The 266,131-nt window shown below is 41.4% G+C and overlaps 2 protein-coding genes, 2 long non-coding RNA genes and 4 pseudogenes across 37 annotated transcripts, besides 9 other annotated features; 5 read left to right on the top strand and 3 right to left on the bottom strand.

The window, feature by feature from the left end:
* The first annotated feature begins 8,813 nt into the window (after positions 1-8,813).
* HAVCR1P1 (hepatitis A virus cellular receptor 1 pseudogene 1) lies at positions 8,814-10,068 on the top strand (annotated as a pseudogene). The gene has a single exon (NR_003603.1). The product of NR_003603.1 is annotated as a hepatitis A virus cellular receptor 1 pseudogene 1 (transcript).
* Positions 10,069-25,179: 15,111 nt separating this feature from the next.
* On the bottom strand, positions 25,180-25,786 carry LINC03085 (long intergenic non-protein coding RNA 3085). Its single transcript, NR_186350.1, has one exon. It is a non-coding gene; the product is annotated as a long intergenic non-protein coding RNA 3085 (long non-coding RNA).
* A 16,506-nt stretch (positions 25,787-42,292) lies between these two features.
* On the bottom strand, positions 42,293-138,812 carry ZNF254 (zinc finger protein 254). Of its 30 annotated transcripts, XM_047439750.1 has the most exons (10): positions 138,640-138,812; positions 125,982-126,077; positions 123,247-123,324; positions 122,713-122,856; positions 114,155-114,330; positions 108,320-108,445; positions 105,086-106,798; positions 66,195-66,321; positions 65,618-65,713; positions 42,293-46,007 (listed from the first exon to the last, which is right to left on the bottom strand). In XM_047439750.1, exons 8-10 carry the CDS (start codon positions 66,226-66,228, stop codon positions 44,281-44,283), a joined length of 1,857 nt encoding a protein of 618 aa, XP_047295706.1. In that variant the 5' UTR covers positions 66,229-66,321; positions 105,086-106,798; positions 108,320-108,445; positions 114,155-114,330; positions 122,713-122,856; positions 123,247-123,324; positions 125,982-126,077; positions 138,640-138,812; the 3' UTR covers positions 42,293-44,280. The 30 variants fall into 30 exon arrangements, with proteins under 30 accessions (XP_047295706.1, XP_047295698.1, XP_047295702.1 ...); XM_047439742.1 differs by lacking the exon at positions 108,320-108,445; XM_047439746.1 differs by lacking the exon at positions 114,155-114,330 and having other exon boundaries at positions 122,713-122,784.
* Positions 73,281-73,834, top strand: BNIP3P40 (BCL2 interacting protein 3 pseudogene 40; annotated as a pseudogene).
* Positions 84,699-84,788: an enhancer, noted in NCBI's record as "active region_14400". NCBI's record gives its function as "activates an Ori minimal core promoter by ATAC-STARR-seq in GM12878 lymphoblastoid cells {active_cell/tissue: GM12878}" and the evidence as "EXISTENCE:reporter gene assay evidence [ECO:0000049][PMID:35858748]".
* Positions 84,849-84,898: an enhancer, noted in NCBI's record as "active region_14399". NCBI's record gives its function as "activates an Ori minimal core promoter by ATAC-STARR-seq in GM12878 lymphoblastoid cells {active_cell/tissue: GM12878}" and the evidence as "EXISTENCE:reporter gene assay evidence [ECO:0000049][PMID:35858748]".
* Positions 84,949-85,028: an enhancer, noted in NCBI's record as "active region_14398". NCBI's record gives its function as "activates an Ori minimal core promoter by ATAC-STARR-seq in GM12878 lymphoblastoid cells {active_cell/tissue: GM12878}" and the evidence as "EXISTENCE:reporter gene assay evidence [ECO:0000049][PMID:35858748]".
* Positions 138,467-138,516: an enhancer, noted in NCBI's record as "active region_14397". NCBI's record gives its function as "activates an Ori minimal core promoter by ATAC-STARR-seq in GM12878 lymphoblastoid cells {active_cell/tissue: GM12878}" and the evidence as "EXISTENCE:reporter gene assay evidence [ECO:0000049][PMID:35858748]".
* Positions 138,527-138,736: an enhancer, noted in NCBI's record as "active region_14396". NCBI's record gives its function as "activates an Ori minimal core promoter by ATAC-STARR-seq in GM12878 lymphoblastoid cells {active_cell/tissue: GM12878}" and the evidence as "EXISTENCE:reporter gene assay evidence [ECO:0000049][PMID:35858748]".
* On the top strand, positions 167,754-167,903 carry RNA5-8SP4 (RNA, 5.8S ribosomal pseudogene 4; annotated as a pseudogene).
* LOC110467531 (RNA, 28S ribosomal pseudogene) lies at positions 168,855-173,067 on the top strand (annotated as a pseudogene).
* Positions 169,380-169,674: a silencer, noted in NCBI's record as "tiled region #3900; K562 Repressive non-DNase unmatched - State 23:Low". NCBI's record gives its function as "represses a minimal TATA promoter and a strong SV40 promoter by Sharpr-MPRA in K562 cells {active_cell/tissue: K562}" and the evidence as "EXISTENCE:reporter gene assay evidence [ECO:0000049][PMID:27701403]".
* Positions 170,440-170,734: a silencer, noted in NCBI's record as "tiled region #11751; HepG2 Repressive DNase matched - State 24:Quies, and K562 Repressive DNase unmatched - State 23:Low". NCBI's record gives its function as "represses a minimal TATA promoter and a strong SV40 promoter by Sharpr-MPRA in HepG2 and K562 cells {active_cell/tissue: HepG2 | K562}" and the evidence as "EXISTENCE:reporter gene assay evidence [ECO:0000049][PMID:27701403]".
* Positions 170,440-171,034: a biological region, named in NCBI's record as "Sharpr-MPRA regulatory regions 11764 and 11751".
* Positions 170,740-171,034: a silencer, noted in NCBI's record as "tiled region #11764; HepG2 Repressive DNase matched - State 24:Quies". NCBI's record gives its function as "represses a minimal TATA promoter and a strong SV40 promoter by Sharpr-MPRA in HepG2 cells {active_cell/tissue: HepG2}" and the evidence as "EXISTENCE:reporter gene assay evidence [ECO:0000049][PMID:27701403]".
* On the top strand, positions 214,308-222,742 carry ZNF276-AS1 (ZNF276 antisense RNA 1). Its single transcript, NR_149007.1, has 3 exons — positions 214,308-214,530; positions 219,825-220,091; positions 222,035-222,742. It is a non-coding gene; the product is annotated as a ZNF276 antisense RNA 1 (long non-coding RNA).
* Positions 222,743-227,546: 4,804 nt separating this feature from the next.
* ZNF726 (zinc finger protein 726) lies at positions 227,547-257,375 on the bottom strand. Of its 4 annotated transcripts, none has more exons than NM_001348687.2 (4): positions 257,264-257,375; positions 252,762-252,888; positions 252,179-252,274; positions 227,547-228,767 (listed from the first exon to the last, which is right to left on the bottom strand). In NM_001348687.2, the coding sequence occupies exons 1-4, from the start codon at positions 257,264-257,266 to the stop codon at positions 228,664-228,666; spliced, it is 330 nt and encodes a 109-aa protein (NP_001335616.1). In that variant the 5' UTR covers positions 257,267-257,375; the 3' UTR covers positions 227,547-228,663. The 4 variants fall into 4 exon arrangements, with proteins under 4 accessions (NP_001335616.1, NP_001230967.1, NP_001335617.1 ...); NM_001244038.2 differs by lacking the exon at positions 227,547-228,767 and adding an exon at positions 237,777-239,918; NM_001348688.2 differs by lacking the exon at positions 227,547-228,767 and adding an exon at positions 246,567-248,828.
* Between the last annotated feature and the right edge of the window lie 8,756 nt (positions 257,376-266,131).

Genomic DNA, 266,131 nt, shown 5'->3' with positions numbered 1-266,131 from the left:
TAATCCCAGCTACTCAGGAGGCTGAGGGAGGAGAATTGCTTGAACCCAGGAGGAAGAGGTTGCAGTGAGCCAAGATCACACCACTGCACTCCAGCCTGGGCAACAAGAGAGCAAAACTCCGTCTCCCCCCTCCAAAAAAAAAAAAATTGTTTGAACAGCTCTTACTTGCTTGACAGTTCATGTTTTTGCATTCATTAAAAACTCATGTTTTTACAAAATTCTTACATAACTATCTGCCCTTTTCATAGAGCAGTGTTTCTGAGCCACGTCTTCTGTCCTTGCATGTCCTCTTGAGAAGGTGGATGTCAGTCAGCTGCCCTGGCTGAGAAGGATGGGGATAATACAGGGAAGCAATAAAGGAGACAGTGATCATTTTTATGTTCTGGGACCCCAGGCCTCAGACAAAAACTGTCTAGTATAATGAAAGGTGTGATCTTTTAGCCATACAGTGCCACTGGTCTGACCTTTGTCCTGCCCTCCTCCTTGTTTAGTTAAATGAATATGTATGTGGTTAAAATATTCTACTTAAAAGTTTTAAACCAAGAGTAACTTAAAGGATGCTTAACTTGTGTTTCTCTGAATTTGATGTGTATTTAAATTATGAAAATAAGTTTTCTAAGAACCATTTTGTGTTCAAAAGCTTCTTAAAGTTTCACAACTTAATTTTCCTAAGTACAATTCTGATTCAGATTTAGCCTTCTTTTAGAAAAGAGACAGTTTTTCACCACCAAATTTACCATTCCCATGATAAGTTGTTGTAAGAAGTAAAGTTGTTGGGAAAAAGCTGAGTGTTGGGAGGCAAACTGAGGCAGGACTTGCATAAAGTCCTCTGAAATGTGACTAGACTTGCTGGCTCCTTGCTTCTAGCCTTCCTAGGCTCCATTCCCATTATCTCAAGTAGTAGAACATGTTACATATAAATGCTAAACCGTCACAACTGTAGATAATGGGCCCACCCTTTTGACCTCCACGTTCTCACCACCTGTTTCTTTGTTGGATTACCAATAAAATCGGTGGGTTCCCAGAGCTCAGGGCCTTCGCAGCCTCCTCAATTAGCGATGGCCCCCTGGTGTCCCACCTTTTTCGCTCTCAAAGTCTTTTTCTCAGTCCTTTGACTCTGCTGGACTTTGTCACTCCCATGACCTGGTGTTGGGTCTGATCACCCCAACATTCCTGGTCGCCCAATGTGGGGTGACAAAGACCCCGGTGAAGGAACACTAGAGCATGTGAAAGCAGAGGACGCATCGCCAAAGGTAACCCGAGGACGTTTAAAAGAACGTCGGCGGGAAAGTTGAGGGCTTGGAAGAACCAGGGTAAAAAAATGGGACAACGTGAAAGCATTCTGCTTATTTAAATTTCTTAAAGCACTTATTACGAAGAGGGGGAGTGAAAGTTAGTACTCAGAATTTGTTATCACTCACTTTTTAGTGCAATAAAGCAGTTTTGTCCATAGTTCCCGGAACAAGGGACTATGGCTTTGGAGGAATGGGAGAGAATTAGCAGAGATTTTTAAAAAGTGTATAAAGATGGAGCAAAAATTCCAGTCTTGGTTTGTTCAATGTGGGTGCTAATAAAAGCAGCTCTTGAGGTATTTCAAACACATGATGAAGCAGATTCAGATAAAGAAGAGGAGGACGAGTGTAAAAACTAACTTCAGATTCTGAATGTGAGGAACAGGAAACAGAAATTAAAAGAAAGGGAAACTGAAAAAAGTATGTTTTACTAGCCCATTGGCTCCACCTGATCAATTAAGTGAAGGCCACCTCCTCTCTCTCCCCTTAATGGGTGAGAAGATGAATTAGCTATGAGACTTACTGCTCCTGTAGTTGCAACATTAAAACCTGGAGCAATTGGTGGTGCTATATAAAATTATATTCAAAAGGCTAGAGTAGATGAAGACCTTGAAGCATGGCAATTTCCTGTAACTTTAATCCAGCAGGGAGGACCGCAAATGTCCTTCCGCTGTGTTTCCAAAATCCATCTACAAAGGAGAAAGAGAGATGTAAGTAGTTAAAGAAAAAACAGTGTAACTTATTCCTTTAAAAGCCAGGATAAATTTAAAACCTATAATTGATAACTAATGGTCTTCTCCGTGACCCTATAACACTCCAATACTATATTGTTGTCAGTGTAAACAAGGGCATTGCCTAAAAGCACTAAGACCACTGACAACCAGTAGCCTTCTTATCAAAATCCTTAACCCCAGTAACCTGTAGATGGCCCAAATGTATTCCATCGGTAGCAGCCACTGCTTTGCTAACAGAAGAAAAGAGAAAAATAACTTTTAGAAGAAACTTCATTGTGAGCACATCTCACCAGTTCAGAGCTATCCAAAGTAAAAGGAGCAAAAAGGTAGCTTACTAACTCAATCTTAAAGTATGGGGCTATTCTGTTAGAAAAAGTTGATTTAACATTAACCACTGAAAATTCCCTTAACCCAGCAGATTTCCTAATGAGGTATTTAAATCTTAATTACCATACAAAGGTCTGACCAGACCTAGGAGGAACTCCCTCCAGGACAGGATGACAGATGGTTCCTCCTGGGTGATTGAGGTGGGGGTCGGGGGAACAATAGGGAAACTCTTGTAGAAGCAGTTAGGAAAATTATCTAATAATTAGTCCTCTCAAGCGTGCGAGCTCTTTGCACTCAGCCAATCCTTAAAGTACTTTCAGAATAAAACAACTCTTATCTCAATCCTGACTCAAAAGTTTACCTACACCCTCTCTGAAATTAATTTACATAAGAACTGTTTATGGGAGTGCATCTTGATGGGGCAGCTGGGTTGTTATCAAATAGGAACCCAGCCCAGCTCTAGAACTCACCTCTTGAGTGCAAAGGCAATGTTGGGCATGCTGGTAAAGGACCACTGGAATCCAGCAGCCCAGACCCCTTTCTCTGTGGTCAAGAAAGGTGAGAAAACAGATGCAGGACTGCTACATCGGTGAACATAACTAATCCAATAAGCAGAAGTCCATGGGTATTATGCACCCTGGAAAGGAATAAGCATTAGGACATAGAGGATGCTCTAGGACTAATGCTCAGTGGAAAGTGACTAGGGGTTCTGTCATCTCTATGTTCTTTTTTTCAGATGGGAAATGTTCTCCCCAAGGCAAAAACACCCCTAAGATATATTCTGGAGAATTCAGCCCAGTCAGAGTTTATGTAACTTTTTTCCTGTCAGACTTGAAACAAATTAAAATAGACCTAGGTAAATTCTCAGATAACCATGATGTTTTACAAGGGTTAGGACAATCCTTTGATCTGACATAGTGAGATATAAATGTTACAGCTAGATCAGACACTAATCCACCATAACTGCAGCCCGAGAGTTTGGTGATCTCTGGTATCTCAGTCAGGTCAATGATAGGATGACAACAGAGGAAAGAGAACAATTCCCCACAGGCCAGTAGGAAGTTCCCAGTGTAGACCTTCATTGGGATGCAGGATCAGAACATGGAGATTGGTGCCACAGACATTTGCTAACTTGCATGCTAGAAGGACTGAGGAAAACTAGGAAGAAGCCTATAAAGTATTCAATGATGTCCACTATAACACAGGGAAAGGAATAAAACCCCACTGCCTTTCTGGAGAGACAAAGGGTGGCATTGAGAAAGCATACCTCTCTGTCACCTGACTCTATTGAAGGCCAACTAATCTTAAAGGACAAGTTTATCACTCAGTCAGCTGCAGGCTTTAGAAAAAACTTCAAAAGTCCGCCTTAGGCCCGGAACAAAACTTAGAAACCCTATTGAACTTGGCAACCTCAGTGTTTTTGTTTTTGTTTTTTTTTATACTATAGATCAGGAGGAGCAGGCAGAATGGGACAAACTAACAACAACGAGAAAAGGCCATAGCTTTAGTCATGACCCTCAGGCAAGCAGACTTTGGAGGCTCTGGAAAAGGGAAAGGCTGGGAAAATCAAATGCTTAATAGGGCTTGCTTCCAGTGTGGTCTGCAAGGACCCTTTTAAAAAGATTGTCCGAATAGAAATAAGCCACCTCCTTGTCCATGCCCCTTATGTCAAGGGAATCACTGGAAGGCCCACTGCCCCAGGGGACAAAGGTCCTCTGCGTCAGAAGCCCTAACCAAATTATCCAGCAGCAGGAATGAGGGTGCCCAGGGCAAGCACCAGCCCACGCCATCACCCTCCCCAGGTATGCTTGGCCATTGAGGTCCAGGAGGCTAACTGTCTCTTGGACACTTGTGTGGACTTCTCAGTCTTATTCTCCTGTCCTGGACAACTGTCCTCCAGATGTGTCACTATCCAAGGGGTCCTAGAACAGGCAGTCACTAGATACTTCTCCCAGCCACTAAGTTGTGACTGGGGAACTTGACTCTTTTCACAAGCCTTTTTAATTATGCCTGAAAGCCCCACACCTTTGTTAGGGAGAGACATCCTAGCAAAAGCAGGAGCCATTATACACTAGAATTAGGAGAATGAAAAAGGGTAAATATATGTACAAACTTTATGCTTAGCTAGACCTCCATGCCCACACAGCAATATGGAAAGGGAATTCCTAACTTCCAAAGGAACACCTATCAAACATCAGGAAGCCATTAGGCCCCAAAATTCTCCTTACCTCTGAGTCTACTTCCTCCGATCCCTGCCTAAAGATAATTTTATGGGGAAGGGGATTTGCTTGTGTCTCTCCAGGTGACAATCAGGTGCCTATGTGGGTGCCCACCAAATATCTGAAGATCTATCATAAGCCACAGCATCTAGTGGACCCACCTGTACAGTGAGAATTGAAGGTTTGAAAAGTCTCGATTTGCTTTCTCTATACCTTCTGTTAATCAGAAAAAGCCTGTTTCTCATTATCAGTGGCCTCCTGGCTACAGCCACAAAATTTTTGCTTCTGTTTCAGTAGATTTACTAACGTGGGGGTGAGGGTATGCTTTTGTTTTTGCAGGAGATGAACAAACCATGTGGACACCCTCAAGATGTGTACGACCATGGAATGGGAGACTGGAGGGACACATGGATACCAACCATGGAACGGGTTTCCCCAGTATGAGCCATGAGACAATCGAATCTGAATGAGAAGATGGAACGAGGACCGACCAGAGTCATGACGCTTAATGGACCAATGCTTTCTGACTCAGCTCCTCTCTGTCGTGAATACAAGAAATGCTAATAGTTAGGCAGGAATATCATCACCTCTATTCAGCATGAAGTTACAGAAGATGGACCTTCATCCTTCTGCAACCCCTAGGGTTAAGGTCCTTATGTAAAAGGGAAAGGGGAGCTATATGGCAAGCATTCAAACCAGAGCGACTCCAGTTTGAATAAAGGCTAAGAAAAATAAAGCTGGATCACCCACCATCAATTAAGGGCTGCAAAGCCTGCAATCGCCTTGCTCAATTAAAAGAGGGCACTTTTTATGCTAGTAATAATGATAGCTAGTAATAATGATACCTTCTCTTTTACAAAAAAGATAAGGGGGCATGTTGGGAAAAAGCTGTGTTGGGAGGGAAACTGAGACAGGGCTTGCATAATGTCCTCTGGAATGTGTCTAGACTTGCTGGCTCCTTGTTTCTAGCCTTCCTAGGCCCCTATTCCCATTATCTCAAGTAGCAGAACATGTTCCATATAAATGCTAAACCGTCACAGCTGTAGATCATGTGCCTGCTCTTTTGACCCCCACATTCTCACCACCTGTTTCTTTGCTGGATTACCAAAAAATACCATGGGCTCCCAGAGCTCAGTGCCTTTGCAGCCTCCATGATAATGATGGCCCCCTGGTGTCCCACTTTTTTCTCTCTGTCTTTTTCTCAATCCTTTGACTCCCCCGGACTTTGTCACCCCAACGATGTGGTGTTGGGTCTGATCACCCCAACATAAAGTTTGGCCTTTTTGTATGGGAGAGGAATGGAGGATGCCGGGATGCAGGTTAAGGAAGGTGACCCATGGAAGTGATATTTGAGCTAATATCTGAAGGATGGGTGACAGGAGGAAAAAGAATGCTTCAGAGAACAGCGTGGATGCTGGTGCCTCAGTGAGATTGGAATGCTGGATTAAGCAATGCATATGAACAGGGAATGTTTCCTACTCTTTGAAGAGTTATGTGTATGCTTTCCATGATTTTAGCTATTTCTCTACTTGTAATGTGTTTTAGTTGGTTAAAAATTATGTATGTCATGGATGAAGCAAGAAAAGTACTTATGTAACTGAGAAACCAATGTTACATTTTTACCTATGAAAATTATTAAATGGCTTTCTCCTATTCTTTTCCTTCTTTCCTTTTATTGATACTAAAATGCAAAGGAAAGATTTCTTGTAGATGGCTTGAGCTTTTGAATGATTTTCAGATGAGATGTACACCTACATGTTAAGAGCGTTGAAGTTTGTGTTTGATTTACGGATGCTTTATCTGTTTGACCAGTAAGCCTAGGATTCATGAGAAGAGACTTTGGGTAGGAACAAAGCTAGGACTGTCACAATGGCTTAAGCACATCAGAGCAGTTCTGATGCTACTTAGGAGCATCAAAACTCATTTCATGGCCAGATTTTTCACCTCATTTCTTAATTGAAACCACATAAAGAACATGAGTGGTCTTGTGATACCCTTCATGTCTTAGAGTTATATCAATATTTTGCTTCACCAGTAATCTGTGAAAATAAAGTTTAGTAAACAGAAGTTGCTGTTTATCTGCTGTATACTAGGATCTTGGCTAGATCTGTCAGTGCCCAAGAAAAAGATTTATTTTACCCCTCTCACAAAGAGTGAAATTTATTTCCACAGAGTGTTTGTCTAGCCAGCATTTAAAAACTTCTGATGACAGACATGCTCCCTACCCCTAGGTAGTTCTTGGGTTTCTACTATATTAATTAACTTTTTTTAAATGGCAAAGCATTTTTGAAACAAAATAGACAGTGATGTGTTTTCTGCTGAGTTGGTACATGCTAGAAGCTGGAGTGCAGGCATGCTGTTCTGTGCTTTATGCAACTCAGGGAGACAGTGTGAAATCTGACCCCCAGAGAGTTCCATCAGGGCATTCCTCAACTACTCAGTGAGTGGCCATCTCCTACATTAAGATTTCTGCTCCTGAGAAAAAATATCAGTCTCTCTTGGATGCACAGCCGTCCTCTTCTGTGTGAGTTGGGCCACCATCTTCTAAGACAATCTCACATGAAAGTCTTATTGGGATGCTCATTTTGTGTAATGCTTGTCTCTGATGTCATCCACATGACTCACCAAAATCTCAGGTGAGCCCCACTGTTCTCCAAAGATGGTTGTCTTGCATGGTATCAATTCTGACAGATGTAACCTGAACATCTCTTTGGGCCCCAGGTAGCACTGGTTTCTCTATTTTGGGGAAACCATAATTTTTCATTTCTTGCTTGGAAGCATAGATATTTCTGTATTACCACAACCATAAATATCATTAGGACAGACATCACACTTTATTCCATTTCTGTATGGGATAAGATAAACTGAACAGAAAGAAATAAAACTTTTAAAAGCCCTCCCTAGTCCTCACTTTTTAAAATTGAAATAGCTTGCTGAAGAGATGCTGGGTGGAATACTTGTAAAACTAAGCTTAAGAATGTTTTTTGGAAATTTAAATCTTAAGGTACTCTACAAATAACTCAGAGTTTTTTTCACCTCACTGTGACACAAGTATATGTGTGCATTTAGGAATCTAATTACAAGTTATTATAAATATATCTTACCAGATAATTACCCTTGTTGTGAATATCCAAAATTGGAACAGTATGTTCAGAACCAATTTGTGGTGACAAGTATATATAAGCCAAATTTGAATAAGCTATTCATAGCTACTTATTTTGGAGAGTGCTGGGTAGTGGTGACCATACATGCTCTTTGTTGGGTGATGTAGGTTTTCTTAAATATTTGTATATTTGCACTGTTATAGTGTTGCTTCCTCAAGGCCCTGTTGTGTTAAGTTTTCTATGCTTTGGGGTATGAGCATGTCTTACATATGGCTGTCTTCTGGATATGTTACACCATCTATTGTGGTAAGATTAAGTGAATGAAAGTTGAATATACTTTCTGTGAAGTCCCTGTGGAAATTAATGAAATAAGTTAATAAAGAAATACATGTTTGAAATTTGAGTTTACTTCAGAGAAATTAAAAATTGTATCAGGTAAGCCAGGCCATGTGATGTGTCTTAAGAGTGTCTATAATATGCCTGTTCTTTGTGTGCTCAAAGCCAGTGTCATCTTGCTAATAATGTGAGATTGAGATATATGCTGTAAAGTTACTTTTTCCTCAGGAAAGTGGATGCTGTGCCTTAGAAGGAGACAGTGTGTGGGCATGTTTTCTTTTCTTGTGACAATAAGTGCTGAAAATAGGGTAGTCACTCATCTTCTCAGTTTCTCATTGACTTTGTTTTAAGCAGTGCTAGATATAGATGTGGTGAACATGGCTGACTGTGTTCTGAAGCTTGCTTATGCCTTTGTTCCTCTGTTCCGCACTGGAGAGCAGATGGTGTGTAGTCATGTATCTGTTTTGTGTTATGCTAAGAAAAAGGGAGAAGTATCAGTGTACTGGAGAAGTGGAGTGATTAACACTAGTCAAATTCTTATGTTCAGAGATTATTATTTGTTGGGAACAGGCCTCCCAAAATCTGGCCATAAACTGGCCCCAAAACTGGCCATAAACAAAATCTTTGCAGCACTGTGACATGTACATGATGGCCATAATGCCCATGCTGGGAGGTTGTGCATTTACCAGAATGAGGGCAAGGAACACCTGGCCCACCCAGGGTGGAAAACCATTTAAAGCCGTCCACAAACAGAGACTAGGAGGAGGGAGAAGAAGCTGGAAAACTGCCTTCTAACTAACTGGCTGATCCCATAATGTATCCTGAAGTGGCCATCTTAAGCCTCATCCTACATCTGGCAGATTCTGTAGCTGGTTCTGTAAAGGTTGGTGGAATGGCAGGTCCGTCTATCACGCTACCCTGCCACTACAATGGAGCTGTCACATCCATGTGCTGGAATAGAGGCGCACGTTCTTTATTCACATGCTGAAATAGCATTGTCTGGACCAATGGAACCCACGTCACCTATCGGAAGGACACACACTATAAGGTATTGGGGGACCTTTCAAGAAGGGATGTCCCTTTGACTATAGAAAATACAGCTGTGTCTGACAGTGGCTTATATTGTTGCCATGTTGAGCACAGTGGGTGGTTCAATGACATGAAAATCACTCTATCATTGGAGATTGTGCCACCCAGGGTCACGACTACACCAATTGTCACAACTGTTCCAACCGCCACTACTGTTTGAACGAGCATCACTGTTCCAATGACAACAAGCGTTCCAACGACAACAACTGTTCCAACGACAAAGACTGTTCCAACAACAACGAGCATTTCAATGAAAACAAGTGTTCCAATGACAACAATGGTCTCTACCTTTGTTCCTCCAACGCCATTGCCCACGCAGAACCATCAATCAGTAGCCACTTCACCATCTTCACCTCAGCCAGCAGAAACCCACCCTATGACACTTCAGGGAGAAATAAGGACACAACCCACCAGCTCACCATTGCACTCTTTCACAACAGATGGGAATGACACCATGACAGAGTCTTCAGATGGCCTTTGGAATAACAATCAAACTCAACTGTCCCCAGCATATAGTCCACAGATGGTCAACACCACTAAAGGAATCTGTGCTGGAGTCTGTATTTCTGTCTTGGTGCTTCTTGCTCTTTTGGGTGTCATCATTGCCAAAAAGTATTTCTTCAAAGAGGAGACTCAACAACTAAGTGTTTCATTTAGCAGTCTTCAAACTAAAGCTTTGCAAAATGCAGTTAAAAAGGAAGTCCAAGCAGAAGACAATATCTACATTGAGAATAATGTTTATGCCACGGACTAAGACCCAGTGGTGCTCTTTGAGAGTTTACGCCCATGACTGCAGAAGACTGAACAGGTATCAGCACATCAGATGTCTTTTAGACTCCAAGACAATTTTTCTGTTTCAGTTTCATCTGGCATTCCAACATGTCAGTGATACTGGGTAGAGTAACTCTCCCACTCCAAACTGTGTATAGTCAACCTCATCATTAATGTAGTCCTAATTTGTTTTGCTAAAACTGGCTCAATCCTTCTGATCATTGCAGAGTTTTCTCTCAAACATGAACACTTTAGAATTGTATGTTCTCTTTAGACCCCATAAATCCTGTATCCATCAAAGAGAATAGTCCCTGGAAACATAGCAAATGAACTTCTATCTTGGCCATCAAAGCTGTCCAGAAGAGGGGAATCTGTCTCCAAAATCAGCAAATCCAATGTGAGACTTCATTTGGAAGCATTGCATGATTATCTCTTGTTTCTATATACTTCCAAATGTTGCATTTCCTATGTTTTCCAAAGGTTTCTAATCGTGGGTTTTATTTCCTCTATGGGGAAACAAAGTGAGTATAATTCACTCTAACAGGTTTAGCTGTTTTCTCACGACTCTGGAAATGTGATGCATTAAGTACTGGATCTCTGAATTGGGGTAGTTATTTTACCAGTTAAAAGAGGCTACAATAGTATGGAACACATAGACACCAGGGGAAGAAAATCATTTGCCAGGTGATTCAACATATTTATACATTATTTTTTTTTTTGAGATGGAGCTTTGCTCTTGTTGCCCAGGCTGGATTGCAATGGTGAAATCTCATCTCACTGTAACCTCCACCTCCCGGGTTCAAGCGATTCTCCTGCCTCAGCCTCACGAGCTGGGATTACAGGTGTCTGCCACTATGCTCAGCTAATTTTTTGTATTTTTTTGGTAGATACAGGGTTTCACCATGTTGGACAGAATGATCTCGAACTCCTGACCTCAGGTGATCCAGTTGCCTTGGCCTTCCAGGGTACTGGGATCACAGGCATGAGCCACCACGCCCCGTCCATTTATGCAATTTGTATTACATGTGTGTCATGGTGCTAAGCATTTAAACAACCATCAGGATTTCTGAACAAATTTTTAGAACCAAGAAGGTCAGAAATAAAAGAGAGAAAAAAAAAGGCTGCGGTAGGGAAAAGGCTGCCTTTTCTGACTTATAAGTTACATTGCAGATATAAGTGTTTGAAACTCACTAGTTTTGACCCAAATTCTAAATCGTCTCCAAACCACTTTTATGTTTAAAATTGATTTGGAGGCTAGTGCCATGACTCATGCCTGTAATCCCAGCACTTTGGGAAGACAAGGTGTGCAGATAGCTTGAGCCCAGAAATTTCAGACCAGCCTGGGCAACTTGGCAAGACCCCATCTCTATTAAGAAAAAATTTTAAGAAAAAAAAAGAAAGATAAAATTGTTTTGGAAAGGCAAAGTGTCCTTCTCATATCTAGTCAATTCCTGTAATTTTTTTTTTATAATTCAATTAGACTTATTGTAAGGATATCTTTAATCAGTACAAAAATATATAAAAAACAATTATACTAAAGCAGCATAATTGTTTAGAAGTATATATTTGCCAGCCAGGCATGGTGGCTTATGCTCTAATCCCAGCACTTTGGAAGGCTGAGGCGGGTGGATCACTAGAGGTCAGGAGTTTGAGAACAGCCTGACCAACATGGAGAAACCCCGTCTCTACTAAGCATAGATTTGCAAGAGCTAGATTTGTCAGAAAAGAAATATTTCTACATGAACAGTTAAGGCTGGGCATTAATTTCAATTTCAGTTTGAAAAAACTCTGAAATAATTCATGGTTGAGGTTCAGAGCTACCCATACCATAGTTGTCTGGGGTAACAGGATGCTTGCTTTCAGAGGAAAACGTTTGTTTTCATTTCTGTTTTTTTGAGATGTAGTTTTGCTCTTGTCAGGCTGAAATGCAATGGCACAATCTTGGCTCACTGCAACCTCCGCCTCCCGGGTTCAAGTGATTCTCCTGCCTCAGCCTCCTGAGTAGCTGGGATTACAGATGCCCACCACCACACCCAGCTTATTTTTTATTTTTAGTGGAGATGGGGTTTCACCATGTTGGCCAGGCTGGTCTCCAACTCCTGACCTCAGGAAAGCCACCTGCCTTGACCTCCCAAAAGTGTTGGGATTACAGGCATGAGCCACTGCGCCCAGCCAGAGGCAACATTTTTTAACACCGTTATCATTCTAGGAAATGTATAAGTCCTTTGAAGGAAAATTCTGTGGGCAAATGAGATTATGATACATGGTATTTCAGTTTTCCCAAATGTGGCTGGCCCGATCTGGTCAAAAATTTTATTTGTTTTAAACTATAGTGCCTTTTTTTCTTAAATTTGAGGCAATACGCACAAAACTGGAGATTTGAAATTAAAGCCAAGATTTATAGCTTCTCTGGAAAGACCCAGCAAGATTGGGCTGGATTGCTATGTGACCAGGCTTCCACTAGATGGGGATGCATCCTCTAATCCCCAAGTCCTTACTTTCCCTTGCATGCTCACCTTTGTTACCTGCTTGAAACTTGTGGGACTTTTAACTTTATGGCACCTGCTCTATACTCTGGATCTTTCCTGGGGATTTATGATGCATAATAAAGACTCTGGGAATCTGGTTAGCTTTGCTTAACACAACATTTCCAAAACTTGTTTGAATGCATGAGCACAGTCACTAGTAGCATTCTGTGAAGTACAATGTATGGGGGCTTAGGAGTTTAGGGTAGTATACAGGATTAGGAATAGGACTTGAGTCTAATCCTAACTCTTAGCAGTTACACTGGATGACATTAGAGCGAATGGTTCTTTATGTCTACATTTTCTTCATCTGTTAGATGTAATAATTTCCATATCAACTATGATGTAAAGTGGTAATTCCAATGAAATGTTACATGTGGGAAGTCTTTGAAATGTAAAAAAAACACTGCAGATACTGAAGCAGTTCAGAGAATTAAAAAACACTATGAAAACACAGCTTGGTAAATAATTTTTTTTTCTTTTGAGACAGAGTCTGGTTCTGTCATCCAGGCTAGAATGTAGTGGCACAATCTTGGCTCACTGCAACCTCCGCCTCCCGGGCTCAAGCAGTTCTCCTGCCTCAGCCTCCTGAGTAGCTGGGATAGCCACCATGTCCACTTAATTTTTGTATTTTTAGTAGAGACAGGGTTCCACCATGTTGCCCAGGGTGGTCTTGAACTCCTGACCTCAAGTGATCTGCCTGCTCAACCTCCCAAAGTATTGGAATTGCAGGTGTAAGCCACCATGCCCGGCCAGGGCTTAGTAAATAATTTCAGTGGTGTTACACCTATAAGTCTCTTGCTGTATGGTATCTTCTAAAATAACATTTCTTTTTTGAAACAGTTGATATTGGGTAATTTGGCCATCATCATATACTGTAGAAAAAAATTGGCAAGTGAAAGGGAGAATAGGGAAGAAGGAAGAAAGGGGAGGAATTTAGTGAATGTGAATTATTTTCCTTTAAATATATTAGTCTTGTAGATCATATTGAGTTTTTTAAATTATTATTTAAGATATTGTTGAGATTCCATTACCTACAATCAGTCTTGGGACATTAGAACACTGGTATAATTAAGACTGTATGTTTAAATTGAGAATTTTTGCACAACTTTAACAAGTAGCAGAACTAGTCGTTCACTGATGGCTTTAGAGATGAAATAATATTGTGAATACATGAAACTGTGAGGGACTCTTCATGGTTGTCTAGGTTTATTTGTATGCATACTCATTAATAAAATTTTTCTGTCTCTTAAAAAAAAAACCCACAAACAACAGCATGAGCAATCTGTGCCTTAAGGACATGCTCCTGCTGCAGATACGTAGCCCAACCCATCTCTTTATTTTGACCCATCCCTTCATTTCTCATAAGGGATACTTTTAGTTAATCTAATATCTATAGAAACAATGCTAATGATTGGCTTGCTGTTAATAAATATGTGGGTAAATCTCTGTTCGAGGCTCTCAGCTCTGAAGGCTGTGAGACCCCGATTTCCCACTTCACACCTTCTGTGAGTGTGTCTTTAATTCCTCTAGCACTGCTGGGTTAGGGTCTCGCTGATGGAGCTGGTCTCAGTAATTATTTATTTCATTATTATCTTTACCATAAATGGAATTTTGTAAGGGCTCATTTGCCCAACTTGTCTCTAGGAATTCCGATAGCAGCTTGGGCTGTCTCTTGTGTCTCTTCAGAAAACTAAATAAACATAAATCCAGTCCTAAACACCAGAAACTATGACATGCTTATATTACAAATGAATCTGTCTAGAGTACTTTTAAATTAGTTTAACCTACAGCATTCAAGTTGCAGACAAACTTTGGTGAAAAGCATTTCTTATCCAGGTTTTCCTGTATTTGCATTAAATCAAATAAACCAGAAGTTAAGTATTTCTTTCTCTTCTACCTGTGCTAGACCTGTTAATCCATAGGACTCCAGTCTGACAAGTTAACAATCAAGTTTTACTTTAATTTTCACCCTTTGTTGGTTGTTAGTTTTTATACATAGAAACACACTCAGCTTGTTGGTTGTTAGCTTTTATACATAGAAACACACTCAGCTTGATAGCAGTAGGAGCAAATGTCATCAGATCTAACAATTACTGAGAGCTAGCTACCAGCATCCTAATTTTTCTTTATGCATCATCTTTTTCATTCATCACAATTCTTCGACAGAGAGGTGTAGATGTAATTATTATCCTCAGGATTCAGATGAGGATATAAAGACCCAGAGAGGCAGCCAGCTATTAGAACTCAAACTATTAAGTTTGTCTCCAGGGCTGTGCTCCTGACCCATGCCAGACTACCTACCATAGAGACATGATCCATTCACCAAACAAATACTAACTGAAAACCTCCTGTGTTCAGAGTCCTCCCTATTAGGCACATCAAGGGAAAAGATTGGCACACCAAGGAAAAAGTGTAAGTGTGCCAGGACAGGGGTCTGGTTTCCAGAATTAAATTACAGCTTACCTATTGAACAACACATTTTAGCTAATATTTGACCACATAAGTTAGACCTTCCCTTCTGTGATGGTCAGGAATGGTGTTTTGTAGAGTGAGGGGCTTGCAGAGGTCATATTAGTAGATGAACTGACTGATGAGGATTTCTGTGCCCTTAAAGAGGGGGAGTTCAAAAAGACACTAAAGCAGAAAGCTGGCAGACTGAGACCCAGTGGGAAAGTAGAGTGAAACCCTGAACAAATCCTGCTGAGGATGAAATGTTTACCATGTTCTCATTGAAAAGGATAGCATGTGGAAGAGAGGTGGTTTTTCACATGGTGGGAGATATTCTAGAAGTGAAAAAGGGTGGGCATGGACTCTATGATTCTGCTAGTCCTCTGTGTGGTGATTAATGGGGGGCTTTCTTATCTCTTGAAACCTTCCTTGTGGACACCCACTTTTAACCTCACTGAAAGTGCTGAGCCCTGTTCAAAGACTCATATGAAGCCTATTTTTGAAGAGATTTTGAAACTAAACTCATAACTGTTTGGGAAATTAAGTTGTGCTTTGGGCAGGGTCAATGCCTTAAGAACAGCTCTACTGTTGTTTCATAACAGGTTACTGTTATTTTACATAATATGGAAACTCAAGGTTTTGCCTCAGAATTTGCATAGAGTGATCCTAAGAGGTCCATAATATGTGATATGAGCCAAGTAAGGGCAAAAATTGAATTGACTTGATTACTAATCGAATCTAAAAACTTGAAGATCAGGCCGGGCACAGTGGCTCACGTCTGTAATCCCAGCACTTTGGGAGGCTGAGGCAGGTGGATCACGAGGTCAGGAGATCGAGACCATCCTGGCTAACACGGTGAAACCTGGTCTCTACTAAAAATACTAAAAAATTAGCCAGGCGTTATGGCAGGCGCCTGTAGTCCCAGCTACTCGGGAGGCTAAGGCAGGAGAATTGGCGTGGGCGAACCTTGCAGTGAGCCAAGATCCCACCACTGCACTCCAGCCTGGGCAACAGAGCGAGATTCCATCTTAAAAAAAAACAACAAAAAAAAAAACACTTGTCCAAGTTCAAGTGTCATACCCTCTGGGAGGTATTATTTCTTTGTTGTTTTGCTTTTTAAGAAGGAGGAGCCACATGTACTGGAGGACAGTGAGAGGAAGACCTTCTGTCTCCTTTGAGTGTGTGTGAGATGGGGTCACCAGTGTGCCTAGTTTCTTTTATGAGGGTGGCTGAGCAAGTTATGAAATTGGCAGGTCTTGCATTGTGAAAGACACTTGAGGGTCTGTTTCCTGTTTCTTCCAATTTGTGGATAAGGAATATTTTGAAACCAGTAATAAATACAGAATTGAAGTTATGCATGCTACCAGCTCAATTTTAACTGACTTATCTTCTGTATTTGCTACTAGTATTATTATTATCATTGTTATTTTTCTCATGACATTGGAGAGTTTCAGCAAAACAATAGTGGAAAGTAATCTGGATTAGTAAATCAGCATTCTGGCTCCTTTCTTGTCTCATCTGTTGAAGATCACTATCAGCAAGCTTCCATTGGGAACCATTTCTTGACACCTACACCTGATACCAGGCTCTAGAACTGCAAAGATGGATATAATATGGTTCCAGTTCTAAAATTCATCAGTGCCTTACAACCAGCAAGAACAAGTGGAGAACTGGCAAGTGAGAAGTTGCAGTAGAGAGTAAAGGTGATACTCACAAATGTGCACGTTTTCCATGTGGAGAAGAAGAATGTGGGAAAAGAAAAATGTACATCTAGGCAAAAAAGCAGTTTAAGTACAGGACATGAAGTATAAAAATATGAGGCTTATTTAAGGACAGGGTAGGACAAGAAGTGGAGTTTGACAAAAGAATATACTTTGGGAGTGTCGTATAGATTTGGGATGTTAAGAGATGTTGGCCTTAGAAACATGGATGGGGGCTCAGCTTTGCAGGCTGTTATGAACCACCAAATGTTTTGGAGCAGGGCTGCAATGTGAGCAGCTCTGTGTTTCACAGAGAATACTGCTAACCTTTTAGAAAGTTTAAGCTTGAAAAAATACAAGGTGTTCAGCAAAGTGCAGTGCAAACTTGGAATTTGGTACCCTCTTTGATAGAATACATTTTCTCTTTTTAAAAAGAGACTTTTTACCCCAGAATGTATAGGCTGCCTTCTTACACATGGTTAAATAAAAATGGAAAGGTGAGAACATTTATTTTCCCCAAATCAAATTTAATTAGACAGTGTTTAAACTTCCCTAATTGTGTATTACTAATTGGTACATATTTAAACTAAGAGTAGACATCTTTAGAAGGGAGGAACTCCTTTTCTATCAAAAGCATTGAAGATGGACTCTGGGAGCTGAATGAAGATACATGTAAAATAATTTTAGACAACTTATTACTATAATGTGGATAGCAAAAGCTTATATAAATCAGTAAAAAGTTAAATAATTTAATAGCAAAATAAGCAGAAGCCATGACTAGGCAATTCAAAAAGTAGTACACTAAACATATATAAAAACAAGTTACCTAATAGTTACTAAAATTCATATTAAAATAATGAGATGTCACCAAGCGCGGTGGCTCATACCTGTAATCCCAGTACTTTGGGAGGCCAAGGTCAGGAATTTGAGACTACCCTGGCCAAAATGATGTAAACCTGTCTCTACTAGAAATACAAAAATTGGCCAGGCGTGGTGGCACACACCTATAATCACAGCTACTAGGGATGCTGAGACAGGAGAATTGCTTGAGCCCGGGAGACAGAGGTTTCAGTGAGCCAAGATCATGCCACTGCACTCCAGCCTGGCCAACAGAGCGAGACTCTATCTCAAAAATAAATAAATAAATAAATAAATAAATAAATAAATAAATAAATAATGAGATGCCATTTTTTCACATACCAAAATGGAAAATATTTTTTAAAACAGCATATTCCATTAAACTATTCATAAATAGTTAGTGTAGGGTAACAAGACCTTTCCTAACACTGTTACTGGAAGTATAATTTGATGTCATATTCATATATGGCAGTTTTTGCACTGTGCATCAGTGGTCTTTAAAATGTGCTATATTTTGCCATGCGTGGTGTCTCCCGCCTGCAATCCCAGCACTTTGGGAGGTCAAGTCAGGTGGATTACAAGGTCAGGAGATCAAGACCATCCTGGCTAACACGATGAAACCCTGTCTCTACTAAAAATAGAAAACATTAGCCGGACGTGGCGGCACACGCCTGTACTCCCAGCTACTCAGGAGGCCGAGACAGTAGAATCGCTTGAACCAGGGAGGTGGAGGTTGCAGTAAGCTGAGATCACGTCACTGCACTCCAGCCTGGGTGACAGAGTGAGACTCCGTCTCAAAAAAAAAAAGTGCTATATTTATTAATAAAGCAATTTTAACTAATAAATTAATGAGTTTTAACATACTGAAGTGGCATCACCTGTGTGGGGTAAAGACCCGAGGTTCGTCATCTAATGCCAAGGAAATCAGTGCATGGACACACAAGAAGATGGTTTAGGAGCAGTGGTTTAATAGGCAAAAGAAAGAGAAAGGAGAATAGTCTTCTCTTCTGAGAAAGAGCAGTGCCTCTCAGTGGGACTTCCAGCCTGCAGTGAAGCGCAATGGATTTTACACACTGGCTTCAGGAGCAGGTGGCTGGTTTACATAGGGCCCAAACATTGGTTGGATCAGGTTTGAAAGTTTACACAGCTGAGGCGGGCAGCTGAGAAGGCCAAATAGGAAGAGCTCTGGACTACAGCTCCCAGCATGAGTGACGCAGAAGACAGGTGATTTCTGCATTTCCATCTGAGGTACTGAGTTCACCTCACTAGAGAGTGCCAGACAGTGGGCGCAGGACAGTGGGTTCAGCACACCATGTGCGAGCTGAAGCAGGGTGAGGCATTGCCTCACTCAGGAAGCACAAGGGGTCAGGGACTTCCCTTTCCAAGTCAAAGAAAGGGGTGACAGATGGCACCTGGAAAGTCGGGTCACTCCCACTCTAATACTGTGCTTTTCCAACAGGCTTAAAAATGTCACACCAGCAGATTATATCCTGCACCTGGCTCGGAGGGTCCTACGCCCATGGAGCCTCGCTGATTGCTAGCACAGCAGTCTGAGATCAAACTGCAAGGTGGCAGCGAGGCTGGGGGAGGGGCGCCTGCCATTGCCCAGGCTTGCTTAGGTAAACAAAGCAGATGGGAAGCTCCAACTGGGTGGAGCCCACCAAAGCTCAAGGAGGCCTGCCTGCCTCTGTAGACTCCACCTCTAGGGGCAGGGCACAGACAAACAAAAAGACAGCAGTAACTTCTGCAGACTTAAATATCCCTGTCTGACAGCTTTGAAGAGAGCAGTGGTTCTCCCAGCACACAGCTGGAGATCTGAGAACAGGCAGACTGCCTCCTCAAGTGGGTTCCTGACCCCTGAACCCCAAGCAGCCTAACTGGGAGGCACCCCCCAGTAGGGGCAGACTGACACCTCACACAGCCGGGTACTCCTCTGAGACAAAATTTCCAGAAGAACGATCAGACAGTAGCATTCGCGGTTCACAAAAATCAGCTGTTCTGCAGCCATCGCTGCTGATACCCAGGCAAAAAGGGTCTGGAGTGAACCTCTAGAAAACTCCAACAGATCTGCAGCTGAGGGTCCTGCCTGTTAGAAGGAAAACTAACAAGCAGAAAGGACATACACACCAAAAACCCATATGTACAACACCATCATCAAAGACCAAAAGAAGATAAAACCACAAAGATGCAGAAAAAACAGAGCAGAAAAACTGGAAACTCTAAAAAGCAGAGGGCCTCTCCTCCTCCAAAGGAACGCAGTTCCTCACCAGCAATGAAACAAAGCTGGACAGAGAATGACTTTCAGGAGTTGAGAGAAGAAGGCTTCAGATGATCAAACTACTCTCAGCTACAGGAGGAAATTCAAACCAAAGGCAAAGAAGTTAAAAACTTTGAAAAAAATTTAGACGAATGTACAACTAGAATAACCAATACAGAGAACTGCTTAAAGGAGCTGATGCAGCTGAAAGCCAAGGCTCCAGAACTACGTGAAGAATGCAGAAGCCTCAGGAACCAATGCAATCAACTGGAAGAAAGGGTATCAGTGATGGAAGATGAAATGAATGAAATGAAGCGAGAAGGGAAGTTTAGAGAAAAAAGAATAAAAAGAAATGAAAAAAGCCTCCAAGAAATATGGGACTATGTGAAAAGGCCAAATCTACGTCTGATTGGTGTACCTGAAAGTGACGGGGAGAATGGAACCAAGTTGGAAAACACTCTGCAGGATATTATCCAGGAGAACTTCCCCAATCAAGTAAGGCAGGCCAACATTCAGATTCAGGAAATACAGAGAACGCCACAAAGATACTCCTCAAAAAGAGCAACTCCAAGACACATAATTGTCAGATTCACCAAAATTGAAATGAAGGAAAAAATGTTAAGGACAGCCAGAGAGAAAGGTCAGATTAGCCACAAAGGGAAGCCCATCAGACTAACAGCGGACCTGTCAGCAGAAACTCTACAAGCCAGAAGAGAGTGGGAGCCAATATTCAACATTCTTAAAGAAAAGAATTTTCAACCCAGAATTTCATATCCACCCAAACTAAGCTTCATAAGTGAAGGAGAAATAAAACACTTTACAGACAAGCAAATGCTGAGAGATTTTGTCACCACCAGGCCTGCCCTAAAAGAGCTCCTGAAGGAAGCACTAAACATGGAAAGGAAAAACCGGTATCAGCCACTGCAAAATCACACCAAATTGTAAAGACTGTCGAAGCTACAAAGACACTGCATCAACTAACGAGCAAAATAACCAGCTAACATCATAATGACAGGATCAAATTCACACATAAAAATATTAATTTTAAATGTAAACGGACTAAATGCTCCAATTAAAAGACAGAGACTGGCAAATTGGATAAAGAGTCAAGACCCATCAGTGTGCTGTATTCAGGAAACCCATCTCATGTGCAGAGACACACATAGGCTCAAAATAAAAGGATGGAGGAAGATCTACCAAGCAAATGGAAAACAAAAAAAGGCAGGGGTTGCAATCCTAGTCTCTGATAAAACAGACTTTAAACCAACAAAGAACAAAAGAGACAAAGAAGGCCATTACATAATGTTAAAGGGATCAATTCAACAAGAAGAGCTAACTATCCTAAATATATATGCACCCAATACAGGAGCACCCAGACTCATAAAACAAGTCCAGAGAGACCTACAAAGAGACTTTGACTCCCACACTATAATAATGGGAGACGTTAACACCCCATTGTCAACATTAGACAGATCAACGAGACAGAAAGTTAACAAGGATACCCAGGAATTGAACTCAGCTCTGCACCAAGTGGATCTAATAGACATCTACGGAACTCTCCACCCCAAATCAACAGAATATACATTTTTTTCAGCACCACACCACACCTATCCCAAAATTGGCCACATAGTTGGAAGTAAAGCTCTCCTCAGCAAATGTAAAAGAACAGAAATTATAACAAACTGTCTCTCAGACCACAGTGCAATCAAACTAGAACTCAGGATCAAGAAACTCACTCAAAACCACTCAACTACATGGAAACCGAACAACCTGCTCCTGAATGACTACTGGGGACATAACGAAATGAAGGCAGAAATAAAGAAGTTCTTTGAAACCAACGAGAACAAAGACACAACATACCAGAATCTCTGGGACACATTCAAAGCAGTGTGTAGAGGGAAATTTATATCACTAAATGCCCACAAGAGAAAGCAAGAAATAACAAAAATTGACGGCCTAATATCACAATTGAAAGAACTAGAAAAGCAAGAGCAAACACATTCAAAAGCTAGCAGAAGGCAAGAAATAACTAAAATCAGAGCAGAACTGAAGGAAATAGAGACACAAGAAACCCTTCAGAAAAATTAAAGAATCCAGGAGCTGGTTTTTTGAAAGCATCAACAAAATTGATAGACCGCTAGCAAGACTAATAAAGAAAAGAGAGAAGAATCAAACAGATGCAATAAAAAATGATAAAGGGGATATCAACACCGATTCCACAGAAATACAAACTACCATCAGAGAATACTAAAAACACCTCTATGCAAATAAACTAGAAATCTAGAAGAAATGGATAAATGTAGAAGAAAATCTAGAAGAAATGGATAAATTCCTCGACACATACACCCTCCCAAGACTAAACCAGGAAGAAGTTGAATCTCTGGATAGACCAATAACAGGCTCCGAAATTGTGGCAATAATCAACAGCTTACCAACAAAAAGAGTCCAGGACCACATGGATTCACAGCCGAATTCTACCAGAGGTACAAGGAAGAACTGGTACCATTCCTTCTGAAACTATTCCAATCAATAGAAAAAGAGGGAATCCTCCCTAACTCATTTTATGAGGCCAGCATCATCCTGATACCAAAGCCGGGCAGAGACACAACCAAAAAAGAGAATTTTAGACAAATATTCTTGATGAACATCAATGCAAAAATCCTCAATAAAATACTGGCAAACCGAATCCAGCAGCGCATCAAAAAGCTTATCCACCATGATCAAGTGGGCTTCATCCCTGGGATGCAAGGCTGGCTCAATATACACAAATCAATAAATGTAATCCAGCATATAAACAGAACCAAAGACAAAAACCACATGATTATCTCAATAGCTGCAGAAAAGGCCTTTGACAAAATTCAACAAAACTTCATGCTAAAAACTCTCAATAAATTAGGTATTGATGTGACGTATCTCAAAATAATAAGAGCTATCTATGACAAACCCACAGCCAATATCATACTGAATGGGCAAAAACTGGAAGCATTCCCTTTGAAAACTGGCACAAGACAGGGATGCACTCTCTCAACACCCCTATTCAACATAGTGTTGGAAGTTCTGGCCAGGGCAATTAGGCAGGAGAAGGAAATAAAGGGTATTCAATTAGGAAAAGAGGAAGTCAAATTGTCCCTGTTTGCAGATGACATGATTGTATACCTAGAAAACCCCATTGTCTCAGCCCAAAATCTCCTTAAGCTGATAAGCAACTTCAGCAATGTCTCAGGATACAAAATCAATGTACAAAAATCACAAGCATTCTTATACACCAACAACAGACAGAGAGCCAAATCATGCATGAACTCCCATTCACAATTGCTTCAAAGAGAATAAAATACCTAGGAATCCAACTTACAAGGGACGTGAAGGACCTCTTCAAGGAGAACTACAAACCACTGCTCAATGAAATAAAGGAGGATACAAAAAAGGGAAGAACATTCCATGCTCATGGATACGAAGAATCAATATCATGAAAATGGCCATACTGCCCAAGGTAATTTATAGATTCAATGCCAACCCCATCAAGCTACCAATGACTTTCTTCAGAGAATTGGAAAAAACTACTTTAAAGTTCACATGGAACCAAAAAAGAGGCCACATCGCCAACTCAATCCTAAGCCAAAAGAACAAAGCTGGAGGCATCATGCTACCTGACTTCATACTATACTACAAGGCTACAGTAACCAAAACAGCATGGTACTGGTACCAAAACAGAGATATAGATCAATGGAACAGAACAGAGCCCTCAGAAATAATGCCGCATAGCTACAACTATCTGATCTTTGGCAAACCTGAGAAAAATAAGCAATGGGGAAAGGATTCCCTGTTTAATAAATGGTGCTGGGAAAACTGGCTAGCCATATGTAGAAAGCTGAAACTGGATCCCTTCCTTACACCTTATAGAAAATTAATTGAAAATGGATTAACAATTTAAACGTTAGACCTAAAACCATAAAAACCCTAGAAGAAAACCTAGGCATTACCATTCAGGACATAGGCATGGGCAAGGACTTCATGTCTAAAACACCAAAAGCAATGGCAATAAAAGCCAAAATTGAGAAATGGGATCTAATTAAACTAAAGAGCTTCTGCACAGCTAAAGAAATTACCATCAGAGTCAACAGGCAACCTACAAAATGGGAGAAAATTTTCGCAACCTACTCATCTGACAAAGGGCTAATATACAGAATCTACAATGAACTCAAACAAATTTACCAGAAAACAACAACCCCATCAAAAAGTGGGCAAAGGATGTGAACAGACACTTCTCAAAACAAGACATTTATGCAGCCAAAAGACACATGAAAAAATGCTCACCATCACTGGCCATCAAAGAAATGCAAATCAAAACCACAGTGAGATACCATCTCACACCAGTTAGAATGGCGATCATTAAAAAGTCAGGAAAGAACAGGTGCTGGAGAGGATGTGGAGAAATAGGAACACTTTTACACTGTTGGTGGGACTGTCAACTAGTTCAACCATTGTGGAAGTCAGTGTGGCGATTCCTCAGGGATCTAGAACTAGAAATACCATTTGACCCAGCCATCCCATTACTGGGTAGATACCCAAAGGACTATAAATCATGCTCCTATAAAGACACATGCACACGTATGTTTATTGCAGCACTATTCACAATAGCAACGACTTGGAACCAGCCCAAATGTCCAACAGTGATAGACTGGATTAAGAAAATGTGGCACATATACACCATGGAATACTATGCAGCCATCAAAAATGATGAGTTCATGTCCTTTGTAGGGACACGGATGAAATTGGAAATCATCATTCTCAGTAAACTATCGTAAGGACAAAAAACCAAACACCACATGTTCTCATTCATAGGTGGAAATCGAACAATGAGAACACATGGACACAAGAAGGGGAACATCAAACTCTGGGGACTGTTGTGGCTTGGGGGAGGGGGAAGGGATAGCATTAGGAGATATACCTAATGCTAAATAACGAGTTAATGGGTGCAGCACACCAGCATGGCACATGTATACATATGTAACTAACCTGCACATTGTGCACATGTACCCTAAACGTTAATGTATAATAATAAAATAAAATAAAATAAAGAAAGTTTACACAGCACACAAGGAATCTGGCTGCTCCACCCTAATCTTCTATTATGCAAATGGAGCATTTGCCAGCACCCTGTTGCCTGCTTCTTACTGTACATGTGGTTAACAAGGAAATGGGAAGAGGGTGTCACCATTTTAAACATGCGCCGTCCGCAGTTAGTCCCTTTTCCTATTGGCACAGCTGCCGACATTTATTCATGCAAGCTTTCAGCTTGCTTATCGATGTTTGGAGCTTGATTTTACAGGCTGTTCTTTGTTAAAAAAGAAATAATTTGTGGGCTGCTTTTTATTAAAAGGAAAGCTTTACGAAGGACTTTCTTGCCCTCACTCACTATCTGCCTAAATAATTTCTTTTTAACTCCTGTATCAATAATAATGTCATGGGAAACATTTATGATGTATTTGTATGTATGAATAAGCAAGATAGCAAACTCTAGTTGTTCTTTTTAATTTATTTTTACAAAAGTGTTGTGTACAAATGTAATTTAGTTACATGCATAGACTGCATAGTGGCGAAGTCAGGGCTTTTAGGGTATCCATCATTCAAATAATTTACATTATAACCCTTAAGTAATTTCTCATTATCCAGCACCCACCCTACCTTCTCACCCTTTTACTTCAGGTTTGCTGGGCCTCAATGACAAATAAAACAAAGATAAATTAATTGTTTTCTGGGAGTTAGAATTAAAAATCAACCTAAGAGAAAAGATGACTCCTAAGCCAAAATTTGTGATATATATATATATATATATGTGTGTGTATATATACACACACACACAGAAACATGTTTCTGTGTGTGTGTGTGTGTGTGTATATATTTGTTTATACTCAAGAAACTTATCCAGTCTTTCCCTCTGCACAAATCCAAAATTAAAGCCAAATGGTTCTATGTGATAAACATCATGGTAATAACTTCAAAAAACAAAAAAAAAAGCTTCCTCCAGTGAATGTAAATTTAAAAAAATGAAACAACTGTTTCTCCAGATGTGCAGAAATCAATATAAAGACACATAAAGACAGAGAAAACACAGAAAAGCAAGGTTTATGACACTTTCAAAGGAACACAATAATTCTCCAGTATTCCAAGAAAAAAAAAATAATTGAAAGGACTTTAAAAGACTTTTAGAAGGCTTCAAAATATAGATTTTAAAGAAGCTCAAAGAGATGCAAAAGAAATCTAAAAACCAATACAAAAATAAATAAATAAATTTAGAGTATGAATGGGAAATGTGCCAAGGAGATAAATATCTTTTAAAAGAAACCAAAACAAAATTATGGAACTGAAAGATTTACTGAAGGAAAAAGAAAATACATTCAATGATCCAATAGTAGACTGAAAAGGCATAAACAGAATTTTCAGACCTTTAAATGGGTCTTTTAAAATAATCTACTCAGACAAAACTAAGAAGAATTTTAAAAAACGAACGAAAACTTTGAGATGTTTCTGACTACATAAAGTGACTAAACATAAAAATTATCAGTGTTTCTTAGAAAGAAAAAAACATGAAAAAGTTTAGAAAACCTATTTAAGAAAATAAATGATGAAAAATTTCCAAGTCTAGCAATAGAATTAGACATACATATACAGGAAGCTCAGCAATCACCAGTAAAATAAATTGCAAAACAGACTTCATCATGGCACATGATAACCAGAATTTCTAAAGTCGAAATGAAATAACTAATTATAAAATCAGCAAAAGAAAAGCATCTAGTCATTTATAAAGAAAACCACATCAGACTAAAAGCACACTTCTCAACAGAAACTTTACTGGCCAGAAGATAATGGAATGGCACTTAGAGAGTGTTGAAATAAAAGTGCCAGCCAAAAATTTTACATCAAGGTAAATTAACCTTCACAAATGAAGAAGAAATAGTCTTACCCTGACAAATAAATGCTGGGGAAACTAATTACCACTAGACTGGGTCTATAAAAGATGTCAGGGATTTCTTTTTTTTTTTTTTTTTTTTTTTTCTGAGACAGTTTTGCTCTTGTTGCCCAGGCTGGAGTGCAATGGCACAATCTCGGCTCACTGCAACCTCTGCCTTCCAGGTTCAAGTGATTCTCCTGCCTCAGCCTCCCAAGTAGCTGAAAGTACAGGCACCCGCCACCTCACCCAGCTAATTTTTGAATTTTTAGTAGAGACGGAGTTTCACCATGTTGGCCAGGCTAGTCTCAAACTCCTGACCTCAGGTGATCAACCCACCTCAGTCTCCCAAAGTGCTGAGATTTCAGGCATGAGCCATTGTGCCAGGCCGGTACTTCTAATAGAAAAACAAAAGATTGATATTCACCATCATTAAAACATACAAAAGTATAAAACTAACAGGTCTTATAAAACAAAAGACAAAAAGAAATAAATCAAATCACAACATGACAGAATTTTATTAAACCAGAAAGATAGATGAAAAAAAAAACAAAATAATTAACATTATGATAGTAACAAAACCTACATGTTAATATTAATATTAACCATGGCCGGGTGAGGTGGCTCATACCTTTTGGAGGCCAAAGAGGGTGGATCACCTGAGATCAGGAGTTTGAGACCAGCCTGGCCAACACTGTGAAAACCCATCGCTACTAAAAATACAAAAAATTAGCTGGGCACGGTGGTGGGCACTTGTAATCACCGCTACTCAATAGGCTGAGGCAGGAGAATCACTTGAACTTGGGAGGCAGAGGTGGCAGTGAGCCGAGATCGCACCATTGCACTCCAACCTGAGCAACAAGAATGAGACTCCATCTCAAAAAATAAAAAGAAAAAGAAAGAAAAAATTAACCTTGAATATAAATTAATTAAATCCTTCATCAAAATGTATAGATTTATGATATGAATAAGAAAAAATCGTCCAACTCTATGGTGCCTACAAGAATCTCACCTTACTTGTAAGACACATATAGATTAAAAATAAGGGAGGAAAGATATCAACAGAAACAGAAACCAAAAGCAAACAGGAGTATCTGTATGTATATCAAATAAAACACTTTAAATAAAAAGTGCAACAAAAAGGGTAAAGAAGGTAATCATCCAATAATAAAGAAATCTTTTCAGCAAAAAGATATAACAATTCTAAATATCTATGCACCCAACATCAAAGCACCCAGATTTTAAATAGAAATATTATTAAACCTATAGAAAGAGATAGTAACACAATGATAGTGGAGAAATTCAACATTCTACTCACAGCATCAGAGAGACCATTGAGATAGGAAATTGGCAAATCAACAAAGTACCCCCATAAATCACAATTATATCAACTACCTACTTAGATCACAGGAGAATAAAACTACAAATCAATATCAAGAGAAATTTCAGAAACTATAAATTTACAAAGAATTTAAACAACATACTCCTGAACAGTCACGGTGTAAATGAAGTAATTAAGATGGCCGGCCAGGGGTGGTGGCTCACAGCTGCAATCCCAGCACTTTGGGAGGCTGAGGCAGGTGGATCCCCTGAGGTCAGGAGTTTGAGACTAGCCTGGGCAACATGGCAAACCCCATCTCTACAAAAAATACATATTAAAAAAGCTAAATGTGGTGGTGCACACCTATAGTCTTAGCCACTCGGGAGGCTGAAATAAAAAGATCGCTTTAGCCTGGAAGGCAGAGGTTGCAGTGAGCCAAGATTGTGCTACTACACTCCAGCCTGGGTGACAGAGTAAAACCCATCTCAAAAAGAAAATTAAAATGAAAATTTAAAAATTGTGGGAAAAAAGATGGAAATAGAAATGCAATATAATAAAACCTGTGAGATATGCAAATATAGTACAAAGAGAGCAGTTTATAGCCTAAATGCCTGCATCAAAAAAGTAGAAAGCTTACATATTAAGGACTTGACATCACACTTCAAGGAACTAGAAAATTAATAACAAACCAAATTCCAAGTTACAAGAAAAAAAAAAACAAAAATCAGAACAGAACCAAATGAATTTAAGACCAAAAACAATAAAAATGATCAACAGAATAGTTGATTTTTCAAAAAGACAAAATTGATAAACTGCTAGCTAGCTTAACCAAAAGCAGAAGACAGATCTAAATAAACAATCAGAAGTGAAAGAACAGACATTTCAATGGATACAACAGTAACACAAACCAATAATGAGTAGCATGATTGAGGCAGTAATAAAAAAAGTCTTGAAAAAGAAAAGCTCGGGAGTAGATAAATGGACAGCCAAATTCTACCAAATGCACTAAGAATAATAATCCTCCTGAAACTCTTCCCAAAAATTCAGGATAATGAAATTCTTCCTAAGTCACTCTGAGGTATCACCTTGACACCAAAACTAGTCAAGAACACAACAAAAAAAACTATTATTATGTTATTATTATAAAAAATAGATAAATGGGATTCAAACTAAAATGTTTAGGCACAGCAAGAAAAATAATCAACAGGGTAAATAGGCAACCTACAGAATAAAAGAACATATTTGCGAACTATGTGCCAACATGTAACTAATATTCAGAATTTACAAATAATTCAAACAACTCAAAAATGTCATAATAATAAAAAAAGGATTCCATTGAAAATAGGCAAATAACATTACTAAGCATTTTTCAATAAAGAATACAAATAGCCAACATGCATATGAAAAAAAAAAACTCAATCTCAACTAAAAATAGAGCTACCATTTGATTCAGAGATCTCATCATTGGGTATCTACCCAAAGAAAAATCATTTATTATATGAAAATGATATCTGGGCCAGGTGCGGTGGTTCACGCCTGTAATCCCAGCACTTTGGGAGGCCAACGTGGGCGGATCATGAGCTCAGGAGATCGAGACCACCCTGGCCAACACGGTGAAACCCCATCTCTACTAAAAATACAAAACATTAGCCGGGCATGGTGGCGGGCGTCTGTAGTCCCAGCTACTCGGGAGGCTGAGGCAAGAGAATGGTGTGAACCTGGGAGTTGGAGCCTGCAGCGAGCCAAGATCGAGCCACTGCACTCCAGCCTGGGCGACAGAACAAGACTCCGACTCAAAAAAAAAAAAAAAATGCTACCTATACTTGCATGTTTACTGCAGCATGCTCACAATAGCAAACAATATATACAAGAAAAGTTTAATATTAAAAATATATAGGAAATTCAAAGTAGAGGCAAGTATAATAAAAACAATTACAATCCACCTGAAAAATGGTCAAAAGACTGAAAAAATATTTTGCCAACATATACAAATAACCAATAGATATATAAAAACGTGTTCAATATCACCTACCAACAGGCAATTGCAAATGAAAACAATGAGGAACTACCATTTCAAATCTGTTAGGATTGCTAATATCAAAATGAAAAAATAGAAAAATAACAAGTAACATCTGTCATTAATGTTCCTAAGATTTCTGAAACAAATCTTAATATCACCACTGCTCTCACACATTTCAGACATGATGGGAAAAGAAAACTTAAGAAATAATCTTATATGCAGCTGCTCAAAAATAATCAAGAGGCGTTCTTATATCCCCCCAAAGCAATGGAACAACAGGAATAACATGTGATACCTCATAAGCCATAAAGAGGACCTTAGCTCTCACAAGACCCTCAAAGGAAAATCACTAAGTAGGAAGTGGAGCCCTTAGAGAATTTAAGGGTATGGAACAAAAGATGCTCCTATTTGAGAGCTAGAAAAAAAAATGACTTTCTAGGAAATATTTCCATTGAAGCAGAGCAACACATACCACATTTTAAGGTCTGGAATTCTTTGACCTTTGTACCTCTTGTCTTTGTTATCTGCCTCATTCATGCTTAGCTATCTGAGTATTTGACTACTGTCTCATATCTCTTCACATTCCAGGGCTCTTTTATTTGCTTAAAGCAGGAGATCAGATCAATGTTAGAGACATCAAGGCCTGTTTTGTTAGAAAAAAAAGTAATATGACTTGCTGGGATTCTCCAGTTACCAACCTAGTACTCTGTTCAGTAGAGAGGAGAGAATATTATGAAGGATTCTAGAATTTTAATTCCAAAATACTGTTTTCTGACAGAACCTTTAGAATATTTAGGTTAAAATATTTAATATGTATTTTAGTTTTCTGGATCCTTAGCTCTACTGTTCAATACTATTGAATTTAAAATTGGTGATGAATATTGGATTTTAATACTTGGGGAAAATACTTTATGCCACTGAATTTCTAGAATTATCATTAATCTAGAGTGAAAGATACAGTTTAGCTCAAGAAAGGGGAAGTTTCCTGTTAAGATATAACATCTTGAAAATTTTCTTTTCTATTCCAATAACTTCAAGTTTTCCTTAATTTTATTGATCTAAAAATAATTTATGCATAGCAAAAATTCCCAAAATCATTCTACAAAGGGATAAAATAGAAGCTTTAAGGTATATTAGGAAATCTGGGGAAAAATTACTCTCACCTAAAGAAAGCAGGTTTCTGTAGTTCTCTAACACCGCATCTCTATATAAATTTCACTGAGCAGGATTCAGACACACCCACTACTCCTGAGAGAATTCTATGGCCACAGCCTTGAATATTAACATCTTCTAAAAAACCCCAAACACCCACACATATTTAGAAAGTGGCCATAGGCAGAATGGTTAATTTTACTCTAGGTGTTTGAGAGTTAAGAGAACTGGCTCTGTTTTACATGAGACTGAAATTATCCAGTAAAATATTATTTAATAGAGAAAGCTTCTCTAATGTATTCCATCATTCTGAGGAAAGAGAATAAGATCCACAAAACCAGTGTAGGTACTATACTTTTCTGATGATACAGCATAAAATGTATGGCACAAACACAAGCATATACAGTTTTGAGTGCTATATTTACATTATACAGAGTAAACTGTGTATAGTTCCCATATGGAGAAGTCACAGGACATTAGAAATTACCTCTCAAATTTTAATGCATACATCAATAAACTGGAGATTTTGTTAAAATATGTATTCTAACTCAACAGATCTGGGATGAGACCTGAGTTACTGCATTGCTAACAAACTGACCAATGATGTCAATGATTCTAGCTTAAGGAAAATACTTTTTAAAACATATAGTAAGTGACTGAACCTGGGTTTTATCCCACTGTATATGACCAGTAAAAAAAAGATGACACACTTCATTTTCCAAAGCAACGTATAAACAAAGATAAACTATTAAGAAAAGGAATGTAAGAAAAATGGATGTGCTGTGGTCAAGAATAGGCCGAGGTAAACATCTGGTTCAGCATGACTCAGTGAGTTTGGAGCACACATGCACAATTCTACTCATTATGTAACCTGGTTGTGTAAGATCATACTTGGCTCTCAGCCACTATTATGTGTTAGGAGTACACAGAAAGGTGGACAGGAGAGGGAGAGAGAGTAAAGCTGCTGACCCTGTACACAGGGCTCATGACCAGGCTTGTGACCATAGAGAGAATAAAGCCATGCCAAAACTCCCCACCAATCCTCGATTGTTTTTCCAGCAACCCACCACTCACCCACCGACTCCCGTCAGACCTCAGCTTGGACTGGAACCTGATACTTGGTGTAACAGGGGAGATTTCAGATTAAATGTGTTTATTCACATTAATCAGAAAGTCTCTCCAAAGTAATTGTGAATAATACAGTTTTTATAAAGTAACTTTAGAGTGAAGAAATCCTGGCTGGGAGTGGTGGCTCACACCTGTAATGCCTGCACATTGGGAGGCCAAGGCAGAGGGATCATGATGTCAAAAGTTCAAGACCAGCCTGGCCAACATGGTGAACCCCATCTTTACTAAAAATACAATAATTAGCTGAGCGTGGTGTCTCATGCCTGTAATCCCAGCTACTCAGGAGGCTGAGGCAGGAGAACCACTTGAACCCAGGAGGCAGAGGTTGCAGTGAGCTGAGACCGTGCCATTGCACTCCAGCTCTGGATGACAGAGCAAGACTCCATCTCGGGGAAGGGGGAAGAAGTCTTTCAGAAAACACATTAACCAAGTGAATAAAATTAATGGGACAGATTGGTATTATGTGCTGATACATATAGGATGATGCAACATGACTTCGGTGAAATTACTGGCCAAAAAATGTAAATCAGAATCAGAATCTAATTATGAAAAACATGTTTTATGTAAAGTTCAAGCCACATGTTGCCCATGTTTTGTAATTTCTAATAGTGTATTTAAATACTCTCTGTAGCATTCTAGAAGTCACATTTCTTTGAATTACTTCCTTTGCATATCTTTCTAATTATTCCAGGCTACCCATTCTTTTTCTTTTTTGGGGGGGGGATGGAGTCTACTCTGTCACACAGGCTGGTGTGTAATGGCACAATCTTGGCTCAAGGCAACTTCTGCCTCCTGGGTTCAAGTAATTCTCCTGCCTGTCTCCCAAGTAGCTAGGACTACAGGTACACACCACCTTGCCCAGCTAATTTTGTGTGTGTGTGTGTGTGTGTGTGTGTGTGTGTTTTTAACTGGAAAATGTTTTCCAGATTTATTGCTTGTGTGTGTGTTTTTAGTAGATACAGGGTTTCACCATGCTGCTCAAGCTGGTCTTGAACTCCTGACATCATGATCCACCCACTTTGGCCACCCAAAGTGCTGGGATTACAAGTGTGAGCCACCGTGCCCAGCCTAATTCTATCCTTTTGTTTTGTTTTGAGATAGAGTCTTGCTCTGTCACCAGGCTGGATTGCAGTGGCGTGATCTCATCTTCTCATCTCACTGCAACCTCTTTCAGTTTCAAGTGATTCTCCTGCCTCAGTCTTTTGAGTAGCTGGAGTTACAGGTACATGCCAACAAGCCCAGCTAATTTTTTATTTTTAGCAGAAATGGGGTTTCACCATGTTGGCCAGGATGGTCTCGATCTCCTGACCTCGTGATCCACCCGCCTCGGCCTCCCAAACTGCTAGGATCACAGGCATGAGCCACCACACCTGGCCAATTCCATCCTTTTTAAGTGTGCATTTAAAAATTATATTCTTCATAGAGCTGATGGAGCATTCAGATGGAACCTAAACAGTGCACTTTTCTCCCTCACTGATATCTGAGGACCCAGCACCATCCCCAATAAGAATGTTTTATATTCCCACCTGCCCAGGCTGACCTGTCAACATAGGGAATACTTCCAATATTTCAGCATATAAACTCAAGATGAGTATTATTTGTGATATGTAAGAAGCCTGGATGGAGAGAATAAAGACAAGTCTCTGATATATAGGGGAGAATTATTTTAAAGAAGTCCTTTCACTGTCATGAGAAGAAAAGGGGAAAGGTAGTTGAAATAATCTTCTTAGGCAAAAGCATCAGAAGTAGAAATGTAAATGACTGCAATTCTAAACACATGACATTCTAAAAGAAAATGTGGACACTGTTTTTACCTGGGACACACTTATCTGAGAATCTTGAGAATGTGTCTTTAAAGGCATCAGGACAGACCCTCTGAAGGAAGCAGACTGCTACTGCAGGACCCTGGAGACACTCCAAATACTGTGAGTGCCCCAAATGCAGAAGTGAGAAAGGGAGACCCTCCTCTCCCAAACACGCACCCCCACTGGAGAAGCTGAAAGTCTGTTTGTGGGATAATTTCCTGACTACCTGGAGCTGCATCAAATTAGAGCCAAGCTGAGTGAAATACAGGGGTGGAGCAGGCAGCAGGGAGGCCCTGGGGGCTTGATAAATCCCCAAGCAGCCCATTCCTGCCTGGCACCACAGGGATCCTTCAGGAGGGAGGACAGAGGAGCAGAGGTAAAATTCCAAGTGGAAAAAGACTTCCTTAGCTGAACTTTGTAACAATTTGAACGGGCCAAGAAGCCTCCTGCCCAGAACTCAGGGAAAGGCGCGAATCTGGCTTGCAGACTTCACAGGCGGGGAAGAACTAAAGCCCTTTTTTTTCCTGCAACTGGAAGGCAGAAAGCCTTGAGCAATTTTCAAGCCCAACTAGCCTTCCATCTGGAAACAGACTTGGGGTTGTTGTGGAGTACACAGTGGGAGTGAGAATGGCCCTCTGGTTTGCATGGGAGCTGAGTGAGGCCTGTGACTACTCGCTTTCCCCCACTTCCTTGACACTCTGTGTGGCTCAGCAGAGACAGCTATAATTCTCCTAGGTACACAACTCCAGTGACCTGGGACTCTCACCTGCATCCCCTACACCAACCACAGCAAGACCTGCCCAAGGAGAGTCTGAACTCAGACACGACCAGTGCCCCCTGCACCCAATGGTCCTTCCCTATCTGCCCTGGTAGGGGAAGACAAAGGACATATAATGTTGGGAGTCCTAAGGCCCCACCCACCACCAGTCCCTCTGCACACTACTACAGCTGATGCTTTCTAGAAGTGCTACCTACTGGCAGGAGGCCCACTAGCAAAAATAAATACATACATAAAGCATTAAACCATCAAAACTAAGGACTCCCACAGAGGCCACTGCACCCTTCACCACCTCCACTGGAACAGGCACTGGTATCCATGGCTGAGAGATCCACAGTCGATTTACATCACAGGACTCTGTGCAGACAACCCCAAGTATCAGCCTGGAGCAGGGAAGACTCACTGGGTGGCTAGACCCAGAAGAGAGACACCAATCACTACAGTTCAGCTCATGGAAAGCCACATCCACAGAAAAAGGGAATACCCTGTGGGTCAAAAAATCTAAACAGTTTTCAGCCATAGACCTTCCCTCTGACAAAGCCTACCCAAATGAGAAGGAACAGAAAAGCAAACCTGGTAATATGACAAAACAACGTTCATCAACACCCCCCAAAAAAATTACACTAGTTCACCAGCAACAGAACCAAACCAAGAAGAAATCCCTGATTTATCTGAAAAAAAAGGAGTCAGGAGGTTAGTTATTAAGCTAATCAGGGAGAGATGGGAGAAAGGCAAAGCCCAACACAAGGAAATACAAAAAATCACACAAGAAGTGAAGGGCAAAATATTCAATGAAACAGATAGCTTAAAAAAAAAATTCAGGAAACATTGGACACACTTTTAGAAATGTGAAATGATCAGGAAATTCTCAGCAATAAAAATTAACAAGTAGAAGAAGAAATTCTGAGCTCAAAGACAAGGTATTTGAATTAACCCAATCCAACGAAGACAAAACAGAATAAGAAAATATAAACAAAGCCTCCAGGAAGTCTGGAATTATGTTAAATGACCAAACCTAAGAATAATTGGTGTTCCTGAGGAAGAAAACAATTCTAAAAGCTTGGAAAACATATTTGAGGGAATAATCAAGTAAAACTTCTCTGGCCTTACCTAGACATACAAATATAAGAAGCACGAAGAACACCTGGGAAATTCATAGCAAAAAGATCTTCACCTTAGCACATTGTGATCAGGTTATCCAAAGTTAAGACAAAAAAATCTTAAGAGCTGTGAGACAGAAGAACCAGGTAACCTATAAAGGAACACCTATCAGATTAACAGCAGATTTCTCAGCAGAAACCTTACAAGTTAGAAGGGATTGGGGCCCCACCTACAGCCTCCTCAAACAAAACAATTATCAGTCAAGAATTTTGCATCCAGTGAAACTAAGCATTATATATAAGGAAAGATACAGTCATTTTCAGACAAACAAATGCTGAGAGAATTCACCATTAACAAGCCCCTAATACAAAAATGCCAAAAGAAACCTTAAATCATAAAACAAATCCTGAAAACACAACCAAACAGAATCTCTTTACAGCATAAATCAAACAGGATTTATAAAACACAAATACAAGATAAAAAACAAAAATGAAAAACCAAAAAAAAAGGCCAGGTGTGGTGGCTCATGCCTGTAATCTCAGCACTTTGGGAGGCCAAGGCGGGCAGATCACAAGGTCAGGAGTTCAAGACCAGCCTGGCCAATATGGTGCATCCCCGTCTCTACTAAATACACAAAAATTAGCCACGCGTGGTGGTGGGCACCTCTACTCCCAGCTACCTGGGAGGCTGAGGCAGGGGAATCGCTTGAACCTGGGAGGGGGAGGTTGCAGTGAACCAAGATGGCGCCACTGCACTCCAGCCTGGGTGACAGAGTGAGATTCCATCTCAAAAACAAACAAACAAACAAAAAACAGAAAAAAAAAAACACAAAACAAAAAAAACACCAAAGTATGCAGGCAACAAAGAGCATAATGAATGCAATGGCACCTCACATTTCAATAGTAACATTGAATGTAAATGGCCTAAATGCTCCACTAAAAGATACAGAACTGCAGAATGGATAAGAACTAACCAATCAACTATCTGCTATCTTCAGGAGACTCACCTAACACATAAGGACTCACATAAACTTAAAGTAAAGGGGTGGAAAAAGGCGTTTCATGCAAATGGACACCAAAAACAAGCAGGGGCAGCTATTCTTATATCAGACAAAACAAACTTTAAAGCAACGGTGGTTAAAAGAGACAAAGAGGGACATTATATAACAGTAAATGGCTGGTCCAACAGGAAAACATCCCAACCCTAAAGATATATCCACCTAATACTGGAGGACCCAAATTTATAAAAACAATTGCTAATAGACCTAAGAAATGAGATAGACAGCAACACTATAATAGTGGGGAACTTCAACTCCACTGACAGCACTAGACAGGCCATCAAGACAGAAAGTCGACAAAGAAAGAGTGGATTTAAACCATACCTTGGAAAAAAATGGACTTAACAGATATATACAAAACATTTCATTCAACAACTGCAGAACACACATTCTCCTCAACAGCACATGGAACTTTCTCCAAGACAGATCATATGATAGGTCATAATACGAGCCTCAAAACATTTAAGAAAACTGAAACTATATCAAGCACTCTCTCAGACCACAGTGGAATAAAACTGGACATCAACTCCCAAAGAAAACTTCAAAGCCACGCAAATATATGGAAATTAAATAAGCTGCTCCTGAATAACCATTGGGGCAAAAACCAAATCAATATGAAAATTAAAAAATTCTTCAAACAGAATGACAATAATGACACAACCTATCAAAACCTCTGGCATACAGCTAAGGTGGTGCTAACAGGAAAGTTCATAGCCCTAAATGCCTACATCAAAAAGTCTGAAAGAGTACAAACAGAAAATCTAAGGACACACCACAAGAAACTAGAGAAACAAGAACAAACCAAACCCAAACCCAGCAAAAAAAGAAAATAACCAAGATCAGAGCAGAACTAACTGAAACAAAAAAAATACAAAAGGTAAATGAAACAAAAAGCTGCTTCTTTGAAAATATAAATAAAATTTATAGACCATTAGCAAGATTAACCAAGAAAAGAGAGAAAATCCAAATAACCTCACTGAGAAATGAAACAGGAAATATTATAACTGACACCACTGAAATACAAAAAAATCATTCAAGGCTACTATGAACACCTTTACACACATAAACTAGAAAACCTAGAAGAGAAGAATAAATTCCTGTAAAAATACAACCCTCCTAGCTTAAATCAGGAAGAATTAGATACCCTGAACAGACCAATAACAAGCAGTGAGATTAAAATGGTAATTCAAAAAATTACCAATAAAATGTCCAGGACCAGACGGATTCACAGAATTCTACCAGACATTCAAAGAACTGGTACCAATCTTTTTGACACTATTCCACCAGATAGAGAAAGAAGGAGCCCTCCCTAATTCATTCTATGAAGCCAGCATCACCCTAGTATCAAAATCAGGAAAAGACACAACTAAGAAAGAAAACTGCAGGCAAATATCCTTGACAAACATTGATGCTAAAATCCTTAAAAAAAATACTAGCTAACTGAATCCAACAACATGTCAAAAAGATAATCCACTATGATAAAGTGGGTTTCATACCAGGGATGCAGGGATGGTTTGACACACAAGTCAACAAATGTGATACACCACATAAATAGAATTGAAAACAAAAATCACATGATCATCTCAATAGACGCAGAAAAAGCATTTGACAAAATCCAGCATCCCTTTGAAAGTAAAACTCTCAGCTTGGCCGGGCACATGGTGGCTCATGCCTGTAATCCCAGCACTTTGGGAGGCTAAGTCAGGCAGATCACCTGAGGTCAGGAGTTCAAGACCAGTCTGACCAATATGATGAAACCTCATCTCTACTAAAAGTACAAAAATTAGCCAGGCATGGTGACATGTGCCTGTAATCTCAGCTACTTGGGAGGCTAACACAGGAGAATCGTTTGAACCCGGGAGGCGGAGGTTGTGGTGAGCCAAGATCCTGCCATTGCACTCCAGCCTGGGCAACAAGAGCAAAACTCTGTTAAAAAAAAAAAAAAAAAAAAAAAAAAAAAAAAAAAAAACAACTCTCAGCAAAGTTGGCATACAAGGAACAGCTTAATTTAATAAAAGCTGTCTACAACAAACCCATAGCCAACATAATACTGAATGAGGAAAAGTTGAAAGCATTCTCTCTGAGAATGGGAAAAAGACTAGGATGCCCACTCTCACCACTCCTCTCCAAAATATTCCTGGACGTCCTCCAGAGCTATCAGAACAGAGAAAGAAATAAAGGGCATCCAAGTCAGTAAACAAGAAGTCAAACTGTCCCTGTTTGCTGATGATATGATAATTTACCTTGAAAACCCTACGGACTCCTCCAGAAGGCTCCTACAACCAATCAAAGAATTCAGCAGTTTCTGGATACAAGATTAATGTACACAAATCAGTAGCTCTTTTATTCACCAACAGCAACCAAATGGAGAATTAAATCAAGAACTCCCCTTTTACAATAGCTGGAAAAAAACAAAAAAAAGTTAGGAATACACCTAATGAAGGAGTCAAAAGACCTCTAAAAGGAAAACTACCAAACACTACTGAAAGAAATCATAGATGACACAAACAAATGGAAACACATCCCATGCTCAAGGATGGGTAGAATCAATATTTTGAAAATGACCCTACTGCCAAAAGCAATCTACAAATTCAGCACAATTCCCATCAAAATACTACCATCATTCTTCACAGAGTTAGAAAAAAAAAATTCTAAAAACCATATGGAACCAAAAAAGAGCCCACAGAGCCAAAGAAAGACTAAGCAAAAAGAACAAGTCTGGAGGCACCACACTACCTGATTTCAAACTATACTATAAAACCATAGTCACCAAAACAGCGTGGTACTGGTATAAAAATAGACACATAGACCAATGGCAGAGAACCCAGAAATAAACTGAAATAATTACAGCCAAGTGATCTTCAAAAAAGTAAACAAAAACATAAAGTGGGGAAAAGACACCCTTTTCAACAATTGGTGCTGGGATGGTAGCCACATGTAGGAGAATAAAACCAGATCCTTATCTCTCACCTTATAAAAAAAATCAACTCAAGATGGATTAAGGACTTAAACCTAAGACCTGAAACTCTAAAAATTCTGGAAGATAACAATGGAAAAACCCTTCCAGGCACTGGCTAGGCAAAAATTTCATGACCAAAAACCCAAAAGCAAATGCAGTATAAACAAAGATAAATAGCTGGGACCTAATTAAAGAGCTTTTGCATGGCAAGAGGAACAGTAAGCAGAGTAAACAGACAACTCACAGAGTGGGAGGAAATCTTCACAATCTATACATCTGATAAAGGACTAATATCCAGAATCTACAAGGAACTCAAACAAATCAGTAAGAAAAAAAAAAACATCAAAAACTGTGCTAAGGACATGAATAGACAATTTTCTAAAGAAGATATACAAATGGACAACAAACATAAGAAAAAATGCTCAACATCCCTAATGATCGGGGAAATGAAAATCAAAACCACAATGCAATACCACCTTATTCTTGCAAGAATGGTCATAATCAAAAGATCAAAAAACTGTAGATGTTGGCATGGATGTGGTGATTAGGGAACACTTTGTAAAAAGTAAAGTAGAGGTTCCTCTTCAAAGATTCCCCCCCCCCATCTAATTAGGAATAAATTGTAACTTTTCTTAGAGACAAAATTTATTCAAAGACCTGTGCTCCTAAATATTTGCCCTGGCATGCTTATACTGGTCCAAGCAAGCATTAGGTCATAGCCTGCTCCTCTTCCTTATTTAAAAGTGGTTTTACCTTTCTCAGCATCCCACAAGTTACTTACTCCTTTCTTTGTTCTCCTTTACCTTTGCCTCTTTTAAAAAGTTCTAAGATGCTAGCCAATTGGGATAAATACAGAATGTGAGGTCCCATTCTAGCCAATGGAAACCGGACACAGCAGTAGGGTGGATGCGTCAGGTTATAAATGACCCTGTCTCCTTTATTCATTGTACTCTCGTGGCAAAACTGCTGACGAGTGTATACTTTCTGCAGGAAGTAAAAATGGCCTTACTAAATAAGTTAAATTTATGTTCAAGTGCTATTTCTTTATGGCACTGAGGAACAAACATTTCAAACAACTTCTACACTGCTGGTGGGAATGTAAACTAGTACAGCTGCTATGAAAAACAGTGTGGATATTCCTTAAAGAACTAAAAGTAGAACTACCATTTGATCCAGCAATCCCACTACTGGGTATCTATCCAAGAAAAACTAGTAATTATTTGAAAAAGATACTTGCACATACATGTTTCTAGCAGCACAATTCACAACTAAAAAATCATAGAACCAAGTGAAATGCCCATCAATCAACGAGTGGATACACACACACACACACACACACACACACACACACACACACACAGGAATACTACTCAGCCACAAAAAGGAATGAATTAACAGCATTTGCAATGACCTGGATGAGACTGGAGACTGTTATTCTAAGTGAAGTAACTCAGGAATGGAAAACCAAACATCATATGTTCTCACTGATATGTGGGAAATACGCTATGAGGACACAAAAGCACAAGAATTATACAATGAACTTTGGGGACTTGAGGGGAAGAGTGGGAGTGGGGAGGGATAAAAGACAACTTATATGGTGAAGTGTATCCTGCTTGGATGATGGGTGCACCAGGATCTCACGGATCACCACTTAAGAACTTACTCATCTAACCAAACACCATGTGTACCCCAATAGCTTATGGAACAATAAAATTAAAAAAAAATATTCTTATAATTACAGACCAGCTCACATAATGAATACTTCAAAGACTATTACACAGGCTGGGCGTGGTGGCTCACGCCTGTAATCCCAGCACTTTCAGAGGCCAAGGTGGGTGGATCACCTAAGGTCAGTTGAAGACCAGCCTGACCAACATGGTGAAACCTCATCTCTACTAAAAATACAAAAATTAGCTGGGTATGGTGGTGGGCACCTGTAGTCCCAGCAACTTGGGAGGCTGAGGCAGGAGAATTGCTTGAACCTAAAAGGCAGAGGTTACAGTGAGCCAAGATCACACTATTGAACTTCAGCCTGGGTGACAGAGCAGGACTCCGTCTCAAAAATAAATAAATAAACAAACAATTAACAAACAAAGAAAGTTATGAGTCTAGCATGAGTATCAGTCAAGTTAAAACACAGAATTTGCATGCGGAGATTCTGAATCATAAGCACAAAGACTGTACAGTAATAAATTCAATACAAAGCAAATAGCATAGATTTGGTTTCAGCATTTTTGAAAATTTTTGTTTTCTAGTAAATTAGACACCTTATTAAAATAATTTATTTTGTTCGAGTATTTCTTTTTGCTGCTAAAAATAGTTTCAAACTTATACTCACACAAACATACTTACTCCATAATTTATTTACACCTAAGGTTTATCTTTAATAGAAGTATATATTTAATTTTATGTAAATCAATTCTAAGAGTCCATATGTGCTTGCAGGCAAAGGTCACATATTCAAAGAAAAATATATTAAAATTTTTAAAAATATTTATTCAGAACTCAGAAATGTATAGATTTTACACGTTTGTATAAAATTTTTTATTATGACCATAAAAATGACCCTGTAATCAATAACATTGTAAATTTAAAAATAACTAAAAGTGTACAATTGAATTGCTTGTAATAAAAAGAATAAATGCTAGAGGTAATGGATATCTCATTTCCTCTAATGTGATTATTATATAGAGTATGCCTGCATCAAAATATACCATATATGGCATACATATATACACATATTATGTATCCACAAAAATTAAGAAAAATAAATTTAAATGTGAAAATAAGAATAAAAATTTAACCCATAGGAACAATATTCTTTAACTTATTGGCAATTTAAAGCCACTGGCAAAAAAGATTGCTAGAGATGTCAGTACATTATCTTACCAAATAGTGTATTGTTACCATCTTTTACCTACATCCTTGAGTAAGGGAATAGGTTAAAGTTAGTGGCATAAGAACACTTCATTGAATTCACAATAGTATTTAATATGTTAAAAATGTTGAATTGAAAAGCTAAGTTCACACATAATTTATAATTTAAAAATAGACTGCATATTATTTCATAGAAGTACAATTAATAAAATAACATATGACTAACTTAATTTTAACTAAAATTAAGAATGCTTTTCATTCATAATAATGCAGAGGAATATTATTCTGAACACCTACCTCATGCATCACTCAATATTATAAGTTAACCACAAAGAGCCTCTCTACCTAAATTTTCCTCACGCATCTTACATTTTAATGTCCTTATCTTTTCATAGAAAAGGTCATAAATAATGCCTAATAAAAAAGAATCTCATATCTTTTATGCAGCAACAATTAGTCACATGCTTTCACATATGAATACACCAGCAATGATGAAACAGCATGAATTTAAGAGTTGAACACATTATTCACTTTTAAAAAAAATCTGTATTTTCAAAAAAAAGTACTTTGAATGTAATTATAACCCTCCAAAAAATATTCTATTTTTAAAGTTATATACAAATGTTTAGACAAATCTGTTTGTATTATTTTCTATACTCAGCACTCTGATTTAGTGTAATGTCTAAAGCTTGAATGCCCTAGATATTTCTACTGTGAATTATTCCCTGATATTTACATAGACTTAATTTTGGATTGAATATCTTTCATATTTAATGTATCTGCAAAAATATATTTTAGTATGAACACTTTGGTGTTTTATAATTTGTAGTTTTTGAAAAAATGTTTTTCCAAATTCATTATACTTGCAGGGTTTTCTTAAACTCCCTGATGTTCAACAAAATTTTAACAACTGCCTGAGGGTTTTTCTCTAGTATAAAATGTGTACAATAAGATCTGTGGTACAAGTAAAGATATTACAATCCTCTTCATATGTGTAATGTTTTTTTCAAAATAAATGCTCTTCTATACTTTAAAGACATACTTTCTGACAGATCTTCTGAGAGTAATTAGAATTTTAATGCTTTTATTTACTATGAACTCTACAATTTTGAGTAAGATGTGAGCAGGTGTTAATGGATTTTTTACTTTGCCAATATTTGTACATTTCTTCTCAAGTATAAATGCTTTCCTGTGCAATAGGGTGTGAGCATTGTCGAAGCTTGGCCACGTTGTTCACACTGGTAGTTTTCTCCAGTATGAATTATCTTACCTACAATCAAGTGTGACAATCATTTAAAGGCTTTTTCACATTCTTCACATTTCTAGGATTTTTCAGCAGAATGATTTTCTTTAAAGTTTTAGGTACTGTCAAAAGCATTAGCGCCTCTCTCAGGTTTGTAGTTTCTCTCCAGTAGGAATAATCTTATATCTATTAAGAATTGAGGGTTTTCTTAGGCTTTGGCACATTATTCATACTTGTAAGATTTCTCTCCAATGAGTTATCTTATCTGTGGTGAGGTGCGAGGACCGATTAAAGGCTTTGCCAAATTTTTCCCATTTGTAGGGTTGCTCTCCAGTATGAATTCTCTTATGTTTAGTTAGGGTTGAGGACCAGAAAAATGCTTTGCCACATTCTTCACATTTGTAGGGTTTTACTCCAGTATGAATTACCTTATGTTTAGTAAAAGTTGAAGACCGGTTAAAAGATTTGCCACATTCTTCACATTTATAGGGTTTCTCTCCAGTATGAATTCTCTTATGGTTAGTAAGGATTGAAGACTGCTTAAAGGCTTTGCCACATTTTTCACATTTGTAGGGTTTCTCTTCAGTATGAATTATCTTATGTTTAGTAAGAGTTGAGGACCAGTTAAAGGCTTTGCCACATTCTTCACATTTGTAGGGTTTCTCTCCAGTATGAATTATCTTATGTGTAGTAAGGGTTGAGGATTGGCTAAAAGATTTGCCACATTCTTCACATTTGTAGGGTTTCTCTCCAGTGTGCATCCTCTTATGTCTAGTTAGGGTTGAGGACCATATAAATGCCTTGCCACATTCTTCACATTTGTAGGGTTTCTCTCTAGTATGAATTCTCTTATGTTTAGTAAGGGTTGAGGACCAGATAAATGCTTTGCCACATTCTTCACACTTGTAAGGTTTCTCTCCAGTATGAATTATCTTATGTGTAGTAAGATTTGAAGATCGATTAAAACCTTTGCCGCATTCTTCACATTTGTAGAGTTTCTCTCCAACATGAATTATTTTATGTGTAGTAAGAGTTGAGAGTTGCTTAAAAGCTTTGCCACATTCTAAGCATTTGTAGCGTTTCTCTCCAGTATGAATTATCTTATGTGTAGTAAGGGTTGAGGACTGGCTAAAAGCTTTGCCACATTCTTCACATTTGTAGGGTTTCTCTCCAGTGTGCATCCTCTTATGTCTAGTTAGTGTTGAGGACCATATAAATGCTTTGCCACATTCTTCACACTTGTAGGGTTTCTTTCTAGTATGAATTTTCTTATGCTCAGTAAGGGTTGAGGACCAGATAAATGCTTTGCCACATTCTTCACACTTGTAAGGTTTCTCTCCAGTATGAATTATCTTATGTGTAGTAAGATTTGAGGATCGATTAAAAGCTTCACCACATTCTTCACATTTGTAGAGTTTCTCTCCAGCATGAATTATTTCATGTGTAGTAAGGGTTGAGAGTTGCTTAGGAGATTTGTTATATTCTTCACATTTGTAAGGTTTCTCTTCAGTATAAATTTTCCTATGATTAGTAAGGGTTGAGGACCAATTAAAGGTTTTTCCACATTCTTTACATTTGTAGGACTTCTCTCTATGATAAATGCTTTTGTGTTGGGTTTTATGTGAAAGCATGCAAAATAATTTGACACGTTTTTTACATTTGAAAGATTTCTTTTCAGTATGTCTTATCTTAGGTCTGTTTGAATTTAAAAATTTATAGAAGACTTTCAAATATTTATCACATTGAAATACTTTGCTCTGGGCAGTTGTGAAACACTGGTTAAGTCCATTATAACCTTCTTTGTTCACCTTATACTCATCCACACTTTTACAGCCTTTTCTTAACTGTAAATTCTCATGTCCATATTTTCCATATCTTCTCAGTATTGCTTTTTGAAAAGAATCTTCCATGCCCTGCTCTGGCCAAAGGTCTTGAGCAAAATGAGGACACATACCTGAAAAAAAAATAAAAATAAATAAATTACTCCACTTACTAGACTCACATGAATATAGTTTAAAAATCTTACCTATAAAATTATACAAACTACATAGACAAGATAGCATTGCAAAATACCACAGGCTCTAATTCTTTCATAGACATAAATGTAACAAAAACATTCAGACCAAAATACATCTGTGGAAAATTCATAAATGATTTAAGTGTGTGCAGTGTCCCAGGTGAGCACAATGCAAAAAAACACAAAGAAGAAAAAGAAAAGTCTGTTAAATTTACTCAATACATCTTTTCCTGTTTCCCACTATACCATAGTGTCTTTACAAGTAAATTGCCAACTCTTGGTTTCTGTTTTAAAAGAAAGGTAAAATACCGGCACAATCATTGCCATTTCTGGCTTTTAGGGTTTTTTCCTGACACTGGTTTCTGTCTCTCATGACATAAAGTACTGAAAGAAATGGTGGTATATTTTGGAATGAGAGTTTGAGTCTGCTGAGACCAAAGAAAAATGTTACAGCAGCAGAGAGACTGCAGTACCACAGAAATGGAAAAGGTGTAGCAAGTGATGACGCTACAAATTAACGAGTAATCTCTCCTAATTAAATAATAAAAATAAAATTTCAGACAACACATATCCTAAGAATATGTTTAAGAAACTCTCATAATCACCAGCAAAGACAATTGTTTTCAGAATATGCCATGACAAAGCTACATTATAAGATTTTGACAAGTAGCTTTTTTTAATGTCTAAATCTTAATCAAGGATTATAATATATACAAAATAGGGCAATACAATCCCACCAAAAATATCACAAAATTTTCTGAAAGAAATCATAAAAAAGATGTATACATTAATTTTAATAATTGGTAATAAACTGAATAATACTGATTAAAATGGGAACAGAAACAACTATGGAAAATCAGAAAAATGAGGACAAGAATAAAAAATAGTTAAGATATCAAAAAACAAATTGTGGAGATAAAATATACACAAAAAAACTGACAGATCCTAAAAGTAAAAAAAAAAAAAAAGATGTAAAAATAAAAAAGCTCAACAAACAAACTAGAATAACAAAAAGATATTTATAACAAACACATACATAAGCACAATTTCAAAAGTCACAGACAAAAAGATTACCTTTGAAGCTGCCAGATAAAACTGATGTGCCAGGTCAGGCACAGTGGCTCACACCTGTAATCCAGGCACTTTGGGAGGCCAAGGTGGGCCGATCACCTGAGGTCAGGAGTTCAAGACCAACCTGACCAACATGGCAAAACCCCGTCTCTACTAAAACTATAAAAATTAGCCAGGCATGGTGGTGCATGCCTGTAATCCCAGCTACTCAGGAGGCTGAGGCTGAACCCAGGAAGGGGAACCACTTGAACCCAGGAAGTGGAGCTTGCAGTGAGCTCAGGTCACACCACTACACTCAAGCCTGGCTGGAGGATACAGTGAGACTCTTGTTTCCAAAAAAAAAAAAGAAAAAGAAAAAAAGTGATGTGCCATTTACAAACATAATCTTATGAGATAGTCAGTGAACTGTTAACAAAAATTTTGCAGGCCATAAGGGAACTGTGTGATGTAGTCATGACAAAAATTGTGGAAAAAAAAAAGGTTTAATTAATTGAGAATAATACCATCAGCAAATCTGTCCTGCCAAATAAAAAAAGTAAAAACCTTCCAAAGTAACCAAATTCTAAAAAAGTATATTGGAAATGCATATGCCCTACATATAAAAGGTGCTGAAAAGAGTTCCTTCTACTGAAAATAACATGATTCCAATAAAAACACAGAATCATATAAAAATACATGATTTTCTGGGAAAAATATGCAAATACACAAAAGTCAAATTTCTTAGCATTACCCTAGTGGTGCAGAAAACATTTTTAATTATTCTCTGAAATTTGAAGGATAAAAGCATAGAAAACATTTTAAATATTCATTAATGAATATACAATATAAAAAGATATAATTAACAACATCAATGACAAATTTGAGGGAAGGTATAATAAGAACAAATTTTTGTACGCAACTTAAGTTTATTTACCAGATTAAAATATGTTGTTGTATCTTTTAGAGGTTATATGTAATCCCCAATGTACCACAAAAATATTTGTATAAATACACAAAACAAAATAAGTCAAAGCCTATCAATACAAATATCAAAAAGACACAAAGAAAGATGGAAAGAGAATAAAAGACAAAGATGCAAGAATCAAATAAAATACTTAATAAAATAACAGTAAGTCTTTCTATTTCAGAAAATTATTTCAATATATATAAAATTAACTTTTAAATTGAGACATATTTTCAATAAATAGTTTTATTAAAATATTTTAAAAACTGAGATTCATCTTGCCTTTCTACAAGAGTCAGTTGAAATCTAATGATAAAAAAAGACTGGAAGAGGCAGGAAGAAAGTAGACATTCCATGCAAATATTAATCAAATGAGAGCAGAAACAGTCAAAATAATCTTACACAAGCTACATCTTAAGTCAAAAATTATAATATTTTATAAAATGTACTTTAAATTTAAACTCCAAAGAAACAAAGGACATCAAAAAATAATAGATTCATTCACTGGGAACCTATGAAAAATTTGTGTATATTTGTGTGTGTGTGTGTATGTGTTTGTGCACGCACGCAGGTGTGTGTGTGTGTGTCTCACATTAGGGTTCCAAATATATAAAGCAAATATTGACAGAATGGAAGAAACACATACAAAGCAATACAATTATAGCAAGATATTTTAATACCACACTTTCTGTAATAAAAATAAAACAAGAAAGAATGTTAATAAGGGAACAGACTACTTAAAGGCAGTATAAAACAATTATTCCAAACAGAGTTATGGAGAACACTCCTCGACAACATCAGAATACACCTCTTTCTCAATAGCTCATACATTTTACTTGATAAACCACATCTTAAGCCAAAAAGGAAGTCTTACCAAACTTTTTAAAAGTAAACTTCTATGAACTACTTTCTATGAGTAAAATGGAGTACGAGTATAAAACAATAAGACAGAAAAACTGAAAAATTTACAAATACATAGAAATTAAACAACACACCCTTGAGTGTGCTTTTAAACAAAGGTTGAAATAATTAATATTCTGAAAAGGTCCATCCAGCTCAATGCAACAGACAGACTTAATGAATGTTTTTCAAATTTCTCACTGCATTTTTGAAGAAACAGGAACAGCAACCCCAAAAGTATATAGAATCTCAAGAGACAATAAAGTACCCAACAATCTTCAAAAAATAAAAGGAACAATGCTGGAGGCATTAAAGTTCTTGATTAAATCACACTACAAAGCTACAGAATTAAAACAATTTGGTATGAGTATAAAGGTGAAAAAGTAGACTAATAAAATAGAATGCAGCACATATATAAACTTTCACATACATGGTCATATAAGGAGTCATTTACATAGTGATAATTATTGCAGCATTGTTACTGTAAGCCAATAGGTAAAAGCAAGGCAGATTTCTTTCACCAAATCATTCAGTAGATATAATTTGAAATATAAAAATTCTGAAATATCACTCAGTCTTCAAAAAGCAGGAAATATTGTACGAACTATAAAGATAAATGTTGATGGCATTATGTAAAATGAAATGAGCCAGCCACAAAACGACAGATTGTATGAAATATATGAAGGAGTTACACTCTTAGAAACAAAGAACAGACTGGCGTTTGCAAAGTGCCATAAAACAGAAAAAATTGGGGCCAGGCATGGTGGTTCACACCTGTAATCTGAGCACTTTGAGAGACCCAAGCGGGTGGATCACCTAAGGTCAGGAGTTTAAAACCAGCCTGGCCAAGATGGTGAAACCCCATCTCTAATAAAAATACAAAAATTAGCCAGGCATGATGGCGGTCACCTGTAATCTGAGCTACTAAGGAGGCTGAGGCATGAGAATCAATTGAACCTAGGAGGTGGAGGTTGCACTGAGCTGAGATGGTGCCACTGCACTTCAGCCTGGGTGACAGAGCAAGACTCCACCTCAAAAAAGAAAAAAAACAAGAAAAAAGTGGTAGTCAGTATGTATTAAGATTTAGCTTTGCAAGATAAAAACATTCTAGCAATATGTTGCATGACAATGTCAAGATAATTAGTGTGACTTAACTGAATATTTAAAAATATTTTGTGGTAAATTTGTTATTTTTTTGACAAGTAAAAATAATAATACCCAAAAGAGATACAGAGTTATGGGAGTTTTAAATTATATTCAAATCCAAAAGTGTTTCTCCCACACAAAAATCATATAGATTCATAAATAGGATGTTGAAATTACAAGAATTTTATAACTACTCATCTACAAAGGATTAGAAAACCATTCACAACAAACCTATACAACAAATATACAAAAAACAAACAAAAAAAAACCAAGGGTAGCCTGGTGTGGTGGCTCACACCTGTAATCCCAGCACTTTGGGAGGCTGAAGAGGGTGGATCATGAGGTCAGGAGTTCAAGACCAGCCCGGCCAACATGGTAAACTCTGTCTCTACTAAAAATACAATAATTATCCAGGCTTGGTAGTGGGCGCCTGTAATCCCAGCTAATTGGGAGGCTGAGGCAGGAAAATCACTTGAACCTGGAAGGCGGAGGTTGCAGTGAGCCAAGATCGTGCCACTGCACTCCAGCCTGGTCAAGAAGAGCAAAACTCTGTCTCAAAAAAAAAATTTAAAAAAGATAACATTTATACAGGCAAACAAACAGATATAATTCTACTGGAAAAAGACATATGGCTGATTCATATTTGATTTTGCTCCACAGGGTCTTAAATTGTACAAAGTTAAATATTGTCATGCACAATTATGATATATACTAAAAAATCAAAACACAAATATCAGATGTATGGTGGCATATGCTAGAATATATAACACAAAAATATAAAATTGCAAAACAAAATTAAAACATGGAATGTAAAACTTATTAGACACCATCAAGTAGATCAATATATTCATTAAGGTAATCTTAGAAGAAGAATATGGGGAAAAAAAAACAATACAGTGGTTACTTGAAGATAAAAGGTGAGAATTTCCCAAATTTTGATGTAGTAAAACAAACAAACAAAAATTGTAACCAAGAATATTTGATTTAAATTTATTTCCCTTTAAAAATAGGATGAAAACTAAAAATCTCCAAAATAAAAGTTGAGGGAGTTCATCACCACTAGCACAGTTCTACAAAAAAATGCTACATGATGGCCAGGCACTGTGGCTCATGCCTGTAATCCTGCAGTTTTAAGAGGCCAAAGCTGTCACAACACTAAAGACCAGGAGATTCAGATCAGCCTGAATAATACAGCGAGAGTTTGCATATAAAAAAAAGAAACGGGAGGTCAGGAGATTGAGACCATCCTGGTTAACATGGAGAAACCCCGTCTCTATTAAAAATACACAAAAAAAACAAAATTAGCCAGGCATGGTGGCAGCCGCGTATAGTTCCAGGTACTCAGGAGGCTGAGGCAGGAAAATGGCGTGAACCCGGGAGGCAGAGCTTGCAGGGAGCTGAGATTGTCCCGCTGCACTCCAGCCTGGGTGACAGAGCAAGACTCCATCTCAACAACAACAACAACAACAACAACAAAGAAATGCTAAAATGAGTCAATTTTATTTAAAAATAAAATAATACTGGACAGCATCATAAAACCATATATAAAAATAAAGCTCTCTATTGAATGTAAATATACAAATGTAGAAATCTTTACTATCATAATGATGATGCATAAAACCCTTAAAGCTCTTCTGTAGAATATTTAAAACAATAAAAATCTGCATAAATGTTAATACACAAAATAATTTTTATATTAATAAACTGAAAAATACAGAGGTATAATTTTTATATTCAACTGAAGTTGTCATGAGATTAAAATATATTTTTAAGTTTTAGATGTTTTATGTAAATTCCATTTTTAAGATGATGTGGTTTGGCCATGTCCCAACCCAAGTCTCATCTTTAATTCCCATATGTTGTGGGAGGGATGCAGTAGGAGGTAATTGAATCATGGGGGCAGATGTTTTCTGTGCTGTTCTCATGATAGAGAATAAGTCTCATGAAAGCAGAAGGCTTTATAAGGCAGTTTTCCTGCGCAAGCTCTTTCTTTTGTCTGCCACCATGTGAGACATGCCTTTCACTTTCCACCATGATTGTGATGACTCCTCAGTCACATGAAACTGTGACCAATAAACCTCTTTCTTTTGTAAATTGCCCAGTCTCAGGTATGTCTTTATCAGCAGCATGAAAACAGACTAATATACAAGAGGATTATGAAGATAATATTTATAGAAAGTATGCAAAACAAAATTTAAAAAATAATTGAAGCATGTCACTACACAATTAAAATAAGGCAATAAAACAGTAAATAAGAAAAAACATACCACTCAAACACATAAAACAATAGCAATAAAACTAGTAATTTCATTTTAAGAAATAATTTTAAATATAAATTAATTAAACTACTTAATAAAAAGAAATGTAATCTCAGGACTTTGGGAGGTTAAAGTGGGGTGTTCACTGGATCTCAGAAGTTTGAGACCAACCTCAGCAATGCGGCAAAACCTTGTCTCAACCAAAAATACAAAAAAACTGGGAGGACATGAAGCTACACACTTGTAACCCAGCTACCTGAGAGGCTGCAATCAGAGAATCTTCTAAGTTTGGGAGGTTGAGGCTGCAGTGAGCCATGATCACAACACTGCAAACCAGCCTGGTTGAGAGAGTGAGACCCTATCTCAAGAACAAACAAATAAGGCCAGGAATGGTGGCTCACACATGTAATCCCAGCACTCTGGGAGGCTTAGGCAGGTGGATCACCTGAGGTCAGGGTTTTGAGATCAGCCTAGCCAATATGGTGAAACCCCTTCTCTACTAAAAATGCAAAAATTCGCCAGGCATGGTCGCACACACCTGTAGTCCCAGCTGCTTGGGAGGCTGAGACAGGAGAATCGCTTGAACCTAGGAGGCAGAGGTTGCAGTGAGCCGAGATTGTGTCACTGCACTCTGGCCTGGGTGACAGAGTGAGACTTCATCTCAAAAAAAATAAAAAATACAATAATAAAGTTTATTTCCTTAAACCATATGTGGAAAAATCTTTTAATTAGACATAAGAAGATAACTTTTTTTGTTTTTGAAGTCAGAGTCTCATTCTGTTGCCCAGGATGGAATGTGGTGGCATGCTCTCCAATCACTCCAATCTCTGTCTCCTGGATTTAAGTTATTCTCCTTCCTCAGCCTCCCGAGTAGCCTGGGTTTACACGCACCCACCACCACGCCTGGCTAATTTTTTGTATTTTTAGTAGAAATGAGGTTTCACCATATTGGTCAGGCTGGTCTCAAACTTCTGACCTCATGATCCACCCCACTCAGCCCCCCAAAGTGCTAGGATTATAGGTGTGAGGTGCCATTCCAGGCCAGATAACTTCTTCATCATTTAAAAATATATAGGGGAAACACATGACAATAATCTTGGCGCCATTTTCTTAGCTACAACATTAAATGCATAAGCAACAAGGAAAAAAGCAAAAATTTAACTATACTACACTTCCAAATTTCTGCATATGTAAGTAAACATTTAATAGAGGGATAAGGCCTCCTAGAAAATGGGTGAAAATATTTACAAATCACATGTGATAGGAGTCAATATTCAAAAAATAGAAACGACTTTTAAAACTAAATAAATTTGAATGAATTTATTTACAAATAGGAAAATAATTGAAATACATTTTCATCGAAAAACACAAACAAAAAATTTGAAAGGACACAAAAAATTTCTAATTTATAGAGAAATGCATAAAAATCACAACGAAAAAGAAAATCCATCACATCCATTTAAATGACCACTATCAATTTTTTAAAAACACCTAATCTGTTGATGATGCAGTAAAACCCTTGGCCAAGTGAGGTGGCTCACGCCTGTAATCCCAGCACTTTGGGAGGCTGATGCGGGCGGATTTTGAGGTCAGGAGTTCAAGACCAGCCTGATCAACATGGTGAAACCCCATCTGTACTAAAAATACAAAAATTAGCCAGATGTGGTGGCACGTGCCTGTAATCCCAGTTACTAAGGAGGCTGAGACAGGAGAATCGCTTGAAACCCGGGAGGCGGAGGTTGCAGTGAGTCAAGATTGTGCCACTGAGCTCCAGCCTGGGTGACAAAGGGAGACTCCATTTCAAAAAAAAAAAAAGAAAAGAAAAAAAAGAAACCCATGTGCATCGTTGGTGGAAAACAAGGATGCACATACTATTTTATTATGTTATAAATGTACTTCAAATAACTAAAAATAAAATTATCAAATACAGCAATTACATTTATGAATCTATATATAAAATATGCAACAAAAGACCTTGAAGACATGTATGATAGAATGGAATATGATTCAGTTTTAAAAAAAAAATCTTGAGCAGCCAAGATGGCCAAATACGAACAGCTCCGGTCTACAGCTCCCAGCGTGAGTGATGCAGAAGACGGGTGATTTCTGCATTTCCATCCGAGGTACCGGGTTCATCTCACTAGGGAGTGACAGACAGTGGGCGCAGGACAGTGGGGGCAGCAAAGCGTGGAAGAGCCGAAGCAGGGCTAGGCATTACCTCACTCAGGAAGTGCAAGGGGTCAGGGAGTTCCCTTTCCTAGTCAAAGAAAGGGGTGACAGACGGCATCTGGAAAGTCGGGTCACTCCCACCCTAATACTGCGCTTTTCCGACGGGCTTAAATAACCGCACAACAGCAGATTATATCCTGCACCTGGCTCGGAGGGTCCTACGCCCACAGAGTCTCGCTGATTGCTAGCACAGCAGTCTGAGATCAAACTGCAAGGCAGCAGCGAGGCTGGGGGAGGGGCACCCGCCATTGCCCAGGCTTCCTTAGGTAAACAAAGCAGCCGGGAAGCTCAAACTGGGTGGAGCCCACCACAGCTCAAGGAGGCCTGCCTGCCTCTGTAGGCTCCACCTCTGGGGGCAGGGCACAGACAAACAAGACAGCAGTAACCTCTGCAGACTTAAATATCCCTGTCTGACAGCTTTGAAGAGAGCAGTGGTTCTCCCAACACACAGCTGGAGATCTGAGAACAGGCAGACAGACTCCTCAAGTGGGTCCCGGACCCCTGAACCATGAGCAGCCTAACTGGGAGGCACCCCCCACTAGGGGCAGACTGACACCTCACATGGCTGGGTACTCCTCTGAGACAAAACTTCCAGAAGAATGATCAGACAGCAGTATTCGCGGTTCACGAAAATCAGCTGTTCTGCAGCCACTGCTGCTGACACCCAAGCAAATAGGGTCTGGAGTGGACATCTAGCAAACTCCAACAGACCTGCAGCTGAGGGTCCTGTCTGTTAGAAGGAAAACTAACAAACAGAAAGGACATCCACACCAAAAACCCATCTGTACATCACCATCGTCAAAGACCAAAAGTAGATAAAACCACAAAGATGGGGAAAAAACAGCAGAAAAACTGGAAACTCTAAAAAGCAGAGCACCTCTCTTCCTCCAAAGGAACGCAGTTCCTCACCATCAATGGAACAAAGCTGGGTGGAGAATGACTTTGACGAGTTGAGAGAAGAAGCCTTCAGATGATCAAACTACTCCCAGCTACAGGAGGAAATTCAAACCAAAGGCAAAGAAGTTAAAAACTTTGAAAAAAATTTAGACAAATGTATACCTAGAATAACCAATATAGAGAAGTGCTTAAAGGAGCTGATGGAGCTGAAAGCCAAGGCTTGAGAACTACATGAAGAATGCAGAAGCCTCAGGAGCTGATGCAATCACCTGGAAGAAAGGGTATCAGTGACAGAAGATGAAATGAATGAAATGAAGCGAGAAGGGAAGTTTAGAGAAAAAAGAATAAAAAGAATTGAAAAAAGCCTCCAAGAAATATGGGACTATGTGAAAAGACCAAATCCACATCTGATTGGTGTACCTGAAAGTGACGGAGAGAATGGAACCAAGTTGGAAAACACTCTGCAGGATATTATCCAGGAGAACTTCCCTAATCTAGCAAGGCAGGCCAACATTCAGATTCAGGAAATACAGAGAACGCCACAAAGATACTTCTCGAGAAGAGCAACTCCAAGACACATAATTGTCATATTGACCAAAGTTGAAACGAAGGAAAAAATGTTAAGGGCAGCCAGAGAGAAAGGTCGGACTACCCACAAAGGGAAGCCCATCGGACTAAGAGTGGACCTCTCGGCAGAAACTCTACAAGCCAGAAGAGAGTGGGGGCCAATATTCAACATTCTTAAAGAAAAGAATTTTCAACACAGAATTTCATATCCAGCCAAACTAAGCTTCATAAGTGAAGGAGAAATAAAATACTTTACAGACAAGCAAATGCTGAGAGACTTTGTCACCACCAGGCCTGCCCTAAAAGAGCTCCTGAAGGAAGTACTAAACACAGAAAGGAACAACCGGTACCAGCCACTGCAAAATCATGCCAAATTGTAGAAACCGTCGAGGCTAGAAAGACACTGCATCAACTAACGAGCAAAATAACCAGCCAGCATCCTAACGACAGGATCAAATTCACACATAACAATATTAACTTTATTTATTTTTCTTTTTTTATTATTATTATACTTTAAGTTTTACGGTACATGTGCACAATGTGCAGGTTAGTTACATATGTATACATGTGCCATGCTGGTGTGCTGCACCCATTAACTCGTCATCTAGCACTAGGTATATCTCCCAATGCTATCCCTCCCCCATCCCCCCATCCCACATCAATCCCCAGAGTGTGATTTTCCCCTTCCTGTGTCCATGTGTTCTCATTGTTCAATTCCCCCCATGAGTGGGAATATGCGGTGTTTGGTTTTTTGTTCTTGCGATAGTTTACTGAGAATGATGATTTCCAATTTCATCCATGTCCCTACAAAGGACATGAACTCATCATTATTGATGGCTGCATAGTATTCCATGGTGTATATGTGCCACATTTTCTTAATCCAGTCTATCATTGTTGGACATTTGGGTTGGTTCCAAGTCTTTGCTATTGTGAAAACTGCCACAATAAACATACTTGTGCATGTGTCTTTATAGCAGCATGATTTATAGTCCTTTGGGTATCTACCCAGTAATGGGTTGGGTGGGTCAAATGGTATTTCTAGTTCTAGATCCCTGAGGAATCGCCACACTGACTTCCACAATGGTTGAACTAGTTGACAGTCCCACCAACAGTGTAAAAGTGTTCCTATTTCTCCACATCCTCTCCAGCACCTGTTGTTTCCTGACTTTTTAATGATTGCCATTCTAACTGGTGTGAAATGGTAACTCACTGTGGTTTTGATTTGCATTTCTCTGATGGCCAGTGATGGTGAGCATTTTTTCATGTGTTTTTTGGCTGCATAAATGTCTTCTTTTGAGAAGTGTCTGTTCATGTCCTTTGCCCACTTTTTGATGGGGTTGTTTTTTTCTTGTAAATTTGTTTGAGTTCATTGTAGATTCTGGATATTAGCCCTTTGTCAGATGAGTAGGTTGCGAAAATTTTCTCCCATTTTGTAGGTTGCCTGTTGACTCTGATGGTAGTTTCTTTCGCTGTGCAGAAGCTCTTTAGTTTAATTAGATCCCATTTCTCAATTTTGGCTTTTGTTCCCATTGCTTTTGGTGTTTTAGACATGAAGTCCTTGCCCATGCCTATGTCCGGAATGGTAATGCCTAGGTTTTCTTCTAGGGTTTTTATGGTTTTAGGTCTAACGTTTAAGTCTTTAATCCATCTTGAATTGATTTTTGTACAAGGTGTAAGGAAGGGATCCAGTTTCAGCTTTCTACATACGGCTAGCCAGTTTTCCCAGCACCATTTATTAAATAGGGAATCCTTGCCCCATTGCTTGTTTTTCTCAGGTTTGTCAAAGATCAGATAGTTGTAGATATGTGGTGTTCTTTCTGAGGGCTCTGTTCTGTTCCATTGATCTATATCTCTGTTTTCGTACCAGTACCATGCTGTTTTGGTTACTGTAGCCTTGTAGTATAGTTTGAAGTCAGGTAGCATGATGCCTCCAGCTTTGTTCTTTTGGCTTAGGAGTGACTTGGCGATGCGGGCTCTTTTTTGGTTCCATGTGAACTTTAAAGTAGTTTTTTCCAATTCTCTGAAGAAAATCATTGGTAGCTTGATGGGGATGGCATTGAATCTATAAATTACCTTGGGCAGTATGGCCATTTTCATGATATTGATTCTTCCTACCCATGAGCATGGAATGTTCTTCCATTTGTTTGTATCCTCTTTTATTTCATTGAGCAGTGGTTTGTAGTTCTCCTTGAAGAGGTCCTCCACATCCCTTGTAAGTTGGATTCCTAGGTATTTTATTCTCTTCGAAGCAATTATGAATGGGAGTTCACTCATGATTTGGCTCTCTGTTATTGGTGTATAAGAATGCTTGTGATTGTTGTACATTGATTTTGTATCCTGAGACATTGCTGAAGTTGCTTATCAGCTTAAGGAGATTTTGGGTTGAGACAATGGGGTTTTCTAGGTATACAATCATGTCATCTGCAAACAGGGACAATTTGACTTCCTCTTTTCCTAATTGAATACCCTTTATTTCCTTCTCCTGCCTAATTGCCCTGGCCAGAACATCCAACACTATGTTGAATAGGAGTGTTGAGAGAGGGCATCCCTGTCTTGTGCCAGTTTTCAAAGGGAATGCTTCCAGTTTTTGCCCATTCAGTATGATATTGGCTGTGGGTTTGGCATAGATAGCTCTTATTATTTTGAGATACGTCACATCAATACCTAATTTATTGAGAGTTTTTAGCATGAAGTGTCATTGAATTTTGTCAAAGGCCTTTTCTGCATCTATTATATAATCATGTGGTTTTTGTCTTTGGTTCTGTTTATATGCTGGATTACATTTATTGATTAATTGGCATATATTGAACCAGCCCTGCATCCCAGGGATGAAGCCCACTTGATCATGGTGGATAAGCTTTTTGATGTGCTGCTGGATTCAGTTTGCCAGTATTTTATTGAGGATTTTTGCATCGATGTTCATCAAGGATATTGGTCTAAAATTCTCTTTTTTGGTTGTGTCTCTGCCCGGCTTTGGTAACAGGATGATGCTGGCCTCATAAAATGAGTTAGGGAGGATTCCCTCTTTTTCTATTGATTGGAATAGTTTCAGAAGGAATGGTATCAGTTCCTCCTTGCACCTCTGGTAGAATTTGGCTGTGAATCCATCTGATCCAGGACTCTTTTTCATTGGTAAGCTCTTGATTATTGCCACAATTTCAGCTCCTTTTATTGGTCTCTTCAGAGATTCAGCTTCTTCCTGGTTTACTCTTGGGAGAGTGTATGTGTCAAGGAATTTGTCCATTTCATCTAGATTTTCTAGTTTATTTGCATAGAGGTGTTTGTAGTATTCTCTGATGGTACTTTGTAATTTCTGTGGGATCAGTGGTGATATTCCCTTTATCATTTTTTATTGCATCTATTTGATTCTTCTATGTTTTTTTCTTTATTAGTCTTGCTAGTGGTCTATCAATTTTGTTGATCCTTTCAAAAAACCAGCCAAATCATGAGTGAACTCCCATTCATAATTGCTTCAAAGAGAATAAAATACCTAGGAATCCAACTTACAAGGGATGTGGAGGACCTCTTCAAGGAGAACTACAAACCACTGCTCAATGAAATAAAAGAGGATACAAACAAATGGAAGAACATTCCATGCTCATGGGTAGGAAGAATCAATATCATGAAAATGGCCATACTGCCCAAGGTAATTTATAGATTCAATGCCATCCCCATCAAGCTACCAATGATTTTCTTCAGAGAATTGGAAAAAACTACTTTAAAGTTCATATGGAACCAAAAAAGAGCCCGCATCACCAAGTCACTCCTAAGCCAAAAGAACAAAGCTGGAGGCATCATGCTACCTGACTTCAAACTATACTACAAGGCTACAGTAACCAAAACAGCATGGTACTGGTACGAAAACAGAGATATAGATCAATGGAACAGAACAGAGCCCTCAGAAAGAACACCACATATCTACAACTATCTGATCTTTGACAAACCTGAGAAAAACAAGCAATGGGGCAAGGATTCCCTATTTAATAAATGGTGCTGGGAAAACTGGCTAGCCGTATGTAGAAAGCTGAAACTGGATCCCTTCCTTACACCTTGTACAAAAATCAATTCAAGATGGATTAAAGACTTAAACGTTAGACCTAAAACCATAAAAACCCTAGAAGAAAACCTAGGCATTACCATTCCGGACATAGGCATGGGCAAGGACTTCATGTCTAAAACACCAAAAGCAATGGGAACAAAAGCCAAAATTGAGAAATGGGATCTAATTAAACTAAAGAGCTTCTGCACAGCAAAAGAAACTACCATCAGAGTCAACAGGCAACCTACAAAATGGGAGAAAATTTTCGCAACCTACTCATCTGACAAAGGGCTAATATCCAGAATCTACAATGAACTCAAACAAATTTACAAGAAAAAAACAACCCCATCAAAAAGTGGGCAAAGGACATGAACAGACACTTCTCAAAAGAAGACATTTATGCAGCCAAAAAACACATGAAAAAATGCTCATCATCACTGGCCATCAGAGAAATGCAAATCAAAACCACAATGAGATACCATTTCACACCAGTTAGAATGGCGATCATTAAAAAGTCAGGAAACAACAGGTGCTGGAGAAGATGTGGAGAAATAGGAACACTTTTACACTGTTGGTGGGACTGTCAACTAGTTCAACCATTGTGGAAGTCAGTGTGGCGATTCCTCAGGGATCTAGAACTAGAAATACCATTTGACCCAGCCATCCCATTACTGGGTAGATACCCAAAGGACTATAAATCATGCTGCTATAAAGACACATGCACAAGTATGTTTATTGTGGCAGTATTCACAATAGCAAAGACTTGGAACCAACCCAAATGTCCAACAATGATACACTGGATTAAGAAAATGTGGCACATATACACCATGGAATACTATGCAGCCATCAATAATGATGAGTTCATGTCCTTTGTAGGGACATGGATGAAACTGGAAATCATCATTCTTAGTAAACTATCGCAAGAACAAAAAACCAAACACTGCATATTCTCACTCATAGGTGGGAATTGAACAATGAGAACACATGAACACAGGAAGGGGAACATCACACTCTGTGGACTGTTGTGGGGTGGGGGGAGGGGGAAGGGATAGCATTAGGAGATATACCTAATGGTAAATGACGAGCTAATGGGTGCAGCACACCAGCATGGCACATGTATACATATGTAACTAACCTGCACATTGTGCACATGTACCCTAAAACTTGTAGTATAATAATATTAAAATATAAAATTAAAAAAGGAAATATAGATTCACCCTGCATCTTAAGCTATTGTTTTACTGAAATGGAAAATAAAGAAGAATATTTAACAGTGAAAAAAAAAAATCTTGTCACTTTTAAAGATACACTTTGAGAATATTATGTCCACTGAAATAAACCAGTAATGAAATGATGGATGTTATGATTTTACTTATATAAATATTTAAAGTAATTACACTCATAAAAACAGAAGGTGGAAGGGTGTTTGCCAAGGGTTGTAGAGAGCATAAAATAGGTAAATGTTATTTAAGGGATATTGAGTTTTAGTTTTACAAGATGTAAAATTTCTAGAAGTCTTTTGCATAACGATGTGAATATAGTTAACATGCCTGAAATATACACTTTTTTTTTTTTGAAACAGGGTCTCAATCTGTCACCCAAGCTTGCACGCAATGGCACAATTATGGCTCACTGCAGCCTCACAATCCCAGGCTCAACTAATCCTGCCCCTCAGTCTCTCAAGTAGCTGGGACCACAGGTGTACACCACCATGCCTGGCTATTTCTTAGAAAAAAAATGTTTGTAGAGAGGGTGTCTCCATATTTTGCCCAGGCTTGTATCAAACTTTTGGGCTCAAGCAATCCTCCTGTCCTGGCCTCTCAAAATCCTGGTTTTAAAGATATGAGCCACCACCATGCCTGGCCCTGACATGTACATTTAAATAGATTTAAGAAGGTAAATTATATGCTAAGTGTTTTTACAACAATAATTTTTAAAAACTGGAAAAAATACAGAATTATACATCTTTTTAAAAATTACCTTCAAATCACAAAAGTGTTTTTCTCACACAAAGAAAATACATATTTATCATTAAACACATGGTGAAAATAAGACTATTTCCAAGGCTACTCACTTAGACAAGATAAAACCAACACTGAAAATGAGTTAAGAGGCCGGGTACGGTGGCTCATGCCTGTAATCCCAGCACTTTGGGAGACCAAGGCAAGCAGATCACCCAAGGTCAGGAGTTTGAGACCTGCCTGACCAACATGGCAAACCCCGTCTCTACTAAAAAAAAAAAAAATACAAAATTAGCCTGGGATGGTGGCACATGCCTGTAATCCCAGCTACTCAGGAGGCTAAGGCTAGAGAATCACTTAAACCCGAGAGGTGGAGGAAGTTGCAGTGAGCCGAGATCACATGCACTGTACTCCAGACTCAGCAACAAGAGCAAAACTCTGTCTCAAAAAAAAAAAAAAGAAAAGAAAAGAAAAAAGAAAAAAGAAAAAGAAAATTAGCTAAGAAAGAATATATACAAGTAAACTATAACCAAATTTGGGTCATATTTGTAGACATAAACACACACATATAGATAATCTGACTATGACAGACATATGGCTCATTTATCTTTTAATTAAACCAGACACTGACTTAAAGTATACAAACAGAATTGCCGATTGTCTAAAATTATAATGCACGAAATCAATAGACACAATAAACTGATATTAAGAAACCTGCACTTAAAAAACACACTAATATAGAACTGGAAGATAATAATGAAAGAAATGTTTACTCATAAAATCTAGTTGGCAACATTAATGTACATTAACAAACAATTTGTCTAGATAACTGCAATGTTTGACTGTAACTGTGCATTCAAGGAAGGCAGGTGTTTTAAATTAATGGCATCTATTATGTAGCAATAAAATTTCAGAGTAAATGCAGTAAAATCATAATTAGGAGATGCTAATGAGAAACTTTTAATAGATAAGCATTTAAAAGAAACTAGTCTCAATTTTTATGTTTTAAATACATGTTATTTTACACAAAATAAAACTACTGTAATCCAAGTTTAGAAGCAAAGTGGCATGATTTTGGCTCACTGCAACCCCCACCTCCCAGGTTCAAGCGATTCTCCTGCCTCAGTCTCCCTAGTAGCTCAGACTACAGGCGCGTGCCGCCATGCCCGGCTAATTTTTTGTACTTTTAGTAGGGACGGGGTTTCATCGTGTTAGCCAGGATGGTCTCAATCTCCTGATCTCGTGATCCACACACCTCAGCCTCCCAAAGTGCAGGGATTAGAGGCGTGAGCCACCGCGCCTGGCTCTATAATTCCTTTTTGCCTGCCTGCATACTAATTATCTAATTTAATTCAGGCACGACATGTATATTCTATTATATTGCCCTAAATGTCTGAATCTAAAATTACAGACAAATTTGAAGTAGAAAACAGTTAAAATTTATATGGAGAGTGGCATTAATAAGATAAAAAATTAAAGGTGCCTTATTTGCTTATCCTCTGTCAGCAAGAAAATTTGTCAGCCATTGCTGACAAAAATGCCTTTATGAGAGAACCAGGCATCATGGTTCACACCTGTAATGACAGCTACATGGTACATGAAAGTTGGAGAATTGCTTTTGATCAAAATATTAAGACCTGCCTGGGTTATGTTACAATACCCCAGATCAAAAATAAATGCCTTTAAAAGAACTCTGAGATCCAGGAAAGGAGTTGTGAAACTCTGCTAAAGCCCAAGACTGAAGGTAACCCTTTTCAGAAGGCAGGTCCTCATTCAGGTGGCAAACTACAGAACTACTGTTTTTGGCTAAAGACAAGAAATTGTTCCACCTAACTTGGTTCCCCTGAGAATTTTAAACTTACTCTGTAAACATCCCAAACTCTTCCCAGTCACAGTCTGGGGGGGTCCTGCCTTTCCAGAGGCCTGGAGAAATACACCCATTTAGAGCCATGCTGGCAGGCCTGCAGACCTTGACCTTTACTGTGGTCCCTGAAGCAGTTCCATGACTCAGTTCCAGCTCCCTGAGCCATAGTTCATGGCCGGTTTTGCCTATGTAGAAACCCAAAGTTACCTCGGAAAATCCTCTCCTGTACTCAGTGAAAGCCATGCTCATCCACATCCTGATATAAAACTCACCATATGCAGGCCTGAGTGCAGAAACCTGCCCTTGGGTCTGCCCTGCACAGCAAAGTCCTGAAGGATATTCAATCTGTCCAAAAATTAAATGAGAATTACAACTATCCAAGCTCCTTTTAAGAAGACAACTGAAGGTGGACCCTTGTGCAAACCCAGCAGCCTTAAGGCCAAGCTACAACCCCTCTTCACTACAAACCCAGAGGACATTCTATCACTCTGGGGGCCCAACAAAAACACATTTTTACTTTCTGAAACCAGTTTATAGAAACTTGAAGAGGTGTTTGCTCCTTCAAATTTACAGACACTAATGCAAAACTAGCTTCTATTTTAACATAGCACTGAAAGCATGTGGAAGACAAAATAGTCAAAAGAAAAATTTAAAGTCATTGAAATTGAAGACCAATAAGTAAAATGTTGCTGTTTGTAGATCATGTAATCATATATATATGTATATAGAGAGAGTACATTAAAACCTGTTTAAATTAATGAATACACTCAGTTAATTAGCAAAATATAAAATTAATATACAAGATATGGTTCCATACACTTAAACTATCTGATAAAATAGAGGAAAAAAAAACTTATGTACAATATCAATGAAATACTCAATTTTAGAACAAATTTAAACAAGGAGCTCATAAATCTTTCAAGTGAAAGATATATCAATGAAAAAAATTAGAGAGGACACTAATAAATTTTAAAATGTTTTATTTCTATTGAAAGAATAAGTATTATGAAACTGCCATATTATCCAAAGTGACCTGTAGATTTAAAGAACTCCTTATCAAAATTCCAGTGTTTTTCTTCACAGTAATGAAAAATCCAATCCTAAAATGGACATGAAACTACAATAAACTTTGAATAGTCAAAGCAATCTTGAGGAAAAAGAACAAAGCAGAAGGACATCCTACTTTGTACTTTCAAACTATATTTCAAGACTACAGTAATGAAAACAGGATGAAATGTGCAGAAAAATAAACCAAAAAGAAAAAACCCAATATAACAGAAACTACTACTCTCACACATTTCAGACATGATGCAAAAAGAGAACTTAAAAAACAGTTTAACATACAGTATCTCAAAATTATGGAGACAGATCTGTCTGTCCACAAAACAAGAAAAAAGAAGTCAGATTGTACACTCTTTTGTATGCCATGAACAGTACTTCGGCTGTCACTGTAAACTTGGAGGAAGATCATTGAAGGGAAAGTAGAATTCTTAGATTTTATAGGCATAAGCAGAAGATGCCCCTATGTGAGAGTATAATTTAAAAAAAAAATTTAGGCTTCCCAGAAACTATTTCCTTTGGATCACAGCTTCTTAAATCACTTTAAAGAGTGGCTTTCTTCTTGACTTTGGACCTCTCATCCATGTCATCTGTTGTATTCACTCTCACCTACCTGGGGGTTCATCCACCATCTCATGTCGCTTCATATTCCAGGGCTCTTTCCCTTGTTCCAGACAGGTGATCAGGTCTGGCTTAGAGACAGCAATACCTGTTTTATTAAAAATAACTAAATGAATCTTGCTTATATTCTCCAATTACCAACTTAGTAATGTGCTCAGTAAGGAGGATATAATAGAATATGCTAACAAAGTTATTCTAATACACTAATTTATAACAGAAATTTTTAAATATTTAGGAAATATTTTAATTTTTTAGGTTCTTAATTTCACTGCCTGGTACTACTGAATCAAAAATTGGTGATGCCAAATGGATTTTAAGATGTAACAATATTTTATGCCACTAAACTTCTGAAATTAGCCTTAATCTAAAGTGCAGGACACAGATTAGCTCAGGAATGTGGAAAGTTCAGGTCAAGATGAAACATCTTGAAGAAATTCCTTTCTCAACAGACAAATCCCCAGTATTTTCTTGAAAACAGAAATCTGAATGCGTAAATTACCAGAAAACATTCTAAAGAAAAATAAAAGCTTTAGTTTATGTGAGGAATTTTGTATTAAAGTTATCCTCACCCAGGAAGGCCAGGTTTCTGTAGTTCTCTAACATCACATTTCTATATAAATTCTGCTGTGCAATGTCCAGGTGTTGCCACTCCTCCAGAGAGAATTCTATGGCCACATCCCTAAATGTCAACAGTCCCTGGAAAACACACACAAACACACATATTTACAAAGTGGCTATCGGCAGAATTTTTCATTTGACTCAAGGTAAAATTAGAGTAAATAGAACTGGTTCTGACTTATAAGAGTGATTGAAATTATCCAATAAAATAATTGTCAACACATGAACATTTTCTAATGTATTCTCTAACTCTGAGAAAATAGAGTGGCAAAATATCCACATCAGTGTATATGTGATACTTGTCTGGAAGATAACATGTAAAATTGAAGGCATAAACACTAACATACATTTTTGAGTGCTACGTTTACATAATGCAGAATGAGTTATGTATATTTTTCAGATGAAAAAGACATAGTTGTTTATATTTTTCAGACAAAATAGACATCTTGAGTTAGAAGGTACCACTCAAATTTTAACGTGTACAATAAACTGGACATCTTGTTAATGCAGATTATTTTTTGGGGAGATCTGAAATAAAGTCTGAGTTAATGAATCTCTACCAAGCTCACCAGTAATGCCAATGTTTTGGCCCCAAAAGACTATTTTGTCAAACATCCAGTAAGTGGAAGAGCCTGTTGTTTTTGTTTTTTGTTTTTTTTTTTAGTTTTTCTAGCCTGTAAACAAAGATGAGAGCTTTCATTTACCAAAGAAAAATAAATGTAAAGAAAACCTAAAAAAAAGAAAAAGACAAAAAACAAAAGGCAGCCAGATTAAACGTGATGGTTTATGCACATCAGCTCCATAAAGATATCTAATGATGAAGAGAAAAATAATTCTATAGTGAAAAAATCTGTAAGAGAGCTTATTGAGTTATTAGCATCAACATCAACTGCACTAGGACAGGTTTTTATAGTGTGCTGATGCACCCAGAAGGACACGACATTACTACTGAGATATTGTACCCACTAAATTACAGTCTGAATTTAATCATAAGAAAACATCAGTTTTATGGGAAGTTCAAGATACAGATATCTTTCATGTTCTGTAATTTGTAATAGTGATTTTAAGTAGTCTTTCTATAGCACCCTAATAAGGAGGTATCTCTTGATAATTTTTTCAGAGCTTTCTGGGTAATAAATGCCATCCTGTTTAAATGAGTATTTTCTTAATTGTGTAATGCATACAGATAATAAAGAACACAGATAGAACCTCAACATTACATATTCTATGTCTTTACTAAGAACCCCAGGTTTTCCCCACAGAAATATTGAGTATCCACCCCTCTCCATGTTCATCAGCCACAAGGAGAACATTTTTAATATTGCAGATCACAAATTCATGGTGAGAATCTTACATGGCATATAAAAAGCCATGATGTAGAGAAGATTCTTGTATATAGAAAAATTTTTCAGACACCCTCGACTATCATAAGCATTTTTAAAAGTAGTTAAGAAAAACTTATTAGGGAGAAAAAACACAGGTATAGAAGTGAAGATTTGCAAGTACTAAATGCAAGGCATTCCAGAAAGCAGAGTAGACACAGCTCTTGATCTGGGACACGTTTAGCTGAAAAAAAAAGTCACTTTTTCTCTCTCCTCCTCCTCTAGAATTCTTTCTCAGATGAGATATTCTGGACTAATTACACCTGCATCTTGACAATATGCCTTTAAAAATTTGAGCACATGTTCACCTGTTACCACCACACTCAAAGTCAGAAGGCTCAAGACACAAAAACTCTACCCATTTCTGTCCTTTACAACAAAAAAGATTCAGGAACAATGAGCTGCTCCACAGAGAGAAAAATATAAGTTTCTCTTCTTTTTGTCCCCAGGCGCCCTCCCCTGTTACAAACACCAGGAATTTCTGCTACAGTAATAGAAATATCGAATCCCAGCACTTTGGGAGGCCAAGGCAGGTGGATCACGAAGTCTGGAGTTCAACAGCAGCCTGGCCAACATGGTGAAACCCCATCTCTACTAAAAATACAAAAGTTGGCTGGGTGTGGTGTCTCACGCCTGTGATCCCAACACTTTGGGAGGCCAAGGCAGGTGGATCACCTGAAGTCAGGAGTTCAAGATCAGCCTGGCCAACAGAGTGAAACCCCACCTCTACCTAACATACAAAACTTAGCTGGGAATGGTGGCAGGCACCTGTAATCGCAGCTACTCAGGAGGCTGAGGCAGGAGAATCACTTGAACCCGGGAGGCAGAGGTTGCAGTGAGCCGAGATTGTGCCATTGACTCCAGCCTGGATGACAGAGCGAGACTCCATCTCAAAAAAAAAAAGAAAGAAAAAGAAAAGGAAAGAAATATTGGCCACACTGTCCTATCCTTACCAAACTCAAACAGAACAGATTCCTAGAACATTCTTTAGTGCAAAAGTGGAACTTAACTCAATGAATGTATCTTGAACTCCTCATATTTGATGCTGGCACCTGAGAGTCACATGAGGCACTTAATTAAAACAAATAGACGCTTTCACCCAGAACAGAAACTGTGAAAAGGGCACAAGTAAAGAGAGTTCTGCATATTGGCCATGTGATTCTAATTAGAAGCCTGATCTTATAACCACTTACCTAAGCATTATCACTCAAGCTTTAATGAGCTTATGAATCGCTTTGTAAAATTGGCCCCACTCTATGTAATGCGATTCTGCAGGTTTGGAAATGGTCCATAAATGGGTGTTCTAAACAAGTCTTCTGTCAATGCTGGTGTCACTCTCTCTGGGCTCATTGTTAGCATTAGTTAGAAAAATGAGGTACAGCACAGAGCCCCTTACACTCAGCACTTTTGTAAAAACACAAATACTTCTGATGCAAATGAAGACAACCATTCTCTATCTTAAAGTATCATATTATTTTCTGGCTCTTTAAAGTTTACAGAGAAAACAGAAAGCAGCAATTTTCTGAGTAAGTCTGCATTTGGAAAACAACATGTGCACATGTATTAATGCAATGTTTATTAAGCAGGTACTATGTGATCAACAGGATGTTACAGAGCACTGTGATAGCACATTATTTGATTCTAATAATACCCTGTGAGTTGATACTAAGTGTCCAATAAATCCAAGGATTTAGAATAAAGACCCAGCATTTTTATTTCCTCTTCTGTTTATCATTGAGTTTTTTAAAATGCATGGAATAAAATCTAAATACAGACAGATGAGAAGGACACAGATAGAGTTTAATGAAATGTAGATGAATTTTTATTGTATTTATATTTGCTATTTTGTGACTTGTGAATCAACTACTATATCTGCAGGAACAGAAAACAAGTTGCTAAATGGAATGTCTCTGTAAACACTGGTTTTAATATAAAATTATTAAATTAAGACCCTATAATACATGTTATTTTTCCATTTATCTGCTATTGGGTTTCAGAAAAGTGTGAGCACCAACTCTAAAAAGGCAACAGGATTCATCACCCAAAACTCTGATCTCTTCTAGTTAGTTCTGTGAGGCAAAACTCCAGGGTAGGGCAAGACTTAAATAAGGCCTTCAAAAAGGGTGAATCTAAACAGGGCTGAAGCAGGGTGTAGAGTTGATGTAAAATTCTGTTCTTTACACCACTGGGGAGTATTTTTTTTTTATGTTTCTTTTTTTAAGCTTACCTAAAAGAAAAAAAAAAAACTTAAATCTCAGAGTTTGTGTAATTTTAATCTTTTTTAGCCCCATTGCCCTCTAATTTCATATCACATACTAATAAGCAATTTAAACAAATCCCTTAAGGTTTTCTAGAATAATTTAGAAGATAAATAAGTTTACTTAGCAAGGCAAAAAAAAAAAAAAACAAATTTTGTTTATTAATATATGTTCAGGTATAGACATCTGAAGTCACAATATAAAGAAAATGGCCCAAATAAAGCCCATATTTTTGCACACATCTATTTATTGTACCCACCATATGATGCATAATTAAATCATTTATCCAGTTGCTAGTCTAGACTAAAAGTTCCTGCATGGTAGGGACCATGACTGCGTCATCTATTTTTCTAATGACTATATGAAATAGAAGCAATTAGTTTATCTCTTTGAGTCTGCAGACCTCCTCCTTGTTTTTACCCAAGTACCAGGGAACTGGAGAAACTCTCATCTGGGTACCAACCGAAGACAGCTCTTGCATGAGGGGAGGAACAATCACAGGATGACTCATTTCATTTACACTAAGACAGAAGCAAAATTGCCCACTCTTGTCAGCCTGACACAATTCTGTTCTGGAGATTCTCAAATGTCTCAAAGACACCTAGGTGATTGTGAGAGCATTTCCAGTGACCCTGGACTGATGGTTCAATAGCAAGCCAGCAGGAGAGACTCAGGCTGATTCTAAATAGAAAATGGAAGTACCCTGGTGGAGCTGCAGAACCTGGATCACCTGTCCTGATTAGCTAGCTTTTTGGTATGTAGAAGTGCAAGAATACTCTAATATCATATTTTCCAGGTAAGTATACTTGTGCTCAGAGCTCTGGCTACTTTGTGGCCTTGATCTCTCACTCCTAAGATGCTTCTTTACACTTAAGAGATTCTGCCATCAGATTCTATTTACACCTGGAGCCTCTCACATAACTGTAGCAGGTGAAAACACAAGATGTGAAAAGGTCAAAGAGCCACACTCTCAAAGGAGGGATCTAAAATGTCTATGTTGACATCTCACAATGCAGAAAATGCCTCCTATTGGTTTTCTGTACATTCTCAATCTAAAGTAGGACCCTGTTTTATAAATTCCAGGCAGAGGCCAGACCTTATTTGCAGATTCTAGATAAACATCATTCTGCATTTCTGGCTGTTACAGCAAGTAGAGTACAATCAAAAGATCTACTCATAGAGGCTGCTCTAGAAAATTCTAAATAATATTTTACCTAAAAAAAGGCTGATACGGGCTGGGTGCCATGGCTCATGCCTGTAATTCCAGCACTTTGGGAGTCCAAGGCAGGCGGATCCCCTGAGGTCGAAGGATCACCTGAGGTTGGGAGTTCGAGACCAGCCTGACCAACATGAAGAAACCCTATCTCTACTAAAAATACAAAATTAGCCGGGCATGGTGGCCCATGCCTGTAATCCCAGCTACTCAGAAAGCTGAGGCAGGAGAATCACTTGAACTTGGGAGGCGGAGGTTGCAGTGAGCCAAGATCAAGCCATTGCACTCCAGCCTGAGCAACAAGAGCAAAACCACATCTAAAAAAAAAAAAAAAAAAGCTGACACAACATGAATATAAGTAGACAGTTTATTTGGGCCAAGCTTAAGTATTGTAACTTGAGAAGAAATATTCAAGATGCCTGGAATTTGCACTTTGATTAGCAGCAGTTACAAGTGGATTTGTGAAGGCAAAAAAAAAAAAAGAGAGAGAGACATACAAACTTCTTTGTCAGAAATTCTTGTTTAAATAAATAACTTTAATTATTGATTGACTGTACATTAAGGGTAAGGGTATAGAATATAGTGTCCAGTGTGACATTATTAGTTTAACTTACACCTACCTGTGGCAATAGTGAACAATGTCAAGAGATGAATACATAGTTGAAGGAAGGGAGAAAGATGTAATTGTGCTTTTATTTTAATGTCTCTCTGAGTTTTATAAGTAAAAAGACTTTCATTCCTCAAATAAAAGTTTTGGATTTTTTTTTTTTTTTTTTCAAATTTCAAGACCTAGATTTAGAATTCAGAGCTGCAGATTTAGGTCCCGGATGGGTGGAGTAGCAGCAGTTGTTACCTGCAATTGTGAGCATTTTAGCGAGAGAAGGGAAAAGAAGTGGAGATTCTCATGTCTCCATGTCTACTCAATGCACACTGTTACTCTGATTAGGTTTCTGGGCTCCATGGTCTCTGAATCAGTTTCAGTTCTGAAGATAAAAGAGTCATGGAATGAAGTAAAATGATTAATATCTGCCCTATAAAGTTTGTAGAAATCTGGTCTAGCCCCTCTAGAAGTGACTATAGAGGACTATAGACACCAAATAGACAGAGACACAATTCTGCCTGCATATTTAGGTGACAGCATGCACTTTAGAGCATAATTGTGAGTTGACTGGAAGACTAAGAGGGAAAGTCCCCTTTACAATAAAGCTTGGTTGGCACCTTATGTGTTTATATTATGTCTGGTAATTCTAGACACTGTTTGGAAAATATAATTTTTTAAAAATTCTCTTCAGCCCCAGAGAAACCACAATAATGTAACAGACAGAAAATTGTTTCATTACACACTTAAATCTGAATATCACATGTATTACAGTCAGTCTACTTAAGAGACTGAAAAGACAGAAAGACAGTTACCATAATTAGTTCACAAGTAGAAGAATTTACAGCACCATGCCATAGTTCATCCTAAATTCACCTGGTCATTGGGGAGGCCATCCATGTATGCTAACTGGTTATATTCAATGACAAAATAAGCTTTTCACATCTTCATGACAGAAGGTAGTTTGCAACTTGAAGCCAGGTAACTGCTTAAGGTAGACTTTCACTCTTCTACAAAAGTGACTGAAAAGGGTGCTGTCTTTTTGGCTACTTGCATTTTAAATCAGTGGCTCTCTACTCCCTGAAGACTGTGCTAGCGCACTCTTGCTTCCCCTCTTCTGGTGGCCAGTGTCCTCTTCTGTTTCGTACCACCTGCCACTGACATACAGCCCATAGCGCAGGGCTCACAGCTGGCAGCTCACATCTTAGGTGAATGCCAATTCCCACAGCAGCACTTTAGTGTCACATCAAAGAGTGAAGCCTGGCCAGGCAGGGTGGCTCATGCCTGTTATCCTAGCACTTTGGGAGGCTGAGGCTGGTGGATCATGAGGTCAGGAGTTCGAGACCAGCCTGGCCAACATGGTGAAACCCCATCTCTACTAAAAATACAAGAAAAAAAAAAAAAATAGCTGGGCATGGTGGAGGGCACCTGTAATTTCAGCTACTCGGAGGCTGAGGCAGAAGAATTGCTTCAACCCAGGAGGCAGAGGTTGCAGTGAGCTGAGATCGTGTCACTGCACTCCAGCCTGGGAGACAGGGCAAGACTGTCTCAAAAAAAAAAAAAAAAAAAAAAAAAAAAGAGCGAAGCCTGAGCTGCAGAAGAAGAGCCTGCAGGCCTCTTGGGTAGAATTGCACCTTCACAATAATGGTAAAGAGAGCATTGTTTAAGCCACAGTTTCTATTTATAATGGTTACATGAAAAAAATACTGCTGGATTTCCAGCATGCATCCAGATAAAGCTAGCTCCAAGAGTTCTCACTGTAATAGCCTGTCTTTCAGAGATATTATGGGATACCAATAGGGCTTCTAAAACAGATATACAAAGCATTCAAAAGAAAAACAGCTCTCACTCCAAGAAAGATTATATTGAGAAAAAAGGAAGTTAAAAGCCTCTTTAAAAAACCTGAGATTAGATATAAGATTGCTCAAGTCAGTCAGAAAATATTCCTCTAAAAAGAATTTCTCTCTAAATACCCAAAGTGCATAGCTACTCTCAGCATGAGTAACATGAGTACTATGAAGAAAGGGGGCATATTATCATTGGAATTTTAAAAGTTTTTATTCATCTCTGCTGCGCTCATCTAGCCATTGAAGGCAAAATCTATATTGAAATATATTTGACAACTTACACCAGTACCTTTGATAAAAAATTAAAATATGACTGTGATAATATAATGGAATATATGCGAGCCTACAACATAGCTTACTAGAGAGGTATTACAGTTTTGGGATGGCCACATCACTTGCCTTTATTTGTCCTGTAATAGCAGCATTCCAATTTGTGAAATGAAAGACACTAACATTATGCTTACTTATAATTATCCCTATTGGTTAAATTAATAAGCCTATCAGACTAACATCTACTGTAACAATTTGGTAGTAAATTTTCTTTGGATATTAGACATAAATATGTAAGTATGAATAATTTTAATGTACTACTCATAATGTATGTGGAATTTTTAAACATTTTCTTTATAATTCAGCTCAAAAACTACATTTCAAAAGTATGAATCACAATATTAAAATAGCTATTTAAGGAATTCATTTAAAGTAAATATTATGGCTTTATTCATACTATTGTAGAAAATACTAGTGAATGTGTTTGAATGAGGTTGTCTACAAACACTGCATAACTATGCTAATTGTACTGAAGTAATAAATAGAAACCAAGGTATGACAACAGACTCCACTGGTTCAGTTTATAAACTGAATTGTTTTTTTTGTTGTTGTTTGCTTGTATATTTTATTTTATTTTATTTTATTTTATTTTATTTTATTTTATTTTTGAGATAGAGTTTTGCTTTTGTTGCCCAGGGTGGAGTGCAATGACATGATCTCAGCTTACCACAACCTCCGCCTCCCAGGTTCAAGCAACTATCCTGCCTCAGCCTCCCAAATACCTGGGATTACAGGCATGCACCACCACACCCTTCTAATTTTGTATTTTTAATAGAGATGGGGTTTCTCCATGTTGGTCAGGATGGTCTCGAACTCCCAACCTCAGGTGATCTGCCCACCTCAACCTCCCAAAATCCTGGGATTACAGGCATGAGCCACCACGTCCGGCCATAAACTGAACTCTTTTTGTTTTTGTAGTATAAATACTTCAGCCTGCAAACGATCACCATGGATAATCAGGTTTCTGTCAAACAACTTACTCAGTATCTTTTAATCTTTATAATTCAGCCTGCAAACGATCACCATGGATAATCAGGTTTCTGTCAAACAACTTACTCAGTATCTTTTAATCTTTATAATTCTGTACTGCTAAATTTTGTCTATTTTTATGCTCAACTTTTGTGTGCTCTTGGAATGAGCTTTACTCTGAACAAATCTGTGTCAACTTTAAAAGACTATCATAAGAATAATCTCTTGCCAAAGCAAAAAAAGAGCAATTAATCTCAGGTCCCAGATAAAGACAATCCTGAGTCAAAAAAAATGACAAAAGTTTTATTTTGCTGTTAATATGATTTACATATATCTCAAAAAAACAGGGATAAAAATCTACACACAATCTAAATGTTTTAAGAAAAGAGATTTTAGTAAGATATTTTCTCTTATCTTAATGTGGACCAAGCCTCTTATTTTTAATTTATATTTTGTTTTACAACAGACAGGTCCATCACATGTGCTTGAACTCTTGGACATCTGAATTTTGCACACTGTGTGCACACGTAAGAATGCTTATGGGAGAAAAAGCAGAAGAGAGAAAGGTGTTGTATAAAATTCATGGGTTCACATGAATAAAGCAAGTTCTTAGAGATCTATAAGAGTTTTAAATTATGACACAATAACAGTGGGAGACTACAACATCCCACAGGCACTAACAAACAGATAACTGAAGAAGCCAATTAACAAAACATTAGGACCTAAAGTCTACACTTGACCAAATAGTCCTAATAGACATCTACAGAAGTCTTCATCTAAAAATAACATAACATACATTGTTCTCATCACCATGTGGCACATACTCAAAAACTGACCACACAATCAGAAATAGAATAATCCTCAGCAAATTCAAAAAACTCAAAATTATACAGAACAAACACATAGACCACAGCTGAACAGAAATATAGTTCAATAAAAATAAAACAACTGATACAATTACATAAAAATTAAACAACCTGCACTTGAATAACTTTTTGGTAAATAATGAAATTAAGGCAGAAACCAAGAAGTTATTTTAAACAAATAAGAACAAAAAAAACAGGCCAGGCATGGTGGCTCATACCTGTAATCCCAGCACTTTGGGAGGCTGAGGCAGGCAGATCACATGAGGTCAGGAGTTTGAGACCAGCCTGGCCAACATGGTGAAATCCTGTCTCTACTAAAATTACAAAAATTAGGCAGGCATGGTGGCACATGCCTGTAATCCCAACTACTTGAAAGGCTGAGGAAGGAGAATGCTTGAACCCAAGAGGCGGAGGTTGCTGTGAGTTGAGACTGTGCCATTGCATTCAGCCTGGACAACAAGAGTAAAACTCCATCTTAAAAAAAAAAAAAAAAAAGAACTAAAAAACAACACATCAGAATCTCTGCAATATAGCTAAGATAATGTTAAAGGGAAATTTATAGCATTTAATGCTCAAATTAAAAAGTTAGAAAGATCTTCATTTTACAACCTGATATAATCAATAAAAGAATGAAAGAAGCAAGAGAAAATCAATCCCTAAGCTAGCAGCAGACAAGAAATAACCAAAATCAGAACTAAACTGAGATTTAGACATAAAAACTTTACAAAATATCAAAAAATCCAGGAATTAAATCTATGAAAAAATAAATAAACCACTAACTAGATAAGGAAGAAGGACCCAAATAAACACAATTAGAAATAACAAAAGAGACATTACCACTGACCCCACAAAAATATCTTGAAATGTACTATGAACACCTCTGTGCACACAAACAAGACAATCTAGAAAAAATGAAAAAGGTATTGAACAAATACATCCTTCCAAGAATTAACAAAAAAGAAATGAAACCCCTAAATAGATGAATAAGAAGCTCAAAAATTGAATTAGTAATAAATAGCCTACCAACCAAACAAAGCCAAGGACCAGACAGATTCACAGCTGAATTCTATCAGATGTACAAAAAAGTGCTGATTATTATTTCTACAGAAACTATTTTAAGCAATTAAGAAAAAGTAACTTGTTTTCAACTCATTATATAAGAACAGCACTATTCTGATACCAAAACCTGGCAAAGATAAAACAAACAAAAAAAAATTCAGGCCAATACCTTTGAACATTGATGCAAAAATCTTCAACAAAATACTGACAAACCAAATCCAGCAGCATATCAAAAAGCTAACCCAGTATGATCAAGTAGAATTTATTCTGGGAATGTAAGGTTGGTTCAACATACACAAATCAATAAATGTGATTCATCATATAAACAAAACTAGACAGAAACCACAAGATTACCACAATAGATGCAGAAAAAGCTTTTGATAAAATTTAACATCTTTCATGTTAAAAACCCTCAACAACCTAGCCATTGAAGGTACATACTTTAAAATAATAAGTTATCTATATGACAAACCATCAGCCAACATACTGAATGGACAAAACCTGGAAGTGGACGGGTGCAGTGGCTCATGCCTGTAATTCCAGCAACTTGGGAGGCCAAGGCAGGTGGATCCCCTGAGGTCAGGATTTTGAGATCAACCTGGCTAACATGGCAAAACCCTGTCTCCACTAAAAATATAAAAATTAGCCAGGTGTGATGGCAGGTGCCTGTAATCCCAGCTACTTGAGAGGCTGAGCAAAGAGAATCACTTGAACCCAGAAGGTGGAGGCTGCAGAGCGCCGAGATTGTGCCACTGCACTCCAGCCTGGGAGACAAAGTGAGACTCTATCTCAAAAAGAAAAGAAAAAAAAAACCCGAAGCATTCTTCTTTGGAAACTGGCACAAGGCAAAGATGCCTTCTCTCAACACTACTATTCAACATAAAATTGGAAGTACTTGTCAGAGTAATTAGGCAAAAGATAAAAATAAAAGGCATTTGGCCAGGTAAGGTGACTCACGCCTGTAATCCCAGCACTTTGGGAGGCCAAGGTGGGTGGCTCACGAGATCAGAAGTTCGAGACCAGCCTGGCCAACATGGTGAAACCCCACCTCTACTAAAAATACAAAAATTAACCAGGCGCAGTGGCGGATGCCTGTAATCCCAGCTACTCAGGAGGCTGAGGCAAGAGAATCACTTGAACCTGGGAGGTGGAGTTTGCGGTGAGCCAAGACTGCCACTTCACTCCAGCCTGGGCGAAGAGCAAGACTCCATCTCAAAAAAATAAAAATAAAAATAAATAAAAGGCATTTAAACAGGAAGAGAGGAAGTCAAACTATCCCTGTTTGCAGACAACATAATTCTCCATCTGGAAAACCATATAGTCTTCATAGAAAAGCTCTTTAACTTACAAACAACTGCAGTATCATTTCAGGATACAAAGTAAGTGTACAAAAATTAGTAGCGTCCCTGTAAATCAACAACATCCAAGCCAAATACGAATCATAAACACAATCCCTTCACAACTGCCACAAAAAGAATAAAATATCTACGAATACCAGGAAGGTGAAAGATCTCTATAAGAATTGCAAAACAATGCTTAAAGAAGTCAGAAATGGCACAAATGGAAAACAACTTTATGCTCATAAATAGAAAAGATCAATATCCTAAAAATGATCATACTGCCCCCCAAAATTTACAGATTTAATGCTATTCTAATCAAATGACCAAAATATTTTTAAAAGAACTAAAAAAAAAAATTATTGTAAAATTCATATAAAACCAAAGAGTCTGAATAGCCAAGGTAATCACAAGCAAAAACAGCAAAGCTGAAGGCATTACATTACCTGTCTTCAAATTATACTACAGAGCTGCAGTAAACAAAGCAACATGGAACTGGTACAAAAACAAACTCATAGACCAATGCAACAGAATAGACAGTCCAGAAATAATGTCACTCACCTACAACCATCTGATCTTTAACAAAGGTGACAATAGAAATGTGGAACCAATTCCCTATGTAATAAATGGTGGTGGAATAACTAGCAAGCACTATGTAGAAGATTGAAACTGGACCCCTTTATTACACCATATACAAAAATCAACTCAAGATTAAAGACTGAAATGTTTATTTTAACATTATAAAAAACCCTGGAAGATAACTTAGGAAATGTCATTCTAGACATAGAATCTAGCAGAGAATTCATAATTGAAGATACAAAAAGCAACTGCAAAAAAACCAAAAATTGACAAATTGGACCTAATTAAACTAAAGAGCTTCTTCACAGCAAAGGAAACTATCAACACAGAAAACAGAGAACCAACAGAATAATAGGAAATATTTGCAAACTATGCTTCTAACAAAGGTCTAATGTCCAGAATTCATAAAAATCTTAAGTTTACAAGAAAAAAAAGACCTCACTAAAAAGCAGACAAAAAACTTGAAAAAGATGCTTTTCAAAAGAAGACAAACATGTGGCTAACACACATATAATAAAATGCCTATCAATAATTATTGGAGAAATGCAAAGAAAAACCACGAGATACAATCTCATGCCAGTGAGAACGGCTATTAAAAAGCAAAAAAATAGATGATGTCAAGGTTGCAGAGAAAAGGGAACGCTTATACACTGCTGTTAAAGTGTACATTAATTCAACCATTGTAAAAAGCAGTGTGGCAATTTCTCACAGAACTAAAAACAGAATTACCATTTCATCAAGCAACCTAATAATTGGGTATATACCCAAAGAAATATAAATTATTCTGTCATAAACACACATGCACAAGGGTGTTCACTACAGCACTATTCACAATAGCAAAGACATGGAATCGACTTGAATGCCTATCAATGGTAGACTGAATAAAGAAAATATGGTATGATCAGGCACAATGGCTCATGCCTGTAATCCCAGCACTCTGAGAGGCCAAGGCAGGTGGATTGCCTGAGCTCAGGAGTTTGAGACCAGCCTGAGCAACATGGAAAAATCCCATCTCTAAAAAAATACAAAAACAAAAATTACCTAGGTATGGTGGTGCATGCCTGTAGTCCCAGGTACGTGGAAGGCTGAGGTACAAGAGGATTGCTTGGCCCAGCGTGATGGCTCACACCTGTAATCCCAGCACTTTGGGAGGCCGGGGGGGAGGGTGGATCACCTGAGGTCAGGAGTTCAAGACCAGCCTGGCCAACATGATAAAACCCCATCTCTACTAAAAATACAAAAATTAGCTGGGCATGGTGGTGGTGGGTGCCTGTAATCCCAGCTATTCGAGAGGCTGAAGCAGGAGAATTGCTTGAACCCAGGAGGTGTAGGTTGAGGTGAGCCGAGATCGCCCACTGCACTCCACTCAGGGCAACAACATCAAAATTCCATTTAAAAAAAAAAAAAAGGCCAGGCACAGTGGCTCATGCCTGTAATCCCAGCACTTTGGGAGGCCGAGGTGGGTGGATCACGAGGTCAAGAGATCGAGACCATCCTGGCCAACATGGTGAAATCCTGTTTCTACTAAAAATACAAAAAATTAGCTGGGCGTGGTAGCGGGCACCTGTAGTTCCAGCTGCTCGAGAGGCTGAGAACGGCGTGAACCCGGGAGACAGAGCTTGCAGTGAGCTGAGATTGCGCCTCTGCACTCCAGCTTGGCCAACAGAGCGAGACTCCATCTCAAAAAAAAAAAAAAAATTAATCACATAGGAACACTTCTAGGAGGTACCAAGTTTCATCACATAAAATTTAGCATTAAACTCAAAAATCAAAATAACAGGATATAGGGCTGGGCGCAGTGGCTCACACCTGTAATCCCAGCACTATGGGAGGCTGAGGTGGGCAGATCACTTGAGGTCAGGAGTTCGAGACCAGCCTGGCCAACATGGTGAAACCCCATCTCTACTAAAAATACAAAAACTAGCCAGGTGTGGTGGCACAGGCCTGCAGTCTCAGCTACTCCGGAGGCTGAGGAAGGAGAATCACTTGAACCTGGGAATTGGAGGTTGCAGTGAGCTAAGATTGCACCATTGCACTCCAGCCTGGGTGTCGCAGTGCAACTCTTTATCTCAAAAAACAATCAAACACACAAAAAAACACAGGATATAGAACAAAGATGTTCACTACCAAGGATTTACCCTGCTAAAAAAAGGAATTGAAGTTTTCAGGAATCTATTTAACTCATCAATTATCTATCACATTGTTTTGTGGAAATGTATTCATTGTCTACAGCTGAAATTGAAGAGAGATTTTTTTTTTTTTTTCTTTATTTTTTTCCTTGGTAGCTACCATTCTAAAAGCTAGATGGAATTCTGTTTGAAATCACTCAGCCATAGGCCAAGCACGGTGGTTGATGCCTGTAATCCCAGCACTTTGGGAGGCCCAGGCGGGCGGATCACCCGAGGTCAGGAGTTCAAGACCAGCCTAACATGGTGAAACCCTGTCTCTACTAAAAATACAAAAATTAGCTAGGTGTGGTGGTGTGTGCCTGAAATCCCAGCTACGCAGGAGGCTGAGGCAGGAGAATTGCTCGAACCCGGGAGGCAGAAGTTGCAGTGAGCCAAAGTGGCGCCACTGCACTCCAGCCTGGGCGACAGAGTGAGACTCTGTCTCAAAAAAAAAAAAAAAAAAAAAAATCACTCCTCCATAAAAAAAAACATGTCCGAGAAACTTCCTAAACTCACTCTGAGAAAGAAAAAGGTAAATGAAAATGTTCAACAAATAAAATATATTATTAGATATTAATGTTTTTGAAACTCACCTCTTTTATGCCCTTTGCAAATATTTTCTTACCTTTCAAGCTCTACTAATAAAATGCAATACACAGTTAAAAAACCGAGGTGAGCTGGGCACAATGGCTCACGCCTGTAATCTCAGCACTTTGGAAGGCTCAGGCAGGTGAGTCACTTGAGGCCAGAAGTTTGAGAACAGCCTAGCTAACATGGTGAAACTCTGTCTCTACTAAAACTACAGAAACTAGCTGAGTGTGGTGGTGCACACCTGTAGTCCCAGCTACTTGGGAGGCTGAGGCATGAGAATCACCTGAACTCAAGATCTGGAGGTTGCAGTGGACCGAGATGGTACCACTGCGCTCCAGCCTGGGTGACAGAGGGAAACTGTCTCAAGACAACGAAAACAAGCCTTAGGTCAAAATAAGTGAAAAAACCTTTTCAAGACACAGATATGTCTTAATCATGTGTCAAGTCAGGCCATCCAATTACTTGAGAGACTGTCCCACCCCATCCTACTCACTAAAGTGCTCAATAACCCCCTCTCAGGAGACTCTGAACTATGCCCCAGTGAGTGTCTCAGGCGCATTTTACTCTGCAAGTTCTTACACCATCTCACTGGGGTCAGTTTTTTGCGGTTTGTTTTTGTTTTTGAAATGGAGTCTCACTCTGTCGCCCAGGCTGGAGTGCAGTGGCGTGATATCCACTCACTGCAACCTCCGCCTCTGAGGTTCAACTGATTCTCCTGCCTTAGCCTCCTGAGTAGCTGCGATTACAGGCCTGTACCACTACACCCAGCTTTTTTTTTTTTTTTTTCGTATTTTTAGTAGAGATGGGGTTTCACCATGTTGGCCAGCTGGTCTCGAACTCCTGACTTCGTGATCCACCCTCCTTGGCCTCCCAAAGTGTAGGGATTACAGGCATGAGCCACCATGCCTGGCCCTCGTTTTTGTTTTGTTTTGTTTTGTTTTCTAGAAATTTTTTACTATTTTTCTGTTCTCTAAAGGAAACCAGGAGGCAGAAATTATTTGTTTTCTCCTCAATACTGGTATCTGATTGACTGACCAGCAATGTGTCTTTAAGAAATGAAAGCTGGGTTGGGTGAAGACAATATTAATGTCTCATAAAATTAGCTTTAAAAAAAAAAGTGCACTAGGAAATGCCTTTTAGACTCAGGGCATCCACCTGCGCACTTGGGACGCTACACTCAATACCTCAGATTTTCCTATGAGAGAATATGACCCAGAAGCTGATATTTACTAGACACTCTAAGCAGACATAGCCATGGTGGGTATCTTCGTTTATCCCAATACAGTACTGAAACCCAGGTCCAAGAAAACCGAATGGTGACTGAAGACACATCACACTATAGTTTCCAAAAGGAAAACTTGACCCAAAAACATTCTGATAAGATATCTGTGACTAGGGAAGATAGAAGAAAAAAAAACGCAGAGATATTTTACAATACAGTGTCAGGAGATTATTCTTTGCTTTCTTCTCATAGGAAATATTTACAAAAAGAAAACAAACCTTTTTAAATGTGCCATCAAATGCTTTGTCAAAAAATGATTAATTGGCCGGGTGCAGTGGCTCACGCCTGTAATCCCAGCACTTTCGGAGGCCAAGGCGGGCGTATCACCCGAGGTCGGGAGTTTGAGACCAGCCTGACCAACATGGAGAAACCCTGTCTTTACTAAAAACACAAAATTAGCCAGGCATGGTGGCACATGCCTATAATCCCAGTTACTAGGGAGGCTGAGGCAGGAGAATCGCTTAAACCTGGGAGGCGGAGGTTGCGGTGAGCCGAGATCGTGCCATTGCACTCCAGCCTGGGCAACAAGAGTGAAACTCTGTCTCAAAAAAAAAAAAAAAAAAAAAAAAAAAAAGATTAATTGGCCAGGCGAGATGGCTCACGTCTGTAATACCAGCTCTTGGGGAGGCTGATGCAGGCGGATCGCTTGAGGCTAGGAGTTTGAAACCAGCCTGGACAACATAGTGAAGCCCGGTCTCTACTAAAAATACAAAAATTAGCCAGGCGTGGGGGCGGGCGCCTATAATTCCAGCTACTTGGGCGACTGAGACAAGAGAATCATTTGATCCCATAAGGCAGAGGTTGCAGTGAGCCTAAATCACACCACTGCACCACTGCACTCCATCCGGGGTGACCGAGCAAGCCTCTGTCTCAAAAATTAAAATAAATAAATAAATAAAAATTAAAACAGGTATCAAAATCTACCCTAAAGGACAAATAGATGATAAAGTGAATTAGGGAGGGGACATTGGCATTTGGGAATGTCAGACAAAACGGGAAATTTAGTATTTTCCTGCAAGCCAGAGTTAGGCTGGAGGAATAGGGGATGAGGGGTGGACTTGAGGCCCTGCTTGGGATACATGTGAAAATTTCAGGAAAAAAGCAGTCCCCTGTGGAGTGTGAAAATAATTAAGTGGCAGGCAATTAGATTGAGGTGGCTCTAGTCCCCGGATTTCTACTTCTAAAAAAAAAATCTAAACTCAAGAGCATTTTTTGGTAAATTACTACATTAGCGGAAACAAAATTCTTGCTTAACCAAGAATAAGCTGACAATTAAGCTCTGATTACATAACCAGGATATTCCCACCTTAAATGTAAAAATTAAGAAACGAGGCTGGGCACGGTGGCTCACGCCTGTAATCCTAGCACTTTCGGAGGCCAAGGTGGGTGGATCACCTGAGGTCAGGAGTTGGAGACCAGCCTGGCCAACATGGTAAAACCCCGTCTCTACTAAAAATAAAAAAATTGTGGTGGCGGGCGCCTGTAGTCCCAGCTACTAGGGAGGCTGAGGCAGGAGAATCGCTTGAACCCAAGAGGCGGAGGTTGCAGTGAGTCGAGATCACACCACTGCACTCCAGCCTGAGCAAAAAAGTGAGACTCTGTCTCAAAAAAAAGAAAAAAAAAAAAAAAAAACGACAACCTAGATTGCTGTACCTAGCCAATTATTGAATTTGGTTTTCTTTATCATGAACCTTGTAACAATCTTTTCTTCAGGCCCCTTCCATGGACCACAAAAGTACAAACCACAGCTGGGTGTGGTACAATTTTTGAATCATTCTTTTATTAAAGTATTTAATATTTTTGCAGTGACGCCCATAAATTTTTAATGGGAAAAAAGAGGGCCTGGGAACCCCACAGACCAAAGCTCTTCCCGTTCATGAACCCGCAACCCGAGTCAGGATTCTCCCCTGACGACCCTCCCCGGGTCCCTGAACAATCTGGGAGAGACGCGGGGCTGCGGGTCCACAGCTGCCCAGAGAGGGCTCCAGGACAGGGCACAGTCACTGCGCAGGGAAGAAACAGGACTCCTGGGGGTCTGGCTGTCAGCGCAGCCGCCATCTTATTTCTGAAGGGGACTGAGGTCGAGCTGGGCGCAGATTGTGGAGCTGACTGGGGGGAGGCCTGAGTCCCGCCACAGCCGCTTCCCACCAGTTCCAACCAGCCCCCTCCCCTCTCTCGGGATGTCGGACTGGCATTCTCACCATTTCTAGGCTTCTAGGGGGTCCTGGCATCTTAGCTGTGGATCTCCAATACCTGCTGGTAACAGCGCCACAGAGGCTGGGCCTCTAGGAGCAGAGGACACAGAGCAGTGAAGACAGACCTGGGACTCCGGCGACAGCGAGAGACAAAGGCCCCGCCATATCCCGGAAGCCGCTTTGTCCAGTCCAGCTGTGTGCCTGATTGGACAGTTCCCAGCCCAACGTCCCTAGTTGGATAACGTTTAAGGCCCCGCCTACTCAGACCCTGAGTGATAGAAGATGTGATCACACCCTAGGCTGAAGAAAGAGTGACAGCCTAAGCTGCAGCCTTATCGGGCAGGGCTTCCTCCCTGAGCTGAGCCAGGCCCACCCCAGAGCATGGGAAAATTCTATATCTTTTTTGCTCTCTCTCTTTTTCAATGTATTCAAAATGTGAACAAACATATTTTATGTATATTAATAATACATATAATTTTTGTTCAAGAGAAAATCAACTTTTACTTTAGTAATAATGTATTATCAGCACTAAAGCTAATTTGATAAACCGTTATAAGTAAATCCATCAGCTGGGCGCGGTGGCTCACGCCTGTAATCCCAGCACTTTCGATGGCCAAGGCGGGCGGATCACATTAGGTCATGTGTTGGAGACCAGCCTGACTATCATGGTGAAACCTCATCTCTACTAAAAATACAAAATTAGCTGGGCGTAGTGGCACGTGCCTGTAATACCAGCTTCTCGGGAGGCTGAGGCAGGAGAACTGCTTGAACCTGGGAGGTGGAGGCTGCAGTGAGCGTGGATCGCGTCATTACACTCCAGCCTGGACAACAAGAGTAAAATTCCGTCTCAAAAAAATAAAAGAAAAAAAAATTAGCTGGGCATGGTGGCGCACGCCTATAACCCCAGCTTCTCGGGTGGCTGAGGCAGCAGAATTCCTTGAACCCGGGGGGCTGAGGTTGCAGTGAGTCAAGATCCTGCCACTGCACCCTAGCCTGGGCGACAGAGCGAGACTTTGTCTCAAAAAATAAAATAAAATAACAAAAATAAAGTCCATCAAATTTGTCTTTTTGACCATTCTAGATTTTTATACATATTTTATGATCTCTTATACTTTTTTTTATTTTTTATTTTTTGTCTAGACGAAGTCTAGCTCTGTCGCCCAAGCTGGAGTACAGTGGCGCCATCTTGGCTAACTGCAACCTCTGCCTCCTGGGTTCAAGCGATTCTCCTGCCTCAGCCTCCCGAGTAGCTGGGATTACAGGCGTGCATCACCAAACCTGGCTAATTTTTTGCATTTTTAGTAGAGACGGGGTTTCACTATGTTGCCAGGCTGGTCACGAACTCTTGGCCTCAGGTAATCCACCCGCCTCAGCCTCCCAAATTACTGGGATTACAGGCGTGAGCCATCGTGCCTGGCCATTTTTTAAATTTTTATGTTGTATTTTAATCTACATTATTTTTATATTTTCAATTTGAAACAACCTTTAAATAATTTCAAAGTAGACAAAATGTTTCTAACTTTCTTCATCAAAAGCATATTTTGCTTTTGTTTATACACTGTTTTTTTATTTCCAGGAGAGGCTTGCTCTTTCGCCCAGGCTGAAGTGCAGTGGCGCAATCTTGGCTCACTGCAACCTCCGCCTCCCAAGTTCAAGCGATTCTCCAGCCTCAGCCTCTGGAGTAGCTGGGACTACAGGTGTAAGCCATCATGCCCGGTTTATTTCTGTATTTTAAGTAGGGACTGGAATTTGCCTTGCTGTTCAGGCTGGTCTCAAACTCCTAAGCTCGAAATGATCCACCTGCCTTGGCCTCCCAAAGTGTTGGGTGTTGGGATTACAGACGTGACCCACTGCGCCTGGCCTTTGTTTATACACTCTCTATAAAAAAATTGTTTTACACCTAGAAATCTTAGTTTTTATATATATATATATATACCCTTAACAAACTAATTTTTAGTGAAACCCCTAGGAAGTAATTTTGAACTGTTTTGTATCAATATTTGTAGATAAAAAATTTTATGTTTTTTAATAAAAGACGTTTATTCAAATTTTCTGTTAAGTAACAGATCTAAATATAGTTAGCTTTTCTATATCATGTTAAAAAAAATTCTGGGCTGGGTGCAGTGGCTCACGCCTGTAGTCCCAGCACTTTGGGAGGCCGAGGTGGGTGGATCACGAGGTCAGGAGTTCAAGACCAGCCTGGCCAATATGGTGAAACCCCCATCTCCACTATTAAATACAAAAATTAGCTGGGCGTGGTGGCGCGTGCCTGTAGTCCCAGCTACTCAGAGGCTGAGGCAGGAGAATCGCTTGAACCTGACAGGAGGAGGTTGAAGTGAGCCAAGATCAGGTCACTGCACTCCAGCCTGGGTGACAGAGTGAGGCTCTGTCTCAAAAAAAAAAAAAAAAAAGATTGTGGTCACTCATGATGGCTCATGTTTATAATCCCAGCACTTTGGGAGGCCAAGAAATGAAGACTGCTTAAGCCCAGGAATTTGAGATCAGCCTGGGCAACATGGCAAAAACATGTATCTAAAAAAATACAAAAGTTAACTGAGCATGGTGGCCTGTACCTTTAGTACCAGCTGTTCAGGAGGCGGAGGGAGGAGGATTGCCTGAACCAAGGAGGTCGAGGCTGCAATGAGCCCTGATTAAGCCACTGCACTCTATTCTGGGTGACAGAGTGAGACCCTTTCTAAAAAATAAAAAATAAACCAAAAACAGCCAAAGCATAGAAAGTTAAACTTACGGGGTTTGGGATTATTTTTTGTTTATTATTATTATTATTATTTCCAAAGTTTTTAAGGTACAGAAGATGTTTGGATACATGGATAAGTTCTTTTGTAGTGATTTCTAATATTTAGGAGCACCCATCTCCCAAGCAGTGTGCACTGTACCCAATATGTAGTCTTTTATCCGTCACTCTTCTCCTACCCTTGCCACTGAGTACCCACAGTCCATTATATAATTCTTATGCCATTGCATTCTCATAGCTTAGTTCCCACTTATAAGTGAGAACATACAATATTTGTTTTTTTCATTTTTTAGTTACTTCACTTAGAATAATGTTCTTCAACTCCATTGAGGTTGCTGCAAGTGCTATTATTTTATTCCTTGTTATGATTGAGTAGCATTCATTGGTGTATATATATTATTATAAATATATTATATATTATTTATATATATTATATATATATAAAGAAAATGTGGTATATGCCACATTTTCCTTTTCCACTCATTAGTTGATGGGCATTAATTAGGCTGCTTCCATTCTTTTGCAATTGCAAATTGTGCTGCTATAAACATGCATGTGCAAGTATCTTACTCATATAATGACTTATTTTTCACCATGTAGATACCCAGTAGTGGAATTGCTGAATCAAACGGTAGTTCTACTTTTAATTTTTTAATGAATCTCCATACTGTTTTCCATAGTGTTGTACTAGTATACATTCCCACCAGCAATGTAAAAGTATTCCCTTTTCACCAAAACCATGCGAACATGCATTATTTTTGATGTTTTAATTATGGTCATTTTTGCAGGAATAAGGTGGTATCACATTGTGGTTTTGATTTGCATTTTCCTGATCATTAATCATTAGTAATGTTGAGCATTTTTATCTACGTTAGTTGGCCATTTGTATATCTTCTTTTGAGAATTAATTAAGTCTCATCTGTCTTTGTTTCATGTTGCATGTGCTTTTGGGTTCTTGGTCATCTACGCTTTGCCAAAGCCAATGTCTAGAAGAGTTTTTCCAGTATTACCTTCTACAATTTTTATAGTTTCAGGTCTTAACATTTTTGATCCATCTTGAGTTTATTTTTGTTTTGCTTAGTCTTGCTTTGTCTATGCAGGTTCTTTTTTGTTTCATATGAATTTTAGAGTTTTTTAGTTATGTGAGGAAATTATGATGTTATTTTCATAGGAATTGTATTGAATTTGTAGCTTGCTTTTGGTAATATGATTTTTACAATACTAACCCTACCCATCTATAAGCATGGGATGTGTTTTTATTTGTATGTGTCATCTATGATACCTTTCAGACATATTTTACAGTTTTTCTTGTAGAGATCTTTCATGGCCTTCATTAGGGATAATCCTAATTATTAGTATTATTTTTTTGCAGCTGCTTTAAAAGGGGTTGAGTTCTTGATTTAAATATCAGTTTGGTCACTGTTGGTGTATACCAATGCCACTAATATGTGCACATTAATTTTGTATCCTAAAACTTTACTGAATTGATCAGATCTAGATGCTTTTTTATGAGTATTTAGGGTTTCCTAATTATATGATTGTAACATCAGTGAACAGTGACAATTTGACTACCTCTTTACCAACTTGGAGGCTCGCTACTTATTTCTTTTCTCTAATTGCTCTGGCTGGGACTTCCAAGTACTATGTTGAATAGAAGTGATGAAAATGGGCACTATTGTCTTGTTCCATTTCTCAGAGAAAATGTTTCCAACTTTTTCCTGTTCAGTTTAATGTTTGCTGTGGGTTTGTCACAGATGGTTTAAAAAAAAATTGAAGAGATTGATTCTGAGCCATATATGAGTGACAATGGCCTGTGACACAGCTCTCAGGAGGTTCTGAGAACATGTGCCCAAGGTGGTCGGGGCAAAGCTTGCTTTTATACATTTTGTAATGAGACATCAATCAAATAGTTTTTTGGGTTTTTTTTTTTTGTTTTTTTGAGATGGAATCTCACTCTGTTGCCCAGACTGGAGTGCATTGGCGCGATCTGGGCTCACTGCAACCTCCGCCTCCCAGGTTCAAGAGATTCTTCTGCCTCAGCCTCCCAAGTAGCTGGGACTACAGGCACCCGCCACCACGCCTGGCTAATTTTTTTTTTTTTTTTTTAGTATAGATGGGGTTGCACCGTGTTAGCCAGGACGGTCTCGATCTCCTGACCTCGTGATCCGCCCGCCTCGGCCTCCCAAAGTGCTGGGATTACAGGCATGACCCACTGTGTCTGGCCCAGTTTTTGTTAAAGAATTACAGCAATTAGCTATACAAAACATAAGCATTGTTCTGAAAAATTAAATAAAATAATTTTGAATAAGTTTAATAATTAATTTACTATTGAGGAACACATTTACCATAGTTACAATGTTTTTACCTATGAGGAGATGTGCTCTGCCACAAGGGTTTGTGATAAAGAATCTTCTTAATTACTATATTTTGCGAGACTCGATATTATCTTTTTTTTTTTTTCTTTTGAGGCAGAGTTTCACTCTTGTTGCCCAGGCTGGAGTGCAATGGCACAATCTTGGTTCACTGCAACCTCTGCCTCCAAGGTTCAAGTGATTCTCATGCCTCATCCTCCAGAGTAGCTAGGACTACAGGTGCACACCACCACACCCAGCTAATTTTTGTATTTTTAGTAGAGACGGGGTTTCGCCATGTTAGCCAGGCTGGTCTCGAACTCCTGACCTCAGGTGATCCACCTGCCTTGGCCTCCCAATGTGCAGGGATTACAGGCGTGAGATACTGTACCCATCGGAATTATTTCTTTTAGTAGTTTAGAAACCTTGATTGCCTTTTCAGACTTGGTAGGAAAAGCCTCAATCCAAACGGTAAAGGTGTCAATGAATACTAATCAATATTTAAACCCTTTACACGGGGGCATCTGAGTATAGTCTATTTGCCAGTCTTCACCAGGGTATGCTCCTCTATGCTGAACAGGCCTTACTAAAGGAGGAGGTAAACATTGGTCATTTGGGTTGTTCCAGGCATATAGTTCACAGGCCTGGGTTACCTGGTTTACTCTTTTAAGTAATTATTTTTCTATAAAAAGCCGAGATATTAAACAGGGAATTTATTCCCAAATGAGTAGAGTCATGCAAATGTTTAACTATTTTTTATTGATTAGCACCTCATATCAGGTTAATTGGAGTGTCTAGCAAAATGTCTGCTATTTCAATAAGTGTCCCCTGTCATCCACTGGTGTCTTTTGGCTTATAGAACTCCTCATACTTGGTGTGGGCTTAAACCTCAGAATGTTGTTCTAAAGCCAGTTTATTGGCTTTATCTACTGAAAGAGAAATTGCTACGACTTCCCTGAGGCATCCGGGCATGATAAGGAAGTTATGTAAGAAAACCGAAGTCACTGAAAAACAGCTTAGAGATTATGTAAAATGGCATCTATGGGCTTGTCAATCTATCCCCGTGACCATACAGTTTGGGGGTGAAACAGACCCATTATAATGGGTCAAAACAGAGTAAGCAGTCCAGAAGAAAGTTAATATTCTTTTTTTTTTTTTTTTGAGAAGGAGTCTCACTCTGTCGCCCAGGCTGGAGTGCAGTGGCATGATCTCAGCTCACTGCAACTTCGGCCTCCCGGGTTTATGTGAATCTCTTGCCTAAGCCTCCTGAGTAGCTGGGATTACAAGCATGTGCCACCACGCCCAGCTAATTTTGTATTTTTACTAGAGATGGGGTTTCTCCTTGTTGCTCAGGCTGGTCTCGAACTCCCGACCACCCACCTCAGCCTCCCAAAGTGCTGGGATTACAGGCATGAGGCAACTCGCAACTCATCTAGCTTCCTTTTTTTTTTTTTTTTTTTGAGACGGAGTCTCTGTTTCCCAGGCTGGAGTGCAGTGGCACGATCTCAGCTCACTGCAACCTCCGCCTCTCAGGTTCAAGCAATTTCTGGCTAATTTTTTGTATTTTTAGTAGAGATGGGGTTTCACCATGTTGGCCAGACTAGTCTTGAACTCCTGACCTCAAGTCATCCACCCACCTCGGCCTTCCAAAGTGCTAGGATTACAGGTGTGAGCCACCGCACCTGGTGAAACTTCATATTCTTAACTGCCATGGCAAAAAATACTGAGGCTTTTCCAGATATATGGCTAGTTGTCTGATGGAAACCGTGGTGGAAGGTCTCAGTCCCCGTCACTCTTGGGTGCTTGCCTGGCTGTTTTACCCATCATTAGTTCACGTGCTGATGGCTCTCTTCAGAACACTGGACAAACCCTCTTCCAGTGGTCAGTTTTCTTACAGTGTGCAACCTGATTTATGCCCAAGGCACAGTGACTCGGACACCCAGGTTTAGGCTTCCCACCTTTCAGCTTCCCTTGTTCAACCCAAGACCCAGGAGGGCAACCCCATGTGGGAGGTTAGCTTAAGGTTGCAACCAAGACCTGCAACTTGTGGGAGGTCCTTCTTCCTCTTTCCGCTACCTCCGCTTTGTCCCTGTTATTAAAAACTAAAAATGCCATATCCAAAGCTGTTCCAGAGAAGTTTGGGGACCCATAGCTGCTTTTAGTAGTTTTCTATGGATATCAGGGGCAGACTGGGTTATAAAATGTACTCCCAGAAGGGTCTATCTTTTCATTGAGGCAAGATCAGTGTTAGTATATTTTCTGATTGCCTCAACTAAACACTATTAAAACAAAGCTGGATTGTCATCTTTGCCCTGAGAAAGTTGCTTAACCTTTTCATTGTTAACAGGTTTTTTCATACATTTCTTCATCTCTTTCAACAAACAAGTGACCATATGATCTCTTCTTCCAAGTCCTCACACCCCCTTTGATAGTTCCACTCTAGATCTTGATCTGGAACTGCTATACCTCCTGTCTGATATATATTATGGTTCGGGTTGCAAGCCAATACCTCATCTGCATGAGTCCTAGCTGTCCCCAAAATGCATTGTTTTTCTTCCACTGTATAACACAGAGACAACAAAATGTACAGATCCTGCCATGTTAAACTGTAGGTCAGAGTTAACTTCTCAAACTCACCTATGAATTTTCCTGCATCTTCAGAGAAATGACCAAACTTGTCTTATTATAGAGCCAAACCAGACAGAGAAAAGGGGACACCTCCTCTCACAGGCCTTCTTCCCCATTTGCAACCTCTGTAGGTGGACAAAGATTTCCCCTTGGAGGTTGATAGGCAGCTCCACTATGAGTAGTACTCACTGGGCTAAGTTCTTCAGGGAGTGGTGGGTACAGAGTGGGACTAGAAGGGTAGGGAGGAGGGACAAATGGTTCTCAATAGAACTTTCAGGTGTATTAGTGGGAAAAAAGACCAACACATCTGAACCTTCAGACCTGACAGAAAGGTTCTGCTTCACCCAAAAATGCCCGCTGAACCAAGTGGCAGGGGGGCTTGAAATAAGGATCATCTTGTATGTCCAACTCTTTTTCTTCTATTTCTCTCATGAAACATGGACATGCCTGCTGCAGGGTTTCATTCTGACTGAGAAGCAAAAATGCTTGAACATATGGTATTTTATCCCATTTTCCCTACCACTTACAGAATAAATTGAGTTGAAGTATAAATATCCGTTAGAGGCAATTTTTCCTGTATCTTTCTGAAACTGCTTGCTGCTTTTCCATGCGTACCATCCTTAAGAAAGGGCACACTCTTAACCCAATCCGTAATCTCTGTTCCTGAGGTTTTAGTAACCTGATACTTCTGTTTTGTTGTAGACAGCCCTGACGATGAGTTTTCACCCCAGAGAACAGAATGACAAAAGATCAAGATGTGCTTGAAAAAGCTGATGGGGGGCATTGGGTCAGGAAAGGCCAGGCTGTCTAAGCATTCAGAGACACCTGTGCAACTGTCCTTGCAATTAGGAGCCAGGCCCCAAAAAGCTTCCCACTGCTTGTGTCTTTGACCTATGCTAGGCCCTGCTGTTGATTAGTTTCCTCTACTGAGCAGGTAGCTTATAGTTGGAGTATTTATACCAAGGAGAATGTTCCAGGCCAGCCCTCAGTCAACTTAAAATAATAAAAAAGGTTAAAATGTAACCTGAAATACATTTACTCAATGTCAGATATTGAGGATAGCCAAGAGGAGGACAGATTTAAGTTGCCCTGAATATATATTTTAATTAGCAGCCATTGAAAGTGAGTCTTTTTGAAAAAGTGAGAAGGCAGTTCCTAAGTTATTTACCAAGAATTCATATTTAAATGCATAAGCTATTGATTGGCTGCATATATTCTTTTATTTTCCAAATTCCTAATAAAGAAATAATGGGTGAGACTGCTAGTCAGAAAGTAAATGTCTTTAAAGAATTGCCCCTAATCCCAGCACTTTGGGAGGCCGAAGTGGGCAAATCAGGTGAGATCAGCAGTTGGAGACCAGCCTGGCCAACATGGTGAAACCCGATCTCTACTAAAAATACAAAAATCAGCCGTGTGTGGTGGCATGTGCCTGTAATTCCAACTATGTGGGAGGCTGAAGCAGGAGAATCACTTGAACTCAAGAGGCAGGGTTGCAGCATGCCAAGATCATGCCACTGCACTCCAGCCTGGGTGACAGAGTGAGACTTCGTCTCAAAACAAACAACAACAACAACAAAAAATGCCCCTGGGTGAAGTTCCACAGTCTCATCTCTCTGGGCTTGATAAATTGTGCAGACCTCACAGAGCTGAGACTGTTCCAAGCTCTTTTTTTTTATTTTCACCTCCTTGCTGAGGACACATGTACTATTAACAAGAAACAAATTCAAACAAGAAACTTGGCAATCCACAAGAATAATGCCAGGAGGTGACCTCCAGGAACCTGCCTGTCACCTCCTTTCCCCACCCTGCCCTCCACTCCTTTAGACACACACACCCTGTATCACAAGACCAAAAAAACCACTCCATCAGCCACTGAGAAGCCACAGAAGAACCCAGAACCATGGCATGGCCACCTTGGGTCACCCTATAATGAACAGCCATTGTTAGCATTCAGGAGCTGTTTATTCCCATCTTCACACTACACTAAGTAACTTTCAACAGTTATAAGATAGACTGGCTGAAAGCTGATGCTTGGAACATCCCACATCACCCAGGAGCTCAGTGCTGCATTCTCAGGTACACACCTGTCCATCTTCCATTGAAGTGAAACAATTGCTATCAAGAAACCAGAGTCCCTGCAATGGTGGTGGATAAGTCTGGGGTGCAGTAGTGACCAGCTAGCAGTGCCTTGGCTGTGTAAAACAAAAGGTACCTGAGACAAGTGTCAATAAATTTGGAAAGTTTATTCTGCCAAGGTTAAGTAGGAGCCTGTGACACAGCCTCAGGAGGTCCTGATGACAGGTGCCCAAGGTGGTTGGGGTACAGTCTTCTAATACATTTTAGAAAGTCAAGAGACATCAATAACATGTTTAAGATGTACATTGGTGTGGTCAGGTAAGACAGGAAAACTTGAGGTTGGGGCTTCCAAGTCATAAGTAGATAAGAGAAAAAATAATAAATTTATTTGAGTCCTTGATAAGTCTCCCACTGAATACACAATTTAGCCTGGCTCAGTGAATCTGCATTTTAAAATTAACAATAGGGCAGAGGAAACAAACAGATCTGCATTTGTCTCAGGTGAGCCTCAGAGAGATAACTTTGAGTTCTGTCTGTCATCTATTCACTAGGAATTTCCTTCTGAGCAAATTGTGAGGTAGGTATGTAGCTTTTTATCTGTGTAGCTATCTTATTTAAGAATAAAATAGGAAACAGGTTTGCCTGATGTAGTCTCCAGCTTGACTTTTCTATTGGATTAGTAATTTTGGCATCAGGAGATTTATTTTTCTTTCACAGTGGGAACTCCTTGTATTATCAAGCGTATCTATTTAAACTTGACAGAATAAAACAATGTATCTATTCAGAAGTATTAACGGAAAACTTAAATTTTGACAAATACAAATATTGCTAAATCTTTCAGAATAGCCCATCCTAGGTCTTCCATTTCTTATTCACTGCAATTCAAATAAATTTTTTTCATAATTTTACAATGGATCTCTATGTCAGAGGCATTCAAACCAGAGCGACTCCATCTTGAATAGTGTTGAGGTGAAACGAGGCTGAGACCTACTGGGCTGCAACCCCAGGTTAGGCATTCTTAGTCACAGAATAACATAGGAGATCAGCACAAGATACACTTTACTTAGCAAAATGTCATAATCTTCCTGTAAGCTGGGTGCAGCCAGAATAGAGGAGTCACATATTTAGGTCATGGATGCAGAGATATGTTGCAGGAAGTCAGGGACCCCAAACGGAGGGACTGGCTGAAGCCGCAGCAGAATATAAATTGTGAAGATTTCATGGACATTTATTAGTTCCCCAAATTCATACTTTTATAATTTCTTGTGCCTGTCTTTACTGCAATCTCTGAACAGAAATTGTGAAGATTTCATGGACACTTATCACTTCCCCAATCAATATTCTTATAATTTCCTATGCCTGTCTTTAATCTCTTAATCCTGTCATCTTCATAAACTGAGGACGTATGTCACCTCAAGACCCTGTGATGATTGCATTATCTGTACAAATTGTTTGTAAAACATGTGTGTTTGAACAATATGAACTCTGGGCATCCTAAAAGAACACAATAACAGTGATTTTCAGGGAACAAGGGAGATAACCCTGACTGCCTGTAGGGCTGGGCAGAACAGAGTCATACTTCTCTTTTTGCAAAAGTGAATAGGAGAAATATCACTGAATTCTTTTTCTCAGCAAGGAACAGGCCTGGCAAAATAATGCACTCCCAGGGTGAGGCCTCTAAAATAACCACTCTGGGAGTGTCTGTCTTATGCAGTTGAAGATAAGGGATAAAATACACCCTGGTCTCCTGCAGCGCCCCCAGGCTTGCTAGGATTAGGAAATTACAGCCTGGTGAATTCTAGTCAGACCAGTTCTCTGCTTTTGAACTCTGTTTCCTGTTAAGATGTTTATCAATGACAATGCATGCACAGCGGGACATGGAACCTCATTAGTAATTCTAATTTCACCCTGGCCTTGTGATCTTGCTCTGCCCCCATTTGCCTTGTGATATTTTATCGCCTTTGAAGCATGTGATCTCTGTGACCCACACCCTATTCGTACACTCCCTCCCCTTCGAAAATCGCTAATAAAAACTTGCTGGTTTTGCGGCTCGGGGGCATCGTGGAACCTGCTGACATGTGATGTCACCCCGGAGACCCAGCTGTAAAATTTATTTCTTTTGTACTCTTTCTCTTTATTTCTCAGACTGGCCAACACTTAGGGAAAACAGAAAAGAACCTACATTGAAATATTGGGTGCTGGTTCCCCTGATAGAGATATGTCACAAAGCCCCCATGGGCAGGGTCAAGAAAGGAGCAGTCTGTTCCCTAGGTGTTGGGCCCAGCAATACTCAAAATATGTGAGACCCCCTCCCCCAAAAAAAGAGAATCACATCACTTAGGTGCTGGGTCAAGTGATATGTTGCAATTGCCCTTTGTGGCAGGTTCCAGTCATAAGAAGAGAGTCACAACACCTAAGTGATAAACAAAATGATATTTCATAATACCCTCCTGAAAAGAGTCCATGCAGAAGACTCATATTATGCAGGTGCTGGTTCCAGCCATACATCACAATACATGTATGCAGAGATCAGTCACAAAAATGAGTCATATTTTGGGCAGAGCCCAAGCCATAGAAGAGTCACATCATTTAGGTTCTGGGCCCAGAAATGTCACAATACCCTCTGGGAAAACAGCCCTAGCAGAAAATTCACATCATCTAAGTGAGAGGCTCAGAGATATGTCACAATGCCCCCTGTGGGTAGGGCTCACAGAGAAAAGATAGATTGCATAACCTAAGAGCTGGACCCAGCTACATATCACAATCACTCCAGTGGGCAGAGCCAAAGCATGAGAAGAGTCACATCACATAAGTGCTGGGCCAAGTGATACATCACAATCCTCACTGTGGACAGGCCCCAGAAAGAAGAGTAGAGTCACATCATCTAGGTAATGGGCCCAGAGATATGCCACAATAATCCCTGTGGACAGGGGCCAGATAGAAGAATGACGTAGCCTGTGTGCTTATCCCAGGGATAAGTCACGCTCTTTCATGGAAGCATGGCCATGGGAAGAAAGAATAGTCACATCATCTAAGTGCTGGTCCCAGAGATATGTCACAATCTCTCCTATAGGCCAAACCCAAGTAAGAGTCACAGCACAAAGATGATGGATTCACAGATATGTCACTGTGCTTGCTATGGGCAGGGTTTGGACAGAAGGCTCACATCACCTTGTTTAGCCCAGCAGTATGTCACAATCTACATTGAGAGCAGAACCTACTTAGAAGAGAAGAGTCACTTCAGCTCGATGCTGGGCCCAGTAATAGAAAAAATTATTTATGTGTGCAGGGACCTGGTAGAATAAGAGAGTCACATTACCTTGGTGATTGGTACAGAGATAGGTTGTAATGCTTCCTTTAGGCAGAACCCAGCAAAGAGAGTTACATCACCTGGATGCTGCACATAGCAATATGTCACAATGACCCATAATGGCAGGGCACAGGAATGAGAGTCACATAACCAAGGTGTGGGGCTCAGCCATATGTCTCAATGCCTCCCTGTGGGCAGTGCTGAGGCAAATGTAGTCACACCACCTAGGTGTTGGGTCTAGTGATGTGTCATGATCTAATCTGTGGGCTGGGCACCAGGGAGGAGAATCAAATTACTCAGGTGCTGGTCAGAGGTGTATGTTGCAATACAGTTGCAGGAAAATGTAGGGATAAAATTAACAATCCTGCACATGTCCCATTTCTAGGTATTAGAGTCAACACTTTTTGTATGTTGAGTCTGAGTACATCAGTTACAATCTCAAAGGTGGACTGAATACATGCATAAGAGCCTCAATCTATGCTGTGGACTGTGTCCCCTTAGTGGAGTCACAGCCTCAGCGGTATGTTGAATCTTGGTCTGAGAGTCATCAACCCACATATAGCCCAAATCCATGTATGAGAGTCAATTTTCCAGCTTTTGGCTACCTCCAAATATGAGAATCAGAACTTCAACAGTGAGCTGTATTCATGTGGAAAGATGACAATCTTTACTGTCGGCTGGGTGTGCATGTGTCACAATGTCACCTGTGTTCTGGGCCTCATTATAAAACTCTCTGTACCATCTGAGGTCTTTATACAGTATTCATGAAAGTCACAATTTTCTCTGAAACTTTCTTCCTGGTATGGATTCATAATCATACCTGTGAACCTAAGTCCATGTATTTGAGTCAACATCTCTCCAAATGGCTGGGTCCCAAGAAGAGACTCTTCACCTGCCTATGAGCTGGATTTTGAAATTAGTCACCATGTTAACTGTAGTGGCATGATCACATGTAACAGAATTTTTACTGTGGACTGCATGCACCTGTGAAATTCAGGATCTCTCCAGTGGGCACTGTCCATGGGTCAGGGTGACAATGCTAACATTTGGTAGGTTGTGCATATGAGAAACACAGTCTCACCTGTGTGCTTGGTCTTGTGATGACACTCTCTGTACCATCCAAAGACTTTATATAAAATGTGAAAGAAAAGTAATCCTTTATGACATTATCTAGAGAAGACCCAGGAATTTACCCATTTCTCCAAGTATAGTTACAAGTGCCAGTAACTCTCCTTTTGGCTGGTTTGTGGTATTAGTGTCATCACCACAACTGTGAGCTTGGCTAAGGTATATGTCACAACCCAAACTGTGAGTAGAAAGAAAACAGGAGAGTAACATCACCTGGGTGCTGGGTCAGAAATATGTCACAATTTTTCCAGGGTAGGGATCAGACAGAGAGTCATATCACCTGGTTGCCTGACCAGGGTTATGTTACAATTCTCTCCTGAAAGCAAGGCACAGACAACAAAGTCACATTACTTGGATACTGGGCCAAGTTATATGTCACAGTTTTCTCTGCAGGTAAGACCTGGGTACACACCTGGTTGCTGAACCCAGAGGTATGTCACAATTTTCTGTGTGGTCATGGTGCAGATGGAAGAGGAGAGTCACACCTCCAAAGCAGTGGATGCAGAGATGTGTCACAAGGCCTCTTGTGGGCAGGGCCCAGGCAAGAGCCTTTCACCCATTTGGTTTGACCCAGAAATATGTCTTAATACCCAAAATACACAGGGCTGATGAGGAGGGTAATAAGGCGTGGCACAGTGGCTCACACCTGTAATATCAGCACTTTGGGAGGCGGAGGCAGGTAGATCGCTTGAGGTCAGGAGTTCGAGACCAGCCTGGCCAACATGGCGAAACCCCATCTCTACGAAAAATACAAAAATTAGCCAGGTGTGGTGGTGCATGCCTCTAACCCCAGCTACTCGGGAGGCTGAGGCAGGAGAATTGCTTGAACCCAGGAGGTGGCTGTTGCAGTGAGCCGAGATCATGCCACTGCACTCCAGCCTGGGTGACAGAGCGAGACTACATCTCAGAAGAAAAAAAAAAAATGAAAAAGAAAAACAGAAAGAGACTGGTACCACCAGATGCTGGGTCCAGTGATATGTCACAATCCCCCCTTTATACAGAGCTCAAGTAGAAAAGGACAGTTACATCACTTAGGTTATAAACAAAATGATTATGTCATAATTTCCCTATTAGAAGGGCTCAAGCAGGAGAATCACACCATCTACCTGTTGGACCCAGCCATATTTCAATATATACAATTTTTAATAAACACAATATACAATTTGCATATTGAAATATGGCTGAGTCCAACACCTAGGTGATGTGACTCTCCTGCATGAGCCCTGCTAATAGGGGAATTATGACATATCATTTTGTTCATCACCTAAGTGATGTAACTCTCCTTTCCGTCCTGAACCCTGTAGAAGCAGAGGAGAGTCACATCACCAAGGTGCTGGGCCCAGCAATACATCACAATCCCTCCTTGGGCAGAGCCCAAGCATTAGAAGAGATGTAGTCTCACTCTGTCACCCAGGCTGGAGTGCAGTGGCATTAGAAGCATTATAGCTAGGTCAAAAAAATATGGCACAATACTTCCTGAAAAATGAAGGGTCCATGCAGCAGTCTACCTAAATTAGAGCTTCAGAGGTATGTCAAAATGCCCTATGTGGGTGAGGCTCACGTAGAAGAGAAAAGTCGCATAACCTAGGCCCTTCACCTAGTTATACGCCACAATCACCCCAGTGGGAAGCACCCAGGCATGGGGAAAAATTATGTAGGTGCTGAGACAAGTGATCTGTCACAATCCCCACTGTTGACAGGTCTCAGAGACAAAAAATAGTCATATCATCTTGTTTAGTAGGCCAGGGACATTCACTATGTCTCCTGTGGACAGGGAACAGGCAGAAATATTACATCACCTGTGTGCTGTGCCTAGGGATTAGTCACTCCCCCTTCTTGGTCAGGGCCCAGGAAGGAGCAAAGAGTAACATCACGTAGGTGCTTGGCCCAGATATGTTACAATGTCTCTTAGGGAAAAGCCTATGTAAAAGTCGAGAGTAGGGGGCCTTCTCTTTTGGCTTTGGAGCTCCCCTCCCTCTGTCTCTGCATAGGGGAGCTTCTTCTTTCTGTCTTCTCCCTTCCTTCTTGCCTATTAAACTCTCCACTCCTTAAAACCAAGAAAAAAAAAGTGGAGAGTAACATCAAATAGATGACGGGTTCAGAAATATGGCAAAATTGGCCCCTGTAGTCAGGATATAGGTAGGAGATTCATATTACCTGGGTGTTAGACCCAGCAATATGTTACAATAGCCCATGTGGGCAGGGCATAAAAAAGACAAACAAATTACCTGGGTGCAGGGACCAGTGATATGTCACAATGTACTCTGTGACAGGAACAAGGAAAGAGTATAGGGTCACATCATCTAAATACTGCTTCAAACAATATGTCCCAATCCCATCTGTGTGCCAGGCCCAGGCAGGAGAGTCAAATTCCTCAGGTTTTGAGCAGAGATGTGTGTCACAATCACACATGCAGAAAGGCTCAGGAATAACATGAATAATTCCTCACATATTCCCATTCTAGGTATGAGAGGCAAGACCATTTGGAGGTTGGGTCTAAGTGCAGAAATCACAATCTCAATATGGATGAATTCATGAAAAAGAGCCTCAATCTCTCCTTTAGACTCTGTCTTCTCAGTAAAATCATAGCCTCACAGGTGCACTGAATCTTGGTCTGAGTCACCAGCCCAGCTGTGGAGCAGATCCACACATGGGAGTCAACTTTGCAACTTCCCACTGCCTCCAGGGTTGAGATTCAGAACTTCAGAAGTAGGTTGTGTTTTTCTAAAAGGATGACATATTTACTGTTGACTGGTTGTGAAAACCAGCATCACAATGTCACCTGTGTGCTGGGCCATGTAAGGGCATTCAATGCATTACCTGAGGACTTTATGCAATATGCATGTGAGTCGCAATCCACTCTAAGACATTTGTGATGGTATGGACCCTTGATAGTACATGCTGCTCTAATCCCAGAAATGAGAGTCAACATCTCTCCAATTGGCTGATCAATATAGGAGAGTCCTCATCTGCCTATGAACTACATTTAGAAGTGAGTCATCATTTGTAGCTTTAGAAATGAGACATTCCTGGCTCGATGTTTGCATATCACAGTCACAATTCCAACTGTGGACTGCATCTGCATATGAGATTCAGGACCTCACCAGTGGGCTCTATTTTGAGGTTACAATTGTAATGAGCGGCAGGATGTTTTTATTTCTTTTTCCTTTTGAGACAAAGTCTCACTCTGCTGCCCAGGCTGGAGTGTAGTGGCCTCCTGGGTTCAAGTGATTCTCCTGCCTCAGCCTCCTGAGTAGCTGGGACTACAGGCATGTGCCACCACATCTGGCTAATTTTTTGTATTTTTAGTAGAGATGGGGTTTTACCATGTTAGTCAGGATGGTCTCAATCTCCTAACCTTGTGATCCGCCCACCTCGGCCTCCCAAAGTGCTGAGATTACAGGCGTGAGCCGGCCTCCCAAAGTGCTGAGATTACAGGTGTGAGCCACCACACCTGGCAGAATATTCTTTTTTTTTTTTTTTTTTTTTTTGAGATGGAGTCTCACTCTGTCACCAAGGCTGAACGGCAGTGGCGTGATCTTGGCTCACTGCAACCTCTGCCTCCTGGGTTCAAGCAATTCTCCTGCCTCAGCCTCCTGAGTAGCTGGGATTAGACACCCGCCACCACGCCTGGAGAGTTCTTATATTTTTAGTAGAGATGGGGTTTCACCATGTTGGCCAGGCTGGTCTTGAACTCCTGACCTCGTGATCCACCTGCCTCGGCCTCCCAAAGTGCTGGGATTACAGGCTTGAGCCTGGCCAGGATGTTCTTTTAAGAAACACAATCTTGGGCTGGGAGCAGTGGCTCACACCTATAATCCCAGCATTTTGGGAGGCCAAGGTGGGCAGATCACCTGAGGTCAGGAGTTCAAGACCAGCCTGGCCAACATGGTGAAAACTCATCTGTAATAAAAATACAAAATTAGCTGGGCTTGGTGGCACACATCTGTAGTCCCAGCTACTCGGGAGGCTGAGGCAGGAGAATCACTTGAACTCAGGAGGCAGAGGTTACAGTGAGCTGAGATCATGCCACTGCACTTTAGCCTGGGTGACAAAGTGAGACTCCATCTCCAAGAAAGAAAAGAAAAGAAACGCAATATCATCAGTGTTTTTGTCCCTTGATGACACTCTCTGTGCCACCCGAGGGCTTTATAGAATATTTGAGAGAGTGTTAATTCTCTATGACCTTGGCAAAAAGAGGAGACTAAGGATTATGTTTGTTTTCCTAAGCCTAGCTAGGAGAGACTATAACTCTTTTATTGCCTGGTTCAAGGTATAAGAATCATCATAGCAATTGCAAGCTGAAGCAAGATATATGTCCCAATGACACTGGTGGGTAGGAAGTGAGCAGAAGAGTGACATCACCTGGGTCTCATCTAAAGGTATGTCACAATCTTTTTTGAAGGCAAGGACCAGACAGGAGAGTCATATCACATCATCTAGGTTCTTGGCTGGGGATGGATTAAAATCTAATCCTATAAGATGGCTGCAGGTAGACTGGGTGCAGTGGCTCATGCTGGTAGTCCCAGCACTTTGGGAGGCCAAGGCAAGTGGATCACCTGAGGTCAGGAGTTAGAAACCAGCCTGGCCAACATGGTGAAACTCCACCTCTACTAAAAATACAAAAATTAGAACGGTGTGGTAATGCATGCCTGTAATCCCAGCTACTTGGGAGGCTAAGGCAGGAGAACTGCTTGAACCCAGGAGGCAGATTTTGCAGTGAGCCAAGATCACATCGCTGCACTCCAACCTGGGCAACAGAGTGAGACTCTGCCTCAAAAAAAAAAAAAGGCTAGATAGGCACAGGCCACAAGTCACATCACCTGTGTGCTGGGCCCAGTGATATGTTACAACGCTCTCTGTGAGCAACACCCTGAGAGGATAGACACATACCTGGTGGCTGATCCCAGTGATATGCCACAATATTTTCTTTGTGCATGGTGCATGTAGGTGAGGAGAGCCACGTTTCTTAGGTGATGGATGCCAAAATATGTCACGAGGCCATCTGTGGGCAGGGCCCAGGCAGAAGCCTCTCATCCCCTAATGTCAGATGCAGTGATATGTAACAACATGTAAAATATGAAAGGTCCAGCCAAAAGATGAGTTACATCATCTAGGTGCTGGACCCACTGACACAACACAATTCCCTTGTGGCAGGGTACAGGCTGATGAAGAGTCACATCACTACCTAGGTGATGAATAAAAAGTTATTTCATAATACTCTTGTGGCCAGGGCTTATGTGGAAGACTCACATTACCTGGGTGGCAGACCCAGCTACACGTCACAATGCAAAATATTTGTAGGGTCCAGGCAAGAGAAAAGAGTCCCATTACGTAGGTGCTGGGCCCAGTGATGCATCACAATCCCTTTTTGGTCAGAGTCCAAGCAGTAGAGGAAGGGTCGTATCACCTAAATGCTGCATTCAGCAACATGTCACAATACCCTCTGAGAGGACAAGCCAGAAAGAAAAGTCACATCACCTAGGTAAAAGACCCAGAAATATTTAATAATGCAATCTTTTCATAGGGCTCAGGAAGAAAACAGGAGTCAGATAACGTAGGAGCTGGGCCCAGCTATATGGCACAATCACTACAGTAGGCAAGGCCTTGGCATGAGAGGAGAGTCACATCAGATATGTGCTGGGCCCAGCGATATGTCAAATTTCCTACTGTGGACTGCTCCAGAAAGATAAAAAGAGTCCTGTCATTTAGCCAACTGACCCATAGATATGTCACAATGACCATTTCGGCAGGAACCAAGCAGAAGAATCACATCCCCTGTGTGCTGGGCCCAACAATAAGTCACTCTTGCTTCTATTAGCATGACCCAGGCCCAAAGGTATATTAAAAGCTAACCTATGGACAAAGTGAAGATAAGAGAGGAGAGTCACATAAAATAGTTGACGGGCAGAAAACTCACATCATCTAGGTGTAGGGCCCAGCAATATGTCACAAGGTCTTACATGGGCAGGTCCAAGAAAAAAAATATATCCCTTTGGTGCTTAGTTCAGTAATATTTCACAATCTTTCCTGCAGGAGAAAAACTAAGAAATAAAAGAAAAAAATTAGCTATACGCTGTGAAAGGTCACAATTCTTCCTGGGGGCAGAGACCAGGTAACACAAGAGAGTCACATCACCTGTAGGATTGGTGCAAAGACATTTGTATTTTTATTTTATTTTATTTTATTTTTTTTGGAGATGGAGTCTCACTCTGTTGCCCAGGATGGAGTGCAGTGGTGCAATCTCAGCTCACTGCAACCTCCACCTCCTGGACTTAAGCGATTATCCTGCCTCAGCCTCCTGAGTAGCTGCAACTACAGGCACCAATCACCACACCTGGCTGATTTTTGTGGTTTTATTTGTTTTGTTTTGTTTTGTTTTGTTTTGTTTTGTTTTGTTTTGTTTTGTTTTAGTAGAGACAGGTTTTCACCATGTTGACCAGGCTGGTCTCGAACTCCTGACTTTGTGATCTGCCCACCTTGGCCTCCCCAAGCGCTGGGATTACAGACATGAGCCACCATGCCCAGCCACAAAGACATTTCAAAATGCCTCCTGTAAGCAAGGCCTAGGCATAAAAGTTACATCACCTGAGTGTTAAACCCAGCAATATGTCACAATGCCCCAAGTGGGCAAATCACAGGCAGAAGAGTCACAAATTATCAGTGCAGGGCCCAGCAATATGTCACAATGTTCCCTGAAGGCAAACCTAAAAGAAGAATCACATAAGCTAGGTGTTGGGTGTAGCAATATGCTACAGTTTCCCTGTAAGCAAGGACCAACAGAAGAAGAGAGTCACATCATCTGGATGCTGGGCCCAGTAATATGTCAATCATCTTTCCTGTAATAAAGACCCAGGCAGGAGAAATATATCATCTGGTTGCTGACCACAGCAATATGCCACAACTTTCTGTGTAGGCAGGGTGTAGGCAGAAAAGGAGAGTCACATCTCCTGGATGAGGAATGCAGAGACATGTCACAATGTCCCCTGTAGGAAGGGCCTAGGTAGGAGACTCCCATCCCTTAGGTGTTGAGTTCAGCAATATGTCACAATACCCAAATATGCAGAGCCTGAAAAAAAGAGGAGAGTCACATCACCTAGATGCTAGGCCAGTGATGTGTCACAATTTCTCTGTGAGCAGAGATCAGGCAGGAGAAGAGAGTAACATTACCATGATGATGGGCATTGAGTTATGTCACAAGGTCCCCTGTAGGCAGGCCCAGAAAAAAAGTTACATCCATCACCCAGGTGTTGAACCCAACAATATTTAACAATGTCTAATGTGATATATTGTGCCACAACAGGTAAGGCACATTTGGGAGAGTCATAACATGGGTACAGGATTCAGCAATAATTGACAATACCCAAAATTTGCAGGATCCCTCCCACAAAAAAAGGGAGAGTCAAATCACCGAGGTGCTGGATTCAGCGATAAATCACAATCTTACATTTGGACTGAGACCAGGCAGCAAAATCAAATCACTCGGGTGCTGAACATAGGCATATGTAACAATCACACCCACAGGAATGTCCAGTAATGAATTAACAATCCTGCACAGGTCCCAGTTCTAGGTATGAGAGTCACCACACCATTACATCTGTGTGCTTGGCCAAGTTATATGTCACAATTCCACCTGTGGGTAGAGAACAAGCACAAGAGTCACATCAACTGTGTGCTGAGCCAGGGTTATGTCACAATCTTCCCTGACAGCATGCACCAGCAAGGAGAGTCACATCACAGAGTTCTCAACCAGAGATGTTATAATCCTCTCCTGAAAGCAGGGCATAGGAAGAAGAGTATGATCACCTGGGTGTCACAAGGCTCACTGTAGGCAAAGCCCAGAAAAGATAGACAAAACACCTGGTTCCTGGGCCCAGCAATATATCACAATCTTCTCTATGGGAAGAAGGCAGGTAGAAGTAGAGGGTTTCATCTCCCAGGTGATGGATAAAAAAATATATTCCAAGGCCCTCTGTGGGAGGGGCTCAGGCAGAAGCCTTCCAACCCCTAGGTGTTTGTTTCAGTGATATGTCACAATAACCAAAATATGCAGGTCTCAGGCAAGTGAGAAGAGCCACATCACCTAGGTGCTAGGTCCAGTGATCTGCCACAAATTTTTCTTTTGGCAGTGCTCAAGCGGAACAGAAAAGTCAAATCGCCAAGATAATGAATGAAAAGATGTGTTAGAATAGTTCTGTGTGAGAGCCCACACAGGAAAGTCTCATCATAATGTTGTTGGACCCAGAGACATGTTGAAATACATGATGCCAGCCAGGTGCGGTGGCTCACACCGGTAATCCCAGCACTTTAGGAGGCTGAGGTCGGTGGATCACCTGAGGTTGGGAGTTCGAGACCAGCCTGACCAACATGAAGAAACCCCATCTCTACTACAATTAGAAAAATTAACCGGGCTTGGTGGCACATGCCTGTAATCCCAGATACTCAGGGGGCTGAGGCTGAAGAATTGCTTGAACCTGGGAGATGAAGGTTGTGGTGAGCTGAGATTGCACCATTGCAATCCAGCCTGGGCAAAAGGAGCAAAACTCCATCTCAAAAACAAACAAAAAACACAAAAACACATATTGCATGCAGGTCTCAGGCACAAGAGGAGAGTTAACATCACTTAGGTGCTGGATGCACCCAAATGCACATCACAATTTCCTCTTAATCACACCCCAAGCAGTAGCAGAGACTCCTATCATCTAGCATGTTGGTCCAGCAGTATTTCACAATACCCCTGAGGGGTGGGCCTAGGTAAAAAAGTAATATTACCTAGGTGAGAAGCCTAGAGATACGTCACAATGTCCTTTGTGGGTAGGGCTTAGAAAGGAGAGACACAGCCTAGGAGCTGGGCTCAGCTTTATGTTCCAGTAACCCCAGTGGAAAGAGGCCAAGAATGAGAAAGAGTCACATCACATAGGAGCTATGTCACGTGGCATATCACAATTCCCACTGTGGACAAACTCCAGAAGAAAAAAGTCACATCATCTAGGTGGGAGGCCCAAACATGTATCACAGTGACTCCTGTGTACAGGGACCAGGCAGAATAATTACACCACTGTTTTGCTTGCCCCACCAATACGTCACTCTATTCTGTGGGCATGGCCCAGGCAGAAGAGGAATGTCACATCACATAGGTAAAACGGGCATTTACCTCAGCTTTGCCCGTAGAAGAGATTGTAATGGGTCAAGAAATGTGTCACAATGCTCCCTGTGGTCAGGCTTCAGGCAGAGGACTCACATCTTCTTAGTGCTGAGCCCAGCCATGTCTCAATGCCTTCTAAGGGCAGAGCCAAAGCAAAAAAAAAAAAAAAGTAACATCACCTTAGTGTTAGGCACAATCACATGTCATAATCTCTTTTGTGAGCAGAACCCAAAAAAAAATTGTCACATCAGCTACGTGCTGGGCCCAACAATATGTTCCAGTACCCCCTGTGATTAGGGACAGGCAGGAAAAGTAAGTCACATTTCCAGGGTGATTGGTGAAGACATATATTACAATCCCCTCTGTAGACCGGTCCAGGATGAAGTGTTACATCACCTGGTCGTTGGACTCAGGCTATGTGTTTAGGGCACAAGCAAAAGATAAACATAACATAGGCCCAGCAATATGTCACAATACATCTGTGGGCAGCACCAAGGCAGAAGAGCCGACTCACACCACCTGGGTGCAACACCAAGCAATGTCACAATGACCACTGTGCGCTTTATCAAAGCAGAATAGAATCACATTACCAAGGGTATGGGCCCGGTGATATGGCACTGTGGACTGGTCCCAGGAAAAGACAAATAACTCAGATGCTGGGCTAAGATGTATGTCACATGACACTTGTAGAAAGGTCTTGTGATGACATTAACAATTACACTCATGTCCTGAGTCAAGGAATGACAGTCAACACTTCCTGCATGTTGGGTCTAAGTACAGGGGTCAGTCTCAATGGTGGACTGGATTTGTGCATAAGAGCCTCAATTTCTTTTGCAAATTATGTGCCTTAGTCTAGGCAAGGAGGCTCACACCTGTAATCCCAGCACTTTGGGAGGCTGAGGTAAGTGGATCACTTGAGGTCAGGAGTTCAAGACCAGCCTGACCAACATGGTGAAACCCCAGTTCTACTAAAAATACAAAAAATTAGCTGGCATAGTGGTGGGCACCTGTAATCCCAGCTACTCAGGAGGCTGAGGCAGGAGAATCACTTGAACCCAGGAAGCAGAGTTTGCAGTGAGCCAAGATCGTGCCACTGCTCTCCAGCCTCGGTAACAAGAGCAAAACTCCATCTCAAAATAAATAAATTATGCTCCTTAGTGAAGTTGCAGTCACAAAGGTGTGCTGAATTTTGGTTAACGAGTCACTAACCCAACTGTGGACAAAAATCCACAAATGAGAGTCAATTTTCCAACACTCAGCTGCCTCCAAAAGTGAGATTCAGAACCTCAAAAGAAGAGTGTGTTTAAGTGGATGACAATCTTTGGTATTGACTGGGTGTGAATATAAATTTCAGTCTCACCTGTGTGCTTCTCTCTGTCAGGACACTCTCTTGTGGACTGTATATGGTGTGCCTGAGAGTTGCAACCTGCTCTGAACACATGATCTAATGTGGTCCCAAGTCTAGGTATGACATTTAACATCTCTCCAATTAGCTGGGTCCAGAGAGGAGAGTCCTCACCACTATGAGCTGGGTTTAGAAATGATTCACCATCTCAAGTGTGGCCACATGTTCACATAAGATAGTCACAATTTTAAGTATGGACTGCATCCATCCATGAGAATTATGACCTCATCAGTCAGTGGGCTCTTTCATGTGTGAGGATGACAATCCTAAAAACTGGCAGGATGTGCTTACATGAAACATGATCTAACCTGTTTGCTGGGTCCTATGGTACAGAAGACATGCTCTGTACCATCCAAGTGCTTTACACAATATACAAGAGAGTGGTAATTCTCTATAACCTTCATACAGAGAGACCACCAGGATTTTACTCCTTTTTCTTTTTCTTTTTTTTTTTTTTTGTGAGACAGAGTTTCACTCTTGTTGCCCAGACTGGAGTGCAACGGTGTGATCTCAGCTCACCACAACCTCCACCTCCTGGGTTCAAGCGATTCTCCTGCCTCAGCCTCCCGAGTAGCTGGGATTACAGGCACGTGCCACTATACCTGGCTAATTTTTTGTATTTTTAGTAGAGACAGGGTTTTTCCATGTTGGTCAGGCTGGTCTTGAACTCCCGACATCAGGTGATCCGTCCACCTCTACCTCTTGAAGTGCTGGGATTATAGGCGTGAGCCGCCACACCCAGCCAGGAATTTTACTCCTCTTTCTAAGCCTACCTGTGAGAGACAGTGTCTCTTCTATTGGCTGGTAGGAGGTATTAGAGTCACCATCAAACCTGTGAGCTGGGCCGAGATATATGTTACCAACCAACTTGTTGGCACAAACCACCCAGGAGAGTGACATTACCTGGATGCTGGGCAAATGATATGTAATTTTTTTCCCTGAGGGCTGTGAAAAGGCAGGAGAGTCACATCATCTGGGTTTTCAACCAGTGGCATGTTACAATTTTCTCCTGAAAGTTATGCACATGCAGGAGAGACATATCACCTGGTGGCTGGGCCCTGCAGTGTGTTACAACCTTTCCTGTGGGGAGGGTGCAGGTAGAAAAGGCATCACATCTTTTATGTAATGGATGCAGATATATGTCACAAGAACCCCTGTGGACAGGGCTGAGGTGTTTGGCCCAGTGAAATGTCACAATAACCAAAATATGTGGTTGTTAGACAGAAGAGTCACATCACCTAAGTTCTGGTTCCAGTGATATGTCACAATCTTTCCTTTTGACAGGGATCAGAGAGGAGTCACATCGGTTAGGTGATGAACAAAAATAAATGTCTCAATAACCCCATGCTCACGGTCCATGTGAGAGAGTTGAATCACCCATGTGTTGAACCTAGTGAAATGTCAAAATATACAATTTATGCAGGGCCCAGGCAGGAGAAGACAGTACCTTCACCTAGGTGTCAGCCCCAGTGATACATCACAATACCTTCTGTGACAGAGTCCAAGCAGTGGAGAAGAATCACATTACCTAGGTGCTGAGTCAAAAACTATGTCACAAAAATCAATGAGGGTAGGGCCCAGGCAGGAGTCAAATTACCTAAATTAGGGGCTCAGGGATATGTTGCAATGACCTCTGTGGGTAGGACTCAGGAGAAACAGGAGAGTCACATAATCAAGGTGCTGAGTAAAGCTATATGACACAATCACCCAAACTGATAGGCCCAGGCAAAAGAAAGGAGTCATATCACATAGGTGCTGGGCCAAGTGATGTGTCACAATCTTCATTATGGACAGTTCCCAGGAAGGAGAGTCATATCATCTAGATGATGAACCTAGAGATGTCACAATAAGCCATGTGGGCTGGGATAATGCAGAAGAATAGAATCATTTGTGTGTTGATCCTAGTATAAGTCACTCTCTTTTTTGTGTGCATGGACCAGGCGGGAGAGTCATAACATCTAGGTGCTGGGCCCAGAGATAGGTCACAAGCTCTACTATTGGCAAAGCCCAGGTAAGAAAGTAGAGTCACATCAAATAGTTGATGGGCCAAGAGATATGTCACAATGCCCCCAGTAGGCAGGGTTTAGGCAGGAGACAAATTACATTGATGCTGGGCACTGTAGTATGTCACAATGTCTTTTAAGGGCAGGGCCAGGCAAAATAATTTCGCTGATGGGCCTAGTGATGTGTTAGTTTTTCTGTGAGCAGAATCTGTGAAGAAGAGGCAAGTAACATCAGCTTGGTGCTGAAACCAGCAATAGATATCATTATCCCCTAGTGAACAAGGACTAGGCAGGTGAAAAGATTCACATCACCTTGGTGATTGGCACAAAGGTACGTAACAATATCCCTGGAAGGCAGTGGCCTGGCAGGAATGTTACATCACCTGGGTATTGAAACCAGCTTCACAATAGCCTAAGTAGACAGGGCACAGGTGGCAGAGTTCCATCACCTGGGTGCTGAGCCCAAGGATATGTCACAATATTCCTGTGGGCAAGGCTCAGGCAGGAGAGAAACATTTTCTAATTGCTGGATCCAGTGATGTCACAATCTTCTCTGTGGGAAGAATGCAGGTAGAAGAGAAGAGTCACATCTTTCTAGGTAATGAGGCCAGAGACATGCCACAAAGCCTCCTGTGGGCAGGGCCAAGGCAGGAACCTCTCATCCCCTAGGTGTCAGTCCCAGAGATACGTCCAATATTCATAATATGCCATGCCCTGGCAATAAAGGCAAGTTACATCACCTAAGTGCTAGGGCCAGGGATATGTCACAATTCCTCTTTCATCAAGACCCAGGCATAAGTGGAGAGTCACACCACTTGGGTGATGAAAGAAAAGAAACATCATCATACCCCTGTAGGCAAAGCCCATGCAGGAGAGTTACATCACCTAGGTTGTGGCCCCAGTGCCAAAATACATAATGTATGCAGGGTTTAGGCAGGAGAAAAGAGTAACATCACCTAGGATCCTGGCTAAGCAATATATCAAACTCTCTTTTTGGGAATATTCCAAGCAGTAGAGGAGAGTCACATCACCTAAGTTCTCAGTCTAGCAATATGTCACAATGCCCCCTGTGAAAATGACTGAAGAATAAGAGCAGAGTAACATAACTTAGGGGCTAGGCCAAGCTGTGTGTCACAATCACACCTGTAAGCAGGGCCTAGTCATGAGAGGAGAGTCGCATCAAGTAAGTTCTGGGCCACACAATATATCACAATCCCCATATGGACAGGTCTCAGGAAGACATCACCTAGGTGCTGGGCCCAGGAACATGTGACAATGTCTCTTACAGGCAAACACAGGGTAGGAAATGGGAGGAGATAATATTAAACATCTGATGGGCCAAGAGATATGTCATAATGCCCTCTGTGGGCAGGATCCAGGCTGGAGACACACATCACCTTGGCGCTGGGGCCATGAATATTTTATAGTGCCTTCTGAGGGCAGGCCCAAGGCAAAAGAATAACGTCATTATGCTGTTGGGCCCAGCGGTATGTTACAATCTTTGCTGCAGGTGGAACCTAGAAAGAAGAGAGGAGTCACACCAGCCAGGTACTGGGCCTAGCAGTATGCCACAAGATGTTTTGTGAGAAGGAACTAGGCAGTAAAAGGCAGTCACATCACCTGGGTGGTGAGCACAGAGATGTGTGACAATGGCTCCTGCAGGCAGAACCTAAATAAGGGAGTTACATTTTCTGGGTTTTAGACCCAGTAATATGTCACAGTGAACCACGTGGGCAAAGCAGAGGAGAGTTAACATAATCTAGGGGTGATGGCAGCAATATTTTACAATGCTCACTGTGGTCAGCACCAAAGCAGGAGAGAAAACTCCCATCACTGGCCGGGCACGGTGGCTCACAACTGTAATCCCAGCACTTTGGGAGGCCAAGGCAGGTGGATCACCTGAGGTCAGGAGTTCGAGACCAGCCTGACCAACATGGAGAAACCCTGTCTCTACTAAAAATACAAAAATTAGCCAGGCGTGGTGGCGCATGCCTGTAATCTAAGCTACTTGGGAGGCTGAGACAGAATTGTTTAAACCCAGGAGGCGGAGGTTGCCTTGAGCCAAGATTGCACCATTACACTCCAGCCTGGGTAACAAGAGCGAAATTCTGTCTCAAAAAAAAAAAAAAGAAAGAAAGAAAGAAAGAAAAAGAAAACTCCCATCACCTGGATGCAAGGCCCAGTGATATGTCCCAATGCCTAATGTGGAAAGCACAGAGGCAAGGAAATGGAGTCACATCACCTAGTTTCTGGTGCAGCGATATGTCACGATTCCATCTGTGGGTTAAATCCAAACAGGAGAGAAAACTCACTTGGGTTCTACACAGAGGCATGTGTCACAATCATAGGTGCAGGAAGGTCCAAATGAGATTAACAATCCTGTACATAACCCGCTTCTGTGTGCAGCAGCAAGGCAGGAGAGGAGACTCACATTACCTGGGTGCAAGGCTCTGAGATATGTTAATGTCTTTTTTGAGTAGCACCAAGGCAGGAGAATAGTTACATCATCTAGGTGCTGGGTCCAGCAGTGTGGCACAATCCTATTTGTAGGCTGGGCCAGTTCTGAAGATCACAATACTCAGCTGCTAGACAGAAGTGTGTCAAAACTGCACCTGAAGGAAAGACCAAGGATGAGACTAACAATCCTGTATATACCCCAATTCTTGGTATGAGAGTCAACACCTCCTGTATGTTAAATCCAAGTACACAAGTCACATTTTTAGAATGAATTGAATCATTGAATGAGAGACACAATCCCTCTTACTGGCTGTTTCACCTTAGTGGAATCACAGACTAACAGTGTGTTCAATCTTGGTCTGAAAGTCACCAACTTAACTTTGGACTGGATTCACTTATAAGAGTAAATTTTCCAACTTGCAACTGTCTCTGGATATGAGATTCAGAACATCCAGTGGATTGTATTCATGTGAAAAGAGGACAATCTTTACTGTCGGCTGGGTGTGCCTGAGTGTCAAAACCTCAACTGTACAATGAGCCTAGTTAGAACATTCCCTGTACCAACCGAGGAATTTATAAGGTTCCCATGAGAGTCGCAATCTTTTGTGACTGGGAGACAATTGTAATGGTATCGACCCATAATCGTACCTGTGGCTCTATGCCCAGATATGAGAGTTAACACCTCTATAATGACTGGGTCCAGATATGAGAGTTGTTACCTCCCTATAAGCTAGGCTTACTAATGAGTCACCACCTCAGCTGTTGCCTGATGTTCACATATGACAGTCACAATTTCAACTCTGCACTGCATCCACATGTAAGATTTAAGACCTCTCCAGTAGGCTTTGTCCATGGATGAGGGTGACAATCTTAACAATTGGCAAAGTGTGCATACATAAATCACAATCCCATCTGTTTTCTAGAGCCGTTATGACACTCTGTATACCACTTGAGGACTTTATACAATATGTGAGAGAGTGTAATTTTCTCTGACCTTCCTAAAAAGAGAAGAGTGACAATCTTACCCATGTACCTAAGCCCACATATGAGAGATAGTATGTCTCCTATTGACTGGTTTCAGATATGACAGCCAACATTGTGCCTATGATCTGAAAAAAGATGTCACAATCTCCACTGTGGATAGGGAGTGAGCAGGAGACTTATATCATCTGGGTAATAGGCCAGGGATATGTCACAAACTTCTCTGAGAGAAGGCACCAGGCAGAAGAATTAAAACCTGGGTGCTCAGTCAGGGATATGTTAAATTTCCTCCTGAAACCAGGGCACAGACAGTACAGTCACATCACCTGGGAGCTGAGACGAGTGATATGTCACAATGCTCCCTATGAGCAAAGCTCAGGCAGGAGAAACACATCACCTGATTTCTGGGTCAGAAGATACGTCACAATCTCTCATTGTGGGGAAACCTTGGTAGAAAAGGAGAGTCACATCAAATAGTTGATGCTCTTAAAGATATGTCACAATGCTCTGTTGTCATGGTCCATACAGGAGACTCATGTCACCATGTTGCTGGGCCCAGCAATATGTCACAATGCCTTTTGAGGTCCAGGCCAAAGCAAACAGTAATGTCACATTGGCATAGAGCTCCACAATATGTCTCCATCTCCCTTGCCAGCAGAACTTATGATGGAAGAAGAACCACACTTGTTGGTACTGAGCCAAGGGATATGTCAAAATTCCCTCTGTGAGCAGGGACCAGGCAGGAGAAGAGAGTCATAACACCTGGGTAATGAATGGAAATATATGTCATAATGCTCCTTTTTGGCAGTAGAGTTACATTACCAGGGTGTCAAACCCAGCAATATGTCACAATTGCTTATGTGGTCGGGGAACAGGCAGGAGAGTCACATAACCTGGGCATAGGGCTCAGAGACATGTCCCAACGCCTTCCGTAGGCAGTGCCAAGGCAGGGGAGGAGACTCAAATCATTTAAGTGTAAGGTCCAGCGATATGTCACAATGTCCCCTGTGAGCAGCACCAATGCAGAAAAATAGAATCACATCCCCTCAGTTCTGGGTTCAGCTATGTGTCACTATTCCATCTGTGGGCTGGTCTTAGGCAAGAGAGTCAGATCACTCAGGTGCTGGGCAGAGAAAAATGTTACAATTAAACCTGTGGGAAGGTGCAGAGATGAAATTAACAATCCCACACATGTTCCGGTTTTAGGTAAAGGAGGTTAACCCTTCCTATATGTTGTGTCTAAGAACAGGAGTTACAATGTCAACAGTGAACTAAATTTGTACCTGACAGCCTATACTCCTCCTGTGGACTTTGTCTAATTAGTGAAGTCACAGCCTCATACGCATGCTGAATCTTGCTCTGAGTGTCACCAACTCACCTATGGACTGGATCCATATATAAGAGTCAATTTTTCCACCTTTGACTTCCTCTAGGTGTGATCCAGAACTTCAAAAGTGGGCTGTGTTTATGTGAGAATATGATGATGTATACTTTTTGATGGGTGTTCATATAACAGTGAAAATCTCCAGGCCGGCTGCAGTGGCTCACACCTGTAATCCCAGCACTTTGGGAGGCTGATGCAGGTGGATCACGAGGTCAGGAGATTGAGACCATCCTGGCCAGCATGGTGAAACCCTGTTTCTACTAAAAGTACAAAAATTAGCCGGGCATGGTGGTATGTGCCTGTAATCCCAGATACTCAGGAGGCTGAGGCAGGAGAATCACTTGAACCCGGAGGTGGAGATTGCAGTAAGCTGAGATCGCGCCACTGCACTCCAGCTGGGGTGACAGAGCAAGACTTCATCTCAAAAGAAAAAAAGAAAAAGAAAAAGAGAAAATCTCCTCTGTGTGCTGGGTCTTGTTAGTACACTCTTTTTTTTTTTTTTTTTTTTTTTTTTTGGTGAGACAGAGTCTCGCACTATCACCCAGGCTGGAGTACAGTGGCATGATCTCAATTCAATGCAACCTCCACCTCCCGGGTTGAAGCAATTCTCCTGCCTCAGGCTCCCAAGTAGCTGGGATTACAGGTGCCCACCACCATGCCCAGCTAATTTTTTGTATTTTTTAGTAGAGATGGGGTTTCAACATGTTGGTCAGGCTGGTCTTGAACTCCTGACCTCGTTTCACCCACCTCGGCCTCCCAAAGTGCTGGGATTACAGGCGTGAGCCACTGCGCCTGGTTAGTACACTATACTACTCAAAGGCTTTATCCAGTATAAATGAGAGGCACAATTTACTCTAAAATCATGTTTGTAAGCACCCATGACCATACTTGTGGCCCTAAGCCCAGGTATTAGTCAACATCTCTCTTAATTTGTTGGGTTTAAGAGAGTAGAGTCCTCATCTGCTATGTTCTGAGTTTAGAAATGTGTCACCATCTCAACTGTGGTTGGAGGCTCATACATGAGTCACAATTCCAACTGTGGACAGTGTTTGCATTTGAGATTCTGTTTGCATTTGAGATTCAAGACTTCAGCCATAGGCTCTTTCCCTGTGTGAGGGTGATAATCCTAATAATTGGTGAGGTGTGCATATAAGAAACAATCTCACCTTTGTGCTGTGTGCCCTGGGATAACACGTTTGTAACACTCGAGGGCATTATACAATATGTTAGAGTGTGGCAATTCTTTATGACCTTCATAAAAAGAGAAGACCAAGGAAGTGACTCATTTATCTAAGTCGAGCTATGAGAGACAGTATTTCTTCCAATAGCTGACTAGAGGTATGAGAGTCATCATTCCACTTATAAGCTGACTATAGTATATGTCACCATTTAACCTGTAGGTAGGGAGTTAGCAAGAGAGTTACATCACCTGGGATTTCAGCCAAGGTATCTCACAATCTTCCCCGAGGGAAGGAAACAAGCAGGAGTGTCATATCACCTGGGTGCTCAGCCAGGGATATGTTACAATTCTCTCCTGAAAGCACAGCACAGGCAACAGAGTCACATCACCTGGGTGCTGAGCTAAGCACTATGTCACAATGCTCCCTGGGGGCAAGACAGGGGCAGAAGAGCCATATCACCTGGTGTCTGGTTCCAGGGATATGTCACAATATTTCCTGTTCAGGGCACAGTGCAGGCAAGAAGTGTCACCTTTTAGGTCATGGACGCAGATATATGTCACAAGGTCCCTGTGGGCAGAGCCCAGGCAGGAGCATGCAATCCCATAGGTAGTGGGCCTAGCAATATTTTACAATATCCAAAATATTTGAGGCCCAGGGAAAACAGGAGAATCACATCACCTAGATGCTGGGTCCAGTGATATGCCGCAATCCTCCCTTTTGGCAGGGCCCAGATAGAAAAGAGTTACATCATCTAGGTGATGAATAAAAAGATATGTTATAATACCTCTGTGGACAGGGCCCATGCAGGAGATTCACATCATCGAGGTGTTAGAACAAGCCACATGTCACAATACACAATGTACAAGAGGAACCAGGCAGCACAGGAGAGTCACACGACCTAGGTTCTGACCCAGCAATATATTACAATCCCTTCTTAGGAAAAGCCTAGGAAGTAGAGGAAAGTCATATCACCTGGGCACTAGGCCCTGTGATATGTCCAGTGTTCTCTGTGGAAAGCACTAAGACAAGAGAATAGACTCACATCACCTAAATGCTGGGTCCAGAAATATGGCACAATCCCATCTGTACGTTGGGCCCAGGCAGGAGAGTCAAATTACTTAGGTGCTTAAAAAAGGTGTATGTCACAAACACACCTGAATTAAGGTCGAGGTATGAGATTAACAATTTCACACATTTCTTAGTTCTAGGTATGAGACAAAATACCCTCTGTATGTTGGGTGTAAGTACCTGAGTGACAGTCTCAATGATGGTCTGGATTTGTGCATGAGAACTTCAATCCTTCCTGCAAATTCTGTCATTTTAATGAAGTCACTGACTCACAGGTGTGCTGAATCTTGGTCTCAGAGACACTAACCTCTCTATGGATCGAATTAACATGAGATTTAATTTTCTAACTTTCAACTTCATCTGGGTATGAGATTCAGAACCTCAACAGTGAGCTGTGTTTATGTGGAAGGATGACAGTCTTTACTGTTGGCAGGCTATGCATATGAGTGTCGCAACCTCCCCTGTGTGCTGAGTTCTGTTAGGACATTCCCTGTACCTCTTGACGACTTTACACAGTATGTGACAGAGTGTTAATTCTTTATGACCTTCATACAAAGAAGAAACCCAAGACATTACTCATTTTCCTGACCCTGGCTATGAGAACTAGTGTATCTGCTATTGGTTGTTTAGAGGTATGAGAGTCATATTGCCCCTATAAGTTTGGATAAGATATGTATCACAATCCCACCAGTGAATAGGGATTGACCAGAAGACTCACATCACCTGCCTTTTGGGGCAATATGTCACAATCATCTCTAAGGGCAGGGATAGGGCAGAAGTGTCACACCACCTGGGTGCTCGATTAGGGATACGTTACAATCTCCTCTTGAAAGCAGAATATAGTCAGCAGAGTCACATCACCTGGATGCTAGGCCCAGTGACATGTTACAATGATCTGTGGGCAAGGACCAGGCAGGAAAAACACATCACTTGATTGCTGAGACCGGTGATTTGCCACAATCTTCCCAGTGGTCAGGGTGCAGGCAAAAAGGGGAGTTAAATCTCCTAGATAATGAATGCAAAGATATGTCACAAGGTCACTTATGTGCTGGGCTCAGGCAGAAGCCTCCGATTTCATGGGTGTTGAACTCAATGGTATGTCACTATACCCAAAATATGCCAGAAACAGGAAAAATAAAAGAATCACATCACCTAAGTGATGGAAAGATGATACAATACTTCTGTGGGTGGTTCCCCTGCCATAAAGTTGTATCACCTAGGTGTTGAATCCAGGCATGTCACAACACACAATGCATGCAGGGCTTAGGCAGAAGAGGAGAGTCACAACACATAGGTGGTGAGTCCAGCAACACATCACAATCCCTGCTTGGGCAAAGCCCAAACCATAGAGAAGAGTCACATCACCTACTGGGCTCAGCAATATGTCACACTACCCCTTATGTGGAGGGCCCATGCAAGAGAGTCACATCACCTATATAATGGGCTCAGCAATATGTCACAATACCCATTCCGGGGAAGGCCCATCCAAGAGAGTCACATCATCTAAATTACGGGCCCAAAAACATGTCAAAATGCTCTCTGTGAGTACAGCTCAGGAAAATAAAAGAATCACACGACCTAGGGTTTAGGCCCAACTATATGTAAAAAACACCCCAGTTCGCAGAGCCCATGCATGAGAAAAGAGTCACATCACCTATGTGCTGGGCCCAGTGATATGTACCAATACTTGTTTTGGCAGTTCCCAGGTAGAAGAGGAGTGTCGCATCACCTAGGTGATTAACAGAAAGATATTTCATAATACCCCTATGGGCAGGGCCCATGCAGGAGAGTTGCATTACCTAGGTGTTAGACTCAGTGATATGTCTTAGTACACAATGTGTGCAGGTCCCAGGCTGGAGAGGAGAGTCACCTCATCTAGGTTCTTGACCCAGTGGTATGTCACAATCCCTTTTTGTGCAGAGATGAAACAGCAGAGTCACATCACCCGGATTCTGGGCCCAGCAATATATCACAATACCCCAAGAAGACAGTCCAAACAAAAGAGTTACATTGGCCAGGTGTGGTGGCCCATGCCTGTAATCCCAGCACTTTGGGAGGCCAAGGCAGGTGGCTCACTTGAGGTCAGGAATTCGAGACCAGCCTGGCCAACATGGTGAAACTTCATCTCTACTAAAAATACAAAAATTAGCTGGGCGTGGTGGCATGTGTACCTGTAATCCCAGCTACTCAGGAGGCTGAGGCAGGTGAATCACTTGAACCCAGGAGGCGGAAGTTGCAGTGAACCAAGATCACACCACTGCACTCCAGCCGGGGCAACAAAGCCAGACTCTGTCTCAAAAAAATAAAAGTTATATTACCTAATTAACGGTCTCAGAGATAAGACACAGTGCCCCTCACAGATAGGGCTCAGGAAGAAGTGTGGAGTCACATAACATTTGAGCTGGCCCCAGCTATGTGTCAAAATCACTCCAGTCGGCAGGGCCCTGGCATAAGAAGACAGTCATATCGAAGCTAGGTGCAGTGGCTCATGCCTGGAATCCCAGTACTTTGGGAGGCCAAGGCAGGCGGCTCACCTGAGGTTGGGAGTTTGAGACCAGCCTGACTAACATGGAGAAACCCCATCTCTACTGAAAACATAAAAAAAATTTGCCAGGTGTGGTGGCGCATGCCTGTAATCCCAGCTGAGCCAAGATCATGGTATTGCACTCCAGCCTGGGCAACAAGAGCAAAACTCTGTCTTAAAAAAATAAATAAATAAAAAGTCACACAATGTAGGTGCTTGGCCAAGCAATATGTCACAATCCCTACTGTGGACAGGTCCCAGGGAGAAGAGAGTCACACAACCTCAGCAATGGGCCCACATATATGTTACAGTGACTTCTGCGAGTCAGCAGAAGAATCATATCACCTGTATGCTAAATTCAGCAGTAAGTCACTCTCTCTTCTAAGGGCAAGGCCCAGGCAGGAGAGGAGAGTCATATCACCTTGGTGCTGGGCCCATTTGGTCAATGTCCAGGTAAGAGAGAAGAGTCACATAAAATAGTCAAAGGGTGCCAAGAGCAATGGTTCACACCTGTAATCTCAGCACATTGGGAGGTCAAGGCGGGTGGACTGGCTGAGGTCAGGAGTTTGATATCGGCCTGGCCAACAGGGTGATATCTTGTCTCTACTGAAAACACAAAAATCAGCCAGACGTGGCGGCACACACCTGTAGTCTCAGCTACTCAGGAGGCTGAGGCAGGAGAATCACTTGAACCCAGGAGGCAAAGGTTGAAGTGAGCAGAGATCACGCCACTGCACTCCATCCTAGGTGACAGAGTGAGATTCTGTCTCAAAAATAAAATTAAAATAAATAAAATATAATACAATAAATAAAATAAAATAGTCAAAGGGCCCCAGATATGTTACAATGCACCTTGTAGGCAGGGTCCAGGCAGGAGACTCATATCACATTTGTTCTGGGCCCAGTAATATATCACCACACCTGCTGAGGGCAGTGCCATGACACAAGAGTACTGTCACCCTAGTATTAGGCCCAGTGACATGTCACAATATCCCCTGTGGGCAAAAACCTAGAAGAGGAGAAAAGTCATGTTAGCTAGGTGCTGAGCCCTGTGATACATCACAATCCTTTCTGTGAGTAGGGGCCAAGCAGAAGAGAGCTGCATTACCTGTGTGATGGATGCAGGGATATGTCACAATGTCCTCTGTAGGCAGGGCCTAAGCAGTAGAGTTACATCACCTAGGTTTGGGACCCAACAGTATGTCACAATGGGCCACATGGGCAGGGCACAGGCAGAAGAGTCACATAACCTATGTGTGGGGCCCAGCGATATGACACAATGCCCCCTGTGGAAGAGCCAAGGCAGGAGAGAAGATTCACACCACCTGGGTACAAGACCCAGCAATATGTCACAATGTCTTCTGTGGGCAGTGCCAAGGCAGTGGAATAGTTACATTACCTCAATTCTGGGTCCAACGATATGTCACAATCCTTTCTGGGGGCTGGGCTCAGGCGGGAGCAACAACTCACTCTGTTGCCAGATAAAGTCACATGTCATAATCACACCATCAGAAATGTTCAGGGATGAGATTATACATCTGGACTGGAAAGAATCAACACATCAAAAATATGACCAGATTGTGCATGGTGGTGCATGCCTGTAATCCCAGCACTTTGGGAGGTCAAGGCGGGAGGATACTTTGAGCCCAGGAGTTTGAGACTATCCTGGGGGCCACATGGTGAGACAACCCCTATATTAAAAAATAATAAATAAATTAAAAAAAAAAAAAAAATATATATATATATATATATATATATATATAAAACCAGAGCCTGAAAAACATAGCAAGACCAAGTCTCTTCTTAAAAAAAAAGGAGAGATAGATGATAGATTGATTACAGGTAGGTAGGTAGGTAGGTAGGTAGTTAGGTAGGTAGACAGACAGACAGAGATAGAACCAGGCATGGTGGCTCACGCCTGTAAGCTCAGTACCTTGAGAGGCCGAGGCCAGCAGATCGCTTGACCGTGGGAGTTTGAGATCAGCCTGGAAAACATGATGGAACCCCATCTCTACAAAAATAAAAAGCAAGATATGCAAAATAATGTGCCAGTGTGGTGCCGTATACCTTTAGTCCCAGTTACTAAGGAAGCAGGGTGTCTGAAACAGAAGAATCACCTGAGCCCAGGGAGGTCGAGGCTGTAGTTAGCTGTGATCAAGTAACTGCACTTAAGCCTAGGTGAAAGAAATCTAAAACAACAGCAACTGCAGTGTACAGGAAGGAGCATGAGAGAGAGAGGGAAAAAAAACCCAAAAAACAAAAACCAACAAAACTCAATGTACTGTGGAAACAAACTCAAAGTGGGGATAGAAAAAAACAAACAAACAAAACACAGAACTATCCCCAGATCCCCAGCTATTTGGGAGGCCAAAATGGGAGGATCACCTGGATGAGCCCAGGAAGGTGGAGGGCACAGTGAGCCATCATTGAGCTTTTCTGGTGGACCTAAGCGGTACTGCACTGGCGAGAACCATCTGGTCCCCCTTAAACATTTTAAGCTGGCGACCAAGTCCTACGCTTGTGGCCGACATCCTGTAGACCTGGCAGCCAGAAGGAGAAGCCAGCTCATGGCGGAGGCAGAAGCCCACCAGTTCCACCCTGGGCCATGTGTGGCGCTTGCGGCCTGAAGCTGTCCCCGTTGGAAACTTATTCCCCCCAAGGTGGCCCACCTCAGTGGCCGGCCTCTAAGTCTGCTGACCTTCCTTCCTAAGCTTTGAATCTCTGATCAACCCAAACGTGTGGCCAGCGGCCACAAGTACTGGCCACAGCTCAGCCCACATCTGGTCACCTGATGGTGTGACCAGGAAGCCACTAGGTCCACCCTGCAGGCCACGTGTGGAGCTCGCGCCCAAAGCTGTCCCTCTGGCGACTAAGTCTGAGAGCTTCCCACCTACCTCTGGGTGACAGAGCGAGACTAACGCAAAAAAAAAAAAAAAAAAAAAAAGAAGAAAAGAAAAAAAGAGCCGGGTGCAGTGGCTCACACCTGTAATCCCAGCACTTTGGGAGGCTAAGGTGGGCAGATCACCTGACGTCAGGAGTTCAGGACCAGCCTGACCAACATGGAGAAACCCCATCTCTACTAAAAATACAAAATTACCTGGGCGTGGCGGCACATGTCTATAATCCCAGCTACTTGGGAGGCTGAGGCAGGAGAATTACTTAAACCAGGGAGGTAGAGGTTGTGGTGAGCCAAGATCACGCCATTGCACTCCAGGCTGGGCAACAAGAGTGAAACTCCATCTCCAAAAAAAAAGAAAAGAAAAAAGAAAAAAAGAAAAATGTAGAATAAAGAAAGAAATGAAGGAAAGAAGCAAGCAAGCAAGAGAGAGAGCAAAAAAAAAAAAAAAAAAAGGAAGAATGAAAAAGAAAATAAAAAGAGGGCAGAACATGGTGCCTCAAACCTATAATCCCAACACTTGGGGAAACTGAAATGGAAGAACTAGTTGAGCACAGGAGCTTGACGCCAGCCCTGGGAACATAGCGAGGCCTCGTCTCTACTACAAGAAATAAAAAATTTAGCCAGGCATGATGGCATGCTCATGTAGTAGGAAAGAAAACAGGCGGGAGGAAAGGAGGGAAGAAAAGAAGAAAGAAAGGTAGGAAGGAAGGAAAAAATAAACCAAGTTCTACAAGGAAAAAAAATTAAAAAGAAACAAAGGGAAAGAGAGAAGGAGGAAGAGAGAAATACAAAACAAAAAAAAGGAAGAGAGAAACAGAGGGAAAGACACATAGAAAGAGAGAGACAAAAAGGGAGAAAAAAATAGGAAAATAGGAAAGGAGGCCAGGCACAGTGGCTCACACCTGTAATTCCAGCACTTTGGGAAGCCGAGGCATGAGGATCACTTGAGGTCAGGAGTTCGAGACCAGACTGGCCAACATGGCAAAACCCTGTCTCTACTAAAAAAAAATACAAAGAATTAGCCAGGCATCGTGGCGCACAACTGTAATCCCAGCTATTCAGAGGCTGAAGGATGAGAATCACTTGAACTCAGGATTCAGAGGTTGCAGTGAGCCAAGATTGCACCATTGCACTCCAGCCTGGGCAACAGAGCAAGACTCTATCTCAAGGGAAAAAAAAAAAAAAAGGAAAGATGAAAGATGAAAAAAATAGAACCTAAAAAAGGAGAGGCAGAGAAGAAATCAGCACTGGGTGAAGCCTCCAGGAGGCCACACCAGCTGTTTGCCCACCTGCTGTGCAATGACCTTATGTTCAGAAGCCACTCCCTCTACACTGAAGAGCTATGAGATATGCGAAATAATTGTTGTTCACATTGTGACTCTCAGGCAAACAAAATACATGGTTTCATTGTTTGAATCCTGTGGTTTCTTTCAGCCCACTTTTATTGACTTAACCTAGTTAATGTATATTTTGAATTGTGTGTATGGCTTCAGAACTGAAGTTGATAATGAAATCTCAAGTTTTGATAGCCCAGGAAGTACATAAATATCTAATTTCACCTGAATTGATTTGAGGGAAAATTACCAGTGGAATGCCTTGGTCTGATTATCTGATAGAATCAATTGTTGCACATAAAACAGATCTGCACATATATATATATATATATATATATATAAAAAATAATAAAATAATGGAAGACAAAAGAAAATCTGGCTTATTGACCTTTGAACCTCTCACCCAGGCCACCTACCATCTTTACTCCCACTTACCTGGCTGTGCAGCTATGGTCTCCTCACTCTTCACAGTCCAGGGCTCTTTCTTTCCCTCCAAAAAGGTCACCAGGTCCAGCTTAGAGATGGCAAGACCTGTTTTTTAATAAAAAGTCAGATGATTAATGCTGGAGGATATGTAATTGCCAGCTCAGTACTGTGCTCAGTGGAGAAAAGGGGACATTATATAAGATTTTTAAAAATTATTCCCCAAAATACTGTTTCCTACCAGCTTCTTTAGAATATGTAGGAAGTATTTTACGTTTAGAAATTCTGTGCTTCATTTTCAAGTTTGAATGAATCAAAACTAAGGGGGAGGGCTGGAAACACTAGGAAGATTTTTTTCTACATCAACAAACTTAGAATTTTTTTTTTCCTGAAAGCAAAACTCTGAAATTCATTCAGACAAAGCACTACCTCCCAAGGAGACATTCTAAAAAGGAAAGAAATAAAGCCCTTGTTATGTTGCAACCCAGCGAGTTGTAGAGAAACACCACACTCTGAGACTAATTCAGGAGTCCTTTATTGCCAGCGACCGAGAGATGGCTAGCGCTCAAAATTCTCTCGGCCCCGAAGAAGGGGCTAGATTTCCTTTTTTTTTTTTTTTTTTTTGAGACAGAGTCTTGCTGTGTCACCCAGGCTGGAGTGCAGTGGCGCGATCTCAGCTCACTGCAACCTCCGCGTCCCGGGGTCACGCCATTCTCCTGCCTCAGCCTCCCAAGTAGCTGGGACTACAGACGCCGCCACCACGCCCAGCTAATTTTTTGTATTTTTAGTAGAGACGGGGTTTCACCATGTTAGCCAGGATGATCTCGATCTCCCGACCTCGTGATTCGCCCACCTCGGCCTCCCAAAGTGCTGGGATTACAGATGTGAGCCACCACGCCCGGCCAGATTTCCTTTTATACCTCAGTCTACAAGGGGAGGGGGGAGCCTAGCTGAAGCAATTTTACAGAAGCAGAACAGGCAAAAAGTTAAAAAGATAAATGGTTACAGAAACAGTTACAGAAAAAATGAACAGTTCCAGGTGCAGGGGCTTAAACTATCACAAAGTGATAAACGCAGGGGCTTTGAGCGCATTCCCAGGAGCTGCTGGTACAGCTTGCCTCAGTATCTTATCAGTAAGTGTATTCCTGGATGTGCTTGGAGTCAGCTTGCACTGGTTATGCCCTTAAGGGAGAGGGGTAAAGGGGCTGCAAGTAAAGAAACTAAAATGGAGTCTGTCCGGCTCTCTCAGCTAAGAGAGACAATCAGGTTAAAACAAGGTACGGTATCATAGTTATTAGACATTAGATATTCTGAAGGTAAGTTATTCCGACTCAGAGACAACGTATGTATAGTTCTCTAACATCAAATCTCTATACATATTCTGCTGAGAAGGGTTCAGGTATTTTTACTCCTCCAGAGAGAATTCTATGACCACATCCCTGAATGTCAACAGTTTCTCTAATAAAAATAAATAACACATTGATCATGCAGTCAAGGGCAGAGTTCCTAATTTGACCCAAGATGAAATAAGAAAGTTAAGACAACTGGTTCTGACTTATGAGTGACCTGAGTTACTAAATAAGATACTTTTAAACACAGTAATATTTCGAATATATTCTCTAATTCTGTGGAAATATAAGATCCACAAAACTAGCATAAATATGCACATATAAAACAAAATATAAACACGAATCAATATAAGAATATACATTTTTGAGTGCTATTTTTGTATTTATTTATTTATTTTTTTTTTTGAGACTGAGTCTCGCTCTGTCACCCAGGCTGGGGTGCAGTGGCGCGATCTCGGCTCCCTGCAAGCTCTGCCTCCCGGGTTCATGCCATTTTCTTGCCTCAGCCTCCCAAGTAGCTGGGACTACAGGTGCCTGCCACCATGCCCGGCTAATTTTTTGTATTTTTAGTAAAGACGGGGTTTCACCATGTTAGCCAGGATGGTCTCAATCTCCTGACCTCGTGATCCACCCGCCTCGGCCTCCCAAAGTGCTGGGATTATAGGCGTGAGCCACCGCGCCCAGCCTGTATTTTTTTTTTTTTTTAAACGGAGTCTTGCTCTGTCGCCAGGATGGAGTGCAGTAGTGTAATCTTGGCTCAGTGCAACCTCCGCCTCCCGGGTTCAAGCAATTCTCCTGCCTCTGCCTCCTGAGTAGCTAGGATTACAGGCGCCTGCCAGCACGCCCAGCTAAGTTTTTGTATTTTCAGTAGAGATGGGGTTTCACCATGTTGGCCAGGCTGGTCTCGGAATCCTGACCTCATGATTTGCGCGCCTCACCCTCCCAAAGGGCTGAGATTACAGGCGTGAGCCACCACGCCCAGCTGAGCTTTGCGTTTTACCCCTATTTATCTGACTTGAAATTTATCTCAAAAGGACTTATGAGCCAATATACAGAGATAACTGTAAAACAACATCCAGAGCAGTTTTCATAACTGAGAAGATTGATATAAACAAGGCAACAACAGAAAATTGATCAAATGATGCTTACATTTTATGCACACACCCACAGAAATGGTAAGTATGTACACATGAAAAGTTGGAGAGTAGAACATTTCTGTTTAAATGAAGAAATATTTTAAATTATATAAAAATTATAAGCCTCTTTGTGCATGCTTTTTTGTGTTTCCTAAAACAAGGATGAAGATCAAAACATTTAATGATATAAACTAAATTAAGAGCTATTGTTACTGAATCGGGTGTTTCTTAAAATTTTTTGCTTTGGCCGGGCACAGTGGCTCATGCCTGTAATCCCAGCACTTTAGGAGGCTGAGGTAGGTGGATCACCTGAGGTCAGGAGTTTGAGACCAGCCTGACCAATATAGTGAAATGCCGTCTCTAGTAAAAATACAAAAATTAGCCAGGCATGGTGGCATGCACCTGTCGTACCAGCTACTCGGGAGGCTGAGACAGGAGAATTGCTTGAACCCAGGAGGTTAAGGTTGCAGTGAGCTCAGATCGTGCCACTGCACTATAGCCTGGGCGACAAAGTAAGATTCTATCTCAAAAAAAAAAAATTTTTTTTTGGCTTTATGTGCCATGTTATATTTTAGATTTTTAAGATGACATATTAGCTATATATTAATTTTTGTTCTCTTTCTCTGAAAATACAGAAAATGAAATGTATGCTTGTAAAATAAAGATGAAATAAAATAAAAACCTACAAAACTGATACCTTTTTTAGAACTTCCAGTTTCAAAAGCTGATATCTACAGTCAACAAAAATGAGATTTGTTCTCCAAAGCAAGCTATAAGCAAAAAACAAACAAAAAAACCTAAAAAGAAAAAGAAACAGAGTTTTTCAATTAAATGTGACAATTTATAAACCTCACTTGGGAAATCCATCCCTCCAAGATACTCATTCATAATAAAGAGAAAAATAACTTTATAGTGAAGAAACTTGGCAGAAAACACCTTAGCCAGATGAATAAAGTTAGTGTCAGCTGTAATTAGACAAATTGGATCCAGAGGCCAATGCACAGATGGGCCCATAATTACTGCCGTGATATTAGTGGAGAGGAAAGTAAATACTAATCTGAATCTAATCATGAAAAAACATAACCTGTAGGGAAGACACAGGTACTGGTTTGTCCGGAATTGGTGGGTTCTTGGTCTCACTGACTTCAAGAATGAAGCCGCGGACCCTCGCAGTGAGTGTTACAGCTCTTAAGGTGGCGCGTCTGGAGTCTGTCCCTTCTGATGTTCAGATGTGTTCGGAGTTTCTTCCTTCTGGTGGGCTCGTGGTGTCGCTGGCTTCAGGAGTGAAGCTGCAGATCTTCACGGTGAGTGTTACAGCTCTTAAAAGCAGCGTGCACCCAAAGAGTGAGCAGTAGCAAGATTTACTGCAAAGAGTTAAAGAACAAAGTTTCCACAGTGTGGAAGGGGACCTGAGCGGGTTGCCAATGCTGGCTCGGGCAGCCTGCTTTTATTCTCTTATCTGGCCCCACCCACATCCTGCAGATTGGTAGAGCCGAGTGGCCTGTTTTGTCAGGGCGCTGATTGGTGCGTTTACAATCCCTGAGCAAGATACAAAGGTTCTCCACCTCCCCATCAGATTAGTTAGATATAGAGTTTCAACACACAGGTTCTCCAAGGCCCCACCAGAGCAGCTAGATACAGAGTGTCGACTGGTGCATTCACAAACCTTGAGCTAAACACAGGGTGCTGATTGGTGTGTTTACAAACCTTGAGCTAGATACAGAGTGCCGATTGGTGTATTTACAATCCTTGAGCTACACATAAATGTTCTCCACGTCCTCACCAGAGCAGCTAGATACAGAGTGTCGACTGGTGCACTCACAAACCTTGAGCTAAACACAGGGTGCTGATTGGTGTATTTACAATCCCTGAGCTAGATATAAAGACTCTCCACGTCCTCACCAGAGCAGCTAGATACAGAGTGTGGATTGGTGCACTCACAAACCTTGAACTAAACACAGGGTGCTGATTGGTGTATTTACAGTCCCTGAGCTAGATATAAAGACTCTCCACGTCCCCACCAGACTCAGGAGCCCAGCTGGCTTCACCTAGTGGATCCCGCACCGGGGCTGCAGGTGAAGCTGCCTGCCAGTCCTGCGCCGTGCGCTCGCATTCCTCAGCCCTTGGGTGGTCGATGGGACTGGGCGCCGTGGAGCAGGGGGTGGTGCTCGTCGGGGAGGCTCGGGCCGCACAGGAGCCCATGGAGTGGGTGGGAGGCTCAGGCATGGCGGGCTGCAGGTCCCGAGCCCTGCCCCGCAGGAAAGCAGCTAAGGCCCGGCGAGAAATCGAGCGTAGCGCCGGTGGGCCAGCACTGCTGGGGGACTCAGTACACCCTCCGCAGCCACTAGCCCGGGTGCTAAGTCCCCCATTGCCCGGGGCCAGCAGGGCTGGCTGGCTGCTCCGAGTGTGGGGCCCACCAAGCCCACGCCCACCCGGAACTCCAGCTGGCCCGCAAGCGCCGCACGCAGCCCCGGTTCCCGCTCATGCCTCTCCCTCCACACCTCCCTGCAAGCTGAGGGAGTGGGCTCCGGCCTTGGCCAGCCCAGAAAGGGGCTCCCAAGTGCAGTGGGGGGCCTGAAGGGCTCCTCAAATGCCACAAAGTGGGAGCCCAGGCAGGGGAGGTGCCGAGAGCAAGCGAGGGCTCTGAGGACTGCCAGCACGCTGTCACCTCTCACTGGTATTTCTTCAAACTTGTCATGTATCCTAACTGGAAGCCTGGGCTAAGAACCACTTAGCTGACCATTGCTTCTCAAGCTTCGATGTGCATATAGCTCATTTGGTATTCTGAGCCACTCTCTAACTAATGTGATTCTGCAGGTTTTGGAGGGGTCCAGAAATTGGCTTCTTTATCGAAAGTTCCCTGTTAATGCTGATGTTGCTCTCCAGCACTCAGAGAAAGTATAGCACACAGAGTCCCTTACATCTAATACCTTTATTGCAACACAAATACTTTTTGTTACAGTGAAGACCACAAGTCACTGTCTCAGAGGATCACATGCTTTGCCAGCTTTTTAAAGTTTACAGAGGCTGGAGAATGTAGTAATGTCTACATCTGCATTTGAACAACATGTACACATACATTAATACAGTGTTTATTGAGCTTGTACTATGTGCTCACCATGTATGCTGTAATGTGCTGTGCTGGGAAACTCGCATTGTGTCGGTTAAGCCTCAAAAAATTTTGAAAGGTGGGTACTAAGTGTCTCATAATTCCCAGTAGGATTTAGATGATGGCTTAGGCTATTTCTTCTGGTTTCCCTATCACTATAAAAGCTAAATACAGACAGATGGGAGGGATATAGAAAGGAAGGGATAAGTAGAGAGACTTTTAATTGTTGTGTTTCTATTTACTTTCTCATGACTGTGGAACAATTATTGGATCTGCAGAAGTGTAAAACAGGTTGCTGTGTAAAATGTAAGCACTGGTTTCATTGAGAAAGAAAGACATTAAGATTCCAAATGTATACTCCTTTGCTCTCATTTATTTGCTTTTAGGTTTGGAAAAATTCTGAGCTCCAGCTCTGAAGAAACACCAAGGGTAGACACCCGTTTTACACTTCTGCAGATCCAATAGTTGTTCCAAACAGGAGTCTGATCTCCTGTAATTAGTTCTAATTAGTTCTGTGAGGGGAGATTTCAGGGTGGGGCCAGACCTGGACAAGGCTCATAGAGCATAGGTCTGGATAGGGCTGGGGCAGGGAGTTGGCCCTCAGCTTCTCTTCTCTGTGCTGCTGGCTTATTTTGTGTTCTATCTTTTCTAAGCTGGACCAACAAGAACTTGACTCCCAGAATTTTTCTGATTTTAATGGTTTAAGCCTCTTCTCTATTTTGCATGACACACTAACAACCGACTTAACCAAAACATGTAGTACTTTCTAGAAAAACTATATTAGAAACGATTCTTAACAAGGGAAAAGCAACAGAAATAATTGTAACAACTCTTCTGTCTATGATGTCCCTTCAGGTGGTGACATCAGAACTCACAACAACATAAGAGCAGTGTCCCAAATAAAGCCCAAGTCTTCTGTGCAACTCCCTTCTTCATTCTGATCACATTACTCTTAATTCAACCATGTATTTACTGGCTCTAGAATAATAATTCCTGAATAGTAGAGTCCATGACTGTTTCACCTGTTTTTCTAATGGCAAATAATAATAATAAAAGCAATTTGTTTACATATCAGTTTGAGCCTCCAGACCTCCTACTTGTTCTTCACCCAAGTATCAAGAAATGAGAGCCTGTAATCCCAGCTACTTGGGAGGCTGAGGCAGGAGAATCACTTGAACCAGGGAGGCAGAGGTTGCAGTGAGCCAAGGTCACGCCACTGCACTCCAGCCTGGCAACAGACAGAGACTCTGTCTCATAAAAAAATAAACAAATAAAAAACAACAACAAAAAAACTTTCTCCAGTAATACAACTCACACATAGGAGATGGGGTTGCATTCATGCATTCATGGCTCTGGACAGTTGTGGCCCTAACTTCCCTTGGCTAACATGCTTCTTTACACTTAGAGATTCTGCCACCAGATTCAGTTTATACCAGGAGCTCCTCACACAATCTCAAAATTTCACTGGACAAGATCCAAAGCCTGGCCCTGTCTTGTTAATCCCAGGTGGATTTCAGCCCTTATGTGTGGATTCTAGGTACCATTAACTTGGCTCCATATTGTGTTACAGTGAGGAGAGGAAAAGTAGAGGAGAAATCCCCACATGAAGACTGCTCCAACACAGAATGGAGAACCCTATTAGCTGGACTCAAAATTTGGAACTGCAGATTTAGGTTTAGGAGGGCAGAAAAGCAAGCCAAAGGCACCCTTGCCACATGCATAGGCATTTGGACAAGAGAATAAGCAAAATGTTTAGATTCTCAGGCTTACTCAATGCAAATGTGTGAACCTGGTTGAGTTTTCAGGCCAAATGGTATTTGAAAGAATTTCGCATCTGAAGATGCCAGGGGGATAGAAAGACAGAGCTGGAATAGTTAATTGTTGCCCTGTAGTAATTTTCGTAGAAATCTGGTAAAAGTATGCTATTAATGATTGCAGATCCCAAATACGAAGAAAGGCCATTCTGCCTGCAGACTTTGAGGGCAGTGTGCACTTTACTGCACAATTGTGTGTTGTGAATGGAAGCCCAATTGCACAATTGTATGTTGTGACTGGTCCATACAGAATGAAGCATGGTGGGCACAGTATGTGTTCATATCCTGTTTAGTAATTCTGGACAAACTTAGAGAAACATAATTATAAACAGAATTATCTGAAGCCTCAGAAAAATTATACACAACTGGAGAAGAGAAAAAAAAATTATTACAGAATTACTCCAGAATGTGAAGGCCATTATAAGCAAACTGCTAAGAGATTGCAAAGACACTCAATTGCAAATAGCCACCATAATTAGTTCTCAAGTAGAAGAACTGACAGCACCATTGGTCACATACAGTTTATCTTAAATTCACCTAAAAATTGGAGGTCTTCTTTGGTTGCTAATTGGCTATAATTAAAGGAAAAATAAACTAATGTCTTCATGAGAGGTAGTTTTGAAACTTGGAACCAGGACTGTGCTGAAGGTAAACTCCTATCTTCCAACAGAAAATGGAATAAAGTTCTATTTTCTTTGCTATTTACATTTTAAATAAATGATTCCTAGGTTCTAAAAACAGTCCTGAGTCAAAAATACTGACAAAAAGCCTATTTAGCAGTTAGAATAATTTGTATCTATTTCAAGTAGGCAGAAAAGAATTATATAAAAGTTTTCTGGCCAGGTACAGTGGCTCACGCTTGTAATCCCAGGACTTTTGGAGTCCGAGGCGGGTGCATTACCTGAGGTCAGGAGTTCGAGACCAGCCCAGTCAACATGGTGAAATTCCATCTCTACTAAAAGTACAAAAAATTAGGGCCAGGTGTGATGTCTCACGCCTATAATCCCAGCACTCTGGGAGGCCGAGGCAGGTGGATCACCTGAGGTCGGGAGCTCGAGACCAGCCTGACCAACATGGAGAAACCCCATCTCTATGAAAAATACAAAATTAGCTGGGCGTGGTGGCACATGCCTGTAATCCCAGCTACTCAGGAGGTTAAGGCAGGAGAATCGCTTGAACCTGGGAGGTGGAGGTTGCGGTGAGCCGAGATCACACCACTGCACTTCAGCCTGGGGGACAAGAGCGAAACTACATCTCAAAAAAAATAAAAAATAAAAAAACAATTAGCCGGGCATTGTAGTGCACGCCTGTTATCTCAGCTACTTGGGAGGATAAGGCAGGAGAACTGCTTGAGCCCAGGAGGTGGAGGTTGCAGTAAGCCGAGATTGTGCCACTGCACTCCAGCCTGGGTGACAGAGCAAGACTCAGTCTCAAAAAAAACATAAAAATAAATAAATACAAAAGTTTTCTAAAGTAAATGCTTTAAGAAAAGGAAAGAGAAAAATCTTTTATTTTCAAGGATGAAGACTGTATTTCTAATTTTTGTCTGTTCTTATGACAGCCAGGTCTAGGGCTATAATCTTGAACTCATGGACATCTGACTCCCAGTAGGTGCTGGATTCAGGCACCTGAGGCACACTGTGCACATCAGAAAGGGTTTGTAGAAAAGCAAAAGACAGAAGAGGGAAAGGTGCTATCAAGGACCCGTGAGTGGGGGACAGTGCATGGTAGCTGGAAAGACTGGTTTATGCTACAGATACTGATTCAGGCAGGGTTATGTTCTGACATATTCCTGTGTCCATGCAGGTGGATGAGATTATGATTGGTAGTCCACAAGCCCAGGGTGATAGAGAGACCAGGTTGCTGCTTCAGGTTCAGGGTTTGTGGTAGGGATAATCCAGGAGTCCTCTAGGCACTTGTGTAATTCTTTGGTGAGAAATTTTAGAGGTAAAGCCACTATAGAGTAATTCCTCAGATCAAGTCTTCTTGTTTTGTGAAGATTCTGGCCACACCCATTCCTAGTGGGTATGTTCATTAGTAGGCGGAAATCATTGGTGGTAGCAGGTTGAGGGCAGGGAGTCTGTTTTCAGAACTTCTTTCTTCCAAGCCCTCAGTCCCCTTTCACCCTGGGAAGAGATCTGGAATCACAGGACAATGTGCATTGTGACAGCCTGTGTGCAGAACAGAGTTCCCCTTCCCAGAGAAACCAAGAGTCTCCCTCCAGCTCAAATATCTGTGATATTCTTTTTCTGACAACAAATGTGTGGAGTTTGCTGAACAGCAACCAATTCTCCAACACCAACTGGTTGTCCAATAACTCAATTCTGATACCTCCTTGAGTCAGCATAGACCCTACAAGTTCAGGGCTCAGTCCCACAACACTGCCACCACTGCAGATCCCAGTCACAATTCCTAGGGTCTCATCTATACTTCTGAGCCAGTTCCTATAAACTGGGGGCTCTCATAATCTTCTCAAGTTAAATAATGATACAGCTACTCACAGAACTTAGCAAAACATTATAGTTGCAGCCAGGCGCGGTGGCTCACACTTGTAATCCCAGCACTTTGGGAGGCCGAGGCGGGTGGATCACAAGATCAGGAGATCAAGACCACGGTGAAACCGCGTCTCTACTAAAAATACAAAAAAAAAAAATTTAGCCGAGCATGGTGGCAGGCGCCTATAGTCCCAGCTACTCGGAGAGGCTGAGGCAGGAGAAAGGTGTGAACCCAGGAGGCGGAGCTCGCAGTGAGCCAAGATCGCGCCACTGCACTCCAGCCTGGGCGACAGAGTGAGCCTCCATCTCAAAAAAACAAAACAAAACAAAACAAAACAAAAGCATTATACTTGCATTTACCAGTTTGTTATAAAACACACAAGTCAGGAAAAGCTAAATGTAAGAAACATACAGGGCAAGGAAAACTCATGGTGGAAGATGAAGTGGGCAGGTAAGAGCAGTGATTAAAGAAATTCCTGAACTTTTGTGTTTTCAAGAGCATCTTATTGCAAAGAAACACCCTTCCTATTTTTGATATTATGAAGCCACAGACTGTCTAAATTGCTATTTTTTTGCCTTATAAACAATTAATACATTCGTCTTCAGTAGTTAGAACAAAATACCTGTTAATCAAACTTTGCTTAGGTTTCTTTCTTTCCTCAGGCTCCCAAATTTTGACCCAACCACAACCCCTCTTTATGTTCCTCTTTTTTCTTTGAGACCGAGTCTCGCTCTGTCACCAGGCTAGAGTGCAGTGGTGCAATCTCGGCTCACTGCAACCTCCACCTCCCAGATTCAAGTTATTCTCCTGCCTCAGCTTCCCGAATAGCTGGGAATACAGCGTGCCACCAAGCCCGGCTAATTTTTTGTATTTTTATATTAAAAATACCGCACTCGGCCTATGTTCCTCAAAAACAGGCTGACTTGGCCGGGTGTGGTGGCTCATGCCTATAATCCCAGCACTTTGGGAGGCTGAGGAGGGTGGATCACCTGAGGTCAGGAGTTTTGGACCAGCCTGGCCAACATGGTGAAACCCCGCCTATACTAAAAATACAAAACATTAGCCAGGCATGGTGGTGCGCCTGTAATCCCAGCTACCTGAGAGGCTGAGGTGGGAGAATTGTTCCAACCTGGGAGGCGGAGGCTGCAGTGAGCGGAGATCACGCCAGTGCCCGCCTGCCTAGGCAACAGAGCGAGACTCCATCTCACAAAAAACAAACAACAACAAAAAAACCAGGCTGACTTCTGGGTAAAATATTCCCTAATCTAGCATCTGCTTTCACCATGTTCTATCCCTCCCTCCCCTTCCCACTTTTTTTCTGACCTTCTTTTCTTCTTATGAAAGAAAGTCCTTTTCTCTCTAACCTTTAAAATTCTCCAATATCTTATAGCTGGTGCTTTCCCCTTGCTGCAATACTCCTTTAAAATTAAGTAACTTCATGCTGCGCATGACGGCAGGTGCCTGTAATCCCAGCTACTCGGGAGGCTGAGGCAAGAGAATCGCTTGAACCCGGGAGGCGGAGGCTGCAGTGAGCCAAGATCGCACCACTGCACTCCAGCCTGGGCGACTGAGGGCAACTCCGTCTCAAAAAAAAAAAAAAAAGTAACTTCTTGCCAGGCACAGTGGCTCACACCTGTAATTCCAGCACTTTGGAAGGCCGAGGTGGGTGGATTACCTCTTGTCCAGAGTTGGAGAACAGCCTGGCCAAAATGGTGAAACCCCGCAAAAATTAGCTGGGCGTCGGGTCGCCTGCTTGTAGTCCCAGGTACTAGGGAGCCTGGAGGATCGCTTGAATCTGGGAGACAGAGGTTGCAGTGTGCCGAGATCGTGCCACTGTACTACAGCCTGGGTGACAGAATGAGACTCTGGCACAAAAGAAAAAAAAAAAAAAAAAAAAAACCCACTTACCTAAATCTAAATTTGTCATATATCACAAAATCTAGAAACAACCTCAGAACAATAACTCTATTCCCAGAAAAAGCCTCCCAACCCCATTTTTGTGCCAACCCCAACTGCATCTGCCTGTGGATGTATAGATTTTCAGGGCTCTGCAGCTTCTCTAAGCATAAAGGTTCTGTCCATGGCTATTGTGAGCAGGCTGGGACATCTGCAGGAGAGGCTCCGCCGGCAGAACTAAACTATCCTTAGCTTGAGTCACTGAGTTCAGGCTTCTATTTCCCGGTCAGGCCGAGGCGGGCGGATCACTTGAGTTCCAGACCAGCTTCCACCATGGCAAAACCACTTCTCTACTAGAAATACAAAACTAGCCAGGCGTGGTGGCGCAGGTATGTAATCCCAGCTTTTCGGAGGGCTGAGGCACGAGAATCGCTTGAGTCTAGGAGGCGAAGGTTGCAGTGATCGTGCCACTGCACTCCAGCCTGGGCGACAGGGCAAGACTCCGTCTCAAACAAACAAAATGTTTAAGAAAAGAGACTCGGGAGCCCCACCTGCCGCAGCTCCTGCCACGCACACACCAAGTCAGGATTCCGCCCTGATGATCCGCCTGGCATCCCTGAACAATCTGGGAAATACTCGGGGCTGCATGCAGAGCTGCCCAGGGAGCTCCAGACTGGGCGCCGCAGGGACGGGGCTGAACGCGGGGATCCCGGCTGCGGGCCCAGCCGCCATCTTGCGGCCAGAGGGGCCTGGGGCTGAACTGCGCCAGCAGGGACCTCAGGTCGGAAACCCGGGAGCGGTGACGAAGGCAGTCCCGCCGGTTTCACAGCCCGCTCTCTCCTTTCGGGATGCCCAACCCCGCACACTCACCCTTTCCCAGCTTCCAGGATGTCCTGACATCTTAGCTGTGCGTCTCTCCGGACCTGCAGATCACAGGGCAACAGAGGCCGTCACAGAGTCCCCAGGGGCTCCCGAGGTGGAGAATGCAGAAGAGCAGAGACGGATTCCAAGCTCTGGTGGGAGCGAGAGACAAAGGCCCAGCCAAATGCCGGAAACCATGCACTCCTCTTCAACTGCGCGCTTGATTGGGCGGTTGCCGCTCCAGCGCCAAGGATTGGATAAGGACCGGCACTCTCCCCATACCACTCCCACCCCCACCCCCTGCCCCCGCCCCGTTCAGCATTAGTGCGTTTTATGAACAGAAAAACAGGCTAAAGTAGGTAGGGTAAAATGCACAGGGAATTACAGCTAATTAAGAAGTGAGCTGAGACTTGAAATGCACTTGCTCTTTCCCTTACCTGGGTCTGCTTGTATAATGCATCTTATTTGCTACTTAAGGGTAAGAAAAGATCATTTGGATTTTTTTTTTTTTTGAGACCGAGTTTCACTCTTATTGCCCAGGCTGGAGTGCAATGGTGCGATCTTGGCTTACTGCAACCTCCGCCTCCCGGGTTCAAATGATTCTCCTGCCTCAACTTCCCAAGTAGCTGGGATTACAGGCGTATGCCACCACGCCCGACTACTTTTGTATTTTTAGTAGAGACAGGGTTTCACCATGTTGCCCAGGCTGGTCTCGAACTCCTGACGCCACACTGGTCTGAACTCCTGACCGCCCGCCAGAGCCTCCCAAAGTGCTGAGATTACAGGCGTGAGCCACCGCGACCCGCCCATTTGGACATTTTTTTTTAACAACTTTTCAATCATTTTGATAATGCAGGAAAGATCTTCATCCCATCCCTGAGCCCCTTTCTAACCATGCTGTACCACACTGCTGACCATATCGTGGGATGTCCATTTGGAATGGGGCTGGGGTCGGGGGCAGCAGAGGCTGAGAATGGTTAAGCAAGAATTATGTTACCCAAATTTGTTCATCTTAGACAGGCTCCTCTATCGTTCCGTGTGAAGTGGCTATTCCAGGGTAATCATGCCCTGACTGCACTGCATCTCAGTCTGACTTCTCTTTTTTAAAATTACTGGATTACTCTCACTAACAGGGTATTTCATCTTCCATTTGAAAATGGCCAACAGTCCTTTGTCGGTTGTCCTGATTTGATTTGCTAGTTTAGACCCTGGAGGTAGAGGTTAGGAAATATTGGGCCACATCAGAATACCTTATTCTCACTTAGAGGATATATAGGAATTTCTTAATATCTAACAGTTTTCTCAATAGCCATTATATTTAACAATGATAGCTTACAGGGCAGAAAGGGGACACAGATGACACAACCTCAGAAATTTAATTTGGTCATAAGTTTTTTTTGTTTTGCTTTGTTTTTGGAGACAAGGTCTCACTCTGGTGCCCAGGCTGGAGTGCAGTGGTACAACCATAGCTCATAATTCGGTTGTAATGGTTCTTTTAAAAATGTTTTTGGCTGGGTTTGATGGCAAACACCTGTAATCCAAACACTTTGGAAAGCCATGGTGGAATGATTGCTTAAGCCCAGGAGCTCAAGACCAGTCTGGGCAGCATAGTGAGGCTCAGTTTCTAGAATAATTTTAAAAATTGGCCTTGTGTGATGTTGCATGCCTACAGTCCCAGCTACTTGAGAGGCTGAGGTGGAAGGATCACTGGAGATTGAGGCTGAAGTGACCCATCATTCGGCCACTGCACTCCAGCCTGGGTGACAGAGTGAGACCTGTATGTGTACACACACACACAAACATATATATACATACACCCACAGACACACATATATATGTGTGTGTGTCTATATATATATATATATATATATATATATATATATATACTCAAAATAATATGTATGTTGAAAGAAATTCAAGCACAGAAGAAAAGTGAAAGACCATGGTGGGGAATGTGATAAAAGGTGAGTGTGGCTCCTACAGCTCAGTTTCCATCTTAAGGAACTGCCCTCCCACACTGAAACCACAACCCAGCACATGCCAATTCTCACACTATTTATACTTTGCCCAAAGGCAACAGAAGGAGGTCAACATCATCATTTGTGCCATGGAAGTCTATTCCCCACTGAGACCTTTTAAAAATGTTACTGTCTTAAGCCCTCTTCCTTCCAATAAAGCCTATACAAATACATACATACAAGCCTGAAAGTACTATAAATAAAATATCAGGGGTTTTTTTTTGGCCAGAAGCGGTGGCTCATGCCTGCAATCTCAGCACTTTGGGAGGCCGAGGCGGGCAGATCACCTGAGGTCGGGAGTTCGAGGCCAGCCTGGCCAACATGGAGAAACTCCTTCTCTACTAAAAATACAAAATTGGCTGGGCATGGTGGCACATGCCTATAATCCCAGCTATTCAGGAGGCTGAGGCAGGAGAATTGCTTGAGCTCAGGAGACAGAGGTTGCAGTGAACTGAGATGGTGCCACTGCACTCCAGCCTGGGTAACAAGAGCAAAACTCTGTCTCAAAAAAAAAAAAAAAATCAGGTTTTTAAAATCCCATAAATAAACGAGTAAACACAAAAACAGCCATTTTGATTGAGGAGAGAGTGGGATGGAGGGGGTCAGGAGGCTGCTCGCAACACCTCTGGGCCCCATGTGGAGGAAGGGATGGAGTCTAGGAAGACCCTGGCTAGTCACTTGTTCTGACTGGGCTTTCCCCTAGCTCCACACTTTGTTAACCATTTCCTGGGAAGAGCTTAGGAACCTCTTGTGCCCTAGTGAGGAAAGGCCTCCCCTCACAGGGTATTGGCGAGGAGGCATTCTGAGACTCTGTGAGAAGCTAGCCCAGTGCTTGACAAGTACCTGTGGAAACTGTCATCCTCTGTAACTATCATGTGGCCTTGGAGTGTTCAGATGGCCTGGCCTGGGGCTTGGCGGAGATGTTTGAGGGTCAGCTGCTTTAGGCTCCCACTTTCTCCTCAATCAAAGTGGCTGTTTTTGTGTTTGTTTGTTTATTTTTGGTTTTTAAAATCCTGATATATAAATAGAAATTGCAGCCGGAGGTGCCGAGGCTCAGGGTCGAGAGCTGTGCACTTGGACTTGCTTGCTGGCCTGTGGCCAGGTGAACTCTGGGTGTGAGATGGTTCCCACCATGGATCTACAATCCCCCCCACCTCTCCCCAGGCCCTGAGTAACCAACACAAGGCGGTGCTAAAGAGCAGGTGAGTGATGGGCATCAACCCCCATCCAGGAAGATGTGAATGCTATCTGGGCTGGGGCTGAGCCTGTCGTACCATGCCTGCTTCCTCATGCTGTTCATGTTTAAAAAAAAAAATTCCTGAGATGGCGCTGCTGGATATGAGTGCTGGAAAGGGGGAGGCACCTTTGTCCTAGGGAATTAGGAGCTGACCAGATCCCTCCTGACTGTCCCCCAGAACAAGTGGGGAGTGGTGTTGCACTAAATGGTGCCCCCCAAATATGTATTTGCACTGGCTCACTGAATACACAATACAGAGGCCTAAATGTAAACACGTGAATGGTGTATGTGGACATCAGCCTGCAGCTGGGAAACAGGTGCCTCTCATTCTCCCCAGCAAGTGTGGAATGTGTCCATGCCCATGAGTATATAGATCTGCCCTTCTTAACTTGTATACAACTCCAGGTCTGTTCTGAGTGAATGACGTGCAGATGAGATTTCTCAAGTCATTGGTATATTTGACACTGTGGCTGCTGCTTTTGCTGCCACTACCCCCAGGCCCAACCTGGCTTAAAGTCCAGGCTTTAGGTCAAAAAGATGGAGGGCTTCCTGTGTTCTGGGATAGGAAGTTGAAGATCTGTGGTAGGACTGGGGGTTGGGATACACTTTAGTTTTATGCAGGATGTGAGCTGCAGTGGTTTTATTAATTGTGATTGTCCTGGCCTCATTGTAGCTCCGGGTGGGGAGAAGGAATTAGCAGTGGTGTTTCCCCAGATATCCATGTGCCCAGCCCTGGCCTTCCTGCCCTCAGGCCCAGAAGTAAGCACCACCATAGACTTTGACTTGCCTCTCTACTCCCTGTACCCCAGATGGGAATACCTTGAAGGCTACAATCTGAATGTATTATTCTCCCCATTTTAACCAGACCTGCCTAACACACAATGAGGGAGTGAGGGTAGGATGGGTGGGAGACCTGGGGAGAACCACAGTGGAATCATAAAAGTTAAAGGTGCAGAAGTGGTGGTAACCTCTCCATGAAGCCCAGCTCCCTACCTGATTCTTGCCACACAGTCCCTCCTACAGACACCGGCTCTGGGGGTGGTTGGGGATCCCTATAGACCCGGGCTGTTCTCTGTCCCCACCTGCCTGTGCTCCTTCTCTGTTTTTGTTGTTGCTATTGTTGTTGTTGTTTGTTTTGTTTTGTTTTTCAGATGGCAGTTTCATTCTTGTTGCCCTGGCTGGAGTGCAATGGCACGATTTCAGCTCACTGCAACTTCTACTTCCTGGGTTCAAATGATTCTCCTGCCTCAGCCTCCCAAGTAGCTGGGATTACAGGTGCTCACCACCACACATGGCTAATTTTTGTGTTTTTAGTAGAGAAGGGGTTTCGCCTTGTTGACCAGGCTCGTCTCAAACTCCTGACCTCAGGTGATATGCCTGCTTCAGCCTCCCAAAGTGCTGAGATTACAGCCATGAGCCACCACACCCGGCCCCTGTGCTCCTTCTCTTTGCCTGCTGTCAGGGCCCTAACATGGAGGAGGAGGCAGGTCCTCAGCCTCAGGTATAGCTGAATGTCTTTTGGAGTGTTTGAAGCATGATTTATGTCTTAGAAATTCTAAAAAGTAAAATGAATTCCAATAGTAATGTCTGTTAGTTTTCCTGAGCCAACTGGAAGAAAAGGATTTTTCACCTGAAATTTTTAAATGACACCCAAGGATAGCCACCAGTGTCTTGGCCATGGAAACCTCCTACGTGCTTCCCGCCCCCAGTTTGATTTGCAGCCTCATGATTGTGTTGCCCTGAACATACTTTCCTCTGATGAGTATGGTTCACACAGTTAACACCACTTCATGAGTTGGGGGCATCATGTAGAGATGAGAATGGATTGCCTTTAGTTACCATTGTGCCTGTTTGTCACCTGAGAGGCCCATTTTTCCTGGCTGATTCCATAAGTGTGTTAGTGTTGTCAGACACCTCTGGACAACTCGAATGACAAGGGGCAGTTGTTTTATAAAGGAAACAAAGGCTTTAGATGTGAAATCATTTTCTTTTTCCCTTCTTTTAGGTGAAATACTTCAATTTTTTTTAAGGGTAAACGGTGGTATCTCAGCAGGTTTAGTGTGCTAATTGGCATGTGCTAGGTTGTGGTTTCAGTGTGGATGGGCAGTTCCCAAGATGGAGAACCAGGTCTCACTGAATTGCAGGAGCCACACTTTCTCTTTTTCACATCCCCCACCATGTGCACGTGTGTGTGTGTGTGTGTGTGTGTGTGTGTGTGTGTTTACACATACAGGTCTCACTCTGTCACCCAAGCTGGAGTCCAGTGGCTGAATGCTGGGTTACTGCAGCTTCAAACTTTTAGTCTTAAGTGATCCTCCCACCTCAGCCTCCCCAGTAGCTGGGACAACAGGCATGCAACCAGCCTGCCTGGATCTTTTTTTTTTTTTTTTTTGGTATTTTTTCAAAATAGAGACAGAGCCTTGCCATGTTGGGTAGGCTGGTCTTGAACTCCTGAGCTCAAGCAATCCTCCCGCATTGGCTTCCCAATGTACTGAATTACAGACATGAGCCACTGCGTCCAGCCTAGTTTTATTATCTGATTACACAAGTGTATTCTTCATAATTCACTGAGCTTTACTTGAATGAAGAATTTGTGCATGTATTTCTCTATGCATGTTACATATCAATAAAAAATTACATAGTACATATTTGGACAAAATGCTAACTCACTGTCTCAAAATAACAGCAGTATTTTTTTTGCTTGTTTCATGGTGAGACACACTCACTCAGAACAAGATCATACTTCTCTGCTATCATGACACACTTATTTCACAGTTTTTTATGGCTCTACAAACAATAGAAATAAAGAAAGGGGTCTCTTGTGTGCACTTATGGGGTATACTCAAATGTAGAGAATTTTGTAGCCAACATTATGTGTGAAAAAACTTACACCTTGATAGATAAAAGATGAAGGGCCAGTGTGGGTGAGAAATTTTTAAGGGATATTTGTTCCCTCACAATATCAGAAACAGAATATTGGTCCACTGCTCTTAACTTACTTCATAAGTTAAGGACAACTTTTTCACAATAAGTTAAGCAGCATTGCCAGGATGCCCTTACTTTTCTGAATGGCCATCATTTGTTAGGTCTTTCTTTCCATGGCGTAGAGTAAATGAGGCAATGGTTAGAAATGCATCCCCCCTAATAGGGCCCTATAGAAGATTATACTGTAAAGGCTATGATTACACAATAGATTTTAAATGTACTTGCTGAAGTTGTGCTAAATAATATTATTTCTTTTAATTACTTATTGGATGAACAGAGAAGTACCTGTGAACTTGCTAACACTGATAGTTGCACCTGGAGAAATACATCCATTAGGCTCCCTGAGCCTACTCTGCATCCACAGAGATGCAGTTGTAGAGGATTAATGAACAGTGTGCTTGGTTGAAATGAGTAGACCACTTATCTAGCTAACTATTTGACCTATTTAATTTTAGTTGGTTGTTCATGGGGACCCTGGCTAAAAAGCATGTTTCGAACTCTTGGTATCATCTTCCTGATAGTTAAAATAGTAATATCTCCCTACTTCACTGTATTCTCTCAAAAGTTATAAATGTTTGCATGCAGTCATTTCTAGAATGTCAAATGGTCTCTTGTAAAACAGAATGACAGAAACTCAAAGACGTATGTGACTATGAAGACACCATAACCTATGAATGACATGATAAGGACAAAAACCCAAAATAGGCCAGGCGCGGTGGCTAACGCCTGTAACCTCAGCACTTTGGGAAACTGAGGTGGGTGGATCATGAGGTCAGGAGTTTGAGACAAGCCTGGCCAACATAGTGAAACCCCATCTCTACTGAAAATACAAAAATTGGCCTGGCGCGGTGGCTCAGGCCTGTAATCCCAGCACTTTGGGAGGCCAAGGTGGGTGGATCATGAGGTCAGGAGATGGAGACCATCCTGGGTAACACGGCGAGAACCTGTCTGTACTAAAAATACAAAAAATTAGCCACGCATGGTGGCACGGGCCTGTAGTCCCAGCTACTCGGAAGGCTGAAGCAGGAGAATTGCTTGAACCCGGGAGGCGGAGGTAGCAGTGAGCTGAGATAGTGCCACTGCACTCCAGCCTGGACAACAAAGCAAGATTCCACCTATAAAAAAATAAAAAATAAAAAAAATAATGGAAACAGAGTGGCACTAAGGCCCTGAGTTTTGGTCACACCATGACCTATGTAAGAACTTAAACAAATGGGGTGATTTTTTTTTCTTTCTTTTTTTTTTTTGAGATGGAGTCTCGCTGCATTGCCCAGACTGGAGTGCAGTGGCATGATCTGGGCTCACTGCAACCTCCGCCTCCCAGGTTCAAGAGAGTCTTCTGCCTCAGCCTCCCGAGTAGCTGGGACTACAGGTGCGTGCCACCATGCCTGGCTAATTTTCATATTTTTACTAGAGACGGGGTTTCACCATATTGGCCAGGCTGGTCTTGATCTCCTGAGCTTTTGATCTGCCAGCCTCGGCCTCCCAAAGTGCTGTGATTACAGACCTGAGCCACTGCGCCCGGCCTGGGGTGAATTTTTTAAACAAAATTATTTATGGCCATCATGTGGACTGAGCATGTGCACTCATCTCAAACAGACCAAAACAAAACAAAATGAGTCACTCATGCTAAAAGTGAGCTTATCAAACCTAAAATTTAAGAAAATAGGTAGATCTTAAAACAGACCAGTTTTTCTTTGGGAGGCCGAGGCGAGCGGATCACCTGAGGTCAGGAGTCTGAGACCAGTCTGACCAACATGGAGAAATCCCTGTCTCTACTAAAAATACAGAATTAAGGCCGGGTGCAGTGGCTCACGCCTGTAATCCCAGCACTTTGGGAGGCTGAGGTGGGTGGATCACCTGAGGTTGGGAGTTTGAGACCAGCCTGACCAACTTGGAGAAACTCCATCTCTACTGAAAATACAAAAATTAGCTGGGCGTGGTGGCGAGCGCCTGTAATCCCAGCTACTCGGGAGGCTGAGGCAGGAGAATCACTTGAACCTGGGAGGTGGAGGTTGCAGTGGGCCGAGATCATGCCATTGCACTCCAACCTGGGCAACAAGAGTGAAACTTTGTCTCAAAAAAAAAAAAAAAAGAAAGAAAAAAAGAAAAAACAAAATACAGAATTAGTTGGGCATGGTGACACATGCCTCTAATCCCAGCTACTCCTGAGGCTGAGGCAGGAGAATTGCTTTAACCTGGGAGGCAGAGGTTGCAGTGAGAGGAGATCACGCCACTAAACTCCAGCCTGGGCAACAAGAGTGAGGAACTCCATCTCAAAAAAACACGAGAAAATACAAACAAGTTTTTGTTTTCTTCTATAAATAGCAGATTTCAACACAAAGAGATCCCCTGTAGTCTAATCCTTTAAAAATAATAATAATAAAATAATAACCTGAAGTTCTTGTTTCCACTTTATAAAACCCACAGTTCTGATATTTCACAGTGAGATCTGAGACTAAATAAGTTCATTTTTTATGATGACACAGTGATATCAATGTCTAAATTTTGGTCTATCTCAGCCGGGTGTGGTGGCTCATGCCTGTAATCCCACTACATTGGGAGGCCGAAGGAAGCAGATCACTTGAGGTCAGGAGTTTGAGACCAGCCTGGGCAGCACGGTGAAACCCCATCTCTACTAAAAATACAAAAATTAGCTGGGCACACCTGTATAGTCCCAGCTACTTGGGTGTCTGAGGCAGGAGAATTGCTTGAACCTGTGAGGTGGAGGTTGCAGTGAGCTGAGATAGCGCCGCTGCACTCCAGCCTGGTGACAGAGCAAAACTCTGTCTCAAAAAAAAAAAAAAAAAAGTTTTGGTCTATGACCCTAGGGAGAAATTGTTAAATTAATTATACCCTAAAGCTGCCCCTTTTCCCGTTTAATTTTAGTCAATAGTTTTTGTTTGTTTGTTCGTTTATTTTACACAATGAACTGAAACCTAACTGGATATGTAAATAGACTGTACCCATTCTTGTACCAACCACTGTGGTTTGGTCAATAAAAGGATGTCAACTGTTCAAACCATGTTCAAATAAGGCAAACCTCAAGTTGTAATGAATTTGGCTGTTTCTGTACCTCACTTCCATTTTCTGTATGTCACTTTGCTTTGTCTGTCCATAAGTCTTTGTCCACCACGTGGCTATGCTGAAATCTCTCTGAGCCTACTCTGGATTCACATGCTACTCTATTTGCAAATCACTCTTTGTTCAGTTAAACTCTGTTGAATTTAATTTCTCTAAAGTTTTTTTTTTATTTAAAAATTTTTCCAGGCCGGGCATGGTGGCTCATGCCTGTAATCCCAGCACTATGTGAGGACGAGGCGGGTGGATGATGAGGTCAGGAGTTCAAGACTGGCCTGGCCAATATGGTGAAACCCTGTCTCTACTAAAAATACAAAAATTAGCAGGACGTGGTGGCGTGCACCTGTAATCCCAGCTATTCTGGAGGCTGAGGCAGAAGAATCGCTTGAACCCGGGAGGTGGAGGTTGCAGTGGGCCAAGATTGCACCACTGCACTTCAGCCTGGGCTACAGAGTGAGACTTTATTTAAAAAAAAAAAAAATTTCCTCAAATTTTTTCTATCGTTAAAATGAATAATGTGTTTTTGGGTTTTAATTTTCTAAACTCATCCCTCACCTATTTTCCCAAATTATTTTGTCCTTTCAAAATGTTTCTGCATTTTTTTTTTTTTTTTTTTGAGGCAGAGTCTCACTCTGTCTCCCAGGCTGGAGTACAGTGGTGTGATCTCGGCTCACTGAACCTCTGCCTCCTGGGTTCAAGCCTCCGTCTCCTGGGATCAAGCAAGTCTCCTGCCTCAGCCTCCCTAGTAGCTGAGACTACAGGCATGCACCACCATGCCCAGCTAATTTTTTCTATTTTAGTAGGGACAGGGTTTCCCTGTGTTGCCCAAGGTTGTCTTGAACTCCTGAGCTCTGACATTCTGCCTGCCTTGGTCTCCCAAAGTGCTAGGATTACAGGCATGAGCCACTGTGCCCGGTCAATTTTTTTTTTTTTTTTTTTTTGGTGACAGAGTCTTGCTCTGTCACTCGGGCCAGAGTGCAGTGGTGTGATATCAGGTCACTGCAACATCTGTCTTCCAGGTTCAAGCAATTCTCCTGCCTCAGCCTCCTGAGTAGCTGGGACTACAGGCACATGCCACCATGCCCAGCTAATTTTTGTATTTTTAGTAGAGATGGCATTTCACCATGTTGGCCTGGATGGTCTCGATCTCTTGACCTCATGATTCACCCACCTCATGAGCCACCACACCCGGCTGTTTTTTGTTGTTGTTGTTTTGTTTTATTTTTAAATCCAGAGTCTCGCTCTGTCATCCAGGCTGGAGTGCAGTGGCGTGAACTCAGCTTACTGCAACCTCTGCCTCCTGGGTTCAGGCAATTCTCCTGCCTCAGCCTCTCGAGTAGCTGGGATTACAGGCATGGGCCACCATGCCTGGCTAATTTTGCTGTATTTTTAGTAGAGACGGGGTTTCACTATATTGGCCAGGCTGGTCTGGGTCTTCTGACCTTGTGATCTGCCCACCTCAGCCTCCCAAAGTGCTGGGATTACAGGCGTGAGCCCCTGCGCCTGGCTGAACAAGTTTCTTGAGGTGAAATAGTTGTATAAACCACATAGGCAAAAGGCAGAATGAAAGTGATTTCAAAAATTGCAGCAATTTTTTATTTTGAGACTTAGTTTCACTCTTGTTGCCCAGGCTGGAGTGCAGAGGCATGATCTTGGCTCACTGCAACCTCTACCTTCTGGGTTCAAGTGATTCTCCTGCCTCAGCCTCCTGAGTAGCTGGGATTACAGGCAGCTACCACCACACCCAGCCAATTTTTGCATTTTTAGCAGAGACGGGGTTTTACCATGTTGGTCAGGCTGATCTTGAACTCCTAACCTCTAGTAATCCACCCACCTCGGCCTCCCAAAGTGCTGGGATTGCAGGTGTGAGCCACCGTGTCTGGCTGCAATTTTTTATTTTATTTTATTTTATTTTTTTGAGATGGAGTCTTGCTCTTTTTGCCCAGGCTGGAGTGCAATGGTGCAATCTTGGCTCACTGCAACCTCTGCCTCCAAGGTTCAAGTGATTCTCCTGCCTGAGCTTCCTGAGTAGCTGGGATTACAGGCATGCACCACCATGCCCAGCTAAGTTTGTATTTTTAGTAGAGACGGGATTTCTCTATGTTGGTTAGGCTGCTCTCGAACTCCTGACCTCAGGTAATCTGTCCCCCTGCCCCAGTCTCCCAAAATACTGGGATTATAGGCCTGGCCACCGCACCTGGTGCTTTTTATCTCTTTTATATTCATTTGCCAATGCTTTTACAGCTCTTCCCATTGAAGTACAGAATCTGGTTTCCAAACCATATATCTGGCTGGCCTTATTTGCTCAGGGCAATGGAAATCTGTGACTATGACAGTGGGCTAGTTTGGGGCTTAGGCTCAAAAGATTTCAAATGCTCCTGTTTTTCTTTCAGAATGTGCCATCTCCATGAGTAACGCCCATGTTAGCCAGATGGAGGATAAGATAACATGAGGAAGAGAAGCAAGGTGCCCCTGTTGATAGCCCCAGAAGCAGATGCTCACCTTCAGAAGCACAGCTGCCTAGTCAATAAGCAGCTGATGATACATGTCTGAAGGAGCTCAGCTGAGACCAAAAGAATGGTCCCACTGAGCCCAGCCTAAATGGCTGACCGTCTCAATTATGAGCTAAAAAGTTTTGGATGGTTTGTTATGCTGCGGTAGCTAACTAATACATGCACTCAGTGCAGATAGGATGCCAGGATTCAATGACAGATTGGTTATTAGTTACCTTCTAACAGTGTGCACCCTAAAAGTATTGATTTTTTCCCCTAATTTAAAGTTGAATGTCTTGCAAAATGACGTTGAGTAATTAAAAAATACATGCAGACATGTATGCATGTAATTGGTCCTTATACTCACATAGTCACCCACACCATAGGAGAAAACAGATAACCGCAGCCTGACAATTAGGGCCAAGGCCAAATAGCAAAATAAGTTTGCCTTAACCTATTTTCTACATATCTAAACATTGGACATCAAGACTATGGACAGATCTGAAAACACAGAGTTTTCTTCTCCTTTGGCTGAGAATTTTTTGTTCACTGGAAGAAAGGTGGACAACAGGTGGCCAGCAGTGGTCCACCTGTGGTTATTTTACTCTTCCTACCTTCTGCCCTTTCTATGGCCATTATCTGTTTCACCTTTTTAACTGAAGAAGTTGTTGGTAGGTAGAGACCTCCCCTGTGGCAGAAAAGGGATGTTCAAGCCCTTCACCTCCACTGACATTGAAGCTGTACTTCAATGTGGCAGCTATTGGCCATGTGTGGCTACTAGGTGCCTGAAATGTTCCTGCTTTGAACTGCAATGTGCTAAAAAGGTAAAATACAGGGTTGGTTTCAAAAATTTAGTTCTAAGTATATATACTTTATTAATAAATATTGCTTACATATTAAAATAATAATATTTTGGGAGCCGGGCGTGGTGGCTCACACCTGTAATCCTAGCACTTCAGGAGGCCAAGGTGATCAGGGTGGATCACTTGAGGTCAGGGGTTCCAGACCAGCCTGGCTAACATGGTGAAACACCATCTCTAGTAAAAATACAAAAAAATTACCAGGGTGTGGAGGCAGGCACCTGTAATCCCAGCTACTCAGGAGACTGAGGCAGGAGAATCACTTTAACCCAGAAGGTGAAGGTTGCAGCAAACCAAGATCCTGCCACTGCACTCCAGCCTAGGTGACAGAACAAGGCTCCGACTCAGAAAAAAATAAAATAAAAATTACTGGCGTCTGCCAGGCGCAGTGGCTTATGCCTGTAATCCCAGCACTTTGGGAGGCCAAAGCAGGCAGATCATTTGAGACCAGGAGTTTGAGACCACCCTGGCCAACATGGTAAAAGCCCGTCTCTACCAAAAATAAAAAAATTAGCCAGATGTGGTTGTGGGCACCTGTAATCCCAGCTACTCTGGAGGCTGAGGCAGGAGAATGGCTTGAACCTGGGAGGCAAAGTTTTCAGTGAGCCAAGATCGTGCCACTGCACTCCAGCCTGAGTGACAGAGCAAGACTCCGTCTCAAAGAGTAAAAAGAAAAATTTATGGGAGTCACTGCAAAAATATTAAATAATTAAATGAAAGTGTTGTTCAAATATTGTAGTTTGTGGTCAATGGGAGGAGCGTGAAGGAAAGATTTTTTTTTTCCTGACCTCAAGAGATCCACCCACCTTGGCCTCCCAAGGTGCTGGGATTACAGGAGTAAGCCACCACACCCAGCCAGAAAGACTTTTTTTAAGGTGCATGATGCAAAAACTTAAACTCAATAATCTGTTAGTTACAGTTACATAGTTTCTTACTTTTTACCTTGAGTGTAAAAATTTCCTGGTTATGTAGTCAGAGCTTAATTGACAGTTTGCAGTTGGTTAAGCCTAAATTTTTTTTTCCCTTGAGGTAGTAATTTACCAAAAAAAGGATTTCAGTTAGACTTTTTAAAAGTAGGAATTCAAGGATTAGAGCTACCTCAGTGGAATTGCCTGCCACTTAAATATTTTCAGACTCCACAGGGGACTGATATTTTCCTGCATTTTCCACAGGTGTCCCAAGCAGCTTCTCAAGTCTACCCCTTTCTCCCCATTCCTCCAGCCTAACTCTGGCTTGCAATAATATACTCAATTAACAGCTTCTTCTGAAAATTCCAAATGTCAACTTCCTCTCCCTAATTCACATTATTAACTATTTGTCCTTTAGTGTACATTTTTGATACCATATTTTAATTAATCCTTTTTTGACAAAGCATTGTATAGCACATTTAAAGAGATTTGTTTCTGTTTGTAAATATCTCCTGTGAGAATAAACCAAAGCATAATACCCTGATACTGTATTGTAAAAAAAAAAAGGTCCCGGAGCCAAGATGGTCAAATAGGAACAGCTCCAGTCTACAGCTCCCAGTGTGAGTGACACAGAAGACGGGTGATTTCTGCATTTCTAACTGAGGTACCGGGTTCATCTCACTGGGGAGTGCCGGACAGTAGGTGCAGGACAGTGGGTGCGGTGCACCGTGCGTGAGCTGAAGCAGGGCAAGTCATCGCCTCACCTGGGAAGTGCAAGGGGTCAGGGAATTCCCTTTCCTAGTCAAAGAAAGGGATGACAGATGGCACCTGGAAAATCGGGTCACTCCCACCCTAATATTGTGCTTTTCCAATGGTCTTAACAAACGGCACACCAGGAGATTATATCCCACACATGGCTCAGAGGGTCCTACGCCCACGGAATCTCACTCATTGCTAGCACAGCAGTCTGAGATCAAACTGCAAGGTGGCTGCGAGGCTGGGGGAGAGGAGCCTGCCATTGCCGAGGCGTGAGTAGGTAAACAAAGCAGCCAGGAAGCTCAAACTGGGTGGAGCCCACCACAGCTCAAGGAGGCCTGCCTGCCTCTGTAGGCTCCACCTCTGGGGGCAGGGCACAGACAAACAAAAGACAGCAGTAACCTCTGCAGACTTAATTGTCCCTGTCTGACAGCTTTGAAGACAGTAGTGGTTCTCCCAGCAGGCAGCTTGAGATCTGAGAACGGGCAGACTGCCTCCTCAAGTGGGTCCCTGACCCCCGAGTAGCCTACTGGGAGGCACCCCCCAGTAGGGGCGGATTGACACCTCACACAGCCGATACTCCTCTGAGACAAAACTTCCAGAGGATTGATCAGGCAGCAGCATTTGCAGTTCACCAATATCCGCTGCTCTGCAGCCACCGCTGCTGATACCCAGGCAAACAGGGTCTGGAGTGGACCTCCAGCAAACTCCAATGGACCTGCAGCTGAGGGTCCTGACTGTTAGAAGGAAAACTAACAAACAGAAAGGACATCCACACCAAAAACCCATCTGTACCTCACCATCATCAAAGACCAAAGGTAGACAAAACCACAAAGATGGGGAAAAATCAGAGCAGAAAAACTGGAAACTCTAAAAATCAGAGCACCTCTCCTCCTCAAAAGGAACACAACTCCTCACCAGCAATGGAACGAAGCTGGACAGAGAATGACTTTGATGAGTTGAGAGAAGAAGGCTTCAGACGATCAAACTACTCTGAGCTAAAGGTGGAAGTCCGAACGAATGGCAAAGAAGTTAAAAACCTTGAAAAAATAATTAGGCAAATGGCTAACTAGAATAACCAATGCAGAGAAGTCCTTAAAGGATGTGATGGAGCTGAAAACCAAGGCATGAGAACTACATGATGAATGCAGAAGCCTCAGTAGCCAATGCAATCAACTGGAAGAAAGGATATCAGTGATGCAAGATGAAATGAATGAAATGAAGTGAGAAGAGAAGTTTAGAGACAAAAGAATAAAAAGAAAAAAACAAAGCCTCCAAGAAATATGGGACTATGTGAAAAGACCAAATCTACATCTGATTGGTGTACCTGAAAGTGACGGGGAGAATGGAACCAAGTTGGAAAACACTCTGCAGGATATTATCCAGGAGAACTTCCCCAATCAAGCAAGGCAGGCCAACATTCAAATTCAGGAAATACAGAGAACGCCACAAAGATACTCCTCCAGAAAGTTGAAATGAAGGAAAAAATTTTAAGGGCAGCCAGAGAGAAAGCTCAGGTTACCCACAAAGGGAAGCCCATCAGACTAACAGCTGATCTTTCGGCAGAAACTCTACAAGCCAGAAGAGAGTGGTGGCCAATATTCAACATTCTTAAAGAAAAGAATTTTCAACCCAAAATTTCATATCCAGCCAAACTAAGCTTCATAAGTGAAGGAGAAATAAAACACTTTACAGACAAGCAAATGCTGAGAGATTTTGTCGCCACCAGGCCTGCTCTAAAAGGGTTCCTGAAGGAAGCACTAAACATGGAAAGGGAAAACTGGTACCAGCCACTGCAAAAACATGCCAAATTGTAAAGACCATCAAGGCTAGGAAGAAACTACATCAACTAATGAGCAAAATAACCAGCTAACATCATAATGACAGGATCAAATTCACACACAACAATATTAACCCTAAATGTAAATGGACTAAATGCTCCAATTAAAAGACATAGACTGGCAAATTGGATAAAGAGTCAAGACCCATCAGTGTGCTGTATTCAGAAAACCTATCTCACGTGCAGAGACACACATAGGCTCAAAATAAAGGGATGGAGGAAGATCTACCAAGCAAATGGAAAACAAAAAAAGGCAGGGGTTGCAATCCTAGTCTCTGATAAAACAGACTTTAAACCAACAAAGATCAAAAGAGACAAAGAAGGCCATTACATAATGGCAAAGGGATCAATTCAACAAGAAGAGCTAACTGCCCTAAATATCTATGCACCCAATACAGGAGCACCCAGATTCATAAAGCAAGTCCTGAGTGATCTACAAAGAGACTTAGACTCCCACACAATAATAATGGGAGATTTTAACACCCCACTGTCAACATTAGACAGATCAATGAGACAGAAAGTTAACAAGGATATCCAGGAATTGAACTCAGCTCTGCACCAAGTGGACCTAATAGACATCTACAGAACTCTCCACCACAAATCAACAGAATATACATTCTTTTCAGCACCACATCACACCTATTCCAAAATTGACCACATAGTTGGAAGTAAAGCACGCTTCAGCAAATGTAAAAGAACAGAAATTATAACAAACTGTCTCTCAGACCAAGTGCAATCAAACTAGAACTCAGGAGTAAGAAACTTACTCAAAACCACTCAACTACATGGAAACTGAACAAACTGCTCCTGAATTACTACTCAGTAAATAACGAAATGAAGGCAGAAATAAAGATGTTCTTTGAAACCAATGAGAACAAAGACACAACATATCAGAATCTCCGGGACACCTTCAAAGCAGTGTGTAGAGGGAAATTTATAGCACTAAATGCTCACAAGAGAAAGCAAGAAAGATCTAAAATTGACACCCTCACAACATAATTAAAAGAACTAGAGAAGCAAGAGCAAACACATTCAAAAGCTAGCAGAAAGCAAGAAATAACTAAGATCAGAGCAGAACTGAAGGAAATAGAGACACAAAAAACCCTTCAAAAAATCAGTGAATCCAGGAGCTGGTTTTCTGAAAAGATCAACAAAACTGATAGACCACTAGCAAGACTAATAAAGAAGAAAAGAGAGAAGAATCAAATAGACGCAATAAAAAGTGGTAAAGGGGATATCCACTAATCCCATAGAAATACTAACTACCATCAGAGAATACTATAAACACCTCTACACAAATAAACTAGAAAATCTAGAAGAAATGGATAAATTCCTCGACACATACATCCTCCCAAGACTAAACCAGGAAGAAGTTGAATCTCTGAATAGACCAATAACAGGCTCTGAAATTGAGGTAATAATCAATAGCTTACCAGCCAAAAAAAGTCCAGGACCAGATGGATCCACAGCCGAATTCTACCAGAGGTTCGAGAAGGAGCTGGTACCATTCCTTCTGAAACTATTCCAATCAATAGAAAAAGAGGGAATCCTCCCTAACTCATTTTATGAGGCCAGCCCCATCCTGATACCAAAGCCTGGCAGAGACGCAACAAAAAAAGAGAATTTTAGACCCATATCCTTCATGAACATTGATGCAAAAATCCTCAATAAAATGCTGGCAAACCAAATTCAGCAGCACATCAAAAAGCTTATCCACCATGATCAAGTGGGCTTCATCTTTGGGATGCAAGGCTGGTTCAACATATGAAAATCAATAAACATAATCCAGCATATAAACAGAACCAAAGACAAAAACCACATGATTATCTCAATAGATGCAGAAAAGGCCTTTGACAAAATTCAACAACACTTCATGCTAAAAACTCTCAATAAATTAGGTATTGATGGGACATATCTCAAAATAATGAGAGCTATCTATGACAAACCCAAAGCCAATATCATACTGAACGGGCAAAAACTGGAAGCATTCCCTTTGAAAACTGGCACAAGACAGGGATGCACTCTCTCAACACCCCTATTCAACATAGTGTTGGAAGTTCTGGCCAGGGCAATCAGGCAGGAGAAGGAAATAAAGAGTATTCAATTAGGAAAAGAGGAAGTCAAATTGTCTCTGTTTGCAGATGACATGATTGTATATCTAGAAAACCCCATTGTCTCAGCCCAAAATCTCCTTAAGCTGATAAGCAACTTCAGCAAAGTCTCAGGATACAAAATCAATATGCAAAAATCACAAGCATTCTTATACACCAATAACAGACAGAGAGCCAAATCATGAGTGAACTCCCATTCATAATTGCTTCAAAGAGAATAAAATACCTAGGAATCCAACTTACAAGGGATGTGAAGCACCTCTTCAAGGAGAACTACAAACCACTGCTCAATGAAATAAAAGAGGATACAAAGAAATGGAAGAACATTCCATGCTCATGGGTAGGAAGAATCAATATTGTGAAAATGGCCATACTGCCAAAGGTAATTTATAGACTCAATGCCATCCTCATCAAGCTACCAATAACTTTCTTCACAGAATTGGAAAAAACTACTTTAAAGTTCATATGGAACCAAAAAAGAGCCCTCATTGCCAAGTCAATCCTAAGCCAAAAGAACACAGCTGGAGGAATCACGTTACCTGACTTCAAACTATACTACAAGGCTACAGTAACCAAAACAGCATGGTACTAGTACCAAAACAGGATACAGACCGATTGAACAGAACAGAGCCCTCAGAAATAATGCCGCATATCCATAACTATCTGATCTTTGACAAACCTGTCAAAAACAAGCAATGGGGAAAGGATTCCCTATTTAATAAATGGTGCTGGGAAAACTGGCTAGCCATATGTAGAAAGCTGAAACTGGATCCCTTCCTTACACCTTATACAAAAATCAATTCAACATGGATTAAAAACTTAAACGTTAGACCTAAAACCATAAAAACCCTAGAAGAAAATAAAGGCAATACCATTCAGGACATAGGCATGGGCAAGGACTTCATGTCTAAAACACCAAAAGCAATGGCAACAAAAGCCAAAATTGACAAATGGGATCTAATTAAACTAAAGAGCTTCTGCACAGCAAAAGAAACTACCATCAGAGTGAACAGGCAACCTACAGAATGGGAGAAAATTTTTGCGATCTACTCATCTGACAAAGGGCTAATATCCAGAATCTACAATGAACGCAAACAAATTTACAGGAAAGAAACAAACAACCCCATCACAAAGTGGGCAAAGCATATGAACAGACACTTCTCAAATGAAGACATTTATCCAGCCAAAAGACACATGAAAAAATGCTCATCATCACTGGCTATCAGAGAAATGCAAATCAAAACCACAGTGAGATACCATCTCACACCAGTTAGAATGGCAATCATTAAAAAGTCAGGAAACAACAGGTGCTGGAGAGGATGTGGAGAAATAGGAACACTTTTACACTGTTGGTGGGACTGTAAACTAGTTCAACCATTGTGGAAGTCAGTGTGGCAATTCCTCAGGGATCTAGAACTAGAAATACCATTTGACCCAGCCATCCCATTACTGGGTATACACCCAAAGGATTATAAATCATGCTACTATAAAGACACATGCACACGTATGTTTATTGTGGCATTATTCACAATAGCAAAGACTTGGAACCAACCCAAATGTCCAACAATGATAGACTGGAGTAAGAAAATGTGGCACATATACACCATGGAATACTATGCAGCCATAAAAAATGATGAGTTCATGTCCTTTGTAGGGACATGGATGAAGCTGAAAACCATCATTCTCAGCAAACTATCACAAGGACAAAAAACCAAACACCACATGTTCTCACTCATAGGTGGGAATTGAACAATGAGAACACATGGACACAGGAAGGGGAACATCACACACCAGGGACTGTTGTGGGGTGGGGGGAGGGGGAAGGGATAGCATTAGGAGATATACCTAATGCTAAATGATGAGTTAATGGGTGCAGCACACCAACATGGCAAAGGTATACATTTGTAACAAATCTGCACGTTGTGTACATGTACCCTAAAACTTAAAGTATAATAATAATAAAATTAAAAATAAAATAAAATAAAAGAAAAAAGAAAAGAAAAATCTCTGTGCCTCTTTTTCTTTCATCTTCCCTAGGCACAGGGACCTTATAAGAATGTTTTGGGGATCTTATAAGAATGTTTTGAGGTCAAAGTTTTTTGGGGGGGAGCTTTATTGGGTGATGTGTTCTCAGGCACCCCAGGTTTCACTACTGTCTGTGAATAAACCAATATACCTGCCATGACTATGTCTGCTAGAGTGTCTAGTGAATACCAGCTCCTGAGTCATTTTCTCCCATACGACAACCTGAGATACAGGGTGTAGCCTCTCAAGGGAGCAGTCAGCGGAATGCTTGGAGCTGAAAGGAATCTCCTGGTGTACTCTTCCTTTGAAAAGCTAACCCCCTGAGACACTTAAGATTGTCTTCACTCGGGCCGGGTGCAGTTGCTCATGCCTGTAATCCCAGCACTTTGGGAGGCTGAAGTGGGCGGATCACCTGAGGTCAGGAGTTTGAGACCAGCCTGGTCAATGTGGTGAAACCCCGTCTCTACTAAAAATACAAAAATTAGCTGGGTGTGGTGGTGCACATTTGTAATCCCAGCTACTTGGGAGGCTGATGCCAGAGAATTCCTTGAACCTGGGAGGCTGAGGTTGCAGCGAGCTGAGATTGTGCTACTGCACTCCAGCCTGGGTGACAAGAGGGAAAACTCCATCTCAAAAAAAAAAAAAAAAAAAAAAAAAAAAGATTGTCTTCACTCAACTCAGCTTGCATTTCTTGAAGATTCATTGCTGGTCAGCCAATCTGATGCTGGTATTGAGGGGAAAACAGACGTAATTTCTGCACCCTGGATTCTTTAAGTTTTGTGAAAAAAATAGTATCCCTAAAAACAAAAAATAAAAACATGACCCCAGTGAGATTGTGCAAGAATTTGCGAAGTAAAACGTACTTCGGGAACTCACTGGGGCATAGTGCAGTGTCTCCTGAGAGGGTGGTCATTGAGCACTTCAGTGAGCAAGTTGGGGTGGGAGAATCTCTCAAGTGATTGGATGGCCTGACTTGACTCATGAGTGAGACACATCTGTTTTCTAACCAGCACTGCCACTCCCTGGGTTTGTCACCTTGAAAAGATTTGTTCACTTATATTAACATCAGTTTTTTAACTATAAATTGCATATTATTAGTAGAGCTTGAAACGTAAAGTATTTACAAGGGCCTAAAGCAGGTGAGTTTCAAAAGAATCTAATAGTATATTTCTTTGGTTAAAAATTCTCATTTATGGCCGGGCGCGGTGGCTCACGCCTGTAATCCCAGCACTTTGGGAGGCCGAGGCGGGCAGATCACGAGGTCAGGAGATCGAGACCATCCCGGCTAAAATGGTGAAACCCCGTCTCTACTAAAAATACAAAAAATTAGCCAGGCGTAGTGGCGGGCGCCTGTAGTCCCAGCTACTTGGGAGGCTGAGGCAGGAGAATGGCGTGAACCCGGGAGGCGGAGCTTGCAGTGAGCCGAGATCCCGCCACTGCACTCCAGCCTGGGCGACAGAGCGAGACTCCGTCTCAAAAAAAAAAAAAAAAAATTCTCATTTACCTATTTCTTTCTCTTTCTCCCTTTTTTTTTCTTTTTTAGAGATGGAGTCTTACTCTGTTTCCCAGGCTGGAGTGCCGGGGCGTGATCTGGCTCACGGGAAACTCCGCCTCCCGAGTTCAAGCGATTCTCCTGCCTCGGCCTCTGGAGTAGCTGGGATTACAGGCATCTACCACCACGCCGGCTAATTTGTGTGTTTTTTTAGTGGAGACAGGGTTTAGACATGTGGGCCAGGCTGGTCTCCTGACCTCAGGTGATCCATCCGTCAACTTCCCGAAGTGCTGGAATTACAGGCGTGAGCCACCGCGCCCGGCCTAATTTTTTTTTTTTTTTTTTTTTTTTGAGATGAAGTCTCGCTGTGTCACCCAAGCTGGAGTGCAGTGGGGTGATCTCGGCTCACTGTAATCTCTACCTCCCAGGATCAAGCGATTCTCCTGTTTCAGCCCCCTGAGTAGCTGGGATTACAGGTACCCATCACCATGCCCAGCTAATTTTCGTATTTTTAGTAGAGATGGGGTTTCACCATGTTGGCCAGGCTGGTCTTGAACTCCTGACCTCAGGTGATCTGCCCACCCCCACCTCCTAAAGTGCTGGGATTACAGGTGTGAGCCACGGCACCTGGCCTCACCTGGCTAATTTTTTAATTTTTGGTAGAGATGGGGTTTTGCCATGTGGGCCAGGCTGGTCCCAAACTCCTGACCTCAGGTGATCCATTTGCCTCAACTTGCCAGATTGCTGGGATTGCAGGTATGAGCCATGGTGCCCGGCCTAAAAATTCTCATTTACCTTTTTCTTTCCCAGGGTGAGTTTAGAAATTTTGTCAGGTGTATTTTTTATGGCTAAGTGATTTCCAAAAGAATTCCAAGGAATAGCTATTAGAATACTAGCTACCAAGGGTAAAAATAAGGGAAATCTTCCTTCTATTTTGGCTGCAGGAAATAAATAGGTTTCCACAAGAAAATGTGGTAGATAACTAGTGAGTCACATCGATTCATTAAAACATCAGTTTCTCTTTTTACAGGGTAAATTCATGATGTGAATATTTTTGTTCTGTATCCTGTGATTTTTATTTCTGAGTTTTATTCTAAATTTTGTGAGATAAAACTTCAGGCCAGGCGCGGTGGCTCACAACTGTGATCCTAGCACCTGTGGAGGCTGACACGGGCAGATTGCCCGAGCTCAGGAGTTCAAGACCAGCCTGGGCAACATGGTGAAACCCCATCTCTACTAAAATACAAAAAAATTAGCCGGGCATTGCAGCATGTGTCTGTAGTGCCAGCTACTTGGGAGGCTGAGGCAGGAGAATTGCTTGAACTGAGGAGGTGGAGGTTGTAGTGAGCTGGGTTTGTGCCACTGCACTCCAACCTGGGTGACAGAGCAAGACTCCATCTCCAAAAACAAACAAACAAATACTTGGTAACTCCTAGAAGTGTTTTTATATTACTAATTGTTTGCTACATGATTTTTCATGAAAATAGTACAATAATACATTTATTGTCTGAAGGGAATGGATAATTTTGCTTTCCTTGTTGAGGTATGAAATACAAGCACCTTAAAATTTCCTTTTTTTTACGTGAACATTGTGTTTGAGTAATTTTGCTGGATTTTTGAAACACTTACTTTCAAAATCCAAGTGAGTGGCTGGGCACAGTGGCTCATGCCAATAATCCCAACACTTTGAGAGGCCGAGGCAGGCGGATTACCTGAGGTCAGGAGTTTGAGACCAGCCTGACCAACATGGTGAAATCCTGTCTCTACTAAAAATACAAAAATTAGCTGGGTGTGGTGGCAGGCACCTGAAATTCCAGCTAATTGGGAGGTGCTGCAGGAGGAGAATCGCTTGAACCCAGGAGGCGGAGGTTGCAGTGAGCTGAGACTGTGTCATTGCACTCCAGCCTGGGCAACAAGAGCCAAACTCTTTCTTAAAAAACAAACAAACAAACAACAACAACAACAAAAAAAAACAAAAACAAAAAAAGGAAAGTAACTGATGTGGAAATTAAGCCTGATCACAGTGACTCCAAGTTAAGGCTAATACTGAGCCTGCAAAATGAGTTTATTATAGGCCCAGTTAGTTTTTTCTGGGGAGCCTCCCCTGCAGGTGTCCCAGCCTGCTCACCCCAGCCATAGAAGAAAACTTTATAGTGAGAGAAGCTACAGAGCCCTGGAAAGCTGGGGAGCCATAGGCAGATGCTGTTAAGGTTACGATAGAAGGGGACTGGGAGGGTCTTACTGAAGATAAGTTTGTTCTTGTTTTGAGACAGTTGCCAGACTTTGTAAAATAAAACAAAGTTAGATTTATGTAAAAAAAAATTAAGTTCCAAAAGAGTATTGCAACAGGAGGAAGTACCAACTATAATCCTTAAAGCTTTAAAGATTGCAAAGTTTAGGCAGAAAAGTGCTTTCTTTTATAGGGAGAAGCAAACAAGATTAGAAAGAAGGTGGGAGGGGAATGGCAAATGGAGAGTGAAAAAGTCAGATTCTGGTTCAGAGAATGTTTTACCCTCAAGTCGTACGTTCTTAGGAGAGACCTAAAATGGAGTTGTATGTTGGTTTAGGCAGAGGATAGCTCAAAGTTCAGGAGCCTGTAGGAAGGTGATAGACTTAAGTGAAGTTTTTTTGTTTGTCTGTTTGTTTGTTTGTTTTGTGGGGAGGGAGTCTCACTCTGTGACCCAGGCAGGAGTGCGGTCATGTGATCTTGGCTCACTGCAACCTCCATCTCTCAGGCTCAAGCAATTCTCCTGCCTCAGCCTCTCAGGTAGCTGGGATTACAGGCATGTGCCACCACACCCAGCTAATTTTTGTATTTTCAGTAGAGATGGGGTTTGCCATGTTGGCCAGGCTGCTCTTGAACTCCTGACCTCAGGTGATCCACCTGCCTCAGCCTCCCAGAGTGCCTGGATTAGAGGCGTTAGCCACTGCACCCAGCCTGACTTAAGTGAAATTTTATTTAGAAGTATTTTATTTTTACCACTGAAGAAAAATTCAGCTGATTTTTAAATGAGAACAAGAAGGAAATGTGCAGAGTCTATGTCTGACTATGTGATAGGTGAAAAAAAGAGCATCTAAGTCATAATGGGAAGGATGTTTCTTTTCATAAATGGTTCCTGGAGCACATAATAGATGGAGAATTTTATTTTATTAATCACAGCTATTTACCAGGATTTTCTATGTGCTTCATCTTTTGCCACCTCTTTTCTTTGCCCTGCACATATTTTTCATTTGACTTTTCCTGGATTGTATCTTTTATAATAAACTGGTCAACATAACTACAGTGTTTTGCTGAGTTCTGTGGGTAGCTCTATCAAATTATTGAACTTTAGATCGTTTATAGGAGTCCTGATTTTTTTTTAGTTTTTGTTTGTTTGTTTGTTTGTTTGTTTGTTTTTTGGGACAGTCTTGCTCTGTCACCCAGGCTGCAATGCAGTGGCACAATCTTGGCTCACTGAAACTTCTACCTCCCGAGTTCAAGCGATTCTCCTGCCTCAGCCTCCCTAATAGCTGGGATTACAGGTGCACACCACCAAGCCTGGCTAGGAAGTCCTGAATTTTTAAACAGTAGCTCAGAGGCATAGCTGGGCCCATGGGGTTTGTGACTGGCAACTGCACTAAGGACAATGTTGTGGGACTGAGCCCTGAATCAGGGTGTGTGCTGACTCTGGGTGGTATCAGAATTCAAATGTTAGACAATGAGTTGGTGTAGAAGTGCTTGGCATTCAGCAAACTACAAATTTGATGCCAGAAAAAAAGATACCATGGAGGCCTGGCCGGGAATAAAACTGGGTGTCTGGGAATGAAAGTCTCCACTCTCTAGTACACAGGCAGTCACACTGCCCATTGTCCTGTGATTTCAAGTCTTCTCCCAGAGTAAGAGAGGACTAAAAACTTAAACGTGCTCTGATGACAGACCCCCTTTTCCCACAGCTGCCACCACAGGATTCTCACCCACTCACAAACATACCCACTACACATTGATGTGCCCACACCTCTCTCAGGACTAGGCACCACCCTCAGAAACTTCACCACAGCGTTTTTAATTCTAGCGTTTCTTAACAGAAAACACTATACACTACACAAAAGTGTCTACAATTGTCCCGGCATATCCCCACCTCCAAGCACTGGATCTGCAGCAGCAACCCATCTTCTCCACCAGATTAGGTTTCTAGGTAACTTGTTCATAATCTCATCTGCCTACATGGACACAGAAGTAAATCAGAGTACAGTCCCATTTGGGTCACTATCTGTAGCACAAACCGGTCTTTCCACCTACATTTCATTCTCCTCCAGCCATGGAGTTATTTCATATTAACTCTTATCTTTGGTTCAAGGGTACATGTGTAGGTTTATCATATAAAGATCACATCAGAAAGAATTTTTACTTATACTTGTTCCTAGGTTTTTTTTTTTTTTTTTTTTTTTTTTTGAGACAGAGTCTCGCTCTGTCACCCAGGCTGGAGTGCAGTGGCACAATCTCCACTCACTGCAAGCTCCGCCTCCTGGGTTCATGCCATTCTCCTGCCTCAGCCTCCCGAGTAGCTGGGACTATACGTGTGTGCCCAACTAATTTTTGTCTGTCCCCTGCCACAGCCAATAGTGCTGCAGTAGATTTATGCTGCACAAAAGCTGTGAGCCTTCTGCCTGGGGAACCCTTGCAAAAGTTCCCAACAGGAGTCTGTGGACCCTTGACAGTGGGGAGGATAGGATTGCTTCTAGGTAGGTCTAGTTTCAATTTAAAAGGAGTGCAAATACATACAGGAGTCATTGATTCAGATTACAATGGAGAAATTCAAATTGTTATATCTACTTCTGTTCCCTGGAAAGCAGAGCCAGGAGAGCACATAACACAGCTCCTGATTGTGCCATATGTGGAAATGGGGAAAAGTGAAATTAAATGAACAGGAGGATTTGGAAGCACAAATAAACAAGGCAAAGCAGCTTATTGGGTGAATCAAATTACTGATAAACATCCTACCTGTGAAATAACTATTCAGGGAAAGAAGTGTAAAGGTTTGGCAGATACAGGAGAAGACATTTCAATCATTTCTCTAAAGCACTGGCCGTCCACATGGCCAATTCAACCCACTCAATTTAACATAGTTGGACTTGGTAAAGCCCTTGAGGTATATCAAAGTAGCTATATTTTACATAGTGAAGGGCCCGATGGACAATCTGGGACTATTCAACCAATTATAACTTCTGTACCTATAAATTTGTGGGGGAGAGATTTATTACAACAATGGGGAGCACAAGTTCTAATTCCAGAACAATTATATAGCCCTCAAAGTCAGCATATGATGCATGAAATAGGGTATGTCCCTGGTGTGGGACTAGAAGAATTTTGCAAGGTTTGAAGGAACTGCTTCAAGCAGGAAGAAAAGTTCCCTCCAAGGTTTAGGATATCATTTTTGATGGTGGCCATTGTTAAGCCTCCAAAACCTATGCCTTTAAAATGGTTAACAGATAAGCCAATTTGGATAGAACAATGGCCGCTGAGTAAAGAGAAACTGGAGACTTTAGAAGACTTAATTACTGAACAATTAGAAAAAGGACACACAGCTCCAACATTTTCCCCTTGGAATTCTCCAGTTTTCGTAATTAAGAAAAAATCAGGTAAATGGAGAATGTTAATTGACTTAAGAGCCATTAATTCAGTTATACAACCTATGGGGGAATTGCAGCCAGGATTGCCTTCTCCTGCTATGATTTGGAAAAATTGGCCTTTAATAATCATAGATTTAAAAGACTTTCTTTTCTATCCCCTTAGCTGAGCAAGACTGTGAATGGTTTGCATTCATGATTCCTGTTGTAAACAACCTGCAGCCTGCTAGGCATTTTCACTGGAAAGTGTTGCCACAAGGCATGTTAAACAGTTCAACAATTTGCCAGACTTATGTAGGGCAAGCAATTGAACCTACTGGTAAAAAACTTTCAGTGTTACATTATTCATCAGATGGATGATATATTTTGTGGTGCCCCCACTCAAGAAATATTATTCCAATGTTATGATTACTTGCAAAATTCAATTTCTCATGCTGGTTTAATTATAGCTCCTGACAAAATTCAGACTACTAATCTTTACTCTTACTTGGGGACCTTAGTAAATGACACTACCATTGTGCCACAGAAAGTAACCATACATAGGGATCAACTGAAAACATTTAATGACTTTCAAAAATTACTAGGGACATTAATTGGATACGACTTGCTCTAGACATTCCTACCTATGCCATGAGTAATCTATTTTCCATCCTTAGAGGAGGTCCTAGTCTCACTTGCCCTCAGCAATTAACAAAGGAGGCTGAGGTCGAGTTACAGCTAATCAAAAAGCAAGTCCATAAGGCTCAAATAAATAGAATAGATCCAGAGAAGACTCTAGATTTGCTAATTTTTCCAACTCAGCATTCACCTACTGGTGTTATTGTTCAAGAGCAAGATCTTGTAGAGTGGCTTTTCATTCCACATACTCATTCATGGACTTTGACTCCTTATTTGGATCAAATCACTATTATGAGAGGAAATGGTGTATATATACAACATTTTCTTTATCCAGTCTGTCATTGATGGCATTTAGGTTGACCATATCTTGCTATTGTATAGTGCTGGAATGAACATTTGAATGCATGGGTCTCTATGGTAAAATAATTTACATTTCTCTGGATATATATGCAGTAATGGGATGGCTAGCAGAGCTATCAAATGGTAGTTCTGCTTTTAGCTCCTTGAAAAATCACCTAACTGCTTTTCACAATGGCTGAACTAATTTACACTCCCACCAACAGGGTATAAGTCTTCCCTTTTCTCCACAACCTCACCAGAATTTATTTTTTCACCCTTTAATTATATCCATTCTGACTGGTATGAGATGGTATCTCATTGTGTTTTTTTCATTTCTCTAATGATCAGTGATGTTGAGCTTTTATTCGTATGCTTGTTGAGCACATGCATGCCTTCTTTTAAGAAGTGTCTATGTTTTTTGCTCACTTTTTAATGGAGTTGTTTGTTTTTCTCCTGTCATTGCCATGGTTGCAGCTGCTGAGTGGGGGCTTACCTGGTGGCCATCGTGCCATTGTGTGTGCTGCCCATGTTGGGCTCTGCGTTGTCAGGGGTGGGAACCCCCTGGCAACTGTTGGGTGTCTGTGCTCACCCCTGTGGGGGTGGTGTGCATGCCCCTGTGGTGAAACCTTCCAACCCCTCTGAGAGTTCTGTCTCAGTGCTGTCTCATTGGCTGACCTGAGGCAATCCCTTCGGGGATGTGCTGTGCCAGGAGGGCCTCCCGGTGTTGGGAGTCCCTCACCAAAGAACTTTGTGAAACTCTTAGCGGTGGATCACTCCACTCCTGCATTGATGAAGAATGCAGCCAGCTGTGAGAATTAATGTGAGTTGCAGGACACACTGATCATCATTTCAAATGCACTTGTGACTCCGTGTTCCTCCCAGGGCTACACCTGTCTGAGTCATCACTTGCTGAGCAATCATCCCAAGGGGTGCTTCTGGCCTCCCAGGGGTGCATGGCTGGCGGTTCCCTTGCAGGGCTCGTTGGCCCCTCTGTCCTCCCAAGTACAGGCCTTGTGGTGCCCCCCTCCTTTTCCATTAGCACCTTCCTCCCACCTCCCATTCATCCATGCAAACCCTGTGAGGGACCACGTGGTGGGGGAAGGAGCCTTGGTTAGGAGGGATCCCACTGCCTGTGAGAGGAAGGAAAAGAGCCGGCTGGGGCCGAGTTCCTGTGGCTGCCACAGTCCGGGTTCCCCTAGAGAGCTCCCTCGTGCTGCAAGCGGTCCAGGGTTCGCCTGGGCCTGGGCAAAATGTCCTGTGCTGTCCTACATTGGCGGGTGGGGGGTGGGGAAGGTTGGGGGGGTGGAAAGCAAGATTTCATCCCGGTCGCCACAGTTCACCGCCCACCACAGTTTACCGCCCGCCCCGGTGGCAGCCTGGTGTCCGGCCAAATGCTGCTCCTCCCTGCACCCTCCTCCTCTCCCACCCAGCCTGCTGTGCACTTCTGGGGCCAGAAGTCTGCCCTGCGTGACCCCCCCGGTCGGGGTCAAGGCCAAGCTGCGTGCTGGCGGTGCCCTGGTGGTGACTCATGGGACACCATGGCAGCATCCGCCATTGTGTGCTTGCCTCTGGTTCATGGCTGTGCCGCCCGTGTGGCCCCCTTGAGCTTCCGCATTGGGGGGGGGTGGAAGCACATCCTCAGTCGCAGTCCTCTGGACGGTGAGGGTACTGTGTATTCCCTGCCCCTAGTTCTTGCTTCTCCCTCCCGTCATCCGGCTCTGGTGCGGCAGGGACGCCGTCAGCCGCAGCTCTTCTCTGTCACCCCCGCCCCCCTCCCTCACTGGGCCTGTCTCCCAACCGAGTGTCCAGGCTCGCATCCTCCATGCCCGCCCGTCTCTTCCTTTATTCCAAGACGCGACCTCAGGCTAGAGGTGGCAACCTGCTGAATTTAAGCATATTAGTCAGCGGAGAAAATGGAACTAACCAGGATGCCCTTAGTAAAGTTAGGTGAACAGTGATCCCAGTGCCAAATCCCTGCCCCTTGGTAGGGTGCGGGAAATGTGGCGTATGGAAGACTCACTCCCCAACGCCACTTGTGGGGGCCCAAGTCCTTCTGATTGAGGCCCAGCCAGCCTGTGGACGGTGTGAGGCCATTAGCAGCCCCTGGCTGCCACGCCTGGGTCTTTCCAGAGTCGGGTTGCTTGGGAATGCAACCTCAAGCTGGTGGCAAACTCTATCTAAGGTTAAATACTGGCTCAAGAGACAATAGTCAACAAGTACTGTAAGGGAAAGTTGAAAAGAACTTTGAAGACGCAGTTCAAGAGGGCGTGAAACCGTTAAGACTTAAATGTGTGGGATCCATGCAGTCTGATGGAAGATTCAAACAGGCGGCGGGTCGGGCTGTGCCAGTGGTCTGGCGGATCTTTCCTGCCTCCCGTTCCTCCCGACCCCTCCAACCGCCCTCCCTCCTCGGCCACCCCTCCTCCTCCTTGGAGGTGGCGGGCCCCAGCAGGTGCGGAGGTGGGTGGGTTGGGCAGGCGGGGGAGTCCTTGGGGACTGTCCTCCAGACGGCGACTGGCCACCGCCAGATGCATTTCCACTGTGGTGCTGCGCCGTGACTGGCTCTGGGACGGCTGGAAAGGCCCGGCAGGGAAGGTGGCTCGGGGGGTCATGTCCTCCCCATCCCTCTGGAGGGGGGTGAGCTGGGCCACACCCCGAGTGTTACAGTCCCTCAGCAGTAGCACTCGCAGAATCCCGGGACTGAGGTAGTGAGACCTGTTGCCCTGCTCTCCCCTTCCCTGCTCCCACCCCAGTGGGAGCCCCCCATGAGGGGATCCCCCGTGGGGGCATGACAGCGTCCCTCTAGGGGGCTGGGCCACCCCTCCCACGGTGTAACTACTCTACCACCCCTTCCCTGCCCCCAGCGAGTAGGCCGCATGTGAGGGGCAGGGGCTGACTGTGGTGTGCCCCAGGCTGGTTGTGCTGTCGGGTCTGGGGGGACTCTTCGGCCATGCACTCATTTCAAAAGAACAGTGGAAGAAGTGCACGAGGCCGGTGGCGCTGTTGGCTACCCACATGACCCATCTTGAAACATGGTCCAAAGGGTCTAACACGTGTGCGAGTCAGGGGCTCGCACGAAAGCCACTGTGGCGCAATGAAGGTGAAGGCTGATGCGCTGGCTGGCTGAGGCGGGATCCTGAGGCCTCTCCAGTTTGCCAAGGGAGCACCACCGTCCACTCTCGCCCACTGTGCTGGGCAGGTGGAGAATGAGCGCTTGTGTTAGGCACCAAAAGATGATAAACTATGCCTGGGCAGGGCGAAGCGAGAGGAAACTCTGGTGGGGGTCTGTAGTGGTCCTGACGTGCAAATCGGTCATCTGATCTGGGTATAGGGGCAAAAGACTAATCCAACCATCTAGTAGCTGGTTCCCTCTGAAGTTTTCCTAAGGATAACGGGCGCTCTCGCAAAAACCCCATGCCACGCAGTTATTTGGTAAAGCGAATGATTAGGGGTCTTGGAGTCAAAATGATCTCAACCAATTCTCAAACTTTAAATGGGTTAGAAGCCCAGCTCGATGGCATGGGGCCAGGTATGAAATGCGAGTGCCTAGCGGGCAACTTTTGGTAAGCAGAACTGCTGCTGTGGGATGAACCAAATGCCATGTTAGGGTGCCTGATGCTGATGCCCATTAGACCCCAGAAAATGTGTTGGTTGATATAGACAGCAGGACGGTGGGCATGGAAGTCAGAATCCACTAAGGAGTGTTTAACAACAAAGAATCAACTCGCCCTGAAAAATGGATGGTACTGAAACATTGGGCCCATACCCGGCCATTGCCAGCAGTTGAGAGTGGATGGGAGTGGTGAGGGTGGTCGCTCCCGCTGGAGCCCCGAGGATGCTATGCTGCTATGAGTGGGAGGACCGCTGCAATGAGCCTTGAAGCCTTGGGCATGAGCCTGGGTGGAGCTGTCCCAGGTGCAGATCTTGGTGGTAGTAGCAAATATTCAAATGAGAACTTTGAAGGCCGAAGTGGAGAAGGGTTCCAGTTGAAGATGGGTCACTCGGTCCCCAGAGATAGGAGAGTGCCATTCCGAAGGGATGGATGATGACTTCCATTGCCCTCAGCCAATGGAAACGGAGTCAAGTTCAGATTTCTGAATCCGGAGTGGCAGAGATGGGCACCATGAGGCATTCAGGGAGGTAATGGAAGTGATCCTGGAGAAGCTGGTGGGAGCCCAGGGGAGAGTTCTTTTTGTGAAGAGCAGGGCACCCTGTAGTGGATTCACCCTTAGAGAGAGGTCTGTGCCTTGGAAAGAATCATAGATCAGGAGGCACCTGGTGAGCTCTCACAGGCCCTTGAAAATCTGGGGGAGAGGGTGTAAATCTCACACCAGGCTGTAACCATATCCACAGCAGGTCTCCAAGGTAAACAGCCTCTGGCATGTTAGAACAATGTAGGTAAGGGAAATCAGCAAGCTGGATCAGTAAGTTCAGGGTAAGAATTTGCTCTAAGGGCTTTGCCAGTCTGGCTGGGGCTTGAAATGGGGCTGGGTGCAGGCAGTGGCTGGATGAGGTGCTGTACTCCACCCCTCAACGCTAGCGGCACCCCTCTGCAGACATCCTCCACCCACCTTGCCATACCTTCCTCTTCCCTATCCCTGCCCACCTTGCTATTGCCACTTCCTAGCAGCCTTCTTAGAACTGATGCAGACCAGGGGAATCTGACTTTTTAAAACAAAGCATGGTGAAGGCCTATGGTGGGTGTTGACACAACGTGAATTCTACCCAGTGCTCTGAATGTCAAAATGAAGAAATTCAATGAAGCACGAGTAAATGGCAGGAGTAAATATGTCTCTCTTAAGTGTAGCCAAATGCCTCATCATCTAATTAGTGACTCATATGAATGGATGGACAAGATTCCCACTGTTCCTACCTGCTATCCAGTGAAACCACAGCCAAAGGAATGGGCTTGACAGAATCAGCAGGGAACAAAGACTCTGTTGAGACTGACTCTAGTCTGGTATGGTGAAGAGACATGAGAGGTGTAGAATAAGTGAAAGGCCCCAGCACCCCTCTGTTTCTCTGAGGAGATGGGGTGAGGTCCACTGGCCTTGTGGGCTGCCGGTGAAATTCCACTACCCTGATCATTTTTTCACTGACCTGGTGAAGTTGGGGCTGGGGAGGAAAGCCAAAAGGGGCTCACTTTTGGCGCCAAGCACCTGGCCACATGCTGGCTGGATGTTAACTGGTCCTGGAATAGTGCCAAGTGCAGAGTCGGACTGGTGCGGTACACCTGTCAAACAGTAATGCAGGTGTCTGAAGGTGAGTGCAGGGAGTACCAAAACCTCCTGTGGAGCAGAAGGGCAGAAGTTGCTTGATCTTGATTTTCAGTATGAATACAGACCGGGAAAGCAGGGCCTCATGATCCTTTTGACGTTTTGGTTGGGTTTTAAGCAAGACGTGTCAGAGAAGATACCAGATGGTTGACCAGATGGCCCTCAGCTGCTATGATTGAAGTCGACCAGACGGCTCTTGCTTTGCCATGTCTGAGGTGGACAAGGGATAACTGCCTTGCAGTGGCCAAGAGTTCATAGCGACATCGCTTTTTGATCCTTTGGTGTTGGATCTTCCTATTGTGAAACAGAATTCACCAAGCGTTGGATGGTTCACCCAATAGCAGGGAACCTGAGCTTGGTTTAGAACGTCATGAGACAGGTTAGTTTTATACAACAGTCTTTTAAACAAGGGTCTTCCCATCTCGGCCTCACAAGTACCTGGGACTACTGGGAACTTATTCCTCTGTATTTTTTCTAACCACAATTTCAGTTTGTTTCCACGATACTTAGAGTAACTTGCTGTAATTTTTCATTGTTCTTTTCTCTCTCTATTCTTGTATGCTCCTTCCTACACACTGAAGTTGACCTTTGGTTTATTTTTTGTCACAGTTCACACTGGTTGTGACAAACAGACACACACACACACACAGTGAGAGAGAGAGAGATAGGAGTTCTCAATTGTGGTATTAAATACCTTTTATTATTGTTAACTTCAGCTTAATTATTTCATCTTTAAGATTGTTGTTATTTGTTTGATATTGTGATATACTTACTTTTGGTTTTTTTTTTTGATACAGTTGTCAGCCACAAGCCTTGGATTTAGCCACCAGCTTGCCATGACTAAGTTCGGCCAGATGGCTCTCACCTTGCCATATCTGAGGTCCACCACATGGCTCTCACTTTGCCATATGTAAGGTAGATTAGATGGTGCTCACCTTCCCATGTCATGTTTTATTTTTTGTCACACTTCACCCTTCCGTTTGGTGTCACAAACAAAAAGAGAGAGAGAGAAAGACACACACAGAGAGAGGAGTTCTTAATTGTGATATTAATTACCTTTTATTATTGTTCACTCCCACCTTATTTGGGTTTTAATATTGTTTGATATTATATATATAGTTGATTTTTAAATTTATTTTGATACAGATGTCAGCCTCAAGCACTGAAATAGCCACCAGCTTGCCATGTCTAAGTTCCACCAGATAACTCTCACCTTGCAATTTCTAAGATTGACTAGCTGGACTTGCCTTCCTATTTTTGGGGTTGACCAGATGGCCCTCAGCTTCCATGATTGAAGTCGACCAGATGGCTCTTGCCTTGCCATGTCTAGGTGGACAAGATGGTTCTCACCCTTCCCTGTCTAAGGTGGACCAGATGACTTTCGCCTTGCCATGTCTAAGGTCAACCAGATGGCTCTCACCTTGCCACGTGTGAGGTCAACAAGATGGCTCTCACCTTGCCATGTGTGAGTGGACAAGATAGCTCTCACCATGCCATCCCTAAGGACGATGAGATGGCTTTCACCTTGCCATGTTTGAGGGCTTCCTGATGGCTCTTGCCTTGCCATGTCTGAGGTCAACGAGATAGTTCTTGCCTTGCCATGTCACATGTCCAGATGGCTCTCACCTTGCCATTTCTGAGGTGGGCCAGATGGCCCTCGCCCTGCCCTGTCTTAGGTCGACCAGATGGCTCTTGCCTTGCCATGTCTAAGGTCAGCCAAATGGCTTTTGTGTTCCCATGTTTGAGGTTGACATGATGGCTCTCACCTTGCCGTGTCTAAGGTGGCCAAGATGGCTCTCACCATGCCATGTTTGAGGTCGACAAGATCACTCTTGCTTTGCTGTGTCTGAGGTCAACCAGATGCCACTCTGCCATGTCTGAGTTCGACCAGATGGCTTTCATCTTTTCATGTCTCAGGTCGACCAGACAGTTCTCCTCTTGCCATGTCTGTGGTCCACAAGAAGGCTCTAGCCTGGCCATGTCTGAAATTGCCCAGACAGTTCTCGCTTTGCCATGTCTACAGTCTACCACAGGGCATTTGCTTCGGTATGTCTAAGGTCGACCAGATGGCTCTCACTTTTCCATATCTGAGATCGACCAGATGGCTTTCACCTTGTCATGTCTCAGGTCGACCAGATGGCTCTTGCCTTTTCATGTCTGAGGTTGACCACATGGCTCTTGCCTTGCCATGTCTGAAGTCGACTAGATGGCTCTCCTCTTGCCATGGCTGAGGTCGACCAGAGGGCTTTCGCCTTGCCATGTCTAAGGTTGACAAGATGGCTCTCACCTTGTAATGTCTGAGGTGGAGACATGACAAATGGCTCTTGCTTTTTCATGTCTAAGGTCGACCAGATGGCTCGCACCGGCGGCAGTGCTGTTCAAGTCCAACAGAGAGATGGGATTGTGATTCACTGCAGCCTCGATCTTCCCAGTCTCATCCAGGTGATCTTCCCATCTCAGCCAGAAGCATTGGAATGAGTCCACAGCTTGCCATGCCTAAGGTCAACCAGATGGCTCTCACCTTCCAATATCTAAGGTCGACCAGATGGCTCTCACCTTCCCATGTCTAAGGTCGACCAGATGGCTATCGCCTTGCTATGTCTGAAGTCGAACGGATGGTTCTCGCCTTCCCACGTCTAAGGCCGTCCAGATGGCTCTGGCTGGCGGCAGTATCATTCAGGTCCAGCAGAAAGATGTGATTGTGATTCACTGCGGCCTCAATCTCCCTGGTCGCACCTGGGTGATCTTTCCAATTGGGCCACCCAAGTACCTGAGAATACATGAACTTTCTTCCTGTGTTGTTTTTCTAACCCCAATTTCAGTTTGTTTCCACAATATTTAGCGTGATTTGCTTTTGTTTTTCTTCGTTGTTCTTTTCTCTCTCTCTTCTCCTATGCTCCTTCTTGCATGCTGACGTTGACGTTTTCATTTATTTTTGGTCACACTCCAGCCTGAGTGTGACAAACGGAGGAGAGAGAGAGATCTTAATTGTGATATTATCTTTCATTATTGTTCACGCCCGCTTATTTATGTATTGGTCTTTAATATTGTTATTATTTGTTATTGTTCTATATTTACTGGTGGTTTTAAAAATTTATTTTGAGACACAAGTTGGCTGCAAGCATTGGAATTAGCCGCCAGCTTGCCAGGTCTAAGGTCGATCAGATGGCTCTCGCCTTCCCACGCCTAAGGTTGACCAGACGGATCTCACTAGTGGCAGTACCATTTATGTCCAGGAGAGGGATGCAATCGTGATTCACTGGATCCTCAATCTCCCCAGTCTCCCTCAGGTGGTCTTCCCATCTCCGGCTTCCCAAGTACCTGGGACTACTTGGACCTTCCTGTGTTGTTTTTCTAACCTCAATTTCAGTTTGTTTCCACAATATTTAGAGTGACTTGCTGTTGTTTTTCTTCTTTGTTATTTTCTTTCTCTGTTTCTTTATGTTCCTTCCTGCACAGTGACCTTTTGATTTATTTTTGTCACAATCCAGCCTTGGTGTGACAAACCAAGAGAGAGAGAAACAAGGAGGGAGAGAGAGAGAAAGAGAGACAGAGTGAGGAGATCTTAATTTTGACATTAATTACCTTTCACCATTGTTCACTTTCACTTTTTTATGTATTGGTCTTTAATATTGTTTTTATTCTTCGTTATTGTTATATATTTACTGTTGGTTTTTAAATTTATTTTAAGATGGATATCGGCCAGAAGCGTTGGGCTTATCTGCTAGTTTGCCATGTCTAAGGTCTACCAGATGGCTCTCACCTTCTCATGTCTAAAATCAACAAAATAGCTCTCACCTTCCTATGTCGAAGATCGACCAGATCGCTCTCGCCTTGCCATGTCTAAAGTCGTCCAGATGGCTCTCGTCTGCCCATATCTTAGGTCTACCAGATGGCTATCGCTGGCGGCAGTACTATTCAGATCCAGCAGAAGGACGCGATCATCATTCACTTCGGCCTCTATCTCCTTGGTCTCGCACAGGTTGTCTTCCCATCTCAGCCTCCCACGTAGCTGGGATGACAGGGTCCTTCTTCCTCTGCTTTTTTTTTTTTTTCCTAACCCTAATTTTAGGTTGTTTTCTCAAAACTTAGAGTTACTTGCCGTTGATTTTCTTCTTTGTTCTTTTCTTTCTCTATTCTCCTATGCTCCTTCCTGCACACTGAAGTTGACTTTTTGGTTTATTTTTTGTCACTCTCCAGCCTGGGTGTGACAAATGGAGAGAGGAAGGAGATCTTAATTGTGATATTAATTACCTTTTACCATTGTTCACTCCCACTTATTTATGTACTGGTCTTTAATATTGTTCGTTATTATTTATTTGTTACTGTTATATATTTACTCATTTTAAAAATTTATTTATTTTGGGACAGATGTCGGCTACAAGCGTTGGACTTAGCCGCCAGCTTGTCATGTCTACGTTCAACCAGATGGCTCTCGCCTTTCCATGTCTAAGGTCGACCAGATGGCTCTCACCAGCAGCAGTACAGTTCAGGCTCAGAAGAGAAATGCGATCGTGATTCATTGTGGCATCAATCTCCCCTGTCTTGCCTGGTGGTCTTCCCATCTCGGCCTCTCGAGTCCGTGCGACAGATAGAACCTTACTTTTCTCTCTTTCTTTTTTTTTCTCTAACTACAATTTCAGTTTGTTTCTACAATACTTAGGATGACTTGCTGTTATTTTTCTTCTTTGTTCTTTTTTCTCTCTATTCTCCTATGCTCCTTCCTGCATGCTGAAGTTGACATTTTGGTTTATATTTTTTCACACTCAAGCCTGGGTGTGACAAACAGAGAGAGAAAGAGAGAGAGACCTTAATTGTGATATTAATTACCTTTTACTATTGTTCACTCCCACTTATTTATGTATTGGTTTTTAATTATTATATCTTTGTTATTGTTATATATTTACTGTTGGCTTTTTAATTTGAGACAGATGTTGGCTGAAAGCATTGGACTTAGCTGCCAGCTTGCCATGTCTAAGGTCAACCAGATGGGTCTCGCCTTGCCATGTCTAAGGTCAACCAGATAAATCTCACTGGCAGCAGTACCGTTCAGGTCCAGGAGAAGGATGCAATCATGATTCACTGTGGCCTTGACCTCCCTGGTCTCTCCCAGGTGCTCTTCCCATCTCGGCCTCCTGAGTACCTGGCACTACTCAGACCTTCTTCCTGTTTTTTTTTTCTAACCTGAATTTCGTTTGTTCCCACAATACTTGGAGTGACTTGCTATTGTTTTATCTGTTGTTGTTCTTTTCTATTTCTACACTGTCTATAATACCAAAGGACTTTATACAATATGAATGGCAATCACAATTAACTCTGAGTCCTTCATGCTTGTATGGACCCATGACCATACCTGCTGCCCCAAGCCCAGGTATGAGAGTCAACATCTCTTAAATTGGCTGGGTCCAGATACTGGAGTCCTCACCTGCCTCTTATCTGGGCTTAGAAATATGTCACTAATCCAACTGTGGCTAGGTCTTTACATATTACAGTCAAAATTCCAACTGTGGACTGTATTTGCATGTGAAATTCTGGACCTCAACAGTGAGCTCTTTCCATGAGTGAGGGTGGCAATTCTAATGTTTGGTGGGGTGTGCATATGAGAAACACAATCTCACCTGCATATTGTTCCCTGTGATAACACTATCTGTAACACTCAGGGGCTTTATATGATATGGGAGTCATTTATTGCCAAGCCAAAGATGACCCTTTTAATTCTGGTGAGCACAAAGCCAGAGATTATCTAGCCTCAGCTTAAAGATCCTCACTCAAATTGAAAATGCTGAATAATTCTTTTTAAAGCTTCCAGTATTTCAGGGGCACTATTTGTTGTTGTTGTTGTTGTTGTTGTTTTAAGCGAAAAGGGAATACCATCTTGTCTTTTGGTTTTGTTGGCTAGAGACATGATTTTAGGTAGGAGTTGAAAAGCCAAAGATAGACTGTGATACTGGAATCATATTACAACTTTCTTTTAATGCTTTTTTCTGTAGATTTATATACAGATATAAGATATGTAGATAAATATATTCAAACACACTGGGTCATATAAATATGTCTATGTGATATCTATCTATGAGTTCATCTTATAAAAAAAGGTCCCAAAATATAATAAAGCTGAATCACATATGAGTAAACCAGTCCCAAAATATAAGTAAATCGGTCCTACACAGCCCCCTCAGGAAAGGTGAATGCAATCAGCAAATTGGCTCAGCCCATGTATTTCCAACCAGTAAACTAGCTCAGCCAAGGTGATTCCAGCCAGCCAATTAGCTCAGCTCACATGATTTCAATTAGCCTATTTGTTTAGTTCATGTGGATTCAATCAGCCAATTATGTAAGTGATGACTAAGTATTCATCCAGGCAAGCCCAGGAAGGTAGATGTGAATGATGCATGCATAAAACAAGAAGAAAATAAGTGTTCTTAAGTGCTAATGTGGACAGAAAGTATTACATGGGTTTCCTGTCAGCTTACTTCCCGGTTCTTTTCCCTAAAGGTGAAGCATTGCTTATGTTTATACAAAAACATTGTATAGCTATGTTCCATTCTGGCATGCTACTGAGCCAAAGAGAAGAGAAGTAATTCTACATATGCATTCTTATAATATGCTATGGGATTGAAAATGTCTTTTGGAGTACATTTTTTTTTCTTTCTGAGACGAAGTCTTACTCTGTCAACCAGGCTGGAGTGCAGTGGTGTGATCTCGGCTCACTGCAACCTCTGAATCCCAGGTTCAAGCAACTCTTCTGCCTCAGCCTCTCAAGTAGCTGGGATTACAGGTGCTCGTCACTGCGCCCAGCTAATTTTTTTGTATTTTTTTTCACTATGTTGGCCAGGCTGGTCTTGAATTCCTGACCTCGTGATCTGCCCGCATTTGCCTCCCAAAGTGCTGGGATTACAAGCGTTGGCCACCGTGCCCAGCAATTTTTTGTAAATATAAATAATTACATAGACATATAATTCTGTGAGTGTTTTTATATCTGCCTATGTATATCTGTATACAGATATATTAATCTTTGTATCTATATTGATATAGAATAAATTTATAGAAAGTGAAAGTATTGATAGGTATTGATACTAACAGTAGCAGAAGAAGAAACTTACATACAAGTATAAACTCTTTGCCCTATAAAGTATATCTACAAGAGTACACAAATAAAGATACAGCCTTGCAAACATTCTGCTATATTTATCATTTACAAAGAAAACATTGGTCTTTGTTGCTCACTTCTGAGAGATGAAAATGTCATTCATTCCCATTTTCAGTTTGACCTTTTCCTTTATCTTGTACATAGGGACAGAGATGAACCAGCCCCAGTCCAAAGGTCCTCACCTTAATTTGAGTATACTTATTATTTCTCATTATGGCCTCAGTCAAGACAGGGGCTGTTTATTATTTTCCCAATGCGTGCACGATGTAAAAGTACACTCTTATCTTATCATCTCTGAGGCTGAAATAGGGTTTTTGTGGTAAGAGAGAGAAAGTTTAGGTTACTTTTTAGAAGATAGATTGTGAAACTGAAAGCAAATATAATGGTACATAGTACCTGGCCACATTTTAACCAGGATAGAGTGAACATTCACTGAAATGACAAAGGTAATTCTTACTGGCTCGGCAAAAGCTTCTTTTTGAGGAAAGCTAGGTGACTGGTGTTGAGCATTTCTAGATGTTTCTACCTGAATGTACAGAGCCACTTTGGGCTAACTTAACGAGACCCAGAAAGAAAAACCTCCGTGTTCCAGATAACAAAACACATTTTCACATTTATTTTTAAAATATCAGCTGGTGTGTAGCTTGAATTGAATAAATCATCACTGAACTAATTGGCTGATTGCATTCAAATGGCCTGAAAAAAATTAATATAACCTCTGACCATGCTTACTTTGTGTTATTTTTCTGCACACATATACCTTCATATCAAGTAGGTGGGGGAAATGTACATATATATAAACACAGTGTGGACCCCATGGGTATGGCTATGTAATGTCCATTTGTGCATATGTCTAGTAAAACACTTCAGAAAAAATCTAGATCAGAAGTCATCTTCATTCACTAGCATATCTTCATTCACTAGTTCCCTTAGCACAGCTCAGGTGGATATAATCAGACAACTAGTTAAATTAGGAAGCAGAGGCATCAAGGGAGAACAAAGATGGCACATGTGAATAACACAGAAATACAAACAGAAAGAAAGTAGGGCCCTGAAATGTTAAGATGCACATAAAGCTTCATGTGGCAGTACTGGAAGCTTATATCCAGGCCATGCCCTGAAGTGTGAAGCTTTGTTGATGTATATATGTATGGCTGTCTCTCAGTCTGAGATGGTATGGAGCTATATAGGTGAGAAGTAAAGTCTTCATCTGTGTTTCTAAGATAGGCTGGGGAATTGACAATGTCTCCTGATGAACATTTTTTGCATATACAATTATTTACATAGATAAACTTATATAATCTTGTACGTATATGTTTATTTATCTACTCATGTATATGTAAAGAAAATGGCTTTGCTGCAACCAAGCAGGCATAGGGCAGCAGACATAGGCTGAGGTAAACAGTCTGGATGACTCAGCAGGTTTGTGGCACAGGTGCACAGCTTTGTATAACCACAGCCATGTAGACATAACATAGATAAGCTCACCACCTGGCACTCAGCCACTATTGTTTGTGTAGTGTATAAATGTAACACTGACCCTGTGAAAGGGCTGCTGAATAAAGCATATTCATGTAGACATAACATAGAGAAGCTCACCACCTGGCACTCAGCCACTATTGTTTGTGTAGTGTATAAATGTAACACTGACCCTGTGAAGGGGCTGCTGAATAAAGCCATGTCTCATTTACCTGCTGTCTCTCAAGTGTTCCTCCAGCTCCCTGCCCCACATCCACCCACTCCCCTTGGCTCTCAGCTGGGGATGTAACCTGACCCTGAGCATGACAGTGTATTTCTATCCAGGTCTATCTATCATTATTTCAATATTTATACAGAATAAAGATATAGAATTTCAAAGCATTGATAGGTATTTTTACTGATAGTTATATAAAAATAAATTTCCATACATGTAAAATCTTATTTGTTCGCTAAAGTATATCCACAAGAGTACACAAATGGAAGAATACTCTGATGTGAATTTAGCTGCATTTAACATGTTTAAAGAAAGTATTTTTTGGCTGGGTATGGTGGCTCACAACACACTTTGGGAGGCCAAGACAAGTGAATCATTTGAGGTCAGGAGTTTGAGACCAGCCTGGTCAACATGGTAAAACCCCATCTCTACTAAAAATACAAAAATTAGCTGGGCATGTTGGTGGGCACCTGTAATCCCAGCTACTCAGTAGACTGAGGCAAAAGAATCACTTGAACCCAGATGTCAGAGGTTGCAGTGAGCCGAGATCCTGCCACTGCACTCATGCCTGAGCAACAGAGTGAAACTCTGTAAAAAAAAAAAAAAAAAAAAAAAAAAGAAAAAAATTTTTGTTGCTCCAATCTGTAAGCAAGAAATTTAATAAAACCACAAGTGTTATTCAATGCCAAGTCAAAAATATTTCTTTTCATTCTGATTAACACAGGAACAGAGATAAACTAGCTTTAAATTAAAGGCCCAAACAAAAATTGAAAATGCTAATTCCATTTAAAGCTTACATCTTTTCAGGAGCTCTTTGTTTTTGAACTTGTGACATTGGAACACAATTCTGTAATTGGTTTGGTTGGCTGAAGAAGTGACTTATTGAATATGGGTAGAAAAGCCAAGGTCTGTAAATTCAAGATAGACTGCAATATTGAAAGCAAATTTCAGATTTCTTTGCACACTTTAACTTGAATATTTATTAACAGGTATATGTAGATAGATAAGCATATGCAAACACATACAGATATATAAATATGTCTATGTAATGTCCATTTATGAGTATGTCTTGTAAAAAAAACTTCAAAGTCAGAGGTCATTTCCCTACTTATTCTCAGGGCAGGTGAATACAATCAGCCCATTTACTCAGCCCTGATGATTTCTATCAGCCAATCAGCTTAGCCCAGTTTATCCCAATTAGCCAATTAGCTTGGTCTAGGTCATTCTAATCAGCCAATTTGCTCAGATCAGGTAAATTCAGTCAGTCAATTACCTCATTCCAGGTGATTTTAATCAGCCAATTAGGTCAGCACTTTTGATTTCAATCAGCCAATTAACTCAAACCAGGTAATTACAGTCAATTAGCTGATCCCAGGAGATTAAAATCAGGCAATTAGTTAAGTCCAGGTGATTTCAATTTAGCTCCAGTCAGCAACTATTTGAGCCCAGATGATTTTAATTGACCAATAATTTCAGGCCAGGTGATTTCAGTCAGTCACTCAGATGAGCCCAGGTGGATTCAGTCAGCCAGTTCTCTAAATAGCAACTATAGATTTAATCAAGACGGGCCACCAGTAGTGGATGAGAATAGCTCATGCATACTCTGAGAAGAAAAACAAGGTCCAGAAATGCTAACCTGGACAGAAAGTGTTACATGGTTTTACTATCAGCTTATTTTTCAGAACTTGCCCGAAAGTGAAGTTTTGTTTGTCTATACAAATAACATTGTATAGCTATGTCCCATTCTGACATGCTACTGAGCTAGAGAAGGGAAATAATTCTATATCTGCACCCTTAGAATATGCTAAAAGATTGAAAAATGTTTTTTGAGGTACAATTTTTGTGTACGTATTTACATAGAAATACTCATATAACCTTGTATATGTATCGATATTTGTATGCACATTCATACAGAACAAAGATGTAGAATGTGGAAGAATTAATAGGTACTGGTACTAATAGTAATGCAACTAGAAACTAGGATCTCACACATGGTTCAAGTCAATTGTTGAGATTGTGACTCATCTATTTGGATCCAACACACAGGTGTTGACTCTCATACCTAGAACCGGGACATGTGTGAGATTGTTAATTTCATTACTGGACCTTCCTGAAGGTGTGACTGTGACATATGCACCTTCACAGAACCTTTTTGACACATCTGCCTGACCCAGCCCAGATGGAATTGTGACACATCACTGGACTCAGCCCCTAGGTGATGCTTTATCACTGCTAACAGGGGAATTGTAACATCACTGGGCCTTACATCCAGGTGATGTGAATCTCCTCTCCTGCTTTGTCGCTGCCCAGTGGGCATTTTGACATATAACTGAGTCCCACACCCAGGTTATGTGACTCTCCTGACTGTGTCTGGCCCATATCAGCCATTGTGACATGTTGCTTGGTCTAACACCGCAGTTATGTAACTCTTGTGTTCTGGCCCTGCCTACAGAGAGCATGGTGAAGTATCTCTGTGTCCACCACAGAGGTGATGTGAGTCTCTTCTCTTGAGTGTTCCCTTCTCAAAGGGGTGACTATAACATATAACTGGGCCCAGCGCCTAGCTTATGTGATTTTTCTTTTTCTTTTTTTTTTTTCCTTTTGAGATGGAGTCTCACACTGTAACCCAGGCTAGAGTGCAGTGGTGCAATCTCAGGTCACTGCAGCCTCTGCCTCACAGGTTCAGGTGATTCTCCTTCCTCAGCCTCCCGAGTAGCTGGGATTACATGCACCCACCAGGACACCCAGCTAATTTTTGTATTTTTAGTAGAGACAGGTTTTCCCCATGTTGGCCAGGCTGGTCTTAAACTCTTGACCTCAGGTGATCTGTCCACCTCGGCCTCCCTAAGTGTTAGAATTATAGGCATGAGCCACGGTGCCTGGCCAACCTTTCCCTTCTTTATAGGTTCTGCCCACACACAAAAAAGTGTAAGATATTGCTGCAGTCAACACCAAGATGGTGTTCCTCTTTTGGCTCTGCTCTCAAAACGTGTTGTGATATATTGCTCGTCCTACCACCAAGGTGATGTGAGTCTCCTGCCTGGTCCCTGTCCATAGGGGGCAATGTCATATATCTCCAGGCCCATCAACCACTTGATGTGACTCTGCTCTCTTACCTGATCATTGCCCAAAAAAGAAATTGGGACCTATCCATGAATCCAGATCTTAGGTGATATGAATCTTCTCTCCTCCCTGGGCCATGCCTAAAAAAGAGAGAGTGACGTGTTGCTTAGTCCAGCACACAGGTTGTGTGATACTTCTTTCTGACCTCTGCCCAAACAAGTAACTGTGACATAACTCAGGTTTTGTTACCTAAATGATGTGACTCTTCTTTTTCCTGGGACCTGTCCACAGTGAAGGTTGTGGCAAATTGCTTGGCCCAGCACCTATGTGATGTGACTCTACTCTCATGCTTGGGACCTGTCCACTGGCTGATTGTAACATACAGCGAGGCCCAGCTTTTAGATTATGTGACTCTCTTCTTTTTCCTGAGTTCTACCTACAGGGGTATTGTGAGATATCTCTGGGCCCCTCACCTAAGTGACATGGCTCTCTTGCCTGTACCCTCCCCTCAGCAGGTATTGTGACAACTTGCTGGACCCAGCACCGAAGTGATGTGACTCTCCTCTACTACTTGGGCTTTGCCCAAAAAATGATTGTATAGCTGGGCTCAACAAATAAGTGAAGTTACTATCATCTCTTGCCTCAGCCCTGAGAGGCATACAGTATACATTGTATATTGTGACATATTTCTGGGTCCAACACCTAGGTGATGTGACTCTCTTGCATGGATCATGTCCACAAAACTATTATGACATGTATTTTTATTCATTACCTTGGTAATGTAACTTTTCTTTCTGCCTGGGCCCTGCCAAAATAGAAAATTGTGATATATCATTGGACCCAGTACCTAGGTGATGTGACTCTCTTTTTTTGCCTGGGCCCTGCATAATTTGGGTATTGTAACATATCACTGGACCCAAACCCTAGTGGATGGAAGGCTTCAGTCTCGACCCTGTCCACAGGAGACCTTGTGACATATCTCTGCATCAATCACATAGGAGATATGACTCTCATCTTCTGCCTGCATCATGCCCACAGGAAAGATTTTAACATGTCACTAGATTAAGCAATGTAGTGATGTGTTTTTACTGCTTGATTCTCTCATACAGGGGGCATTGTGACATGTCTCTGGTAACACCTACTATCTGATGTTACTCTTCCCTTTTACCTTGGTTTTGCTTATGTAAAAGATTGTGACATATCTCTTGGCCCAGCACCTAGGTAATGTGACTCTGCGCTTCTGCCTGGGCCATGTCCACAGAAATGAGAGTAATGGCTTATCACTAGGTGCAACACACAAATGATGTAATTCTTCTGCCTGATCTCTGCCTAAAGAGGTTATTGTGAGATGTCTCTGGGTCTATCAGCATGGGGATTATGACATATCACTGCCCAGTACTTATGTGATGTGGCAGTCTTCTCTTTAATGGACCTGCCTACTAGGGTGATTGTGTCATAGAGCTGAGCCCAGCTTCTAGGTTATGGGACGTTCTTTTTTTGTGAATACCCAAAAACGGAATTGTCCCATATCTCTGATATTCTCACCAAAGTGACTCTCTTTCCTGGGCCCTCTTCTCGGGGGTATTTTGACATATTGTTATACCCAGAACTTATGTGATGTGACTCTTTTTTACTGCTTGAGCTTTGCCAAAGAAGTGATTGAGATGTATTGCTGGGCCTAGCACCTAAGTGATGTGACTCTCCTCTCCTTCCAAAGCGCTGCAGACATTGTGATATATTGCTGAGTCCTATACCTACAAGGTGAAATTTTCTGCACAAGCACTGCCCACAGAGGAATAATGACTTACCTTTTTATTCATCACCTAGATGATATGACTCTTCTCTTCTGCCTGGGCCCTGCCAAAAAAAAAAAAAAAAAAAAAAGAAGAAGAAGAAAGAAAAGAAAAAAATAAGGTTATTGTAACATATCACTGGATTGAGCACCTAGGTAATGTAACTCTTCTGTTTTGCCTGGGCCCTGCATATGTTGAATATTGTGACTTAATACTGATCCCAACTTATACTGGATGAGAGACTCCTGCCTGAGCTATGCCCACCAGAGGCCTTATGACATACTGCACTCACCACCTAAGGGATTTGACTCTCCTCCTCTGCTTTCATGTTGTTTGTAGGAAAGATTGCTACATATCGTGGAACCCAGAAACCAGGTGTTGTGTCTTTCACGCCTGGGTATTACCCAAAGGTCACAGTGTGACATAACACTGAGCCCTGAATCCAAGTGATGTGTTGCTGTTGTCTGTGCCCTGCTTTCAGTGGGGAATTGTAACATATCCCTGGCTGAGAACCCAGGTGATACATCTCTCTTGCCTGGCCCCTTCTTTCAGAAAAGATTGGCACATATCCCTGGCTCAGCACTTAGGTGATGTGACTCTTCTGTTTGCTCCCTACACACAGGTAGTATTTTGACATATGTATTGGCCAGTGCACAGGTGTGATAATGACTAATATTTTGAACCAGCCAAGGGGACAAATACTGTCTGTCATAGCTAGGTGTAGAAAAATGGGTAAGATCCTGGGTTTCCTTTCTGTACAAAGGTTATAAAAGGTTACCACTCTCTCACATATTGTATAAAGTCCTTGGGTGGTAGAGAGAGTGTCATCACAAGGTCCAGCATGCAGATGAGATTGTGTTTCTTGTGTGCTCACCCTGACAACCATTATGATTGTCACCCTCACACATGGACAAAGCCCACTGGTGAGGCACTTAATCTCACACATGGATGCAGTCTGCAGTTAAAATTGTGACATTTATTTGTGAATTTCTGTTCGGAGTTGTGATGGTGACTCATTTCTAAACCCAGCTCTGGCAGGTGAAAACTCTCCTATCTGGACACAACCAATTAGAAAGATGTTGACTGTCACACCTGGGCTTAAAGCTACAGACACTATCATGGGTCCATAACAGCACAAAGGATTTAGAGGAAGTTGTGACTCCCATGCATACCATATAAAGCCCTTGGGTGATACAGAACATGTCTTAACATGGCCCTAAACAAATGTAAGATTGTGACACTCTTACACACACACAGCAAACAGTAAAGATGATCATCCTTTCACAGCCCACTGTTGAGCTTCTGAATCTCATACCTGGAGACAGTCAAAAGTTGGAAAATTGACTCTCATAAGTGGATCTTGTCCACAGATTGATTGGTTTCTCTCAGACAAAAATCTAGCATACCTGTGAGACTGTGATTCTAATAAGGGAACACAGTACACAGAAAAAATTGAGGCTCTCATAAGTGGATTCAGTCCATTGTAGAGATTGTGGCTCATGTATATAGAAGCAACATACAGGAAGCATTGACTCTCATACCTAGAATTTGGACATGTGTGGAATTTTTAATCTCATTCTTGGACCTTCTTGCAGGTGTGAAATGTGCCTCTTCCCAGCACCCAAGTGATTTGACTCTCTTTGTTTGGGCCCAGCCCACAGAAGGGATTGTGACATATCACTGAACCCAGAAGCTAGGTGATGTGACTCTCCTGCATGTGTCCTGCCCACAGAGTTATTGGGAAGTGACTTTTTGTTCATCCCCTAGGTGTTTCAGATTTCCTCTTCTGCTTGGGCCATCCCAATAAAAAGAATTGTGAAGCATCACTGGAGCCAGCAGTAGGAAATGTGCATTTGCTGATTGGACCTAGACACAGAAGACATTGTGACATATCATTAGGCCCAGCAACCAGGTGAAGGGACTCTGCTGCCTTAGTCCTGCTTTCAGGAGGGGATAACATATCGCTGGCTAAAAACACAGGTACTGTGCCTCTCTTGCCTGGTCCTTACTCTCAGAACAAATTATGACATAATTCCAGCCCAGCAACAACATGATGTGACTCTCTTGCCTGGCCACTGCTCTCAGAGAAGGTTGTAAATATCTCTGGCACAGCACCCAGGTGATGTGATTCTCCTGTTCATTCCCTCCTTACCCAATTGTGGGATTGTCACATATGTCTTCATTCAGTTTACAGGTGTCATAATGACTCTCATAACTTGAGCCAGCCAATATGAAAGATACTGTCTCTCTTAGCTAGGCTTAGGAAAATTGGTCAAACCCTAGGTCTCATTTTTGTATGAAGGTCATAGAGAATTACTACTGTCTCACATTTAATAGAAAGCCCCTGGGTGGTACAGAGAGTGTCAACACAGAGCCCAAGACAAAGGTGAGGTTGTATTTCTCATTATTTTCTCAATTGAACAAAGCTCATTATTGAGATCCTGAATCTTACAGGTGGACACAGTCTACATTTGAGATTGCAGCTATCATATATAAACATGTAAGCACAGTTGGGATGGTGTCTCATTTTAAGCTCAGCTCATAGGAAGGTGAAGATTCTTCATTCTGGACTCAGCTAACTGGAGAGATGTTGATTCTCATACTTGGGCTTAAGGCCATAGGAATGATCATGATTCATACCAGCACAAATGTCTCAGAGCAGATTGAGAATCTCATACATCAAGTATAAAGCCCTAGGGCAATACACAGGCAAGATTGTGACACTCACCAAGTCGACAGAAAAAGATTGTCATCTTCCCACATGAACACAGCCCATTGTTAAGGCTCTGGATTTCACAACCAAAAGCAGTCAAATGTTGGAAAATTGATTCTCATAGGTGAATCTTGTCCACAGGTAGGTTGATGACTCTAAGACCAATATTCGGCACACCTTTGAGGCTGTAACTCACTCAGATAAAACAGTGCACTGGAAGGATTGTGCCTCTTATGCACTGATCCAGTTTATTGTTGAGATGAACTCATGTACTAAGACCCAACATACATGAGGTGTTAACTCACATACTCAGAAACAGGATATGTGCTGGATTGTAGATATCATTCTCTGACATTCCAACAGGTGTAAATGTGATATATCCCTCTGGCCAGCAACTGAGTGATTTGACTTTGTAGCCGGGGCCCAGCCCAAATACAGGATTGTGAGTTATCGCTCGACCCAGCACCTAGGTGATGTGGCTTTATTATCCTGCCTTGGCGCTGCCCACAGGGGACATTTTTGGGACTCACTTCGGCCTGGTTCCTGCTTACAGGGGTGATTGTGACCTGTGACTAACCCAGCACCTAGCTGATGTGACTCCTTTTCTGTTCATCTTCTTCTCTGAGGGCAACAGATTGTGACACATCACTGCACCCAGAAACCAGGTGATGTGCCTCTCTTTCATGTTCCTGAACCAAAAGCTGAGTCCAGAGAATGCTGTGATTTACTGCTGGGCTCGGCATCCAGGTGAGGCGACTTTGCTGCCCATTTCCTGCTTTCAGGAGGAGATTGTAATGTATCTCTGGCCCAGGTGAGATTGTGACACTCTTATGCACACAAAGCTCATAGTAAAGATTTTCATTATTGCACATGAATTCAGCTTACTGCTTAGGTTCTGAATCTCACATTAGGAGGAAGTTAAAAGTCAGATAATTGAGTCTCATACTTCGAAGTAATTCACAGGTGGGTTGGTGAATATCAGACTAAGATTCAACTCACCTGTAAAGCTATTATTCCACAAATAAGACACAGTGCACAGAAGGGACGGAAGTTCTCATGCACAGATTCAGTCCATTGTTGATACTGTGAATTTTGTACTCAGACCCAACATACAGCAGGTGTTTGCTCTCATACCCAGAAGAAGGATATGTGTGGGAGTTTTAATCTTATCCTTGAACTTACCTGCAGCTCTGATTGTGACATACACTTCTTCCAAGCACCTGAGTGAGGATGTCACCATAAAGACATATACCCTAGGTGTTAGGTCCAGGAATGTCACATGAAATTGTGACATATTTCTGCACCTAACACCTAGGGTATGTGTTTTTTATTCTTCTGCCTTGGCATTGCCCACATTGCATCTAGTTATGTATTTCTAGGACTAAAACCCAGGTGATGTGTATCTCCTGCCCAGATTCTGCCTACAAGGGGAATTGTGACATATTTCTGGACCCATCATCTATTTGATGTTACTCCCCTCTCTTACTTCATATTTGCCAACAGGTGACATTGTGACATACCTCTGGCCCCAACACCTAGGTAATGTGAGTCTCCTTTTCTCCCTGGGCTCAGATCACAGAAGGGAGAGTAAATTATCCCAGGACACAGCCCAGAGGAGATGTGATTCTTCTGCCTGATTCCTGTCCGTAAGGACAAGAGATAAATACATTGTGATGTATCTCTGTGACCGTCAGCCAGATTATGTGACTCTCCTTTATTGCAGAGACCTGTCCACAGTATGAGTTGTGGCATATCACTTGGCACATCATCTATGTTATGTGACCCTCCTCTCATGCCTGGGCCCTGCTCACTGAGGTTGTTTTAACATATGGCTGGCCCCAGCCCCTAGGTTATTTTTCTCTTCTTTTCTTCCTGAGCCTTACCCACAGGAGGCATTTTGACATATTTCTGAAACCCTCCCCAGGTGATGTGACACTGCTACCTGGGCCCTTTTTTCAGGGTATATTGTGCCATATTTTTGGGTCCAGCAGCAAGGATTACCTCTACTGCTTGGGTTGTGTCCAAGAAGAGATTGTAATGTATTGCTGGGCACAGCACCTAGGTGATGTGACTGTCCTCTCCTTTCTGGGCTCTGCATACATTCTGTATTGCAAAATATGCAGCACCTTTGTGGTGTGACTCTCCTCTCATGTTTTAGCTCTTCCCATTAGAGTGATTGTGACATACATATCAGCACATCTATTACTTTATGTAACTTCCCTCTTCGTTCTGATCTTTACCCACACAGATAATTGTGACTTATTTCTAGGCCTCTCACCTAAATAAAGTTACCCTTTTACCTGGGCCCTCCTCTCAGGGGTTATTGCAAGGTATTGCTGGACTTAAAGCCTAGGCTATGTGACTCTTCTAGACTGCTTAGCTTTTGCTCAATATAAAATTGTAATGTTTCAATGGATTCAAGATCTAAATGGTGTGACTATCATCTCTTGCCTGAGCCCTGAATACGTCGTGTATTGTGACATATGGCTGGGTCCAACACCTAGGTGATGTGACTCTCTTGCATGGGCCCTGCCAACAGAAGGCATTATAACAAATCTCTGGTTGCATCAATTATTTGATGTGACTGTTATTTTACCTGGACTTTGCCCATAGAAGAAATAGTGACATATCTCTGGGCCAAATAGCTAGGTGTTGTGACTCTCTGCTTTTGCCTGTGCCAGGCCCCCAGAAGGAATAATGAATTATCACTAGGCCCAGCACACATGCAATGCCATTCTTCTGGCTGATTATTGCCTACAAGGGCCACTGCGACATATCTCTGGGCCCATGACCTAGGTGATGTGATACTCATTTTCTTTCTGGGACCTGCCCACACTGAAAATTGTGAAATATTGCTTGCTGTAGCACCTACATTATATTACTCTCTACTCTTGCCTGAGCCCTGCCCACTGGTGTGATTGTGACAGATAAGTGGGCACTGGCCCTATGTTCTGTGATGCTTATCTTTTTTTCTAGCTCTACTTACCAGGGACATTGTTACATATTTCTTGTTCCCTCACCAAAGTGTTGTGAGACCTCTGCCTAGGCCTTTCTCTCAGGAAGTATTGTGGCAAATTGTTGTACCTGGCACCTAAGTAATGTGACTCTTGTCTACTTCTTGGGCTCTGCTCAAGGAGGCATTGTGATGTATCCCTGGGCACAGGACTTAGGGGATGTTACTTTCCTCTCCTGCCTGGGCCCGGCATACATTGCATATTGTAATATATGGCTGCACCCAACAAGTAGGTGATGTGACTCTTCCCCATGAGCCGTGAAGACAGGGGTATTATAAGATACTGTTTTTTCATCACCTAGGAGATATGACACACATTTTTATTGCCTGAGACCTGCCAAATAAGAAGATTGTGACATATCACTTGATCCATCATCTAGGTGATGTCTCTTTTTTTTTTTTTTTTTTTCTTCTGGTCCCCACATGTTTTGGGTATTGTGACATATTGCTGGGCCCAATACCTAGAAAATGGAAGGCTCCTGGCTGGGGCCTGTCCACAGAAGACCTGGTGACATATTTCTGCATTCATCACCTAAGCGATGTGGCTCTCTTCTTCTGCCTGCACCCTGCCTACAGGGAAAATTGTGACATATTGCTGGCCTCAGCAAACAGATGATGAGTCTCTCCTAATTGGGCTTTGCCCACAGAAAGCATTTTGACACATCGCTGAGCCCAATTACCAAGGTGATGTGGTTCTGCAGCCTGCATCCTGCACCCAGCTTTCAGGAGGGGATTGTGATTGTAACATATTCCTGGCTAAGTACCCAGGTGATATTATTCTTCTGCCTGGTCACTTCTGTCAGGGAAGATTGTGACATATTCCTGGCCCAAAACATAGGTGATGTGACTCTCCTGTTTGCTCCCTACCCACAGGTAGGGACATATATCTTGGTCCAGCTAACAGTTGCAATGATGACTCTATTACCACACACCAGCCAACAGAAAAGATACTATCTGTTTTAGCTGGGATTAGAGAAATGGGTAAGATCCCATGTCTCCTCTTTGTATGAAGGTTATAGAAAATCACTACTTTCTTACACATTGTATAAAGCCCTAGCAAGGAACAAAATGCTACCACAGAGCCCAGCATTCAAATGAGATTGTGTTTCTTATATTCTCACCCTAACATCCATTAGGATTTTCACTCTTACACGTCGACAGAGCCCACAGGTGAGGTCCTGAATCACACAGGTTGATACAGTCCACAGCTGGAATTGTTTCTGTCATATGCTACAGTTGGGATGGTGACTCATTTCTAAACCTAGTTCATAGGTAGGTGAGGACACTTCTATTTGGACTGAGCCAACTGAAGAGAAGGTGAATCTGAGACAAGAGATTAGGGTAAAAATTATAACCATGGGTCCATACCAGAACTTTGAGACCAGCAGGGAGGTCTCAGAGCATATTGAGACTCTCATGCATAAAGCCCTCAGGGGCTACAAAGTGTTTCCTGACAAGGCACAGCACAGGTGATATTTTGACACTTGTATGCACATCCAGTTGACAATAAAGATTGTCATACTGCCACATGAACATGGCCAACTTTTGAGGTTCTGAGTGTCACATTTAGATGCAGTTGAAACTTGAAAAAGTGACTCTTATATGGGGATCCAGTCCACAGATGGGCTGGTGACTCTCAGACCAGGATTCAGCACACCTGTGAGGCTGTGACTCTACTAAGGAGGCATAGTGCACAGAAGAAAGCGAGGCTCCCACGCACAGACCTAGTCCACCATTAAGACTCATGACTTAGGCCCAAAATAAAGGAGATATTGATTCCCATACTTAGAATTAGGTCATATGCAAGAATTTTAACTTTGTACCTGTATCTTTCTGCGTGTGAGACTGTGTGACTTATGCCTCTGTCCAGCAACTAAGTGATTTGACACTTCTGCCTTGGCCCAACCCACAGATGGAATTTTGACATATTGCTAAACCCAGCACCTTCACGATGGGACTCTAGTCCACTGCCTTGGCACTTCCCACAGACAGCATTGTGACATATCACTATCACTAGGCTTTATATTCAGTTAATGTGAGTCTACCCTTCTGTTTTGTCACCCTGCACAGAAGGCATTGTGACATTGGGCTCCACACCCAAGTTATGTGATTCTCCTGCCTATACTCTTCCCACATGGCCCATTGTCATATATTGCTGGGTCCAGAACCCAGGTGATGTAACTCTCTTGACTTGGCCCTGCCTACAGGAAGCATTGTGACATCTCTGCACCAATTACCCAGGTGATGTTACTCTCTTGACTTGGCCCTGCCTACAGGAAGCATTGTGACATCTCTGCACCAATTAGCCAGGTGATGTGACTCACTTCTGCCTGATATCTGCTCACGGGGAATATTGTGACCTATCACTGGGCCCAGCATTGAGTTGATGTGACTTTTCTATTCTTTTTAGGTTCTGCCTGCAGGAAAGGTTGTGATGTGTCTCTGGACCCAATAGTAAGGTGATGTTACATTTTTGCCTTGCTCCTGACCTCAGAAAGCTTTGTGACATATTGCTGGGCTCAGCACCTAGATGATGTGAGTCTCTTGCCTGGACCCTGCCCACAGGGGGCATTGTGACATATCTCTAAGTTCATGAACTATTTGATGTGACTCTTCTCGCTTACTTGGACTTTGCCATTAGAAGAGATTGTGACGTGTCTCTGATTCCAGCACCTAGGTGTTGTGACTCTCCTCGTTTGCCAGTGCTATGCTCACAGAAGGTAGAGTGAATTATCCCCAGGCCCATCACACAGGTGATGTGATTCTACTGCCTGGTCATTGCCCACAGGGGTCACTGCAATGTATCTCTGGGCCCATTACCTAGATGGTGTAATTCTCCTTATTTTTCTGCTTCTGTCCCCAGTTGGGATTGTGACATGTTCCTTCACCCAACATTTAAGTGTTGTGATTCTCCTCTCATGTCTGGACTCTGACCACTGTTGTAATTTTGACATAGGGCTGGGCTCATCTGTCTAGGTTATGTGACAGGTTATGTGACTCTCTCCTTTTTTCTTAAGCCCTACCTACAGGGAGTATGGGTACATAGCTCTGGGCCCCTCACCGAAATGATGCAATCCTCATTCTTGGGCCCTTCACTCAATGAGTACTGTGACATATTGATGGACTCAGCACCTAGGTGAGGTAACTCTCTTCTACTTCTTGGGCTCTGACCAAGGAGGTATTGTGATGTATCGCTGAGCCTAGCACATAGGTAATGTTACTCTTTTCTCCTGCCTGAGCTCAGCATAAATTGTGTATTGTGACGTATGGCCTATCTTAACAACTATGTGGTGCAACTCTTCTGCATGAGCCCTGCCCATAGGGGTATTATGCCATACCTTTTTGTTTATCACCTGGGTGATGTGACACATTTATTTTTCTGCCTGGGCTCTGCTAAAGAGGGTTATTATAACATATCTTTTGGCCCAGCACCTATGTGATGTGACTCTCCTTTCTCCCAGGCCCCACATATTTGGTGTATTGTGAAATAACACTGGATCCAACACCTAGAAAATAAGAGGCTCCTGCCTGGGCCCTGCCCAGTGGGCCTTGTGACATATATCTGCATACACTACCTAGGAAATGTGACTCTTCTTTTCTGCCTGCACCCTCCTAACAGAAAAGATTATGACACATCACTGGACCCCGCGACAAGGTTGTGAGTCTTTTTGACTGAGTCTTGAATACGTAGATCATTGTGACATATTGCTGAGCCCTCACAGAAGATTGTGACATACATCTGGCCCCAAACCCAGGTAATGTTACTCTCCTGCTTACTCCCAATCCAGAAGAGTGACTGTGACATATATCTTGGCCCAGCTCACAGATGTGATGATGACTCTCATACCTTGAACTAGCCAATGAGAGAGATACTGTCTCTTATAGCTAGGCACAGGATAAAAGGTAAGATCCTGGGTGTCCTCTTTGTACAAGGGTCACAGAGGTTCACCACGCTCTTGCATATTGCATAAAGCCCTCAAGTGGTACAGAGAGTGTCATCACAGGTCCACGGACACAAGAGATACTATGTTTCTGGTATGCACACCCTGCCAATCCTTAAAATAGTCATCCTCACACATGGACACAACCCACTGGTGAGATCCTGAATCTCACACATAGACACAGTCTACAGATGGAATTGTGTCAGTCATATGTGAACATCTGGACACATATGTGATAGTGACCCATTTCTAAACCCAGCTCATAGGCAAATGAGTACTCTTCTATTTAGGCACAGCCAACTGGGGAGGTGTTGACTCTCATATCTGAGCTTAGAGTGACACGTACAATCATGGGCTCATATCAGCATGAAGGTCTTAATGCAGATTGCAATTCTCATGCATATCATATTGTATTAGTTCATTTTCACACTGCTATAAAGAACTGCCCAAGACCAGGTAATTTAGGTAGAAAAGGGATTTAATTGACTCACAGTTCCACATAGCTGGGGAGACCTCAGGAAATTTATAATCATGGCAGAAGGGGAAGCAGGGACCTTCTTCACGAGGTGGCAGGAGGGAGAAAGTGAATAAAGGAGGAACTTCCAACAGTTATAAAACCATCAGATCTCCTGAGAACTCACTCACTATCACGAAAACAGTATGGGAGAAACTGTCCCATGATCCAATTACCTTCCTGCCTTGACACGTGGAGATTACAATTGTAGGTGAGATTTGGGTGAGGACATAGAGCCAAACCATGTATCTCATAAATTCTTTGGGTGGTACAGAGAGTGTACTAACAGAGCCCAGCTCAAAGGTGAGATTGTAACACTAGTAAGCAGACACAGTCAAGCGTAAAGATTGTTGTCCTCTCACATGAGCATGGCCCACTGTTGAGGTTTTGAATCTTATATCTAGAGGCAGTCAAAAGTTGCAATGTTGACTCTCATACATGGATTTTTGTTATGCATGGATTTGTTGACCCTCAAACCATAATTTAGCACACGTGTCAGGCTGCGACTTATCTAAGGGGACACAATGCCCAGAAAACATTGAGAAGCTGCTGCACAGATCCAGTTCACAGTTGAGATTATGACTCATGTACTTCACACAACATACAAGACATGTTGACTCTCATACCTAGAACCAGAACATGTGAGGGATTGATAATCTCATCCGTGGATTTTTTGAAGGTGTGATTGTGACATACGCCTCTGCCAAACACCTGATTTGACTCTCCTGCCTTGGCTTGGTTCACAAATAGAATGGTGATATATTGCTGGACCCAGCACCTAGGTGAGATGAGTCTATTCTCAAGCCTTGGTGCCTCTTACAGGAAGCATTGTGACATAACGCTGGGACTTGCACTCAGGTGATGTAAGTTTTCTCTCCTACCTTGGTGCTGCACAGAAGGGGCATTGTGACACATCGCTCATTCTAACACTTAGGCAATGTGACTCTTCTGCCTGGGCCCAGCCTAAAAAGGGGATTGTGATATCTCCCTGCACTCCTCACCCAGGTAATGTATTCTCATCTCTTGCCTGGAGGGATGGTGACATATCCCTGGGCTCAGCACCTAGCTAATGTGACACTTCTCTTCTTCCTAAGTTCTGCCCACAGGGGAGATTGTTACATATATCCTGGGCCCAGCTCCAAGGTGTTACTCATTTGCCTTGGCCCTGTCTTCAGAAGGTATTTTGACATATTGCTGGGCCCAGGACAAAGTTGATGTGACTTTCTTGCCTTGACTCTGTCAAAAAGGGGGCATCTGTGGGTCCATAAATATTTGATGTATCTTTATTTTCTTACCAGGGTCTTGCTTATAGAAGAGATTGTTGCATATCTCTGTTCCCAGCATCTAAGTGATGTAACTCTCCTCGCCTGCCTGGGCCATGTCCGCAGATGAAATAGTGACTTATCCCTGGGCTCAGCACACAGGCAATCTGATTTATTTCTCCTCATCTCTTTCTACAGGGGGCATTGTGAAGTATCTCTTAGCCCATCAACTATTTGATGTGTATCTCTTCTCTTACCTGGGCTTTGCCCATAGGGGATGTTGTGACATATCTCATGGCCCAGCATGTAGAAGATGACACTCTCTTCTGATTGTTACATATTGCTTTGCTCACCACCTACTTGATGTGACTCTCCTCTCATGCATTGTCCCTGCCCCTTCGGGTGATTGTGACATATAGCTGGCTGTAGCCCCTAGGTTATGTAACTTTCCTCTTCTTCCTGAGCCCTACCCACAGAAGGCATTGTGCCGTATCTCTGGGGCTCTCACCTAGGTGATGTGGCACTCCTGCTTTGGTCTTCCTCTCAGAAGGTATCGTGATGTATTGCTGAACCTAGAAACTAGGTGATGTGGCTCTCCTCTATTGTTTGGGCTCTGACCAAAAAGAGATTGTGATGTTTCACTGGGCCCAGCACCTAAGTGTTGTGGCTCTCTGCTCTCTCCTAGGCACTGCATACATTGTGTATGGTGACACATGGCTAGATCCAAAACCAAAATACTGCAACTCTTTTGTATTGGCAACGTCCACAGGTGTATTACCACATATCGTTTTTTTTTTTTTTAGCTCTGAAATTGAGCTCTGAAATAATCTGGATCTTTGATCTTTGTTCCCATCTCTCCTATTAAGTTTAAACTTTATTCCAAAAGCGATTACAATAGTCATAATTACTGAATGCCTCAAAGTGATAATTTTTTTCTCCTCTTCCTCCTTTTCTCTTTCTTTTCCATCTCCTCCTTTTCTCTTTCTCCTCCCCCTCCTCTCCTCCTCATCATTGTCTCCTCTTTCTCCCCCACTTCCTCCTCTCTTCCTCCTCATTTTCTCCTCTCTCTTCTTCCTCCTCCTTTTCTCCTCTCTCTTCTTCCTCCTCTCCTTTTCTTCCCTTCATCTTCCTTCTCTCCTCCTCCTCTCCTCCTCCTCCTTCTCTCCTCCTCTCTTTTTCCTCCTCCTGCTTTCCTTCTACTCCTTCTCTCCATCTCCTCTTCCTCTCCTCCACCTCCTTGCCTTCTCTTTCTCCTCTCCTCCTCTCCTCTTCTTTTTACTCTTCCCCCTCTCCTCCCCCTCCTCCTCTCATCCTCGTCTCCTCCTCTCTTCTCCTCCTCCTCCTCTCCTCCTCTCCTCCTACTCTTATCCTCATCTGCTCTTCCTTGTCTTCTCCTCCTCCTCTCCTCTCATCCTTCTTCTCTACTCCTTCTCCTCCTCCTCCTTCTCCTGTCCTCGTCTATTCCTCTCCTTTTCTTCCTCCTCCTCTCCTCCTCCTCCCTTCTCATCTTCTCCTTCTCTTTTTCTCCTCCTCCTCTCCTGCTCCTCCTATTTCTCCTCCTCCCAACTTTCATTTTATCCTCATTGCTACTAGTCTCCTTGTCCTCCTCTCCTGTTTATTTTCTCCTCTTCCTCTATTCTTACTGTCTTCTCATTTTCTCCTCCTCTCCTCTTCTTCTTGTTTCCTCCTCCCTTTTTCTCTCTACTTTTTCCTCTCTTCCTTCTCTTTTCCTCCTCCTCTTTCTCCACTCCTTCACTCCTACTCCTCCTCTTACTGAGCCACTGGCCATGTCAAGCAGCACCCAGCACGCGTAGTGGCAGTCTCTGCAGCGCTGTGCTAGAAAGACCTGACATGCATCTATATTAGGTTTTGGAGGGTAGGAATACGGCCCAACCCAGGCGGCCGAGTTTATTTATATATTTATTTATTCTATGAGAAAGGGTCTTGCTCCATCACCCAGGCTGGAGTGCAGTGGCACAAGCTTATGACTCACTATAGTGTCAAGAGATCCTCTCACCTCAGCCTCCCGAGTAGCTGGAATTGCAGCCGTGGCCCACACCTGACTAAATGTCTTTTTTAGTGACGGAGGTCTCACCACGTTGCCCAGGCTGGTCTGAAACTTCTGGACACGAGTGCTTCTCCTGCCTTGGCCTCCCGGAATACTGGGGTGAATTTATTTATTATAGCACCGCCGGGACTTGGATGGTATAAGCCTCCTAAGCCAGAAACATCTTCCCGACGCTGCTCCCCACCTTCTGCCCTCTCTCTCCTGGCATCCTTCCCCTATGGAATGAGGAACTTTCCTTCTATGGCCTTTCCAGTCCCTCTCTGGCGGGGAAGCCTGGAAACTAGGGTTCCTGCTTTCCCCAGCAGCCGCAAAGCATCAGGGATGCTGGCCAGGAGGCGGCCTCCTGGGGTGCTCTAGCCGGGGTGTTTGGTGGAAGCGCCTGCCGCGCCCTGCTCTGCGGATTTGAAATTCCTGGGCAGAGGACACTGGAGTCAAGGGGCAGCAGGAAGCCCTGAGCCCTGGCCCTTTCCTGGCTGGCGGTTTTGGTGTGGCCGACTACCACCTAAGGCGCCCAGGAAAGAAGGGGGCCAGGGCCTTGCCATGGGGGCGCCTATCTTTCCTGGTCCTTCCGATGGCGGGGCGTGTGTTTTACAGGGATCCGTCAGTGTGGAGTGCACCTTCTTCGCGCGAGTGGGGGGCTCGGTGCCGGGTGCCATCGTTGAGTCCAGGAAAAATGCGGGGGGGGCCTACTCCCGCTGGAAAAATCTGTGGCTATTTCCAGGGCTTCCTTTTTTCCTTCCACACCAGCCTGCAGCCTAGTGTCGCTTCCTCTGCCCCCAGCACTAGTCTCTGCCTGGACCCCCTCCCCCAATCCCAGTCGCGTCTCTTAGGAAACTGCGACCCTAACGTTTGTTAAGGAGCAGGGGAGGTCCTTCCTGTCGCCGACGCCCTCCATGGGAAGCGGCGCGTTTTCTGGGCCGAGGGCACATCGAGGATGTCACCCCCTCGGGGCCAAGGGTGAGGACGGGACGCGGCGGCCGATCCCACTACCTGGCGGGGCCGCTTCCTTTCCAGGCAGGGCGGAGAACTGCAGAGCTCGGGGACCCGGCCCGGCGCAGAAACGCGCTGGCCAGTGGGCCGCTTGGCAGGCGCCCTGGGCACCTGGCGACCCTCGTCAGCGCTGCATCCATGAGAGGTTATAAATGAGGAGGAAAGATTTTCTTTCTTTTTTTTTCTTTTTTTTTTTTTTTTTTTTTTCCTGCTCAGTGGATTTGTCCTCCTTCTCTTCTTACTGGTTAGGAGATAGAACATGAGCCCAGATCCCGGGCAGCAGTTCACACTCCATTACAAAACTCTACACAGCTTCCCAGCTAGCAGCAGCGCACATTTGGGGAAAATTGGAGGGATTGCCTTTTTCTTTTGTGGGTGGTGATGTTAGTGTTTGTGGAGAGAGAAAGAAGGGTGAATTAAAAATATAACGATTTGGTAGGTTGAAAAACATGTCTGGGATTTTCATTACTAGAAAATTGAACCCTCGTTCTTGTTTAAGAGTTTAGATTCAAGCTTACCCCTTTCAAAGTCAGTGGAAACTGCCTGTTAGATGAGAATGCTGAAAATAGTGAGACACTTCTGTCTGGAGGAAACAAAATGATTTCCGCAAAGGCAAGATTGCCAGTGCATCCCCATATATTTGAGGGTTTTTTCCTTTTTTAGATATGTAGTGGTCTCTGTACCTGTGCACAATTATTCTGAAGTATATTTAATAGAAGTGGAAGGTGGGGGAAAGGGAATTGCAAAGAGAAGAATGTGATTTTGTTTTCATTTTTTCACACCTGTGAAAAGCATTCTCTAGTTTTGATGCTTTTTCAAGTAGGCAGGTAGAGTTTCTAAGCCATATTTTAATCAGAGAGTCTGTTAGAGGCCAAAGGCTCGGCTAAAACCTCTTTGGAAACACACACAAAAAACACTTAGTTCTGTGCTACCTTCAAGAGTCCACAGAACTTTTGCAGGAATGGATATGAATTCCTTCAGAAGGGTCTTGTGCTCCATTTCAGGTGAATGAAGTTGTACTGTTTATCATTTTTAGAAATACTGCTAAACTGCTTGCATGTTAGCATATCTTGTTTTTAAAAGACTTGTTGGATGTTTGATAATTTTTAGAAATGCTACTAATGCTTATGGATGTATGGAATATCACTCTCTGGGGTTGTCTAGATACCACTTTATTTCTCATCAGAAATTTAGACTCTAAGCCCTGAGCATGGCAGACACGTGTTTGTTATGTGATGTAAACATGCATCTCACTAAGCTGGCACAGGTAATACATTCATACCTAACTTGTTACACCATCCAAGTGACTGCTTGATTTTCCTACAACTAAATGTTCCCATCTGGGGGAACATTTTTTATTTTAAGTCTCTTCAGGCCGACTCCTGAGGTCTTATTTGCATCTGAAACAGGCACAGCATGTTGAAGGAAAAAAAATACACCTTACCTTATTAGTCCTGCATTAGATCAATAGCTGTTTATTAAGTAACTGGTGTATGCCAGGCACTGCACAACATAGGTGTCCTGGTAATAAATGGCTGGTAATAAATGTGGTTGTCAGAAGAACACAGTGGCTCAGGTCTGTAATCCTGGCACTTTGGGAGTCTGAGGCGGGAGAATAAACTGAGATCATGAGTTTGAGACCAGCCTGACCAACATGGTGAAACCCCATCTCTACTAAAAATACAAAATTAACCAAACATAGTGTCACATGCCTGTAATAGCACCTATTTTGGGAGACTGAGGCAGAAGAATTACTTGAACCCAGGAGGTGGAGGTTGCAGTGAGCTGAGATTGCGCCATTGCACTCACCCACTCACTCACTCAATCAATCAATGTAGTTGCCCCACATCAGTGTTCCTCAACACCAGGGCACAGACTGATACCAGTCTGTGGTCTGTTACAAACCAGGCTGCACAGCAGGAGGTGAATGGTGGGTGAGTGAAGCTTCATCAGTATTCACAGCCACTCCCCATCACTTGCATAACAGATCAGCAGCAGCATTAGATTATCATAGGAGTGCAAACACTATTGTGAACTGAGCATGTGAGAGATGTACGTTGCAAACTATTTATGAGACTCTGATGCCTTAGGGTCTGTCACTGCCCCTCATCACTTCCAGATGGGAACATTTAGTTGCAGCAAAATAATCCCAGGGCTCTCACTGATTCTACATTATGGTGAGTTGTTTAATTATTTCATTATATATTACAATGCAATCATAATAGCAACAAAGTGCACAGTAAGTGTAATGTGCTTGAATCATCCCAAAAGGAAACCATCCCGCCACATGTGCGGAAAAGTTGTCTTCTGCAAAACCAGACCCTGGTGCCAAAAAGATTGGAAACCACTGTCCTACATTATACAGTGCCTGGCATACACCAGGTAGCCAAAAAATTTCTTAGTGGGGTTAATTAGATAGAACTTTTAAAAGCTGTATCTGCTTTTGATAGCTTGCTTTGTGTTTTTCTCTTTTTCCCTTTTCTCAGAGACAATGGGGTAGGATTATATATCAGATATTTCTGGTGGTTTAATTACTTTAAAATATTCCTTATTTATTTTGCTGTACCTTCCTGGACTAAGTTATTTTCACTCCGCTTTTTCAAAAGCATTCAGCAAAGATTTCACATTTCCACTCAGAGCAAAACTATTAGGGTTGGGTGGGTATATTGACTCCTGTTATAGCTGCTTTATGATCTACCCAAGGGCTGACAATAAATTAAGCTCAGAATCCACAATTCCTAACTACCGCTTAGCTCCATGGGACAGCTGCTTTATAGAGTCAGCTTGATCTCAAAACAATGTAGCTTTAAATGTATACTGCTTATTTACCTCCGTGTATGTGTGTTGTTATTTTTAATAAAGAAGGCCATATTTTTTTCAAAATAAATTCGGTTGATTTTGAAAGTATAAGGGAATTTAAAATGAAACTTTAGCCTTTGGTGGCACTGCCATTGATGAATATGACAGGCATCTTGTCAGTAGCTTTTCTACCTCATGGGATTGTCATAAGGATAAAATAACTGTTCCAGAAACTCAAAATCTACATATGGAATAAAGTGGCATGTTTTGAGATCAGGAAGCTTTGTGGGTGTCCACTGTGGATTTCCTTTACAGAATGATAAAATTTTTAGTGTCTTGCTTTGGGAAAGGGTGCTACTGGCATTTAGTGTACAGACACTAGAAATGCTGCTCCACATATTACAATGCATAGGACAGCCCCAAATGTCAGGAGAGCTGAAGTCAACAAAGCCTGCTTGAGAGGTATAGTAGTGGACTTTATTGTATCCACAAGCATACTGAGTGCATTCCCTGTATTGCATGTGCTATATTTAGAAATCTGAAGTTCCAGAAAGTAGGTAAGCTTTTATCTGCCTCTAAGATGCCATGGTTGGCAGGGTCAAAGTTTTACAAGAAGCTTGGGATTGAGGAAAACATTAAGTGGTGTTCAATGTATTTGAAAACTTTAGAGTAAATAAGAGTTCTAGAACTCATCTTCTTCTACAACAATTGAGATGCATTGGCTCTGTAAAGCTGTTTTGGTAGGTGGCTCAGTTTTCCCAGTCACCTCCTCAGTTATTTAGGAAATCCACTCTGATGCTGTCATCTGCCAGTCTTCCTCATGATTTAAGTTATGTGGACTACATCTTTTTAAAAAATTCTTTGAATTATCTCTTACTTGCTTGACAGTTAATGTTTTTGCATTCATAGTCTCCCTTATTTTAATTTCTCAAGTTTTTGCAAAATTCTTACATAACTATCTGCCCTTTTCATAGAGCAGTGTTTCTGAGCCAGGTCTTCTGTCCATACATCTCCTCTTGAGAGGGTGGATGTCAGCCAGCTGCCCTGGCTAAGAGGGATAGGGATAATACAGGGATGCAATAAAGGAGACAGTGATAATTTTATGTTCTGAGAACCCAGGCCTCAGACCAGAACTGTCTAGTAGAATGAAACGAGTGATCTTTTAGCTAACCAGTGCCACTGGTCTGAACTTTGTCCTGCCCTCCACTTTCCACCCTATTACACAAGCAGGAGATATGCAAGGGAGAAGGCAGGAAGATGAGGAGACTGAATTCCAGATAAGAAAGGGCTGCCTGCAGAAAGGAGACAGTTGCCCCCAAAGTGGTGTGGGCCCCCACTTACCTCAGAGACATGGGCAACACTTGAGAATAGTTGTTTTAAAAATTTTTTTTTTTTTTTTTGAGACAGAGTCCAACTCTGTCACCCAGGCTGGAGTGCAGTGGTGTGATCTCGGCTCACTGCAAGCTCCGCCTCCTGGGTTCACGCCATTCTCCTGCCTCAGCCTACCAAGGAGCTGGGACTACTGGCACCTGCCACATGCCCGGCTAATTTTTTGTATTTTTAGTAGAGACGGGGTTTCACCACGTTAGCCAGGAGGGTCTCGATCTCCAGACCTTGTGATCCTCCCACCTCAGCCTCCCAAAGTGCTGGGATTACAGGCATGAGCCATCGTGCCCAGCCTAAAATTCTTAAATCAGTGGAGAGACTGTAAGCATCCCATTGGTATCAGTGGCCAGGTACCCAATGCCTGTTCTCTGCAGCAACCTTTGCAGTCCCATACATGGGAGTGAGTTCTGTTCCTGCTGAATGCCCTGTGCATCCTGGTGCTTTTCTGACCTCCCCTCTAACCTATAAACTGGCAACTCCAGCTCTATATTTTCACCTACAACTTATCTGAAGCTGTAATCTTTTGTCATCCTGATCACAGTACAATTCCCTCATCCTGCCAAGTACTTGTAAAAATGAAAGTAATCTCCATCCTTTCTGGAAGGTGATTACCATGCACACAACCTACTAGGCCAGGAACATTACTGCTGGCTGTCCTGATGCATGTCTCTCTCACCCTCATGTCCATCAGTCACCAGGCTCTCCTCAAAACCATGCTTCAATCACTGACATGGGCTGTTTAATCACTCCTGACCTGAGGACCTCACTGAGTCATAAACACCTCTTAATTTTCTGCCACCAGTTTCTCCCTACTGCTGTTAACCTTCCACCTTGCTGCCAGAGGCATTATCCTCAAAGCCTAAAGCTGCTCTCATTGCTTGCCTGCCTAATGACATCTCTTGGCACCATGTTGTCTACAAAAAGGAAAATCCAAACCCCTTAACTTGTTTTACAAAGACTCTCATCTGCTTCCAAACCAAACTGCTAGTCTTGGCTCTTGTCTCTATCTTCCACATCACTGCCACACTGAATAATTATTTACTGCCTCTGCTGTTGCATGGGTTCTTTTCGTTGTGTCTCCATCTTCTTCTCCCAGCAAAGAACATTTACTTTTCTCCTGAGACCCATCTCAAATACTACCTTTTCTAGAAATAATTAGGCCTTCTGTTTCTAATGACTTTTACTCCCATGTGTCAAGTCTGTCTTCTGTAATTTATCTGTTAACATGTTTCTCCCACCTCAGGAATATTTTTTCCATCTCTTGTACCTAGCACAATTGCATGGTTGGTGCTCACTGACTACTGCATGTTGATTTCTTTTTCTTTCTTTCTTTCTTTCTTTTTTTTAAGATGGAGTTTTGCTCTGTCACCCAGGCTGGAGTGCAGTGGTGCAATCTCGGCACACTGCAACCTCCACTTCCCGGATTCAGGCAATTCTCCTGCCTCAGCCTCCCGAGTAGCTGGGATTACAGACACCCACCACCACATCTGGCTACTTTTTGTATTTTTAGTAAAGACAGGGTTTCACTATGTTGGTCAGGCTGGTCTCGAACTTCTGACTTCAGGTGATTGGCCTGCCTTGGCCTCCCAAAGTCCTGGGATTACAGGTGTAAGCCACCATGCCTGAACTTGCCTGTTGATTTCTAATATAAACATGAGATTTTTTAAGATTTTGGAGAAGAGCCACATGTAAATTGAAAACTAAGGCCTTTCACTCCACATTCAGTAAAGGAAGTGGACATAAACTAACAACTTTGTCACATCTGTCATGTAGTCGTTTGCAGCTACATGAAAAAGATTTAGGTGTTTTGGTGGGAAAGAATGTTGAATTACAGAAATTCTAAAATAAAAGTTGGCTCAGCTTAAAGAGAAAAGCATGCTTCTTAATGCCTGGTTGCACTAAAATCTGTCACACTGTGGCCTTTAATAATTCTAAACATTATTAATGGATTTTGGCTTGAACTTTAAATTCAATGGGAAAAATAAATGCACAGATAAAAGACCCAGAACATTTCAGAGCTCCAATGTGTGAATTCATTTTCTCTACTTATTTAGAGTTTTGTTTCACTAGTGGTATGAGTTAATAGAAGTGTTGGTTTATATGTAATTTAACTTTCCTTTATTCCATTATTTCTTGGTTTTAAAATTGAATGTAAAACCAGAAACCTGCAGGGTATAAATCTTGCTTGATATGTGTATGTGCAATGTACCTACTTGATAATAATTGATTATGTATCATACTCATAAAAAGAACCATTTTTACTGTTTTAGGGGAAGTTATTTTACCCTGGTACTTTATTGTTAAAAACAACAACAAAGCACTTCTATAAATACACACAATCAAAATTTTAACTTTCCTTTAATAGAGGTACATATATTTTTAGAAATAAAAGAGATACCCAGAAGATAAGGTGGGTGTCCTGAAACACAAGGTGAACCCTTTGAATGGGTTTTCTTTTCAAGAGTAATTTTTTTTTTTTTAATTGATCATTCTTGGCTGTTTCTCGCAGAGGGGGATTTGGCAGGGTCGTAGGACAATAGAGGAGGGAAGGTCAGCAGATAAACAAGTGAACAAAGGTCTCTGGTTTTCCTAGGCAGAGAACCCTGCGGCCTTCCACAGTGTTTGTGTCCCTGGGTACTTGAGATTAGGGAGTGGTGATGACTCTTAATGAGCATGCTGCCTTCAAGCATCTGTTTAACAAAGCACATCTTGCACCGCCCTTAATCCATTTAACCCTGAGTGGACACAGCACATGTTTCAGAGAGCACAGGGTTGGGGGCAAGGTCATAGATCAACAGCATCCCAAGGCAGAAGAATCTTCCTTAGTGCAGAACAAAATGGAGTCTCCTACGTCTACTTCTTTCTACACAGACACAGCAACAATCTGATTTCTCTATCTTTTCCCCACATTTACCCCTTTTCTATTCCACAAAACCACCATCGTCATCACGGCCCCTTCTCAATGAGCTGTTGGGTACACCTCCCAGATGGTGTGGCGGCCAGGCAAAGGGGCTCACTTCCCAGAAGGGGCGGCCAGGCAGAGGCGCCCCCCACCTCCCGGATGGGGCGGCGGCCGGGCGGAGGAGCCCCCCACCTCCCTCCCGGATGGGGTTGCTGGCCGGGCGGGGGCTGGCCCCCACCTCCCTCCCGGACGGGGCGGCTGGCCGGGCGGGGGCTGCCCCCCACCTCCCTCCCGGATGGGGCGGCTGGCCGGGCGGGGGCTGCCCCCCACCTCCCTCCTGGACGGGGCGGCTGGCCGGGCGGGGGCTGCCCCCCACCTCCCTCCCGGACGGGGAGGCTGGCTGGGCGGGGGCTGCCCCCCACCTCCCTCCCGGACGGGGAGGCTGGCTAGGCGGGGGCTGCCCCCCACCTCCCTCCCGGATGGGATGGCTGCCGGGCGGAGACGCTCCTCACTTCCCAGATGGGGTGGCTGCCAGGCGGAGGGGCTCCTCACTTCTCAGACGGGGCGGCTGCCGGGCTGAGGGCCTCCTCACTTCTCAGACGGGGCGGCCGGGCAGAGAAGCTCCTCACCTTCCAGAAGGGGTCGCGGCTGGGCAGAGGCGCTCCTCACATCCCAGACGGGGCGGCGGGGCAGAGACGCTCCCCACATCTCAGACGATGGGCAGCCGGGAAGAGACGCTCCTCACTTCCTAGATGGGATGGCGGCAGGGAAGAGGGGCTCCTCACTTCCCAGACTGGGCAGCCAGGCAGAGGGGCTCCTCACATCCCAGATGATGGGCGGCCAGGCAGAGACGCTCCTCACTTCCCAGATGGGGTGGCGGCCGGGCAGAGGCTGCAATCTTGGCACTTTGGGAGGCCAAGGCAGGCAGCTGGGAGGTGGAGGTTGTAGCTAGCTGAGATCACGTCACTGCACTCCAGCCTGGGCAACATTGAGCACTGAGTGAACGAGACTCCGTCTGCAATCCCGACACCTCGGGAGGCCGAGGCTGGCAGATCACTCGCGGTTAGGAGCTGGAGGCCAGCCCGGCCAACACAGCGAAACCCCATCTCCACCAAAAAAATATGAACATCAGTCAGGCGTGGCGGTGCGCACCTGCAATCGCAGGCACTCGGCAGTCTGAGGCAGGAGAACGAGGCAGGGAGGTTGCAGTGAGCCGAGATGGCAGCAGTACTGTCCAGCTTCGGCTCAGCATCAGAAGGAGACCGTGGAAAGAGAGGGAGAGGGAGAGGGAGACCGAGAGGGAGAGGGAGAGGGAGAGGGCTCAAAGAGTAAATTTTTAACAAAGAAAAAGTTAGCATTGTGTGTGACTTAGTGTCTTTTATACAACATGAAATCCTAATTGATTAAGGATACATTACTAACTGTAAATGTCAATTAATAAGTGCTGCATGCTAACTAGAATTTAGATTCATACCTGACAGATACATTTAGACATAATATTCTAACTTAGTTTTATTTCTGAGGAGGCTTCTATATTTTCCTTTATGATACAGAAAATAGATTTTTTAGGCCATTTTATCTTTTACTTTAGAGCTTTTAATTGTTGGTTCAGCGGATTGTTTTACAATGGTTTAACATCTCAAACAGGTTTTCTGTGATTTGGTCAGTTAAATCTGTATGTATTTGGTTAAAACACTCAAAAGTTTTAAACCAAAAGTAACTTAAAGGAGGCTTAACTTGTGTTTCTCTGAATTTGATTTGTATTTAAATTATAAAAATAAGTTTTATAAGAGCCATTTTGTGTTAAAAGCTTATTAAAGTTTTACAATTTAATTTTTCTAAGTACAGTTCTGTATTAGATTTAGCCTCTTTTTTTTTTTTTTTTTTTTTTGAGACAGAGTCTCCCTCTGTCACCCAGGGTGGAGTGCAGTGGCACGATCTCGGCTCACGGCAGGCTCCGCCTCCTGGGTTCACACCATTCTCCTACCTCAGCCTCCCGAGTATCTGGGACTACAGGTGCCCGTCACCATGCCCAGCTAATTTTTTGTATTTTCAGTAGAGACGGAGTTTCACCGTGTTAGCCAGGATGGTCTCGATCTCCTGACCTTGTGATCCCACCCGCCTCGGCCTCCCAAAGTGCTGGGATTACAGGCGTGAACCACCATGTCCGGCCTAGCCTCTTTTTAAGAGACAGTTTTTCACTATCAAATTTACCATTCCCATGATTCTTTTTTCACATTTACAGATTTTATTTATTCCATAAATATCTGATTATCTGCTTGTGAAGGTTCTGTCTTTACCACCAAACTTACTTGCATTGCAAAGATAGACAGTTGCTAATATCATAGAGGACATATCACAGTGAAAGAGACTCATCCAGCCAGGAAAAGCTCACTTATATCAGTGTTAACTGCTCAAAGTATGACAAGAACTTATGAAGTAAAGTTTGGCCTTTGTGTATGGAAGAGGAATGGAGGATGTCGGGATGCAGGTCAAGGAAGGCATCCTGTGGAAGTGACATTTGAGCTAATATCTGAAGAATGGGTGACAGGAAGAAAAAGAATGCTTCAGAGAACAGCAGGTACAGAAGCTGAGGTTGAAAAGGTGGATGTGTCCAGGGAAGTGGGAGAAGTACAGTGTGTTTGGAAGAAGAAAAGACACTGAATGAGGGGAATGACAGGAATGATGAAGTAGGCAGGGGTTAGAGTAGGCTTGTAGGAGCTCTGGAAAGCTGTAAAAAGTGTTGGCCCCAAAAGTAGTGTGGTGAGATTTGAATGTTACGGACTATTTTTACCCATAGTAGTAAATAGACCTGGTAGAAGGAAATAATTATTGGCCTTCTGTTTGGAATAAGATCAGTTAGAAGGCTAGTTTATGAAAAAATTGAAAAGCATTGGTGGCCTGAAGCATAGTGACAGTAGAGACGGGAGCTCAGATGGATTTGATAGAGGTTTAAGAGGTAGGAGAGGCTTGATGATGGGATGGTATGGGGAAGGGATAGATGACTTCCTGATCTTAGATTTTATAGCTGGGTGGATGGTGGTGTCTTACTAAGATTGGAATGCTAGATTAGGCAATGTATATGAACTGGGCATGTTCTCTACCCTTTAAAGAGTTAATATGTTTTCTATGTTTTTAGCTATTTCTCCACTTGTAATGTGTTATAGTTGGTTAAAAATTAAGTACCTGGCATGGATGAAGCATGAAAATACTATGTAACTGATAAACCAATGTTATGTTCTTACCTACAAAAATAATTAAATGGCTTTATCTTATTATTTTCCTGCTTTCCTTTTAATTTACTGATACTAAACTGCAAAGAACAGATTTCTTGTAGATGACCTGAGCTTTTGAATGATTTTCAGATGAGATTTACACCTAAATGTTAAGAGTGTTGAAGTTTGTGTTTGATGTAGTGATGCTTTATCTGTTTGACTTTTAAGCATAGGATTCATGAGAAGAGACTTTGAGTAGGAAGCAAGCTAGGACTTTCACAATGGTTTAAGCCCATCAGAGCAGTTCTGATGCTAATTAGAGCATCAGAACTCCTTTCATGGACTTATTTTTCATGTAATTTCTTAATTGAAACCCCATAAAGAACATAAGTTGTCTTGTGATACCTTAATGTCTTAGAGTTATATCAATATTTTGCTTCACCTGTAATCTGTGAAAATAAAGTTTATTTAGTAAACAGAAGTTGTTGTTTATCTATTGTATGCTAAGATCTTCACTAAATCTGAGAGTGCCCAAGACAAAGATTTATTTTACCCCTTTCACAAAGAGTGAAACTTATTTCCACAGAGTATTTGTCTGGCCAGCATTTAAATACTTCTGGTGATGACAGACCTGCTACCTACCCTAGGCAGTCCTTGGGCTTTTACTATATTAATTCACTTTTTTATGGCAAACAAAGTATTTTTGAAACAAAATAGACAGGGATGTGTTTTCTGCTGAGTTGGTACATGCTAGAAGCTGGAGTGCAGGCAAGTTGTTCTGTGCTTTATGCAACTCAGGGAGACAGTGGGAAATCTGACCACCAGAGAGTTCCATCAGGGCATGCTTCGACTACTTAGTGAGTGGCCATCTCCTACATTAAGATTTCGGCTCCTGAGAAAAAAATATCAGTCTCACTTGGATGCACAGCCATCCTCTTCTGTGTGAGTTGGGCCACCATATTCTAAGACCATCTTATGTGAAAGTCTTATAGGGACTCTAATTTTGGGTAATGCTTGTCTCTGATGTCATCCACATGACTCACCAAAATCTCAGGTGAGCCCCACTGTGCTCGAGAGATGATCCTCTCTTATGGTATCAATCCTGACAGATGTAGCCTGAACATCTCTTTGGGCCCCAGGTAACACTGGTTTCCCCATTTTGGGGAGAACATGATTTTTCATCTCTTGCTTGGGAGCGTAGATATTTCTGCATCACCACAAATAAATATCATTAGGACAGACACCACACTTTATTCCATTTCCGTATAGGATAAGATAAACTGAATAGAAAGGAATAAAACTTTAAAAAGCCCTCCCCACTCCTCAGTTATTAAAATTAAAATTGTTGCTGGGTGTGGTGGCTCACGCCTGTAATCCCAACACTTTGGGAGGCAGAAGCAGGTGGATCACCTGAAGTCAGGAGTTCGTGACCAGCCTGGCCAACTTGGTGAAACTCCATCTCTACTAAAAATACAAAAAAATTAGCTGGGCATGGTGGTGCATGCCGGTAATCCCAGCTACTCGGGAGGTTGAGGCAGGAGAATTGCTTGAACCCAGGAGGCAGAGGCTGTAGTGATTTGAGATTGTGCCATTGTACTTCAGCCTTGGCTACAAGAGCAAAACTCCATCTCAAAAATAAATAAATAAATAAATAAATAAAACTGATACAGTTTGGTGAAGAGATGCTGGGAAGAATACTTCTAAAACTAAGCTTAAGGACATGTTTTGAAAATGTAAATCTTAAGGTACTCTACAAATAACTCAAGAGTTTTTCTCTCACTGTGACCCAAGGCATATGCGTGCATTCATAAGTCTAATTACAAGTTAGCTATAAATATATCTTACCAGATAATTACTGTGTTGTTAATATCAAAAATTGGAATCTAAATTATGTTCAGAACCAATTTGTGGTGACAATTATATATAAGCCAACTTTTAGATAAGCCATTAACAGCTACTTATTTTGGAGAATGCTGGATAGTGGTGACCACAGATGCTGTCTGTTGGGTGACGTATTTTTCCTTAAATATTTGTGTATTTGCACTGTTATAGTGTTGATTCCTCAAGTCCCTGGTGTGTTAAGCTTTCCATGCTTCGGAGTATGGGCATGTCTTACATATGGCTGTCTTCTGGATATGTTACACCATCTATTGTGGTAAGATTAAGTGAATGAAAATTGAATATATTTTCTGTTAAGTCCCCGAGGAAATTAATGAAATAAGTTAATAAAGAAATACATGTTTAAAATTTGAGTTTACTTCAGAGAAATTAAAAATTGTATCAGGTAAGCCAGGCCAGGCGATGTGTCTTAAGGGTGTCTGTAATATGCCCAAAGCCAGTGTCATCTTGCAAAGAGTGAGAGATCAGGATATATGCTGTAAAGTTACTTTTTTTTTTTTTTCCAAAAAAGTGAATGCTCTGACTTAAAATGAGAGTGTTTGGTCTTCTTGTGACAATAGGTGCTGAAAACAGGGTAGTCACTAATGTCAGCTTCTCATTGATTTTGCTTCTCTTCTTAATCAGCTCTAAATGTAGATGTGGTGAACATGGTGGTCTGTGTGTTCTGAAGCTTGCTTTGTGCCTTTGTTACTCTGATCTGCACTGGAGAGTGGATAGTGTGTGGTCATGTGTTTGTTTTGTGTTATGCTAAGAAAAAAGGAGAAGTATCAGTGCATTGGGAAAGTAAAGTGGTTAACGCTGGTCAAATTCTTATGTTTAGAGATTATTATTTATTATATTTAAAGTAAATGGAATTTTGTAGGGCTCATTTGCCCAATTTGTCTCTAGGAAGTCTGATAGTAGCTAGGGCTGTCTCTTGTGTCTCTTCAGAAAACTAAATAAACAGAAATCAGTCCTAAACACCAGAAACTACAACATGCTTATATTACAAGTGAATCTGTCCAGAGTACTTTTAAATAAGTTTAACCTACAGCGTTCAAATTGCAGACAAACTTTGGTGAAAAGCATTTCTTAGCCAGGTTTGCCTGTATTTGCATTAAATCAGATAAACCAGAAGTATTTGTCTCTCTTCTACCTGTGCTAGACCTATTAATCCATACAAATCCAGTTTGACAAGTCAACAATCAAAAGTTTTACTTTAATTTCACCCTTTCTTGGTTGTTACTGTACATGTGGTTTACAAAGAAAAGGGAAGATGGAGCCACCATTTTGAACAGGCATAGTCCCCAGGCAACCCCTTTTCCTACTGGCATAGCGTGGGGGTTGTAAGACAATACATTCAAGCTTATGTACAAGGCATTTGAGGTTGAGGCATGGAAAAATACTGAGGCACTGTGTGTATGTTGTTTGTGCATGAGACTGTAATTCCTTGACCCTGAAAACAGGACAAGGAACAGAATGTGTGATAAAGAGTGCTGAACACAGCCTCCTAAGAATGTGGTTTGAGTGCTTTTAGATGTTATAAACAAGGCCATATGTGCCTCATGACCCGAATCCAAATAGCCACCTGGTGGATGTTTCTTGTTTGTCTAAATTGTAGTTCAACAAGCCTTCTCAATAAATACTTGGCGGATGAATCTTAAAGCAACACTCCATTGGAGGAGCTGCTCCCTTCCCCGTTCAGCTGTAATTGTCTGAATATTTATTTCTCGGCATTCACTGCAGAACAAGCTGCAAGTGGTGACTCGGACGTGATCAAGTGGTGACTCGGACATGATCAAGTGGTGACTCCGACGTGATTGCCTTGAAGTTATGCATGGAGTAGGATGACTCACCAATCTTCGGGGAATACCGGTAAGGGACAGTCCCTACCCATTTTCAGGAGGACAGCACCGACGTCTATAATACCAGGGGTCGGGTTACCATGGATCAGGAGTTGTCCAAAGAGCAGAAAGTATTTTTTAAAACGGTGCAACATTTACTTAAGGTTATTCAGTGCACCATAGAGTCTGAAGCTTTGCATAAGCTTATGTTTTTAATTCGGCAGGAATGCCCTTGGTTCCCTGACCAAGGAACATTAGACTTAGAGTTATGGGAGCAGGCAGATTGCTGCCTGAAAAGAGGATTTGAGCAGGTCCATTTTACTAATGTTACCGTTTTGATCACCTGGAGTCTGGCATGTTCTGTGTTGTACCCTCTTTATATGCCAGATCGTGGTGAGTCAGATTGCCCATTTTCTTCACCTGAAGGGAATTCGGAAAATTTAAAGGAAAAGGGGACACAGAAAGCAGAACAACAGGAAGGAGTTCCTCCCCCAACTTCACTCCCTTCAGTAGGGCATAAAGAAGACACTTTTTCTAGTGATGATGAGGACGGACTGGAGCCTTTTCCTCTCTCAATAGAAAAGCCATTGCCCTCTTTTCCTCCACCCTTCACACGACCTGCATCTGTTGGCCCCATTCAGGCAATAGCACCTCCCATCCCCCTTGAGTAGATTGGAGGCCGTCCAAGGGACTGTTCTTGGATAAGACCTCCAGGCAGTGAACATTTATATGACTGGATGGCCGTGTCCCCTCAAAAAACCTCCCTACTAGAAGGATGCCTCCAGGAGGGACTGAGGAAGGAAGATCCTGAGGCGCTTTTTAGTGCATTCCCTGTCATTGTTCAAAATAATAGGAGACGGCATGAGCGCTTGCCTTTTATTGTCTTTAAGGAATTAAAAAGAAGTATCTGCAAAAATGGTGTACATTCACCCTTTACGCAGGGGATGGTTGAGGCTCTGGGAAATGGTTATGAGATGGCTGTGCATGACTGGAAAACTCTGGGAAAAGTTTTGGCTTCAGCTGCTGAATATACTGTGTGGTGGAGAGAGTACAGTGATCTAGCCATGCAGCAATCCTTGCAAAATTTGGATAATATCCTGATACAGCTTGATATGTATGCTGTTGGAGACAGGGCCTTTTGCTTCAGCTCAGGCTTAGGCTCAGGTGGATGGCCGTCTATTTCCTCAATGCTCACAGCTAGCGATACAGGCATGGAAGAGGATACTCATGGGACAATTCCAGAGTTCCTTTGTGATGGTTAAACAGGGTGCCACAGAAACATATGTTGAATTTATCAACCGATTGCAGGCTGCAATTGAAAGACAGGTACCTCATCCTGAAGTCGCTAAACTTCTTATGTTGCAATTGGCTTTTGAAAATGCAATAAGGATTGTCAGGCAGCAATAACCCTAGTCTGAGCCACTGCCACTGAAATCGGTGTGTTTATTAAAACGTGCCAGAATGTAGGCACTTACAACTTATCTGGCTCAGACTTTTGCTGCAGTGATGACTGGGGCCACATGTTATAATTGTGGCCAAACTGGGCATATGGCCAAAGAATGCCAACAGAAGGGAGTCCCAAAGAAATCAAAGGCCCCTAAAATACCCTCTCAAGAATGCCTGCGATTCAGCAAAGGTAAGCACTGGGCTAATCAGTGAAATTCAAAATTTGATAAGGATGAAACCCATTATTGGGAAACGGGAAGAGGGGCAAGACCTCCAATGCCCAGAAAAATCCATGGAGGAACACCAATTCCCAGACTTGGGGAATGACTTTCCCCTCTGAGTCAGGACCAGAAATAGCATCCATAACCTCTCTTCAGCCACCTCTGGCAGCGCAGGGCTGGACCTCACAGTCATATCAGATATGGTGCTTAAAGAGCAAGATGGGGTCCAGCTGATTTCTACTGGAATCTATGGCCCATTACCCAGAGGAACGTTTGGATTGATTATCAGAAGTACACTTCAAGGAATTCAAATTTTCTCTGGAGTCATAGATTCAGACTATTTAGCAGAAATTAAAGTTATGGCACAGGTGTCAGGGGTCCATGCCATCTCTAAAGGGACTTGCCTTGCTCAGATTATTCTTACTCCTTACCTTCAAGTAATGTTCAACAGACCTGTGGGGCCTCAGGATTCGGCCACTCAGGCATGAAGGTTTTTTGGAGTACTCCAGTGTCATGTCATAGACCATACTTAGAAGTAACAATTAATGGAGTTATGTTTATGAGAATTGTTGACATGGGGGCTCATCAAACTATAATAGCTAAAAGACAGTGGCCTTCAGATTGGGCCTCTCCTGCCTGATGTTCTGTCATGGGTGTTGGAGGGTATCAACAGCCATTAAAAAGTAGGCATATTCTTCCACTTTTGGGCCCGGAAGGCAAGGTCACCCATGTTCAGCCCTTTATCTTAAGAGATTCTATTTTCTCTGTGGTAATGAGATGGCCTAGAACAGTGGGGCTTAAACCTCTCTGTCCTGCCCCCTTTTTGGTAGGGGCCACTGCTCCTTTGAAAAGTATCAAAACCAAGTGGAAAACTACTAGCCTGCTATGGGTGGAGAAGTGGCCCATTAAGAAGGAAAAATTGCAACACATCCAATGTCTCGTACAAGAACAACTAGACACGGGCCACATTGAGCCTACTACTAGTCCCTGGAACACTCCTATTTTACCATTCTAAAAAGGTCAGGAAAGTGGAGGTTATTGCATCACCTCTGTGCTATTAATGCTGTAATGTTTCCTATGGGGCCTTTGCAACCAGGATTACCTTCTCCAGTTATGATCCCCAAAGACTGGCCTCTTATTTTAATTGACCTAAAGGATTTTTTTTTTAACCATACCCTTGCATCCCGAAGATCGAGAAAATTTTGCTTTTATTGTTTCCACTTACAATACTCTGCAACCAGTTTAATGTCACCAATGGACAGTTCTACCCCAAGGGATCATGAATAGCCCTACTATATGTCAGCTTTACGTACATGAAGGCTTACTTCCTGTGCATCAATCCTTCCCCTAGGCAAAAATTTTCCACTATATGGATGATATTTTGGTAGCTGCTCAGCATCAGTCATTACTGCATCAACTTCATGCAATGGTAGTACAGCATATGTCACTATATGGTCTCATTATTGCACAAGAAAAAGTCCAGCTGATGGCTCTGTGGCTCTATATACTCTGTGGCTCTTATCTACTACCCTCAGGCCACAACTTACAGAATTAATTCTTCCACAGCACTTAACCCTTAATACATGATATTGAGTCCTAGGAAAGATTAGTTGGATATGATCCTATTTAGGCATTCCTACAAATTACTTTAATCTTTTTGACACCCTGAAAGGTGACTCTGCTTTAAATTCACTGCAAGACCTCTCTTGGCTGGAACAGGCTGAGCTTAATGCTGTGGAGCAAGCCTTGACCCAAAGGTGTATATTGGGTCTAGATCCTGACAGACCTATACATCTTTTGATCTTTAATACCCCTCAAAGTCCTACAGGAATGCTTGGGCAAGTTGGAACAAATGTTTCTCCTTTGGGGCAGCTTTACCTGTCTTGTAACCCCCTCCCTAAACACATACAAAAGACCACAGATTTAATAGCTTCTCACAACGGGATGCCGACATTGCATCCAATTGTCATGATATGACCCTACTACTCTTTTCTTACCTTTAAGCAAGGAACAATTTCATACTCTCTTAGCCTGTGATCTTGATTGGCAAGTTGCAATGATCAACTTTATTGGTAATATTAGTTTCCATTTACCAGCCTCTAAGCTCCTGAACTTTTTACAAACTGTGCCTGTTAAATTTGCATGTATTGTTGTCTCTGAGCCCTTGCTTCACACCACTACTGTCTTTACAGATGGTTCAAGGAAAATGGGAAAGTCAGCTATAGTGTGGCAAGATGCCATGCAAAATTGGCAGCACAAAATCCAGGAACATTTCAAAACTACTCAATAGGCTGAGTTAGGTGCCCTAATATTGGTGTTACAAACTTTTCCTCACCAAGACATGAATATAATTAGTGATTCCACTTATGCGGTGTATAGTATTACTCATTTAGATCTCACACATCTAAAAGGCATTACTAATGAACCCCTACTAACCCTGTTTCTCACAACACAGGAGCTCCTTTGTCCCCATCATCACCCTTTTTATATCACACATATTCGCTCTCATTCTGGGCTACCTGGTCCCTTGTCAGCAGGGAACACTCCAGCTGATGCTCTGGTACAAACACAGATGAGGTTTGCAGACTGTCCTGCATATTTGTGAGCTCAAGCTGATCATTCCTTTTTTCATCAGAATGCTCACAGTCTTTTGTTTTTGTTTTTGTTTTGAGATGGAGTTTCACTCTTGTTGCCCAGGCTGGAGTGCAATGATGTGATCTCGGCTCACTGCAACCTCCACCTCCCAGGTTCAAGCGATTCCCCTGTCTCAGCCTCCTGAGTAGCTGCGATTACAGGCTCATGCCATCATGCCCAGCTAATTTTTGTATTTTTAATAGAGACAGGGTTTCATTATATTGGTCAGGCTGGTCTCAAACTCCTGACCTCAGGTGATCCACCCACTTCGGCTTCCCAAAGTGTTGGGATTACAGGTGTGAGCCACTGTGCCCAGTCTGCCTACAGTCTTAAACAAGTTTCATTTAACACTTGATCAAGCTTGCATGATTATTAAAACTTGTCCTGATTGCCAACAGCATTCTCTCTCCCTTTTTTCATTGGGACTTGGTGCCAACCCATAAGGTCTGGTACCTAATGCTACCTGGCAAACTGGTATTACTCAGCATCCACCTTTTGGATGCTTTAAATTTCTCTATGTTACTGTGGACACTTATATGGGCCTCATATATGTGACTCCATGGACTGGAGAAGAAACTAAAGATGCAATTGCTTATCTTTTTGAATCTATTATGACCTTAGGCCCTCCACAGACTATTAAAACTGATAATGGTCCTTGCTATCTTAGCACTAGCTTTTTATATGCATTGCAACTTTGGCACATACAACACAAAACTGATAGTTCTTATAACTCAACCTGTCAGGCCATTGTTGAACAAGCTCATCAAACCCTTAAAGCATATCTTAATAAATGAAAAGGGGGGAATATGGGAGCTCTCTCCTCGAGAATGAGCAAAAATTTTATTTACTCTTCATTTTTTGAATATTGGATAAGATGGCCAGATGGCTATTGGTCATAGGATGAAGCTGTTTGAGGTCACAAAATGAAAGGTGTTAATTCGAGACATTTGTACAGGGAATTGGGAGGGACTTTATGAGGCATTGCAATGGGGTCAAGGTGCGGTTTGTATTTCATGAACTACAGGACTAGAGTGGATCCCCATAAAATGAGTGAAGCCATAATATGAGTTAGAGACTACTGAAAAAGCCCCTCCTGATGATGAAGGACCTGTCATTGGAGAATCGACCAAAACTGACAGTGATAACTTGGAAGGCACCTGACATTACCTGGGGACAGCTAAAGAAACTGGACCAACAGGGAACTATCTGGCTTGCATCTATGGGAGCCCCTGAAACTGCAGAGAACCAGTTTCTTATGTATCTGATGGTAATTGGGGGAGCTTCTGAGAAGGTAAGACAGACATGGATGTTGGGGTGGCTGGTAATTCTTGTTCTTTGCCAACTGGGCTTAGCTCAAGAACATGTTTATTGGAGTCATGTTCTGAATCCCTCAATTTTCAATGTTATTATGTGGTGGGATGCTGACCCGCCTTTGTCATCTTATAATACTTCTTGGATGGGAGGTCGATGGATGCCCCTGTCTTACTCCCTAACTGGAAATTTGGGATGGATTAAACTTAATGACTCCTTGACTTTATTGTCTAGCAATCCTCCTCTCTGTTTCTCTACATGGGCACCTAAGTGTATTACTCTCATTCCTCAGGAGTATCTTTACTATCAGCCCAAAAGGGATGCTAAGCCTGCAAACTTGACTTTTATTTCTGCTGTTACCAGTAATCTTACTGAGGTTTCTAATGAAATTATACAAATGCCTGATCTTCTGATATGCCATCTGAGAAAAGACTGGCGACATAAGTTTGAGGCTGTCCAGTGGTCCCCATGCAGACAACCTGTGCCGCATCAAGGACCTCTGTTTGATAATGGCACCTTACTTGACTGGGGACCCCATGGATATCTCATGTCTGCAAATCAGACTATTGGATTTGGGACTCCATCCAATAGTTCCATCACCTGGTCAGAGTATGGGATTTCAGGATGAATATTACAATCAAAAGGGGAATAAGTTTTAAGCCCTGCTCATACCCAAATTTGGAAACTAGGTCTTCCCTTTTTTGAATGGGTTCTTTCATAATAAAAGTGATTACATTTATAGCGGTCACAACTACACCCTCTCCTTGCACAATAATGTTACTGATACAGTCCTGATTTGTGCTATACACCCTTATATACTTTTGTTTGCGCAGGATATTCCTAACACAGAACAGAATCAATCCTTTTATAGTATTACTGTCTCTTCCAGTAGTTGATACGCTACATGCTTGTCTCATCAAAACATTACACAATTATAAACTATGTCATGATTTTTTTTTTTTTTTTTTGAGACAGAGTCTCACTCTGCCACATGGGCTGGAGTGCAGTGGTGTGATCTCAGTTTATTGCAACCTCTGCCTCCTGGGTTCAAGCGATTCTCCTGCCTCAGCTTCCCAAGTAGCTGGGATTACAGGCATGTGCCACCACGCCCAACTAGTTTTTGTATTTCTAGTAGAGACAGGGTTTCACCATGTTGGTCATTCTGGTCTCAAACTCCTTACCTTGTGATCTGCCCACCTCAGCCTCCCAAAGTGCTGGGATTACAGGTGTGAGCCACCACACCCGGCCCTATGTCATTATTTTAAAGTGGTGGTCAGGATTGTGGCTCCCTGTATATCCAACCCGGAACTGGAAAGGGGATTCTATCTTGCAGTTATTTAGAAAAGCATTGTCTCATACTCAAAAAAAAAAAAATTTCTGGCCACTCTAATTGCCTTTTTAGTTTCAGCTATTATTATACTAACAACTGCTACTACTGCAGCTGTCTCTTTGACGGAATCTATTCATACAGCCTCAGTGGTGAACCACATGGTATACAATGTAATCCATGAATTTCAAAAACATGTAAATACTGATAAAAATATTTTATCTCACCTAGAGGCCCTTGAAGCTGCCACTGAATGGCTAGGGGATCCACAGCAGGCATTCGTTACTTGTCAAAATTTACATTGTGATTAGCAATATAATTCCATCTGTGTCACATTTATGCCATATAATAGCTCCCAATATACCTGGGAGAGAGTGAAGGCACACCTACACAGGGCTTACGGCGACCACCTGTCTTCTCGAGTTTCTACTCGTTAGTGTGAATTAAATAAACAGTTTAAGCGATGGTTGCAGCAATTACAAACACCCTTCAGTTATTACAAGACTTTCAGTGGTTGAACCCAAATACTTGGTTGTCTGGGCTAAACATACAAATTTGGGTGATAGCCACTGTTTATCCTTTTTTGTATCTTTTAGGCATCTGCAAATGGCTCTGTGCTGCCACTCAACCAACTATGACCAGGGAAGAATGATAGAAGCTTACTTTGCATTGGATAATCCGCATGTTCTAAGAATTAAAGAAGGGGGAAATGTGAGGGGTGTATGACAATACATTCAAGCTTATGTACAAGGCATTTGAGGTTGAGGCATGGAAAAATACTGAGGCACTGTGTGTATGTTGTTTGTGCATGAAACTGTAATTCCTTGACCCTGAAAATAGGACAAGGAATAGAATTTGTAATAAGGAGTGCTGAACACAGCCTCCTAAGAATGTGGTTTGAGTGCTTTTAGATGTTATAAACAAGGCCATATGTGCCTCATGACCCGACCCCAAATAGCCACCTTGTAGATGTTTCTTGTTTGTCTAAATTGTAGTTCAACTAGCCTTCTCAATAAATACTTGGCAGATGAATCTTAAAGCAGCACTGTCTTGGAGGAGCTGCTCCCCTCCCTTTCAGCTGTAATTGTCTGAATACTTATTTCTTGGTGTTCACTGCAGAGCAAGCTGCAGCACAGCTGCCGGCATTTATTCATGCAAGATTCCAGCTTGCTTATCTATGTCTGCAGCTCAATTTTACAGGCTGCTCTTTGTTAAAACAAAAAAAACAAAACAAAACAAACAAACAAAAAAAAAAACCATAATTTGTGGACTTCTTTTTATTAAAAAGAAAACTTTACCAATGACTTTTTTGCTCTATCTGCCTAAATAATTTCAACTCCTGTAACAATAATAATGTCAAAGGAAACATTTATAATGTATTTTTATGTATGAATAAGCAAGATAGCAAACCCAAATAGTGGATGTTTTTAATTTATTTATACAAATGTGTTGGGTACAAGTGTAATTTAGTTCCATGCATAGATTGCATAGTGGTAAAGTCAGGGCTTTTAGGGTATCCATCACTCAATGTACATTATAACTATTAAGTAATCTGTCATCATACACCACCATCCTACCTTCTCACCCTTTTACGTCAGGAGTGCTGGCCCTCAATGACCAACACAAAATAGATAAATTATTTTCTGAGACTTAGAATTAAAAATCAACCTAAGAGAAAAGATGACTCCTAAGCCAGTAAAACATTGGTTTTATATATATATATATATATATATATATATATATATATATATATATGTATATATATATATTATATTTATACTCGAGAAACTTACACAGAGTCTTTCCTATGCACAAACCCAAAAGTAAAGCCAAATGGCTCTATGCAATAAACATCATGGTAATAACGTAAAAAAAAAAAAGCTTTCTCAAATGAACGTAAATTCAAAAATAAAATGAAGGAACTGTTTCTCTAGATGTACAGAAATCAACAAAAAGACACACAAAGACACAGGAAACACAGAAAAGCACGGTTTATGACACTTTCAAAGGAACACAATAATCCTCCAGTATTCTAAGAAAAAAAAATCATTGAAATTACTTTAAAAGACCTTAAAAAGGCTTCAAAATATATATTTAAAAGAAGCTCAAAGAGATGTGAGAGAAACCCAAAAACCAAATCAAAAATAAATAAATAAATTTAGAGTATAAGTGGGAAATGTGCCAAGGAGATGGATATCTTTTAAAAGAAACCAAAACAAAAATTGTGAAACTGAAAGATTGAAGGAAAAAGAAAATACATTCAAAGATTCAACAATACAATAGACTGAAACAGGCATAAAAGGAATTTCAGCCTTTTTTTTTTTTTTTTTTTGAGACAGAGTTTCACTCTGTTGCTGAGGCTGGAGTGTAACGGTGTAATCTCTGCTCACTGCTACCTCTGCCTCCTGGGTTCAAGCAATCCTCCTGCCTCAGCCTCCTGAGTAGCCAGGATTACAGGCACCTGCCACCATGCCCAGCTAATTTTTGTATTTTTAGTAGCGACGGGGTTTCAACATGCTGGCCAGAGTGGTCTTGAACTCCTGACCTCAGCTGATCCACCCACCTTGGCCTCCCAAAGTGCTGGGATTACAGGTGTGAGCCACCGTGCATGGCCCAAATTTTCAGACCTTTAAAGAGGATTTTTTTCTTTTGTTTTGTTTTTTGATTTTTTTTGCAGTTGCAAGATTTAAGAGTGAAAACAGAGCTCCCATAAAATGGGAGGGGACCCAAAGGGGGTTGCCATTGCCAGCTCGAATGCCTGGGTTTATATCCCGATCACTGTCCCTCCCACTGTGCTCTCAGGCAATAGATGATTGGCTATTTCTTTACCTCCAGTTTTTGCCTAATTAGCATTTTAGTGAGCTCTCTTTACTACCTGATTGGTCGGGTGTGAGCTAAGTTGCAAGCCCTGTGTTTAAAGGTGGATGCGGTCACCTTCCCAGCTAGGCTTAGGGATTCTTAGTTGGCCTGGGAAATCCAGCTAGTCCTGTCTTTCAGTCCCCCTTCTCAACAGGAAAACCCAAGTGCTGTTGGGGAGGTGGGCCAATGACCGCTCTAACTGCTTCCTGCTGAACTGGGGCATAGTAGGGGTTGTGCGGTTGAGATTTCTTCAGGAGGGGTGCCTTCGATGTCATTAACATCAGAGCATGGGCCAGCAGGCCAGTCCAGGAGTCCGTGGTAGATCTTAGTCATGGACTGCACCTGCAGCTCCATTTGAAGAATGTAGCTTTACAGCTTTGATTCTGGAAGAGACAAACTTAACAAGGAGGTTAAAGATACAGGGATTGAAATGTATGGCCTGCAGTGCAGGGGATTATTTCTTCGGCACACTTCACAGGCCCTGACTATCTGCTTGGTAGTTTTGGAAAGGCCTGGTCCAGTAAATAATAATTTGGCCATCTGATGGGTGCTATCAATGCCTAAGTGAAAGGTTTGGTGAAGGGTTTTAAGTAATTTCCATTGGTTAGCTGCAGGTGAAAGTATTTTTCCTTCTTTGGTGGCTAGCCATCCTGAGGGGAGGAAGCTATGTCCTCATGAGGTTCCCCATTCTATTTCTTCTGCTGAGTACTGGGGCTTGGTTTCCCAGAGGGGATTAGCCCATACTAGGTGGTCCTTCTATAAGCATTTCTAATGGAGGGTCCTGCCTTGTAGCTCTTTTTGCTTCAATACCCACTTGGCGGTTCCCTTCTATTTCCCTTTCCTTTCCTTTCTGATGACCCTAGCAGTGTAAGACTGCCATCAAAGAGGTTTTTATAAAAAATCTACTCAGACAAAAATAAGGAGAAAAGAATAAACAAAGACTGTGAGATGTTTGCGACTAAAGTGAATAAACTTAAAAATTATCAGTGTTTCTGAGAAATAAAACACATCAAAAAGTTTAGAACAACTATGTAAGAAAATAATTGATGAAAACTTCCCAACTTTACCAATAGAATTAGACATACATATACAGGAAGCTCAGCAATCACCAGCAAAATACATTGCAAAACAGACTTCATCATGGCACATGATGAATATCTAAAGTGAAAGTGAAAGAAGTAATTATAAAATAAAGAAAACCCCATCAGACTAAAAGCACACTTCTCAGCAGAAACTTTACTGGTTAGAAGAGAATGAGATGGCACATTTAGAGTGTTGAAAGAAAAGTGCCAGCCAAATATTTTACATCAAGCTAGATTAACCTTCACAGATGAAAAAGATATAAAATCTTACCCTGACTAATTACCACTAGACTGGGCCTACAAAAGATGTTCAAGGGATTTCTAATATAAAAAAAAAGTTTGATATTCACCATCATTAAAACATATAAAAGTATAAAACTAACAGGTCTTATAAAACAAAAGAGAAAAAGAAATAAATCAAATTACAACATGACAGAACTTTATTAAACCACAAAGATAGATAAAAAGAAAAAAATTAACATTATGAGAGTAACAAAACCTTACATATTAATATTAACCTTGAATATAAATCAATGAAATCCTTCATTGAAATGCATAGATTTATGAAATGAATAAGAAAAAATGATCCAACTGTATGTTGCCTACAAGAATCTCACCTTACTTGTAAGACACATGTAGATTAAAAGTAAAAGGTGGAAGACAGTAACACAAACAGAAACCAAAAGCAAACTGGAGTATCTATACTTACATCAAATAAAACAGACTTCAAATAAAAAGCAGTAACAAAAAGGATAAAGGTCATCACCCAATAATAAAGAAATCATTTCAGTGAAAGGATATAACAATTCTAAATATCCACGCACCCAACATCAAAACACCCAGATTTTAAAAAGAAATATTATTAAACCTATATAAAGAGACAGATAGTAATACAATAATAGTGGAAAAATGTAACATTCTACTCACAGCATTAGAGAGACCACTGAGATAGAAGAGTTGGCAAATCAAAAAAGTACCCCCAAAACAAAATTATATTAACTACCTTGACCACAGAATAAAACTACAAATCAATAGCAATAAAAATTTCAGAAACTATAAATTTACAAAGAATTTAAACAACATACTCATGAACAGTCACTGTGTAAACGAAATAATTAACATGGATGGCCAGGGGTGGTAACTCACACTTGTAATCCCAGCACTTTGGGAGGCTGAGGCAGGTGGATCACCTGAGGTCAGGAGTTTGAGACTAGCCTGGGCAAGATGGCAAAACACTATCTCTACCAAAAATACAAAAAAATAGCTAGATGTGGTGGTGCGCACCTATGTTCCTAGCTACTCAGGAGGCTGAGATAAAAAGATCGCTTGAGCCTGGAAGGTGGAGGTTGCAGTGAGCCAAGACTGTGCCACTACATTCCAGCCTGGGTGACAGAGTAAAGCCCATCTCAAAAATAATATTAAGATGAAACTTAAAACTTTGTGGGAAAAAAGATGGAAATAGAAACACAGTATAATAAAATCTGTGAGATACAGTAAATATAGTACTAAGAGGGCAGTTTATAGCCTAAATGCCTGCATCAAAAAAGTAGAAAGCTTACATATTAAGGACCTGGCATCACACTTCGAGGAACTAGAATATTAATAAAAAAACAAATTCCAAGTTAGAAGAAAATCATAACAAAAATCAGAACAGAACCAAATGAAATAAAAACCAAAACAATAAAAATTATCAACAGAATAAAGAGTTGGTTTTTCAAAAAGACAAAATTGATAAATTGCTAGCTAGATTCATCACAAACAGAAGAGAGATCTAAATAAACAAAATCAGAAATGAAAGAATAGACATTACAATGGATACAACAGTAATACAAAAGATCACTAGAAATGATTATAAACAACTAGACACTCACAAACCTGAAAACTTAGAGTAAATAAATTTATGGAAACATACAACCTCCCAAGATAGAGCCAGAAAGAAATAGAGTACCTGAACAAACCAATAATGAGTAGCATGATTGAGTCAGTAATTAAAAATGTCTTGACAAAGAAAAGCTTAGGACTAGAAAAATGCACAGCCAAATTCTACCAAATGTATTTGAATAACAATCCTCTTGAAACTCTTCCCAAAAATGAAATTCTTCCTAAGTCACTCTGAGGTCAGTTTCACCCTGATACCAACATTAGGCAAGGACACAACAAAGAAAACTATTATTGTATTATTATTTATTATATTATTATTAAAAATAGACAAACGGGACTAAAAAGCTTTGGCACAGCAAAAAAAATAATCAACAGGGTAAATAGGCAACCTACAGAATAAATGAACATATTTGCAAACTATGTGCCAAAATGAAACTAACATTCAGAATTTACAAGTAACTCAAACAACTCAAAAATATCATAATAATAAAGAATCCCATTGAAAAATGGGCAAATAACATTAGTAAACATTTTTCAATAAAGACATGCAAATAGCCAACACACATATGACAAAAATGCTCAGTCTCAACTATAAATAGAACTACCATTTGATTTAAAAGTCTCATCATTGGGTATCTACTCAAAGAAAAATAGTTTATTATAAGAAAATGATACCTATACTTGAATGTTTATTGCATGCTCACAATAGCAAACCATATATACAAGAAAAGCTTAATATTCAAAATATACAGGAAATTCAAAGCAAAGGCAAGTATAACAATAAAAACCCAACAGAAAAATGGTCAAAAGATTCAAAAAATATTTTGCCAGCAAATATATACACATGACCAATAGGTATATAAAAAAAGTGGTCAATATCACCTAACAACAGGCAACTGCAAATGAAAACAATAATGAGCTATCACTTGAGTTAGGATTGCTAATATTAAAAACAGAAAATAGAGAAATAAGTAACCTCTGTCATTGATGTTCCTGAGATTTCTGAAACAAATCTTAATATCACCACTGCTCTCATACATTTCAGACATGATGGGAAAATTTGAGAAATAATCTAACATGCAGTTCCTCAAAAATACTCGAGATATTTTTATATTCCCCCGAAGCAATGGAAGAGCAGGTATATCATGCAGTACCTTATAAGCCATAAAGAGGAGTTTAGTTCTCATGGTACCCTCAAAGGAAAATCACTAAATAGGAAGTAGAGTCCTTAGAAATAATTTAAGGGTATGGGACAAAAATGCTCCTACTTCAGAGCTAGAGGAAAAAAAAAGGCTTTTTAGGAAATCTTTCCACTGAAGCAGAGCATCCCATATCACATTTTAAAGTCTGGCATTCTTTTTGACCTTTGAACCTGTCATCTGTGTTATCGGCTTCATTCATGCTTACCTACCTGAGTATTTGACTACTGTCTCATGTCTCTTCACATTCCAGGGCTCTTTTATTTGCTCAAGGCAGGAGATCAGATCAGGGTTAGAGACAGCAAGGCCTGTTTTGTTAGAAAAAAGTAATATGACTTGCTGGGATTCTCCAGTTAGCAACCTAGTACCATGTTCAGTAGAGAAAATATTATGAAAGCTTCTACATATTTAATTTCAAAATACTGTTTTCTGATAGAACCTTTAGAATATTTAGAACATATTTTACATTTCTGGGTCTGTAGCTCTGCTATCCAATACCATTGAATTTAAAATTGGTCCTGGATATTGGATTTTAATATGTGGGCAACAATATTTATTGCCATTGAATTTCTAGACATGGGGGTGAAACCCCATCTCTACTAAATATACAAAAATTAGCTGGGCGTGGTGGTGCACATTTGTAGTCCTAGCTACTCAGAAGGCTGAGGCAGGAGAATCGCTTGAACCTGGGAGGTGGAGGTTGCAGTGAGCCAAGATCAAGCCACTGCACTCCACCCTGGAGACAGAGCACGACTCCATTCCCCTCACCTTCCCTCCCCAAAAAAAAACACCAAAGTATGCAGACAACAAAGAGCATGATGAATGTAATTGTACATCACATTTCAATACTAACACTGAATGGAAATGGCCTAAATGCTCCAATTAAAAGACACAGAACTGCAGAATGGACAAGAACTCACCAACTATCTGCTGTCTTCAGGAGACTCACTTAACATAAGGACTCAAAAGTGGAGAGATGGAAAAAGGCATTTCATGCAAATGGACACCAAAAGAAAACAGGGGTAGCTATTCTTATATCAGACAAAACAAATTTTAAAGAAACAGTGGTTAAAAGAGACAAAGATGGACACTATATAATCGTAAGTGGCCTGATCCAACAGGGAAACATCACAATCCTAAACATATATGCACCTAACACTGGAGCTCCAAAATTTATAAAACAATTATTAATAGACCTAAGAAATGAGATAGACATCAATACCATAAGAGGGAGGGACTTCAATACTCCACTGACAGCACTAGACAGATCATTAAGACAGAAAGTAAACAAAGAAACAATGGATTTAACTATACCCCGGAACACATGAACTTAACAGGTATATACAAAACATTTAATCCTACAACCGCAGAACACAAATTCTATTCAACAGCGAATGGAACTTTTTCCAAGATAGATCATATGATAGGCCATAAAACGAGCCTCAATAAATTTAAGAAAATTGAAATTACATCAAGCACTCTCTCAGAGCACAGTGGAATAAAACTGGAAATCAACTCTCAAAGGAACTTTCAAAACCATGCAAATACATGGAAATTAAATAACCTGCTCCTGAATGAGCACTGGGTCAAAAACAAAACCAATATGGAACATAAAAATTCTTCAAACTGAATGACAATAATGACACAACCAATCAAAACCTCTTGGATACAGCGAAGATGGTAAGAGGAAAGTTCATATCCCTAAATGCCTACATCAAAAAGTCTGAAAGAGCACAGACAATCTAAGGTCCACCTCAAGGAACCAGAGAAACAAGAACAAACCAAACCCAAACCCAGCAGAAAAAAGGAAATAACCATGATCAGAACATAACTAATTGAAATTAAAAGAAAAAATAAAAAAGGTAAATGAAACAAAGAGCTACTCCTTAGAAAAGATAAATAAAATTGATAGGCCATTAGCAAGATTAACCAAGAAAAGAAGAGAGAAAATCCAAATAACCTCACTGAGAAATGAAACAGGAGATATTATAACTGACACCACTGAAACGCAAAAAATTATTCAAGGCTACTATGAACACCTTTACACACATAAACTAGAAAATCTAGAAGAGATGGATAAATTCCTGGAAAAATACAACCCTCCTAGCTTAAATCAGGAAGAATTAGATACCCTGAACAGACCAATAAAAAAGAGTGAAATTAAAATGGTAATTTAAAAATCACCAAGAAAAAAAGTCCAGGACCAGACTGATTCACAGAATTCTACCAGATATTCAAAGAATTGGTACCAATACTTTTGACATTGTTCCACAAGATAGGGAAAGAAGGAACCCTCCCTAATTCATTCTGTGAAGCCAGCATCACCCTACAACCAAAACCAGAAAAGACAAAACCAGAAAAGAAAACTACAGATTAATATCCTTGACAAACATTGATGCTAAAATTCTTAACAAAATACTAGCTAACCAAATCCAACAACATGTCAAAAAGATAATCCACCATAATCAAGTGGGTTGCATACCAGGGATGCAGGGATGGTTTAACACACACACGTCAACAAATGTGATACACCACATAAATAGAATTCAAAACAAAAATCAAATGATTATTTCAATAGATGCAGAAAAACCATTTGACAAAATCCAGCATCACTTTATGATTAAAACTCTCAGCAAAGTTGGCATACAGGGGTCACAACTTCATGTAATAAAAGCTATCTATGACAAACCCGCAGCCAACATAATAGAGAATGGGGAAAAGTTGAAAGCATTCCCTCTGAGAACAGAAAAAAGAAAGGATGCCCATTCTCAACACTCCACTTCAACATAGTTCTGGAGTCCTACCTAGAGCAATAAGACAAGAAATAAAGGGCATCCAAATCAGTAAACAGGAAGTCAAACTGTACCTGTTTGCTGATGATATGATAATTTACCTTGAAAACCCTGAGGACTCCTCCAGAAAGCTCCTAGAACTGATAAAAGAATTCAGCAGTTTCTGGATACAAGATTAACGTATACAAATCAGTAGTTCTTTTATTTACCAACAGCAACCAAATGGAGAAATAATCAGGAACTCAACCCCTTTTACAATAGCTGAATAAAAATAAAATACTTAGGAACATATCTAATGAAGGAGTCAAAAGAACTCTACAAGGAAAACTACAAAACACTGCTGAAAGATATCATAGATGACACAAACAAATAGAAACACATCCCATGCTCATGGAAGGATAGAATTAAATTTGTGGAAATGACCATACTGCCTAAAGCAATCTACAAATTCCACAGAATCCCCTTCAAAATACCACCATCATTCTTCACACAGTTAAAAAAAACGATTCTAACATTCATATAGAGCCCACATAGCCAAAGCAAGACTAAGCAAAAAGAACAAATCTCGAGGCACCACACTACCTGATTTCAAACTATAAGGCTCTAGTCACCAAAACAGCATGGTACTGGTATAAAAATAGGCACATAGACCAAAAGAAGAGTGAACCCAGAAATAAACCCAAATACAGCCAACTGATCTTCAACAAAGCAAACAAAAACATAATGTGGGAAAGGACACCCTTTTCAACAAATGGTGCTGGGATAATTGGCTAGCCACATGTAGGAGAATGAAACTGGATCCTCATTTCTCACCTTATATGAAAATCAACTCAAGATGAAATAAGGACTTAAACCTAAGACCTGAAACTATAAAAATTTTGCATGATAACCTTGGAAAAACCCTTCTAGGCATTGGCTAGGCAAAAATTTCATGACCAAAAGCAAACGCAGTAAAAACAAAGATAAATAGCTGGGACCTAATTAAACTAAAGAGGTTTTGCATGGCAAATGAAACAGTCAGCGGAGTAAACAGAGAACTCACAGAGTGGGAGAAAATCTTCACAATCTATACATCTGCCAAAGGACTAATATCCAGAATCTACAGTGAACTCAAACGAATCAGTCAGAAAAAAAAAAAAAAAAAAAATCCCATCAAAAAGTGGGCCAAAGACATGAATAGACAATTCTCAAAAGATATACAAATGGCTAACAAACATTTAAAAAGTTCAACATCACTAATGATAAGGGAAATGCAAATCAAAACCACAATGCCATACCACCTTATTCCTGCAAGAATGGCCATAATCAAAATATCGAAAAACTGTAGATGTTGGCGTGGATGCAGTGATCAGGGAACACTTCTACACTTCTAGTGGAAATCTAAACTAGTACAGCCGCTATGGAAAAAAGTGGGGAGATTCCTTAATGAACTAAAAGTAGAACTACCATTTGATCCAGCAATCTCACCACTGGGTATCTACCCACAGGAAAAGAAGTCATTATTTGAAATATAGACCAATGGAACAGAGAACCCAGAAATAAACCCAAATACTGATTATTTGAAAAAGAAACTTGAACATCCATATTTCCAGCAGCACAATTCACAATTTTGAACTCGTGGAACCAACCAAAATGCCCATCAATCAACAAACAGATAAAGAAACTATGACATATACATATATGTTGGAATACTACTCACCACAAAAAGAAATTAACAGCATTTGCAATGACCTGGATGATATTGGAGACTATTATTCTAAGTGAAGTAACTGAGGAATGGAAAACCAAACATCATATGTTCTTGCTGATATGTGGGAGGTAAGATATGAGAATGCAAAGGTATAAGAATGATAAAATAGACTTTGGAGACTTGGGGGGGAAGAGTGGGAAGGGGGAGGGATAAAAGACAACATATATGGTGCAGTATATACTGCTCAGGTGATGGGTCCATCAGGGTCTCACAAATCACCACTAAAGAACTTAACTCATCTAACCAAACACCACCTGTACCCCAATAAATGGAACAATGAAATTAAAAAAAAAATCATTCTTATACTTACAGACCAGCTCACATAATGAATATTTCATAAACTATTACACACAGGCCAGGCACGGTGGCTCACACCTGTAATCCCAGTATTTTGGGAGGCTGATGTGGGTGGATCACCTTAGGTCAGAAGTTTAAGACCAGCCTGACCAACATAGCAAAATCCTGTCTCTACTAAAAATACAAAAATTAGCTGGGCTGGTGGCGGGAACCTGTAATCCCAGCTACTTGGGAGGCTGAGGCAGGGGAACTGCTTGAACCTGAAAGGCAGAGATTGCAATGAGCCAACATCACACCATTGCACTCCAGTCTGGGCAACAGAGCAAGACTCCAGCTCAAAAAAAAAAAAAAGGAAAAAAAAAAGAAAAAAAAACTATTAAACGAACAAACAAAATTATGGTTCTAACATGAGTAACAGTCAAGTTAAAACAGAGAATTTGCATGGGGAGATTCTGAAGCATAAGCCAAAAGGTTATACAGTAATAAATTTAATACAAAGTACAGAGGATAGATTTACTTTCAGTAATTTTGAGAATTTTGGTTTTTTTCTAGTAAATTAGACACCTTCTTAAAATGATTTATTTTGTTCCAATATTACTTTTTTTTGGCTAAAAATAGTTTCAAACTTACACTAACACAAACACACTCCATAATTTATTTACATCTAAGATTATATATCACATGCCTGTATCAAAATATGCCATATATGGCATAAGCATATACACATATTACATATCCACAAAAATTAAGAAAAATAAATTTAAATGTAAAAATAAGAATAAAATTTAACCTATAGGAACAACATTCTTTAACTTATTGGCAATTTAAAGCCACTGACAAAAAGATTACTAGAGATGTCAGTCCATTATCTTACCAAATAGTGTATTGTTACCATCTTTTACCTACACCATTGAGTAAGGTGGAATAGGTTAAAGTTAGTGGCATAATGCTTCAATGAATTCATGATAGTATTTAACATGTTAAAAATGCTGAATTGAAAAGTTAAGTTCACACATAATTTAAAAATATACTGTATATTATTCCATAAAAGTACAGTAACATACTACTAACTTAATGTTAACTAAAGAATGTTTTTCAAGTGCTCAATGGTGCCCAGGCTGGAGTGCAGTGGCGTGATCTCGGCTTGCTACAACCTCCACCTCCCAGCAGCCTGCCTTGGCCTCCCAAAGTGCCGAGATTGCAGCCTCTGCCCGGCCACCACCCCATCTGGGAAGTGAGGAGCGTCTCTACCTGGCCGCCCATCGTCTGGGATGTGAGGAGCCCCTCTGCCTGGCTGCCCAGTCTGGAAAGTGAGGAGCATCTCTGCCCGGCCGCCATCCCATCTAGGAAGTGAGGAGCGCCTCTTCCCGGCCGCCATCCCATCTGGGAAGTGAGGAGCGTCTCTGCCCGGCTGCCCATCGTCTGAGATGTGGGGAGCACCTCTGCCCTGCCACCCTGTCCGGGATGTGAGGAGCGTCTCTGCCCGGCCGCCCCGTCTGAGAAGTGAGGAGCCCCTCTGCCTGGCAACCGCCCCGTCTGAGAAGTGAGGAGCCCCTCTGCCCGGCAGCCACCCCGTCTGAGAAGTGAGGAGCCCCTCCGCCCAGCAGCCACCCCATCTGGGAAGTGAGGAGGGTCTCCGCCCGCTAGCCACCTCGTCCGGAAGGGAGGTGGGGGGGTCAGCCCCCCGCCCGGCCAGCCGCCCCGGCTGGGAGGGAGGTGGGGGTCAGCCCCCTGCCCGGCCAGCCGCCCCGTCCGGGAGGGAGGTGGAGGGGTCAGCCACCCACCCGGCCAGCCACCCTGTCTGGGAGGGAGGTGGGGGGGTCAGCCCCCCCGCCCGGCCAGCCGCCCCGGCCGGGAGGGAGGTGGGGGGGGTCAGCCCCCCGCCCGGCCAGCCGCCCCGTTCGGGAGGTGAGGGGCGCCTCTGCCCAGCCGCCCCTACTGGGAAGTGAGGAGCCCCTCTGCCCGGCCACCACCCCGTCTGGGAGGTGTACCCAACAGCTCATTGAGAACGGGCCATGATGACAATGGCGGTTTTGTGGAATAGAAAGGGGGGACAGGTGGGGAAAAGATTGAGAAATCGGATGGTTGCCGTGTCTGTGTAGAAAGAGGTAGACATGGGAGACTTTTCATTTTGTTCTGTACTAAGAAAAATTCTTCTGCCTTGGGATCCTGTTGATCTGTGACCTTAAAAAATAAATAAATAAAAAATAAATTAAAATAAAAATAAAAATCAAACTGCCATGAAAAAAAAAAAGTTTTTCTTTCATGATAATGCATAAAAATATTACTCTGAACACCTACCTCATGCATCACTCAACATTACAAGTTAACCCAAAGAGCCTCTCTACTTAAATTTTCATCATGTATCTTACATTTTAATGTCCTTACCTTTCCATAGAAAAAGTCATAAAGGCCTACCTAATAAAAAAGAATCTCTCATATCTTTAATGCAGCTACAATTAGTCACATGTTTTCACATGTGAATACACCAGGAATGATGGAACAGCATGAAGTAATTTAAGAGTTTAACTCCATTATTTGCTTTTTTAAAATTCTGTATTTTCAAAAAAAAGTTATACTTTGATTGTAATTATAACTCTCCAAAAAATATTCTTCTTTTAAAGTTATATACAAATAATGTTTACACGAACTTTAGTTTGTATTATTTCCTATACTCAGCACTGATTTAGTGTAATGTCTAAAGTTTGAGTGCCCTAAATATTTCTACTGTGAATTATTCCCTGATATTTACATAGACTTAATTTTGGATTGAACATCTTTCATATTTAATGCATCTGCAAAAATATATTTTAGTATGAACGCTTTGGTGTTTCATAATTTGTAGTTTTTGAAAAAATGTTTTTCCAAATTCATTACATTTGCAGGGTTTTCTTCAATATAAACTCCCTGATGTTGAACAAAATTTTAATAACTGCCTCAGGGTTTTCCTCTAGTACAAAATGTGTACAATAAGATCTGTGAGACAAGTAAATGTATTACAACCCTCTTCATATTTGTAATGCTTTTTCAAAATAAATATGCTTCTGCACTTTAAAGACATATTTTCTGATCTTTTGACGGTAATTAGATTTTTAATGCTTTTATTCAGTATGAACTCTGATTTTGAGTAAGATGTGAGCAGGTATTAATGGCTTTTTTGCTTTGTCTATATTTGTACATTTGTTCTCAAATATAAATGCTTACCGGTGCAATAAGCTATGAGCATTGGTTAGAAGCTTGGCCACATTGTTCACATTGGTAGTTTTTTCCAGTATAAATGATCTTACATACAATGAAGTGCAACAATCATTTAAAGGCTTTGTCACATTCTTCACATTTCTAGGATTTGTCAGCAGCATGATTTTGTTTAGAAAAGTTTGAGATGCTGTCAAAGGCACTGGGCACATCTTTCAGATTTGTAGAGTTTCTCTTCAGTATGAATAATCTTATATCTGTTAAGAATTGAGGACTTTTTTAGGCTTTCCATATTATTCACACTTGTAAGATTTCTCTCCAATATGAGTTATCTTATCTGTAGTAAGATGTGAGGACTGGTTAAAGGCTTTGCCAATTTTTTCCCATTTGTAGGGTTGCTGTCCAGCATGAATTTTCTTATGTCTAGTTAGGGCTGAGGACCAGAAAAACACTTTGCCACATTCTTCACATTTGTAGAGTTTTACTCCAGTATGAATTACCTTATGTTTAATAAAAGTTGAAGACAGGTTAAAAGATTTCCCACATTCCATGGGAAACCTGCCCCTGTGATTCAGTTACCTCCCACTGGGTCTCTCCCCACAACATGTGGGGATTCAAGACGAGATTTGCGTGGGGTTACAGCCAAACTGTATCACCAGCCTTGCCCCTGGGCAGAAGCAGCAGCAGTCTGCCTGGCTGGATTCAAATGATTCTGAGACTTCTATAGTCTATGCCTCCAGATCTCTCCCTCACCCATGCTATGGTGTCTGAAATTCCACCATTAGAGAGTCATTTCTTGGCCTCTGTTAAAGGGACCAGGCTCTTTATAAAGCAAATGCCCCTAAGCAGCTGGCTCTGGCTTTATCAGGTATCTTTTCCCTGCCAGAAGGAAGGAAGCTAAGGTGCATCTGGGCATACTGTGTGCCCAGGCACTGTGCCAGATGCTTTGGATACTTGGAGTCATTGAATTCTGGTAGTAACTCTGTGAGAGAGGGAGCCTTTTCCCCACATTGCAGAAAAAGGAAAAAGAGCTCAGAGAGATCAAGAAATATCCCTGAGATCACATGGCTCCTAGTGGAGTCAGGATCCAAACCCGGTGTGTCTGATTCCTTAGCCCTTGGGGGTCCGGAGGCTGCTGAACAAGAGAGGAGCTGGAGAGGAGAGAAAGCCACAGGAATACCACTGTACACCCTTCTTGATTCTAGAAAGACTGTATGAAAATTCTGAACAGTGAACAGAATAAACAATAAAGGTGCAATGGAAAAAAAAGAAAGATTTCCCACATTCTTCAGACTTGCAGGGTTTCTTTCCAGTTTGAATTATCTTATGGTTACTCAGGATTGAAGACTGCTTAAAGGCTTTGACACATTTTTCACATTTGTAGGGTTTCTCTTCAGTATGAATTACTTTATGTTCAGTAACAGTTGAGGAACATTTAAAGGCTTTGCCACATTCCTCACATTTGTAAGGTTTCTCTCCAGTGTGCATCCTCTTATGTCTACTTAGGGGTGTGGACCATATGCTTTGCCACATTTTTCACATTTGTAGGGTTTATTTCCAGTATGAATTATCTTATGTGTAGTAAGATTTGAGAATGATTAAAAGCTTTCCCACATTCTTCACACTTGTAAGGTTTCTCTCCAGTGTGAATTATCTAATGTTTAGTAAGATTTGAGGATTAAAAGCTTTTTCACATTCTTCACATTTGTAGGGTTTCTCTCCAGTGTGCATCCTCTTATGTTTAGCGTTGAGGACCATATAAATGCTTTGCCACATTCTTTACCCTTTTTAAGGTTTCTCTCAAGTATGAATCCTCTTATGCTTAAAAAGGGTTGAGGACCAGATAAATGATTTGCCACATTCGTCACACTTGTAAGGTTTCTCTCCAGTATGAATTATCTTATGCGTACTAAGATTTGAGGATCGATTAAACGCTTTTCCACATTCTTCACACTTGTAAGGTTTCTCTCCAGTATGAATTATCTTATGTGTACTAAGATTTGAGGATTGATTAAAAGTTTTGCCACATTCTTCACATTTGTAGGGTTTCTCTCCAGTGTGAATCCTCTTATGTTTAGATAGGGTCGAGGACAATATAAATGCTTTGCCACATTCTTCACATTTGTAGGGTTTCTCTCCAGTATGAATTATCTTATGTGCAGTAAGGGTTGAGGACTGGCTAAAAGCTTTGCCACATTCTTCACATTTGTAGGGTTTCTCTCCAGTGTGCATCCTCTTATGTGTAGTTAGGGCTGAGGATCGGCTAAATGCTTTACTACATTCTTCACATTTGTAGGGTTTCTCTCTAGTATGAATTTTCTTATGTTCAGTAAGGTTTGAGGACCATATAAACGCTTTGCCGCATTCTTCACACTTGTAAGGTTTCTCTCCAGTATGAATTATCTTATGTTTAGTAAGATTTGAGGATCGATGAAAAGCTTTGCCACATTCTTCACATTTGTAGGGTTTCTCTCCAGTGTGAATCCTCTTATGTTTAGTTAGGGTTGAGGGCCATATAAATGCTTTGCCACATTCTTCACATTTGTAGGGTTTCTCTCCAGTATGAATTATCCTATGTGTAGTAAGGTGTCCGAATTGGCTAAAAGCTTTGGCACATTCTTCACATTTGTAGGGTTTCTCTCCACTGTGCAGCCTCTTATGTCTAGTTAGGGTTGAGGACCAAACAAATGCTTTGCCACATTCTTCACATTTGTAGGGTTTCTCTCCAATGTGCATCCTCTTATGTATGGTTAGTGCTGAGGGTTGGCTAAATGCTTTGCCACATTCTTCACATTTGCAGGGTTTCTCTCCAGTATGTATCCTCTTATGTATGGTTAGTGTTGAGGATTGGCTAAATGCTTTGCCACATTCTTCACACTTGTAAGGCTTCTCTCCAGTATGAGTTACCTTATGTGTAGTATAATTTGAGGATTGATTAAAAGCTTTGCCATATTCTTCACATTTGTAGGGCTTTTCTTCAGTATGAGTTTTCTTATGATTAGTAAGGGTTGAGGACCAATTAAAGGTTTTTCCACATTCTTTACATTTGTAGGACTTCTCTGTAGTATATATGCTTTTATGCTGGGTTTTGTGTGAAAACATGCAAAATGATTTGACACAATTTTTACATTTGAAAGGTTTCTTTCTAGTATGTCTTATCTTATATCTGTTTAAATTTATAAATTTATAAAAGACTTTCAAATATTTACCACATTGAGAAGCTTTGCCCTGGGTAGTTGTGAAACACTGGTTAAGTCCATTATAACCTTCTTTGTGTACCTTACACTCATCCACACTTTTACAACCTTTTCTTAACTGTAAATTCTCATGTCCACATTTTTCAAATCTTCTTAGTATTACTTTTTGAAAAGAATCTTCCACGCCCTGCTCTGGCCAAATGTCTTGAGCAAAATGAGGACATATACCTAAAAAAAAATTAAAATAATTTACTCCACTTACTATACTGACATAAATATAGTTTAAAAATCTTACCTATAAAATTATACAACCTACAAAAACAAGATGGTTTTGCAAAATACCACAGACCCTAATTCTTTCATAGACATTTAAATGTAACAAAAACTTACAAACCAAAATACATCTGTGGGAAATGTTCACAGATGTGAACATTCACTGTGTGCAGTGTTCCAGAAGAGCACAATGCAAAAAACCACATAGAAGAAAAAGAAAAGTCTAAATTTACCCAACACAGCTTTTCCTGCTTCCCACTATAACATAGTGCCTTTAGAAGTAAATTGCAAACTCTTCATTTCTGTTTTAAAAGAAAGGTAAAATACTGGCACATTCATTATCATTTCTGGCTTTTAGGGGCTTTTTTTGGACACTGTTTTCTGTCTCTCATGACATAAAGTGCTGACAGAAATGGTGGTATACTTCGGAATGAGAGTTTGAGTCCACTGAGACCAAAGAGAAATGTTCCAGCAGCCGCCAGACTGCAGTACCACAGAAAAGGAACAGGTGTAGCAAGTGATTACTGACTCCTACAAAGTAATATGAATAAACTCTCTTAACTAAAAACTGAACACAAAATTTCAGACAATACAGGTCCTAAGAATATGTTTGAAAAACTGCCATAATGATGAGCCAAGACAATTGTTTTCAGACTATGCCAGGACAAAGCCACATTATAAAAATTTTGACAGGTAGATTTTTCTAATGTAAAAAACTGAAAGCTTATAATATATACAAAATATAGCAGTATCATCCCACCAAAAATATCATAAAATTTTCTGAAAGAAACCATAAAAAAATAAGATTTATACATTAATTTTAAGAATTGGTAATAAATTGAATAATACTGATTAAAACAGGAACAGAGACAAGTATGGAAAATCACAAAAATGAGGACGAGAACAAAAATATTTAACATTTCATAAAAACGGAAACTGTGGAGGTAAAAAATACAAAAGGAAACTGACAGATCCTAAAAGTTAGAAAAAATGATGTAAAAATAAAGAAGCTCAGTTGCGGTTTTGGCTGGGGAGCGGTGGCTCATGCCTGTAATCCCGGCACTTCGGGAGGCTGAGGCAGGTGGATCATGAGGTCAGGAGATCAAGACCATCCTGGCTAACAGGGTGAAACCCCATCTCTACTAAAACAATACAAAAAGTTAGCTGGGCATGGTGGCAGGTGCCTGCAGCCCCAGCTACTCAGAAGGCTGAAGCACTAAAATTGCTTGAACCTGGAAGGTGGAGGTTGCAGTGAGCTGAGATCACGCCACTGCACTCCAGTGAGGGTGACAGAATAAGACTCCATCTCAAAAAAGAAAAAAAGAAGGAAAAATTGGTAGCTGTTTAATACGTATTAAGATTTAGCTTTGCAAGATAGAAACATTTTAGCAATATGTTGCATTACAATGTCAAGACAATATGACTAAACTGAATATTTAAAAATATTTTGTGGTAAATTTTGTCGTGTTTTTTAGACAAGCAAAAATAAACAATAATACCTAAAAGAGATAAATAATTATGATTGTTTTAAATTATATTCAAATCCAAAAATGTTTCTACCACACAAAAATTACATAGACTCACAAATAAATAGGATGTTGAAATTACAATAATTTTATGACTTCACATCTACACAGGATTAGAAAACCATTCACAACAAACTTACACAACAAATATACACGTTATTAAAAAAATACAAGGATAACATTTATACAGGCAAACAAACATACAGATAATTCTATCAGAAAAAGACATATGGCTAATTCATATATGATTTTGCTCCACAATGTCTTAAATTATATAAAGTTAAAATATTGGCATGCACAATTATAATATATACTAAAAAATCAAAACACAATTAATGGATGTGTGGTAGCATACCCTAAAATATATAACATAAAAATATAAACTTCCAAAACAAAATTAAAACATGGAATGTAAAAGTGATTGGATACCATCAACTAGATCAATATATTCATTAAGAAAATCTCAGAGGAAGAATATGGGAAAAAAATAACATAGAGATTACTTGAAGATAAAAATTCCCAAATTTTGATGTAATAAAAGGAAAAAATATTTCTAACCAATAATATTTGATTTAAATGTATTTCTCTTTAAAAAGATGAAAATTAAAAAATCCAAAATAAAAGGTAAGGGTGTTCATCACCAGTAGCACAGTTCTACCAAAAAAAATGGTACATGGTGGCCAGGCACCGTGGCTCATGCCTCTAATTTTACAGTTTTAGGAGGCCAAGGCTATCAGAACACTAGAGGCCAGGAGTTTCAGGTCAGCCTGAGTAATACAGTGAGACTCTACATATAGTAAGAACTGCTATAATAAGTCCATTTTGTTTAAAAATACTACTGGACAGCATCATAAAACCATATATAAAATAAAGCTCTCTATTAAATGTAAATATACAAATATAGAAATTTTTACTATTATAATGATGATGCATATAACTCTTAAAGCTATTCTGTAGAATATTTAAAACAGAATAAAAACCTGCATAAATATGTTAATACACAATATAAAATAATTTTAACATTAATAAACTGAAAAATATAGAGGTATAATCTTTATATTCAATTGAAGTTGTCATGAGATATAAATATATTGTTTTAATTTTAAGATGTTTCATGTAAACTCCATTTTTTAAGATGATATGGTTTGCCCATGTCCCAACCCAAGACTCATCTTTAATTCCCACATGTTGTGGGAGGGACGTGGTGGAAGGTAATTGAATCATGGGGGCAGGTCTTTTCTGTGCTGGTCTCATGATAGTGAATAAGTCTCATGAAATCTGAAGGCTTTATAAGGCAGAGTTTTCCTGCACAAGCTCCCTCTCTTGTCTGCCACCATGTGAGACATGCCTTTCACCTTCCACCATGATTGTGAGGTCTCCCCAGTCACACACAACTGTAAGTCCAATAAACCTCTTTCTTTTCTAAATTGCCCAGTCTCAGGTATGTCTTCATTAGCAGCATAAAAACAGACGAATACACAAGATGATTATGAAGATAATATTTATAGAAACTATGCAAAACAAGATATAAAAAATAATTGAAGCACATCACTACACAATTAAAATGAAATTTAAGGCAATAAACCAACATATAAAAAATACCACTGAGGAACACATAAAACAATCACAATAAAAGTAGTAACTTCATTTTTAATAAATAATTTTAAATATAAATTAAACTACTTAATAGAAAAAAATATAATCTCAGGACTTTGAGAGGTTAAGATGGGCTGATCACTGGATCTCAGAAGTTTGAGACCAGCCTTGGCAACGCGGCAAAACTGTCTCAACCATAAATACAAAAAAAACTAGCTAGGTGTGATGCTACACACTTGTAACCCAGCTACCTGAGAGGCTGAAATGAGAGAATCTTCTGAGTTTGAGAAACTGAGGCTGCTGTGAGCCATGATCACAACACTGCAAACCAGCCTGGTTGACAGAGTGAGACCTATCTCAAAAATAAATGAATAAACAAGTAAATAAATGAAATTATAAAAAGAAAAAATAAAATGCTTTAGTGGCTTAAGAAAAAGCAAACCATATGCCACCTACAAGGGACTCATTTTAGCACTGAGTCAAATAGGCTGAAAATTACATAGTGCAAAAACCTGTATTTTATGAAAATAGTAACTACACTTGGGTTTTAGACATAATATATTTTAAGTCAAGTGCTAACGTGAGACAAACATTGGTAGTATATATTGGTAAAATGGGTTGATATTACCACAAATGTATAACTACTATATCTATCTATCTATCTATCTCTCTATCTATCTGTATGTGTATGTACAATATCAGGGCTCCAAAATATATAAAGTAAATATTGACAAAAGTAAAGCAAGAAATACATAGCAACATAATAATTGTAGACATCAAGACCCCATTTTCCGTAATAGAAAATTCACATTAAACAAAAAATAAGAAAACAGAAAACCTAGACAACATTATAGACTGTATCAATTATTTTGCATATAGGTGAATACTGGAGAGTGGATAACTTATAAAGAAATAATATTTATTTGGCTCACAATTTAGCAGACTGTAGAAAGTGTGCCAGCATCTGCTTCTGGTGAGAGTGTCACCAAGCTTACAGTCATGATTGAAGGCGAAGAGTAACTGCACATATTACATGATGAGAGACAGAGCAAGTATGAGGCGAAGGAGCCAGGTTCTTCTAATAAACCTGCTTTCATTTGAATTAATGGAGTATAAACATTTTCATTACTGAGAGGATGGTGCCAAGCTATCTATGAGGACTTTGCCCCCATGACCCAAACACCTCCCACCAGGTCTCACATCCAACATTAAAAATTGCATTTAATCATAAGGTTTGGAGGACATGAACATCAAAACCATATTATAGACCAACTAGGTTTAACAGATGAGTACAGAACTTTCCAGTCAAAAGCAAGAAAATACACAATATTCTTATTTGCAGCTGGTGTATTCTGTTAGGACACATACTAAGTTTTATCAAATTTAAGAATGCCAGCTGGGTGGTGTAGCTCATGCCTATAATCCCAACACTTAGAGAGACCAAGGTGGGAGGATCACTTGGAGTTAAAAGTTTGAGGCCAGCCTGGGCAACTCTATCCCTACAAATAATCAAAGAATTATTCAGACATGGTACGTTATGTTTGTAGTCCCAACTACTGGAGACACTGAGGTGGAAAGATCACTTGAGCCCAGTAGGTTGAGGCTGCAGTGAGCCAAAATCATGCCAGTACACTCCAGCCTGGGTGACAGAGTAAGATCCTGTATACAAACAAAAACCACAACAAACACAACAATAACAAATAAATTTAAGAAGACCAAAATTACACACTTTGTGTTGTCTGACCAAAACTGAATTAAACTAGAAATTAAAAGTAAAACTGAACAATATAAAAATATATAAAAATAAAACACACTTTTCAACATATTTTTGCTCAGGAATAAAAAAACATTAATTTTTCAAAATGTCAATACAACCTACAGTGGTAGACATATTTAATATAATTTTTATGGCCGGGTGAGGTGACTCACACCTGTAATCCTAGCACTTTGGGAGGCTGAGGCGGGTGGATTGCCTGAACTCAGGAATTCTAAACCAGCCTGGGCAACACAGTGAAACCCCGTCTCTACTAAAAATACAAAAAAATTTAGCTGGGCATGTAATCCCAGCTACTCTGGAAGTTGAGACAGGAGAATTGCTTGAACCTGGGAGGCAGAGGTTGCAGTGAGCCGAGATAGTGCCACTGCACTCCAGCCTGGGCGACAGAGCAAGACTCCATCTCAAAAAATAATAATTTTTATATAAATCCAAATAGGGGTTTTTTAAGGAAACATTGTTTAAAATGTTAAAATTTTATTATGAACTATAGACAAACACCCATGAAAAACAACAGAGACATTATATTTTCTGATTTTGAAACACATTAAAATCAACAATAACAAAAACAATTTGGTACTGACACAAAGACAGATAAAGAGATGAAAGAACAGAATAGAGAGCCCAGAAATGAACCCTTCTGTGTAAGGCCAAATAATCTCCCACAAAATTAACATGAGCACACAGTAGAAAAAAGATAATCTTTTCAAAAAATTATGTTGAAAGCTGAACATCCATAACGATAAAATGAAGTTCGATTATTTCTCTATACCATATGTGAAAAATCTTTTCATTAGACATAGGAAGATAACTTTTTTTTTTTTTTTTTTTTGGAACAGAGTCTTGCTCTGTTGCCCAGGCTGGAGTGCAGCCCAGGTGGAGTGCAGTGGCATGGTCTCGGCTCACTACAACCTCCGCCTCCTGGGTTCAAGTGATTCTCCCACCTCAACCTCCTGAGTTGCTGGGATTAACATGCACGCCATCACGCTCAGCTAATTTTTTTGTATTTTTAGTAGAGACGGGGTTTCACCACGTTGGCCAGGCTTGTCTTGAACTCCTGTCCTTATGATCCGCCCACCTCAGCCTCTCAAAGCGCTGGGATTACAGGCATGAGCCACCGCACCCGACCGGATAACTTCTTAATCTCTTTAAAATATATAGGGAAAACACGACATCAGTCTTGGGGCCATTTTCTTAGATATAAAATTAAATGCATGAGCACCAAAGAAAAAAACAAAAAATTTAACTACACTACACTTCAACATTTCTGCACATATAAATATTTAAAAGATGGATAATGCATTCTAGAAAATGGGTGAAAATATTTACAAATTACATGTGATGGGAGTCAATATTCAAAAACTATAAACTTTTAAAACCAAACAATAGCCGGGCGTGGTGGCTCACACCTGTAATTGCAGCACACTGAAAGGCAGAGGCAGGCGGATCACGAGGACAGGTGTTCCAGACCATCCTGACCAACATGGTGAAACTCTGTCTCTACTAAAAATACAAAAATGAGCCAGGCATGGTGGCACACGCCTGTTATTTCAGCTACTCACAAGGCTGAGGTGGGAGAATCGCTTGAACCCAGGAGGCGGAGGTTGCAGGGAGCCGAGATCTCACCATTGCACTTCAGCCTGGGTGACAGAGCAAGACTTCATCTCCCAAAAAAAAAAAAAAAAAAAGAAAAGAAAAACTGAACAATCAAATTGAATAACTTTATTTAGAAATAGACAAATTGAAATAAATTTTCTTCAAAAATTTGAAAGGACACTCAAAACTAATTTGTAGAGAAATGCATAAAAGTCATAATAAAAAACAAAATCCCCTCACACTCATTTAAATGGCCACTATCAATTTTTTGAAAACACCAAATCTGTTGATGATGCAATAAAAATAAAACCCTTGGCCGGGCGTGGTGGCTCAAGCCTGTAATCCCAGCACTTTGGGAGGCAGAGGTGGGTGAATCCTGACGTCAGGAGTTTGAGACCAGCCTGACCAACATGGTGAAATCCCGTCTCTACTAAAAATACAAAAGTTAGTTGGGTTGATTGTCGGTGGAAAATAAAGATGTACCAATTATTTTATAATGTTATAAATGTACTTCAAATAATATAAATTATTAAATAAAGTGATTCCATTTATGAATCTATATCTAAAATACATAACATAGGAACCTGAAGACATATTTGATACAATGGAATATTATTCAGCCTTGAAAAAAATCGTCACATTTGAAGATACACTTTGAGAATATTATGCCAACTGAAATAAACCAGTAAAGAAATGATGGATGTTACGATTTCACTTAGATATATAAGACAATTACACTTGTAAAAACAGAAAGTGGAAAAGTGCTTCTCAAGGGCTAAAGAGAGCATAAAATGGGTAAATGTTATTTAATGGATATTGAGTTTTAGTTTTACAAGATGTAAAATTTCTAGAAGTCTTTTGCATAACAATGTGAATATACATGATATGCCTGAAATATACACTTTTTTTTTTTTAAGACAAGGTCTCAATCTGTCACCCAAGTTTGAGTACAATGGGACAATTATGGCTCACTGCAGCCTCACACTCCCAGCGTCAAGTAATCCTGACCCTCAAACTCTCAAGTAGCTGGGACCACAGGTGCACACCACCATGCCTTGCTATTTCTTAGAAAAAAATATCTGTAGAGAGGGTGTCTCCATATTTTACCCAGGTTGGTCTCAATCTTTTGGGCTCAAGCAAACCTCCTGTCCCGGCCTCTCAAAATCCTGGTTTTACAGAAGGGATCCACCACATTGCCTCGCCCTGACATGTACATTTAAATGGATTTAAGAAGGTAAATTATATGTTATGTTTTTTTAAAACAATTATTTTTTAAAAAACTGGAGACAATACAGGATTATGAATCTTTTTTAAAAATTACCTTCAAATCACAAAAGAATTATCTCACACAAAGGAAATATATATTCATCATTAAACACATGGTGAAAATAAGACTATTTCCAAGGCTACTAACTTAGACAAGATAAAACCAACATTGAAAATGAGCTAAGAGGCCAGGCAAGGCGGCTCACGCCTGTAATCCCAGCACTTTCAGAGGCCAAGGTGGGCATTTCAACTGAGGTCAGGAGTTTGAGACCAGCCTGACCAACATGGAGAAATACCATTTCTACTAAAAAAAAAAAAAAAATACAAAATTAGCCAGGTGTGGTGGCATGTGCCTGTAATCCCAGCTACTCAGGAGGCTGAGGCAGGAGAATTACTTGAACCCGGGAGACAGAGGTTGCAGTGAGTCAAGATCGTGCATTACACTTCAGCCTCGGCAACAAGAGTAAAACTTCCTCTCAAAGAAAAAAAAAAAAGAGCTAAGAAAGAATATATACAAGGTATAACCAAAATTGGGGTCATATTTATAGATATAAACACACACACATATATATAATTTGACTGTGATAGACATGGCTCATTTATCTTTTAATTAAACTCCACATTAACTTAAAGTATACAAAACATAATATATAAGAAAAAACCAATAGGCACAATAAACTGATGTTAGGAAACTTACACTACAAAAAACACTAATATAAAACTGCAACACAATAACAGAAATGTTTACTCATTACAACTAGTTGGCAACATTTATGTACATTAACAAATAATTTGTCTAGATAACTGCAATGTTTGACTGTAACTGTGCATTCATGGAAGGCAGGCATTTTAAATTACTGGCATCTGTAATCCCAGCACTTTGGGAGGCCGAGGCGGGCAGATCACGAGATCAGGAGATCGAGAGCACGGTGAAACCCCGTTTCTACTAAAAATACAAAAAATTAGCCAAGCGCGGTGTCGGCACCTATAGTCCCAGCTACTCAGGAGGCTGAGGCAGGAGAATGGCTTGAACCTGGGAGGCGGAGGTTGCAGTGAGCCAAGATCACGCCACTGCACTCCAGCCTGGGTGACAGAGCGAGACTCCATCTCAAAAAAAAAAAAAAAAAAAATTACTGGCATCTATTGTATGGCAATAAAATTTCAGAGAAAATGCAGTACAATCATAAATAGGAGATGCTAATGAGAAACTTTTAATAGATAAGCATTTAAAAGAAATTCATGCCAATTTTTATGTTTTAAATATATGCTATTTTTACACAAAATAAAACTACTGTAATCCAAGTTTAGAAGCAAAGAATAGCCTTACATTGCTTAATTATATATATATTTAGCAGAATATGGTTAGAGCCTCATATGTGAAACAAATATTTGGGGAATAAATTATGTTATTTAGTTATAGGCTGACAAAAGTGGTTGAAAATTCTGTAATTCCTTTTTGCCTGCCTGCGTATTATCTAATTTAATTCAGGAACAACATGTAAATTCTAGTATATTGTCCTAAATGTCTGAATCTAAAATTACAGACAAATTTGAAGTAGAAAATAGAAAGTAAAAATTTATATGGAGAGTGGCATTAATAAGATAAAAAAAAAAAAAGGTGACCTATTTGCTTATCCCCTGACAGCAAGAAAATTTGTCATCCATTCCTGACAAAAATGCTTTTATGAGAGAACCAGGCATCATGGTTCACACCTGTAATGAAAACTACATGGTACATTACAGTTGAAGAACTGCTTGAGGTCAAAATATTAAGACTTGCCTGGATTATGTAGCAAGACCTCATCTCAAAAATAAATGCCTTTAAGAGAGCTCTGAGATCCAGGAAAGGAGTTGTGAAATTCTGCTAAAGCCCAAGATTCAAGGTAATTCTGTTTAGAAGGCAGGCCTCCGTTCAGGTTGCAAACTACATGACCACTGTTTTTGGCTACAGACAAGAAAGTGCTCCACCTAACTTGGTTCCACTGAGAATTTTAAACTTACTCTGTAACCATCCCAAACTCTTCACAGCCACAGTCTTGGGAGCCAATGGGCAGCGTGGGTCCTGCCCTTCCAGAGGCCTGGAGGAAGACCTCCATTTATAGCCATGATGGCAGGCCTCAGACCTTGGCCTTTCCTGTGGTCCCTGAAGCAGTTCCATGACTCAGTTCCAGCTCCCTGAGCCACAGTTCATGGCCAGTTCTGCCTATGTAGAAATCCAAAGTGACCTGGGAAAATCCTCTCTTGTACTGGGTGAAAGCCATGCTCATCCACATCCTGATATAAAGAACACCATATACAGACCTGACTGCAGAAACCTGCCCTTGGGTCTGCCCTTCAGAGCAAAGTCCTGAAGGATACTCACTCTGTCTAAAATTTAAATGAGAATTACAAATATCCAAGCCCTGTTTAACAAGACAACTAAAAGTGGACCCTTGTGCAAACCCAGCAGACTTAAGACCAAGCTACAACCCCTCTTCACTACAAACCCAGAGGATATTCTATCACCCTGGGGGTACAACGAAAATAGATTTTTAGTTTCTGAAACCAGTTTATAAAATTCTGAAGAGGTGTTTGCTCCTTCAAATTTACAGACACCAACGCAATACTATTGTCTCTTATTGTCAATGCTTCTATTTTAACATAGCACTGAAAGTATGTGAATTAAGAAGTAGTCAAAACAAAAATTTAAAGTCATTGAAATTGAAGACCAATAAGTAAAACGTCACTGTTTGTAGATTATGTCATCTTACATATAAAAAAGTACATTAAAACCTCTTTAAACTAATTAATACACTCAGTTGATTAGCAAAATATGAAATTAACATACAATTATAAGTTATCATTCCATACACTTAAAACCATCTCTCTGATAAAATAGAGGAAAAAACATTATTTACAATAGCAATAAAATAATCAATTTTAGAACAAATTTAACCAAGCAGCTCATAAATCTTTTAAGTGAAAGATATAGCAATAAAAAAATTAGAGAGGACACAAATAAATTTAAAAATATTTTATTTCTATTGAAAGAATAAGTATTGTGAAACTGCCATATTATCTAAGGTGATCTCTAGACTCAATAAACTCCCTGTCAAAATTCCAGTTTTTCACAGTAATGAAAATTACAATCCTAAAATGTACACGAAACCACAATAAATTTTGAATAGCCAAAGCAATCTTGAGGAAAAAGAACAAAGCAGAAGGACATTATACTTTATAATTTCAAACTATATATATATACATCGAGAGAGAGTCTTGCTCTGCCGCCCAGGCTAAAGTACAGTGGCATGATCTCAGCTCATTGCAACCTCTGGCTCCTGGGTTCAAGCAATTCTCCTGCCTCAGCCACCTGAGTAGCTGGGATTACAGGTGCCCACCACTGAGCCCAGCTAATTTTTTTATTTTTAGTATAGATGGGGTTTCACCATGTTGGCCAGGCTGGTCTCAAATTCGTGACCTCGTGATTCACCCACCTTGGCCTCCCAAAATGCTGGGATTACAGGCGTGAGCCACCACGCATGGCCCAAACTATATTTCAAGGCTATAGTAATGAAAACAGGATGCCCGTTCCAGCCAGTGGAAACTGGACACAGCAGTAGAGTGGACACATCAGGTTATAAATGACCCTGTCTCCTTTGCTCAGTGTACTCTCATGGCAAAACTGCTGGCGAGTATACCCTTTCTGCAGGAAGTAAAAACGGCCATATTAAATAAACAAAAAAAAAAAAGAAAGCAAGAAAAAAAACAGGATGAAATGAGCAGAAAAACAAACAAACAAAAAAAAACCCCTAATGAAACAGAAACCACTACTCTTGTGCAAAAAGAGAGGCCAGGCACGGTGGCTCACACCTGTAATCCCAGCACTTTGGGAGTCTGAGGTGGGTGGATCACCTGAGGTCAGGAGACCAGCCTGGCCAACATGATGAAACTCCGTCTCTACGAGAAATACAAAAAATTAGCCAGTTGTGGTGGTGTGCACCTGTAACCCCAGCTACTCAGGAGCCTGAGGCAGGACAATCACTTCAACCTGGGAGGCAGAGGTTGCAGTGAGCCGAGATCGCACCATTGCACTCCAGCATGGGCCACAAAAGCGAAACTCCTTCTAAAACAAAAAAAAATTTTAACATAGAGTGTCTCAAAACTATGCAGATATCTATCTGTCCACAAAAACAAGAAAAAAAAAGTCAGATTGTACACTCTTTTATATGCCATGAACAGTACTTTGGCTGTCACTGTAAACGTTAAGGAAGATCATTGAAGGGAGAGTAGAATTCTTAGAGATTTTATAAGCATAAGCAGAAGATGCCCCTATCTGAGAGTATATTTTTTTTTAAATTTCAGGCTTTCCAGAAACGGTTTCCTTTGGAATGCAGCTTTCCAAATCACTTTAAAGACTGGCTTTCTTCTTGACGTTGGACCTCTCATCCAGGTCATCTGTTGTATTCACTCTCACCTACCTGGGGGTTCATCCACCATCTCATCTCGCTTCATATTCCAGGGCTCTTTTTCTTTCTCCAGACAGATGATGAGGTCTGGCTTAGAGACAGCAATACCTGTTTTATTAAAAATAATTAACATGAATCTTGCTCATATTCTCCAATTACCAACTTAGTAATGTGCAAAGTAAAAGGGATATAATAGAATATTCTAATAAATTTATCCCATATACTAATTTATAACAGAAATTTTTAAATATTTACAGAATATTTTAATTTTGTAGGTTCTTAATTTCACTGCCTGGTACTACTGAAGCAAAAATTGGTAATGGCACTTGGATTTTAAGGTGTGAATAACAATATTTTATGCCACTAAGGTTCTGAAATTACCACTAATCTAAAGCGAAAGACACAGATCAGCTCAGGAATGTGGAAATTTCAGGTCAGGATGAAACATCTTGAAGAAATTTTTTCTAAACAGACAAATCCCCAGGATTTTCTTGAAAACAGAAATAGGAAAGCATAAATTACCAGAAAACATACTACAAAAGAAAAATAAAAGCTTTAGTTTATATTAAAAATTTTGTATTAAAGTTATCCTCACCCAGGAAGGCCAGGTTTCTGTAGTTCTCTAACATCACATTCCTATATAAATTCTTCTGTGCAGTGTCCAGGCACTGCCACTCCTCCAGAGAGAATTCTATGGCCACATCCCTAAATGTCAACAGTCCCTGGAAAATACACACAAACACACATATTTACAAAGTGGCTATGGGCAGAATTTTTCATTTGACTCAAGGTAAAATCAGAAAGTGAATAGAATTGATTCTAACTTATAAGAGGGACTGAAATTATCCAATAAAATAATTGTCAAAACACAAACATTTTCTAATGTATTCTCTAACTCTGAGAAAAGAGACTGGCATAATATCCAGAACATCAGTGTATATATGATACTTTTCTGAATGATAAAGTGTAAAAATGTACTAACATGTACATTTTTGAGTACAGTATTTACATAATACTGAATGAGTTGTGTATATTTTTCAGATGAAAAAGACAGCTGTTTATATTTTTCAGACAAAATAAACATGTTGAGTTAGAAGGTACCACTCAAATTTAAATGTGTACAATAAACTGGACATCTCGTTAATGCAGAGTATTTTTTCAGAAGATCTGAAATAAAGTCTGAGTTACTGAATCTCTATCAAGCTCATTAGTAATGCAAATGTTTTGGCCCCAAAAGACTATTTTGTCAAACATCCAGTAAGTGGAAGAGTCGTGTTTTTTTTTTCAGTTTTTCTGGCCTGTAAACAAAGATGAGAGCTTTCATTTACCAACAAAAGATAAATGCAAAGAATACCTAAAAAAAACAGGCAGCTGCCATTTAAGTGTGATGGTTTATGCACATCAGCTGCATGAAGATACTTAATGATGAAGAGAAAAATAACTCCATAAAGAAAAATTCTGTAAGAGAGCTTATGGAATTAACATCAACTGCACTAGGACAAGTCTTTATAGTGTGCTGATGCACGCAGGACACAGCATCACTACTGAGGTATTACCCCCACTAAAGCAAATTACAGTCTGAATTTAGCCCTAAGAAAACATCATTTTTATGGAAAGTCCAAGATACAGATATCTTCCATGTTCTACAATTTTTAATAGTGATTTTAAGTGGCCTTTTTTTAGCACCCTAATAAGCAGGTATCTCCCGACAGTTTTTTCAGAACTTTCTGGGTAATAAATGCCATCCTGTTTAAATGAGCCTTTTCTTAATCGTGTAATGCATAGATGTTGAATACTGTAAGAAATTATTCTTCAAAAGTTTAGCTTGCTTAAGTTTCTTTGCCCTTTTTTCCCTTGCTTTCAAGGCCAGACTTCCTTACTCTCTGTGTTCCCCCTTCCCTGGTAAACAACCTTCTCGCCAGTTCTTATGTATGGAGCCACATCCCACACCTGCTACCCACTCTGTGAATTACCCCTCCCGTCACAAGGGCTACTTCCACCGAAACTGATCTTCCTGCCTTGCCACAGGTATAACCGCATTCCTGCACTTTTCAAGTTAGCCAACCGGGTTTAGCCAACTGGATTGTGCCATCCAACTCCAGCCAATGGAGACAGGACACAGTAAGAAGGACAAGCTGCTTAGAGGTAATAAAACCCCTCTACTTTCCTTTGTTCCTGCTTACTCTCATGGCAACCTACAAGGGGCACCCTCCTGCAGCTTAAGCTTTAATTTCCATGTTAGTTATTAATTTCATTTTTGAAACTAAAACTGTTAGAAAAAATCAGCAAAATTCCTCGGTGTTCATATAACGAAAGAACATTTTAAGGTGCTTACATTTTATACCTCAGTAAGAAAAGCAAAACTATGTATTCCTTTCAGACAGTAAATGTATTATTTTATTATTTGTATTAAAAATCAGGTAGTAAACAAACAAAAAAGGATACAGAATAAAGATATTCACTGTCAAAATTTTACCCTGCTAAAAAAAAGGAACTGAAGTTTTCAGTAATATATGTAACTCACCAATTATCTACCACATTTTTTGGGGAAATGTATTCATTGTCTACAGCTGAAATTGAACAGAGATTTTTTTTTTTTTTCTTTTTTTCTTTGGTAGCTACCATTCTAAAAGCTAGATGGACTTCTGTATGAAATCACTCAGCCATAAAAGCACATGCCTGAGAAAATTTCTAAACTCACTCTGAGAAAGATAAAGTAAAAGTTTTCAACAAGTAAAATATATTATTAATTTTTGAAACTCACCTTTTATGGCCTTTGTAAATATTTCCTTACCTTTCAAGCTCTACTAATAAAATGCAATACACAGTTAAAAAACTGAGGTCAGCTGAGCACAGTGGCTCATGCCTGTAATCACAGCACTTTGGGAGGCCAAAGAAGGTGAGTCACTTGAGGCCAGAAGTTTGACACCAGCCTGGCTAGCATGGTGAAACTCCATTTCTACTAAGAATACAAAAACTAGGTGGGTGTGGTGGTGCACACCTGTAATCCCACCTACTTGGGAGACTGAAGCATGACAATCACCTGAAGTCAGGATTTGGAGGTTGCAGTGAGCAGAGATGGCACCACTTTACTCCAGCCTGGGTGACAGAGGGAAACTCTGTCTTAAAAAGATACATAAATAAACTTTAGGTCAAAGCAAATGAACAAATCCTTTCAAGGTACAGATATGTTTTACTCATGTGTCAAGTCAGGCCATTCAATTAGTTGATTGTCTAAAACTGAAGTGTGACTGAAGATACGTCACCCTATGAAGTTTCCAAAAAAAAAAAAATCTTGACCCAAAAACATTCTAAGATATCTGTGACTAGGTAAAATAAAAGAAAAAAACACAGATATTTTACAATAGTGTCAGATTATTCTTTGCTTTATTCTCGTAGGAAATATTTAGAAAAAAAATCATTGTAAATGTGCCATCAAATGCTTTGTCAAAAAATAATTAATTCACCAGGCACGGTAGCTCACATGTGTAATCCCAGCTCTTTGGGAGGCCGAGGCAGGAGGATGACTTGAAACCAGAAGTTCAAGACCAGCCTGGCCAACATAGTGAAACCCCGTCTCTACTAAAACTACAAAAATTAGCCAGGCGTGGTGCCAGGCATCTGTAATTCCAGCTACTTGGGAGACAGAAATGAGAACCGTTTGAGCCCAGGAGGCGGAGGCTGCAGTGAGCCTAAGTCATGCCACTGCACTCCAGCCACTGCACTGCAACAGAGCAAGGCTCTGTCTCAAATACTTTTAAAAAAAAAAAAAGATTCATTAAAATAGGTATCAATATGTACACTAAAGGACAAATAGTTGATAAAGTCAATTAGAGAGGAGAAACTGGCATTTGGCAACGTCAGACAAAACTGGAAATTTAGTATTTTACTGCAAGCCAGTCAGGCTGGAGGAATAAGGGATGAGGGGCAGACTTGAGGCCCTGCTTGGGACACTTGTGAAAAATTCAGGGAAAAAATCAGTCCCCTGTGGAGTGTGAAAACCATTAAGTGGCAGGAAATTAGATTGAGGTGGCTCTAGTCCCTGGATTTCTACTTCTAAAAAAAAAGTCTAAACTCAAGAGCATTTTTTTGTAAATTACTACATTGGCAGAAACAAAATTCAGGCTTAACGCTTAACCAACTATAAACTGCCAATTAAGCTCTGATTACATAACCATGATATTTCCACCTTGATTGTAAAAATTAAGAACTAGGACGGGGGCAGTGGCTCACGCCTGTAATCCCAGAACTTTGGAAGGCCGAGGTGGGTGGATCACCTGAGGTCAGGAGATCGAGACCTGCCTGACCAACACGGTGAAACCCCCGTCTCCGCTAAAAATAAAAAAAATTGCCAAATGTGGTGGCAGGCGCCTGTAGTCCCAACTACTAGGGAGGCTGAGGCAGAAAAATCGCTTGAACCCGGGAGGTGGAGGTTGCAGTGAGCCGAGATCACGAAACTGCACTTCAGCCTGGGCAACAGAGACTCTGCCTCAAAAAAAAAAGAAAATGAAAACAAAACAACAACAACAAAATAACAACAAAATCTACATAACCGTACCTAGCCAATTACGGAATTTGGTTTTATGATGAAACTTATAAAAACCTTTCCTTCCATGGAATACAAATTAGAAACCACAGCAAGGTGCTCTAAAATTTTTGAATCACACTTTAAATTATTTAATGTTTTTGCAGTGAGGCCCATAAATTTTTAATAGGAAAAAATGGCCTGAAAACCCCACGGACCAAAGCTCTTCCCATTCATGAGCCCGCACCCGGAGTCAGGATTCTGCCCTGACGTTCCTCCCATGGTCCCTGCACAATCTGGGAGAGACGCGGGGCTACTGGTGCAGAGCTGCCCAAAGAGGGCTCCAGGCCAGGGCACAGTCACTGCGCAGTGAAGAGACAGAACGCCCGGGAGCCCGGCTGTCAGCGCAGCCGCCATCTTAAGGCTGAAGGGACTGAGGCCGAGCTGGGCAACAACTCGGGCGCAGATTGTAAAACTGACAGCGAGGAGGCCTGAGTCCCGCCACTGCCGCTTCCCACCGGTTCCAGCCAGCCCCGTTCCCTCTCTTGGGATGTCGCACCCGGCACTCTCACCATTTCTAGGCTTCCAGGGGGCAGGTCACAGGGCCACAGAGGCTGCGCCCCTAAAAGCAGAAGACACAGAGTAGTGAGGACGAGACCTGGAGCTCCGGCCGCAGATAGAGACAAAGGCCCCGCCAAATCCCGGAAGCCGCCCTGTTCGCTCCAGCTGCGTGCCTGATTGGACAGTTCCCAGGACAGCGTCTCTGATTGGATAACGTTTAAGAACCCCGCTTTCTAAGGCCCTGAGTGACAGAAGATGTCATCAGACGTTGGGCTGAATGAAGAAAGATTGACAGCCTAAGCCTCAGCCTTTTCAGGCGGGGCTTCCTCCCGGAGCTGAACGAGGCCCATCTCAGAACACGGAAAAATTTTCTCTCTTCTTTGCTGTCTTTTTTTCAACGTATTAAATATGTGAATAATTTTTTTTTTAGACAAAGTTTCGCTCTTGTTGTCCAGGCTGGAGTGCAATGGCGCGATCTCGGCTCACTGCAACCTTCGCCTTCCGGGATCAAGCGATTCTCCTGCCTCAGCCTCCATAGTAGCTGGGACTACAGGTGCACACAGCCACACCGGGCTAATTTTTGTTTTTTGGTTTTTTTTAGTAGAGATGGGGTTTCGCCACGTTAGCCAGGCTGGTTTCGAACTTCTGACCTCAGGAGATCCACCCGCCTCGACCTCCCAAAATGCTAGGATTACAGTCGTGAGCCACCATGCCTGGCCGACTCGATATTATCTTTAAAGCAAAATTAGGAATACCTTTATTCCCCAGATGTTGGAATATCTGGACACTCCTCCGTCTGGTTCTGCTTAGTAAACATTATTAATTCATTTCCTTAACCATAAATATCTAGAGGCTAGGAATGCCTAACTTACTGAGAATGCAGCCCAGCGAGTCTCAGCGTCATTTTCCTAGCTCTCTCTCAAAACGGAGTCGCTCTGGTTCAAATGATTCTGACATATTTTTCGCCTTCCTTTACAAGAGGACCCTTAATCCTAAGAGTTGCAGAGAGACAAAGATTCGTCTTCTGTAACTTTTTCAGGCTGATTAGGGGCGATAATATTCCTGCCTAACCATTGGTCTCTTGCATTCAGGGTAGAGAGAAATTCAGTCAGACAGTGTTGGTATGGTGAAGGTCGTTCATAACTTCTAGTTCCAAAAGAAGGTGATGTCTAGAAGATTAATAAGCGTCCAATTTAAGAAAGCATTTAGTGAGCTTGTCTTGCATTCCTACACAAAGAGTACAACCACAATATATTCCACAACAGCAAAGCAAAATTAGTAAAATTATTCCACGTAAACTAAACAGGAAAGCCTTTCAAGAAGTGGGCAGTTGTTAGAACCAAACTGATATATGGTTCACTGATAGCACATAAATGGCAGAGATGTGAGTGCATAAAACTTTTATGCCCTGGGTTATGTTATGTAAATAGTCTGGAGCACACACAAAACATTTGGTTTTGATCAAAGCATAGGTTTCCTTTTGAGTCTCTGTTTAAATGTCTACATACACAACAGTTTGTTCGATTATGTAGACAGGATGAAGTCTGTGCCCACTCAGTAAATAAGTTACTCTCTGCATGATTTCAACTAATTCCCAAAAGTAGAAAGCCAATCTATATCTTTATGTTACCCATCCCTTTCATTTCTTCTGAACAGGAGTCAAAGGTCACTGGCTCATGGGAATAAACAGGATCAGTTTCTTCTGTTCTGCCGTCCTGTAGGACTTCATAAGAGACAGGTTTAATTCGAGTTAAGTGGACCCAGCTATTTATTCCCAGAATTTTAACTGCAGTTGGGGTACTAAAGAGAACTTGATAGGGTCCCTTCCACTTTGGGGAAAGTTGACCTGCTGGGGATCCTTTTTTCCAAGTTTTTAATAGGACCAAATTTCCTGGCTGGGTTATAACAAGATTAGCTTCCTTAGTTGGGGAAAGGAGTCTTTGATTTCCATATTCAGAGTGTGTTTTGCACTTGTCACATAATTCTGTAACTTGAAAGTATCCGTGTCTATTAGGCACAGTAAAGAAGGCGTGTAGCTAAAAAAGGCCTTGCATACATTATTTCAAAAGAGCTGAGCTGCAGATTTCCCTTAGAGGCCACTGGAATCTGTAATAAGGCTACAGATAGTAAAGACAGCCAGGTCTTTGATATTTCTTGGCATAGCATAGCAAGAGTCCTCTTTTCAGTTTGATTAGCTCTTTTTACGTTCACTGAAGACTGTGGCCTTCACGCTGAGTGAAGGCAGTACTAAATTTCTAGGTATCAAGATATGTTTTGTGTATTTGTCACTGTGAAAAATAAGCCATTATCTCTGTGTAATTTCTTAGCAGCCCAAATCTAGGAATTATTTCTTCTCTTTTCTTTTCTTTTTTTTTTTTTTTTTTTTTTGCAAAAGAGTTTCACTCTTGTCACCCAGGCTGGAGTGCAGTGATACACTCTAAGCTCACTGCAACCTCTGCCTCTCAGCTTCAAGTGATTCTCCTGCTTCAGCATCCAAGTAGCTGGGATTAGATGTGCCCTCCACCACGCCTGGCTAATTTTTTGTATTTTTAGTAGAGACGGGGGTTTCATCATGTTAGCCAGGCTGGTCTTGAACTCCTGACCTCAGATGATCCACCCGCCTCAGCCTCCCAAAGTGCAGGGATTACAGGCATGAGCCACCTCACCCAGGGGTGTAATTATTTCTTTTAGCAGGAGTTTGGGAATCTCAATTGCCTTTTCAGATCGGGTAGGAAAAGCCTCGATCCAAAGGTGTCAATGAATACTAATAAATATTTAAACCCTTTACATGGGGTCATCTGAGTATAGTCTATTTGCCAGTCTTCACCAGGGTATGTTCGTCTATGCTGAATAGGCCTTACTAAAGGAGGAGGTAAACATTGGTCATTTGGGTTATTCCAGACACATCCTTCACAGGCTCAAGTAACCTAGTTTACTGTTTTAAGTAATCCTTTTTCTATAAAAAGCCAAGACATTATTTGAAACAGGGAATCTCTTCCCAAATGGGTAGAGTCATGCAAATGTTTAACTATTTTTTATTGATTAGCACCTCATATCAGTAGTTTATCAGGAGTGTCTAGCAAAATGCCTGCTATTTCAATAAGCGTCCCCCTGTCATCCACTGGTGTCCTTTAGCTTCTAGGACTCCTTGTACTTGGTGTGGGTTTTAACTTCCAGGTGTTGTTCTAAAGCCAGTTTATTGGATTCATCTACCAAAAGAGAAGTTGCTGCAACTGCCCTGAGGTATCCAGGCATGATAAGAAAGTTGTGTAAGAAAACCAAGGTCTCTGAAAAACAGCATGGAGAATAGGTAAAATGGCATCTATAGGCTTCTCAGTCTACCCCTGTGACCATGAAGTTTTGGGGCAACAGAGACCCATTATATGGGTCAAAACAGAGTAAGCCATCCAGAAGAAAGTTAATATTCTTTTTTGTTTTCTTTTTTTTTTTTTTTTTTTTGAGATAGAGTCTCGCTCTCTTGCCCAGGCTGGAGTGCAGTGGCACAATCTCAGCTCACCACAACCTCCGCCTCTTGGATTCAAGCAATTCCCAGATTTTTTTTTTTTCGTATTTTTAGTAGAGATGGGGTTTCACCATGTTGGCCAGGCTACTCTCAAACTCCTGACCTCAAGTGATCCTCCCATCTTGGCCTCCCAAAGTGCTAGGATTGCAGGCGTGAGCTACCACACCTGGCAAAAATTAATATTCTTACCTGCCATGGCAAAGGTTACTGAGGCTTCTCCAGATATATGGCTAGTTGTCTGATGGAAGCTGTGATGGAAGGTCTCAGGCCCCGTCACTCTTGGGCACTTGCCTGGCTGTTTCACCCATCATTAGTTTGGGTGCTGACGGCTCTCTTCAGAACACTGGACTATCCCTCTTCCAATGGCCTGTTTTCTTACAGTGTGCACACTGATTTATGCCCAAAGCACAGTGACTCGGATTCCCAGCTTTGGGCTTTTCACCTTTCAGCTTCCCTTGTTCAAGCCAAGACCTAGGAAGGCAACCTCCCATATGGGAGGTAAGCTTAAGGTTGCAGCCAAAAGCTGCACCTTGTGGAGGTCCTTCTTCCTCTTTCTCCTTCCTCCACTTTGCCTCTGTTATTAAAAACTAAAAATGCCATATCCAAAGCTGTTCATAGAAGTTTGGGGACCCATAGCTGCTTTTACTAGTTTTCTATGGATATCAGAGGAAGACTGGGTTATAAAGTGGACTCCCAGAAGGGTTTATCTTTACCTTGAGGCAAGATCCATGTTAGTATATTTCCTGATTGCCTCAACTAAATGCTATTGAAACAAAGCTGGATTCTCGTCTTTGCCCTGAGAAACTTCCTTAACCTTTTCATTGTTAACAAGGTTTTTCTTACATTTCTTCATCTCTTCCAACAAACAAGTAACCATATGATCTCTTCTCCCAAGTCCTCACTGCCCCTTTGATATTCCATCGTAGATCTTAATCTGGAACTGCTATACCTCCTGTCTGATATATATTATGGTTCAGGCTGCAAGCCAATACCTCATCTGCATGAGTCCTAGCTGTCCCCAAAATGCATTGTTTCTCTTCCACGTACAACACAGAGACAACAAAACATACAGATCCTGCCAAGTTAAAGTATAGGTCAGAGTTAACTTTTCAAACTCATCTATGAATTTTTCTGGATCTTCAGAGAAATGACCAAACTTGTCTTATTATAGAGCCAAACCAGACATAGAAAAGGGGACATGTCCTCTCACAATGACTTCTTCCCCATTTGCAACCTCTCTAAGTGGACAAAGATTTCCTTTTGGAGGTTGATAGGCAGCCCCACTACTAGTAGTACCCACTGAGTTCCATTCTTCAGGGCGTGGTGGGTGTAGAGAGGAACTAGAAGGGTAAGGAGGAGGGACAAAGGGTTCTCAATAGAACTTTCAGGTGAACTAGGGGCAGATAGGACCGACACATCTGAACCTTCAGACCTGACAGAAAGAGGTTCCACTTCACCCAAAAATGCTCACTGAATCAAGTGGCAGGGGGCTTGCAATAAATGATCATATTGTCTAACTCTTTTTATTCTATTTCTCTCATGAAACATGCCCATGCCTGCTGCAGGGTTTCATTCTGACTGAGCAGCAAAAATGCTTGAACTTACGATATTTTATCCCATTTTCCCTACCATGTACAGAACAAATCGAGTTGAACTATAGTATGAATACCTATTAGAGGCATTTTTTCTTGTATCATTCTGAAATTATTTGCTGATTTTCCATACATATCATCCTTAAGAAAGCGCAGGCTCTTAATCCAATCTGTAATCCCTATTCCTGAGGTTTTGGTAATCTGATGTTTCTCTTTTGTTGTAGACAGCCCTGAAGATGAGTTTTCACCCCAGAGAACAGAATGACAGAAGGCCAAGATGTGGTTGAAATGGCTGGTGAGAGACATTGGGTGAGGAAAGGCCAGGCTCACCAAGCATTCAGACACACCTGTGCAACTGTCCTTGCAATTAGGAGCCAGGCCCCAGTGAGCTTCTCACCACATGTGTCTTTGAACTATGCTAGGCCATGCTGTTGATTAGTTTCCTCTACTGAGCAGGTAGCTTATAGTCAGAGTATTTACACCCAGGAGAATGTTCCAGGCCAGCCCTGAGTCAACTTAAAATAATCAAAAAGTTAAAATGTAATCTGAAATATATTTACTCAAGATCTGATATTGAGGATGGCCATCAGGAGGACAGATTTAAGTTGCCCTGAATATATATTTCAATTAACAGCCATTGAAAGTGAGTCTTTTCAAAAAAGTGAGAAGCCAGTCCCTAAGTTATTTACCAAGAATTCATACTTAAATGCATAAGTTATTGATTGGCTACATATATTCTTTTGTTTTAGAAATTTCAGAATAAAGAAATAATGGGTGAGACTGCTAGTCAGAAACAAAATATCTTTAAACAATTGCCCCTAGTCCCAGCACTTTGGGAGGCCAAAGTGGGTGGATCACCTGAGGTCAACATTTTGAGACCAGTCTGACCAACATGGTGAAATCCCATCTCTACTAAAAATACAAAAAAAAAAAAAAAAAAAAAAAAATTAGCCAGGACTAGTGGCATGCACCTATAATCCCAGCTACTCTGGATAATCATTTGAACCAGGAAGTGTAGGTTGCAGTGGGCTGAGATTGTGCCATTGCACTCCAGCCTGGCAACAGTGCAAGACTCTGTCTCAAAAAAAAAAAAAAAAGAAAGAAAGAAATGAGTCACTATATTAACTCTGGGGGCATGATCACATATGACAGTCAGAATTTTTACTGTGGACTGCACTCACCTGTGAAATCAGTATCTCTCCAGTGGGCACTGTCCATGTGTCAGGGTGACATTGCTAACATTTGGTAGGTTGTGCATGTGGGAAACACAGTCTCACCTGTGTGCTTGGTTCTGTGATGACACTCTCTGTACCATCCAAAGACTTAATATAAATGTGAAAGAATGGTAATCCTCTATGATGTTATTATATAGAGAAGACACAGGAATATTCCCATTTCTCTAAGTTTAGTTACAAGTGCCAGTATCTCTCCTTTTGGCTGATTCATGGTATTTGTGTCATCATCACAACTGTGAGCTTGGGTAAGGTATATGTCACAACCCAAACTGTGAGTAGAAAAAAACAAAAGACTAACATCACCTGGGTGCTGGGTCAGAAATATGTCACAATTTTTCCAGGGCAGAGACCAGGCAGAGAGTAATATCACCTGGTTGCCTGGCCAGGGTTATGTTACAATTTTCTCCAGAAAGCAGGGCACAAACAGCAAAGACATATTACCTGGGTAATGGGCCCAGCTATATGTCACAATTTTTTCTGCAGGTAAGACCTGGGTACAAGAAAAACACCACCTGGTTGCTGAACCCAGAAGTATATCACAATCTTCTGTGTGGGCATGATGCAGATGCAAGAGGAAAGTCATACCTCAAAGTAAAGGATGCAGAGACATGTCACAAGGCCTCTAGTGGGCAGGGCCCAGGCTAGAGCCTCTCACCCACTTGATTTGACCCAGCAATATGTTTTAATACCTAAAATAGATGGGGCCAATTTGAAAGAGGAGAGTGATAAGGGCTGGTGCAGTGGCTCATGCCTATAATCCCAGCACTTTGGGAGGCTGAGGCTGGCAGATCGCTTGAGGTCAGGAGTTGGAGACCAGCCTGGCAAACATGGCAAAACCCCATCTCTACTAAAAATACAAAAATTAGCCAGCTGTGGTAGCACACACCTGTAATCCCAGCTACTCAGGAGGTTAAGGCAGGAGAATCACTTGAACCTGGGAGATGGATGTTGCAATGAGCCGTGATCACACCACTGCACTCCAGCTTGGGATACAAAGTGAGATGTCATCTCAAAAAAAAAAGACAAAAGAAAAGAAAAAAGAGGGTGATATCACCAGATGCTGGGTCCAGTGATATGTCACAATTCTCCCTTTATACAGGGCTCAGGTAGAAAAGGAGAGTTACATCACTTAGGTGATAAACAAAATATGTCATAATTCCCCTATTGGAAGGGCTCACGTGGGAGAGTTAGATCACATAGGTGTTGGACCCAGCCGTATTTCAATATACACAGTTTTTAACATACACAATATACAATTTGTATATTGAAATGTGGCTGGACCCAACACCTAGGTGATGGAACTTTTGAAATATGCCCTTTTTGGGCAGAGCCCAAGCACTAGAAGAGAGTAACATCACCTTATTACTAGGTGAAAAAAATATGGGACAATACTCCCTGAAAAATGAAGAGCCCATGCAGCAGTCTACCTAAATTAGAGCTTCAGAGATATGTCAAAACACCCTGTGTGGGCAAGGCTAATGTCGAAGAGAAAAGTCATAACCTAGGGCCTTCACCTAGTTATATGTCACAATCACCCCAGTGGGCAGTGCCCAAGGATGGGAAAAATATTATGTAAGTGCTGAGAAGAGTGATCTGTCACAATCCCCACTGTTGACAGTTCTGAGACAAAAATAAAAAGTCATATAATCCAGTTTAGTGGGCCAGGGACATTCACTATGTCCTCTGTGGACAGGTATAAGGCAGAAAAATTACATCACCTGTGAAATGTCACTAGGGATTAGTCACTCTCGCTTCTGTGGTCTGGGTCCAGATAGGAGAAAAGAGAAACATTACATATGTCTCCTAGGGAAAAGCCCATGTAAGAGTGGAAAGTAACCCATCAAATAGATGGGTCCAGGAATATGGCAAAATGCCTCCTGTAGCCAGGGTCTAGGGCAGAGATTCATATCTCCTGGGTGTTAGACCCAGGGATATGTTACAGTAGCCAATGTGGGCAGGGCACAGAAAGGACAAGCACATTACCTGGGTGCAGGGACCAGTGATATGTCACAATGCCCTCTTTGGCAGCACCAAGGCATGAGTTTAGGGTCACATCATCTACATACTGGTTCCAACAATATGTCCCAATCCCATCTGTGTGCAGGGCCCAGGCAGGAGTGTCAAATCACTCAGGTTATGAACAGAGATGTGTGTAACAATCACACATGCAGAAAGACTCAGGGATAGCATGAATAACTTTTCACATATTCCCATTCTAGGTATGAGAGTCAAGACCATTTGGAGGTTGGGTCTAAGTATGCAAATCACAATCTCAATGTGGACAGGTTTATGAATAAGAGTCTCATTCTCTCCTTCAGACTGTGTCTCCTCAGTAAACGCCATAGTCTCACAGGTGTGCTGAATCTTGATCTGAGTCAGCAGCCTAGCTGTGGACCAGATCCACATGTGAGAGTCAATTTTGCAGCTTTCCACTTCCTCCAGGGATGAGATTCAGAACTTCAGAAGTAGATTGTGTTTATCTAAAAGGATGACGTATTTACTGTTGACTGGTTGTGAATACCAGTATCA

The sequence above is a fragment of the Homo sapiens genome, chromosome 19 (assembly GCF_000001405.40).
Source record: "Homo sapiens chromosome 19, GRCh38.p14 Primary Assembly".
Taxonomy (NCBI): domain Eukaryota; kingdom Metazoa; phylum Chordata; class Mammalia; order Primates; family Hominidae; genus Homo; species Homo sapiens.
The sequence above is the reverse complement of the archived record's forward strand: the minus strand, read 5'-3'. Positions and strand labels throughout refer to the sequence as shown.

Bases quoted from the DNA above. Each gene is read 5' to 3' on its own strand.
- ZNF726 (NM_001244038.2), bottom strand. The intron at 252,275-252,761 runs GTGAGGATAACT...TTAATAAAACAG, and splicing joins CAGAAACCTGGCCTTCCTGG to GTATTGCTGTCTCTAAGCCA. The intron at 239,919-252,178 runs GTAGGTGAGAGT...ATTTTTTTTTAG, and splicing joins GATGGTGGATGAACCCCCAG to GTATATGTCCTCATTTTGCT.
- ZNF254 (NM_203282.4), bottom strand. From the start codon at position 84,953: ATGCCAGGACCCCCTAGAAGCCTAGAAATG. The intron at 65,714-66,194 runs GTGAGGATAACT...TTAATAAAACAG, and splicing joins CAGAAACCTGGCCTTCCTGG to GTATTGCTGTCTCTAAGCCA. The intron at 46,008-65,617 runs GTAGGTGAGAGT...TTTTTTTTTCAG, and splicing joins GATGGTGGATGAACCCCCAG to GTATGTGTCCTCATTTTGCT.